At 38.3% G+C, this 288,358-nt stretch overlaps 11 protein-coding genes, 1 long non-coding RNA gene and 1 pseudogene across 15 annotated transcripts; 4 read left to right on the forward strand and 9 right to left on the reverse strand.

The window, feature by feature from the left end:
- The first annotated feature begins 8,801 nt into the window (after positions 1 to 8,801).
- LOC125244089 (gastrula zinc finger protein XlCGF57.1-like) lies at positions 8,802 to 138,958 on the forward strand. 2 transcript variants are annotated; one of them, XM_048154050.1, is made up of 4 exons: positions 8,802 to 8,982; positions 9,534 to 9,726; positions 18,827 to 20,147; positions 137,458 to 138,958. In XM_048154050.1, the coding sequence occupies exons 2-4, from the start codon at positions 9,534 to 9,536 to the stop codon at positions 138,554 to 138,556; spliced, it is 2,613 nt and encodes an 870-aa protein (XP_048010007.1). In that variant the 5' UTR covers positions 8,802 to 8,982; the 3' UTR covers positions 138,557 to 138,958. The 2 variants fall into 2 exon arrangements, with proteins under 2 accessions (XP_048010007.1, XP_048010015.1); XM_048154058.1 differs by lacking the exons at positions 8,802 to 8,982; positions 9,534 to 9,726; positions 18,827 to 20,147 and adding exons at positions 121,851 to 122,799; positions 123,322 to 123,481 and having other exon boundaries at positions 137,196 to 138,958.
- On the reverse strand, positions 40,851 to 70,038 carry LOC125249158 (stonustoxin subunit alpha-like). The gene is made up of 5 exons (XM_048161380.1): positions 70,023 to 70,038; positions 69,821 to 69,913; positions 67,387 to 69,657; positions 41,844 to 41,882; positions 40,851 to 41,603 (listed from the first exon to the last, which is right to left on the reverse strand). Exons 1-5 carry the CDS (start codon positions 70,036 to 70,038, stop codon positions 41,023 to 41,025), a joined length of 3,000 nt encoding a protein of 999 aa, XP_048017337.1. The 3' UTR covers positions 40,851 to 41,022.
- On the forward strand, positions 82,961 to 87,230 carry LOC125245395. The gene is made up of 2 exons (XR_007179518.1): positions 82,961 to 85,686; positions 86,478 to 87,230. It is a non-coding gene; the product is annotated as an uncharacterized LOC125245395 (long non-coding RNA).
- A 6,720-nt stretch (positions 138,959 to 145,678) lies between the features above and the next one.
- LOC125257084 (E3 SUMO-protein ligase ZBED1-like) lies at positions 145,679 to 147,148 on the reverse strand. Its single transcript, XM_048173750.1, has one exon. It carries the CDS (start codon positions 147,146 to 147,148, stop codon positions 145,679 to 145,681), a length of 1,470 nt encoding a protein of 489 aa, XP_048029707.1.
- Positions 147,149 to 152,422: 5,274 nt separating this feature from the next.
- On the reverse strand, positions 152,423 to 154,143 carry LOC125245008 (putative nuclease HARBI1). The gene is made up of 2 exons (XM_048155433.1): positions 153,092 to 154,143; positions 152,423 to 153,001 (listed from the first exon to the last, which is right to left on the reverse strand). Exons 1-2 carry the CDS (start codon positions 153,513 to 153,515, stop codon positions 152,880 to 152,882), a joined length of 546 nt encoding a protein of 181 aa, XP_048011390.1. The 5' UTR covers positions 153,516 to 154,143; the 3' UTR covers positions 152,423 to 152,879.
- Positions 154,144 to 160,021: 5,878 nt separating this feature from the next.
- LOC125244724 (zinc finger protein 235-like) lies at positions 160,022 to 161,940 on the reverse strand. Its single transcript, XM_048154910.1, has one exon. It carries the CDS (start codon positions 161,876 to 161,878, stop codon positions 160,907 to 160,909), a length of 972 nt encoding a protein of 323 aa, XP_048010867.1. The 5' UTR covers positions 161,879 to 161,940; the 3' UTR covers positions 160,022 to 160,906.
- A 21,250-nt stretch (positions 161,941 to 183,190) lies between these two features.
- Positions 183,191 to 185,788, reverse strand: LOC125244982 (gastrula zinc finger protein XlCGF7.1-like). The gene has a single exon (XM_048155386.1). The coding sequence runs from the start codon at positions 185,734 to 185,736 to the stop codon at positions 185,101 to 185,103; it is 636 nt and encodes a 211-aa protein (XP_048011343.1). The 5' UTR covers positions 185,737 to 185,788; the 3' UTR covers positions 183,191 to 185,100.
- Positions 185,789 to 202,091: 16,303 nt separating this feature from the next.
- On the reverse strand, positions 202,092 to 203,215 carry LOC125244713 (annotated as a pseudogene).
- LOC125258586 (gastrula zinc finger protein XlCGF49.1-like) lies at positions 203,149 to 204,972 on the reverse strand. Its single transcript, XM_048175932.1, has 3 exons — positions 204,901 to 204,972; positions 203,217 to 203,710; positions 203,149 to 203,157 (listed from the first exon to the last, which is right to left on the reverse strand). Exons 1-3 carry the CDS (start codon positions 204,968 to 204,970, stop codon positions 203,149 to 203,151), a joined length of 573 nt encoding a protein of 190 aa, XP_048031889.1. The 5' UTR covers positions 204,971 to 204,972.
- A 30,169-nt stretch (positions 204,973 to 235,141) lies between these two features.
- On the forward strand, positions 235,142 to 243,269 carry LOC125244558 (proteoglycan 4-like). 2 transcript variants are annotated; one of them, XM_048154641.1, is made up of 8 exons: positions 235,142 to 235,947; positions 236,668 to 236,726; positions 237,167 to 237,316; positions 239,203 to 239,374; positions 239,471 to 240,082; positions 240,790 to 240,857; positions 241,056 to 241,099; positions 242,275 to 243,269. In XM_048154641.1, the coding sequence occupies exons 1-8, from the start codon at positions 235,911 to 235,913 to the stop codon at positions 242,339 to 242,341; spliced, it is 1,209 nt and encodes a 402-aa protein (XP_048010598.1). In that variant the 5' UTR covers positions 235,142 to 235,910; the 3' UTR covers positions 242,342 to 243,269. The 2 variants fall into 2 exon arrangements, with proteins under 2 accessions (XP_048010598.1, XP_048010606.1); XM_048154649.1 differs by lacking the exon at positions 242,275 to 243,269 and adding an exon at positions 241,995 to 242,265.
- A 4,571-nt stretch (positions 243,270 to 247,840) lies between these two features.
- On the reverse strand, positions 247,841 to 257,250 carry LOC125244079. Of its 2 annotated transcripts, none has more exons than XM_048154029.1 (15): positions 256,840 to 257,250; positions 255,495 to 255,940; positions 255,110 to 255,205; positions 254,568 to 254,948; positions 253,818 to 253,919; positions 252,622 to 252,854; positions 251,829 to 252,007; positions 251,644 to 251,737; positions 251,199 to 251,543; positions 250,998 to 251,115; positions 250,783 to 250,874; positions 250,563 to 250,677; positions 249,779 to 250,051; positions 249,466 to 249,642; positions 247,841 to 249,381 (listed from the first exon to the last, which is right to left on the reverse strand). In XM_048154029.1, the coding sequence occupies exons 2-15, from the start codon at positions 255,754 to 255,756 to the stop codon at positions 249,191 to 249,193; spliced, it is 2,658 nt and encodes an 885-aa protein (XP_048009986.1). In that variant the 5' UTR covers positions 255,757 to 255,940; positions 256,840 to 257,250; the 3' UTR covers positions 247,841 to 249,190. The 2 variants fall into 2 exon arrangements, with proteins under 2 accessions (XP_048009986.1, XP_048009993.1); XM_048154036.1 differs by having other exon boundaries at positions 247,841 to 248,669; positions 249,173 to 249,381; positions 255,495 to 257,250.
- LOC125259253 lies at positions 255,932 to 261,375 on the reverse strand. Its single transcript, XM_048177144.1, has 4 exons — positions 261,226 to 261,375; positions 260,266 to 260,598; positions 257,273 to 257,571; positions 255,932 to 255,940 (listed from the first exon to the last, which is right to left on the reverse strand). Exons 1-4 carry the CDS (start codon positions 261,275 to 261,277, stop codon positions 255,932 to 255,934), a joined length of 693 nt encoding a protein of 230 aa, XP_048033101.1. The 5' UTR covers positions 261,278 to 261,375.
- An 8,156-nt stretch (positions 261,376 to 269,531) lies between these two features.
- Positions 269,532 to 278,375, forward strand: LOC125259926 (SLAM family member 9-like). The gene is made up of 7 exons (XM_048178348.1): positions 269,532 to 269,634; positions 273,960 to 274,073; positions 274,442 to 274,518; positions 276,676 to 277,045; positions 277,453 to 277,743; positions 277,840 to 277,953; positions 278,365 to 278,375. The coding sequence occupies exons 1-7, from the start codon at positions 269,532 to 269,534 to the stop codon at positions 278,373 to 278,375; spliced, it is 1,080 nt and encodes a 359-aa protein (XP_048034305.1).
- Positions 278,376 to 288,358: the final 9,983 nt, after the last annotated feature.

The raw sequence follows: 288,358 nt of genomic DNA on the forward strand, positions 1-288,358 counted from the left end.
AAACTTTAGACAGGATAGAAAACATTTCTTTGCGATAGTTCAACATGTCATGTTCACACAATTCTGTTGATGCCACTCGTTGTTTAGCCCCTTCTATTCCCAAAAATGGGTTCTTCCAACCTAATTTAGAATTTTCAGGCATATTTTCAGCCACACATTCGTTAGTTACCATCCCCCTTTTTGATACATTGTTCATCATTAATTGATCATAGTGGTTGGTGACATGTTTCTCTAAACAACATTTGCCATCAACACTAAACTAAAATCCATCTTCAATTCTGCAACCAGATTTTCTCCAGCTTTCTCTGTCTCTGAACATGCTCTGTAAAGAGTTTGAAAAATCAAGGTTATTTTCAGATGACAGATTACACACAATCTCCTGTGTCTGCTCCAGCACTTCCTAAAGAAACAGAAACTTTTTTATTAGTTTGGACACAAACAGAAATTCAAACCATAGCACCCCGAAGATCGTCTACCACCCCAACCTAACAATGGGCACCTGTGTAGATAGTCACAATTCTTTCCACCTTGACTTCTCCCTCGTATTCTGTCATAAAAGCTCCTAACTTCTCACTGTTACTCACATTGTCACTCTTTTCAGCCCAGATTTTCGGAGAAACAGGACCACTTCATTCTTATGTTTGGCTCAAAATTTAGCATACCTCAGCCAATGCTGGGTGTACTTCTTAAGCGCAATTGTTTACTGTGCAATGATTTTTCTTTACTCTGTTTCTCAATTGGTATTACAATTCTTTCAGTCAGTCTACCCCCTCCAGTGAGGGTCAAAACTCATCTGCTTATGCCAAATAGAGGACAGTAGCTATGAAACCAACACTTCACATTCCCTGGTCACAACTTATCCTTCGCTATTCCAGTCTGTTGTTTTGTCTCTGAAGACAGAGCCATCTACAAACAACACGTCCTCACAGTTATCAAATGGTTTATCTAGCAGTTCAAGTCATGGTGTACAGACTTGATCAAGGATAGTCAAACAACAATGATCATTCTCTTCATCCTTTGTTCTATGAAGGTTACTGGGCTCTCTAGATAATCTTGTTTACTGCCAGTGTGTCACTGTTTCTCTGCCGTCAAGTCTACATTTTACATTTAGCATTGTGATCACACATAGCTGACAGTGTTTAAATTCAGACCCCAAGTTGAATTTAGACGAGGGGTTTTAACTCATGGACGGCAATCTTCAATTTCACAATTCCAATTTTCCATTAATACTTAAACTTACTAATCCAGAGAGTAATTCAAATCAACATCATAAATGATAAAAGTGGTCATAATTACCATTAGTAGACAGAGCTGGATAAACAATCCACTTAAAGCTCGTCCCATGTTCTGTATCGTCTTTTCATCAAATTCAATCCAAATATCTGCTTCTCCAAATTTCTCGTTTCACTTAACCCATTTGTAATGTAGGGAAAACACCCTAGGAAGTAAAATTAGCTCAAATGAATAAAGAGTTTAGATTACGACCGAGCAACTGATTCGTCCAGCGTTCATTTGCTCGAGCCGTAATAAGCTCTTGTAACGGATATAAATATCCAACAATCGTGAAAACACTGATTAGAGCACGGTAACTTGAAATCGACAGTTTAAGACATTAAATCATAAAGCACATAATACAAGACACTTTCTTTTTAAGATCTACAAGAGATTTTATTTATTCTAACACAAACTAATCTAACACAAAGGCACGCACATTAGAGGTCTTCACGGGTCCAAAAATTCATACCCGAACCCGAAGAGACCCGTAAATGTGCTACACGGAACCGACCCGGCCCGACTATTATTTTGAAAGTTGGACCCGAACCCGTGCAGAACCGAGAAATGCCATAAATGTACTACCCGGACCCGTCTAAGCTGGACCCGAACCTGACCGGACCCGTCTGGACCCGATCGGCACATAGGTCTATTCCACAGCAAATTGCTATTAATAAGTCAATAAACAAGTTGCGAAAATAAAACCTGTTGTCTTACCTAATATTAGTAGGCTATAGCTTTCTCCCTTGTACCTGACTGTGATGCGCTTGCCAAGAAAGTTCATCCGTTATTCCTCTCTTGCTGATTGAAATGCTTAATCCACTCACTATTCCAGCTTTAAAAGTTCACTTGCTGTCACGACTTTGCAGTTTTGCATTATTTCGTTGTATCTCGAGACTCGAGTCAACTCACATAATAAAATAACTTTGACTGTTTGCCCTTTTGAACTATAATAACGATTGCTTGTTCAGTGACGTGGCCGCTGACGTTAGCATTACTTATTTGCGGTCATTTCTGTGCTTTCTGAGCCGAGTCTGACCAAAACTTTAGATATAACAAGACGGCATAATGTTATTATAAAAACAGGAGCAAGAAAGTGCGCTCGCATGAGATGCTGGAGCAACCTGAAACATAAGCTTTAAGCGTCACAGAAAACATTTGTGTGATAGTTCATATTTTGTTAATGATTTGAAATAGGCTATGTTATTTAAATGCGAATGTGCAAGGCTACAAGCAGTTCTTGAGATTTGAAGTTTGTTTGCATTACTGTTGCACACGATAGGAATAGTAAAACTCGATGATCACCGTTCGCTTGCATTAACTCTGCCCGCTCTGCTTCTGATGGCTGGGGTCACTTGTGTTTTTTCACCTTATTTCCCGGCTCATACTTTTCAAGTTACAAAACACGCACAGCGCTGACTGACTCCCAACACGGCCGGGTGATCTCCGAATCAGATCGGCTCGGGTATACACACAATGTTAATCAGACCCGGGAACCGAAGTAATAGATTAGGACCCGACCCGGACCCGGCTGACCATTTAAAATATAGTCCCGAACCCGTACGGGTCCCGGGTCGGGTCCCGGGTCCTCGGGTCTTCTTTGTAGACCTCTACTGGTGACATTGCAAATAGATACATCTGTTTCCTATAAAAACTTCCTATGTGTCACCTTATTTAGAATTCAAAGTCCTAAGTTTAAATTCAAATTCAGGAATTTGAATTGAAAAGGACTTTAAAATTACAGTTCAGTTCCTGAGTGTGAATTGAGCAGAATCCTGGATAAAATGGATGCCAAGAAATACACATCCATACCAACATTGATAATTAGAAATGTTTCTTGAGCAGCAAATCAGCATATTAGAATGATTTCTGAAGGATCATGTGACACTGAAGACTGGAGTAATGATGCTGAAAATTCAGCTTTGATCACAGAAATAGTTACATTTTAACATATACTAAAAAATATTATTGATTAATTAAATGATTAATTAAATTAATTCATAAAAAATATTTCAATTTCACGTAATAATATTTCACAGGATTAATGGATTTTTGATCAAATAAATACAGAGACTTCTTTTAAAAATAAATCCTAGTAACCCCCAAATTTTGAACTGTAGTGTACTGTTTGTATGCCATCTACATGTGAGGTGTAAAACAGGCATTAAACAGGCATTGAAAAGACTTCTCATGTTGATGATGGTAAACTAAAGTGACTTTTGTTTCTCTCAGGTGGGTTCCTTCTTCATGATCAACCTGTGCCTGGTTGTAATAGCAACCCAGTTCTCAAAAGCAAAACAGCGTGAGAACCAGCTGATGCAGGAGCTATGCTCGCTATGTTACCCCTCCACTGACAGCACCCTTGCCAGCTACTTTGAGCCAGGGAGCTGCTACGAGGAGATGCTCAGTTACATCAGCCACCTGTACCACAAGGTGAAGCGTCGTGCTTCTCGCATCTACAACGGCTGGCAGAGCAAGCGCAGAAAGAAGGTGAACCCCAACAGCGTTCTGAGTGGGGGAGGAGGCGGCAGCGGTGGCGGGGCCAACGGTCACTGCAGGCACAGGGGTGGTGGACACTTGGTCAGTTCCATCTACAACCTCATCCAACAGCACCAACGACAGCACTGTCACCTCAGCAATGGCAGCCCCAGTCCTGTGGCCTCTACGGGATCCGGTGAGGCTCTGGAAATGAGGTCTATCACAACGGGGCCGCAACTGACCGTGTGCTCTCAGCCAACTGGCATGCACAATCTTTCTTCCAGGACTCAGTCAGTGCACTGCATTTATCAAGGTGACTTTCACGAGGCGCCGCAAGGGCGAATGAGCGCCACGGTGGGCGTGCCGCCGCTTGGACGACTAAACAGGGGGATGAACTATCCAACCATCTTGCCCTCCATCATCTGCAGCTGTACAGGCAGCAGTTCTGCAGGGAAAGGGAGGAGGGAATCGGATATAAATACAGGATGTGATGCAACCCAGATAACAAGGTGACATTGATTCAATGTTGAAATTCCATCAGAATCATCATTTTGGTTGAGATTGGAAATTCAATGCTAAATAATATTGAATCAACGTTGAAATTTCAATGCTTTTCAGTGTTGAAAAAGACAACATTGAATCAATGTTGATTTTTGGTCAGCTTCATCACGGGTGGAACTAGACTATGTCAATCTATCTGTCCCCTCATTCAACACTTTATTCACATTAGCATTCATGCTCCTCATGACCCTTCCCTCTAGTCCCACAAAAAATAAAATAAATAAATAAATAAATGAATAAAATCCTGCCACCTGAGGTGTGTAGATAAACTACAAACATCGTTCACACTGGCCCCGGGCCTTCTGGCAGTCCTTATTGTCGAGCCCTGTTGTCTTTTGTTCTCCACCTGTTTTTGTCTGACTCTGCTGACCCAATGAGCATTTTGCTGTCCAATGTTCATGCCTTAACTGCAATTTCTAGTATTGCATTAGTACTGCATCCTTCTCGTAGGAATTTAATCATTTTTGACCTTTCAGTCTGCGATAAATCTCTTTTTGGCTCATTTTATCTGTAAAAGAAAACAAGCCTTCATAAATTAACTTCATGACTAAATACAAAGTTAATAGTAGTTATTAAGATTAATTTTGCTTGGGAAAAATATGATCAGAAAATCAACTTGCGTAATAATTAAGCAAATTATTATGCATTTAAGCAGTTATTAACATACTATAACAATATAATAATAACTGCTGCAAATGGCAACACAAGACTAGGTCAGTGATAAACTCTTTGGTCTCGAATAAGGAAAAAAACAAAGAACTTTTTAAAAAATAAATTTTCCAGGACAACTACAAGATTTTCCAGGACATTTTCTCTTTACATTTTCTCTGTTTTCCAGGACTGTAAAATTTGTCAATAATTTTCCAGGTTTTCTAGGATGAGTGGGAACCCTGAGAGAACTAGCTTCTGTCATCAGCTATCTGAATGAGAAATATGATGATGATGCAGCCAGAGACGACCTTCTGAACATAGCATCCATTGTTGATCCTCTTTTTTTTAAATTTAATCTACCTTTTAAAGCAAAAAAAAAAAAAGTTTTGCAAATTGTGATGAATAGGAATTGAATATATTTATGTTTACATTTTACACATTTAATCTACCTCTGAAAGCCAGACACTGCTGACAGTCTAGTCTGAGACCGAGTCTAGTCTTCCTGACAATTTTTTTTTTTTTTTAAGTTATATAGTTATATGTTTACTAGGGCTGTCAAAATAATGCGTTCATTTTGATTAATTAATTTGAGAAAAAATAACGCGTTAAAAAAACTAACGCAGATTAATCCATTCCGTATTGACCTTTGAACCTGGAGCCGTTCTCGTGCGCGCGAGCTCTTTCAAAGTAAAAACCGTCTTTGCACTCTCTTTACCTCACACATAATAATCTAAATCAACTCACACAATGCTAAAAGTTTGTAAGACCGAATCCATGTTTCATGAGGCGCATTCGGAGAATGTTTTTCCTGAATAACCGCTGGGTATGAATAGTGCTCAAAAGAACGTCACCTCATCTTCTCTGACAGGCGCCCTGCACGTGCAGCTGACATAAACCACACTTTCAGTAAAAAAAAAGAAAATCCTATCCAGTGGTGAAGTATTTTCTGTGTTGACAAATCTTTTGCGATGTCCTAATAACAGTCGCGACTCGCACGCAACGCGTCAACGTCCGCTAATGTCCAATTCGCGACCTAATGACTCATTTGAACAGATTCATTTTAATGAATCATGACAACAACTGATCTGTCCACAAGGTCTATAATGAATCATTTACTCGAACAACTCTGAAATGAGAACATAAGTGTGATTACCCCAGTTAGCAAGAGTGGTTAGTAAAATTAGCCTTAGTAATCCACAATATTTTCAGGTTATTTAAATGACAATGTGTAGTAAATTAGGCCTACCTATAAAATCAGTTAGTTTAGACTGGAGTGAGGTGAAACCAGAACAAAGCAAGTTGTTGTTAGCTAGGTGCATTCAATTGTATATGGTAGAAAATTATATTATTAGTTAATATAACTTCTAAATGCTACTTTTTAATACTTTTCAGGTTTAGCAAAAAAGCATCTTCTCTCTTTTTTTTCTTTTTGCAAAGAAGGCAAGAAAGAATTAAAGTGAGAGTGACGGGTACTTTATTGTCAGTATTGGGCTCGCAGATCACGTGGGGGCACTTTTTACTGTTTGTGTGGATGACCATGTCTGTCACCACCGAAGACCATTTTAGACCCAAGAAAAACCCTGCATTGATTCATTTGAATTGAAATATTTAATACTTTCACAGCAAAAATTATGTATGCGATTAATTTAGATTAATTAATCACAGAGTATGTAATTAATTAGATTACAAATTTTAATCGATTGACAGCCCTAATATATATATATATATATATATCTCAGTGGCATGCAGTCCATATAAGCTGTGAATGCTCTGCATACCCAAGCCATTCGTGCACTCGGCAACTAATATTAACATTATAAATTACTATTAAATCCCTTGTTTGATGTGTACCATAAAGCCTACATGATTGGTAATGCGTATGTAGCTGTCCATAATTTATTTATTTGCCAAACTACGGTATTTTTCTTAAATCTGCCAGTTACGGAGACTTCTGGGTAAGCTGATCTACAGCAGCTTTTGTGCCTTCGCGCTTTTGTTATGGAGCGTCATCATTGTCCCGCGTCCTAATTAGTTTGCTGGTCTATGCGAGTTTACACATGGGCAGGATAAGCTATGAGCTGATAGCTCCAAGAGGAAAAATGAGCTGCTGCCAGATCTCGATCACAGAAAATCACATTGTATTTAATACAAATCATAACTAAAACTATTTTCATAGTATTTCATTTTCTCCATAGAGAATTTTTTTAAGAAAACTTCTACAGTCCTACTGTAACTAGGCCTATCAGAGTATGTTAATCGATACTCTGTGCATTTGATTAGTCAGTTTGCACAATTTCAACTTATTTTTTTTAAAGAATAATGATATTTTTTATTTATTATAGCCTTCTTATATTTATTATAATTACATTTTATTTTTTTATTTATAATAGGCTGCTAATACTTATGTTATACTTATTTTTAATTATTAGTTAAAAAAAAATACTTATGGCATACATTTAAATTGAAGCCATGGTGTTTTTTTATTTGTCGTGTCTGATTTAGATCTGTGTCCTAAACTGATTCGTTTCAAGGTGAATTATATTGTTTGTGTGACACTAGAGGCACCTAGCGGATCAAAAATACAGCATATTTTGCAAACGCACTTTCGCCTGTCGCGCCTCCATCGACTCAAACGACACAGAAGCTCTTACAGGTGCTTGTGAAGGTACATCTCAACAGGTAAATGTAGGCTACTCTCAGTAAAAGGTCCAACATATTATTACTTTTTGCTGTGATGCTATTTGTCATGAGCAAGAAAATGAGTAAACTAACACTGAAAACGCGAGACATCGAGTATGGGACATGCTAAAATGCTTAACGTGGCTTAATTTACTAAGACAGAGTTATTACCAAACCAGACTTACTAAACATCATACTAATAAAGTATACTACAGAAAAGCAGATGAGCCCAGAATATGAATGCAACACGTTTAATTAAATATTTTCCTCCCACTAAGAAAACGATTAATGTGACTTAATGTTGTAACGAAAGCGGGACTCAGAGTAAGATCCACATGCAAAGCTTTATTAAATGTTGAGCGTGGTCGTACAGACATGGTCAAACGGGGCAAACAGGAACATCAGAGACAGGCAGGATCGTGGTCAAAAGGCAGGCAGCTATCAATCACAGGGGATCAGGGATCAGGGATCAGGGATCAGGGATCAGGGATCAACGCTTGGAAATATATCACAGGGAAAACAAGACCTAGCGGTGAGGTGATGTGTGTAAGAGTCTTTTATAGACCTGGTAATGAGCTGCAGCTGGGTGATTAGTGATTAGTGTGAAGTGTGTGCAGGTGACTGGCAGAGAGGACGATGGGAAATGTAGTCCAGGAACTGACGTGATCATGACAAATGTATTATTAAGACAGTGACATTAAAAGACCAAACTTAGTAAACACTATACTAATAAAACATAGTATAGGCTACAGAAAAAAAAAGAAAAGTTTTTTGTAGAATTTGATCTTTTAATATCACTTGGTAGCTTAGGCTACATTAAGCGATGTTAAAAGCTTTTTCTTTATAATGGTTTCCTATGGAAGGAAAATGCAACGTGTAGGCTAATTAAACGAATTGAGTTCATATTCTGGGCTCATCTCCTTTGCTGTACACAGTATACTTTATTAGTATGGTGTTTACTGAGTTTGGTCTGTTAATATCACTGCCTTAGTATACATTAAGCGTTTTTGAATGTTCAATCAATGTAAAGTGCATTGGCAACATTTTTTCATGACTCACCACCCAGCATACCCGGTTAAAAAAGTCACTGCTCGCCACTGATATATATATATATATATATATATATATATATATATATATATATATTAAACATTGTTTGTACCATATTTGTCACTGTTTTAATATTACTATTTTAATATACAAAAATTATCTGGTAAAATAGTTGGATTTCTATGCACTTCTGTGATTGTAGACAATGCATAACTTTTATTTTGGAGTGACGACATGACGTCATAAGACTGCGCCGCGCTCCTGCATCTGTTGTGATTCTGCTAAATAAAGGTTTGTTTTAAGAATTTAAGCTGTTTTAATCGACAGAAACAGTTTTAATAGTTTTACCAGCAATGTGAAATGAGTTAATTTACTATCTAATGTAACTTTGTGATTCTTTATCTAACTGTAATGAAGGATATTTGTGTGAGTAAAACTCATATCCACTGATGAGAAACAGCAAACCTGCGTCTCATTTCTCTCTATATATATCATAAATCAGTTTATCATGAACACGAGTTCAGTCTCTGGAGAGTAATGATGGAGAAACTGAACTTTTCAACTCCGAGTCAATTGAATCAAACACTTTGAGAAATGATTCAGTGAATCACGACACGTGCTGCTCAAACAGTGAACATGAACGAGACTAACAAACTAACTGATCATGTTTTCGTCAAAGTGTAATCATTTAAATATCATCTATAATTCTTTAAATACCAAATGTATATAATAAATGCCTGAAATATGAAGTTTATTAAATTGCACCGTTAGTTATGACATTTTTTGTTGTCTAAATGGGTCATTGAAGACTTTTAACTCTGTTAATCATTCTCTTCTTACAGATGGAGTTCATTAAAGAGGAGACTGAAGACATAAAGATGGCGTTTATTAAAGAGGAGACTGAAGACACGAAGATGGTGATCATTAAAGATGAGGTTGAAGACATAAAGATTGATTTTAATAAAGAGGAGACTGAAGAAATAAAGATTGAAGAAACATTCAGTGTAAAACATGAAGATCCTGAGAAACAAACAGGTTGGTTTTATTCTCACAGCTGAACTCAGTCATTTGATCATTATTAAAATGTCCAGCTCTACAGAAATAGAGAATATACAGAAGTATAATCTTACAGATAATATTACAGAATCCATTCATTCCAGCATAATATCATTCAGGTATAAATTCCTGTTTAATTGATCATTAAATGGTTTAATTAAGGTTTGCACATGCTGAATGAATTTCCAGTTTCAAATGATTATTAAACAGCAGCACAAACTCTGTGAAATCAGCAGCCCTTCCTTCAGACGCACTCAGTGTCTGAATTCACTCAGTCGTTTCATTCAAGTGGACTTACTGTAGAGCAAGAGTTAGGGTTTGATTTAGGGCTGGTTACTTGTGATTAAAGGGTATGTTCACCCAAAAATCAAAATTCTGTCATTTATTACTTACCCTCATGCCATTCCACACCCGTAAGACAACTTTAAAATTCAGTGTTTCCATTAAATGTGACCCCAAACCACAAAACCAGTCGTAAGTCGCACGGGTATATTTGTAGCAATAGCCAACATTGTCAAAATTATGCAATATTAAGTAAAGATCATGTTCTATTAAGATATTTTGTCCATTATTTTAGTCCGTTATATTCAACCAAATCATGTATGAGCTCTCTCTCTCTCTCTCGGCACTGATTGCATGTTGTTTTCTGCACAGACACATTTCAGTTGTTTTCACACACATTCAGGACAATGTTTGGATTTGTCCTGTGTATGTTGCTGTGTACTTAAAAATAATAAAAAATGGAATGCATAAGAAATAGAGATAACAGTAAAAACAGAGAATTTCGCTATCTGGATGGAAGAGCTAGGAAGTTTCAGGGAAATTTTTGTTGTCCGTCAGAGCAGATCTAAACAGATCTTCTTCACAGATCAGGGGTGTATTTCAGAAAGCAGGGTTAACTTACTGTCACATATACCCTGAACTCTCGGTTGATTAACCCAAACCTTGCTTACTCAAGGTATGCTGGTTCCAAAAATGCATCCGGGAATAAGTTCAGCCAACCCAGAGTATGTTCCCGGTTAACACACAAGACATTCTCAACAGAGCGACGAATCGATGATTCACCATGGAAACAGACGCTAAGAAAAAGCGCGCCATTCTACTTCATTCTTCTTCTTTTGTTTAATGGCGATTTACATAACCTACTTGGTGCACATCACCACCTATTGGGTGGTTGTGCAATAATTTTTAATCTTAATATTGTTAGTTTGATGCGAATTATTTAATAAAATATCACATATATGATATGTATTTTATTATAGAAATTATAGCATAGAAAATGTCCTGTTATAAAGATTAAGAAGTAGATCCATGTGTGCTATGACAATAAAATTCATATATTAGAATTGAATAAACATTTATATATTGTATAATATAACATTGTGTATATAACTGTAACTATATAACAAATTTAGATACATTAATATAACCATATTGATAATATAACACACATCTAAATTCCTCTTAAGCTAACTAACCCTTGAACATAACCTGCTCCGGAGCAGGTTATGTTCAGAGAGCAAGTTGCTATGGTTACTTACATACCCTAAAAGTTACCTCCGTTTTTGGAACCGAAAGTTGAGGTTATCCGCTTACTTACTCTTAAACATACCCAGGTATGTCACATAACCTGCTTTCTGGAATACCCCCCAGGACTGCTGTCTAGCTCTACCTGTTAAGGCACTTCGAACTGATACAAAGTTTCAATCTCCCCTTTTGCCAAGACACCTCAAACTGCGCCACACAGCACCAATCCCCTTTCCGGAGATATCTTAACTATGCAACGCAGTTCAAATTTCCCCTTTGGAAATGGATTTGTATACATCACATTTCATGTTGGGGTTGTATGTTTGGTCATGGGAGCTGATCAATTGTTGTTTATCAATTGTTATCATGTCACCAGCTGGCAGCAGTAAGTGTGGCACATATTCAAGCCTTTAAAATGGTCCTTTTATAGTCACAGTATTTTCTATGCTTCCGCTTGGCAACATAATTAGAAAATACAAAATTTCTTTTCATTTCTATGCTGATGATTCTCAGTTATACCTTCCATTGAAAACAAGAGATTCTCTGCAGCCTCTCATGGACTGTCTTGAGGATATTAAATGCTGGATGGCAAATAATTTCCTTCAGCTTAACAATTAAAAAACTCTATAGCCAATTACTTAAACAATCTTACTCCATATACTACGTCACATGCAAAAAATGTAGGTGTTATCTTTGACTCTGAGCTTTGTCTTGAAAAACTAATTAGCTCAGTTGTTAAAAACAGCTTCTATCAACTGAAAACCATTTCCAGACTTAAATCAACACTTTTTCTTTCAAGATTTGGAGAAAGTTATTCATACATTTATCACATCACGGCTGGACTGTTGTAATTCGTTGTACCTTTGCCTTCCTCAATCCTCATTGGCACATTTGCAGATGGTCCAGAATGCAGCAGATAGACCGTTAACTAGTGCAAAAAACAAGATCATATCACTTGAATTTTATCACTTTACTGGCTTCCTGTCTTTTTCAGAATTCAATTTAAAATGTTGCTGATTGTTTTTAAAGCTCTTAATGGACAAGCACCATCCTATATCTCTGATCTTATTTATTTGAACTCAGCTCCTAGGTCCCTCAGATCTGCCAATAACTTACTTAGTATAAGTGCATCTACAAATCGGCTCCATTGCATATTCCAAGCAATCAAGAGCTCAGAGAGGTACATTTAAAGTAGCTAGACAGATTCTGCCAGTGTTGGTTCAGTGTAAACAATGATGTACTTCTGAGTCCTTAAGATGGAGGGAAATTAACAAGGGAAGGGCATAAAAAATCTGAACTTCAGCACAGCCCTGGAGTACCTCAACAGGACACTTGTAGATTTATTTGAAATATTAATTTCCGATCATGAGTCTCTAATAATGAGCTGATGAACCTAGAGCAAGAATGCCCAATCCTGTTCCTGGACATCTACATACATGCAGAGTTCAGATCCAACCCTGATCGAACACAAATGCTTTTAGTTATCAAGTGCCCCTGAAGATCTTATTTCACAGCTTCAGGTGTGTTTGATCAATGTTGGATCTGAACTCTGCAGGAAATGTAGATCTCCAGGAACAGGACGTCTAGTGTTTAATTTCTATTCAACTGTGCTCAGTCTGTTTGATGCACATGTTCGTACTGGTATTTGTTCACTGAAGTTTAATGGAGCCTGTTGTCAGAAAATGCACACTTGCATGAATTTGTAACATTTACAGGGTAAGAGTATAACCAGTTTTGTGCTGAGGAAAACATCTCATAAACACTCAATCTTTCCGTCTAATGCATGTGCTATGTCTGACATTACAACAACAAATATCTTCTTTTACTTACTGAATAGTAAAACACTTTCCAATTAATTTAAATAATATGAGTATATTTAGGTTTATATTGTGTCTGGTTCTCACCTTAGTGATGAACAGAAATTGTAGTTTGTAAATTCCTCCATCAGTGTCAGCAATCTTCTAACAAGCTGATGATCTTAACCAGATGTGAAAAATAAAGGATACATAAATGTGCAGTGGTGGGTCCCTTTGGACCTGGTTTGAAAACCACTGCTGTATAAGATCTGTAGATGGGCAACTCTGGTCCTGGAGAGACACTATTCTGCAGAGTTTAGCTCCATCATTGATCAAACAAACCTGTAAAAAATTAACCCAATCCCAAAATGTAACGGTAAAGGCTGATATTTATTTTTGTGTCGCACCTACACCCGAGACTCTGCGCAGTAGTCTGTACTAGGGGTGTGCACAAATAGTCCAGTATTTGAATTTTACTCTGTTGCTTTGCTGGCCGTAATGCAGTGAATCCATGATAAATCCTAAGAACTAAAATTTGCAGTTATAACTAAATGCACCGGGTGGTACTGTGGAGCATGTTTAAAAGGTTTATTTTATTGGATCATCACAAAATGTTGTTGCCTGCCTTGCGATGTTTGGAATTATTAGATGAAAATGATCTTACAAAATGGAATTACTTTTGATCAAATTAATTATTGAAACTGAGTTATCATAATATCACCACCATAATGAGAAAGCACATGAAATCAAAACACCCGTTGAATGAGGAAAGACAGCTGTCCATCATTGCATTCACGACAGGTAAGCGCAGCTGTAACCCAAGTGAGCAGAGAAGATAACGTACTCGGTTACTAACGTAACCTCGGTTCCCTGAGATACAGAACGAGTACTGGGTATGGGGAAAGGTCTCCTTTTTCCCCATTACTGAAGCATTTTTCAATAATGCAGTGTAACTGCATCATTATTGGTTCACTCATAGACAAGTTGTTGAACCAATGATGGCGCGGCGTAGCTACACGGTCTATGGCGACAAAGCATGCGAAAATTCCCGCTGAAAGGGGCGGGGATAAGCGCTATATAAGAAGGTGTTTCGCCATAGGATTTCAGGTCATACGACTGAAGCGACGACACTGAAGCCGCAGCCTCGTGGCACGGCATGTAACGCAGTACTCGTTCCATATCTCAGGGAACCGAGGTTACGTTAGTAACCGAGTATGTTCCCTTTCGATACTTCACTCGTACTGCGTATAGGGAATGAATTCAACCGCGCCGTGCCACGGCAGGGAATGACTGGACTTGTCTTGGACACCGTGAGAGAACCAGCAGACAAGTGAGAAGGCCGGAGCCGTCGTACCCAATGTTACACTACAGAAGGGAGTTAACTCCTGGAGAAGTATGAAGCGGAGCTCAAAAGAGGCCGCTGTATCATACCGAGAGGACCCGAGCTTGTAAGGTTGGGATATCCAAATTATAAAATCTGACAAAAGTGGACGGCGAGGACCAGCCGGCCGCTTCACTCCACTGGACCAGGCCCAAGAGGAAGCCATAACTCCTATGGGGCAGTTCTGGCCCATAGAGGAGTAACAAAGAGCGATAGCGTCGACTATCCAATGCGAGAGATGTTGCTTAGAGACCAAAGACCCTTTGGTGTAGCCGCTAAAGCAGATAAACATAGGTCCTCAATGCCCTGAACATAACCAATGTAACCAGTCCTAGGTTTCAAAACGACTTTGGAGTCGTTGGGCCCGAATTCAAGGCACGCAGGGCTCACAGAGAGGGGCCTGCAAGTCGCCAACACGCTTGACCAATGCTAGAGTAAGTAGCAGAGCGGTTTTGAGCGTCAGGGGCCTGAGGTTAGCTAAACACAGTGGCCCAAAGGGTGGCCCTTTAAGAGCTCTGTGGACCAAAGAGAGGTCCCATGTGGGAATGGTGAGAGGACGAGGAGGATTCAGTCGCCTAGAACCTCTCAAGAAACATGCCACAAGGCTGTTTTGTCCCACTGACTGGCCAGCGATAGGAGCGTGAAACGCTGCAATGGCTGCTACCTAAACTTTGAGCATTGAAGGGGAGCAACCCATATCTAAATGCTCTTGGAGGAAACACAGTATCGGTGATACGTCACACTCCACTGGGTCTATGTTGCGTGCAGAGCACCAGCAAACAAAGACTGACCATTTCTGGGCGTAGAGGCGTCTTGTGGACGGGGCTCTTGCCTGAGAGATGGTATTTAGCACGTCCCCTGGGAGGCTTGCAGGCTCCCATCGTGGGACCAGAGGTGCAGAGCCCAGAGTTCTGGCTGAGGATGCCAGATTGTCCTGTTCGCCTGAGAGAGGAGGTCCCGTCTCAGGGGGATCGGCCACGGGGCTTCTGTGGAAAGCCTGAGCAGCTCTGAGTACCAAACTTGGCTCCTCCAGAGCGGGGCCACTAGGAGAACTCTGTGCTTGTCTTCCCTGATTCGTCTGATGACCTGAGGGATCAGAGCGATCGGGGGAAATGCGTAAAGGAGGGTGCTGGGTCAGACGTGGGCCAGCGCATCTTCCTCCTTCGAAAAATAAATTGGGCAGTGAGAGTTGTCTTCTGAGGAGAAGAGGTCTACCTCTGCCCTCCCGAAGATCTCCCAGATTGTGAGAACCCTCGGGGGGTGGAGCATCCACTCGTCTGAGGGGACGTTGCTCCAGGATAGCATATCTCTCCCAAATTTGTTCTCCCGGGTATGTGAGTCGCTTTGAGCGACTGTAGCCTCGGTAATACCCATTCCAGAAGATGCTTCACCAGAGCACACAAGTGACTGGACGAAAGACCGCCCTGGTGATTTATATATGACACCACTGTCATGCTGTCCGACTGGACTGGGACATGGAGGGCTCGAATCACTGCCAGCATCTCGAGGCAGTTGATGTGCAGATGGCTTTCCTCGTGGGACCACGAGCCGAAGGCAGGTCTGCCCTCGCAAAGAGCACCCCAACCTGTGTTGGACACATCTGTTGAGAGCACTGTCCTTCTGAACACCACCTGTAGGGGTACTCCTTGACTGAACCATGCAGGGTTCGTCCAGGGTTTCAGAGCTGTCAAACAGGCCCGATTGACCCTGAGACGCAGGCGGCCGTGCTGCCAGGCGTGAGGAGGGACCCGAAACTTCAACCAGTATTGCAGAGGCCGCATCCGAAGAAGGCCGAGCTGCAGAACCGGGAAGGCGGAAGCCATCAGCCCTAACATCCTCTGGAAGAGTTTCAGAGGGAGATAGGCTCTGTTCCTGACTAATGCCATGAGCTGCCGAATGGCCAGAGCACGCTCTGGCGAGACTACAGCCGTCATGCTGGCTGAGTCGAGAACTGCACCCAGGAACGTTATACGCTGGCTGGGGAGCAGTGAGCTTTTGGCAAAATTGACCCTTAGTCCCTGGCATTCCATGTGGCTGAGTAGCACGGATCTGTGATGCTCCAACTCGGTTCGCGACTGGGCTAGAATGAGCCAGTCGTCGGACCCAGATTCCCATCTGTCTCAGTGGGGAAAGCGCCGCGTTCATGCACTTGGAAAAAAGTGTAAGGAGCCAGGGACAGCCCAAAGGGAAGGACTGTATATTGGTAAGCCACACCCTCGAACGTGAATCTCAAGAATTGCCTTTGACGGGGGGCTATCTGGATATGAAAGTATGCATCTTTCAGGTCCAGCAAGCAGAACCAGTCCCCGGGGCAAATCTGCGCGAGGATCTGCTTCAGCGTTAACATCTTGAACTTCCATCTCATGAGGGAGAGGTTCAAGAGTCTGAGATCTAAGATGGGTCTGAGACCGCCATCTTTCTTGGGGACCAGGAAATAACGGCTGTAGAACCCCAACTCGCTCTCTGAGGGGAGACTATTTCTATAGCTCCCTTCCTCAGCAGAGTCGCGACTTCGGCTCGGAGGACATGTGAGTCGTCCATGTTTACTTAAGTCAGAAGCACCCCGCTGAAACGCGGGGGTTGTCGGGCGAACTGCAGCGAGTGTCCCCGACTTATGGTCCCCAGAACCCAGCTTGACACTCCAGGGATGGCCTGCCAGGCCTCGGGCCGTGTGACGAGGTTGAATGGCATCAGATGACGGACCGCCGATTAGGGGCCCATACACCGGAGAGAGTGGAAGAGGAGAATTGCTCTGTCTTTGAGAAGGTAAAATATTTATTGTGTTCGCCATGAGAACTGCGTTTTGCATGGATGCAACATTTTTGGGCCCAGTTAGCACAACACTGAACATATCTCCCATGCTCGGAGTTAAACGGGGCGGAGGGGAAATTGAAAGAAGGAGCTTTTGGGGTGGTCCGGCCTTGGCGAGACCTTGCCCCATCCTCTTCCTTCCTGATAGATCAGGAAGACTTAGCAGGTGCCGGGTCCAGCGAGGAGGAGCGCTTTGTGGGGAGTGAGCGCTGGCGCTGATCCTTAGGAGCTGCTGCCTGAGAGGCAGAGGGGGCAGGCTTGTTCTGTTGAGCCGGCGCAGACCTGGGGCGGCTGGAAGCAGACGCAGAACTGGAGCTCTTGGGCAGGAAGTGTTGCATGGCTTGGGACAACTTCTGTGCTGCAGTGAAGCATTCCGTAAAGCCCTCTACTGCTGGCCCGAAGAGACCAGAGGGAGAGACCGGGGCTTGTCTATGAATGAACCAATGACGATGCAGTTACACTGCGTTACTGAAAAAGGCTTCAGTAACGGGGAAAAAATGAGACCTTTCCCCATACACAATATGAGTGTATCGAAAGGAAACTTATGTGATAGCAAAAGGATTTTGAGATATATGCTTCCTTTTAGTTTCATCGAGGGAGATATATATTTACGAACAGAAAATACAAAGTGCTGCTGTTAGAAACTTAACTTTGTGTCAGCGCAGCTCATTTTCTCACCTGGGCATGTGGATATTATAGTTTTTTTCTCAACATGAACATGTGAAACAATATAAACACGATAATCATATACTGACTTGAGTATATTATGTACATTACATTTTGTACGATAACTGGCGCTGTCTGCTTTATTAGCGTTTTTTCGTTTAACATCATTTAAATAAACCAATATTCGTTTTTTTACGAGTCCATATATTCGAATACAAAATTTTGGAAAAATGGCCATCCCTAGTCTATGCGTCGGTTTTTAATTTATACTTTGTGACGTTGTCCATGTCACATGCATGCAGAGTCCACGTAGTGTCCACAGTCTTGAGTATCAAGGTAAAAGCTAAAGAAGAAGCAGCTTGTCATGTTCGTTGTCAGAGAAGCAGCAAATAGGTAACGACTTTTGTTGCAGTTTGATTGCATGTGTCCCCTGAAACAATGTTTTTTTCATTCCTATGGAAGCTGAAAACACTCTGTTACGAGGTTCAAAAATGTGGAAGTAAGATGACAGGGTCAGCGTGACTGGAACTCGTGGTTTATTCGGTTCTTATATGGTACAAACAAATAAAAGTTGTGCTCTCTACACTCTCAAAACTTCATCAACATAAAGCGCTTGCAGTCTGGGTAGAATTGACGTGTTACTTTTTTTTTTAAGAGGTGCGCATCAGGGTACGTAATAGGTTAGTATAAGTATAAGTATAAGTATAAATCAGCCTTAAGTCTTCAGGAATGCTTGAAAATTACAGGCAGGTGTATTTGATTAGGGATGAAACTTAACTCTGCAAAAGAGTGGCCCTCAAGTACCAAAGCTGCCCATCCTTGATCCATAAGATACAAACATGTTGTTGGTTTTGATGCTTTAAATGTCTAAATTGTTTTATGTCTATTTTTGCTCTAGACCTGATGGCATTGAAAGAGACGAGCCATGAACTTAATGAAAGGCAAGAAGAGGAAGAACATTATTACAAACATCATTTCATGACTGGGGAAAGAGCGACACAGGCTTCCTCACAAAAAAGAGCTCAAAATACTGGAACTAAAAGTTATTTCACCTGCCAACAGTGTGGAAAGAGTTTCAGACATAAAGAAACCCTTAAATATCACATGAGAATTCACACGGGAGAGAAACCCTTCACCTGCCAACAATGTGGACAGAGTTTCACACATAAAGGAAGCCTTAAAGTCCACATGAGAATTCATACTGGAGAAAAGCCTTATACCTGCCAACAGTGTAGAAAGAGTTTCAGACATAAAGAAACCCTTAAATATCACATGAGAATTCACACGGGAGAGAAACCCTTCACCTGCCAACTATTTGGACAGAGTTTCACACATAAAGGAAGCCTTAAAGTCCACATGAGAATTCACACTGGAGAGAAACCCTTCACCTGCCAACAATGTGGACAGAGTTTCAGTCAAAAAATAACCCTTATAGCCCACATGAGAATTCACACTGGAGAGAAACCCTTCACCTGCCAACAGTGTGGAAAGAGTTTCATTAAAAATGAAAATCTTAAAGTCCACATGAGAATTCACACTGGAGAAAAAACTTTCATCTGCCAACAATGTGGAAAGAGTTTCACACATGAAGAAAGCCTTAAAGTCCACATGAGAATTCACACTGGAGAAAATCCATATATCTGCCGACAATGTGGACAGAGTTTCAGTTATAAAAGAAGCCTTATAATCCACATGAGAATTCACACTGGAGAAAATCCATATACCTGCCAACAATGTGGAAAGAGTTTCACACATGAAGAAATCCTTAAAGTCCACATGAGAATTCACACTGGAGAGAAGCCTTACACCTGCCAACAATGTGGAAAGAGTTACACACGTGAAGAAAGCCTTAAAGTCCACATGAGAATTCACACTGGAGAAAATCTGTATATCTGCCGACAATGTGGACAGAGTTTCAGTTATAAAAGAAGCCTTATAGGCCACATCAGAATTCACACTGGAGAGAAGCCTTACACCTGCCAACAATGTGGAAAGAGTTACACACGTGAAGAAAACCTTACAGGCCACATGAGAATTCACACTGGAGAAAAGCCATATATCTGCCGACAATGTGGAAAGAGTTTCAGTCATAAAAGAAGCCTTAAAGTCCACATGAGAATTCACACTGGAGAGAAACATTATGCCTGTCAACAGTGTGGAAAGAGTTTCAGTCGAAAAGAAAGCCTTAAAGACCACATGAGAACACACACTGGAGAAAAGCCTTAAGGCAGGAACACACCTTAGTTTGTTCCTGCCTTAAGTAGTTTTTTAAGGTAGTTTTTGTTCATCGGCCGACTAAGGCTATGTCCACACAAAGCCGGAGCTTACCTTATGCAATCTTTTTTTTTTTTTTTTTTCTTGTCTCAAGAAATACCTTTGTCCACACAAAACCTCTGAAACAAATCAAAACGATGTATATACATGCCAGACCAGTATGTGGCACTGTAATTCTGCCACAGAGATACACTTAAAGCAGTGAATAAGACTTGGAGCATGAGCATAAACCTTGCGCGCTGTATACAAACTATAGTAAAGCTTAGAAATAACGCTTTATTATGGCTCAGTGGCTTCTGCAATGTGAACATAAGCATCTAGAGTCAGCTATTGTTGTTGCTGCTGTTAGCAGCGTCTGACTAGGGTCGACACGTGGGGTGATGACATCATCGTTTCTCAAAATATACAGGTAGGCTGTACACACAAAAACACAAAGACAGCATTTTCAGATTTATCCACTCTGGGGGCCGGTTTCAAAAAATAGCGGTTTTACCTTCCGAAAACGCCGGATCCGTGTGGACAAAACGCCTATCTGATACAAAATTCATGCGTATTCACAAAAATGTGTCTCCGTCCCGCATCGTCAGCTGAAGTTGGTTCTCATTGGCTGTTTTTTTTTTTTTTTTTTTTTCGGAGCTCCTCGGTCCATCTGATCATCCTGATTGGCTGTTCAGATACTGTCACCTGCTGGTTCGGAAAGGCATTTCATCTTATGCAGGCACAGAAGGGATGTGCTACTTGTCCTTCGGCTGTCGAGTGTCGGTTTGGTGTGTCAGGGCAACTTTAGACACAGACGCTGCCGACGTGAGCCAAAACCACAGTCTGCTTTTGGCGCCACTAGTTCGTTGATGTCGGCTTGGTGTGTTCCTGCCTTTACACCTGCACTCTGTGCGGGAATGGCTTCAACATGGTAACGAAGCCTTAGGGAACACATGAATATTCACACTAAAGAGAAGTAATTTACATGTGGTCAGTGTGGAAAGAGTTTCATATTTAAAGGGGACCTTAAGGTCCACATGAGGATTCACTGGAAAGAGAACGGTTTTAGAAGTCATCACTGTGGAAAGAGCAGAGGTGTAAAGAGTACCTGTAAACAATTCTTAAATAAATGTACACATACTTTACAATGAAAATGACTCTGTTACAAGTTAAAAGTGACCAATTCTAATACCCCCTTTCCACCGGCACGAACCGGGTGCTAATTCAGAGGTAGTGCCAGTTCGGAGTTGGTTCAACTGACGAGCCTTCTAAGAACCGGTTTGCCTTTCCACGGGCTAGAGAGCCAGGTCTTATGTCATTGCATACGTCTCATATTTCACAGGAAAGCTAGTGGTGCAGCGCAGCGCCAAACACAAACACAAACACACCACACCAAGCTCGAGATGCATCAGCTTCCCGCAGAGAGACCCGTGGCACTCCGATGTCACCCGCCGAATCGGTCTGTGATGCTCCGATGCATCTCGAACAAGCCTTCTATCAACAATCGCGGATGTTTCACTACTGTTGATACTTATGGCTTTGCAAACTACATCGGCATCCAAACACGGCTCGCCGTAATTTGTATATAGATGGAGATTACAATCAAGCTGCTATTAGCTCGATTAGTTGCTATTGCAAAAAAGGCAGTCACAAGATTCTTGTTGGTCACGGTAACCCCGCCTCCAGCCCCTGATGCAAGCGGCTCTTACTTCTAGCCCAGCAATGTTTTGGTGCTAATTACGAACCACTTTTCCTGGTTCGGAGCTGGTGCTTTGGGTGTCGAAAGACAAAGAACTGATTTGAATTAGGCTCTGGCTCCGAACTAGCACTCAATCTGCCTTGGTGGAAAAGGGGTAAAAGACAAACAGTCCATTAAAAAGAGGTGGTTCGTCTGTCCTGTTAAATAAATTTTCATCAACAACAGTTAAATAATCATAAATGTTGCATTTACCTCAATTAATATGAAATTTAACCATAAATGTGCCACACATTCAGCTCTGTATGAATCTGATCTGGAACACTGTGTTCCACTGTGTGTATCAGCTTTTATTTGTCATGCATCATCATTGAAACATACTGTATCAAGTACAAAAATAAATAACATTATTAAAGTTGTAGTTTATGTCTTAAGGCTACAGAAGGGAGAAAAAAGTTATTGAACAATTTACCATATTATTGGCATCGAACTCTAATGTCACAAGCTGGTTTAACTATCAAGTCCATCCAACCAATAGCTATGCTTGCTTTTCCTTTAGAGTGTCATGGCATGGGGGGTCTAGAGCATATCCCATCTAGCACTGGGATCTAGCTTTACTGTCTGCAGTCAACATGCAATTTAAAATTTCTGGCATCACAGCCTTGAATTTTTTTCCAGCAATGGCCTGTCTTTTTGTCCACGCAGACATGTCTTCTTCCAGTGATGCAGAGACAGACAGAATTTACCAGGCCTGTTTTTTTTGGGTGAAAGATCTGGGCCTGTATCCTTCTTCTACGCAGCCATGATGTTGTAATTGATGCAGTATGTGGTCTGGCAATGTCATGATGGAAAATGCAAGGACTTCCCTGAAAGAAACGACATCTGGATGGGAGCATATGTTGTTCTAGAACTTGGATATACCTTTCAGCATTGATGGTGCCTTTCCAGATGTGTAAGCTGCCCATGCCACATGCACTCATGCAACCCCATACCATCAGAGATGCAGGCTTCTGAACTGAGCGCTGATAACAACTTGGGTTGTCCTTGTCCTCTTTAGTCCGGATGACATGGCGTCCCAGTTTTCCAAAAAGAACTCCAAATTTTGATTCGTCTGACCACAGAACAGTTTTCCACTTTGCCACAGTCCATTTTAAATGAGCCTTGGCCCAGAGAAAACACCTGTGCTCCTTGATCATGTTTAGATATGGCTTCTTTTTTGACCTATAGAGTTTTAGCCGGCAATGGCGAATGGCACGGTGGATTGTGTTCACCGACAATGTTTTCTGGAAGTATTCCTGAGCCCATGTTGTGATTTCCATTACAGTAGCATTCCTGTATGTGATGCAGTGCCGTCTAAGGGCCCGAAGATCACAGGCATCTAGTATGGTTTTCCGGTCTTGACCCTTACGCACAGAGATTGTTCCAGATTCTCTGAATCTTTGGATGATGTTATGCACTGTAGATGATGATAACTTCAAACTCTTTGCAATTTTTCTCTGAGAAACTCCTTTCTGATATTGCGTTACTATTTTTTACCACAGCATTGGGGGAATTGGTGATCCTCTGCCCATCTTGACTTCTGAGAGACACTGCCACTCTGAGAGGCTCTTTTTATACCCAATCATGTTGCCAATTGACCTAATAAGTTGCAAATTGTTCCTCCAGCTGTTCCTTATTATGTGTTTATTTTCTTCTAAGAGAGTTGAAAAATAAGCAGAGCTAGCAGTAATTAAGGCCTTTCTGTACACAAAAATGCTTTCTTTCCATGAAATGTGAGAAACGTCTAGTTTTGTTTTCTTCAAGCTGCGCTCCATTTTTCTGGCTGCTCTCCTAAGGGCTTGAGTGTGCTCATTGTACCACAGCTTTAGACTATTTTCCTTTATGTTCTTTAAGTGCAAAGGAGCAGTTGTGTCTAGTGTATTGGAAAAGCGTGAGTCAATAGTTTCTGTTGCAACATTGAGTTCTTCTAAGCTATTTGGTATGCTAAGGCAAGGAAGATTAATTTTAAAGCAATCTTTAGTGATAGAAGTGATAGTTCTACCATATTTGTAGCAGGGAGTCGGTTTTGCAGCCTCGGCTAAATGTAGTATACACGAAACTACATAATGATCTGAGATACATGATGCAACATGACAACAAGCTCTTCATCTTTATTTACATTGATGTCATACTGCCTCAGTCAGTATTTCTAGTAAGTGATTCTCTGCTGGTTTGAATGAGCACTGTAAGGTAACATTTCTCAACATTTACAGTCCTATTTTTAGTTATTTCCCCCCCTAATAGCAGAGGTCAGCAGGATTCAGTCCTGGCTGTTATTGAAAATAAGAACTTGTTCTTAATGACTTGCCTGTTTAAATAAAGTTTAAATAAAAATAAAATAAAATTCAGTGCAGACCATCAAATTCATCCAGACCCTCGGTATCTGGCGACAAATGACAGTGATAATAAAGGAGCACAGAGATATGGATATGCACTAGATATGCAGATTTGGCCCTCTATGTTATACTATGCAGTTGTATTCAGCTAAGCTGTCCTATTTTCCATTGCAGGAAAGGTGAGATGTGCATTCCCTGATGTGGACTCTAAATCTTTAAAAGAAGCCACTCGCAACAAGCTCTCAAATGAGTGAAAGCTTAGCAGTCATCAAATTTACTAATTCAACAAATAAAAGTGTCTAAATATATAGTTGCATTTTCATTCTTTGTGTTATTGCGCTTTTACCCTAGTTAGTAGGATATAAATATGTTTTTGAACAGTCATGATATGTGTTCTGAATAAATGTTAAAATGTAATATACCACAAGTGTATATGGTATGTCCCATTCTAACAAGACCTATTGTAGCAGGTAACACTTTTCTAACACTTTTCTTGCAGGAATACCATACAATGTTACCATATTTATAGGAATAATCAGTAGCCTGTAAGTATTGATCATAATTAAATATATGTTAAAGTTTTGAAAGTGTCCATACTTTTTGATTGTGCCAAGATGTGTTTAGATAGACAGCTATCCATTAACAGTAGGCCGTTTAATATCACTAATCAGATAACAGCTAGCGCGCAAGTGTATAACTCTGCAAAGGTGATTTCACCCAGGTATTAATTTATTTATATTAATTTATTTATATTCACCCTTGAATTTATTACAGAAAGTAGTTGATGATTGTCTCAGTTTTTGATGGTTTTTTCTTCTTCCTTGTTTCCAAAAGCCCTATTCGGACGGGATTAGTTTTACATGGGTGATTTTACTGACAGGTCACGTGACCTGGTGGCAGCTGCCAGTCTGATTCTGACAGGTCTGTAGGTGGTGGGCTGGTGGCTGGCAGAGTGTAACACGTTCCCTATCACTCTTGCTGCATGGAAATTCATCGTTTTATTATTATGAATATAATTTTTAATTCATTCATTTCTTTATTTAACCAGGTTAAAAAACTCATTGAGTTTAAAATCTCTTTTACAAGAGTGACCTGGCCAAGAAAGCAGCAGCACTCTATTCTTTTGTATGATTGATGTTTTATGTGAGTTTATCTCAATTAAAGCAGTCAAATGACTGTTTCAACTGTTTGAAACTGACGCTCAGCCCAGCTGCAAGTATAATGCGTTCTCCATCACACTTGCTGCATGGAAATACATTATTTTATTGTTATAAATATACTGTTATGACTATTTTTTTGTATAATTGATGTTTACATTTTCAAATAAAGCAGTCAAATACTGGTGGGTTACTGGCAGTCAGTCCAGCCAGCCGTGGTGAAGCTGCAAGTATAACGCGTTCTCTATCACTATTTGAATCTTCTGTGGTTTATTTTGTTAGTAATTAGTCAGTGTGCTTATGATGTGCTCCCAATTTGGTTTTCCTTTGGTGTTCAAAGTTTCCCTACTTTATACAGTGTCTGTTTTACCTTGTGTGTTTTTTTCTATTTCATTGTGCTGGTAATGCATTTTGCCTGCATTTAATTGATATGTTCTTATTATGTTATATAAATGTTATGTAAAGTAATTTGCTCTTGTGAAGTAATATATAAGTATTAAATTACAGAAGACAACCTAACAGTGAGTGCTGCTATACTTTAGTCACATACAGTTTTATTAGCGGTCACCTTTGTGAGAGATGGCACAAAGATTAACATTTCTTCACTAAGGGTGAGGTCAATAAGTGCCCTTACTGATGGAAAACATGTATGCTTATCTTCAAACAACAATGACACACCAGAGTTTGAAGAGGGTGTTTCGTATTTTCTGAAAAACGTAACAATTAGTAAGAGATATGACCGCCAGAATGTATATTTTTGAGGCAAGTAGGGGCTAAACTCTGCAGGACAGTGGTCCTCCAGGACTGAATTTGGACACCCCTGCCTTAACACGACATAACCTTTGGGCTATTATTCTGCAGATACAACCTCTGAGGATGGACCGTCCTGGACCTGTCCCTCAGACGTGTATCTGTGGAGAGATGAAGCATTGTGTGAGCTCTGTCAAAGATGAGGTACAGCTCACACATCTCAAGGTGTTCATTTGGGAGAGCCAAACTGGCTAAATGAATTCATCAATGTACATGACTGTTGAGGTACACAATATAATGCAAAATGCATTCGCTGCTTCTCTAGAACTAGGGATGCACAATACTGGATTTTTGCCTTTTTAACTCATTTTGGCCGATAGTCAATGCTGATATACATCTCTCTTTATCCTGGACATACTTACAGTTGTATTTGTGTCAGACCAGTAAATCAAAGGTTTTCTGTTAATACCATTTTAAATGAAAGGTTTATATATAGATGAAGCACGTTAATGTTTGAGTGGTACCACCTTGTGTGACAAGAAAATATTCTTTAAAAGCACTTCATTGCTAGATTACAATTACCCGCTATGAAAACATGTTTCTGCTGGAAAAGATGGTTCTGTCTGAACTGAACAATGTTTTCTCTTTTTGACGATACAGATTCTGAAGATGTGAATGTCACAGATCATGGGTTAACTGACTCAATTTCTTACATATTTCTGCTTGTTGTAAATCAGATAAAGATAAATTAGTATACCAGAACGAGTGATTGCATGTGTGAATTAGTCATACCGTCTCTCTATTAATTGTGAAGCTGTGGGTTGTAAATAGTTCCTTCAAATGTAGAAAAATATATGCTATAATAAGTTTTGAGTTTCTAAGCTACTTTAGTGATAAATCTCAGGACAGAGCTGACAACTAGTTTCTGCGTTCCTCTGTGTGCGCGCGCAATCTTCACGTTTTGCGCAGCTGTTTGTATGAGTGTTCGTGGCACAATGCAGCTGCGTGAGCGCGATAGCTCAATATAATAATACACATCCGATCGTCTAATTGCTTTAATGTCCAATCCATAAAACAAATACAACTGACAAGGTTTAGTGAAGACGCAAAGCTCACCACTCACGCGCCATCACTCTCCCAGTCAGCAAATTTCCTTTGGCAAAGATGTGGGCCAGATAAACAGCTGAGCTGTGGCCCAGATTAGTTTGTGTTTGCCGGCCCAGATATGGCCCACATCTCCTTTGCCAGAACTGAACCAAAGCAGTGCCATAAGTCCACCAAGCATGAGCCAAATATAATTGTATGTGGCCCAAATATGGCACACTTCTTCTTTGCCAGAACTGAACCAAAGGAGTGCTATAACTCCACCAAGCATGAGCCAAATAATACAATTTAATATGGCCCATATGTGAGCCTTATATGCAATTTTAGTATGGTTGAGTTTTGTTAAAATCTAACAGCCCCTATGTGGCCCACATGCAGCTGACAGTATGTAAAAGTGTAAAATGTAAAAATGTAAAAGGTAAATGAAACACTAAACAACAAATGTATACTCAAAACAATTTACTTTCAACAAGTGTTCAAATAATTACAGCTTTAAGAATAAATATAACATTTAAGAATACATTTAAGAATAAATATTACAGCTACTCAGTTGTACTTAATAATTTAAGTGGAATTCAGTTGAAAACATTAAGAATAAATATTAATAATATAAATAACATTCAAAGAGTCTTTATTTTTTTACACCACAATTCATGTTTTAAAGCATGTATTAATGTTATGTTCAACTCCGAGAGTAATAAAAATCACAGAAAAAAAAAAAATCAGAGTAACTTGTACAGAGAACTTTAAAGAGAAATTGATAAAGTTAAAGAAACTTGAAAGGTAAGTTGAGATGTGTGTTGATGTGCAGGGACGTCTCTAATGAGGGTCGGCAATGTTTTGTTGGGCCTCGCCTTTCTTCAATCGCTCCCTCCTCCCCCCCTCTCGGTCTCCAGCAAGGTGCAACCATTTAATGATGTTGAATTCAATGTCTTTATTTGAGGCTTTTTCAGTAAGGGGATTCTGCCTGACTGCACCTGCAATGAAGATAAATTTAAATAATGTTAGCAGCAATACAACCTGGAAGCTAGCGCTGGAGGATAATAGAAAAAGAAAAAAAAAATCAATAAATATAAATTATTTCCTTTAATATTTTAATTGCAATTATTAACCACTGTATGAAAAAACAAAAAAAACAAAACATTTCCAGTATATTTTCAAAAGGAATTGCAAATTGTATTTTTCAGTTTATAAAAATACAATTAAAATACATAATAATACCATCATTTCTTATGACAAATAATTTAGATTTTGTTTTTAGAATATATTTTTAGAATACTTTTTCACCAACCGGTTAGAATTTACAACACTGCATGTATTCTGCTTTAAAAAAAGACATGAACACTTTAATGTAAAAACACACCAACACAGATAGCATAAATGTCACGTTTAAGTCCAAAGACGATGAAGAAGATTCAAATAGAAGTGTTTTTACTAACACAAAATAAACTCAAACACAATGATGTGAGACAGCGTGCAAGCACAAACGCACAAACAGCCAAGTACTGAATGCAAGGAGGAACTTAAATACACAGTGATAATGAACTAAATACAGAGGTGTAGGCATGTGCTGGTATGAGACTTTGACAGTATGATAATCTCAAGCAAAAATATTGATTACAGCTTTATTGATTGATTTATTGATTGACAATATATAAAAAATAACTTTATGCAAAAACAAAACAACTTATAAATAAATAAAAATGCAGTCACTTAAGTGAGCCAGGGATGTGATCAGCTAATGACAAAAAAAGAGGGAAAACAAGAATAGCAAACCCCATCCCCTGTAATTATTATTATTTGAATTAAATTGATAAAGAGATATCTTACTATTCAGTCCCTCCAGGATTTCACGATTTTTTGGGGTGATTTTTGCGATCAAAATGACTTTGTAAATGTCAAAATGTAAAAATGTAATTGTAGCTATGTGTATTTGTTCAAGCGCTTTAAAGAGAATTCAAAACTCTAACGCTGACAGGCGGTGACACGCAGTCAGTCAGTCACACACACACACACACACTGACACACACATAGCCTACTGCAGTCAGGCAGTCACTCAGTCAGAGAAAGACCGTCACTTGACTGGCTGAAATTAGTTTTTTCGCGGTATACTGCACTTTTAAAGGACAAGTTCGGTATTTTACACTTAAAGCCCTGTTTACAGATCGTTTCTGATGAAATAGAACGGTTAAGATTGAAATTTGGACAGATGCTGCTGACACGAGAATTTTAGCTTTCTGTGGTATCACCCCCCCACCTATACAATGGCTGCGTATGTGCACTGGAACAATCCTTCCTTAAAACACATTAAACTTTTGTTTACAAAGACGTGAAACTCACCGAGTCGTCAGGGGTGTTCACTGATATGCTCACACAAAAATCGCTGCAAAAAACGTCAGTGGAGATGGACGAAAACTACGATAAAATCTGTTTTTGTGTGAGCATATCAGTGAACATCCCTGACCACTCGGTGAGTTTCACGTCTTTGTAAACGAAAGTTTAATGCGTTTTAAGGATGGATTATGCCAGTGCACCTATGCAGCAATTGTGAAGGTGTGTGGGGGCGGGGGTGATCCCACAGAAAGCTAAAATTCTTGTGTCAGCAGCATTTGTCCAAATTTCAATCATAACCATTGTATTTCATCAGAAACGATCTGTAAACAGGGCTTTAAGTGTAAAATACCGAATTTGTCCTTTAAATCGTCATACCACACAGCAATATAAAATACAAGAATCACTTTTGCTTGCTTCATTTCGATCATGTCCAGCGGCCGTCATCCTTGAAGCCATCTCCGACATGGTTAGCTGCTTGCGTTTCCTATGATTCCACAGATCTGTATCTGACAGACCGATCACAGACATCACGCGTGCGCAACATCTGTATCCACGTAATGCATTGAAACTTTAATTAAAACTAGAGATATTTCAATTGGGTGTTTATAATTTAATGTTTTGTGAGGTCTTTTTCATTTTTGTGATTATTTTGCGGTTAAATTAGGAATTATGCATAAATTTTGTTGATTTTGCGTTGTATTAAGCGAACGCGGAATCGCGAAAAACTGGAGGGACTGAATATTGCAATTATATGCACTATTGTACTGTAAAAAAAAATGAGAACTTATGTATTCATAATAATAATAATAATAATAATAATGTTACAATAATATTCAATTCTCTTTACAGAACAACAGTAAAATTACAATACTAACATTTATGATGTCTTGCTTTCAAACCACTGAGCTTTTATTTTTTGCAGAAAACCACAGACGTGGTCTCTTTGTTGACAACAGATTTATATATACGATTCTTATTACGGATGGTTGGTTCAAATTATAAGAGGCCCAAACTTAGAGCGCTTGCAGAGAAAAATATTTAGAAAAGTAGAAAAATATTTAGTCGAGGGCAGCCCTACGTGGATATAATAAAATGATGCTTGGAAAATAAACTCTCGGCAATTTTAGTGAGTTTGACTCATACATTGATTATTTGTATTGTTAATTACATTTATGCATTTAGCAGGAAGAGAAAGGGTGTTTAGGGGATTTAAGCACCAAACCATGAATTTGTGACTATTACTATTACTGAGATAACAGAATTTACAATACGATGTTCTGTAAAGCGGTTTTGAAAAGTTCTGTATTGTGCAAAGTGCTATACAAATAAGAAAGAATTCTAAAAAAGGTTCTTACCAATGATAACTTCCTTTACAACCAGTCGTTGGACACCAATCTTCCCATAGACTCCTCTCCAATTCATACCACGTGCCACAGCAGTTGTAAAAGTGGCTTTCAGCACTCTCCAGACGGTGTCTTTCAGGTCAAAGCCACCAACCAGACCCAGATAGGTAATCTCAGAAAAAAACAGAAAAAAAAAAAAAAAAACCAGTGTAAGTGGTTGAAATATGCATTTAAAAAGACCACCCTAAAATGAAAATGCTGTTATATTCAAAAATTAACTATAAACTATCACATACTCCATCTGAAAACATTTTCTAGGTTTGTAATATGGAAATTCTTGTCATTGCCCAACCCATACCGCACATTAGGGCTGGGCAGTATGACAACATATACCATACATCTATCTATAAATCTAAAAAAGGAACATCTCTAAAAGGAACGTCTGTCTGTGTGTGTATGTGTGTGTGTGTGTGTTATTCGCATATCTCTCGAACCATAAGTCCGATGGATTTCAAGCTTGACAGGTGTCTTGCTACGGGCACAAGTAAGTGCAGTGCCAAGTATGACGTTGTTTGGATTAGAAATGCAAATCGTTAAATATATTGGTAAAAGAAACAGAAATTGGCTTTTGCCAATACAGTTCACTGTGCAGCCTGCTGCCTGAATCCATATTTATTGTATGTCATTATGTCAGTATCAGTATTTGCTTTCTACCTTGCCCAAATGAACAAAACTTTTGCTGTGTAATTGTAACAATGAGCACTCAAACACACCAAACCAACAACAATTACTAAAAACACACACAAAAACTGATTTTGCACTGGCAATTTGCACTAGTAGTATAATATTAACAAATTTTGACCGAGTAATACTATCAATCAAATGAAAAAATAAAATTATATATATATATATATATATATATATATATATATATATATATTAGTGGTGGGCATAGATTAATTTTTTTAATCTAGATTAATCTAGATAAATTTTTTTCACACTATAGGTGCGTTCCATTCGGCCGGAAGTGGACTGTGAAGTGGACTTCACACGTTATTTCGCCATCTTAAGTGAGATTCCATACCGAAGGGAGCGAACATGTTCAGTTCGAAGGGCACTGCGAACGGCGTAGGGAATAAGGGAACATCGATACATCACTTCACAGGAAGTAGAGAGGTAAAATTACCCAACTGTCATTGCGCACCACGTCACCAGTCAGAACTATGATGGAGCGGAGCCGTTGAAAGAGTTTTTAAACGGCTCTCCGATGGAGGAATTTACGTTTTGAGTATTCATAAATTTTGAACGAAAGTATGAATGGTTATGGCGATGTGTTACATTTGCATATTTTATTGTATGAATAGGCATGACAAAGTAAAAGTGTTGAAAAGCATCTGAGGCTCTGTAGTCATTTTTATTTTACTTTATTTACCTCAGAAGTGTTTACTATGCGGCTGCGCGTGGAAAAGAAAGCGCACGAGATGAGACCCAGACCATGGATTAATACCATTATACAGTTTACAAAATGAGAATGTATTTTTATATGGCATGGCAGTTACAGCTTCAAATCTGTTAAGAGTCAATTTTAAATTCGAAAGTAAATTATAATATCTATTTATTTATATTATATCATAATCTGCGCGACACTGTCGTTGACTTTCTTTGATGACGTCTGCAGGGCGTTCCAAATGAGCGATTATTGTCAGCGAAGTCCACTTCAACTGATATACCGTGCTCAGGGAGTAGGGAGCAGTGAACACTGCGTAGGGACCCTGTCGAATGGAACGCAGCTTATAAAGGCTAATATTGCCCACAACCCATTGCGCGTTGGACGCGGATTCAGTTCAGAACTACAAACACGAGTAAAAAGTGTTAAAAAAACTACAAAACATGGCGAATATGCACGATTGACGCTGAGAGGTTGTTTGAGTGACTAATAATCAGTTCAAACTGATAGAAAATATTTATTTAATGTTATATGTGTTATTTTTCATCTGCAAATACCAATGTGGACTTTTATAAAGATCTGATTGGCCATTAACTTTTAAATGCATCATGGGTGGCTGCAAACGAGTGGGGGATGGGAAAGTGTCCATGTACTTTTGCGTCCATTCCTTTTTCCTTTTTTTAAATCAGAAATGAAATATGGAAAATGCGGGTTCTTTGTCTTTTATTTTAACTCTGAAGAATAGAATTAGCAGATACAAGCTAATTTTCTTTATGCAACATTATTATTTTGTGAAAAATAATATAAATGATATACAACTTATTTAATATGTAAAAATGCTAAATTTAATTTCAGTGTTTTGCGTCATACACACAGACGCTAAAGCGCCCTCTAGTGCCTTTTCCTCTGGCGTCAATGACTCGCTTCAAGAGCCTGCCTAAATGACATTGATTAATTTTCATTCATTAAATTACTATTATTATTATTTGTACATTTATATTTTAACCTAAACATTAAATTTCTAAACCTTATAACCTCTTGTTTAGCGCTCTAACATGATCGAGTTCCCGCTTGTGGTCTCAATCCCATCATTTTGCTTTTTACTGTTTTATATGAATAAAGGCCAAAATGACATCTAAATTACTGTGACTGTTTCGTCTGGCTCTGTTAGGTGTTTTATATTGTTTTATATTGAGAAATTGTTTTGGATTAGGAGTCACTTTATAGCTATGCTATGCTGTTCAAATCGAAAATATACCAACATTTGTTATGATGACAAAATTATACCCCAATATGTGATTTTCATGAAGACAAAATTCCCATACCCTTTGCCTCAGTGGAGGTTTGACATGAAATATTCAATGACAACGGCAACGTAAACAAAGTGGAAGGACAATATTTTTATGTTAAGCATTTATAACGGTTTTCTATAACGCTAAACGTTGAAAGCACCTTGTCTTCATTCGGCCTGACCTGCTTGTCTGCTTTATTGGTCATTTAATATCAGTGTCTTAATGCATTAAGCGTTTTCCTCATAACTGTGTTTTATTTTCTAGGAAAATGCTTAATGTGTTATTAATTGTGTTCATAGTGGGCTGCTAAGGTGTAGTGAATTTGCTCCTCCAATATCACCAAAGCCACATTAAGCATTTTTCACGTTAAGCGCTTGGAATGTTCCGCTTCGCTGGACGCGTTTGCCGCCAGTATAGCATTCTTCGCAGTGTCGGACCACTCGTGAGTGAGAATGGGGTGGAAATCAAGTCAAGTAGGGCCTATTATCATGTTTCAGAGACTGGCTCTCAAAAATGTGGGAGAAACAATTTTTCAAAAGAAAATTTGTAAATTGACATTTTTTCGACTTCTGTCCTTTTTTTAATTTTGGTTTATAATGATGCAAAACGTAATAAAAATCTGAAATGAAGTCAATATTTATTTTGTGCACATGAAAGTTGTGTATTCAGTTTTAATTTAAATTTCGGTATTCACCATAGCATTTAAAAATAAAACAACCGTTTGTTTTTTGTTTTTCTTGACGTGGTTAAAAAACGAAAAAGGAATGGACACAAAAGTTCACGGACCGGAAAGCCTGTGATTGGCTGTCGCTTAACAAGCAATTTAGCTGTCTAATCTCAAGGGTTCCACCTGTTGAGTGCGTTTTCGTTTTACTGATTCACAATGTAGAAACAACATTTGATCACACTTATATGTTGTGACTTCTGCAGCGCGTTTCACTATTTGTAAGTGTTGTGGAATTTGCAGCGCATGTGTTATCAAACTGATGAAGATGTTTTCTTTATTTGCTGGTGTTTTTTCTATTTGCATGTGTTTTCTTCATTTGCAGCGCGTTGAGCCCTCTCGGCCACCGTACCTAACACAGTTCAACATTCTAACAAAATCTCATCTCATTATCTTATTCATTGTAAAATTGTTTTAAAATTCAAGATTGTTGTAACAGGTAATGAGAGCATGGTTTAATCACCGAAACCAAGTGATAGGTTTAAAATGATTATTTCACATTATCAACAACGTTGATAAAAATATAAATAAATAAAAATTATCAACAAATATACAATTTTGATCTCATTTTGACCTAATGCTTCCTGCTACACACAAACTGTTGTGATTTCCGTGTGGAGCGTCTCACACTCCATCTCTACATCTCAGTGTCGCTTTCAGTTAGAATTACAACTTGACTTTCTGTTATAAAGCAGCTCTCCACTGTGGAGCTATAGCTAATGATGAAATCTTTTTAGTGAATATTTAACATCAAAGTTTATTTTTGTAGTGTTGTGTTATTTTTAGCTTTTGATTTATAGTGATTTATTGATATATATTTATATATGTGTATGTGTGTGTGTGTATATATATATATATATATATATATATATATATATATATATATATGCACTTAATTAATTAATTATACTGTTTATCTGTGATTGACTTGACATGATATTTTGTATCGAGTCTGAGTTGTCGGACCAGAGGACTCAATCCTTTAAAAGATGCAGTAATGCATGTCAAAATGGGGAAGGACAAAGACATAATAACTGGGAGATACATTAATCCCATCAAAGGTAAGGTTATATTATATATATATATATATATATATATAAAATACTATATTTCTTTTCTTTTTTTTTAACTAGATTCTTCTCACCAAGGCTGCATTTAGTTCAGCAAAAACAGTAAAATTGTAAAATATTTTTACTATTTAAAATAGCTTTCTATTTGAATAGATTTTGAACTATAATTTATTTCTGAGATGCGCAGCTGAATTTTCAGCATTACTCCAGTCTTCAGTGTCACTTGATATACTGATATGCTGATTTGCTGATTATCAATATTTAAAACAGTTGAGTACAATCTTTTTCAGGATTCTTTGATGAATAGAAAGATCCAAAGATCAGTATTTATCTGAAATAAAACACTTTTGTTGTTTGTTACACTATTCTGTTCAAAAGTTTGGAGTCAGTATAATTTTTATTATTTTTTGGGGAAAGACATTATAGAAATTAGTAATTTTATTTAGCAAAGATGCTTAAAATTAATCAAAAGTCATGATAAAGGAATTTATAATGTTAAAAAATTTCATATAGTGTTTATATCGATATCGGATCCATACTGTATTGACCGAAATTAAGAAATATATTGTGATATAAATTTTGTCCATATCGTCCAGCCCTACTTCAAAATAGTCACCTCATAATGACTTAAAGGATAAGTTCATTTCCAGAATAAACATTTCCTGATAATTTACTCACCATGCATTTTGGATGTTCAATCGTTGGCCACCAGTGAAGTCACAATATGGAGAAAAAACCTTAATTTCTTTGCGACTGAAGAAAGAAACACATGAACATCTTGAATAACATGAGCGTGAGTAAATTATAAGGACATTTTTGTTCTGGAAGTGAATTTATCCTTTAAGCGTGCTCCAGCTGTGGGTACTCCATAAGTTTAATCTCAATGCAGGGCTCCAGGTGCACAGGCACTACTGCCCTCAAATGTTAGTCCTAATTAAATTCATTTATTACTTATAATTAGGTTACTTATAATTATTATATAAGTAATAAATTATTACATTTATTACTTATAATTAGAACTCACTTCATAATGTCAGTCGAGTGTTTGAAATAAATCCTTCTGTGAGATGATGTGGCTTCTTAAACAGAATAAGGCACACAATATTTCATAGTATTCTAAGCAGTGATAAAGGCTATATGGATTAGCATTGCATTATAGATATACTTTATTTTAATGAAAATTGTAATAATAAGATCTTTCAATAATCAATTAATTTGTCAGTTCTTTTTACGATTAATCGATGAATGGGGGCATTAATTTCCAACCAATTAATTGATTTTTTTTATTCAAAACCAGAAATGACTCAGAACTTGCAAAAACAGGTTGCTGAGCTGTTATAGTAAAGAGTTTTTTATTCCTTGGCGGAAACAAGCTTCTAAAGGAATGTGTCTTGTCTAGCCAAATGATCAGTCATTTTGTATAAAAAAAAAAATGTATATATATATATATATATATATAGGGCTGGGCGATATATCGCATGCGATATACTGACAAGCTACGCAAGCTATCGCGTTCATTATTGCAGATGAATCGCCTTCGATAATGAACGCGATATTGCGTAGCTTGTCAGTGAACTACGGCTCTGTCTATTAAATGCCGCTCCATTTGAAAGCAGGTGATGCGATTTAGCGGTAATCAGGGAACCGGCTTTACTGATGAAATGCGCGTGACAGTCGCATGCGATATATCGCCCAGCCCTAGTATGTATATATGAATATATGAAGAGTTTGGTTCCAAAACGCTATAAATCCAAAATTGTTAAATTGAGAAAAAAGGCATTTTCTTTCCCAAAAGACTGTTTGTATGAAAACTGTTATTTTCTGTTTCAAACTGTAATATATCATTATGAGTTTGTAATAACATAAAAAAATCAAATCCATATTTTGATTTTAAACATTTATTAAACAAAGACATTTTCTTTTTCTCCAAAATGCAATATATCCATAACACGTTTTTCCCCAAAATGCTACAAATCCATTTCATCAACAAAAACTCACTTTCTGTATGAAATTGAGCAAAGACATAACAATAAATAACAAGGAAAGGTTGTCTATACATATGACAAACCCCAAAACTTGAACAACATCACTTATATTAAACCATTAAACCAATTTTTAAAAGTACATTCATCTCGCTGCCTTTTTCAGATTGCATTCATTTCAGTCTTAATTAATTAATTAATGCTGTTAATAGCAACATTTCAAATTCATCCTGAACTCATACGTAACATTAGAGCAAAATTTTGTTTCTGTTGCATTCATCTTGTTATTCTGTACACTACATTCATTAAATTTTCAAAACAATGTACGAAACTGTACAATTATTAAGTTAAATAGTATTAAATAGTAAGTTATCTATATAAGTCCCAAACTTGGACAACAGATTTCTAAAAAATACATCCATCACAATGCTTCATAAAAATATGTTCATAAAAACAATATTTCTGTGTTAAAAAACATAACAATATTTCTGTGCAAAATATAACTTTAAATAAACAATACATCTGTGTGAGATTGTGCAACATAACTAGGCTATAAGCAACCATGACAGTCGATTTACATAACAATGCCAACTTGAACAAATTTCTTATAGTGCAACACAGATACATGAAATACATTAATCATGTTGTAGTGCATGTTATCTATCTATCTATCTATCTATCTATCTATCTATCTATCTATCTATCTATCTATCTATTTATTTATCTATCTATTTATCTATTTATTATGGACAACTACAATTCAGTGCCATTGTGAAGTGCCATTATCTAGACACACCCAACCACACACAGACTTTCTCCGCACTCACTTAACTCCTCCTCCTGTTTGCTCAGGTCTTTCTCACACACACGTGTTCACACACACTTATTATGCACTGAAACAGTGAACTCAAAAGGCACAATCGGCAGAATTATTCTTCAGGGCTGTCACGGTCGGCATCATTTACAATGAGTGCTCCATCATAGAAGGCACGCACAGTGTCACTAGCACCAATTTCAGCAAGCAAGTTAAGCACATCCTTTCTTTTTGCATCCTTCACTGTGCTTACATTTGGGAGCTGACTCGGCTTGAAGTTTGCCCAGTTCTGTCCTCGCTTCAAAACCGAGTGATAGCAGAAGTCACTGTTGTACACAGTCTTGAATCCAAGTTTGTCATTCCTGAGTTCCAGCATTCTAGCATCACTGAGCTTGAATGACTTCTGTGGCTTTACAAAAACCTGTGTTGCCTTCTTGAAATCATAAGCTTGCCAGTCCTGGCCGTAGACATGGACATGTCCATGGTTCCTCAAAATGTCATAGTACTCTTCGGGCATGAGGATGGTATTGTGCTTTCGAATCTGCTGCTCAATCCTCCCGAAAACGCGGTCAACAGGAAGGAAACTGTGTCCCCTGATGGGAAACACATATTCCGTGATCATATTAGGACAATTCTGCTTTGTTAAAGCAAACAGCATTGACAGAACATTCACATTTTTGTTTTGTCCAAAACAGGAATCACTGAATAATCTCAACTTCTGAACATTGCAAAGTGCAACATTCAATGGCTGCCGAAAACAGTGGTTCAGAGCAGAAGCAGTCAAATTACTGTCTTTTCTGTTCTCGTGTTCCATCCATGTGTAAAGATGGATGTCATCCTTGCTTTGCTTGCTGCCTTTCCCAGCATGGACAACAACACCAAAGATGTACATGACGAGCTGGTGGGAGTAGTACGCCTGACCAATGGGGGTTTTTGGGAGTACCAGATTCTGCATCATGTCGAAGCAGACTGTCAATGCTGCATTGTCACTTTGCCCAAGCAAATCATAAAACACCCTTGCTCGTCTGCGATGCAAAATGAAAGATGCTGATGCTGTATGCTTCTCCTCTTCGGGCAAGCTGGGGTTCTTTACTGTGAGATGAAACTTTGCACATGTAGAACACGCGTCGGTGGCTGGATGTCCAAATGCAAGGTTGAAACTGTATCAGAAAACACTGTAATAGAGAGAGTAGCTAACAGCATCATGATTTTGCTGCTTGAACAAATCATGCATTTTTTTTACGCTGAGGTCACTGGGAAGGTATTTCCGCCCAGGTGCTCCTCTTCTGCCATAGTGGCTTGCCCTACAAGTGAATGTTTGAATGTGATCCATCACAAGTTTCTTCTTTTCTTCATTTTCTGTAACTTTGCGAGCACCACCCCTACGTTCTGGTCTGGCCTCAGCATTCTCTGCATAATATCTTGCCACTCGAGCTACTCTATCTTTGCCAATACCTGCAACGACAAAAGTTAAAATAACATTTTATTTCTTTGTTAAGAGGAAACTGAGATAGCATAGGCTAGTGGCTCATCAGAATATACAGTGGCAGTCAACCACAAACCCATTTCAGCCTGAAATGGGTTGGCCTACAAACCAATAACTTGAATAACTTTTTACATAATATCTCACTTTTAGCATGTTATTTATTTATCTATTTGTGTATTTATCTATTTATTCATTTATCTATCTATCTATCTATCTATCTATCTATCTATTTATTTATTTATTTATGAAATAAAACAAATAAACTCACCCAGCGCTGCACAGAAAGTTGCCTTGCAGACAGGAACCTTCGTGGGATGATCCTTGGAGAGCAAGTAGTACTCGTTCGTGACCTCCCTCTCCTTCTGTGCATCTTCAATTGCCACCTTGGGACGTCTTCGCTGTACCCGTTTTACTGTTATCAGGTGTAAAATTGCTTGGTCTTGTTCGGCCTTCGTGGTATGACAGTAGAGTGTCAAAGTTTTTTACAAGATCGTCAGCTGTCAGTTTGTTGGCATGACAAAAGTTTTTTGATTCACTGTGAGAACAAGCAATCGCCGGTATTTTGCCACCGCCTGAGTTTCTGACTCTCTTTCTGACTCCCCTTTCGTGGTTGTCTTTTGACGGCTTCCGCTTCTTTCCCACAGACGACACGACCACTGGCTCCTCAATACCATCAAAGTTATTCATTTTAGAAGCCTATATAAAAACTTAAAAGTCTGAGGCGAGTGTTTACCGGCGTCTACTGACAGGGTGCCGCCATGACAGTTTGCGTCATGGAATGGTGCGCGGTGATTGGTCGAATGGAACTGTTGGGCTTTGTGGAAAAACAGGACTGGCGTTTGTCTCTGTTTGAGAAAAAAGGGAAGAAACAGGGCAGCGAAACACGGCGGATATCGCGTTTTGTTAAAAACTGATTATCGAACTTTGAATAGAGAGTCAATGGGGAGCTTGTTTTGGCGGTAACTCGTTTTTTTCAAAATTGGCGTTTATCGCGTTTTGGAACCAAACTCTTCAATTGATGTGACACTATAATAGAACTAAATGAAGGTGATTTTCATTGACAAACAGAGATTGAGAAAAGCACAGACACACTGATCTGTCTCACACTTTTATTCCGACATGATATTTCAGTGTCACAGTATTAATGTAATGAAGAGACTCTATAACATCTCACTGTCACTGATTCATCATCAGCTCAAAGCATTATGGGTAGAGTCTCACTGTCACTGATTCATCATCAGCTCAAAGCATTATGGGTAGAGTCTCTCTACAGTCTGTTCTGATTCATCAACAGTTTCATTGATGATTTATTACCAAACCCAAACCCAGGATAGAGTGGTTGAGTGAATGTGGTCTGGACTGTGTGGAGGTGGGTCATTATGTCTCCAGAGATGCTGTAGAAGGACAGAGTTCCTGCACTGTGATCCACATACACTCCTGTTCTATAGTAATTCTCCTCATGTACTGTTCTAATGCTGACGGGCTTTACAGGGAGTTCAGTCCATTTGTCTTTGTGTCCAAATGAGTATCTGAATCCATATCTGGAGGAAGAGCAGCTCAAACTCCAGGACTGATCACTAGCTCCAAACCGACTCTCACTCCCTGCCTTCCTCTTGATGCTCTTATATGACACTGATAAAAACACTTCAAGACCTCTCCACTCAACCTCCCAGTAAGAGCGTCGATCACTCACACTCTCTGTACACAACACCTGAGACCAATCAAATCTGTCTGGATGATCAGGATACCACTGAGTCTTTGGGTAAGTGTCAGTAATCACTGTGTTCCCCTCAGACAGACTGATCCATTTATTCACCGTGTTCAGATCCGGAATGAGCTGACGGGAATCTGATGGAGATAAAACACATCACAATCAGGAATTATCAATCTGTCTGATCTTTTAATGTATCTGAACTCTTCATGTTCAATATTTCAGCAGTGTCTCAGTACAGTTGAGCAGATATCCTGTGAAAATCATCATTTACACGATCAACTCTAAATCTCTTCTGTCATGTTTTCTTTCTCCTTCTCCAGGAAGAACATGAACACACTCAGTGAGTTTCTCAGCTTGTTTTCTCTGTGACTTACATTGTAGGAAGTCGTTCCTGGTCTCGGGAAAGTCGATGTCTGTGGAAATCAAGAGACATGAAGAGTGTGATTATCATGTCAGGAGAAAATGATCCCTGCATCCATCGCTCACACATACAGAAATCCTCCAACACAGAAGATATTTAGAGAAATGCCTCTGCTGTTTCCTGACACAGACACTACTGAGGGTTTGATATTATTGACACGTCACCATATTTGATTTGTCTTCTGTAGACATGAACTGATCAGAGGGAACAGGATCAAATTTCACTTTGCTCCCCATACAGAGAAATCATATCGCTTCATAATACTTGGATTAAACTTCAACCTCCTTAGTAATGTTCTTCAAAGAGACTCTGATCAATCAATAAATGTCTCCTGCTCAATCATTTGATTAGCCGACAGTATATTATAATTCTACTGTTTATTATGAAAAGTACTGAATACATGGAAGACACATTTCAGCTTCAGTTATTAAAATCATAAAAATGATGTTTTGGTTTAAAATTCTTCTAAAAACATATTTGGTATCATCAGTATTTAAATGTGTGATTTTGAGAGTGAATTCAGGCTACAGTAGACTCATGTTAGTGCTGTTAGAAGTGACCCAGTGTTTGACGAGTCGATCTCTTCTCTCCTTCAGTTCACGAGATTGAACCAGTTTCACCAGTTTTACTCTCATTCTGCAACTTTACCATCCTTACATTAGCAACATTATGATTTCACACTGGTTATGCCTCTCAGATAATCTACCAGCAATAAACAAAGCATGATATTAATTGTTATTATTATATGATCGACAGTTCCATAGATGTTTAATATAGAATATAAACTACATTGTCTAGAGTTGTAAATTATGTAAAATAACTAAATTATGGGATCAGATCAGGGGTCACGATCTTACTGGACTGGCGCTGCATTCAACAATGAACGAATTCACGGCAACAATGGCTGGAAAGATATAGATCTTTTTAAAATGTGTTTTTTTTATTTTTGTATGATCTACATAGGGCCATACATGTTTAATATAAAATATTTCATATGAAATGTTACAATATATATACAAGGTTCCAGTTTAATTATACGAAAATACAGCAAAATGGTTTTTATTTAAAAAAAAAAAAAACACCATTCCTTGTGTACATTATCAACTAATTGTGCACATCTCTCTGTCTGTGTGACGCACACAAGAGCGCCCTTCAAGTTGTTGCATTAATCAAGTCATTGTAGATAGATAGATAGATAGATAGAAATGGTCAGATAAATAGATTGATTTTAACAATTTAACACATTGCTAGCATGAATTAGCATATTGTTAGCATGTACACTGTAAACCCTAATGTTGTCTTTACTTAAAGCAGAACTCAGTAAGATTTGCGAAGCTCCCCCTACAGTTTCCTTCAGTGAATCACACTGTCATAAATACTCCAAGCGCAGCTCTGGACTACAACGACTACAACGCTCACCAGCGCAGTAGTTTTGCAAATACAGTACAGGAAAGAGGAGGTGGGTCATTTGCAAATACAGTACACTCGATGGAGGAGGGTAATTTTCGAAATTGTCTTATAAAGTCATAATATATACATTGTTTTTGAATTACCGTAAAGCATTTTGTCACTCCCGCGTGAACGTGATCATGAGGCAAGATTGTGTCGTGTCGATGCAGCTCAACTTGCAAATGCTGTATTCTGGCGTAGACGTGCCAGAGGGGGTTAGTGCACGGCTCAAACACACCACTACAAGTCAATTAACCATCGTAAGGACTTAGAAAACTATTTATGAAGGTAAAAAAAGTTACTTAGTTCTGCTTTAAACAATTAAGTAATCTTGACTAAATATTACTTAACAGTTTGCATTTTAGACCTATAACTCAAAATATAAGCTAGTTAAACTTATTTACCAACAAAATACATAAACTTAAGATTTCAAGTGTTATGAACTCAAAATCATAATTAAAATAGCTTGCTCTGGTCTTCCTTTGATGTGATTGGGCATGCAAGGAGTTCTGCCTGGCAACAAGAGAATTAATGCACTGATTAGTGGATATTTACAAAAGGTGGTCCTTTTCGCCTCGTTTGTCCGTTGCTTCTGACACGGGTGTGAAGTTCAAGACGGGATTTCTGGCAAGATGGCGCTCTGAGCAGCAACATTTTCCAGAGCTCTTCAATCAATCCCTCAAAAATCAGTTTAAAAAAGCAAGTTAAGTCTCATTTGTTTACTTTAAAACAAATGTAGGAGTTTCAAAAGAAATACAGACATTTATTTCCGTTTGATGAACAACTTGGATCATAGTTAAACAAGCGACAAACTGATCAACATGAACAAACGCAGTGCCAGCGATGCCGGGCAAATTACAAAGCATGAAAAAAACAGAGCAGTGGAAGAGAAAGAGCCTCCGGATGGTATCACTACTAATACAAAAATACTTGAAGTTGTTAACAAGATTTGACAGATTTGAAATCCAAGAGAGAAGGATGGAAGATCTCTCCCGTAAAATGGAGGAGAATTCCAGCCTGATTGCCGTGTTGACAGAAGGGTAACCGATTACAAGAACAAAACAGTGGAGATAGAACGGCAAGTCAGCAAACTGCATGGCGAAATGAAGGTGCTGAAAGAAAAGTGTAAAGAACAGGAAAGATACAAAAGGATATGGAACTTGCGTATCAAAGGCCCAAAAGAAAAGGAAAGCGAGGATGTCAGGGCAACGGTGATTTCTCTCCTTTCAAAAATTGCGTCGGGAACGTAGATTACATGTTGGACACTGCTCATCGTATCGGTAGGAAGGAGCAGAGTCGTACAAGACAAGTCATCGTCCAGTTTGTTAAACGGGAGTGCAGAAATGAGATCTGGAAGCTTTACAAAGAGTGTGATGTATGCAAACATGCTGGCGTTCGATTTGCAGAGGATCTAACCAAGGAAGACAAGATGGCGCAGGAGCTGTTGTGGCCAAAGTAAAGAGGCAAGAGATCTGAGGATGAGAGCATATTTTTGAGGGCCTTTTGGGTTCATAGAAAATGTGCAGATTTTCCCATAACAATCCAAAATGCGTTGGAAATATTTTCTGAGATTAATGTCAACAAATGAGACACGTATGTTTCGAGGGACCAATGTGACGTTAATTTTTTGTTAGCTTGTTCTAGATAATTGTAGTACTACTGAAAACTATGTTTACATTTTGTTCTAAGTTTTCTTTTATTTTGTCAAATACCAGTGGGCTTAAAGACAGTATTAAGAGAAAGGCTAAACTTTTATTTTGCAAAAGGCAACAGGCACAATGCATTTTCTTGCAAGAGATTCATTCCAGTAAAGAAGACTAAATTTTTTGGTTACCATTTTGTTTAGCTATGGAATTAATAGATCTGTTAGCGTAGCCATACAGTTGAGGCCAAAATTATTAGCCTCCTTATGAAATTAGACAAAACTCTTTATTTCTCCATGGAAATGACCATTAACAACAAGTGTTTTATAGTGTATTTGTTTCCAAAATAACAAAGACAAAATGTCCAGTAAGTTTGATTAGGATATTTAATTGAAATAGTGAGTTGAAACAAGGGCAAAAATGAAACATCCAAAATTATTAGCCCCCTGGTCATTAATAGTCAATAGTGTACCCTTTCTGAGCCACAACTGACAACAACTTCTTAGAGTAGTTCTTTACTAGGTTGGCACAGGTCTCCTGAGGAATTTTAGCCCATTCCATTGCAAATTGCTCCAGCTGGTCCAAATTACGTGGTTTCCGAGCATGGACATTCACTTTGAGCACTCACCACAGATTCTCAATAAGATTGAGGTCTGGGCTCTGTGCGGGCCACTCCAGGACCTTGGTTTTGGTATCCTTCAGGAACTGTTGGACCAATTTCGTTGTATGCTTTGGGTCATTGTCTTGTTGAAGACCCAGCGACGACCTAAGGCTAGACTACGAGCAGATTTCTGCATATTATCCCTCAAAATGTCAACATAATGTTCTTTTTTTCATGATGCCATGCACCCGAACAAGGCTCCCTGTGCCTGAGGCTGCAAAACAGCCCCACAGCATGATGCTCCCACCACCATGTTTAACTGTGGGAACTGTGTACTTAGGGTTGAAGGCCTCACCCTTTCTTCACCAAACATAAGCAACATCCATGTGCCCAAACAGTTCCAATTCAGTCTCATCACCAAAGCACAGACTCCCAAAAACTCGTCTTTACCTTTCAAATGTTCACGGGCAAACCTCAGTCTGGCTGTGATGTGCCGCTGTTTGAGAAAAGAGGTTCTTCTGGGACGATGGCCCTGAAGCCCACCACGATGAAGAGCCCTCACAACTGTGTTCCTTGAAACATCAACTCCAGAAGAGGCCAGGTCAGCAACAATCATCTTGGCAGTTGTCCAGGGCATCTCTGACTATTTTCCTCTCCAGCGTTCCTGAAATCTTGCGCTTACAGAATTTGTCTCCTTGTACTTGGCAATGATGCAACGTACAGCGGTTCTAGACACTGTGAAATAGAAATGTGCGGATGGGCTATTATTTCATCCGCAACCGCATCACAAAACTCATCATCCGTCCGCCATCCATCCGCACCAACTTTTTTAACCAATTTTCAAAACCGGACCTGCCCGCCATTCGCTGATTGGGCGATGCAAGGCGCTGCTGATGACAGCTCTCTGAATATCACCAGTGAACTCCGTCTCCGATCGGCGCACAGGGACAAAAATAAATAAATAGCCTAAATTAAACGCACTGTACTGTACAATATTTTCATTGTAGCCTAATTGAAAACGCATTTTGGCGCATAATTTCAACATGCTGCTATTTAGCCCAGCTACTACTAAATGCCTATTTCACTTTATTTTTTAGCAAATAGACAGAAAGCTCGAATAAAATAACAAGTCATTTACATTATAGGCTAATAATGTTCACATTTGTAGTCAGAGGTGTAAAAAGTACTCAAAAATGTTACTCAAGTGAAAGTACAAGTACTGAGTGAAAATTTTACTCAATTAAAAGTAAAAGTATCTGGCCAGAATCATACTCGAGTAAAAGTAAAAAAGTACTACATTAAAATTGTACTTGAGTATTAAAAAAGTAAAAGTAACAGCAAGAATGAAAACTATAGATTCTTGTTTAAGCTTTTAATCTCTAAAAACATGAAGTGAATGAACCACATACAAGGTTTTATCCTGCTGTAGAACTGTTTGTGTTTAATTGTTTTTAATTATCAAACTATAAGACTACTACCTAATGCCAGTATGCAACATGCTACTCAAAGTTGCAAAACCTCTGATTTAACTTAAGCAGAAGCTGATTTTCAAAATTGTGAGTGTCAAGCCTAGCTCTTTTGGAGCTAAAAATCAATCCTGCAGTGCCTGAAACACTGGTGTCTGAAACACAGGACAGATATCCATCCAACTCTTTGCTGGCTTCATGTGTTGTCTGTTTCAAAGAAGCGAAAAAATCTTCATCATCAGATGAACTGTTGGCCATGGGTGCTCTTGATTCTGTGGCTGATTTTTGACTTCCTCCATTTTCTTCCACTGACTGTTATACAGTGGGTACAGAAAGTATTCAGACCCCCTTAAATTTTTCACTCTTTGTTATATTGCAGCCATTTGCTAAAATCATTTAAGTTCATATTTTTCCTCATTAATGTACACACAGCACCCCATATTGACAGAAAAACAGAATTGTTTACATTTTTGCAGATTTATAAAAAAAGAAAAACTGAAATATCACATGGTCCTAAGTATTCAGACCCTTTGCTCAGTATTTAGTAGAAGCACCCTTTTGATCTAATACAGCCATGAGTCTTTTTGGGAAAGATGCAACAAGTTTTTCACACCTGGATTTGGGGATCCTCTGCCATTCCTCCTTGCAGATCCTCTCCAGTTCTTTCAGGTTGGATGGTAAACGTTGGTGGACAGCCATTTTTAGGTCTCTCCAGAGATGCTCAATTGGGTTTAAGTCAGTGCTCTGGCTGGGCCATTCAAGAACAGTCACTGAGTTGTTGTGAAGCCACTCCTTCGTTATTTTAGCTGTGTGCTTAGGGTCATTGACTTGTTGGAAGGTAAACCTTCGGCCCAGTCTGAGGTCCTGAGCACTCTGGAGAAGGTTTTCGTCCAGGATATCCCTGTACTTGGCCGCATTCATCTTTCCCTCGATTGCAACCAGTCGTCCTGTCCCTGCAGTTGAAAAACACCCCACAGCATGATGCTGCCACCACCATGCTTCACTGTTGGGACTGTATTGGACAGGTGATGAGCAGTGCCTGGTTTTCTCCACACATACCGCTTAGAATTAAGGCCAAAAAGTTCTGTCTTGGTCTCATCAGAACAGAGAATCTTATTTCTCACCATCTTAGCAAACTCCATGCGGGCTTTCACGTGTCTTGCACTGAGGAGAGGCTTCCGTCGGGCCACTCTGCCATAAAGCCCCGACTGGTGGAGGGCTGCAGTGATGGTTGACTTTCTACAACTTTCTCCCATCTCTCGACTGCATCTCGGGAGCTCAGCCACAGTGATCTTTGGGTTCTTCTTTACCTCTCTCACCAAGGCTCTTCTCCCCCGATAGCTCAGTTTGGCCGGATGGCCAGCTCTAGGAAGGGTTCTGGTCGTCCCAAACGTCTGTGCTCTTAGGAACCTTAAGTGCAGCAGAAATGTTTTTGTAACCTTGGCCAGATCTGTGCCTTGCCACAATTCTGTCTCTGAGCTCTTCAGGCAGTTCCTTTGACCTCATGATTCTCATTTGCTCTGACATGCACTGTGAGCTGTAAGGTCTTATATAGACAGGTGTGTGGCTTTCCTAATCAAGTCCAATCAGTATAATCAAACACAGCTGGACTCAAATGAAGGTGTAGAACCATCTCAAGGATGATCAGAAGAAATGGACAGCACCTGAGTTAAATATATGAGTATCACAGCAAAGGGTCTGAATACTTAGGACCATGTGATATTTCAGTTTTTCTTTTTTTATAAATCTGCAAAAATGTCAACAATTCTGTGTTTTTCTGTCAATATGGGGTGCTATGTGTACATTAATGAGAAAAAAAAAACTTAAATGATTTTAGCAAATGGCTGCAATATAACAAAGAGTGAAAAATTTAAGGGGGTCCGAATACTTTCCGTACCCACTGTAATTTCCAGGTCAACAAAGAGTATAGAACCCAAGAGGCGACACTCTGATACTTTTTAGGCAACAGTCACTAGATGGCGCTCCGGTAGCGCGGCCGCCATTATGGGGTGAAAATACTAACTGGACCATTGAATCCTTCACATCTCACGCACCCAAAATCGGTGAATTTCACTGCCAAATCAGAAGCACAATAGAACAGTTTTTTAAATTAAGTCACCACTAAATTGTATGGCTCCTACAGTAAATGTTGTATTGTCTTATATACATTTTATTTTACCAGTTGTGGAATCCAACCATTCATCCATCTGAGGTAACGTAGTTAGCCTACTTTATTGAGCATTTCCATTTTAACTTTAAAACTTTACACATTTATTAATAGTAAATTAATAATTAATTAATTTAAGATCATCATGTTTGCAGCGAACAATATATTTCAGACCTAGTGGAGTAATAATAATAATAATATCTAGGTCTGAATTGAAATAAGCTATATTGTACGTTTTAATGGATCACGCTACAAACATAATGATCTTATGATCTGCTGTGTCCATTATCGCATAATTCCCACTTTTGGACACTTTTGCTTCAATGGACATTAGACAACACTGCAAAATCAAGCTGTTATATTCATATATTTATTGTCCAACATTCCCAATTTTTCTGATGCATGTCATAATTTAATTTCATATGTCGGTATTAATTCAGTGTTTATAAGTCTAATACTAATACTAGATCTTTTAAAGAGTTTTAACCCAAACTGACTGAGAGCAAAAAGGTTTTGTGAAAAAGTTTTTTTTTTTTTTTTTTAACAAAGCAGTTGATATTGCCATAGAAACTAGTGGACTGCCAAGTCGCCTTCACCCCAAAATGGCGGAAATGCAAGGCCGCTGCTGGCGCAGGTGTTGCAATGGAACATTCTATTGAGTGTCGCTTCTTGTTAGTGTATATTCTTTGAGGTCAAGGTGCTGTGCATTGTGGTAATTGATGCAACATGACGTCACTTCCAAAGGACCAATGAACATGTCTGACCATTTTCATGGAATGTGAAAATGAATCTCATTGAATAAATAACCTTTAAATTAAACTGGTCATCAGCGCAATTCAATTGGTTTGGTAATAGCAAAAGAAAATTGAATGAAGTGATCTCCAAAAAATAAGTACTTTTTGACTGTAAATAAAATTGTAAGGAGTAAAAAGTACTCTTTTTTCTCAAAAAATGTAATCAAGTAAAAGTAAAAGTATTGATTTTCAAATGTACTCAAGTAAAGTAAAAATCCCCAAAAATAATACTTAAGTACAGTAATCAAGTAAAATTACTCAAGTACTTTACACCTCTGTTTGTAGTTGTCCATAACAACCCCAAAAACGTACCTGCTTGCCTTGCACATCTAATTAATGGGCACAGTTTTTCAACTTTTTTTTTTTTCATTTATTTATTTATTTTTTATTTATTTTTTTTGCTGTGGATGTTATTGAGCTTGTAGAAATCGGAAACAACACCAATTCTGCGACACAGATGAACCTTTATTGATATCTCTATCAGACAATGCCTATTTTATATGCCAAAAGAAACAGCAGGCAGTAAAAAAATATTAAAATAAATATCTTAATGTAGGCACAGGCTATAGTCGCATGTTTTGGCAAACATTTGAAAAAAATAAATAAAAAACGGCATATCGTAGCTAAGCCTTATAGGCTCAGTCACCCCCACAAACTTAAATTAGAAAAATAAATATTCCATCCCTCTTTGAACGAACATAAAGTCTGACCAGGCTAAATTGCCTGTATGACAAGTCTATGCCCCAATAGCCCATGGACTTAGGATCATCCCCACAGACTTGAAGCATAATGAAATAGCTACGCCATCACAGTTGCGACAAAGAAATTCTGGCAAAATAGCCTTGAGCCTCGGAACGTAAAAGTGAGGCCAAATAAATAACACACAAAATGTTTAGAATAGAATAGAATAGAATAGAATAGAATAGAATAGAATAGGCTAAACCAATGCGAACGTAAAATTATCAGCTGACCGAACTCAAAAGTTTATGTTTATGATTGGTTCAACCGCCTGCCCGAATTTAATTAAAATATTATTTTTTGTCACGTCATCCGCCCGATCCGCGGTTTATCCGCGGAGTCCGCGGCTGTAACCGCCAACCGCGCATCTCTACTGTGAAACGCTTGGAAATGGCAGTATAGCCTCCCCCCTTATCATGAGCCTCCACTATCTTCTTTCTGAGCTGAAGACTGATTTCCTTTGTCTTTGGCATGGTGAGTAAAAGTAGTCTCTCCCAATAATGTGATGAAGTGCCCTGTTCCTTGGAGTCCTTTTATGCTCATTGAATGCTCAGGTGTTGTTAGGAAGCCAATTGACTGCACAGGTGTGGTTTGAAAGCTGTTTGATTAATTAGGTGTGTTTTGAAAGCAAAAATTCACATGGGGGCTAATATTTTTGACCACCCCATTTTCACTATATTTGATATAAAGCAAGCCTAAAAATGTATTTCATATTCCAAAATGTACCAAAAGCTACTAAATAGCACTGGTGAATGTTTGATTATATCAAGTTTTATCAATGCTGCAAACATTGGAAAGATCTTTAGGAAAATGTTCCAAAATTCCTGGGGGGCTAATATTTTTGGCCTCAACTGTATGTTTGAACAACTTTCTCGGGAAAGTTACTGAAGTTAAAAGAGATAAAGATGGACCCTGGATTGCTGCAGTTTTGATCGTTGAAGGAACTCCACTGATTTTTCTGAATGTTTATGGTTATAATAGACAATTAAGGAACAAAATATTGCTGGAACAAATTTCAGAGACTATTAGTGAATTGAAAGCACTTTTCCCAACTGATAATATTTTAGTGGGCGAAGACTTTAATTGTGTCCCTGATGATAGAGTCCCGACAAAGTATGTTGATTATGAATATAATCAAAAATTACTAATTCAAAAATTACTAATTACCAATACTTAATACTTAAATTACTAAAATTACTTAATCCTTATTAACCCTAATAGATGTGAGAAAGTACTCAATTGATTATGGTAAAAGACTGTGTAAAAAGCAGAAAGAATTAGAGAGACAGCTTATAAAGGACATTAATGATTGTTGTAAGAAGGATCTGTCATTAGATACTAATAGGGTATGATAAATGGTTATATTAAAATCTAAATTAGATGATTTGTACCTGAAAAGGCACAAGGGGCATATATATGATTCAGAGCAAAATGGATTGAAGATGGTGAGAAAAACAGTTCCTATTTCAGTAGATTAGAAAAAACAAGACAAGGAAGAAATGCACTTACTACTTTAAATATAAATAATAAAACTGTAACTGATCCAAAAGAAATAGATAATAAAGTATATAAATTTTATCAAAACCTATATTCATCATCCTTTTCTGAGGCAAAATTTTATCAAAAAAGTAGATCCTTTTATTCCTAAAAGTGACCCAGATTTTAAAACGAATTGTGACTCTGAATTAAAAATTGAAGTAATTGATACAGCTATAAAGAAAATGGCTGTAGGGAAGTCACCAGGTCAAGATGGACTTACAACTAACTTTTATAATTTTTTTTCTGGTCTGCTATAAGAGAAATGCTCTTTGAAGCACTGAAGGAATGCTTAGAAAGTAATACATTATTAACAAAAATGAAACAAGCTATAATTGTGTTAATACCAAAACCTGTAAAATTAGGTTAATACCTGTACCAATGGTTCTCTGTACCAATTTCGGTACCACAGCACAATCTATTGGAACTATTTTACTATTTTATATAGCCTATTTTAAAAACATTAAATATGATTTGGAGTGTGTGTGTGTGTGTGTGTGTGTGTGTGTGTGTGTGTGTGTGTGTGTGTGTGTGTGTGTGTGTATATATAGGCTACCTCAATGAAATAAATTTTGAAATATAAAAAAAAATAAAAAAATATATGCTCAAACATCTATTTTGTACTGTTGAAAAAAACAGCATATGCTGGTAAGGTAGGTTTTGAATCTGGTATGCTGGTCAAGTGCTAGTCCTAAACTGGTCCTGCTGGTCCATCCTAGCCCTAAACTGGACCTGGACCAGCATGGACCAGCTCAAACCACCATACCAGCTTCAAAATCTACCTTACCAGCATATGCTGTTTTTTTCAACAGGGGTAACAGACGTGCGTGTTTATAAAAAATTAGCTATTCTGTCAGTGAAACAACACACTACAGCCTGTAAAACTATGAAATAAATATCAATAAATAATGGTAACCTAAATAATAAGAAAGTTAAATATTATTTCAAAAAACATTAGTTTATTTCCACACAAAGATCCCAAAAGTCCCGTTATTCTATAGTCTTTGATAGCCTACCGCTCTGCGCTTTGAGAGGAATGTGGGTCACGAGCAGGAAAGAGACCATTTCTCTTTAATAATATCTTCATGTTATCTCCTGATGTTACAAGCAACTGACACTTGTTGTAAAAGGTCTGAAGAGCGAGTTTTATCCTCCGCAGGGGCAAGACATTCAGGCTATGTTTGGTTTTGCGCTGCCAGAGAAAGCGAAAGTAAAAATTACCGGTGTGTGAAACGCGCTATACAAATAAACTTGACGCGCCTTATAAAGTCTAAAAACAAGCACAAACTGTGTTAAATAGAAACTGACGTGCAAGCAAAAAAGGTTCTGTCCTACTGTGTTTTTTCTACTTTACCACAGTAAAGAATGCGAATATGATAGGCCTAATTAAAAGCGAACCAAAGGAAGAAACGTTTATGCATGAGTGAAGATTTGTGTAAAGAAACAGAGATTCCATGTTCAGTGGAATAACTAATGGAATATTGTTAAATTCTCTGATAATCAGGTGACCAGATCGCGATTGACAAAACAGAATACAAAGCTTAAATGTACAGACTCACGTACCTCTCATTCTGCATGAACCAAAATTTTCCATGGCAGCGATGTCACATTAATTCCTAACCTATTATTTCTTTTGTAAACAAAGCTTTGTGCTTCACTCGTGTCATATTCACGTAAATACTGCCACAGCCCTATCAGTGGGTACCGAATATACCCGGATTCTCGGTACTACCGGTACTACAGAAATGCAGGTATCGTCACATTTTCAAAATTTCAGTACCGACTTGGTACCGAAGTACCGGTACTTTTGACAACACTACTCCACACCATGGAAATTTTGACAACTATGTGTGCATTTGACCATTCAGGCGCAGAGAGAACAGATCGCGTGCTGTCTGAGAGAACTTGAATTGTGCGCAAGAAAGAGAAAGCGGTTCTGGTCTGTGTCATTCAGCGCGATTCCGCCTATCCCACCTTCAGTAATCGATAACGAATTGTGATTGAAAGTATGCAGTTCACAATGTGTGTGTTGTCATCATTAATTTCAAAGTATTTCCACACCTCTGAGGCTGACGTTGTTTCTGCTCTCCAGGCAGGCATCCCGAAGCATGGCAAGGAATGCAGAGTCTTGTTCCCTGTTCTCAGGGAACCATGGTAACATACGTAACCTGAGACGTTCCCTTTTGAAAGGGAACTTGCTCTGCGTTTGCAAAAACGCTATGGGGAACGATATACCCACGTCTCCATGCTTGAGGAGAGTGCATGCCAAAAAATATGGCTGACAAACGTCGAGCAGTTTCGAAGGAAACGCTTAGCAACTCACCCTCGGTCACACCAGGCTAGAGGTCTGCATTCCCGCGGGACCCAATAAGATTTCTTGCTGCGCGGGATTAAATTTTGAATGAAAGGCGGATTGCGGTCGGTAACTATAGTGTGCATTAGGCGGGAGCGGGCGGTCTGACAATAATCCTGTCGCTCCCGAAATGATCTGACATATGCGCATCTGTGCTTGAACTTGAAGTGAACAAAACTTTCTGCAGTGCTGCCGTTCACACAGTCCCCAGTTCCCTGTCCTGAGAAACCTGGCAAGATGTGTTATTTGCATTAGAGGTCTGTGCGAGTGCACCTTCAGAGAACATTCAACCTTTGTGATCGGATTTTGGAGGAGAGATGTTCTTGAAACAGTCGTCTGTCAGCGTCATTCTGTTCTTGCGTGGATGTTATAGATTTCATTTTGCAGTATAGCTAGTAAGCCAACATTTTTTCTCTGACATTTGTTAGGGTGTTCACAGCATCATAGACAAATAACACATCTTGATATGCAACATTTTATATTTGTTATCCCCAATCACTCGCTTTCTTTAGGGGAAGTTTAAACGCGAGATTCTGGAAACGATTAGCGGGACCCGTCGGGTCGGTAAGAAAATCACTATATGCGGGTAGCGGGTGAACACAGAGTGAATTTTAGGCGGGAGCGGGTTCGTGCGGAATAGAACCTTGCGGGAGCGGGTGGGAGCGGGACGAAAAAAACAGTCCCACGCAGACCTCTACACCAGGCTGTCAGTGACGGCATTCCCTATGGCCAACAGCCCAAGGTGAGCCTACAGAAGGCCTTCCTCAAAAGAGAGAGTTCAAGTTCAATTTTATTTGTATAGCACATTTCCAACAGCCCCCAGGCTGACCAAAGTGCTTTACAGAAAAGCAAGAATAACACACATACACAATAAATAAACCAGAAGAAAATATAAAACCACCCATTAAAAGTTTAACATATCACAGTAGTCGGTACACTAAGGAAAATAAAAAAGTTTTTAGCAAGGACTTAAAAATAGACAAGGAAGGGGCCAGCCTAATCTCTAAAGGCAGGGTATTCCAAAGTCGTGGCCCTGCCACCACAAATGCACACTCCCCTCTACGCTTTAGTCTAGCGCGTGGAACGACCAACAAAGCCTGATCACAAGAACGGAGGCTTCTGGGTGGAGTATAGGGATGAAGGAGTTCAAATAAATAGACAGGAGCTTTGATATGTACGGATTTATAAACGAAGAGAAGAATTTTAAAGTCTATTCTCTGACAAATCGGCAACCAGTGAAGGGATCTAAGAATAGGAGTAATGTGTTCATGTTTACGACATTTTAAAAGAAGTCTGGCAGCAGCATTTTGGACAAGCTGAAGTCGCGCAATTTGAGATTTAGATATACCGCAATATAAGGAATTACAGTAATCTAGACGCGATGTAACGAACGCATGAACAGCCATTCCGAGAGTTTTTGGAGTGAGAAAGTTTTTAATTTTAGACAGTAAATGGAGCTGATAAAAACTGGATCCAATAACAGAGGAGATATGTCTATCAAATTTTAAATGCTGGTCAATAATAATACCTAGGTTCTGCACCCGTGTCGATCTAAAAGTGGATAAACTTTCTAGTAGAGTTGTTCCGATTCCGATACCAGTATCGGAAATGCCTCCGATACTGCCGAAAATGCTGGCATCGGAATCGGCGAGTACTGGAGTCCAGGCACCGAAGAAGAACAGAAGAACTGACCACCTGACTTCTCCTTAAAAGGAGCATAGAGCTAACGTTAACGCATCATGTCGGCAGTTTGGCAGTACTTTACAGTGGATTTTCCCACCAGTAAGACGGCGAAATGCAACATATGCAAAGAAGCAATTTCGAGGGGTGGCACGAATGTTGCAAATTTCAACACCAGCAACTTAATCAAACATTTGAAGACGCGTCACACTAAAGAGCACGACGAATTCACCAAAGCTAAGGGTAAAAAAAAAGGACAAACTGCAGCAGCAAACTCTGGAAACTGCCTTCCAGCGACAAGATAAATTCCCCAAAGACAGCCAAAAAGCAACAAAGATAACCGACAAAATTGTGGAGTTTATTGTCCTGGATGACCAACCCCTTTCTGTCGTCGTAAATGTGGGATTTCGCCACTTAATGGAGCATTTGGAGCCAAGGTACTGTTTGCCAGGTCGTAAATATATTTCTGAAACTGCGCTACCCAAATTATACGAGACAGTTAGAGAACACATTTTGTGTATGCTGAAAGACGTGCATGCAATCAGCTTTACCACAGACATTTGGAGCTCCGACGTGTGCCCCATATCTTTGCTAAGTTTAACGTCACACTGGGTGGACAGAGAGTCAACATTTACCCCTCGAAGTGCGGTGCTGCACGCGAACGAGTTCTGAGGGTCACATACTGGCACATCAATTGCCGAAGCAATTGAAGAGATGCTAGTAAAATGGAAAATCCCCAAGTCCAACGTTCAAGTTGTTTTGCGCGACAACGCTAGCAACATGAAGAAAGCCATGGATGAGATGGATGTAGCAAGTTTGGGATGCTTCGCCCACACTCTCCAGCTGGTGGTGCTGGTGGTCAATTTCAGCTTATGGAGCTGACCACGACCTGCCAGTGACCCTTACGTCTTACCAGTGGGCTTTACTGGAGAAAATCATCATTGTTCTGGCACCATTTGAAGAACTGACCAGACAGATTAGCTCCTCCACCTCTTCTGCAGCTGAAGTCATTCTCTCAGTCACAGTGCTGAAACGCCTGCTTGCTCGGGAGAACGAGGGGGACACGGGTATAAAAACCATGAAAACAACCCTTCTTGAGGCTGTCCAGAAAAGATTCAAGAATATCGAGAATGAGCCCTTGTATGCAGTTGCCACTCTTTTAGACCCACGATTCAAAGACAGGTATGTCTAATATGTTTATTAAATGTCTATATTATAAACAAAATTTTTAAATGTTGTTTTGGATAACTAGATATTGCATTATTATTGATTACTGTTGCATTAATATGTTACCACTAAAAGCTACTATAGAGGTTGTTTATATGTTTATTTTACACATTAAGACATTTATTTATTATTTTTCATTGTTTTTAGATACTTCACAGGAGCAGACAGCAACAAGCATGCCAAAGATGCTCTGACCCAAGAAGTGGAGAAGATGGAGGCAGCGTTACTGAGCAGGACGACACCTGAGGGAGCAGAGACAGTGCCAGAAAACCCCCATAAAGCCCCACGTCTAGAAGCACAGCCAGACAGCAGCAGCAGCAGAAAGAGCAGCTTGAAAGGCCTGTTTGAGGAAATCCTGCAGGAGCATGATGAGGAACATGGGGCAAGTAGCAATAGCACACAAGTTCAAAATCAAATACAGACATATTTGACAGAGCAAACGGTCCCACGCTCAGACAGCCCATTCCAGTACTGGGGAGTCAACCAAATTCGTTTTCCCACCCTGGCTGCCACTGCTGCAAAGTTTCTCTGTGCTCCTTGTACCAGTGTTGACAGTGAGAGACTGTTCAGTGTAGCATCCAACATTATTGATGCAAGAAGGAACAGGCTAGGAGGAGAGAGGGCAGAAATGCTCATCTTCTTGAAGAAGAATCTGCCTTTGCTCTTGAAATTATGAGCAATACTAAATTGCTTAAATACTACTGCAATGTGTAGCCTACTTGAATGTAAAGTATTTTTTGTTTAATATGTAGCTGCTACTCTTTTGATTTGTATTTTTGTTTATGTTTACTTTATAGGTTGGTTTTGCACTATTGTTAAATACTGCACTATTTGAAGGTTTGAATGCCTTTTTATTACATAATGGCTGCACTTTAAGTTTTTTTTAAAGGAATCATTGAAGTTGCTGTTGGGCTACTGTTTTATCCTGTTTTATTTAAAAATTTAAATGCCTTTTTTTTTCTTTTTCTTTTTTTTACAATATTGTGGCTCCACTTTATTTATATATATATTCCTATATTTATTTAGTTAAGTTGCTGTTGGACTACTGTTTTATACTTTTCTATTGAAATGCCTTTTTTATTTTACAATATTGTGGCTGCACTTTATTTAAAATATATATATATATTCCTATACTTATTTAGTTAAATTGCTGTTGCACTACTGTTTTATACTGTTCTATTTAAACATTTAAAATAATTTAAAAAAATGGCTTCCATTTCCTGTATTTATACATGTTTTACAAAGGGTTTAACCTGAGCCAGACCTTACCACAATGATAATATCACAGTTATGCAGGCGTAGTATGATCTTTTCCTTTTTTCTTTTAACACACTGGTATCGGTACTCGGTATCGGCCGATACCCAAACCACGAGTATTGGTATTGGGAGGGAAAAAATGGTATCGGAACATCTCTACTTTCTAGCTCAGGGCTTATACACTGAGAGTTCTCATTGGGACCGAAAACAATTACCTCAGTCTTGTCCTTGTTTAAGAAGAGGAAGTTTTGGGCTAGCCATAATTTAACCTCCTCTAAACATTGGAGAAGAGAGGTGATCGCAGTGGAATTGTTTTTCTTGACTGGAAGATAGATTTGAGTGTCATCCGCATAAAAATGAAAAGACACCTCATGCTTTCGTAGGATAGAGCCCAGAGGGAGCATGTACAGAGAGAATAGAGAGGGAGCTAAAATAGAGCCTTGAGGAAGGCCACAGGTCAGAGGAGCGGGGGAAGAAGAAAAATTACCCAGTTTCACTAAAAGTTTTCTGTCAGATAGGTATGAATGAAACCATTTCAGAGCGTTAGCTTTTAACCTACCCAAGACTTAAGTCTAGATAATAGTAAAGAGTGGTCTATGGTATCAAAAGCAGCTGATAAATCTAAAAGAATAAGAACCACAGAGTCCCCAGAGTCAGTGGAGCAGTAGATGTCATTTAACACTCTCAAAAGGGTAGACTCGGTGCTGTGAGCAGACTTAAAACCAGACTGAAATACCTCATAAATAGAATTGCTAGTCATAAAGTGTGAAGTTGATTCAGCACAATTTTCTCTAAAACATTTGAAATAAAAGGCAAAACAGAAATTGTATGAACATTTTTAGGACAGTGGGGTCCAAGAAGGCTTCTTGAGCATGATGACTGTAGCGACTTTAAGGTCAGCAGGAACAAAGCCAGTTACGAGACACTTATTAATAAGAGACAATAGACCTGGGCCAATCGAATCAATAATTAATTTTAAAAATTTGGGGTGAATAATATCACAAGAACAAAATCACTAAGGATATGACTCCCGTGAAAATAAGTCAAACAGATCAAAAGTTACAAGCATATGAAAAAAACACACTAGGTGGCGCTGGTTTGAAACTTCTCAGGCTCCTTCGGGACCTTGTGCTGATGACTCATACTGAGTTTCGTAACAATACGCTAATGCGTTCATAAAATACAGCATTTTTGAACAAAATTAAATGGCCGACAGTCAAAATGGCTGATATGGGAAAATTGTCTTAAGTTCGTAATTTTGTCACTAAAATATCTCAAGAATATCGGTTCATCCAAGTTCAATTGTGAGCAACATTCAGCAAAATACAAGTTAAAATTTGTGCTAAACTGAGATGAGTAGAAACGAGAAAGACTTACAGTTGTACTAGAAAAATGAGAGAGCTCTGGAAGAGACAGTGTGAATAATATAGGCTTATGGTCAGAGATCATAAAATCTGAGAGCACAGCATCAGTCACATCAAACCCATATGAGAGTACAAGATCCAACGTATGTCCCAGAATATGTGTAGAGTCACTGATCCACTGGGAAAGATTAAAAGCATTGATAATATTAAGAAACTCATGTGATAAGGGGTTAGATGGACAGCAGACATGAATATTAAAGTCGCCCACCAATAGAAAGCGATCATAATTTGTGGCAATATTGCCATCAATTCAGAGAATTGCTGTATAAAATCCACAGTGGAGTACGGAGGACAATAAATTGTTGTGAGCTGAGTAAAAGTCATTTTGTAAGAAGGTCTTGTTCACCAAAGAACGGGCATTTAATAATGCCATCTTCGGTGGAGGGATAATAACAGGAGATGAGGACAATCCAATGAGCAGTGTACTCAGTAAAAGCACCTTTTTACTCTTTCAAGCAAGAGGAGTACAACATACGCCAACACAGTCGAGGAAGGCCCGTGCGGGCCTACCACCTCAACAGACACGTGGCATCAGCTTGTGGCAGTGTTCTTAGGCACAGAAGAACGATAAATAACCGACACAAAGGAGGTTAAATATCATCTGGGCCCCTGGCCAACCAGAAGTGTATATAAAGGTTCTCAGAGAGAAATACACGTCAACATATACCACTAAGGATGGGAATCGTAAGAAATTTTCCGGTTCCGATTCCGGTTCTGCCTAACGATTCCGGTTCCGGTTCCATTAAAATAATTAAACAACTAATAGAAAATAGTAGTAAGGGAAATATGCACAATACTTGACTCAAACCATCTTTTTTTTGTTTATTACACTTGTAAAATGAGTTTAACAGACTGCTAATCTCATATTTGCTAACATTTTACAATAAGGTTCATTAGTTAACATAAGTTAACTACATTAACATGAACTAATAATGAACTGCATTTCTACAGCATTTATTAATCTTTGTTAATGTTAATTTCAACATTTACTAATACATTATTAAAATCAAGAGTTGTATGTGTTAACATTAGTTAATCCACTGTGAAGTAACATGATCAAACTATCAACGGCTGTATTTTTATTAACTAACATTAACAAAGATTAACCATGAGTGAATACATTTGTTACTGCATTTGTTAGTTCATAAATGAACCTTATTGTAAAGTGTTACCACAAATTAGACAAGATGTTTGAACACACATGTAAGATCCAGACAGGTGAAACAGAATATTTTTGTAAGTTAGATTCATAAAGACTTGTTTCTGAAATAATGATTCAGTGATAGACACATTTTTAATAGTAATTTTGTTGCCACCTAGTGGCGTAATAGTGCAATCGATACAGTCGTTATTTGAAGTTCAGTTACTTTCAGAAGGTAATTTATTATATTTTGATCGGTAACATCAGCGCTTCTGTCTGAATAATAAATTTAAGAATTAGATCATGTGGGTGATGAAATCGAGAATGTGATCTTTTAAAGATTAATCGTGCAGCTTTGTTCTCTCTCTCTCTCTACATTATTGAAATCTGACGTATAGAGTAGCGCGAGGGCTTTTCAGTGCATTCATTGCTATAATATTCATGAGGTGAGACGTCTCTATTAAAGGATATGCTCCCCGCACTTCGCCCACCCATCACAACAGAACCGTTTTCGGAACCGAAACTTAGAAATCTTGCACGTTCCGGTTCTTTTCAATAAACACTACTGGTTCCGGATGAGAACCGGTTCTCGGTTCCCAACCCTATATACCACTATGTTGAAAAAGGCAGCCCATAGGGCCTAGCAACCTTTAGACATATGGCATAAGTCCAGTGGCCATCTCTAGGAGCACTGAATAGATCCACCTTAGACATCTAGGTGGCTATTAGCTCAACTAGCGTAAGATCAGGCTCAGGGAGACAGATGCAGTTCAAACCAAACCTCAGTAAGGTTTCACCACAGCATACACCCTGAGGGGCTAGGCACTCAAAGTACTCGGAAAAGCACCATAAATTCTCACAGCGAGAAGAGTACGCAGCTGAACTCCAAATGCTACACCGGAGGCCGAGAAGAGGCCTACCTTAGTAAACATATGGCATCAGCAGGTGGCGACTATAACAATACAAACCATTAGGCCATGCATTCAAAGATTAGTTTCTAAAAGGAGTGCATATTACGCCACATACTCCAAGAGAGGCCTCCTTAAGGCCTACTCAACAGAGGTGGGGCATGGCCGATGGTGGTATTGGATTCACAAGCATCCTGCCAGTATGTCAGCTAAAAAGGAGGCCTATAGGGCCAACGATCTCAGCAACAAGTGGCATTCAGCCCGTTTGTCCATATAACACACACTGTGCCAACATGTAAACCAAAAGGAGGCCTTATTAGGGCCTACCGTAGTAACCACATGGCATCAGCCAGTCCAAGACCATATCAACCATCAGGCCATGCATTCAGTGAAAAACCTTTCACGCACTACTTAGAGAAGGAATGCACATTAAGCCGCCATACTCCACGAGAGGCCTGCTTAAGGCCTACTCAACAGAGGTGGGGCGTGGCCGATGGTGGTATGGGTTCTCAGATTCCCAGGCATCCTGCCAACAAGTCAGCTAAAAAGGAGGCCCCGCGGGGTCTACAATCTCAGCAACAAGTGGCGTTCAGCCTGTTTGCAAAATAAAACACAAACTGTGCCAACATGTGAACTAGAAAGGAGGCCTGTTGGGGCCTACCATTCTAATGACACGTGGCTTCAGCTCGTGAAATGCTGTAAACTATGTGAGCAAACTATGATCAGCTAACAGCACTTGTTAGAAATACAATTGGTAACTAGAAGGAGGCTAATTAACCGTAAGAGCCTACAATCAAAATTATATGCAATACAAGATCACAAAAAGGGAGCTAATAGAAACAAGTTTTTCTCAAAAAGTGGTTCTATACTACCCTGAGTATGCAATCCAAAAGGTGATGCACTCAGTAACACCAATAAACCAACAAATGGGGAATATTAGGTCACCAATGTCTCCAAAAGCAGCTACATGAAAAAGCCTGCTATTATGAGAACAGGTGCTAACCTGTGGCAGCATAAGTAAGCTCACATATAATGTAGGGCAAAAGTCTAGAACTTCAAAGTAATTTTACACAACGCTTTGATGCTATTTTTAAAGGAAAATAATTTTCTCCATACAGATTCTCAAATCTGTACTGAGCCACAGAGGATGGATGCTAAACACTAGCAACGTCAACTCAAACTTGATAAAAGAAAACAAGTAGCTCAGAGGAAAGAACACATTTTCCATAGCATAAAAGTTCTAGAAAGTGGGGCCTAGCAACACTGCATAACTTATCTATGCAAAGATAAGGGCCTACCACCTGAGATAACAGCATCAGGAAGTCTAAAACCTAGCTGTTAAACTCAACAATTGCACCTACATAGCAAGGGGATAATGGGCATATGGCCTAACAACTCCCTCAGGAGGAGGCCAGAACTACGAACTATACAACCTGACAAGGGATAGTATACATAGGGTTATATGTAAATAACACACCTAACCTAGCTCTAGCCTAGCCTTCTTACATTTTGGAAGAATTTATTAACAAAGATGGAAGGGATATCAAGATTAATTTACCCAGCATATTCATTAGCAGTACCAGAAAGGTGCATTAAAGGGGGGGTATAATGCTATTTCATGCATTCTGACTTATTTACACAGTTAAAGATCTGGATTCTCATGCTAAACATGGCCAAAGTTTCAAAACACGAGTTGGGCGTATGACGGAGCATTTCTGTGCCAAATGACTACTTCCGGTTTCGGAGAGTTTTTTTCTAGTATGGCCCTTTATCACGTAATAAAGGGCGAAATTCCTTGTATAGGCACTTCTCCCTGATAAGCGTGCGCACACACATCACCCAGAGCATGAGCACGCCTATCAACGCGTTTCGTTGGGTATATGGAAGCCGAGAGATTTTACAACAATGGTTGTGTCCCAATTCAGGGGCTGCACCCTTTGAACGCTGTATACATCATCGAGGCAGTCTCATTTAAGAAAAATAACTGTTAGGTTGCAACGTAAGAAAGAAATGACAGTATTTTCCACCTCACAATGAATATTAGTCAATTTTATTATGGTTACTTTTCTTAAATAAGACATCCTTGAGAAGTATTCAGCCTTCAAATGTGACCTCCGGAGGACGAAGCCTCCGAAATCACCAAAGGAGTGTGTTTTTGGTTGTGAGGGAAAGATGACATTTTTTAGCTTCCCAAAGAACCCAGTGTTAAGGGAACAGAGGATGAAGTTTGTTTTTCCGGGGCATCAACGGAGTTGTGCACGTATGTTTGTTTGTTCCCGGGGTTTCAAAAATCAAATCTGTTCTAAATTTTTTATGACGGACGAAAGTTTTGGAGGCAGTGTGTAAACGTAATTGACACAACTTGAGGTCATATTTATTTTTAACATGCAAAAATTTAGGACGCAAATTTCGGACGCAGTGTGCAAAGACCTTTAGTCAGGACACACTGTAATGTCAGAAACTGTGAATATATGCTGCATGGAGATAGAACAGGTATAGTTTAGTTTAATTACGATTATAACTTATATTGTCTTATTTTTATCCTCTATATTACTACAAGCCTGCTGTACCGTCTGTACCCCGTCCGAATGATGGACAAAACTTTACAGATGAGTTTCATGACAAAATATGAAGCGTCCGTTTTCACTCTAGAAAATCTCTGTAAGCTTAATAAAACAGTGCATGTGTGCATTAAAATATTATCTATAAACTCTCTCTCTCTCTCCCTTGCATTATCATCAACATACACAGCGAAGTACACAGAAACACTCGTTACAACTAACAGTAAACAAATATATAAAGACTTTATGCCTTTTCAGGTGGTGTTTAAACTGGTAAACTTTATATCCATAAGTCAACTCTGATGAACTGTAATAAAGTGCTCTCACCTTCATTACTGCTGTATCCAATATCACTTTGGAGACTGTATGTCAGGGGTCAGCAATTAAATTTGGCAAAAAATTTTGCCACTAGATGGTGGGCCAGAACTTAGTCAAATGATAATTTAAATTAATTGATGAAAAATCCAATTAGAATTGCCTGTGACAGACTGTTACAGTGTCTTTTGTAACTGGTATTGAGCTGTTATTCTGTGTTAAATCCTGTAGTAGGACAGTCATTAACATAAAGCCACACTTGTGTGGTGACGAATATATCGTCATGACGCCCTCAAAGTAGTCATGTTTCGTCGAGTTTATTACAATGGAAAACTCCTCTGTTATGTGAAAGTGTTTAATGTGTATGCACATTTCTAATTATGACCCTGTTTACACATGATGTGTTTTGGTCAATCCGATCACAGTTAGATGAGGAAGACACATTGCTGTTTGTACCTGGTGTTTTAATCCCTCTCTTTTGTTCATTTTCATCCACTTTTGTCCTGATTTAGTCTATAGTGTAAATATTTAATTAGTGCTGGCTGGGTGGTTTGACCAAAAATCTGTATCACATTTTTTTTTTTTTTAAGATTCTGGCGGTTTCACGGTATATCAAGGTGTGTGTGTGTGTGTGTGTGTGTATATATATATATATATATATATATATATATATATATATATAGGGCTGTCAAACGATTAATCATGATTAATCATATACAAAATAAAAGTTTGAGTTTGCATAATATTTGTGGGTGTACTGTGTGTAATTATTATGTATATATAAATACAAACACATTCATGTATATATTTGAGAAATATTTACAAGTATATGTATTAATTTATATTTTTATATCATTTATATTATATATAAAATAAAAATATGTTGTACACAAATAACATATTTCTCTTAAATATGTACATTAATTTGTGTGTATTTATATATACATAATAATTATACACAGTACACCCACAAATATTATGCAAACTCAAACTTTTATTTTGTATATGATGAATCATGATTAATCGTTTGACAGCCCTAATATATATATATATATATATATATATATATATATATATATATATATATATAATATTTGATGTGCATCTGGAGATTTTCTTAACGGATAAGAAAATTATCCGGCTCATTTGAGCGCAAAGTTTTTTATGCGCACTTTTAGAATTAATGCACATTTTGCCATTTCCATCCAGTGTTTTTTTATGCCATATCCCAAAATGTGCATTAAAATAGGTGGATGGGAACATAGCTAGTGATGGAGAAATGAGCTGTGCGTCATCTGATCCAGTCACTGTTCTCTACCGGAGGCACTTCCATCAGTTTGTGTTCTATGTATACACGACTCAAATGCATGTCATGCACAAGACACTGCTAAGGACGTGACATGCGAGTGCATCGGTTAAAGGCTCTGGCTACCGCATATGTACATTGAAGCTTCTGTCAGTTGATCAAGATTTGATAGATGAACTCGTGGCTCAGTTGGACCCTTGTTGTGTCAAATGTGATAAGACTTTTCAGTTTTACTGGCGTCAACATCTTTGATATTACTTTGGTCATTTTGACCATACGAGCGTCTACACTACGAAACCAATCCAAATGTATTTTCAACTACCTCTGGAAGTGGTTGAAAGTGGACAAGCTTGTTTACACCTGTATTTAGCGTTGTGCACTTGTGAGACGATCAACCAAAATTATCTTATTACCATGTGTACACAGGGCCTAAATTACATGATTCAAAATGTGCCAGTGAACATGTTAATTGGCCTTTAAACACTTAAATGACTGGTGATCACAAAGATGATGTACTAGATTGTACTATTGTTGTACTGTTTGATATATTAGATTTTCATTGCTGATATTGTCTGTTTTTTAATGTATATCAGGAACAAGAATCCATTATTGAAAATTGAACTGTTATGTTTAGTGTCTATCAGCCCGAGATGATGGTTCCCTTGGATGACTTGTAATGGATGCCTGTATTAAAAATATCATGACTCTTCTAAGCTTTAGAATGATTGAAGGATGAGTTTTTTGAAACCCAAAAAAGTGCATCCATCAATCATAAAATGTACTCCATGCGGCTCTGGGGGCTTAATAAAGGCCTACTGAAGTGAATCGATGCGTTTGTGTAAGAAAAATATCCTTATTTAATACAAACATTGACTGTGTGAATGAAGCAAATTATATATTTTTTTAAAAAGATGTGCATATGGCACTTACCTATGGGATTGATAGTGTCACTGGCTTCACTCACTCCCACTTTACCCACAATCCTGTAGCGGATCAAGTACTGCTTTCTGACCTCCAACTCAGTCAGCTTAAAGTCTTCATCAGGTGTGTTTATGACAAGCCACTGTTCCTCAGCTGCTTTCACCTCCTTGTATTCCACTCTGTACTGCACAGTTTCTCCAGTCGGGGACTTTTGCAGTTTCAGGGACACACTGCCCTCCAGGACCGCCTTCACTTCTGGTGGGGGAGGCTTCGACACAGGCTGGAACTGTCTGTTTGTCAGCTTCCCTTTTTCATACAGATAGATGGAGGAGCCTGGACTGGATGGATCGGAGATGGCAGACACAATGAATCGGTATCTCTTGTCATCTTTATTAGCCTCTGAAAAACTTTTGAAAAGAGATAAGTTCTCTCTCATCTTAGAGATGACATCAGGATTGTTGAACCACTCTTCTGATGCTAATGTGTTAGAATGCGGTTTCATTTCCACATCTAGCTCTTTAAACTTGTCAGATTCCACAAACTCCTTCTGGGTTGAAAGATACTGGTCTTCATACTTCAGAGATGTGAAGGTCAAGCACACCAAAACATCAATGTCAGGATTAAGGAGGATGGTCTTGAGATGGTTTGAGTCTTCAGTTTTGATTCCCTCCAGAATCTTGGTTTGAGTACTCAAGAGGTCAAGTTCAGACTTTGCAAGATCTAACCACTGGTTAAGCTTGTCAGCTTTGAAAGGGGAGCTGTAGTGGATCTTCAGGATGTCTTCCAGTGACTTCTCCTCCATCCCTCCTCCTCGTATAGCAGGCAAGACCCTGCTGACAGCTTTCAGGAGCATTGTCTTGTGACTGCTAAATGAATTCTGAAATGATTGCAGCCTGTCTTTGATGTCTCTGAAAACATTCACCAGTGGTTTTCTGGAGAGGTCGTTGCATGTCCTCTCTGCCTCTTCCAGCCCCTCTATTATATCTACAGTGTTGGAAACCAGAGGCGTGCTAATTTCTCTCTCCAACTGAGCAGCTTTTGTATCCAGTAGAGAAAGAGGATAGAGCCAGACTTTTACTGGAACTGCATTCTGTGGATTCTCCTTCAGTATATTGGGGAGCTTCTTGTACACCTCCAGGGCCTCCATGTAAGTGGTGGGGTTATGATCAAGGCGGAAGTCACCATAAAACGTGCAGGCAATGTTCTCAGCCACTTTCTTATCACCATCTGTCATCTTTATAGCTCCTGTTCCCTCAATGGAAAATAGAGGAATCTTCTTGACCATGATATTCAGTCCTTCCTCAATCTCCTGCTTGTTTTCCTCTTCTGAAAATGTCCGATCAAACATCATGAAGGCCTGAGCTCCATACAGTACACCCGTGATCACATGAGTTGCAGTTTTCTGCTCAAACACCTGAGGGTAGGTGATCTGGCCCAGCTGGGTCATGGTGAGCTGTTCAAATCTTGTGGTTTCTTTGTAATACATTGTTACTCTGGACTGTTGGTTTGAGGATTTGGTGTCACGCAGAAACTTGGCAGATCCTCCCACCTCCACCAGCCCTCCCAAGAAGCTGGCCTTCAACGAAGCACTTACATCCAGGAGACTGGACTTACTAGAGAGAGAGTCTGAGCTACTGAACTTCAGATCTGTCATGGGNTCTGGATTCTCCTTCAGTATATTGGGGAGCTTCTTGTACACCTCTAGGGCCTCCATGTAAGTGGTGGGGTTCTGATCAAGGCGGACGTCACCATAAAATGTGCAGGTGATGCTCTCAGTCATTTCCTTATCAATATCTGTCATGTTTAAAGCACCTTTTCCCTCAGTGAAAAATCCAGGGATTTTCTTGACCTTGGCATCTAGTTTTCCCTCAATCTCCTGCTTGTTTTCCTCTTCTGAAAATGTGAGATCAAACACCATGAAGGCCTGAGCTCCATATAGTACACCAGTGACCACATGAGTTGCAGTTTTCTGCTCAAACACCTGAGGGTAGGTGATCTGGCCCAGCTGAGTCATTGTGAGCTGTTCGAATCTGGTGGTTTGTTTGTAATACATTGTAACTCTGGACTGTTGGTTTGAAGATTTGGTGTCACGCAGGAACTTGGCAGATCCTCCCACCTCCACCAGTCCTCCTAAGAAGCTGGCCTTCAGGGAAGCACTTACATCCAGGAGACTGGACTTATTAGAGAGAGAGTCTGAGCTACTGAACTTCAAATCTGTCATGAGCTGTGAACGAGTGTCCAAATCTTCACTCAGTGACTTCTTATTCCACAGAGTAACACCTGAAATGAGAAATGTCTTTAACAGTTACATATGAAGAAGTGATGTACTGTTGAAGAAACATGCAGGTTTTATAATGGTAATTGGTGATGCAGCATTTAGTGAAGTGAGTATAACAAACTTTTCTTTATTTTCTTTATTTCTTTCTTTATGTTGGTAAAGCACCTGGAATGAAGGTATCCTTGCGGCAGTCATACAGCATACCAGGAAACAGAGGTCTTCCTAGAGCTGCCACTTCAATGGGCTCTGATGCCAGGGCTGCAGTAAATGACAAATAAAAGGTAATATTTATACTTACAATATTTATAATATATATTAACAAAATAACATCTGATGATAAAGAATACTGTTTAACTCTTTAATTTGCCAGCCACCACCAGCATTTTTGATCATTTTCACAGAAGTTTCATGGCCCGTAGAATACTTTGTTGTATTAACATCCAATATATCAAAAGAAAGAACTACGGAGCCCCGGACATGACATGCAGGAAAAAAATAGTAGGCTAAATCATGTGCACGATTTACTATTTTGTTCCCTCGATTTACTAAAACGTGCACATGATTTATAAATCAAGGGAACAAATTAGTAAATCGTGAGCACAATTATTTTTTTCTTGCATGTCATGTACGGGGCTCCGTAAAGAACAGAGTCTCTGCTTTTAAACAAAAAAATATTCTAGCTATGTGCATTTATCAACACTTTAATATGAGTAAGTTTCATAAAAAAAGTTTAATTAATCAAAACATTTCGAGCAAGAAGCTGAGAAAAACGCGTTTTAGTCAAAGACTACACCCAGAAGGGATTCAGAACGATAGTCAAAACACAGATGGTGTAGATCGACTCCATCAACACCCCCAGAGCTTCACAGTCCTATAGCTCATCCTGGGTCAACATTTCATTCAGAAACATTAGCAGTTTTGATTTATGTGCTGTTTAATGTTAATAATCACTTCTTTTTTTTCTTTTTTTTTTTTACATATGCATCTGCTTACATAAGATATTGTTTGTTTCTGCTTCTTTTTCACCTGTGTTCTGATCAGGAGATTCTAAAAGTACTCTTTTAGAAGATGTGTAATAGCGCCCCTACCCTATGACAGTGGAAAGTCGAAAATTCCTATAAAAATGGCGGGGAAGAGTTTTCTTACAAATGATGGAAACTTCCGTCAATGGCGGGGAAAGAGTTAAAGGTGCAGTATGTAATAATTTTGTCCTCTAGAGGTCACTAGAAGCCTATTCAAAACAAAGGCGAAGCTTGATGACGCCAAGTTTTAGAACGGAATCTTGGGACATGTGGTCTCCATCTCAAAGGACGGTGCAAAAGAATAGGGATTGGACTCAGGAAGAAATCATGTTCATGGATGCGATTATTAACGTTACTGTAGTATGAAGCAGAGCAGGAGCGAGTGTTGTGGAGCTGAACGAGGAGCTGGAGCGATTGATCAACACACGCCTCACGAGCAGAGGAACTTTTATTATGACACAGTCGCCCGCGCTGCTTCCACTTTTGCGGTCATGAGTATGAGGTAACACAGCTCTGTTTATCATATTAGATACATTTGCGTGTGTTGAAAATGATGTTATAACGTAACTCTGTGGGTTCGCTCGGCAGCTGCTGTGAGACACTGTTACACACTGCAGTAAGATAGATCGATTTTACAATATCATATTAAATACTGGATGGCTTGTGTTGATAGATGACATGCAATTAATTTTAAAACGTATTGTGAGATGGAGAAAATGCTGTATTACTGTTACTAAAAATAAAGCTGCATCTGATTATGTTATGTTAGCTACTTGACAGAATAGTGTTTTTCTCTGAGGCATGGTAAAGCATGGTACTCGCAAAAAAAAAAAATCAAGAAAATTAGATTTAAACAATAAGACTAAACATGTTGAGCTATATATAACAACAATTAGTTTTCTGTCTATAAATATATCAAAACAGTTGTTCCCTTGTCTATTAAAACATGTAATATTTTAAAGCGTCTTTGGTGTTTCCATGGTTTCTACAAAATAAACCGGAAACTGAGGGTAACGCGGGTATAACGCAATCGACAGGCGACTCCTCACACGTCCCAGAGCCTTGGTTAAAATTGCAATTTTCTCACGGTTTACAAATAGTTGGAAACATTTGGGATATTGTAAGTACTCAAGTGAACAAAATATATAACACTGGCCTAGTGGTTTTTGGATATTTTACTGTAAAAATATTACATATTGCACCTTTAATACTGAAGAAATCTGTTATAAAATAAAGATACAAGCAGCAAGCACTGGACATCCAATTGGACGCCCCAACATTTTATTCGCCACCGGCATTTGCTGACTGACATCTCATTTTAACTCATGTCGAAAGAAGAGGGTTTTTTTTTTTCCAAGGACGAGAGAATATGGTTGCAAGGTAACAAAGATCAAGAAAACATCATATTTGAAGTAAGTTCTTAAGGTTTATCATTAGGTTTGTTTGCTGAATAACTTCTATGAGACACTGTGTGAGGCTCCAAGAGGTTACCAGATTAATCAGATTAGAGAGATCGGGTTGATCAGTTACTTCATTTAATGAGGGCTTGCAATGATCAAATTGGTAATTTAGGCTAATATACAGTTATGAAAAAGAGGAATGCTGGTAATTGGATGATTAGATGTAACCATAGGCTGTCATATATTTGTTCAGGATCCATCAAACATGAAAAGACAGGGAGACATATCATAGTTCTTTGTAAAGAAGCACAAACAGGCAGATTGGGTGTAAACAGACCCCAAGCCCCTGCATCACCACTGGAACCCAGAGCAGCTCCCTACCTGAGGCTAGTCAGAGTCAGTGTGGTCAGACTTCTGGATCACCAACAGATCAGAGCATCCTCCAGACACAGACAGTCAGTCAGTCACATGCCAAGTTCAAGATTTTAAGTTGAGATGACTTAACAGATTAAAAGGATAGTCCCCCCAAAATTAAAATTCAGTCATCTTTTGCTCACCATCATGTCATTCCAAACCTGTATGACCAAAAGAAGATATTTTAAAGCATGTTGGTAACCAAATATTTTTGGGTTCCCGTCAACATCAATTGCATTTTTTTTTTTTCTATAGTACGAAATTTGATCAACATGCTTCAAAATATCTACTTTTGTGTTCTGCAGAAGAAGATACAGGTTTGGACCTTTAAAATGTTGGTTCATGTGTGTTCTTGTTGTACTGTAGATACACGAATGGTTCTTGTGTTATAGATTGATCAAGGCATGTAACAGAGACCTCTGGTTCTGAGCAAGACAGTGAGCCAGAGCTGGCAGGAGATGTCATGGAGCCTCTCCCAACTGCATCAAGCACCAGATTTGCTGTTCCAAAAGGATCCAGTGGTAGGCCAGACCTATACTTTAAACTACACATTTTAGTCAGCAGCTGTTAGTGTCTAATCTTGTGGAACCCTTAATTACACATTTCCATAGAGATATGACACATCTTAATGGTCAATTTTTTTGAAACTGAGAAAATATTGAGAAAATTGCCTTTAAAGTTGTCCAAATGAAGTCCTTAGTAATGCATATCCACTCACAAAAATAAATGTTTGATATATTTACGGTAGTAAATTTACAAAATATCTTCATAGAACATGATCTTTACTTAATATCCCAATGATTTTTGGCATAAAAGTAAAATCGATAATTTTACCCATACAATGTATTGTTGGCTATTATTTTCTACAAATATACCCGTGCAACTTAAGACTGGTTTTGTGGTCCAGGGTCACATTATTTAAAGTCCCCCTGTAGTCAGTTTTATCACTAAAGTTACTTATTTAAACGTTTTTTTTTTTTTTCCTGTGAAAAAAAATAAATAAAAAATTCATGCCTTAAAATAGCTTCAATATATCTCTACACCCTTGCTTCACGGGAATGTGCAGATTAGCCCCGCCTCCACTCACCAGATCAGAGATCCACTCGGACGGATACAGGCTCGTCTACAAGTCGATATATCAGAATGGCAATGCGTTTTATGTTTTGCTCTCTACAACGTTGGATACGTAATGGAAACGAATATGATTAGCCTTTTGCTTGACTATGTTATCAAACAGCTAATAGCCTATTGTGTTACTAAGGTTACAAAAAATATGTTTCTGTTTACCATCTCAGAGTCAGACAGCTGCCTTCTAAAAATCAGTATCCTTAGAAATGCTTTGAACAAGGCAATTTTTCAACAAACAATTTCAAGATGTAATGAAAAAGCACAATATTAGCATTGTGGAATGCTTTAATAGAATGCTAAAAAGTTGAATGTGGAGATTTTTAGCAGCTATTAATTCCCATCGATACATACATATTATGCAGCGCTACAACACCAGATATTACAGAAGTATTAGGATGAGACCGGTGGACGTCAACAGAGAAAATGAGGCTGTGGTGTTTCAAAATCTGTACGGTGATATAAAGAAGAATGAGAAACATGTATTTAAATATAAAATCGGAGACGTCGTTCGAATTTCTAAAGTGAGAGGCCCGTTCACCAAAGGATATGAGCAGAACTACACAGAAGAATTTTTCACTATAGCCTCATGTATTCTGCACCAACCGCCCGTCTACAGACACAGGGAGGTCATCAACGGAGGTTGCAAAAAATATTCATGAGTAAAAACAAGGCATTTAAGGTAGTAAAGATTCTGGCTGGTATCAATAATAAGCTCTCTATAATTATTATTATTATTATTATATATAAGCCTCTAATATTCATCATCATCATTATCATCATTATTATTATTATGTTTTTTCTGCTAATGCATATAGGCAAATTACCAAAGAGATATTTCTGAAAAGAAACAAACTATTAGGCTAAATTTTTTTGCATGATGCAAAATTATAAAGAACTAATACATTTTCACATTAATTTAAATTTCAATTTCATGTTGATGTTTTACATCCTAACAGAATTTATTCATGGATTTTTATTCAGTGGTGGCGCATTGCATGTGTGAATCCAGAGCGTAATTCCTTCTAATGATTTATAATCTTCCCTGTGATATTGTTGATAGTTACTAATTTTGTAACAACATTTTAATCTTACCTGGATATTTTATGTTTCTTGGTCTAAAAATGAAGTCTAGAGTCTTCATTTAAAATCGAAGCACCAGGTTTGGGTTGTACTCCATAAAGGAATGATTAAAAAAATATATACTATTTTTAAGTAAAAAAAAATTCAAAAGATCCTTAATGAAATACTTGGTTACACTTCTGCATTTTGCTGAGGGAGTTCCTTACCTGTGCATTCACCACAGCTAGGGTTGCAACCATAGATCCTAGATGCAGCTCGGCTGCTTCATACATAAAAGTGCCGACATTTTCGTCAAAAGGAGACCTGTTTGATCTGAAGGAGATCCTGTCAAAACCTGGAACGGTTGTACAGTTTCTGATCAGTAACAATAAACACAACAAAAATGAGAAAAACAGCAAGATTTTTTTTTAGAAAGCATAAGCTTGATCTAACATGGGTTGTTGATGAGCTTTGCAAATAGCACTCCAGTCAGGTGTTTATTCAATGGATTGCAAAAGCAAGATTTACGTATCTCACAAAAAACAGTGAGTGCCTCATTTAATCAGAAGCACAACTTAATTTTGTACAAAAGCAGCTATCCAGTATTCATTTTTCACCCGCAGAGATTTACCTCAATGACCTCAACAGTCAAATGAGTGAGAAGACTCCGTGAAAATGAAGGCGGAGCTCAGTGCACATCTCCTGTTACGTTATTGTCACGGACCAATGGTGGCATGAGTGTTTTGCAGTGAAGCAAAATTTTCCTGAGTTCGCTTTGGCAAACCATTTTGAACTTCCAAAAAGAACACAAAATAACTTCGCTTTGGCCTAATTTTGTTCAAAATGATGTCACATATTCGTTCTTCGATTTCATTTGAAGTATATCGGGGCCTTGGTTACTTTTCATAGAGTTTGTGCTGAATACAGTGTATTCAGACTTTAGACGTTACAATAATATGAGGGCAGCATGTATGTAAAAGTTTGCGTTTTGAGAAAATTGTATTTATGCTGGTTTGTTTAAAAGTCAGTGAAATAAGGCTATAAAACCCATACTGTATTTTTGTTCATAAGACTTTTAAAAATTATTGGATCAGGTAGCTTGACTTTTTGTTTCAAAACGATGTGAAAATCACAGGGGGTTTCCAGGAAGCAAGGTTAACTTACCGTCTCATATACCCTGAACTCTTGGTTTCTTCCTCGAGGTACGCTGGTTCCAAAAACGCGTCCGGGAGTAAGTTCAGCCAACCCAGAGTATTTCCTGGTTAACACACAAGACATTTATAAAGCGACAAATTACGATTCACCATTGAAACAGACACTAAGAAATCACGCACCATACTACTTCCTTCTTATTTTGTTTAATGTGATTTACATACATAACCTACATTTTTTCAAACTTTTTATTTAATATTTAATATTTATTCACTGAGAATAAGAATCACATTGTTTGTTTGATGCTAATTATTTATAAGATATCACATATGTATTTTATTATAGAAAATTAGCATAGAAAACATCTTGTTATAAAAAGGAAAAAAAGCAGATCCATTTGAGATGACAATAAAATATATACTTGTCACGGGTTTTTGGTTTTGTGTTCTGTTTTTGATTTCATGTCTTTTATTTTGAGTTTGATTCATGTTGCTTTTGTTTTGCTTCCCTTGCTCCTCATGTTCTCCCTTAGTCTATTTCTGTTCTCATTGGTTGGTTATGTATGTGGTTTTCAGTTCTGTTCTTTCATTGGTTCTCTTGTTCCTTGTGTCACTTTCCCATTGTTGTCTTAGTCATGTGTTCTCTTAGTTCTTGTATTTATAGCCATTGTCTTCCCCATGTTCCTTTGTCCTGTATTGTAAATGTAACCTGCTGTCTGTTCAGGTAAGTCAGCTCATCATCAAACCTGTTCATGTCAAGTGGTTGCTTTCTTTGTTTTTGTTCTTTCTACAATAAACTGCACTTGGGTTCATATTTCACTACGCTCGCCTCCAGTGGATCCCTGTTACAACATATATTAAAATTGTATAAACTTAAACATTACTGCTTTAAATATATATAAATAAATAAATAAATATATATATATATATATATATATATATATATATATATATATATATATATATATATATATACACATACATATACACACACACTATCGTCAAAAGTTTGGGATCTGTTTTTAATGTTTTTAAAAGAAGTTTCTTGCTCACCAAAGTATTTACTTAATTAAAAATACAGTAAAAACAGTAATATTGAAATATTATTACAATTTAAAACAACTGTTTTCTATGAATATAATTCACAAAGTAATTTATTCTGATGGCAGCTGATTTTCAGATCATTACTCCAGTCTTCATCACATGTCCTTCAGAAATATTCTATATTGATCGTGCTCAAGAAACATTTAATGTGTACAATTGTACAAAATATTTGTGTACAATATTTTTTTTCAGTTATTTGATGAATAGAAAGTTCAAAAGAACAGAGTTTATTTGAAATCATCTTTTTTTTTTTCAGAAAAAGTTTTTTTCTCTCTCTTTTTTTTTTTGTGTTATTTTTCTTTTACAAATGTGTTGTGTAGAAAAATTTCAAATGTTTGTTAATTAATTGCTTTTTTTTATTTCTGTTCAACAGAACCAGTTCCTTTAAACTGAAAACAATGTTGTCGTCCTTGTCACAGGTCCCATTGACTCTATTGTAACGCGGAACTTGGTCCATAGTTCACTTTGGGAAACCACCCCTGGTGGGAATTTAGGTTTTAAGCCAGACCTTCTCAACCTTTGGGGAGGAGGAGGGGTGTGAGTTAAGATGAATTTTCGTTTATGCTGTTTAGCAACTTCTTTGTTCTGTAAAGTAGGACAAGTGTATGCTGAGTAAAGCGTTTGTAAAGAAATTTTTCTTTATTGTTTTTTTGTTTTTTAACTACTCACATACTTGAAATAGTAAATTATTGCATGTGGATTAATAAATACTCTTTGATTATCCTGGTTCATGCTTGCCTCTATTTCGTCCCTTGGTCCCTAACGACCTGCTCTAGACAAATGGGTACCTACACCTCCAGACGTTACGTCATTTTGTGTGTTCCTCAGGCTCAATTTTGGGTTCAGCTTCTGTTAATGTTGTATTTAATTAGAATTTATTAAAGATGACACACAACTTCTCTCTCTCATTGCACCAGATCTACAATTCAATTTCCACCCTACTGAAAAGAGAACATAAATCTGTATGTTTCAGAACTTTCTAGAAACAAAGATAAGACAGAGGTCTTGTTAAGGTAATGACACACAGAGAACATCTATTGTCCACATCTTGACTTTCTATCACTAAAAGTGACACCAAGAACTGGAATCATGTGTGACAGTGACCTCAGTTTTAAAAAACACAATGCATTGTTACAAAAAAAAAAAAAAACACACCTCAGAAACATCTTCAAAGTGTGATATTCTCTTGTTCTGAAAATGAGAAACTTTTCATGCTTACATCTAGTCTTGACTATTGCAATATTGTTTTTTCTGGGTTACCAAAGAGCTCTATTAAACACTTATAAAGAGTTCAGAATGCAGCGGCATGAATTAATAACTTGCTAACTGCTCTAAAACTAGAAATCGCATTACTCCATAACTCAAATCCCTTCACTGGCTGCCTGTTTTCAAGATCCTCTTATTAGTTTTTAAACATCTTCATGGAACGGCCCCAATATTCCTTTCTAATTTGTTGAATAAATATACTCCAGCAAGATCGCTCTGAACATCAAATAGTAATTTGTTGGTTGTGTCAAAAACGCTGCTAAACTGGCGAGTCAGTCTTTAGTTATTTCTGTCCTACACTATGAAACTCTCATTCTGACAACCTGTGAGCCATCGGCTCTCTGTGCACTTTTAAAAAACATCTCAGAACACATTTGTTCACTAGGGCTTTTTTTATTATTTATTTATTTATTTATTTTTTTGGTTTATTTTTATTGTTCTATTTTATATTATGTGATTTTAGTTTTGTTTATCTTATTTCTATATGTGAATTTGTTTTTTGTTTTTTTCTGTGTATTTCTCTTATGTAAAGCACTTTGTAAACACGGTTTAAAAAGGTGCTATAAAAATAAAGCTTTCCTTACTACCTGTTCATATTAAAATCACATCTTACCTGAAAGTCTCTGTTCTTGGTATGGTAAGAGATGAAGTCTGAAGCTGATCAGAGATCTGTAGTAATATTCGTATTCCTAATGTCTCATGAAAAAGTGTATTCTGAGAAATGTTTCTTTTTTGTTCATTCCCTTACAGGGACGTGCGAGGGGCCGGAGGTTGGAGGGGAGGTGCCTGAGTTCCTGCCCCTCTGACACTGAAATGCTTTCTGATAGTATACAATCATTTTGTGTGAGGAACAGAGTAGAATTTATTAAAGATGTTCATTTCTGAAAATAGTATCCAGATTCAATCTGTGAAGTGACACCCTGTCCCAAATGGCACACTTCATGTGCTCTTGTGGTTTTGCTGACTTACAGTGACCACAACGTACATGCATCTCAATGTGCACTTCTGCTGCAGTAGACTTAAAGTAATTTCTTATTAATGTAAAGATTGTAAATAATAATTAAAAAAAAGATTGTATAACTATGATAGCTGCCTGAATCATAATAAAGCACTGTTCGCCAGAGGAGAATTGGTCCCCGACTGGGTTCTCCCAAGGCTACTGGTATACTGCACCAACTATAAGCCCTTTATCAAGTGACCCCTTAATATTTTTCAATAACAAGCAAGTAGCTGATTCTGTGGAATAATTGTTTCTAAAACCTAATTTTTATGTAAATGATTATTTATCTCTAAATTATGCAAAAATGGTTTGAATAAAACCTTCTCCAGTTCTCCTTTGGAGAACTCTGGAAAAAATACTAATTGGTCTATAATTAATCGTTATCTGAATTCCCAGATTTAAAAATAGGCTTTATCAATGCATTTATACAATTAACAGGGAACTGCACATTTTTATAGAAACATTAATAAGATGAATAAGGGGCTTAACTAAAATATATTCCCCCTAAAATACGTTAAAAATAATAAAAAAAGGCAGTATCAAGATTATATATATCTTTAGAATACGTAGTTTAATTCATTATTAATTCTCATGATTATTGATTGATCAACTTCCTGTATTTCATATAAATTAACATTTATCCTCTATATTCTCAGATGGATTAGCATCTTCATCTTACTACATTTAATGAATTTATCTACAACACTTCCAATGTTAAACACTAGTTTATCACAACATTCATTCACTTGTCATGAACTGCTCTGAAACGCACAGATCCTAATGCAGAAATGTATTAAAGGTTAATCCAATGACATAATCCAAACAGATGAAAGGTCAAGAGCACATGGTTAACAGTGCAAATAATGACAGAGTCCAAGGCAGAGACAAACAGAGAAAACCAAACAACAAGCAGAGAATCGAAAACCAAGGTACGGGAAACCAGGAGAATGCTCGGAATTGCAGAGCGGCATTTACTTTGCAATGAATGACTGAATAAACGGGGCTTATACAGGCAGAGTTCACAAGCTGATGAGACACAGGTGGGTGTAATCAGGCTGAATGAGTCCAGGCTTAAAGAAAAGTATTTAAATGTCTTTTTTTTATTTTTTTTTTTACTTCTATTACATGCATAATGTTTATTGATTTGGCTTGAATGATTTAGATGTTTCATGCTTCAGAAAATGTGAGCAAATTTCCAGTAAGCAAACAAAGTGAGCATCGATGCTTCCTGGTTTTTGCATTGCATTGTAGGATTTTCTATGGAGTGAACTAGCAGAATTTTGCAAGTGAGACTCCCTGAAGTTGAGCTGAATTCAGAATTCTGAGAATATCATTATTACAAACAAATGAAATGTCTGTCACAACATTAATTATACAACTTAAAGCTTGTTATTTTAATTTAATATTATTTTGGGGTGAAAGACGGGATAGGGAGGACTTGTTTTCTTTTGCTAAATGGAATTTATAAAGGGAATTTTGTGCAGGTTGTAGCTAGGGGATTTTCAGTGCTCTTTCCATCACTGCCAGTGAGTTATGCCAGTTAAAAATCAAAATTTGCATCCCTGGTTGCAGCACATATTATTTCTAAACTCTAAACTGTTGCCTATACAACATCCAAAACGTTTACTGTTCCTTCATAGTTTGTGTTTCCCTTTCGAAAGGGAACTCCACTCTGCGTTTGCCAGAACGCATTGGGGAACCGTCACGTGACCCAGGTGTCAAAAGCACTATCCAACAACTCCAATTCCTATTGGCCGGCGACAGCCTATGACGTCATATGGCGCGACCCGGAAGTATAAAGGGGGTGCCTGGAGAGACAGTTTCCATCTTTTTCGTCTTTTGGGACTGTGCGTGTCACTGCACTGTCTATTTCTCCAAGTGAGTATTCCCTGTTGAGCTATGTCTGAGGACAAAGTCAAACTTTTTAGAAAGTGTGCGGATCCTTGCCCAAGGTTTTTGACTCCGGAGGATCCTCACACCCTATGTGTTATCTGTCTGGGAGAAGAGCATGCACGGGCAGCGTTTGAGGACGCTGGCTGTGAGAGTTGTGAGCGTTTTCCTATGAAAACGCTCCGTTCCCGCCTGGCTCTCTTCTCGAGGGGAGAGACGGCAACACCTGTGCCCGGTGGATCTGGTCCCGCTCGCGCTGAGGCCGAGCAGCGACTGCATTTATGGGGCTCACAGGTGGAGCTCGCCGCCAAGTTTGAGAGAGGTGTTACGGTCTCTCAACCTCAGGCGGCGGCTGGCGGGGATGAGCTCCTGGATGACGATGATGTCCTTTCCTTGACATCATTGGATCCAGGAGCGAGTGCTCTTCTGGCTGAGAGCCCCCGAGAGCAGGAGGTGGTTATGGAGGAAGAAGAAGGGGCTGAGGTTGCTTCTTTTTCCTCCAAGCCCCCCTGTCCAGCATATGCCGAATTACTGGAGGTTGTGGAGCGCGCCGCCGGCAGGCTGCAGCTGCCGTGTGAGCACGTAAGGAAAGAGCCCGCTCACGGCAGGCTGGACGAACGGTTTCTTTCCGATCACAACCCCATAATTCCAGTGAGCCTTCCATTCCTTCCGGACCTGCATACTGAGGTTAAGAAGGCATGGAAGAACCCGTATTCGGCCAGAATTAATCTGCATCAGCGGGGGAATTTCGCTGATGTGGAGGGATTGGGCCAGTACGGGTATGTGTCGATGCCTCCCATTGACGAGACGTTCGCGAACTATCTCGCCACGGGCAGCGCACTGACACAGACCCCTTAAAATGACATCTCGTCTGAACAGCAGAGCATATGCTGCTGCAGGCCAGGCTGGTGCTGCTTTACCCACTATGGCGGTGTTACAAACATACCAGGCTGACCTGTTGAAGGACCTCGATCAGGGGCAAGGTTTGTCCCCAGAAGCAGTGGCTGAGTTGTGCCAGACCACAGATCTTGCTCTCTGGGCCACCAAGCAGACGGCCGCCTCGATTGGTAGATCGATGGCGGCTATGGTGGCCACGGAGAGGCATCTGTGGTTAAACATGGCGGACATCGGGGAGAAAGAGAAGGGCTCTCTCCTCGATGCCCCGGTCTCGCCATCTGAGCTTTTCTGTGGCTCCGTTGAGGCGGTAGTCGGAAAGTTCAGGGAAGCGAGGGCGCGCTCAGCAGCATTTAAGAAGTGCATTCCGCTCAGGTCCGATTCTGGGCCCAGACAGCCGGAAGGCTCTGGCCCACCTCGAGCCGAGGCTCAGAGGCAGGGCCAGAGATCCAGTGTCGCCGCTCGAGTGCCTCCTCCACCACGGAGTAAGTCGCAGAAGCGGCGGGATGCAAAGAGGAGGAGAGGTGATCTAAGAGAGGTGATTGATCGCTGGCGTGATCAGCACCGCTGATCGATCCCCTCTCTTGGCAAGGGGAATTTTTGGTAGAAAAAATTTTCTTCGCCCCTTCTCTTTGTCCTCCCAGGATACGTTTTTTACTGTGCATGTTCAGGAATAACACCTTTGAATAGTCAGGCCGGTGGCCGGCCTATGATGAAATTTTTTTCTGGCTTGATAGTGAAAAGGTTCGGTAGGTTTACGGAACCAGGGATATCGTTCTTCCCCTTTGGTAAGGAATGAAGACGGAATCTTTGGTCTGCGAGCCAAGGGAAGGTAAGACAAGGTCTGATTTGAAATTATTAAAAATTTTGACCTTGTTTTTATTCCTATATCATTTCCTGAATGTGTAACAGTAAATGCATTAAGGATTCTTTGGACAGAACTGGAGTGGCTGCTGTTCAGTTTTTCTCTGTATGTTCAGCCGTTCAGCTATCTTCTATATAGTTTGAGCTGGCACTCATCACTTCAGTTTATTTGCGGCGGCCTTAGCAGGCTGCCCGGCATTTGAGCTTGATCTTTGCTATTTTTCTCTCTGAAAATAGTAGGTGGAGATCAGACTTGTTATAGCGCCTGTTGTTTTGATAGGCCTGTATCTGCTGGCCAGGCTAGGACTACGTTTGCGTATGGTTATGTGAAGTTAAATCCCCATATGTATTTTAGTTTTGGCCTTCTCCTGAGGGAGTGGCCAGTATCTGTTTGCCCAAATTGTCCCCTTGCTTATGTAGGTGCAATCATGAGTTTAACAGCTAGGTTGTAGACTGTTTTGTTAAAAAAAACCTGATGCTGTTTTCTCAGGTGGTAGGCCCTTATCTTTGAGCAGATAAAGGTGGCAATATATGTTTGCTAGGCCCCACTCTCTAGAACTTTTATGCTGTGAGAAAAATTGTTCTCTTCCGAGCTACTTGATTTCTTTCAAGTTTGAGTTGACGTTGCAGTTAGCTCCGTCCTCTAGGCTTGGAGCAGATTTGAGAATCAATTCCTTTGAAGTTCTAGAGGTTTGCCCTACATTTGTATGTGAGCTTATTATGCTGCCACAGGTTGGCACCTGCTTATGTATAGTAGGCCCTTTTTGAGGAAAGCATGGCCGCTATCTAAGTGTTTGGTGACCCCTTTAAGCCCCAGCTAGGAGAGTTTTTGGTGTCACTGAGTGCATCACCTGTTGGATTGCATACTCAGGGTAGCTAGATCACTTTTTGAATAAAGTGTGTATATTCAGCTCCCTTTTCAGTTATCTGTTTATCAGCTATATTGCATATACGGTGATTGTAGGCTAGATTGTTCAGCCTCTTTCTAGTTAGCAATAATGTTGTATTGGCTGTTTAATGGATATCAGTTGCTCACATACTGTTTTGTTCTGTTTTTTAACACTGCTTCAGGCCCTGCAGCATGTTTGTTTGAGGTGGTAGGCTTAATTAGCCTCCCTTAGACCATGTTGGTTGTATTGGTTCCCTTTAGTCACAGAACTTAGGGTACTTTGCCTGTTTGGAAAGTGTAGCCTAGCATAGGTAGTAGTTAACTTCCCATAGTTAGTGGGTTAGAGCTGGTTCCCTGTAGCTTGGTTCCCTGGAAATTCACGAGCTGAAGCCACATGTCATTGAATCGGCAGGCCCCTTCAGGCCTCCTTTTTAGTTTACATGTTGGCACAGATTGTGTTTTTTCTGTGCGGCTCAGAATGAGATATCAGTAGTGAAACCTTACTGAGGTTTGGTTTAACCTATTGTTGCCTCTTTGAGTCGAGGATTCTAGTCGAGCTAAGAGCCACCTAGAGTTTAGGTTGGATCTTGTGCTCCTGGAAACGGCAACGAGACTAACGCCATGTGTTCTGAAGGATGCTAAGCCTGCGGGCCACCTTTGTTGGATACACTGGTGTTTGCTTAGGTGTATTTCTCTCTGAGAACTATTTCTATACACTTCGTTGGCCAGGGGCCCAAGTGGTAGATTCAACCCCCTCTTTTGCGGGTTGTTTATGGGGGTAAATTGATGCCAAAACCATTGAAAATGGACAGACTAAAAGTCACAAATAGATATTACAACTTGTAAACACAAAACACAATCTACAAATAGATAAAAAATCCGCAAACAAAGTCCTCATGATCCGCAAATGTAAAACAAGATCTACAAATAGATACAAAGTCCTCAAACAAACTCTTTGTGATCCACAAATATAAAGCATGATCTACAAAAAGATTAAACATCCACAAATAAACACATCCTGATTCACAAATAGAAATCAGTGACTTGTACTTGAAAACCATGAATTTGAATGAATGTAAAGTGACTTGTTTGCAGGTGAAGATCATGTTCTGTTTGTAGATTGTGTCACATTTGTTTTCAGAATTCTGGCACTATTGTTTCGCTGTTGTGACAAAATAATGCCATAATCTTTGAAAATGAAGAGCCTATGAGTCAAAAATGCATATTACAATTTGTAAACACAAAACAAGATCTACAAATAAATTTAAAATCTGCAAATGTAAAACACAATCTGTAAATAGATTCCAAATCTGCAAACAAACTCCTCATGATCCGCAAATGTAATGTAGATCTACAAATAGATAAAAAATCCACAAACAGACTCTTCATGATTCACAAATAGAAATCAGTGACTTGTACTTGACAACCAGAATTTGAATGAATGCAAAGAGATTTGTCTGCGCACGAGGGTCATTATTTGTTTGTAGATTGTGTTGCATTTGTTTTCAGAATTTTGGCACAGATATTTCGCTGTTTTTTCCATTAAAAAATCTACAAATGCCCTCCTCACAATTTGCAAACAAACACGGTCTAACTTGTATTTTCAAACCACTGTAAAAAGACATTCATACACATTCTGTGCAAAGCTCAGCGTGCAAGTGTTGAATCTGTGTTTGCAGATCACAGGGCATTCACAGATCCCTCTGCACACGTCTACAGATCTTTTTGGCACTATCTTTCCGCAGAGTGTGTGACTACGATCCACACGTGTAGTCAGCCAATCAGGGGTATTGCTTCAATGTGATGTCACGCCCCCTCAATAAGCCCTTTTCAAAATAAGAGCGGACACTTCTCTGATGGGTGGGCTGGGCTCACTGCCATTTACCGTTGGCGGTGTCACAGCGCTGACAGGCGGACAGAGCCTGGGTTGCTCACAAGATGGGTTGTCAGGTAAGCGGTCGCTCGACTAAGTAGCTGTGTGACATTTAAAGAATAACTTTATCGCACCCCAGTACGTTAACGTTATGCACTGTCGTTAAAACTGCCCAGAAACCGGCTCACCAACAGCCTGGCATTAGCCAGTTAACCCCATAACTTGTCCAACTAACGTTAGCCTAATAATATCATTTAGCTTTAGCTATAGCTGGCGATAACCAAACATGTGTTTACAGCAGAGAACAGCAGCACATACAGTTAACGTTAGCAGTTCTTGCACATTTTGTGCCAACAGCAACAAAATAAACGTTCGCTGGGGATGTATCGGCACTGTGTCCCCGTAGCATTTATGGCAAATATGTTAAGTTAATGACACACTGAACATAGCATTAACATTAACTAGAACAACCCCTCATAGTCATGCTGTCATTTCAGTTATTATCAGTGCCTGACAATTCAGCTGGTTGACTGTATGTGAAGCTGATGGTACATGGGGGAACTTTTTAAGCATTGTTGCTGGGCAATCTTGCCGAGTGATTGTTGCTTGGGCACTTTCCCATTGAAAAAACCCAATACATGCTATATGGATAATTTAGATCGGTCGTGGGCCCTGTGTCTCATCTGGTTGACCGTTTATGGCAACATTGCCCAGAAACACTGCTCAAAAAGTTGCCCTGTGTATCATCACATTTACTCTTTATTGATCAACACAGAGCTGCGCTGTTGTCTTGCAGCCTTTGTCTGGTAAACAACCTGCTAGTGTTTCGGAAAGCTATGTGCTCATGTCTTCCCCCCTCTGTCTGCAGAATCCGGACCGGAGGTGGCCCAATCTGTTTCCAGACCTGCCAAACTGCTCTGTGTGTGTGTGTGTGTGTGTGTGTGTGTTTGTTTCTCTGTTCTTTTAAGAACTTGATGGCTTTATCCAGTTTGTTATTAAATTTGTTATATATATTCCCCTCTATAGTATTTTCACTAACAGAATAAAGGTTTTACAAATCTACAGAAATCTAGAAACTACAGTTAGTAGTTACAGGCAAAACGGTCTTTCCCCTCAGCTGTCACTGTGTTGCTGCCCGTTGTTGTGCCACGCATGCTCATCACACACTGGCAACTATACACACTATATAGATAGATAGATATGTAACCATCTATCTATAGAAGGAAGCATATAAAATGAGCTAAACCTTAAACATCTAGGCTACAGCATTGAAATCCAACATGCACATTAATGCAGCTTCACATTAATACAGGAACATCATGGTTATGAAACGCTGATGGGATCGTTATACTGCATTTTGACTTTTTACTGTTCATAGTTTAGGTGAATGTCACTACTACTTTCACTTAAGTAAGGTTTTCAATGCAGGACTTTTGCATGTCATGTAGTGTTTTCACAGTCTGGTCGTACTACTTTTACTGAGGTAGTCTAAAGAAAGTGAATACTATTTCCACCCCTCTAAAAGAAAAATTCCCTACAGAAACAGTCGACCAGGACACATTGGATAGAGGGAGAACAAGTCTGCACCGGCCTGTGGTTATACAGACTTTCCAGAAAGAAAGAAAAAATATTTTACCAAAGTTGTACATCACAGTAAAATGCAAGGTACACTTTAACATATCAGTAATATTCACACAAAAATATCAGATATAATAATGAAACTCTGACAGGAAAATTTGACTTCATTGTACACTACTCTATACGCAGTTGACCATGTGCAATACATCCATAAACACCTGCAAAGAAAAAAAAAATAGTGAGTGGGAGATGCCACAGTCCACTTCTAAATCAAGTTATATTTTAACATATCATGACAAAGGAAATTAATATTTGCTGTATGCTGCTCTCACAGATTTTCAACTCTTGTCACAACCTGGCTCAACAGTACGTGACAAAAGAGGGAAACCACACGGGTCTGAAAATAATACTAGATATTTTAATAAGTAAATTAAGCAAAATATACAACTGTAGGTGTCTGTCAGTGTATGGGTGTAAAACACAAAGAAACAAACAGAACAGAATCAGTCAGAAGGCCAGGAGAAGAGAGTCAAATCATCAAGCAGGCTCCTTTATAGCCACCTGAGCCCCGCCTGCTCAGCCATCAGCTCCACCCACCAGTTACCTGGATTAAAGGGACAAAACACAGCAAAATACAAAGAACCAGAGAGGGCCCAAACCTGGGGCCGTCACACTCTGCAACACTCACCTGCCTGTACAGCAGTGGTTCTCAATTCCAGTCCTCGGGACCCGCTGCTCTGCACATTTTGTATGTCTCCCTTATTTAACACACCTGAACCAGATCATCAGCTCATTAGGAGAGACACCATGAACTGAATTGAGTGTGTCAGATAAGAGAGACATACAAATGTGCAAAGCAGCGGGTCCCGAGGACTGGAATTGAGAACCACTGCTGTACTAGCATGCGCATCTCAAATGCGAAGACAATCAAGCAATATGAAATCCATTGCAAAACTCTACAGTTGGTCCACATGTTGGGCAGGCACCACCTATTAACCATCAACCATTTCAATGAGTGATTCCATAAATTGCACCGTGTTAATGTAAATGTCCATGCCAAGGGAATCTGAGGGTCCCAGAGGGTCAATAGCTGATCTAAGATGCTCCATCTGTTCAGGATTCAGAGGGCTTTGCAGTTTTGGAACAGTCACCCCAGTGTGTCCATTACTCTCTCATCTTGTTTTTGTTCTTGTTGCATAATAATAATAAATAATAATAATAATAATAAATAAAAAAACGACGGACAAACATCTCACATGTTATATTTTTGGTTTGGCAGAACGTTCCCTGAACATTAATTTTTGGTGCCCAGAATGTTGGTTTTTGATCCCCAAAACGTTCTTTTTTAAATGTTGTTTTTGGTTACCCAGGAAAGTTTTCTTAACGAAAGTAGGCCTAACGTTAATTTTTAATAACGTTATTATTTTGGGGTTGCACATTTTCAATATTTATTTTAGTTCTAATGGATATTATGATATAGTTCTATCAGCTGTATATTGTCTTACGAAGGCCTTTAAATATGTTTATCATATAAAAAATAATTATGAACACAGTGAGTCTAATGAGTCAAACTGTTCCTTTAAGTAGGTGGGCCTCACAGCATCCCGCGTAGTTTCGGCGCACTTTTGGTCATATTTAACGGCTCTGGGTTAATCAAGACAAGTCACAGCAAGTTTTAATTTAAGTATTATACATTAATTATTATGTGAATTAAGTATTAAGTATGGTGAATTAAATAGTAATCAAATTTTAAAAGTATTGTGGATGAAAAGCGATTCAGAAGAAGAATACATGAAATAAGAGACCGAATGAATGCTCAATTTCATCGACTTCTTAATGAAGACCCCCCAGAAGAGGAGCAGACAGCTCTACTGGATAGGTATGAAACGTTAGGCCTATTCAGTTTGGATACGTATTTGGATTTTTTCAAATATGGTAAGATCTTTTAACCAGTTATCTAAATAAATTCAGACTATTGCAAAAATCTTCTAAATTGATTGTATTGTAATTATGAAATGTCAGTTAGTTGCACAGAAAAACAAAACAAATACGCTTATACGATATCCTTGCATATTTTCGTAATACATAGTGCAGAACTTTTGTAAGAAATGTTTAACTTTGGGTAAAACAACATATATTCCGTAGGCTATATGATTGCTCTAGCGGCTATATTGGTGCCCAAATGACTAAAATCATTAGTTTGCAGTGTATCATTCATACAGAATATAGGATAAGCAATATATAGAAAACGTTGAGATGAGTGTGTCTACTGCACAGTACAGAAATATTATATGCCTACATGGTTTTTCAAACGTGTTTTGACCATATGTCAGATTTCTGTCGGCACAGATTACTGGCCTAACAAAATATATTTCTTTATATACGTTATTAAGCATTATACAGAAAATATTAAACATACATAGGGTTATTAGTATAAATTTATTTGGATATACAATTTTTATTACAATTACAAGTCTATTACTATATATTATTGTAAGTGCCGCACGTAGTTTGGTCATCTCGTCTATGCAATGCAAAGGTAAATAAAGTTCTGATGTTTGAAAAAAAAAAAAAAATGTAAAGCGTTTTCTTTACTCAAAAAACACTGTCTATAAAGGGTATGTATTTAAAGGGAGCAAGAAGAGGAAGCGAAGAAGAGTCTTCGTCTGATATGTCCCGTCTAGTTGTAACCAATATGCTGTGCTATATAATGTAAGTACAGTATGTGGGAAAAAAAAAATGTTTTTAACTTTAAACTGCATAAACACATTGCATTACACCAAATACACAAAATAATGTTCTTTTTTAGCAGCATCATGTGACCCCTTTAAACAGTTTTAACGTTGGCATGAAACACATTTCGATCAACTTCATTTCCATATTGTGAAGAACGGTTTATGTCAAAAGCCAACTGTTTTCAATCCTCATAACCAGTCATTTCATTTTTTGAACCCATCCCAGGAGTACTTGGATGGATGCTATGAGCTAAAAAAATAGATGGGTTTTATGTAGTGTCTAATATAATAGGTAGTTGGATGGGTAAACTTCAATGAGCAAGCCCATTATATTTTTATTAAAGCCACATTATTATTTTGTATTTTGCATAAATATAAATGTATTTTTTCCTTGTAAAGTTAAAAGCCCTTAAATTTTACTTTGTCTTTAAGCAAATTGACCCGGATATTTACATTTGTTTATTTTTCATGTTGATATTTGTAATGGAAAATAGCAACACATACCACAGTTATTAGGGTAAATCTACTTGTTATTTTAGTTTTACAAAAAAACAACAAATAATTAACCATAATATTATTTATTTTGAAAATGTGCAAACACTGTATGCATACTTTCACTTGAGTTTACTTTTTATACCAAAATACTGTTTGACATATCAGGAGAGGTAAATACCAATGATTTTTTTCCCACTGCACACATCCCACATGGAAAGAACCTATATGTGGATATATGCGCATATATGAAACCTATATGCAGTGTATATGTACATATATGCTGCATATATGCACATATATGATAATATATATGCTGCATATATGCGCATATATACTGCATATATGCTATATATATGCTGGATATATGCGTATATATACTGCATATATGTGTATATATGCCACATATAGGTAAAATTGAGGTGCATATATGTGCATATACAGGAAATATAGGTCTCCTGTATTGCTTCTTCATATCCATATATATGCCCTATACATACAAGATATGTCTTCTATATAGCTAATGGCAGGATCTGGTCATTTTGTAGCTCATATCTCATTTTTGACTGTCATACATGATGCCTAGCTCATATTTTCTATTATCAAGGCAAAAACTAAGAATTAACCAAAAAAATTATGCAAGAACTTATGTATGTGCGAATGTAGCAGTTATGTATTTAGACAATTATTTTGTGATTCCACTTGCCATGACCATATTTGGGGTTTCCTGCCGCCATGCTGACTTGGGGTGTTGACGCACTTTGCTGCTTCCCAGTCTGCATGAGACATCACAGCGGTAGGTCGCACAAAGTTTTTGCGGTGATTCAATTAAGGCCATGTTTCATGTAACAGCTGAATTCACATGATATATTTGTATGATTGTAATCCAAAACCCCTCTGTGATGTACATTCAGATGTTTCGTTGATTATTTTTCTTTACTTAAGTTACTTTTAATATCTCTCTTTCTCAGCGTTGTGCGTTGCTGCCGCACGCTGTTTGTATGCTGCACAAGTCCTCATATATTGCCATTTGTGTTATACAGAATAAAGTGAGGACCTGATGGCAAGATTTTTCGCAGTCTGTCTTTGATTACGACACAATGCAGAAAACACACCGCTACACGAACACGTGAATTTGGTCCCACATGGAAAAAACCTATATAAACATATATGTTTCAATATAGGTTTGATATAGGTTTTTAATGTGACATATAAAATTGGCCGTTTTCCTATATTATGTGTACATATATGTACATATATGTGTATATATATATATATGTGTGTACATATATGTGTGCATATATGTGTACATATATGTGTGCATATATGTACATATATGTACATATAATATAGGAAAACGGCCAATTTTATATATGTCACATATATGTAAAACCTATATCAAAACCTATATTGAAACATATATGTTTATATAGGTTTTTTCCATGTGGGTAATATAACACCCAGGTCTTTAACTGTCGAGGATGGAGTAACAGTACATCCTTCTAAATGCAGATTGTAGTCTGAGAGATTCTGTGTACAGGTTTTTGGCCCAATAAGTTAATACTTCAGTCTTATCTGAATTTAATAGAAGAAAATTACTAGTCATCCAATGTTTTACTTCTTTAATACACTTCTGTCAGATTTGGATAATTTAGAGATTTCATCTGGTTGTGTTGAAATATATAACTGAGTATCATCGGCATAGCAGTGGAAACTAATTCCATGTTTTCTTATAATATTGCCGAGTGGCAGCATGTATATTGAAAATAGCAGAAGGGCCTAACACTGATCCTTGCAGGCACTCCATAGTTTACTATCGTGATCTTAGATTTTTCCCCGTTTATATAGAACAAAATTGTGTCGGTCTGATAGGTACGATCCTAAACCACCGCAATGCCTGGCCCTGAATACCAGTGTAATTTTGTAGTCGAATCTAGGAGTATTTTATGATCTATAGTGTCGAACGCAGCACTGAAGATCAAGTAACACTAGTATTGAGACACAGCCTTGGTCAGAAGCTAGAAGTAAGTCGTTTGTAATTTTAACGAGCGCAGTTTCTGTGCTATGATGAGATCTGACTGAAATTTTTCATATGATAGCGTTTTTTTGCAAGAAGGAGCACAATTGGGCCGATACCACTTTTTCTAGTATTTTAGACATAAATGGAAGATTTGAAATGGGTCTGTAATTTGCCAATACATTTGGATCTAATTGTGGTTTCTTAATGAGAGGCTTAATAACTGCTAGCTTAAACGGTCTTGGGACGATTTTATGTATAGAATCGGGAAGGGCTCGTCTACTGCTTCTAGGCAGATTTCTCAATATGCTTTGAAAGTACAGTATTATATCTCCTTAGGACCAAGAAACTGTGAACCAGACGTTTTTTGGGGGTTTTTTAATATGCAAATGTTATAGGTACCAAGAAATGTATTCCTTATGACTTAAGATTACATGTTTTACAATTAATTTACATGAGTAAATTAATAATTAGTTATTGTTATTTATTATTTAAACATTTATGTTACTATTTGATGTATATGATTAACTTTACACCACACTTTATAATGTTATTAACTCAACTGTGATTTCCTCTGCTGCCACTGCCTGAATGCAGCACTTTCGACAGCATATAATTTTCTTGAGTTCTGCCTCCAAAAAGACAAACCTATATTGACAATACTAATGAAGGACCGTCACAACACACTTATAGAAAGATCATGAGAAACCAAAGCCATATTTACCAGTAGTGCCTTCTGACTCAAGGATCTTATTGCCTTGTGCATCAGCAATCAAGTAAGTGTCACCATTACCCATCACCAACCTGATTTTGTCCCACATGCTGGGTACATTTGCCTCCACATCTGTGAATTGCACCACCACAACCTGATTGGACAAAAGGCGTCCTTCTTTTATTTCTGAAAGGTGTATGGATCTGTAAAACAAACACACAGTTTCTGAACTATGTAAGCTGACCACCTTAAATGTGAGTAAAAGTCTAAATTAAATATCATAACAAGCAATTGATTCTCTTCAGAAAATTTGGACTAAACTACTTGAGTAATATGGATTAGTTTTCCAATCTCATTATGAAGTTTTTGAAGCATCAAAATGGTAGTTACAAAGGCAGTCAATGGAAGAAAAATCTGACCTTGATCTTAACATGAACTAAAGTATTACAGGTTTGGAACGACATGAGGGTGAGTAGTTAATGACTATTTTCATTTTGGGGTGATCTAACCCTTTAAGATGCCAACAATTTCTCTTTGAGAAGTAAACAAATGATTTATTAAAGCATCACTTGCTTGGGCTTCACGAAACAAAGCTGGCCATCTTCACATAATTTCCTTAACTGATGGAATGGACTGCACAATGTTAGGGAGGAATTTGACTTCTGCTCGTCTCAGGCTTTTAATATTTGCACGACTATGTTCTGCATCTGGATGACTCCTGCTTCTTTTACACCCACTAATGACAACTTCTTGCATTCCTGATTGCCGAAGTTTGCTTCTATAGTTACCCATTTTGAACTTCAAGGACACTTTCCAGCCATCAAAACCGGTTCTTGAGCCATTTTCCTTCAAACGGGTGTTTCTTCACCAGGGCTTCAGCTGCTTTGGCAAAGTCATTATCACTTGGGTATGCCTTGAAGCTGTAAATTGTATCAATCATTCTCTCAAGTATGTTATGTTTTTGATCCCTTGTCAATTTAAGATGCTTTCCTTCTTTAACATTTTCAGAATTGCCCTCTCTCAAGGCAAACTCAGCGTCATAAGAAAATGTAGGCAGATCAAACACGTGTGTTTAGAAGATGACGTGTCTACAGCCAACGCTGTCTCGTCTGTGTCAGTAGAATGGACATCCAGCTCAAGTGTTTTGATGAGCTTCACAGTTACTCTGAAGAGGAAATTCATCAATGTTCTCGAGATCACATAATGCATTTCTGAAATCAGGATCTTGAAACTGTAGCCTAAAGTCATAACTCACATTGAGGTTTGTTTTTAGCTGCAACAAAATGTCACTGACTGTCTCAGGGCGAGATGGCAAAACTATTTTACGGGTACTCGTAGGATCTATACATTCAAACCAAAAATTATTCAGATGTTTTTGATATATTTTTACTAGTGGGTGCAGGACACTGCAGTTCATTTATGTAAGTGAGCATAGCAAAATAAACTGTGACATATTATACCCAAAAATTCTTCATACAGTGGACTACCAGTAAAACGGATAAAAAAAATTTGGAACCAAAAATTCAGAAACTTTGACCTGACCATGTTTAGCTTAAAGGTGCCGTAGAACGTGTTTTCAAAAGATGTAATATAAGTCTAAGGTGACCCCTGAATGTGTCTGTGAAGTTTCAGCTCAAAATACCCCATAGATTTTTTATTATTTATTTTTTTAACTGCCTATTTTGGGGCATCATTAAATATGCGCTGATTCAGCGCGCGGCCCCTTTAAATCTCACGCTCCCTGCCCCCAAGCTTGCGACTGCCTTAAACAGCATAAACAAAGTTGACACAGCTAATATAACCCTCAAAATGGATCTTTACAGTGTTCGTCATGCAGCATGTCTGTTTCCATTTGGTTCTGAATGAGTTTGAGGCTATGCTCCATGGCTAACGTTAACATTACACACTGTTGGAGAGATTTATAAAGAATGAAGTTGTGTTTATGCATTATACAGACTGCAAGTGTTTAAAAATGAAAATAGCGACGGCTCTTGTCTCCGTGAATACAGTAAGAAACGATGGTAACTTTAACCACATTTAACAGTACATTAGCAACATGCTAACAAAACATTTAGAAAGAATTTACAAATATCACTAAAAATATCATGTTATCATGGATCTGTCACAGACACGTCAGGTTCCACCTCACTCCCTTACCCACGCACTCAATCACCAGCCTACTGATCACCGCCACCTGTGACTCATCAGCACTGCAATCACCACCAGTACAAAGCCACCACACTCACACACACTCACTGTCCGGTCTCGTTTGCACTACTACACATGTATGCTTACCTTAAGGACTCTCAACGCCATAGCTACCTGCTCCAGACGTCTCCTTCAGCTCCCTCGTCTCCTGTTCCCTGTGTGTACTTACCTGCTTGTGTGTGTGAGTGTCTCCGCCAGCTCCTTCCATCATCTGCATCTGCAAGACAAAATCAGGACAGTATTATACTCTCTTCATCTCTCATCTACCCATTATCTGCTTACCATCACCCTGTGCTCTGCTTAAACGTGAATAAACTTACCTGGATTGTTATTATCTCTGCCTCCGTGTCTCTGTTGTAACAGGATCATGTCAGTTATTATTGCTCCATCTGCCATTTTTCGCTATTGTTCTTGCTTGCTTACCTGCATAAAGTCTGATGATTCAGCTGTGCACAGATCCAGACGTCCTGCCCTTAAATGCCTTGAGACTCACTGTATGTCATTTCCATGTACTAAACTCTTGTTATTCAACTATGCAGAGGTAAATTCAATTTTCCATTCTATGGCACCTTTAAGTGTTATCTGACATAATTATTTTTTTCTGACACAGTTTAACTGTAGATCTTTACATATTTTATTATCATTTTTTTGACACTATAGTAAATAAACTATTAATGAATGAAATGTTTAAGGTCTCTGAATAAATTTTGGTTTGACTGTAAATATGTGACAATAACACACACACATACGCATATTAGTGTCTTCTTAGACTAAAAGGAGAAAGACTTCACAAAACACAGACTGAAAACACTGATGAATGTAGTACTCATGGTCACAAAAGTCAAAACTCTAAAACTAGTGATCTCTCATCTTCTTGTAATGTAGCAGGGCTCTCAAGTGTCACGCATTGAGCGTTTCGGTCTTTTGTCACGTACTCCCCCCACAAATTGTATTTCTCACGCAGAAAAACTATTTATCATATATTTAATAAGCTGCGGCACCCAAAATGTATCTGGCTGCGCTTCTCTATCTATGGTACCGGGCAGGAATCAAGCGCGTCTCCCCTGGAGTTCTTATTCGAGCCTGCCACTTATCAGCCAATAAAAAAAAAGAAAAAAAAAGAAAGAGGCTACACAATAGCCAATCAGAAAATAGCACTATTGTATCTGGGTAAGATTTAAAGGTGTTATAGAGGATGTTTTGTTTTATACATTTTTGCAATATTACTTGAAACTGTCTTTACTAACTGATAAAAGACTATTTATTAGGTGCACTGAAAGGAATAATATCAATATACATCATCTGTGCATGAGGTAGGGCCTTAAAAACATCAGCCAATCGTTTGTGTGATCATTGCGTAAACGATTGGCCCTCTGGCTTGTCAATCACTGCCGTGACGTTCCTTGTGAGAGATGTGCGCGCTCCAGTAACTTTCCACACTCCTCAGGCGCCGCATGCAATGTTTTTGCAGATTATGAGTTACCTGCGGTGAGTCCGACATAATGAATCCACTAACACGACACAGCGAATGCCGGTGGTAAACAAACACTCGTTTTCCAATACTCGTGCACGAGTTTTGGGAGGCGTTCCCTCGAAATGAGCTGTGAAGGAGGGGGGTTGTTCTTACACATGCACTCATTTCAAAAACTCAGTAACAGTCTTTGGTTTCTCAGTCATCGAAAACATCCTCTATAGCACCTTTAACGCAACAACCAATGAAAAAGATAAAAGCATATCCTGGAATTGTTCACCATCATCCTCGTTCGCCCTCAGAGGAAAACACTGGAGCTCTGAGCATCACTTTGAGCACAGAATAAGTCATGATCTCCTATTTTAATGTTACAACAAATTCACAACTTATTTGACACAAACAACTTGACTGCTGTTAGAGAATGATTTGCATGAGTGTCTGTAACTTAGCCAACAGTTTTACAGCCTGTTCACTGACAACAACACCTGCTCAGAACAAGTAGTCTAGGCCTAGTTATTTTCGTAATCACACGATGACTGACATTTTGTCACATTAACCCTTTCGAGCGTGAGTTTAAAATATTCTAACTGTCCCCCCAGAGTGAGTTTTTTTAAGGCGACCGTTATTTTAGAACGTTTGCCTTTAATGTTTCCATAGCGACGCGTCATGCGTGTCACGAGCGCTGAGCGCAGCCACAATAACACTGTATGACAGGTGGATCGCTATTATTTTGTTTTTCCTTGTTTATTTAAAATATTCACAAACTTGCTTACCATGTTATCAACTATCTGATATTCCGATCCTCAAATATGTGTAAGGGAGTGTGTTTTGTCGTTTAAAAGCCTTTATAAATGATCTTTATCTTGATCTATAACGCGAGATTAGTTTGCCCCGCAGTTCGCAGAGTCCTGTCAGTCAGATTACACTGGCAAAATCATTTTACAATCGTACACACAAATCTATATTAAACAACACACCAGCAGCACAAGTGATGCAAAAAAATATGTCGAGTGGTTAAACTTATCGGAATTCAAATGTCTCTTCAACTTGGTCTGTGACCAATCAGATTTTGTTGCTCACTGCCTTCAGCCAATCAGAGCTGCTGACGTCACGGTCCTCGTCTGAATCTCCTCGCTCAGTCACTCAGGTGAAGTATAATGTCGCAATGTATAATTTATTTAATAAAACACTGAAAGCGCAATACATCGCTCAATCTTGGGGATTCTGACCAGTTCAATCAAGTGACATCACAGACTGACCGTGATGGCGACGACAACCGGCTAATCTAATGGCCTACGCGATCCTGAAAGAACCGGAGAAAAGTGCTGCTATTGGGAGGTGAGTTGTAGTCTACCAGTTAACAAACTTTATTTTATTTTCTTTAACAAACGGAGAGCGATATTTCAGCTTGATATCTCCTTTTTGAGTTTTTGTGTGGTGGTTTATGGCACATGTTTGTATGCAGCACCAAAACATTCATATGATTGGTCAAATCGGCCGTATTCTGTATGATATTAATTCATAAAGTGTTTTATGCTTGACTATGTACCGAAAACAATATCGACATGCCATTCTGATACAGTTCCCTGCTGCTAATCCTCATTTACTGTTCAAAAATAGTATTGGTTCAATGTAGGATTTAGACAGACTATTGTAAACGTGAATAAAGAGTTGAACATGCTGTCTTGTATCTTTGGTATATTCTGTCAACAGATGCTGTTCTTAATGCCATCAGACACAATGAGAAGCTCATCAGAAAATGGAATATAATGTGTAATTTGTATTTGTGTATAGAGGGTCACCATGGTCCAATATTTTTTTTTTCTTTAATGAAAAACATGGTAAGTTTTGCTTAAAGGTTTTGATCCACTTCAAATGTTGACTATATTATACAAAGTATAAGTAATAACAAAGTGTATTGTTATTGACTGCAAAGTGTGTAATGTTTAATATTTGGAATAAGCCAAAGGTACTGAGTATACAGTATATACTATTACCTGTAAAATAATATATTCAGTGTATATTGCTTGTGTTTTCTGAAGACACTCGTAATTATTTTGTAACTTAAATCACAAATAAAGTGTACTTATAACACAAAGTGTACTCATAACAGAAATAAAGTATACTTATAACACAAATAAAAGTATACTTATAACAGAAATAAAGTATACTTATAATACAACGTATATTATAACAAAAAAATTACTTTGATCACAAATAAAGTATACTTATAACACAAATTAAGTACACTTTAATATCACTAATCAAGCATGTAATTAGTCCCTACACAGACACATACTTAAAGTTGTATTTTAATACTACTTAATTTCAACTTAAATATACTTAGTACAAAATGAGTTGTTTCAAAATAGCACACTTTAAATGAACTAATCATTAACACACTTGAAATATACTAATAATTAGTCTTGCTGCAAGTATACTTAGTATACTTTTTTTTCACTAGGGTACACTGATGACCAGGTGTGATCGTTGCCAAGCTTTCTGTAAGACTTCCAAAACGACAGTGGCGTTAGGGGGTCATGTGACTATGAAGGTCCAGTCTCCACAACAAAAAATAAACCTGGATAACAGTCAAATTCGAGACCTTTTGTCTGTCAAAGATGCAGAATTTGCTGATGCACACAGTTTGATTACAGACATCCTAGTACATGATGAGATCCACATACAGACGTGGAGAGAGTATGTGGTCAAAGTCAGCTTTGTGGGCAGAAGTTGCAGCAGTGGTGCAGGTTCTTCAGTTTCAGTGGAACAAACACCTGGCACAAGTACAGAAGCTTCTGGTTTTGAGCTAGAGGGAGAAGAGGCTGCAGCGCTGGAAGTCTTGTTTGAAGGACAGTAAAGAACCACGTTGTGTAGCATTGGACGCCTGCTGTTAAAGTGTGTGTGTTTAATGCATGCTTAACAGGAGAGAAGAGGCGAGACGTTTGAGGAGCACTGTTTATTTAATGTGTATAAGAGTTTGTTCTCTTCTGAAGAACTTTTGAAGTTGTGCAAGTCAGCAAAGACAGTAGTATATAGCTTTTTTAGTTGTATTAGTTGTGTTGTAAAAGGAACGTAAACCTGGTTGTATTTTTATTTTATTTTGTAGAAATTGTTTTTAAATCAAAGCAGAACTACTTTTGGCAAAATCTGAGCGAAAATGTAAGATTTTTTTTTTCCTGTGATAGCATAACTGGGTAGAACAGCTACGTTTATAATGTTTGTAAGAGTGTTGTTTGTTTAAAATGTTTTTGCTCCTTTTGTGAGAACTGCTGAATCTAACTCTGAAAATAGTAGTATATAATGTTACAGTTTTTTTTAAATTGCTAACATACATTTGTCCAATCTGTAGTCAAATTTTCAAAACTCTAAACACAATTAGCAGAACATTTGTCTGTTGTGGCCATACCATTAACACAATTCATGTTGTTTTCACACAAAATGCAGTCAATTAACACATTTCTTAAATGCTTAAATTTTATTTTCATGTAAGCTTACCTCATACCAAAATCATGGATCTTTCTCATCTTATTTGCAAATGCTTAAACACAGCAAGTCAGAAATGAAGACCCAATGTTCCAATCATTAAATATAGGATAAAACCTCTAATTCTGCAACAACAGCAGCTCAAAAGTATTGAAAAAATATATGAAACAAATACTGAAACAATTGATAAGCATTTTTATTTAGCAGATCACTGAAATATTGAGAAATAGCAGATTCCAATCTCAGTTGTAGGCATAGTCAGGTGTTCAATTTATTTTCATTACATGGACATACACAGTAAAATAGGACTCTTTGAATCGGATTTGTTCAGTGGATGAAAAACAACACAGAGGAGCAGAGAGAAAATAATATCTGGGTGAGGAAGAGGAACAGATGAAGGAGGAGAGGAGAAGTTGGATCAGTACAAGGGAGAAGAAGAGGTATGGGAGAAGAGGAAGAATGTGTGCTGGATTGTGCATCTCAGTAGGCTACTTCGTTTGCATGATATGACTGTGAACCTTTTTGTTTTCGCCACATTGTTCGAACAAGCATACTCCTTGCCATGGGTGAATGTTCATTTGTTCATGTGACGAATTAAGAACGTTAAGATGTCATCACTTCAGGACATCAAGTAAATAATATGCAGTTAGTGTATGGAATACTTCACGTGTGGCTAAGCAGTGTACAGAAAGGATAAATATATTATTTTGTCTTTTATTTATATAGAAAATGTGAAAAGGTTGTCTGGCAGAAGTGATTCTGACCATTCACTCAAAGGAGCCGGTTCAGAGAGTTGATTTGTTCAGAAAAGATTCATTGTTACCAGTTGGTGTTAAAGGTCCCGTGGCATGAAAATTTCGCTTTATGAGTTTTTTTAACATTACAGTTTTTCTCAATTGTTTACACACAAATATTGGTACTTGAGACACAATGACCACAACATGTAACTCATGCACCAACCCCTGAACCAATTCTGCTAAACTACAAGCACAATTCCTGCTTTACACTCACATTGCAGTTCTAAAACACACTTTTTTCAAAACACTACACAATTCTCTGCATTTGGCACAATTTTCGGGCAGAAAAATCTCTTGTTTTCACAAGGAACACACTGCCATTCAAATATGCACACTGACTCATCACATGGGCAAAGACCTGTCACACATTTTTACAATTAGCAAACAGAGCTTTAGCATAAAAGGGCAACAGGTGAGCTCTTCTGTTTTGGAGCAATGGATGCCAACAATGGAAACAGAGGCAGAGCAGCATAGTTTTTTTACTGTAACTGTATACAGTAAATTCTTCTGGTGTTTTGTATGTATACCACTGTATGTGCAACTTTGCATTGGTTGGGATGTGCACTGTACATTGTTTTTGTTGGAAAAATAAAATATATTTGTTACCATGTATTTGTGTGTTCTGACTATAAAACTATATATATATATATATATATATATATATATATATATATATATATATATATATATATATACACACAGTACAGTCCAAAAGTTTGGAACCACTAAGATTTTTAATGTTTTTAAAAGAAGTTTCGTCTGCTCACCAAGGCTACATTTATTTAATTAAAAATACAGTAAAAACAGTAATATTGTGAAATATTATTACAATTTAAAATAACTGTGTACTATTTAAATATATTTGATAAAGTAATTTATTCCTGTGATGCAAAGCTGAATTTTCAGCATCGTTACTCCAGTCTTCAGTGTCACATGATCCTTCAGAAATCATTCTAATATGCTGATCTGCTGCTCAAGAAACATTTATGATTATTTTCAATGTTGAAAACAGTTGTGTACTTTTTTTTTCAGGATTCCTTGATGAATAGAAAGTTCAAAAGAACAGCATTTATCTGAAATACAAAGCTTTTGTAACATTTTACACTACCGTTCAAAAGTTTGGGGTCAGTAAGAATTTTTATTTTTATTTTTTTGAAAAGAAATTAAAGAAATGAATACTAACTAAGGCAGTGACTTGGTAGTTCATATACATTCAAGGGGGAGGGATACATAGAGTAGAGGTGTGGACAATCTAAACAAAAGGATGCAAATGCAGTACAGGAATCAGATCATTGCCTACATTTCCCAGCCATGATCTAATCAGCATAACTGTGTCATTCAAATGCATAGGTGCTAATCCAATCAGTCTGGCAGTATCACCTATACCTTTACATTATCATAGAGACAAAAGCACTGCTGTATCTTGAGCTTGTCCTGCCAAATGGTCAGGATGTAGGATCCGCAGATTTTAAACAGATTCTTAAATTTGTAATTCCACAGTTCCCCCTTTGAGAGTTCTAATAACTCTCACATAATACAAATTTAAACCTTCTTAAATCCCTTCTATAACATATGTTTGTTAACATAAGTTCCATCTTCCAGTCATACAACTTGTAACAGTTACAGGCACATACATCTTATTCTGTGTCATGTCAAACATTTACATAAGTGTTGTTCTTTAACTTGAGTATACTGTTGACACACATATACAACGCAGGGTGGTAACATGTTGTATTAACTACATGATGACACAGAAAAACCATGTAGCATAAGCATGGAAGTCCTAAAAGTCCATGGCGCCTGAATAGCTGTGGAGTCTGTTCCCAGGAGAGTCCATTTCCATGTTTGTCCCAAGATGATTATTTGTCGTCGTGCAACTCCGAGTTGCTCAGATGACTCCGTCATCATGAAGGTTGTTCATGGATATCTGAGGTGATGCTTTACACCAGGTGCTGCTTGTGAGATGTCATGGCATATACACATACCTGCACACAAGAAAACAAAGAGACAGCAGACCAGCAGTATTCATGCATAGACTTTAGTACGTTAGACCTCTGATGATCGTATAGTTTTTCTGTCTAACTCTGATCATCATAAACTTCTAGTGATCGTATAGTGTTTTTTTTTTTTTTTTCTTAACCTAGTCTTAATCAATTTGACACCTATAGACCAGTAAGGTGGGGATAAACTGAGATGGGGAAACCTATGAGGAAGTCTTCACCACAGGGTTGACCCCCGAGGCCTTTTGCACTTCGGTTCTTCCCTGGGCTCCTCACTGGTCTGTGTGTCCTATTCTCTCCCTGTAGTTAATTTCCAAATTTAAGGTGCTACATCTCCATCTTCCATTGAAACATCAGTCATAGTAGACATCATAACCCATTGAGGATGGATAAGTGAATGGAGTGTGCTGTAGCATAACATTTAAGGCTGTGAGTGTACTTAACCTGTGTCCCCAAATGGTGGAAGTGATAGTCAACTTTCTTTTGTTCAGAATGAGTCTTTCAGCTTTCTTGTAAATGACTGGGGAAATTAAGCACTCACAGCCCAAATGGTTAGCATGTCAGCAAGCTGCTGCTCCAAGAGTTTGGAGAAGAGGGGAGGGGCAGTTTCAATGTAGCAAGTAGACTGAGTATGAGCTGAGTAAAACTGTTCATTTCTTTTAATGTCTTTTTGTTTTTCCTACACTCTTTCATCCAATGTCCAGGTTTACCACAGTAATGACAAGTGCCTTCTCTCTTAGGACATTTACGTTTCTGTCGATTCTCTGTGTTGACCTTAAAGGATGCTGCTGCAATTTTTACTCTTGTCTTGACATCAGAGTCTCTTTCCCAAACAGCTAACCTATTAAAGTTGTTTTGCATAGTTCCATTGGACCATGTGAGGTCTAAGAAAGGCAATGCATTTCTGTATTCTGATGAGAGCCCATCAAACCACATGCGGACCAGTGGTCCATTATCCTCTAACACCTTCTCTGGAGTGTCAGCTATTCCACTGTATGCTGCAGCTAACTGACAAAATCTTTCAGTGTACTCACTTACAGTTTCATCCTTCGTCTGTACACAACTAGTGATCTTTGACCAGTCTACCTTTGGTCCAACAAGGTTCTGTAACACTCTCAGAACTCCTTCTCTCAATTCACCTTTGCTGGAATGCTGAAACTCAGAATTATTTACAGCACTTTCAAAATCATTGAATTCTGACTCTTTCAGGATTTGTGACATTAGCTGGGTGACTTCAGCTAGGGACATATCATAGAGCTTCATTTTTCTGGACAACTCTGTTCTAAACTCAGAAAAGTTTCTATGCACTGAAGGCAAATTCTCAGCAATTCTTTCTATGTCTTCAGGACCAATAGTGGTACTGACCGCTTGTAACTGCAGTATGGGGGTTACAGATGGAACTGTGTCAACCCCTTGTGCCCTACTCTGAGCCTTTTGTCTCACTCCACACACTTCAACTGCATTTACATCTTTATCCATCAATCCAGTATTGCTATTATCCTCAAGTCTACAGAAAGACTGTAAGTCAGGATAGCTTTCATCTGACTGCTGGTCTTTTGAGTCACTTTTGGTTAATGCTTTGTTACGACCCAACTTCTGAGTGAGACGAGACACTCGAGTGTGCAACTGTTTGTTCTGCTCTTCTAACTTAGTAATACGTTGGATTTGTTCTTGTGCAATGGATAGAGTAAATTCTCTGTGGCAGCAGATAATGCCCTTCATATTTTTCTTCCGAATACAAGCACCAAGTACCTTTTTGCATTCTCCAATGGACCAAACTTTTTCTGGATGAATCCCAAATTTCTTTGTCAAATCCAATCTGACTGACTCAGTCACTATTGAGTCCATGTGCTTTCCTAACAATGATTTGAACTCACTATCTGTCCATAAAGGAGTAGCTAGTCCACCTTTCTCAGTTGTTGGAATTAGTCTAGCGTTCTTTCTCAACATTGTGTAATGTCTTTCTGGCACAACAATACACTTCAACACTTCCCTGACAGAGCAGAGGTTAACCTAGTTAATACACATCATAATGTATTCAACCTTCTCTGACGAGCAGAGTAGAACCAACTTGCTAGCACACTGTAACAATTGTAACCTTCCCTGAATTAACAGAGGATGAACTCTCTTCTCTAGCAAAGTAGAGGATGGCTATTCTGTTAACACACCACCTTCCCTGATTAAACAGAGGATAATACAAATTATTAGCACGTAATGCTAATCTTCTCTACCTGAACAGAGGCTAAACTTCATCTCTAAAAGAACATTTTTAGAGGATAACTTAGTTAACCAAACCCTACAGCTGTCTGTTAACTCTTCTCTGACGGCGCAGAGGATAACACATTAGTACTGGTCTTAATGGTTCTTTTGGATAGAGTATCACTCACCAACCCTTGGGTGCACAGGAAAATTCAGCCTGGATCTTCTTTTGGATCAGATCTCTGTTGTGCTTGAAGTTCCAATCTGGATTGAGGTGAGAAGCTCTATCCGGGTCACGGCACCAAAACTGTTGGAAATCTCAGAAGCATAGACCAGGAGACTTTGGGATCTCTTGAAGCAGAAGTTACTCTTTATTGAGAAACACGCTGTGCGTCGCTGTGGTCATCCAAAATCTAACTAAGGCAGTGACTTGGTAGTTCATATACATTCAAGGGGGAGGGATACATAGAGTAGAGGTGTGGACAATCTAAACAAAAGGATGCAAATGCAGTACAGGAATCAGATCATTGCCTACATTTCCCAGCCATGATCTAATCAGCATAACTGTGTCATTCAAATGCATAGGTGCTAATCCAATCAGTCTGGCAGTATCACCTATACCTTTACATTATCATAGAGACAAAAGCACTGCTGTATCTTGAGCTTGTCCTGCCAAATGGTCAGGATGTAGGATCCGCAGATTTTAAACAGATTCTTAAATTTGTAATTCCACACTATTCATCAAATAATCCTGAAAAAAAATATTGTACACAAATATTTTGTACAATTGTACACATTAAATGTTTCTTGAGCATCAAATCAGCATATTAGAATGATTTCTGAAGGATCATGTGACACTGAAGACTGGAGTAATGATGCTGAAAATTCAGCTTTGCCATCACAGGAATAAATTACTTTGTGAAATATATTCAAATAGAAAACAGTTATTTTAAATTGTAATAATATTTCACAATATTACTGTTTTTACTGTATTTTTAAGAAAAGTTCAAGTTCTTTAAAGTATGTTCATTTGTACACTCAATACTTGGTCGGCAGCACATATTACAGCAAATGACTTGCTCCTAGCACAAATTACAGCATCAGTGAAGTGTGGCATGGAAGTGATCAGCCTGTGGCACTGCTGAGGCACTATTGAGCCTTCAGATCAGCTTTATATTGTTGGATTGACTGTTTCTCATCTTTCTCTTGAAAATATCCCATAGATTCAGGGGTCAGGCATGTTGGCTGGCCAATAGAGCACAGTAATATCATGTTCAGCAAACCACTTGGAAGTGGTTTTTGCACTGTGGGCAGGTGCTAAAGTCCTGCTGGAAAAGGAAATCAGCATCTCCATAAAGCTTGTCAGCAGATGGAAGCATAAAGTGCTCCAAAATCTCCTGGAAGATGGCTGCATTGACTTTGCACTTGATAAAACACAATGGACCAACACCAGCAGACGTCACGGCCCCCCAAATCATTACTAACTTCAGAAACGTCACACTAGACTTCAAGCAGCTTGGATTCTGTGCCTCTCCAGTCTTCCTTCAGACTCTGGGACCATGATTTCAACATGAAATGCAAAATTTACTTTTATCTGAAAAGAGGACTTTCGACCACTGTTCACTGTCCAGTTCTTTTTCTCCTTAGCCCAGGTAAGAAGCTTCTGACGTTGTTTCTGTTTCAGAAGTGGCTTGGTAGTCCTTTTCCTGAAGATGTCCGAGTGTGGTAACTCTTGATGCGCTGACTCCGGCTTCATTCTACTCATTGTGAAGCTCTCCCAAGTGTCTGAATCGGCTTTACTTGACAGTATTCTCAAGCTTGTGGTCATCCCTGTTGCTTGTGCACCTTTGCCTACCCAATTTCTTCCTTCCAGTCAATTTTGCATTTAATATGCTTTGATACATCACTCTGTAAACAGCCACCACATTCAGTAATGACCATCTGTGACTTATTCTCTTTGTGGAGGGTGTCAATGATTGTCTCCTGGACCATTGCCAAGTCAGCAGTCTTCCCCATTAGTGTGGTTTCAAAGAACAAGAGATACCCGGAATTTATACTGTAGGGATGGTCATTTAACGAAACTCAAATGAAAATATTCTAATCAACAAATTAAAAAAAACAAAAAACAAAAATAACCTTTTGAAATGTTTTATTTTACATGTAGGGAATCTAGAATATAAGAAAGTTTCATTTTTTAAAAATAATTTACAATACAAAAATGAACTTTTTCACGATATTCTAATTATATGACCAGCACCTGTATATGACAATATTCAGTCATAGCGCTACCTGCTGGCAAAAGGAAATGGCATTTTTACATTTAATTTACTACCAGAAACACATTTCAATATGCCATGAAGTACCAAACATGCGAGACGCGTTAAATCATGCAGCACTTGGCTAAGTGCTAATGTATGCGATTAACGCCACAAAACAGGAAGTTGTTATAACTTAGGCATACAATGTCCGATCTGCTCCAAACTTAAGACATTTGATAATATTTCTGGCCTGAACACATCTATATCACAATATCGCCCACTATTCACTCTTTTCCGAAGGCCAATGGGTGAGCCCGGGTACGAGGGCCCTTTCAGTGCTGCTTGCAGCTTTTATTAAAATTACATTTGCGAGTATGAGTCTCACTCGGCATGTGAATGAGAATAACTTGAACACAGCCACTTATACACTTCTATGGGTTTGATTTTGGTTGTCATTTGTTGAAATAAATAAAAAAAAAATAAAAAAAATACAGTGTGTCAGTGTCTGTCCGCTGAATGCCCATCCGATTCTCCTCCATGGCCATATGGGAAAGTGAATATTTACAGTTACATTTACACCCTACCAACACAGAAATGGATTGACTTCTGTCAGGTTGTTGAACATTTATTTATTCTGACATTTTCTATAATATGATTGCTGAAGCAGCAGCACGTGACACTGTTCTCATGGTAATCAGATCAACATTGTAAACCGAATTCTAAAAAACTGATGTGAAAACACCTGTAGCGATCACGTGTAGCGATCAGTTATTAATCAATTTATGGGTAATATGAATATAATAATTCATAAATCTTTATGAATAATTATTATGAACATACCAACGCAAGGGGGAATTAAACATATATGGTGAATTAATTACAACGAATTATAATCAATCACATATATGATTAGTTCTGGTTTAATAATTATGTAGAGAAACTATCTGTTTGTCCAGCAAACCAGTAAGTTTTCCACAGACTATTATAACGGAAGTGTTATCCTCTGGCCACGAGGATAAATTCCTATGATAGCATCAAACATAGAGGGATTGTATTAGAATCGAAACGTTAAAGTGACCTGGTTTTTGTTGAATGAGCAAGAGAAAAATCGAGTATGAATAATGTGTTTAATATATGAAAACTACCGAGGTTATACGTCTAAATATATACAGAAGATATACACATATATATATATATACAAGAGTGAAAATGAAGAAAAGACAGGAAAAGAAAGATGATCAAAGAATGGCAAATTACAACAGTTAAACCTTTTGAAAGCCAGCACAGAAATCAGTTTAAACGAATTTCAAAGAAATTATAATACTTGCATATTGGTTCAAGTCAGTGTGCAGTAGAGTTTTAGTACGCTTGGCTTGGTTGGTCCTTTCCGAGAGGGGTTTCTCCGGCGGGGTTTTCAAACGAGGTTTAAAGAGTAACTTAACCGAAGAGAGAGAGAGTCCAAAGAAGTGGTGTTCCCGAAAGAAGAGTGCAATGGAGGTGCGTGGTCACCGGAGACGTCCGGGAGAGGCGTGCACGAGGTGCTCGAGAGAACATTCGGGAGAAACTGTGCGTCTTTGCTTTTATGGAAAACGAAACTAACCCACCTCCCAAGTTGGGTGGCCAATAGATGCAATGCAATCTTTGGCGGGCAAGGATTCCTTTGTCTTCTCTTGCAAACTCATTTGCATAATTTACGAGGTTGGATCAGTGTTCATTTTTCTTCAAAGTACTATTAAAAATTAGGGTTGTTCCGATTCCGATACTAGTATCGGAAAAACCACCGATACCACCAAAAATTCTGGCATTGGTATCGGCGAGTATTTAAACTCACGTACTGATCCGATACCATTTTCTTAAACAATACCTAGTTGTGCCCGCTATCTTTGCTTAACACAGCAAATCGGAAATCAATTCTTCTTCGCGGCCCAGAATGCAAACACAGGAAGTTGTGCTGTGTTGCCACAAGCAACCACTGTTTAGAGCAGCGAAGAAGTGAAAACGCGCTAGCAGTATGTCCGCTGTTTGGCATTATTTCAGACCAGTAAAACGGCAACATGTCTCATATGCAATGCTGCAATTTCGAGGGGTGGCACAAGTATTGGCAACTTTAACACAAATAACTTACTAAAGCATTTGAAGACGCGTCACCTCGCGCAACACGATGGTTACATAAAGGCTAGGACGGAGAAGGATGAGGCGTGCCAGCTTCATTCAAACAAAGAGAAAAGTTTTCAAAAGACAGCCAACGAGCGATAAAGATAACCGACAAAATTGTTGGGTTTATTGTTCTGGATGACCAGCCGCTGTCAGTCGTTGAAAACGTGGAATTTTTATTTAACAAAATTGTTTCTGGACTTTAAGTTTTAAATAGATTATTTTCTTATATAATTATATTCCTAGATTTATTTGTTGCACTATTTTTATACAGTTATATTGTAAAACTAAAATACCTTTTTCAGTTTACAGTGTTAGATTTGTGGCTGCATTTGAAGTTCTTTTTCACTTAAAATAAATAATATAACTAACAAATGTATGTCAGATAATAAAAATACTCTAGTTCACTGTATTTGTTCTTGTTTCATTAAGAGAGAAGTCTGAAGCACACCATAAATAATTCTATCAATTTATACAGGGCTTGTAGTATATACAGCTGTTTATACAGAATACATACCCAGGTATCGGATCAGTACTCTGTATCGGCCGATACCCTGAGCTCAGGTATTGGAATCGGTATCGGGAATGGAAAAGGGGTATCGGAACATCTCTATTAAAAATAGAACAATGCATTCTACAGGGATGTGAGATACATTATGGAATAAGGGAGATAAAGAGCTTTAAAAATAATTTAAACTCATCACATCAGAACAGCATATAGAAGAAGTTATAGTTTACAGGCAAATTCCATCAATAAACTAACACACCTACAATTATTTATCCTAAACACTGGGAAACATACATGCACGTGTATATATGATGGGTACTTTTGGCACAGTCATATTTTGAGAATAACTGTACATACCATCTCTAGGCATGTGTGTGTTGGTATGTGATCTGGTACTGAGTCTCTGGACTTACAACAGGGGGTATCCTTTGAAGTCCCAAGAGCTGGCAGTATAGCCACCTGGTCAGCTTCGGCCAGGTGGTAAAGTTGTTAAAAGGGCTTGTCTTTTGCAGACCGGCCGGAACCGAGGGGAGATTTTACCACACAGTCCAGCCTGCTAAAAGCGTTCTGAACATTACAAAGTTTATTGACTACGAACGGATCCATCCAGACGCTACACACCAAATTATCATTCAAAGGGATAAAATATCTTCTCTTCACTGCAAACAATACCATGAAGAATGTTAACATTTAACAAAGTTAAAAACAAAGTAAGCAGGTTCCATATTAATTTCAGTATCAGCAGACACAAAACGCTATAAAAGGTGACAACTTTTAAAGTTAAAAAAAGATACAAGTTATGTAAATGATAAAAGGTCATTGTGGTTTCTCGGTTTGATAGATTTGATCAACAGTAAACAATGCAAAAAATAGGAATTTTGAGTTTGTGATAGTAGCGTAAGCTTTGTGAACTGTTGCGTCGACCTCAATTTATTGCATTATTGAGCTGTTCAATTTTATTTTGATATTACAAAATAATGAATCAAAGTTACAGGCTTTTCTCCAGTGTGAGTTGTCATGTGGACTTTAAGGTTTCCTTTTTGACTGAAACTCTGTCCACACTGTTGGCAGGTGTAAGGCTTTTCTCCAGTGTGAACTCTCATGTGGACTTTAAGTTTTGCTTTGTCACTGAAACTCTTTCCACACTGTTGGCAGGTGAACGGGCTCTCTCCAGAGTGAATTATCATGTGTTGCCTGAGGCTTTGCTCCCGTTTGAAGTCATTCCCGCACAGAGTGCAGGTGTAAGGCTTTTCTCTAGTGTGAATCATCATGTGGACTTTAAGGTTTCCTTTTCTTCTGAAACTCTGTCCACACTGTTGGCAGGGGAAAGGTTTCTCTCCAGTGTGAATGCTCATGTGGTCTATAAGGTGTTTTTTATGTATGAAACTCTTTCCACACTGTTGGCAAGTGAAGGGACTCTCTCTAGTGTGAACTCTCAAGTGGACTTGAAGGTTTCTGTCTTGATCAAAAGTCTTTCCACACTGTTGGCATGTGAAATAACTTTTAGTTTCAGTCTTTTGAGCTCCTTTTTGTAAGGAAAACTCTGTTGATTTTTCTTCACTCATTAAATTATAATGTTCTTTGTCTTCTTCCCTTTCATTAAGTTCATGACTTGCCTCTCTCAGTGCCATCAGGTCTAGGACAAAAAATAGACAAAAAAAAACAAAAAAACAATTCAGACATTTAAAGCATCAAAATCAACAACATGTATGATCTATACCCTATCCTATCATATGGATCAGGGATGGGCAGCTTTGGTACTAGAGGACCACTGTTTTGCAGACTTAAGTTTCATCCCTAATCAAATACACCTGCCCTTAATTTTCAAGCATTCCTGAAGACTTAAGGCTGATTTATATTTTTGCGTCGTGTGTACCCCGTAGGTACGCCTATCTATTCTAAAGTATTGTTTAGTGTAAAACATGCTGAACTCATGCTGAAGATTGGCAAACAGGCTATCCATTAATTAAATGATTAGCTATTTCCCCACAAAAGCTGTTTAATCAGCATAGTGAAGCCTCTCATCCATTGACATCCATTCGAAAAACAGCCTCTGGTCTCATTCTCTGTGTACCGTTAGCATAGCATTAGTCGTTACGCTTTTTTGGCTAAAGGTTGCAGGCTTGCCTTCCAGTGGCTTTGGATCTACATTTCCTGCAGAGTTCAGCTCCAACACTGATCAAACACACCTGAAGCAGTGAACTAAGACCTTCAGGGGCAGGTGTGTTCGATCAGTGTTGGATCTGAACTCTGCATGTATGTAGATCTCCAGGAGCAGGATTGGACATTCCTGCTCTAGGTTACTGATTCTCTGATCTGAGACTGATAGATTATTTCAAATAAATCTACAAAGTGTCCTATTGAGGTACTCCAGGGCTGCGCTCAAGTTCAGATTTTTATGCCCTTCCCTTGCTAACTTTCCTCCATCTTAAGGACTCAGATGTACATCATTGTTTACTCTGAACTAACAGAATCTGTCTACTACTTTAACCCTTGTGTGGTCTTCGTTTGGGAAGTACACCCAGGGTCTTCGGGGTCTCCACAGACCCCAGGCAACAAAATGTAATTTTGTAACATAATAATTGTTTTTTTTTTTTTTTTTTTTTTAAACAAATGTAATTTTACTCTGTTTATTTTTTTTTTTATTATTCAACATTTGTGCAGTTTCTGGAGGATAGTGAAGCTCTGCAGCATCTACTGGATAAGGTGATCATTTTTTACTTTTAAAACTGCACTTTCCAAAAGATGGGCAAAAATCTTACACTAAACCATGTCAAATTATCCATGTGATCCCCATGAATGAAATTTAGAAATTTGGGTCTTTTAGAAAGTGAATTGCACATAAAAAGCTGTTTTTGTATAAAAACCTACTCAAAAAAAGATTTATTTATTTAAATAAATGTAAAAGATATGATAAATCCTTTATAAAACTGCACAAATATGAAGTCAAAACATTAATAAACAGAGTAAAATTATGTTTGTTTTTTAAAAAACAATTATTTTGTTACAAAATTACATTTTGTTCCCCAAGTGTGAATAAAACAAGATATCACTCAATTTTTTTATTTTTATTTGTAGATCTAGAAAGTGTTAACCACTGTACAAAGTTTCATGTCATTTGGACAAAGACTAAAAAGACCCCAAAGACCCTATAAGGGTTAAATGTAGCTCTCTAAGCTCTTGATTGCTTGGAATTTGCCATGGAGCTGATTTGTAGATGCACTTATGTTCCAGAAAATACTGTGACTATAAAACGATTATTTTAAAGGCTTGAATATGTGCCACACTTACTGCTGCCAGCTGGTGGCACGATAACCATGAACAACAATTGATCAGATCCCATTACTAAACATACAACCACAACATGAAATGAAATCCATTTTGAATCCTGTTCAAAAATTGTATTTCTGGAAGTCTGTTTCAGTCCGAGTGCTCTGATCAGATTTAGCGTGGTTTATTTGACTTGCTCACGCCTCGTCAAACATAAACGTCAGACATTGTTATAGGAAACATGTTTAAAGTCACTGCAGAAACAAGGTTGTGTTGGTGCCGGATGAGGAGAAAACAGACATATTTTGAAACCAGCGGAGATGATAGCACAGAATAAAGCTAGAACAAAAAATTATATAGGATTCCACCAAATTAGCTTTTCTTTTTAATATGGCAAAGCTCTTAACATCAATCAATCAAGTATTATTTAATTAATAATAGAACTTTATTAACGAGAATTAAAACTTGATAACCATGAATGCATATTTGTCATTTTAACTAAGCAGAACTGGTGGTGGTGCTTAAGATACTGTTTGTCATTCAGTGTTTGTAAAAAAAATATTGATAATGGTAATTATTATTACAAGAAGATTATACTACTACTACTTCCGCTTTTCCAGTCATTAGTATGAGCAAAGAATAAACTCTTTGGTATGAGGTAACGCAGCTCTGTTTATCATAATAGAGACATTTGAGTTTGTTGAAAATGATGTTATAACGTTACTCTGAGTGTTCACTCGGCGGCTGCTGTGAGACACTGTTACACACTGCTGTAAGATAGATCGATTTTACAATATCATATTAAATGCTGGATGGCTTGTGTTGATAAATGGTGTGATTCATTTTAAAACGTATTGTATGATGGAGAAAATTCTGTATTACTGTTACTAAAAAAAAGCTGCATCTGATTATGTTATGTTAGCTACTTCACAAAATAGTGTTTTTCTTTGAGGCATGGTTAAAGCATGTTACTCGCAAGAAAATTAGATTTAAACAAGACTAAACGTGTTAAACTATATAACGATAATTAGTTTTCTGCCTATGAAAAAAAAAGTTGTTCCCTTGTCTATTAAAACATGTGATTTATTAAAGCGTCTTTGGTGTTTCCATGGTTTCTACAAAATAATATTGGTAACTGAAGGTAACGCGGGTATGATGCCATTGACAGGTGACTCCTCACACGTCACGGAGCCTTGGTTAAAATTGCAATTTTCTCACGATTTACAAATTGTTGGAAACATTTGGGATATTGTAAGTACTCAAGTGAACAAAATACATAACATTGGCCTAGTGGTTTTTGGGTATTTTACTGCAAAACTATTACATATTGTACCTTTAACCCTTCACAGATTCGACATTCGACATGTGACCATAAATGTCTGAGTAGCCTATTTTAGAGTTGTTTCTGCTTTTATAAGAAAATTCAAGTGATCGCGCCGGCGCCTCACGTACACACAACATATATCAGTTTTAGTAACTTGACATCGCAGCCTGTTAATTGTAAAAATAACATACATTCAGCCAAATATATAAAAAGTTATAGTAGTATGTGTACAATAAAAGTGTTTGAATAATATAGATTAGCCTCCAAATAGTGAATATGGAAACATTTGGATTTGTGCCAAATTATAGGTTATAACGCCGGTTTCTGTTCCAGTTTAGCTTTAAATGAATTAGTTTTGGCTTAACGTTTATATTATTATTATTTCATAATTAAAATAGTAGGTTACAGTATAGGTGCCCCCAAATATACAAATATACCCGTGAGACTTACAACTGGTTTTGTGGTCCAGGATCAGATTGAATGGAAACACTGTACTTTAAAGTCACATAAACATTATTACATTTACTCACTATAGTAATGAGTTAATAATGGTCAATTACAAGTAACCAAACTCTAGCTCTACAGTAAGTCCACTTGAAGGAGTGAATGAACCGACTGAGTGAATTCGGACACTTTTCTGTAAGATTATATTTCTGTATTCTCTATTTCTGTAGAGCTGGACATTTTAATAATGATCAAATGACTGAGTTCAGCTGTGAGAATAAAACCAACCTGTTTGTTCCTCAGTATCTTCATGTTTCACACTGAATGTTTCTTCAATCTTCATGTCTTCAGTCTCATCTTTAATAATTATCTTCATATCTTCACTTTCCTCTTTAATAAACACCATCTTTATGTCTTCATTCTCCTCCTCTTCAATAAACTCCACCTTCATGTCTTCAGTCTCCTCTTTAATAATTTCTTCACTTTCTTCTTTAATAAACACCATCTTTATATCTTGACCCTCCTCCTCTTTTTTAAACTCCATCTTCATGTCTTCAGTCTCCTCTTTAATAAACGCCATTTTTAAGAAAGGAATAATTAAAAGTTAATGGTCTTAAATGACCTGTTAGACAAAAAAAATCTCTCAAAACTAACACTGAAAATGAATAAACTTTATATTTAGGCATTTATGACTGATGAAAACATGATTAGTTAATTTGTTAGTGTTTGTTGTTCTCGTTCATGAGAAATGAGACGCAGGTTTACTGTTTCTCATCAGTGGTTATGAGTTTTACTCATACAAATATCCTTCATTACAGTTAGATAAAGAATCACAATGTTACATTAGATAGCAAATAAACTAATTTTACATCGCTTGTAAAAAAAAATGTAAAACATTGTGATTCTTTATCTAACTGTTTCTGTCGATTAAAACAGCTTAAATTCTTAAAACAAACCTTTCTTCAGGAGAAACAGCAGATGCAGGATCTCGACGCAGTCTTATGACGTCATGTCGTCACTCCAAAATAAAAGTCCTGTTCAGACGCTGCATTGTCTACAATCACAGAAGTGCATTGACTGTTTTAACATTTAATCTTTGTATTAAAATTAAAACAGTGAGAAATATGATACAAACAAACATGGTAAAAAGGTTGAATGAGTTCATAAAGCAGAGTTCATTCATGTGTCCGAATTGAAACACATTAAAGGTCAAAGTATATATATATATATATATATATATATATATATATAGATGCAAAAACTTGAGAAAATGAGATCCAGGCAGTAAATAAAGTTGATGAAAAATTATTTATTCATTACAATTCAATTTAGCCTCACACGCAAACTTTAATCGATAATGAAAATACTTAATAAAACCAAAAGGTAAAATAACCATCATAAAGTATTAGTCAATAGTTAATAATAAAATTTAGAGTATTGTATCTAATAGATGAAGATCAAAAGAGCAATAATTAAGACATTTGCAGATAAAAGACAAGAAGTAGAAGCCAAGGAGAGCAAAGGAAAGCAAAAGCTGAATTATCAATGACTCGGTCAGCTTTATACCATAAGCATATAGGGAAATTTACATCCCACTCAAATTGATGTTTTTGTTCTAAAAGAAAAGGTTAATTTCACCCATTACGTCATCTACTGGTCCAGTGTCAAAAATAGAGATAAAAGTTGTTTTGACCCACTTTGGGAATTTTGCAAATCTTACCCTTTTAAATGTCATTATGAAAAATAACAGACATATTTTGATCAGATTTCAAAGTCAAATGGTTAATTCTGCAGGCGTCCAATGTCTAACCACAAACGTGTCAGTGTGACCTGTCACATTGGAACACTTGAAAAACAATTGAACATAGCAATCATACTCTTAAATATAAAATAACCATAAGGGTACAATAACAAGTGAATACTTGAAAATATGATAAGAATTAGTCTATAAAGTATGAGTACATAAATATATGAAAGCAAAAGTAAAACTGATAAATCATAAGCCATAAATGATTAAAAGTAAATATTAATAAAAGTGCATGAATATGAATATTGACCATTTCGGATCCATCAGTCCCCCACTTGAGTCTTGAGAGACTCATTACAAAATTGTCAAAAGATACGGAATGGATATCGAATAAATTGAATATAAAAGCATCACATCTAGATGAAGCTGCGGGTACCTCTCTAACCCCAGCTGACTGCATAAAATATTGACTGGAAGCCTTCACCAGGCTGGTCCGACGAGGGCCTCTAAACAAACCCGACCCCGAACGTCCCCTGGACTTTTGCTGGGTTGAGGACTTACCGCAACTATCAGGCAGATAAAATTTCTTCCATTAGTTTTAATTTGTTAGCCAGTTTTAGTAAAGAATCAAAATCAAATTAATTTGCCATACTAAATTGTGAATTCAATGTCAACTAGACCCAAATAAAAAGTAAGTAAAATAACATAACCATCAGATGTATCACACAAATAGACAAATTAAACAACTATATATCATTTGATAACCCTAAACAACTCAATCCTTCAAAGTCTCAATCTCTCCATTCTGTGCTGCAGCAGTAGTATGATGTAATCAGTTTCAGTCTCTCTGTGGACTTCCCCTTGTGTTGCTAAGCACTGTGGTGCTCGTCGATCCTTCCTTGGTTCTGGGACACTCTTGATCAGTTGGAGCAAACATTGGGCTTTTAAGCCACCAGTTGAGTTTACTCATTCTCTTTTTTGACCCTAATGGACACTTCCTTTCTAGTGATCACAATCAGGCGTCACACAGGAAAAAGAACTTGTTTGATGAAAATACCACACATTTTCACATGATTGACAATACATTAGCACTCGGATTAGTAGGATGAATTTCAGCAATCAACAGCACGGCTTTGACCTGTGAATGAAGACCTGAAATGTTTTTGTTAGAGACAACATATATTTACACATCACCCCGTCCAGTCCTCCTTGGGGTAACAAAACCTGTGGAAATTCATTTGGATTTGGTGTGAGGGTTATCCAGGGCTGTTTAGACCATGATATTCCTTTATCTGGCAATATCATACATGATTTAATTTTATTGTTATAATATTTCCTTTGTTGATTAAATAAGTAAATAATTTCTTATTTTTACCCAGTAATATAAATTCCTCTACCTGGATAACACTCATCCCACCTTCAACATGTTAACAATCACAAAACATTACATTATACATTCAGAACAGAATCAGTTCAGTGGAATCCATCATGACATGCTGGAAAGAAAAGGAAAGTTAGTGTGGGGTAAACAGGACAAGATTGCTTGTTCTGCTTTCCCAAGAAATTTTCCCCTGCGCAGGTGTGGCATTGTTTCATTCTGCCACAATAACCCAGGTCAGGATTATTAGCCAAATTCATCCATGACCATTATTTCATTAGGCATAATTCATATAATGTGCCCATTTTAAGAAAATTTGAATATAGCTGTTTATGGCATTTTTCTTTGCCATGGTGCACCATCACTCACACACACCTTCACACTTTTATGTCTCTGGCCAGAGTATAATTTTTTTTCTTGTCACTGCATATGCAAATGAATGGGGAATAGATATTGTTAAGGGTGGAATACCACCAAGTCCAATCGAATCAAACTCTTTCGACAATGTTGGAAATGATGAAACATAGGCACTGTGGCATTCCCCGTGAAACAGTGTCTAGGTTTTTGAAATTGTTTAGTCAGACGACGTTTGTCGCAATAGAATTTATTTTAACACGGCAAAAACAAACACCAATTTTAAGGAAATATTATTTTAAGCCTAGGCATGCCACGATTAAGAAAATTAATTTCGTAAATATATTTTATTATTCATCTATGTATTGGAAAAAAGTATCCTTTCTACAGTTGCTCATGAGCTATTCTAATAAAAAAAACTGTAGATCTCATAATTTTGGATCCATGGTTAACCATAATCATAATCTCTGATGACAGCATTTGTGATATATATTGATTTTACAGTTTTGGAATATTTTTTTTTCTTATAATAAAGAACAAATATCTATTAGCCAAGATGGAGTGACTAATATCAAATCTCTACCATCCATATTCTATTTAAGAGAACTATGTAACACACATGTTTGTCCTGAGAGTCGAGTCTAAACTCTCTTCATTGCACAACATCCTCTAACTAAGTCCAAACCCAGTTTAACTGAACGTGAGTCAAGCAATCACTTAACTTCCATTTCATAAAGGGTTGGACTGGTGCTTATTGACAGAAAAGTGCAGGAGGTTAACAAAATCAAGAACTGCTATGAGACTATTATCAATCTGTAAGTTGTGATGACAAGTCTAATTTTGAAGCATTCTCTGTAGTGATCACAGTAAAGGCAGTACCTGAACACACACACGAGGAAGAGAGGGAAGTCCCCCACTCGTATGGTCAGTTAGTCAGTTGAGCCTGTTTGGCAGTTTTAGTGTCTTTCTTCATCCAGTACGTTGGGTCTCTCAGTCTGTCATGAGGACCAGTTGAAACATGAGGTTGACTCTGAATGCAGCAGTCTTTCTCTCTCTGCATTATGGCAGGATGTGTTGTTTCTGCATGAACTCAGTCTTTTCGTTGTCAGCCCTGAGAATTTTCAGCTTCCTCTTTTCAGGGTTTAGCTGGAATCAGGGGTGAGCTGAAGCCCATCAACCAGGTGGTGCCTGCGTTTCTCTGCAGCCTGGGTCTTTGAGTTTCTTTTCCCCCACTGGCACGCACAGTCCATTCACTCTTGTTTGTGTTGGGACATCTTCTTCTGGAAATTGAACACTCAGAGAATGCATAAATCAAATTGACCCCACATAAATTGTCATCACAACCGAAAATGGTTTGATCTGCTCAGCTTTTACTTAATTTTAAGAGTCTCATCCAACTGACAACAGCAGTTCTAGATTTTATTTTAATAAAGCAAGTTCTTCTTTGCAGAAAATAGAGCAAGCAAGTTCTTCTTTGCAAAAAAAAATGCAGAAAAGAGCAAACTAAACTATATTTCTAATTATCTGAACATATAAATAATACTCACAAATACATCAAAATCAAACAAAACGAAATAAAATGAAACTTTTCTTCCTTTACCTAAATCAATTTAATTTTAACTTAGTCACTCAATCTCATTCTCATTCAACACAATGCAAAAGTTATTTCCATTAACACTTACTAAAAATCTCTACAATAGATAACATTTCAAGCTGTCCACCAGGGATTATGAATACATATTTCAGATATCTTCAAATCACTGATAACAGAATATATATTAAACCTATATTTTTGCTTCATTCAGTTAATATTGTATTATTTATTAATTTCTCTTTTAAGTAGCTTTACATTTCATGCATATCGTATTTTTATTTAACTTTTAACCTATCTGAGACAATGCATAAAATAATAATAAAACAAACTATTAAGCAGGATTATCTAAGAACAATTGTACATATCATATCACTAAAATTTGGACCGCAATACGTTAAAGATAGCAGCACACTCGATCTAACACAGCTGGGACAGAACAGAGCAGGACAGGAACTCGAAACTAACTTCACCTCATCAAAGTGACTGAGGAAATAGTGAGTGGCAGATAGATAGCCATAAGTTGAATTTTTAATCCTTTTTACAGTCCAATCTCCTTTATAAGACGGACATCCACATACAAAAATAATTGCTGATGTGCTGCTCTGCTTTGACACCCACTCTGACAAGATCGAGTTATGTAGGACATTTTAAAAGTTATTTAGTTAGCATTTTAGGTCTTAGTGCCTTGCAAGGACTTCAATACACAAAAGAATAGGTCATGACCGAATATAACTTCATCTATTAGATAAAACACTCAAAATACTTGTTTTTTCTTTTCCTCTTAATACAATAAATTTTACAAATTTGCAAAATTTAAATTTTTACTTTCTGGATTCAGACAAATTTCAAATTTCTCTTGATTTTAATTTTAAATATTAATATATATCTACCAATGGATCTCAATTTAATAATTCAGCAAGGCCAGTCCACTGTCACCGAAATTGCAGGGCCCTATTCAGAAGCTTCCGCCCAAAAAACACGAGTTGACCAAACAGACTTTCAATAACCCACCAACACAGTCTAACCCGAGGATTTAACCTAACGGGTAAACAAATGGGAAATTGATGTCAAACGGCGGTCACCCTCGCAACAGAGCGCTCCTCATTAAATCCTCGCTAGAGACTTACACTGAATACTCAGAATAAAATTGGTAATTCAATATGAACACACCAGTTATTCAATATCCGACACTCGGCTGAGGTTGGACTCGTGGTTCTTTCTTTGTCTGCAGCCAAATGAAAGTCCACATCCACCAGCAGACAGCTTCAAAGCTCAAGCAATTCGGAAAACAGTAGACCAGATAAAACAGAGTATATTACTCACCTCGATAAAACAGAGTATATTGCTCACCTCTATTTAAACCTTGCAGTGCATCTTCGAAAGAACCCGAACCGGAAAATGAGATCCAGGCAGATAATAAAATTATTTATTCATTACAATTAAATTTAGCCTCACACGCAAACTTTAATCGATAATGAAAATACTTAATAAAACCAAAAGGTAAAATAACATCCATAAAGAAGCAGTCAATAGTTAATAATAAAATTTAGAGTATTGTATAATCCAGAGTATTGTATCTAATAGATGAAGATCAAAAAGAGCAATAATTAAGACATTTGCGGAAAAGAGACAAGAAGTAGAAGCCAAGGAGAGCAAAGAAGGGAAAAAGCTGAATTATCAATGACTTGGTCAGCTTTATACCATGAGCATATAGGGAAATTTACATCCCACTCAAATTGATGTTTTTGTTCTAAAAGAAAAGGTTAATTTCACCCATTACGTCATCTACTGGTCCAGTGTCAAAAAATAGAGATAAAAGTTGTTTTGACCCACTTTGGGAATTTTGCAAATCTTACCCTTTTAAATGTCATCAGGAAAAATAACAGACATATTTTGATCAGATTTCAAATTCAAATGGTTAATTCTGCAGGCGTCCAATGTCTAACCACAAACGTGTCAGTGTGACCTGTCACATTGGAACACTTGAAAAACAATTGAACATAGCAATCATACTCTTAAATATAAAATAACCATAAGGGTACAATCACCAATGAATACTTGAAAATATGATAAGAATTAATCTACAAAGTATGAGTACATAAATATATGAAAGCAAAAGTAAAACTTAATAAATCATAAGCCATAAATGATTAAAAATAAATATTAATAAAAGTGCATGAATATGAATATTGACCATTTCGGATCCATCAATATATATGTGTGTGTTTCAGTTAGGACACATGAATGAACTCTTAATGAACTCATACAATCTTTTTACCATATTTGTTTGTATCATATTTGTCACTGTTAATTGTAATACAAAGATTAACTGATAAAACAGTCTATGCTCTTCTGTGATTGTAGACAATGCAGCGTCTGAACAGGACTTTTATTTTGGAGTGATGACATGACGTCAAAAGACTGCGCCGCGATCCTGCATCTGCTGTGATTCTGCTGAAGAAAGGTTTGTTTTAAAAATGTAATGTTTAAATCTATAGAAACAGTTAAATGATTTTAATGTTTTGTTTTAAACAATTTTAATACTATTAAATGTTGGAAAGTCATGCAAAATGAAAGTCTCGAAAGTCATTTCCATTTTGCTGCTAAACTTCACAATGAATGAGCGCTGCTGTGCGCATGCGCGCTAAACAGAAGGAACGCAATAGAAGCGCGATAATTCAAAAATATACATTTCGCTAAAATATTTGATGTTGGCCATTAAATGTGCCTTATGTACAATTTTAAACCTACAAGTAAGTGTATTTTTATGATAGTAACTGTAAATGGACTATTGTAGTTGCCAGAGTAACTGAGTTTGAACTAATTTAAGTTTGTTTTATGAATCAGAATTCGCTGACTGAATTCGCTGTTTCATTTGAATTCATTTGCAGCGTTAGTTTTGAGTGTTTTTTTTTTTTTTTTTTTTTTTTTTGTCAAACCGGGTCATTTAAGACCATTAACTCTGTTAATAATTCCTTTCTTAAAGATGGCGTTTAAAAAACAGGAGGAGAGTGAAGATATAAAGATGGTGTTTATTAAAGAGGAGACAGAAGATATGAAGATTGAGTTTAATAAAGAGGAGTTTGAAGAAATAAAGATTGAAGAAACATTCAGTGTGAAATATGAAGAAACTGAGGAACAAACAGGTTGGTTTTATTCTCAAAGCTGTATTTGATCCTTATTAAAATGTCCAGCTCTACAGAAATAGAGAATATACAGAAGTATAATCTTGAAGAAAAGTGTCCTAATTCACTCAGTCGGTTCATTCATTTCTTCAAGTGGACTTACTATAGAGCTAGAGTTTGGGTTTGGTTACTTGTAATTAAGCATTATTAACTCATTATGATAGTGAGTAAATGTAGTAATATGTATGTCACTTTAAAATTCAGTGCACCACTACTATTTTAATTATGAAAAAAATAACATATAAATGTGATGTAAAAACGAATTCATTTAAAGCTAAACTGAAACAGAAACCGGCAATTAATAACCTATAATTTGGCACAAATCCAAATGTTTCCATATTCATGATTTAGAGGCTAAACTATATTATTTAAACACTTTTAATGTACACATACTATTATAAATGTTTACATATTTGGTTGAATGTATGTTATTTTTACAATTAACAGGTTGTGATGCCAAGTTACTAAAACTGATATATGTTGTGTGTACGCGAGGCGCCGGCGCGATCACTTGAATTTTCTTATAAAAGTGGAAACAACTCTAAAATAGGCTACACAGACATTTATGGCCACATAGATGTAACACCATTCGAATCTGTGAAGGGTTAAAGGTGCAATATGTAATATTTTTGCAGTACAATATCCAAAAACCACTAGGCCAGTGTTATATATTTTGTTCACTTGAGTACTTTAATAGACACTTTAATAAATCACACGTTTTAATAGACAAGGGAACAACTGTTTTATATATTTATTGGCAGAAAACTAATTATTGTTATATAGCTCAACACGTTTAGTCTTATTGTTTAAATCTAATTTTCTTGATTTACAGCGAGTACCATGCTTTACTATGCCTCAGAGAAAAACACTGTTTTGTCAAGTAGCTAACATAGCATAAACAGATCCAGCTTTATTTTTAAAGCATTTTCTCCATCATACAATAAGTTTTAAAATTAATTGCATGCCATTTATCAACACAAGCCATCCAGCATTTATTAATATAATATTGTAAAATCGATCTATCTTACTGCAGTGTGCAACAGTGTCTCACAGCAGCCGCCGAGCGAACGCACAGAGTAACGTTATAACATCATTTTCAACACACTCAAATGTATCTAATATGGTATGAGGAAACGCAGCTCTGTTTATCAAAGAGTTTATTCTTTGCTCATACTCATGACCAGAAGCAGCGCTACTACTACTACTACTAGTAGTATTATCTTCTTTTAATAATAATTACTATTATCTGTTTTTTTACATAAACACTGATTGACAAACAATATCTTAAGCCCCAACACCAGTTCTGCTTAGTTAATATGACAAATATGCATTCATGGTTACCAAGTTTTTGTTCTCGTTAACCCTGTAAAGCCCACTTTTGCAGAATTACAACATCACTTTCAACCATTTTTTAAAAATGCCTGCAAATGTTTTTTTTCTCTCAAGACCACATTTACATAGTTAATGGGTTTTGTTGTTTGTCCTCACAATGCTATTGGACAGAATAAGTGTTTATAGGTCCGGTCATCTGGCCACGAACTCACTCTACCTGCAAACTTCGCGTCAAGCTCATCTCCTTTTTTTACATGACAGGATTTGTCAAGATTCAAGTAAGTAAAATTCCTTACATATTTTTGTGTATATTATAATGTCTAGAACACAGATATATTTAGTTATTTTGGAAAACATTAATCAAATCTGACTTGGAGATTGTTGCCTGTTGATAGATAGATGCCTGTTGCATTGTTCAGGGACAGGTGTGAATGGTCTTGAACATGAACCTGTAAGTGCTCTGGGGGGGGTGCATGTGTTTAATATGATAAGTAGAGAGCATAATAGGCCAGCCAGACAGTATTGTTTGAATGTAGTAGTGGAATTTTGATTAGCATTTGCATTGAAATTATAATACTTTTAATGGATAATACTTAGACCATGTGTTGAGGGTAGAGATCTACCACCCTGTCTATTCTTTCAGTTTATCTACTACAATATAAGACCCATGTGTATTATTCACTTATTAATTTTTTTTACTTTTTCCATTTCAGAATGCCATTGGACCACCCCCACTGGATGTATGCAAAGACATGATTGCACATTTCCCAGTAAAGACGAAGAGAGGATGCTGTAGACACTGCAATAATGGATACACAAATACACTGTATCAAGTGCAATGTTCACCTGCGCTTATCAAATGAAATGTCTTAGGGACTATCACTGTAAAACACAGACTTCATTCAAACCACACTGAAAGTGATAGAAGAAAAAGTTTTATAAATACAATTTTTTCCAATAGTTTTATTAATAAATGCTTATTCATAAAAATATGATTGTTGTGTGATTATTACTCATGATATATACTGTTATGGGGCTAAGTAAGTAATCAACCCTGCAAACGAATGCTTAAATGCTCTGTATATCTGTTCAGACAAAGTGAGCACAAATACAGAAATTCTGCTCCTAACTAGGCCCAACGTTGCAATATTACAACATCTCCTTAAAAACGTACTAAAATGTAAATGATTTGATTATCATGATATTATAGAATGCTTGATTGATTGATTGTTTAATGTTAAGAGCTTTGCCATTTTACAAAGATAAGCTAATTTAGTGGAATCATATATAATTTTTTGTACTGTCGTCTCCGCTGGTTTCAAAATATGTCTCCATTTTCTGCTCGTCCGGCGCTTTGCAACAACACAACCTTGTTTCTGCAGTGACTTTAAACATGTTTCCTATAACCAGAGTTGGGTATAATGCGTTACAAAGTAACATTACTGTAGTCTAATTAATTTTCCTGATAATGCAGTAATGTAATGCATTACATTTTAAATTTATGTAATTTGATTACAGTTACTGATGTCAATAAAATTAGTTAGGTAAAGTGCATTTCAAAGAAATCATGTTTGGCGCGGATGCGTCATTATGAATCACCGGAGAACTTGTGGAGGAGGATACCCGCTCCCAAGACGAGCGTGCTCCAACCTCACCTAAACAAGTTAGATTGGATGCTTATAGGATCGGGAGAGAAGGTAACTTCTGAACAATACTGTTTTCCAGTGATGGGAATAACGGCGTTATAAATAAACGGCGTTACTAACGGCATTACTTTTTTCAGTAACGAGTAATCAAACTAATTACTTTTTCTCCCGTTACAACGCCGTTACCGTTACTGACAAAAAAAATGCCGCGTTACTATAATTGAGCTCACTGAAGCGGTTTTCATCCGAGTAAGCTCTCTCTCAGCCATAGGACCTGCAAAGTTTTTTTCTCTGGTGTGTGCTGCGGTAAGTCATACACAAATATAATTTTAAACTGATAATAATGTATGATGCGCTGTGTGTGTGTCTGTCAGAGCATGCGTGCGAAGCGCGAGCTCAAACCAGAATACCCTTTTTGATGCTTGATCGAAAATATGTGAAATGAGTTAGAACTAGTAGTTGTTCATTTAAGCTATTAGTTGACTAATCACATTTATATTAATTTAATCTCTTAAATACTGGAGAGAATAAACCATAATAAGGAGCGTTTACATAATATAGGCTATATAGCACTCAATGGCACGCATAATTGCCATAAAGAACCGGCAAAAGTAATGAATATGAGTGTGACAAAAACAGCAAGGAGACATTTTAATTGTTTATTAATAAAGTAATGTTTTCTGAATCAGTGTCGGCTGCAAAGATGAAGTTGACATTGCTGATTCTCATTGCTGATCATCTGCTCATATGGACGCGCCTAGAGAGATAACGCACATTTCATTCGGATTAGGCTATATAATCAGAGTAGCCTCTTTCTTTTCGTTTTTAATTACTTCATTTTCGTTAAAGTAGATATTTCAAGCATTCTATAGATATATTTCTCATGTCTGCGAGGCAAGCAGCCTCTGAGTTTCGGTTCATTTAAGACGCGCTCCAGTTCACGCGCCAGTGATCGCGCCCGCGCCTCCATGTCATGATTTTATTGTCTGCTATATTTGCTTGTTATATATTAAATCCAAGCAATTGGTTGATGAAACATTGATTAAAATTAAGATACAATTTTTACAAAACGAAATTCACTTTAAAGAAAGGCTTTCTACAAAGCAAAACTTAATGAAATGTTTAAAATCATGTCTGACCCACTCCATGTCTCCCGATATATTTGCGCATCTTATGATGCATCTTACTCATGCTGTTCACTTTTCATTATCGAATAAATGGATTTAAAACATAACATAGGACTATTTAAACATAAATATGAAACTACGTTTTCTTTAATGGCTACCAACACAGTACAGAGAAATTTCATAAGCAAGAGCAGATCATGAGTCAGGAGTCGCATCAAGAATAATTTATTCTTAGACTTATAATATTGGGGCATTCAATTTATTTGGCATATTTTTATTTTATTTTTATTTTTTTAAAGTAACGCAATAGTTACTTTCCCTGGTAATTAGTTACTTTTATAATGATGCAACTCAGTTACTAACTCCGTTACTATTTGTGAGAAGTAACTAGTAACTATAACTAATTACTTTTTTAAAGTAATGTGACCAACACTGCTGTTTTCAAATGTTATAAATGCTTTCAGCAGTTTTTTCCTGTCTTTAAAGGGTTACTTCAGGATTTAGCATTAAGCTTTGTATTAGTAGAATACCACTATTATTTTCGAATTACCGTGCTTTCCCCCTTCATATCAGTCCGAGATGAGAGATTTATGCATTTTTATTCTGTAAAAAAGCCTCCGATGACACAAAAATCGTCATTTTGCGTCATCGGAGGCTTTTTTGGCCAGAGGCTTAAAACTACAGCCAGTAATAGCAGGTAGTTCGCATTTTTTCACCACGCCCATACATATGCGCGTTTGAGGTTACTCACGGACATAGATCAAAGATTTTATCAAAAGTGGGTGTCAATTATATTTTTAAGCTTACAGTAATTAACATTATTTTGTCTGCACTACATCAGTGGTTCATCTGGCAAATTTATCGGTCTCTGCAGTCATCTCAACCAATACAGCAACAGGCTTTTGTGGTAACGTTAGCATAAATAGATAAATAGACTAACTCAGTTTTACAAAACAGTGGCTTTACTTTGATAACAGTCAACTTATATGCAACTTATATGTAATTGTCTATGTAACGTTACTTTGCTAAATTTGCAGTTTTACTGCTACCTACAACACTACATATAGGCTACTGTGTTATCTGTGTTAGTGGTTTGGGCATGGCCTCGCAAGGGCAGCAAAACAAGTGCATTCTGGGAGTTGTTGTCTTTCATCCACATTAGTCAAAAATACATTTTCTGCCTTTTCTCAGTCTAGAAAGCTCCAAATTCAAAAATAATTTCACATTTCTACTACATAAATGACCAATTTTAAATACACATTCATCTTTCCAGGGGTGAAGTACCCCTTTAATGCAGTTACATACAAACAAAAAAGCTACCACACATACATGCTACACACAGCAAGGAATGTTTAAGCTGTGTCCGAAACCGCTCACTCGTTCTCCGATTCACTAATCCCTATATAGTGTGTGCCATTTGAGTGCACTATATCTGCAAAGAGTGAACGAAATGGAGTAAATTTGGACGCCAACGTAGCCTATAACTGTGCGTCGGAGAGCTGGAGCTGTCACAGAAACGGCTCAACACGTGATAAAACTAGGCCTGCTTTTATCCTGCATGTTATTTTATAAAATAATATTAATAACAATCTTAATGACTTTATTTTGTAATCATACATACGTGCCAGCTTTGTAGTTTCATCGATTGTAAGGTTTGTCATGCTTAATGTGTTCATAATCAGGGCCGGATTATCCATAGATGGGATTGGGGGAGTGCCCTGGGGCACCAGCCAATAGAGGGCACCAAGTGATTGAGATAATGACTAGACTTTTTTTAAATCATGTTTTGTATATATATTATTTAGCTGGAAAGATACAGATACAAAAATAACAGTTAATGATACATTATATACAGAGAGAATATAAAGAGCCCTGCCCCTTTGATCGCGAAAGTGAAAGTTCCCTTTGTGGTCCCATCGCGTTGAGACCTGCACTCCCAGATCCGCGGGACCCAACGCAACAGAGGACGGTGCGGGCGGTAAGACACTACTCGCATACGAGTTGCGGGAGAATCAAATGATTCCTGCGGGAAGCGGGTGCGGGACTGAAAAATCCGTCCCATCCGATGTAGGTCTCTACATCGCGGTGCCCCCGCGTTCCCATTTCTCCTCTCCCTTAGAAAAATACCCTTAGAAAGAGCTACTGAACATAAATAAAATGTGCAAAAGGGTATTGAAATTTTTTTAACAAAATGTACATAAAATAAATTATATAACATAACCATAGAACAGTAGAACATAAACATTGTCTTGAAGATGGTTCATTTCTTTACCCCTGAAAAATAAACAAAAGCAGATTCAGCAAAATATAATCACAGTACATCAAATGAAAAATAAGAAGTACTGTACAAATAATTTTACCTAGAAAAGGCTCCAGCATGTTTTGGGCTCCACTTTTCTTGCACTTTGGGCTTCACAGTTTGTGGATGCTACACTTCTCCTCCCTAGTGCCAGCCATGTCTGCACATATGTTTGTGCATTAAACTGATCCAAGGGTGGTCCGTTGCATTTCAGGAAGATCAGATTTGAAAGCCTTTTGATGTCGAGAGAGTTTCTTTTATCTGTCAAAGTATCATTCATTGAGCTGAAAGCTCACTCGCATTCACTTGTTGATACTGCAATGGTGTGGACAGCTTTAAGAAGAGGCTTCAGGGCTTCTGGTGTCTTGGAAGCTTTTAGGTCTTTATACTCCCTAAATCCTAGGACACTTTCCCTCTCCCCAACTCTGAATCTCTGACATAAATGTCTGACCGCTGCATCCCCATATTGAATATCTAGAGATGCAGGCCATGAGTCAGATTGGAGGACCTGTGAGGAAGTTGTTGGAGTCATCCTGCACTTAACATTTTCAGCCAGGCTACGGAAAAATTGCCCAGGGTTGATTTTTATAACCCTCTCATTTTCATGCAGGCATACATTTCTGAAGATTTTCTTCTTTTCAGCTTCAAATGGCAGTTTGTGTGTAGGGACCAGGTGTGGATACCATTGACTCAAACACCCGGATTTGTCGGTCCAGCTGCCTGTCGGCTTGATCCAAAGTCATGTCTGGAGCATTCTTGAGAGGTCACCGAGTTCTGTGAGAGCGTCACACATGATGCCAAGATTGACCACAAAAGAAACTGTAGTGAGAACATCATTGAGTCCTTTGTATTTTGCTCTCTCTCTTGCATCTCTGCTGGTATCAGCAGCAGCACTTGTAAAGTGTACCTGCAGAGCTTGGTAGTTCTCCCATACTGCTTTCACTGTTCTTTCACTTGAAGCAACCCAACGCACTGATAAAACACGGCCTATCACAAGGAGACGCTGTCCAACATTGTGAGCACTCTCGGTTAATTCCCTTTGGTTTTTTTGGGGATGCGTGGTAGAGGGAGTAAAGCTGATCTAAAAATATTTTAAAGTGATTGATTCCTCCTACCTCCTTCAAAACATCACAAACTGCCAGTTCCAGTCTGTGATTGGAACAATGCCAGACAAACAGGTAAGGGAATTGGGAACAAAGCTGCGCAGCAACTCCTGCTTTCCTCCCAAGCATCACTGAGGCTCCATCACAAGCAAATGCCAACAAATGTTCCTGTAGGTAGTGAAGGTCAAAGCCATTGTTATGAAGACATCCTAACAGTGCTTCAGTGATGTCCTTTGCTGTGGTCCCCTGCAGCTCAATCAGTTCAAAAAATATTGTGTCTGGCTGTTCACTAGAAATAGCTGACCGCAGGCACACGACAAGCACAGACTTTCCACTTATTATAGTGGATTCATCAATGAGCACACACAATTTTCTTTCATTCATCACTGTCATTGACTACTTTCTTTTTCATTTCAGCTGCAATGTGATCCAGTATATTTGCACCTGAGTTATTAGAGTGCAAAACTCTGCCCATCTTGACCCCATTTAAGACTTGCAACTGGACATCTATTGGCATGTCTGTAAAGGGACGCCCATACTTGCCAATCTTATAAGCTGTTCTAAACACATTGCAAGTTGAAGCGTATTCAGCATTTCTCAGATCTTCAATGTGTTTTTGCATTGTATTTTGTGTTGCCTTCTCTTTTATTTCAACTGCTTTCTTGTGATAAATTGTCTTTTCTTGTGAGTCTCTGTGCTCTTTTATTTTCTTTCGTAGTGAGTTTTGTTGTGCAGCCTTGTCCTTTCCAAAAGACGAGATTAAGCACCCACTCCACTCCTGCGACACTCTCTGCCCTTGTTGCATGTCCACGCAAGCACAAACTTGACTACACACACTACAACCCAACTTTTGATTTCTGCTCATCAGCCACTTGTGGAGAAATACTGGACTTGTGCTTGGGACCAACATTCTGGCCACTCATGATCGCTAACGCGGCTGTTGTCATCGGTAGAAGTGATGTCATTCTCGTCCTCGTTCTCGGCACAAGTGCTGCTTTCATTAGCTTGCGTCTGACCTGCAGGGATATCATTCTGGCTTGGTGGGGTGTCAGCCAGCGAGTCAGCTGATTCTGACCGTGTTCTTTTAGTACTCAGAGTCTGAAGCCAGGAGAGCATATTAAGTGTTGTTCACTGTATTTGTATTTTTACCGAGCCGAGTGTGCGCGTTTCACACACCCTCTCCGGCCACGTTGAGTTGTTGACAGTGACAGCGGCAAAAGCGACGCATGCGCTTTTCACTTGTAAAACTCAAGGGTGTGTTGGTAATGTAGTCTCTGCTCTCGGTGGGACGAATTAGGAAGCGTGCATTGTGAAGGGCGCTCTGAAAAGAGGCAGCACAGGCAAAGGATTAAAACCTCTATTAAAACAGATGTCCAAATGAGCGTACCGGTACGCTAAAAGCACGTTCTGGGCACACGGAGAGGTGGCGGTACGCTCAAGAGCTATATTTGGAAGTGGCGGTATTGAGTACCGGTGCGTACCGGCCCACTTAAACCACTGCCTCTCCCAGAACGTTATTTCGCCCCTGCCCTCGCAGAGGTCTGTGCATGCCACTGCATGGAGGACACCAGGTTTATTCGTGCCTATTTATTGGGAAAATCTCATTAAAACCAAAATTATAGGCCTATGTAGTGCCCCATGGTCTGACAACCATATAAATATTCACAGTGCTATTCTGTAATTTCTGTCAAATGCAGGCAAATTTCGCTGTATATAAAACATACAATACGTTTCAAATGATTACACATATATGTAATTGTTCATGTGCAATTTGTTACCTACTGCGTATTTACGCAGAATTAATTGACGATTTTGCATGCACAAATTCTAGAAAAAAAATTCTGCTTAGGTAAGGCTTTTTTACCATTATTTCTCGGCAAATATGTGACGCTGTTTTCGATTTGAAATTTGTTGAACGGTTTTCTCTTTTAGATGGTTGCTTAGATGCTTGTAAAGTTCAGTGTGTGTGTTTTGTTGCTGCGCGCGTCTGTGGTGCTGAATTCAGCTGTAAATATGATTGCTTGATTGCAACAGTCTTTCTTGGACTTGCTTATTTGTTTTGGGGGGGTTTTTTCACTTCAAATGTGGTCACCCTAGGGCAGTGGTTCCCAAACCTGTCCTGGAGGACCCCCAGCCCTGCACATTTTGTATGTTTCCCTCATTTATCACACCTGATTCAACTCATGTGCTCATTAGTAGAGACAGCAAGACCTGAACTAGGCATGTCAGATAAGGGCGACATTCAAAATGTGTAGTGCTGGGGGTCCTCCAGGACAGGTTTGGGAGTCAGGGGACTACATTGTGTTAATCCGGGCCTGTTCATAATCATTAAATACTATTAAAAAAAACTGCAAACAAAAATAAACATTAATAGGTATACAATATTTCATATATTTATTAGTTTACATTTAATATATTTATAAGTTATTTTTAGTTTTTTTAGAATCTCACACTCACAGATGACGTGGTCGTTGAGCGCCCTCAGGCGACCCTCAGACGCCCTCTTTGCATTTGAAAGAATAAGCTACCTATAGATGATTAACGAGTCAAGTTGCTGTTTTCATACTTCTGTAATATTTTTCAGTCAATATTAAATTACAGAACGAACTATGAGTTTCAGTTTGTGGTGTATTTTTGTAGGTTTCAAAGTAACTTGAAAGTAAAGTATTTAGAAATCTTATTACTTTTTACATTCAGTAATCAGTAATGTAATCAAATTACAATTTTAATGTAGTAATTTGTAGTGGATTACTTTTTTTGAGTAACTTACCCAATACTGCCTATGTTTGACGAGGCGTGAGCAAGTCAAATAAACCACGCAAAATCTGATCAAAGCGCTCAGGCTGAAGCCTAGTTTTACATGAGGAGGTGGGGGTAAAGTAATTATTACCAGAGCTTGTCAGTGATTTTAGTCCCATCTGAATGTGCCATCTCAGTAATCATTACAGGCAATGTCAGTTTACTTCATATTTGTGCAGTTTTTGAGTAGGCTTTTATACAAAAACAGATTTTTATGTAAAATTCACTTTATAAAAGACCCACATTTCTAACTTTCATTCAGGAGGATAACATGGATAATTTGACATGGTTTAGTGTAAGATTATTGCCCATCTTTAAGTAAAAAAAAACTATCACTTTTACCAGTAGATGGCTGCAGAGATCCACTATACTCCAAAAACAGCACAAATGTTGAGTAAAAAAAAAAATTGAGTAAAATTACATTTGTTCAAATATATATATAAATATAAATATATTGTTACAAAATTACATTTTGTTGCCTGGGGTCTGTGGAGAACCCAAAGACCCTGAAGGGGCTTGCACACCGGATGCGAAGCTCAGCGCCCATGCCACGTCTTTAAAATTCGAACGCATTGTTTTCTATGAGTGTAAAGACTTGTCGCTGCGCTGCGCGCCTCTGAGCTTTGCGTCCGGTGTGCAAGCCCCTTGAGTGTACTGCACAAAGGTTAAAGTAGCTAGACAGATTCTGCCAGTGTTGGTTCAGAGTAAACAATGATGTACTTCTGAGTCCTTAAGATGGAGGGAAGTTAGCAAGGGAAGGGCATAAAAATCTGAACTTGAGTGCAGCCCTGGAGTACCTCAACAGGACACTTTGTAGATTTATTTGAAATATCCATCAGTCTCAGATCAGAGTATCAGATCTGATGAGTTGAACCTAGAGTAGGAATGACCAAACCTGTTCCTGGAGATCTACATACATGCAGAGTTCAGATCCAACCCCGATCGAACACACCTGCCCCTGAAGATCTTTGTGCAGAAGTATAAATCAGCCTCTAGTCTTCAGGAATGCTTGAAAATTACAGGCAGGTGTATTTGATTAGGGATGAAACTTAACTCTGCAAAAGAGTGGTCCTCCAGTACCAAAGCTGATCATACATCAGTGATTCTCAAACTTTTTTCCCAGTGGGCCGCACAATGGTCCAAGTGCAAGTCTCACGGGCCGCATATAATTTACATATGACGTCACCAGTGCAAACCAATCAGATTTAATGTTATGGTATTATCAGATAATACTATTATTATACGTAGATGTTGCACACAATAAATAACAAATAAAAACTAACTTACTGACATTAGCTTTACAATAATTATCAGTAATGCTCAGTGAACACACAAACTGTATATACAATCACTTTAAAGGTGCCCTAGATTCAAAAATTGAATTTATCTCGGCATAGTTGAATAACAAGAGTTCAGTACATGGAAATGACATACAGTGAGTCTCAAACTCCATTGTTTCCTCCTCCTTATATAAATCTTATTTGTTTAAAAGATCTCCGAGGAACAGGCGAATCTCAGCATAATACCGACTGTTGCGTAACAGTCGGGGGCTCCGCCCCCAATATTTGCATATGCCAGCCCATGTTCCCAACATTATGAAAGGCATTAGACAAGGGCAGCCAGTATTAACGTCTGGATTTGTGCACACACAGCCGAATCATCAGACTAGATAAGCAAGCAATAACAACAGCGACAAATGGCAGATGGAGCAATAAAAACTGACATGATCCATGATAACATGATATTTTTAGTGATATTTGTAAATTGTCTTTCTAAATGTTTCATTAGCATGTTGCTAATGTACTGTTAAATGTGGTTAAAGTTACCATCGTTCCTTACTGTATTCACGGAGACAAGAGCCGTCGCTATTTTCATTTTTAAACATTTGCAGTCTGTATAATTAATAATGCATAATGCACACAGCATGCATGATGAACATCTTGTAAAGATCCATTTGAGGGTTATATTAGCTGTGTGAACTATGTAAATGCGCTGTAATATAGTCGAGAGCTCGTGTGGCAGGGAGCGTGCGATTTAAAGGGGCGGCATGCTGAAAAAATCAGTGTAGAGTTAATGATGCCCCAAAATAGGCAGTTAAAAAAATTAATTTAAAAAAATCTATGGGGTATTTTGAGCTGAAACTTCACAGACACATTCACGAGACACCTTAGACTTATAATACATCTTGTGAAAAAGCATTCTTGGGCACCTTTAAGTTGCTATTTAACTCTGTATGACTGTATGACTCTCTTCAACAGCATTACAATAGTCACCAAACAATCACACAAACGCCTTAATAAGCAAATGTTACTCAGCTCATTTTACAAACAACACTTAGTGCACTGTAGGCTAATTATCTCTAACGATATCAAGCTTTCTGTCATGTCGCAATCCCTCGCGCAGCATCGGATCCGCGAGCGCGCGCAGAGTTGGGACCAAACAAACACATCGAATTCACAGTTCAGTCTTTTGAAATTGTAGGTTTTGCTTGTCAAGTACTTTACTACAGAGCAAACAGGAAGGCTGCCCATCTTGCTCATTAACAACTGATTCTGCCATTCTTCTTACCTTTACTGCTGATGCTGCGACTCTTCTTGTTTGCATTTGTTCCTTCATTTTATCTTCCAGATTTAGTTTTTCTCCTTTAATAACAAATTTGACCATTTTGAGGCTTAAATTTACAAAATTAATGGCTACTGTTTGAATTCTTCCTAAGCGCGCACTTGTGTTTGTTTCGTTAACTGAGTGATTGCGTCATTAGCCTACATTGCCTGATGTCTGAAAATAATAAATACTCACCAAAATTATTTTATATGACAAATAAAGCATTATAGCTCATTTATATTTATTTAATTCACTTTAATTAAAATTTTAAAACTAAAATAAATTGTATGCTATTAATTTTTTATTTTCTTTTATTTTTTTTAAATTGTGGTCAGCATATCGCGGCCGCATTTACATTCATGACGGGCCGCAGGTTGAGAACCACTGCTCCACACCCATTCAAACGCTTACTGCAGTGAAGTGTCGCGTTGCGCGACTCACTGGATGTCATGGCAACCGAATCACGGAGGAAAACTTTAAATATCTCGCCTTCGCTTTAATTTCGGACCATCTCCAAAAAGACATAAAACACTAAACAAATGATTTTGACATGAGTTTATCAAAGTAGGAAATCCAGACTTTTAATCCCTTACACACAATTACTGCTGTTGAAATACGAAATGGAGGCGGGTCCGGATTGAATTCCCTCCGGGTCCGGGTCCGGATCCGGACCGGAGTCCGGACTTTGAGAAGTGCTGTCATACATGTTGTTGATTTTGATGTTTGAAATGTCTTAACTTGTTTTTTTGTCTATTTTTGTCCTAGACCTAATGGCACTGAGAGAGGCGAGTCATGAACTTAATGAAAGGGATGAAGAGAAAATTATAAATTATAATTATAATTTAATGACTGAAAAAAAAAACAAAGAGAGAGAAAATCAACAAAGAGAAAAATCAACAAAGTTTTCCTTACAAAAAGGACCTCAAAATACTGGAACTAAAAGGTATTTCACATGCCAACAGTGTGGAAAGACTTTTGATCAACATAGAAACTTTCAAGTCCACTTGAGAGTTCACACTAGAGAGAGTCCCTTCACTTGCCAACAGTGTGGAAAGAGATTCATACATAAAAATCACCTTAAAGTTCACATGAGAATTCACACTGGAGAAAAGCCTTTCACCTGCAAACAGTGTGGAAAGAGTTTCAGTCAAAAAGGAAGCCTTGAAATCCACATGAGAACTCACACTGGAGAAAAGCCTTATACCTGTCAAGAGTGTGGACAGAGTTTCAATAGAAATGAAAACCTTAAAGTCCACATGAGAATTCACACTGGAGAAAAACCTTTCACCTGCCAACAGTGTGGAAATGGTTTCCGTGAAAAAGGAAACCTTACAGCCCACATGAGAACTCACACTGGAGAAAAACCTTTCACCTGCCAACAGTGTGGAAAGAGTTTCATTAGAAATGAAAACCTTAAAGTCCACATGAGAATTCACACTGGAGAAAAGCCTTTCACCTGTCAACAATGTGGAAAGAGTTTCATTAGAAATGAAAACCTTAAAGTCCACATGAGAATTCACACTGGAGAAAAGCCTTTCACCTGCCAACAGTGTGGAAATGGTTTCCGTGAAAAAGGAAACCTTACAGCTCACATGAGAACTCACACTGGAGAAAAGCCTTACACCTGCACTCTGTGCGGGAATGGCTTCACAGAGGAACGAATCCTCATGCAACACATGAGAATTCACACTAGAGAGAGCCCATTCACCTGCCAACAATGTGGAAAGAGTTTCATCAGAAATGAAAACCTTAAAGTCCACATGAGAATTCACACTGGAGAAAAGCCTTTCACCTGCCAACTGTGTGGAAAGAGTTTTAATGAGACAAGAAACCTTAAAATCCACATGAGAATTCACACTGGAGAGAAACCTTTCACCTGCCAGCAATGTGGAAAGAGTTTCAGTCAAAAACGACACCTTATAGACCACATGAGAGTTCACACTGGAGAAAAGCCTTACACCTGCCAACAATGTGGAAAGAGTTTCATTAGAAATGAAAACCTTAAAGTCCACATGAGAACTCACACTGGAGAAAAACCTCATACCTGTCAAGAGTGTGGAAAGAGTTTCAGTCAAAGAGGACACCTTATAGCCCACATGAGAACTCACACTGGAGAAAAGCCTTAAGCTTTGATTCATTATTTTCTAAAATCAAAATAAAATTGAACAGCTCAATATTGTAATAAATCAAGGTCAACATAACAGCCTCTTAAATGTTAAAAGCATGAAACGCTCACAGTTCAAAAAGCTTAAGCTATGTCCTATGCCTTCTCTATAAGTTGTTTGCACATGACGTCAGTGCTGCACGCGAAATGCGGCAGGTGGGCAAGGAGTGATTTTACTATATAGGAATCAAAATTCCTATTTTTTGCATTGTTATAGTTGCTCAAATCTATCAAACCGAGAAACCACAATGAGCTTTTACCATTTATGTAACTTGTATAGTTTTTTTTTTTTTTTTTTTTTTTTTACTTTTTAAAATATAATTTTGTGTCTGCTGATACTGAAATGAATATGGAACCTGCTTACTTCATTTTTTTACTTGGTTAAATATTAACATTCTTCATGGTATCGTTTGCAGGGAAGAGAAGATATTTTATCCCATTGAATGATTATTTAGTGTTTTCACTTCAGTTTTGTTGAATTCAATTTACAATGTTGATCTGGTTACCATGAGAACAGTGTCACGCGCTGCTGCTTCAGCCATCATATGGTAGAAAATGTCAGAATAAATAAATGTGTTCAACAAGCTGACAGAAGTTGATCCATTTCTTTGTTGGTAGGGTGTAAATATTCACTTTCCCCTATGTCCATGGAGGAGAATCGGATGGGCATTCAGCAGACAGGCACCAACATATTTTTTATTTTATTTATATCAACAAATGACAACCAAAATCAAACCCATAGAAGCTTGTGAACAGTTTTTTTTAAGTGGCTGTGTGCAGTGGCTGAACAATTTGTTATTTTTATGTTGATTTGTTACACGCATGCTACACGGTAAAATGCATATATCAGAGAGTAATCAAAATGGCTCGGGGAATTTATGACTCTGGATAATCTGTGTTTTTTAGAATAGAGATCTCGACTCTTAACTTTACTAGTGCATATTACTAGTCTTGTGGTAAACAATTAATCCGTGCAAGTTAAAACACAGAAAAAATTGTCTAATCATTAATCAAAATCTGTTTACTTCCGGTCTGAAATGGCGTTCCTTCTCTGATTACGTCAGTTTGACGGCTTGGGTTGAAAACACGTAAACCACTCCTCTGCAACTGTTCGTCTGCTATGAGTGAGAGACAGAGTGGAGGAGCGCAAGAGATGGAGAGGAGGAGCCTAACAAGTGTTGCATGATTTAACGTGTTTCTAATGGCTGTGTTCCAGTTCGTTTTTTAAATGCCCTTCCCTTGCTAACTTCCCTCAGTCTCGTTGACTGGGATGTACGTCATTGCTTACATTGCACTAGTGCCCACTACTGGTGGAAACTTTGCAATGGCCTGAACTGGAACGTCCTAAGCCCTCCATTCCAGAATGGAGCTGATTTATTATTTATTCTTTGCCCTTACAAAATTGTTTAATACAGCATTCTATATGTATATATGAGTTTTAAATGTTTTAAAAAATAATAATTACAATATCATAGAGTTGTTTCTGGTGGGGTAAATTAAACGCGATATGCTGTCATGTCATAAACGTGTTGTTGGTTATGGAGCTGCCTGAAGTGTACATATGAAGTAGACTCGCTCCCTCTGTCAAAATCGGGTCTGTCCATATAAAATTCCCTCGTCCACTTCATGAAGTGGAACACACTTAAAAATGATGGCAGAGATTCCCCCGAGGGAAGTGTTTATGGAAGTTCGCGAGTGCATGTCTAAAACTGGAGTGGAACGCAGCCTAACATGTTTGGTACTTTGTGGCATATTGAAATGTGTGAAGCATGCCATTTCCTGTTGCCAGCTGGTGGCGCTACGTATATTGTATATTGTCATAAAGATGTCTTTAGGAAGGACTCAGGCTTTGTCAAGCCACCACGTACACACCCTTCAATGAAAACTCAAGATCTTTGCAGAGTAACATCGCTAAGCCCTTAAGATTAGACTGACCATATATGATGTGGTTTTGGATGAATCTCTATGAGGAGTTAATCACAGTGTAAAACGTCTCAGGTTAGGTATGTAACCATGGTTCCCTGAGAACAGGGAACGAGACTCTGCATTGGAATACGCAATGGGGAACGTCACGTGACCCAGGTGTCTGAAAGCCAACTATCTAACAACTCCAATCCCTATTGGCCGGCGACAGCCTATGACGTAATATGGTGCGACCCGGAGTAGAGGAGCGCCTGGAGAAACAGTCAGCAGCTATCGTCTTGGGGGACTCTTCTGCAGGCAGGCAACCCAAAGCATGGCAAGGAAACACAGTCTTGTTCCCTGTTTTCAGGGAACCATGGTTACATACGTAACCTGAGACGTTTTACACTGTGATTAACTCCTGTAAGCCTTGGCCACAAGCGTGGACGAGAACTTACAGGCCTTGGACGGGAGCTTGGGATCACTGCGCCACATAGAAGTGCTCGGAGGACACAATTGCATCGCAACCGAGCGTTCCACAGGGGGAACCCCAGCATACCCTCTGGCTGCTCCGCCGTCGAGGGAGGTAAAGGCGGAGGAGGCAGCAGAACGGTTTCGGGCAGGTAAAGGTGCCCTCCACAAACTGGCAACCTCCTCATGCACCTCCGGGAAGAAAAGAACCGGAAGGGGGCCCTGGCGTTCACCAGAGCGTGCAGCCCCTAGGAGCCAATCATCCAGCCTCGAGCGCTCAGGACGGGGTGGAGGATTCCACTCCAACCCAATGCTCTCAGCTGCCCGGGGCAAGCATGGCCGTCAGCTCAGGATCTGACTCGGACAACGCTGCTTTCCCAGAGGGAGGCACCGCAGCCGAGTCTTCAGCTCTCAGGGGAAACAGGCAAGGCAGGAATGCTGGAATCCGCTGAGATGCGCCGTCACACCAGTACTGCAGAGACTCGCTGAAAACACTCCGGTGAAGGCACGATGCGCTTGGCTCCGAAGCGAAAGCTTGAATGCGAGTTGCTCGCGCTGCTCCTTATATACCCACTGTGTGGGGCAGGGCTTGCGCATGCAAATTCCGCAGACCAAGATACTCTTCGTATCATTGGCTCGTTTTGTTAACACTCAAAGGTGTTTGGTCTCTCGGGCGAGACCCCATTCGTCAGTCTCTGACGTTACGTCTCTGTTCCCTCCTTCAGGGAACGAGGGTTACATACGTAACCTAGATGTTTTCAATCAGCTGAACAAGTTCTTAAGTTTGAATGGATACTTTGACAACTTTCAATCTGGTTTCCGACCGCATCACAGCACAGAAACAGCACTCATAAAGATAATAAATGATATTCGCCTAAACACAGATTCAGGTAAATTATCAGTGCTGGTTCTACTCGACCTCAGTGCTGCGTTTGACACTGTCGATCACAACATTCTTCTTGACAGGCTGGAAAACTGGGTTGGGCTTTCTGGGATGGTCCTTAAATGGTTCAGGTCATACTTAGAAGGGAGAGGTTATTATGTGAGTATCAGTGACCATAAGTCTGAGTGGAGATCCATGACATGCGGAGTCCCTCAAGGTTCAATACTTGCACCCCTCCTGTTCAACCTATATATGCTGCCACTGAGCCAAATAATGAGAAAGAACCAAATTGCATATCACAGCTATGCAGATGACACCCAGATTTACCTAGCCCTATCACCCAACGAATACAGCCCCATTGACTCCCTGTTTCAATGCATTGATGAAATTAAAAATTGGATGTGCCTAAACTTCCGTCAGTTAAACAAAGACAAAACTGAAGTCATTGCATTTGGAAACAAAGATGAAGTTCTCAAAGTGAACACGTACCTTCACTCTAGGGGTCAAACAATTAAAAATCAAGTCAGGAATCTTGGTGTTATTTTGGAGTCAGACCTGAGTTTCAGTAGCAATGTAAAGACAGTAACTAAATCAGCATATTATCATCTCAAAAATATTGCAAGAATTAGATGCTTTGTCTCCAGTCAAGACTTAGAGAAACTTGTTCATGCTTTCATCACCAACAGGGTGGATTTTTGTAATGGACTCCTCACTGGCCTTCCCAAAAAGACCATAAGACAGCTGCAGCTCGTACAGAACGCTGCTGCCAGGATTCTGAGCAGAACCAGAAAACATGAACACATCAGACCTGTCCTCAGGTCCTTGCACTGGCTTCCAGTTGCATTTAGAATTGATTTTAAAGTACTGTTACTTGTTTATAAATCACTCAATGGCCTAGGACCTCAATACATTGCAGATATGCTCATAGAATATAAACCTAACAGATCACTCAGATCATCAGGATCAAGTCATTTAGAAATACCAAGGGTTCACTCAAAGCAAGGAGAGTCTGCTTTTAGCTGTTACGCCAGCTGCAGCTGGAACCAGCTTCCAGAAGAGATCAGGTGTGCTCCAACAGTAGCCACATTCAAATCCAGACTCAAAACACATCTTTTTACCTATGCATTTGCTGATTGAGCACTGTGCTATGTCCAAACTGTTTGCATTTTATTTAATACGTATTATGTTTTTATTCTTTTTATTCCTTTTCCTGTTTTTATTTCATTTTTAATGTATTTTATATCTTTTATGTATCATCTTGTTATTCTGACTTTTAATGCATTTTAAATATTGCTGTCTGGTTGAAAGAGCTGGGAGAATTAGGAAGAAAGCATTTGTGATTAGGTTAAAATTTGGTAAATTTGGATAAAGGGACGAACCATGGGGAAATTTGAGCTGTAGTGCATGGTTAAGATATCTCTGGATTACAGTCAGGACACTTTCCAAAGGGGGAAATTTCCAAAGGGGAAATTTGAACTGCGTTGCATAGATAAGATATCTCAGGAAGGGGGATTAGGGCTATGTGGTGCAGTTTGAGGTGTCTTGGCAAAAGGGGAGATTGAAACTTTGTTTATCAGTTTGAAGTGCCTTAACAGGTAGCAGTCCTGTCGTGTGAGGAAGATCCATTCAGATCTGCTCTGATGGATAGATCCGTTTAGATCCACTCTGACGGACAACAACAAGAACAACAAGAACAACAAGTCAAGTCAATTGGTAATTGTTTCAAAGCAGCTTTACATATTAGAAGCACAGAAAAAAGAGAAGTGGTTAAAATTAAGCTGTACAAGCAAGCGTGGTAATATGTAACATATACAAGATGGTGCTACATTAAGCCAATGTCGGCTGACTCCCAGGGGTGGAAAAAACCCCTAGGAAAAAAACCCAGCGCGCTAACACTGGGAAAAAAGTCCTAGGAGGGAAAAAACCCCTTGGAAGATATATATATGTGACCTGATCCAGCAAAAAGAGTCACAGTGACCCAAATTTCAAAATTGAGATTTTGGTATCAATGGAAAGATGAGACAATAAGCTTTAAAATGATATCCTAGTCAAAGTCCTTGAAATACCTTGAATGGTTTTAAAGATATACCCATTTGAATTATGGTTGTCTGCCCTCTTTTTCAAATTGAAAACCTGAGAAAATCGCTTTTAAAGTTTTTTGCCCGTTTTTTGTTGATATCTTTCAAAATCCATTGAATTTAAAGGGATAAACTATTTATTTTACAGCTTAATTTGACCAAAGACATTTTTATATATGTATAAATGCTATTAAACCAGGCTGAAGCTCAAATTATTTTAAAGTATTTATTTGAATTAACCCTTTAAGACCTGAAGTCTTTTTTAGAGTTTTTTTTTTTTCTGAGCGACACACACAAAAGTAAAGACTCATAACTCCAAAACTCTAGCAAGGAGAGTCAAAAGGTAGGTATCATTTGATACAAAACATTTTAAATTTTAAGAAAATATAAATTACATTACATTTGGACATTTTCTTGCCGAGAAACAGCTGATAAAAGACAAAAAATATATATAATTTTTTAAAAATAATTTTTCTTTTTTTATTTGACATGGAATAACTCAGGAACACAATAAGATCGCAAAAAAAATCTTTTTTGGTGATGCTCTCCTATATGTGAGCTGCATCTGGTTCAAATTTCGTGGTGATATTATAAAGAATAGTTTCGAAAATTGTTGTTCATTTTTTCCGCAGGCCAAGGTGGCACCAACGGGAGGTAAACTCGGTTTAGAGGTGCTTCTCAGCACTCGTTAGGAGTTTTTCAAAATGGTTAGATGCATTAAAAAGATGAGATTCTAAGCTTTAAAATGATATCTATTTTGTGTTATTCCACGTTGGAAAACGAACATGGATGGGTCCGGGATCATTGGATACACACTGCATCCTTGGGCTGGGACGATACACTTAAACTCACGATACGATGCACCTCGATATGCCAGGGTCACGATACGATACGTCACGATACGATATCAAAAAAGAAAAAAAAAGAAGAAAATATTACTGTATAACAACAACTTATTTATTTTTGTTTCAGCTGCACACAGGGAAACACAAGGCCTAACTGGCCAAACACAAACAAGAACACTCCCTTAGTGCTGCTCTAATCCTAGGTTAAGTTATCTCAGGACTGGTTCTTCTTCAAAAAAACTAACATATCAACATGTTCTGGTGTAATCAGTGATCTTTGAGCAGACACAATGTCTCCTGCTGTGGAAAAGACACGCTCACTGGGCACTGACGTAGCAGGAATGCAAAGGTAGGCTTTGGCCAGGGGGGCAAGTATGGGGTAAGCATATGCATTAACTTTCCACCACTCAAGTGGACTACTGTTGAGTGGGATAGGAATCCCATTTCTGTAGGAGAGTATCTCCATTTCAATCCCTCTGCAGGACTGCACTGTCTCAACAACAGTAGTGTAGGAGCTCCCAAGGAGATCTTCTAACGCTGTCTTTTTTGGTGGGGGAGGCTGTGTCACGTCCTGCATCTGCCTTTCTCCCTCCACTGGCTCTTCCTGGCTCTGCTCTGCTCCCTGTACTGCCTCAACCATGACCCTGGCCTGCTCTGCTGCTGCACCTTATATTGAAGCACTGGCCCTAGTGGTTCTTTCATCTATGTCACTGGTCTGAAAAAAATAAAATAAAACTAGCTCAAACATTTCTGTCTTTCAATCCTTCACTCCCTCCCTCTCTCACAGACACACGCACACAGAGACTCTCTCTCTCATCGACTAATAAAAAAAACAATATGAGAAATAAGTTTTCGGGCTCTGGCCTACACATACAGGGCACCTCATTTTTTTTTTTCAATAAAAGTTAGCCTACCTGGTTGCGCTGCTCATGAAGTGCTGAAGCTTTTTCACGTATTCGGGCATAGACGGACTCGCGTTGTTCATCATTCAGATGGGACAGGCTTCGGAATCGTGGGTCAAGCGCAGTGCACTCCTGCAGCATGTCATTACAGTCCCCCGAGTACCGGTCCGAGATGTCGAGTAGAATGCCGCTTTTCATGTTGGCGATGGTCTGTGTGTCATTTTCGTCTGGTGACATGCTTTGCTCGATCATGAACTTCAGTGGGATTATCAGTGAAACAGTGGGCTCTTTTTCATCACAGACAACTGTTGTGGCTGTCTTCAGTGGCTTAAGCAGTTTCACTATGTCCTCGACATCTGATATATCACTGTTATCCAGAGTGTCAATTTCTCTCGCATTCCTTCGGATTCCTGGGCAGCTCAGTGCAGCTGAGACAGCTGCTTGTTGCTCCAGGTAGCGCGCCAGCATGTTGTATGTGCTATTCCACCTGGTTTGGACATCGGTGATAAGTTTATGCCGAGGCAGCTCTAACTGGGTTTGCTTGTTGGTCAGGACGGCGGTGGCCGTGGTGCTCTTGTGAAAGAATGTAGTTATTCTTCGCACACGACCAAGAAGGCGCGCGACGCTGGATACAGCCAAGCCTCGCTTACTGGCCAGATTCACAACATGCGCTAAGCACTTGATGTGAGGGTGGAGACCGCTCTCTCTCACAGCAATGTCCATGTTGCTCGCGTTGTCTGTGACACAAGCAATGGTTGTTTGTGGCCTCGTTAGCTCCCACTCACTCACATTTCTCAACACGTGAGCTATGTTAACACCAGTATGACTTTCACTTAGCTCACGAGTTTGCAACACAAAGCTTTTTCTCTCCCATTTCTCGTTGATGACTTCTGCCGTGATGGTTATATAACTCTGTGTTGCACGCGAGGTCCAGCTGTCGGTGGTCAGGGCGACACAGTCGGCATTTTTTAGATACTCTTTCACGCTTTGTTTGGTTTTATTGTAAATTTCCGGGATTACCTTCTCTGAAAAATGTCCTCGACATGGCATCTTAAACTTGGGCTCCAGCACATTGAACATTTGGATGAATTTTCTGTTCTCTACCATGTTAAATGGAGCCATATAGTCCGCTATGAATTCGCCAATGAGCCTGGTTATCTGTTTTGCATGCAGACTTGACGGAGGTAGAGTTGGTGTCAGCGTTTGTTTCATGGTCAGCTGTCCCTTCGGTAGGCTCGTTTTCTCCGGGGCCGTCTTCACATTTTTATGGTGACGTTGAAGGTGGTGGTTCATGTTTGATGTGTTGGATGTGGTGTACGGAATGACAGCATGGCATAGCTTACACACAGTCTTAGTCTTGTCAGTTACTCTATTGCCGTCTTTGTCTTTTTTAATGAGAAAGCCAAAATACTGCCAGACATATGACTTGTATCCAGGCGGAGCGTCCTCAATTTCGACCTCATTTGACTCCATGGTCGGCTGTTTGGGGGCAAGGCAGTTGGTGCTAATGCTAATAATATTTGTTAGCTCGCTGCAGTGTTGTTATTGCAACATGCGCTGTCTTGACGTTACGACGTACCGCACCGTTCCCCGGATATAATTTTTTTTTTTTCATTTAGTTTTTTTACCCTGCCACCATAGACTGTATGTCTGCCCCATATACATACACACAAATATAATACACTAAATTATTTATATATTACGCAAATCATGCAGCAGTGCCATCTACTGTATCTTTATTTCGCGATCCATTTTTTTCGACCTCGATGCGTTTCGTCACATTTTGTATCGCGATATTTTGTCAAACGATATTTCGTCCCATCCCTAGAACACGTTATATTGCACACTATAAACACAATCAAAGCTTCAAAAAAACACGAAAAACGGGACCTTTAACATCTATTTAAACATTTAACATTAAAATTACAAAAACAACTTCACAATTAACTGCTATCAATTTTAAACTGCAATGACTAATTATAAAACTTTAAAATAACTTCACACTGGACATAAACAATATTGCTACATTTTAAACTTTTATCCTAATTCTCAGAACACAACACCACACCTACTTTTACCTTTAATCTCTAACAAACATATTTAACTAAAAAATAATAACAGTACTTGTGTTTAACACTTTTTCACTAAATGACTATTTTAACTTTTTTAACACAATTTTAAAAATTTAAAAACCAACTAAGTTGTAATATTTACAACTCTATAAATAAACATAATTAGTAACTTTTTCTTTCCTGAGTTCCCAGAATGCTTCAACTTTTTGTCACATTTGCCATACTTTGGACGTGCTGATGCTTCCGGCTCTTTTTCCTCACTCTCTTCAACAACCTGTTCTGTTGTCCTGCAATCAGTCAACTTGCCCTTGCCACTATGTTGACTGTTGGCGTCTTGTGATGGCTGTTGTTCACATTTTCCACTACGTGTTGTTTTGGACACAAGTAGTCCACATTTACCTCTGCTGTCACAACTTGCCCTTCAAAAACTGTGTAGTTGTCAAAAACTCGAAATACCTCAATGTCAAGATCTCCTAACATCATTAATTTTGACTGAGCTGTTGTGGATATGCACGTTTCTCCACCAAACTGCCGCATGGACACATTTGTCAAGTTGTACCACTTAGCATTTGAGAGAATTTTGCCTCCCCATACACACATAAGGAGATGCTGTGTGTTTTATCTGCAACATCATAGGTTCATCAAATTTGCCATAGTGGCAAATAAACTTCCTGTACGCCATATTATTTTTCTATAAAAACCTACTTTTTAGAACTCCTCCTAGACCGTTTCTCCAATTTTACTCCAAAATTTAACCATATCATCTTCAGCCCATGCTGACAAAAAGTCGATACAACAAACAATTTTCGTATACCGGAGCAACAAATTTGAGGCATGATGCAAAACCCACTCTTGAAGCTGTATCTCTGCAATGCTTTGACATATTGACACCAAACTTTGCAAGTGTCATTATTACCTCACTCTGACAATACCACATTAATTTGGTCACAGCGCCACCTATAGGTCAAAAGTCATAAACCAGTAAATCCTCATTTTTTATCATTTTTCAACTCTTTTGCCTAAAATGATCTTAATAGGTCTTTAATTGCTCACTGCTGCTGTTGATCTGATGCTCACAGCCATGTTGGCCTGCTTCTTGTGCCGCTTTTGTGCTTGGCCCCGTAATTGCTGCTTGCAGCTATATTTTTGTTTTGTTTTGTTTTTTTCCCTGTCTGGAACAGGGTGAAGCTAACCGTTCCCGCTCTGGTGATGACAGACCCTCTTGTAATATAGAAGAAACGGAGGAAAAGACCTCGCTCCAGCGGTCAGGTACTGAGCTGTGGACTAACTAAAGAAGTGTTCTTAAAGCACAGCTGCATTTTCCTGAACCCTCTGTGAAATACTGTAGTATTTCATTTTGATTCAGACTAAAGAGTATTTTGAGGTTCAGAACTCCTTTCCAAATGATGGGTTTTACAATGACAGTGCACTGCATCATGGTCAGTTACATGTTCATATTTATACAGTAAGCCTCCAGTGTTTTGAATTCTGATGATTTGAATTAGTCAGACGATCATTTAGTACTGTACCATTCAAAGATTTAAAAAAAAAAAAAAAAAATTAACATGTGCACCAATAATGCGATTATTTCTTATAATAAGATTAAGGTCTTAATCGCATGGGCCCAGTTTCCCGTTAAGGGCTTAAAATAAACCAGGACTAGGCTAATTCTACTTAAATTAATCAACACTAAACAACTGACTTTCTGAGATGTTGCTTAAGTTTGGATTAACTAGTTCTAGACTACAGAGTCTTAGATTAAGGTAATCAAGGACCAGTGAGATCATCTTTTGGAAACCCGATTAGATTAATGGCATGCACATGTGGCTAAGGAGAGGTTGCTATAAAAACCTGGTATGGAATACTTGTAATTCATTAGTCTTAAGGAGTGTGTGGAACAGGAGTCACTACACTTAACCAAAAAATGGATAAAGGCCGAAGAAAACGCTCAAAAAACTTCAGTGAATTTGAGAAGACCCTTTTTAAACAAATTGTATCAAACTATCCTGTAATTGAAAACAAACAGCATGATTCAGGTACAGAAAACAAGAAGAAGAAGGCATGGATTTCCATGTTGAATGAATTCAACTCAAATGAAAAAGTAACCAAACGGACACTCCAACAAGTTCAGGTAAGATTTATTGTTGCCCCATTCTTACAAATCAGTCAATTATAAATGTTTTCATTAATTAAATGTAAAAAGAAAACAATATTATATAGAACTCCTACTTCAGAGTATATATTATCTTGTAAAGGTCCTGTGGAAAAACATAAAAATAAACCTGAAAAAAACAACTGCTGCTACGCGTCAAGAGCTTTTCAAGACAGGTGGGGGACTCTCAGTTCCACCAGACACAGAGGAGTTGGGGGACTTGTTGGCTGGGATTATTGAAAGTCAGCAACCCCTGGAAGGTATTCCAGATGATGACCATTTGGACAGTTCAGGTGAGGAATCTTTCAAAGACTCATTTGATAGGACACGTCTCATTTACAGTAACATGTGCTATCCCATCCAACATAATTAAATGCAAGTCATGTCTTGTAACAAAAATTATGTAATGACCTTTATTGTTGAAGTCGAATGTAATGCTACATTTTTTTCCATACAAAGATGACCTGATCTTGACACAGGACTTGGGGGGCGCAGGGAACAGTCAAGATGTTCAAATGATCATCATCATCTTCAATATCAGGGTCTGGGCAGCCACACTGTTTAAGAAAATTATGAAGCACTGCTGTTGCAATAATAACAATGCAGCACCTCCTAGGTTCAAACCTCAGTGTATTTCGGAGACACTGGAAACGATTCTTCCATACACTAAACATGCGCTCTATTAGCCCTCTGGTGAGCATGTGAGCTTGGTTATAGCGCTGTTGCTCTGGTCTGACTGGATGGAGATAAGGGGTGAACAAGAAGTTTGTCTGTGCATACTCACTGTCACCAAGTAGAATTCCAGAGTGTTGTCTTGTTTCAAACTGACCGTACATAGAGGAGTTGTGGAAAATCCTTGAGTCATGAGTTGAACCTTTCCAACGTGCAACAATATTGGAGAACTGCATAGTGGGAGAGTGCACACTCCTTGTACATTTAAAGAAAACCAGTTTTTACGATTTCTGAATTCCTCAGCATCTGCTGTAGAGGGACACTTGATGGGAATGTGGCAGGCATCGATACAACCAATGACTCCAGGGAAGTTCCCATATTCATAGAAATCTACCTTGTAGGTGGCCTGTTCAGCAGCATTTGGGAATTTGATGAAATCCTTTTTCAGTTCACATTTAGCACTGCAGACTTTGTGTACTATTTTGCACACTGTTGATTCACCTACACCACACAAATCCCCAGTTTCACGAGGGAAGGTTCCACATGCCAAAAACCTTAAGGTAATTAATATTTGTAAGGAAGGAGAAATAGGGGTGCCCCTGACTAAGTCACCTGAAAGCTTGGGCTGCAGCAAACCAATTATTTCTGTTGCATTTTCCTTTGACATACGGAAACAGTCAAGAAAATGTAAATCATCAAAATCATTTAGTGGGTTGCTCCTGTCTTTCAGCAACCTTCTTTCTGGTCTTGGTGGTGGTCTCTGATTGTCGTTGAAATAGTCGAGGTAATCCATTTTCTGCTACTGTGGACGTGAGCCTTGAGGCAAGAAGTTTTTAATCTGAGGTTAAACCTGCTTCTGACCAGGTTTAATTTAAGACTTCATTTAGATCTGAATTAGGTCTAATCCTTCTAGAAATCCGATTGTTTAAGTCTAGACTAGTGCAAGTCTGAGACTATTGTAATCCATGTGTGAGAAAGCTACTTCAATAAATCCAGGTTTAAAATGACATTTAGTCTACGACTAGGCTTAATCCCCGTACGGGAAACCGGCCCTTTGTTACTTGTGTTAGGCTACTTTGTTTACCAATTAAAATTTTGAAGAAAAAAGAAAAGAAAAAAAATGCTCTTGGAAATCATGTTATCTTATCATCCAGCCCCCAATAATAACCAGCTGCTGATGTTTTTAAAACCTAGTAACGCCGCTGGCTACCACTATTTGGTCATATGGAAAAAAGATGAACTAATCAGTAAGTAGGTCAATTTAGGACAAAGATAGTTCCTTAATAGGTAATCAGTAATTGCAAAATTAAATTTGCCTCTTTACATGATCATAAAATGCATTGCTATTTACCCAGTAGCTCTGCAGAAACTGTGGTCTAAGCCACTATTTTCAATTGAAAAAACAACAACTTCACATTAAAATCAAAAATAGTTTCTGCAGATTGTTGTGTTGTTGTTGTGTTGGGAAAAGCGATGGAAATCATTTGTACTGATATGGAAATGAAATTAAGAGTTTAAAAAGTATCGCACCACTTGCATGCCCCGCCAATGGAATTAATCCCAGCAGTTCCTCCCGAAAGCACAGCCCATCAGAAAATCTCACATAGAGACAAAGTTGTCCCACATCTCTACCAGCGGTAGATTCATCCACGGCTTATGACATTTCTGTATAAGAAGTAACAAAATGATCTTACTTTATATTTTTGTTTCAGGACAGGTTTTCCTTTTTTTTTTTGTTCACAAATGCCGCCGTCACCTTTCCTTGCAGGACCTGCTCCACCACAAAAGCTCTGCAGCTAATGCACAGACATTAAGAATCAGAAAAGTGCTGTAATAACTCTGTTTAAATTACAATAACTTAAGAATTAAATAGAAAACATACAACCCAGTGTCTTGCAGTTATGAAAATTATTTAATTACAATTAATAAATAAATGATCCAGAAAAACATACCTACATCAAAAAATTAACCAATTAATAATGACTTATAATGAAAGTAACACATTAATAATGTACACATCTATTCATATCTATTTTTCAATACAATATACGGTGTAATATTTTAACTATATTACAATTGTTTATGTTCACACACATCTGGAGAGGTTTACTGTCTAGTGTAGTCATGTTCACCCAGACACACAGGCAGCTGTTCAGGAGCAGAAAGCTGAGCAGCAAGTTGTTCACGGAGACGGTTCCCAGACAGGTCCCTCTCATCCACTGCTGCATTATCCGTGTCCTCCTCGTTGTCGTCTTCTCCATGGCTTTCCCCTTCCTCTTCCATCATATCACCTGCTGTCACACAAATGTTATGGAGGATGCAGCAGGCACCAATCACCTTTGGGCCGAACAGAGGCCTTATCTCCAGGGCCCTTAAGAAAATGGCACACTCGATGATGTTCCTTGCCCTTGAATGATGCTTCAACTTGACCTGTTTTTCAAAAGTCATGTAGAAAAATGTGTGGTATATTTCAAAGTCATGAAAGTAACCATTTTCTGTCATCTGTGTGTGTGTTCTTACCTTCGACAGGCTGGCGGTATGGTGTCATGATTGCAACAGGATGCTGCAGGCATGGGTATCCACCATCTCCTAACAGGAAGTATCCAGCTGGTGGATACAGAGCCTGCTGGTACATCGGTGATCTACGCAGGACAAGGGCATCATGAGCAGAGCCTGGATTGCCAGTGTACACATCTATAAATGCTCCCTTGGCATCACAGGTGCCCTGCAGTATTATGGAAGGAAACAGTTTCCGATTAATGTAAAAAAAAATTTGTGGCTCTGCAGGAGGAAGAATTCTGATGTGGCGCCCATCGATGGCACCAGCTGCATGCCGGAATGCCTCATGACCAGCAAGGTGAGCAAAGCCAGCCCCCACCTCCTCCATCTCCTCTGGTTTAGGGAAATGAATAAGTTTGTGGAGGATGGTCATCATCTCCTCCATAATGTTGTGAACAGTCCTTCAAACCGTCACAAGTGGCATGCTGAAGGTGTCTGAAATGACCCTGTAGGACGCTCCACAGTCAAGCCAATACACTGTAACTAGCACTTTGATTTCATGGCTCCATCCATGGGCTTTCTGATGGGGCAGCATCTGGACCAGCATGTTGATGCTGTTTCTGGAGAGCCTGAAATCATCTCCAGAAAAAAACTTGACCAGGATGGGTACCTGGTCATTGATCTGGGTATAACTTGTTATTGGACGTTCTTTCTGTTAAAAAAACAAAACTATTTTTTAGAGTGTGTTAACACTGTTGTTTTAGTATGTATTTATTATATATGTATTGCTTATTTCATTGTCTTTACTGTCAAACCATAATATCACCATAGGCCAGTAGGTTCGACTATGGAGATGTAATAAAGACAACACTGGTTAAAGAATAAAGCAAATCTTTGTATTCAAATTAACTATTAAAGAAATTGCCGATTTTTCCCTTTTGAAAGGGAAAAAATAAATAAAAATGTTAAATCAACAATTTGTCACAATTTTGTTCAATAGCAACACAGATTTTTCAATTAAATTCAATTGACAGCAAGTGAACAATTTCACCTGACTCTTTGTTTGTTCGTTAAATTATTCTGTTGGGTGCACCCTCTAGGCTATATGATTTTCCTAGAACACTACATTAATATCAATTTTCAAATAAACATTTACAAAGTTCACAGTTGTTAACTTGAGCAGTTCACTCAATCACATTCCAAAAAAATAAATCCTTGGAATTGAACACAAAGCAAAAATAACAGTTCAGAAGAAAACAGTTCAATAAATCAGATCAAAAAAGTTTTAGTTCGAAAAATTCAATTCAGAAAGAATTTATCTGTGCAAGTCAATCCAAACAAAAAATAATTTGTCGTGGTAATCTTTTGTAAGGAACTCAGTACGTGTGTGTCTGAGTCCGGGACTCTTGTGTTGAAGTGTATTCTTGTCTTGTCATGTCCATCTTCACCTTGTGCTTGCCCTCACTCCCTTGTTGGTTACTATGGCCACCCTTGTTAGTTGCCTTGATGATTTTCCCCTCCCCCTTGTTACCTCATTAGTCTTTCTCTGTATAAATAGGTCCCGGTTTTAGTCAGAGTTTGTTGGTTATTGTTTGAGTTTCTCAATGCCATGCCATGTTTGACCTGGAGTTAATGTTATTTTAATGGTACAATCTGTGATATTTTTTTCCGCTAGAGGTTGCTAGAAGCCTATTCAAAACAAAGGCGTAGTTTGATGACACCAAGTTTTAGAGCGGAAACTTGGGACATGTGGTCTCCATCTCAACGGACGGTACAAAAGAATAGGGATTGGACTCGGGAAGAACTCATGTTCATGGATGCGATTATTAACGTTACTGTAGTATGAAGCAGAGCAGGACCGAGTGTTGCGGGAGCTGAACGAGGCCGCTGGAGCGATTGATCAACACACGCCCCACGAGCAGCGGGACTTTTATTATGACACCGGCGCCGCTTCCGCTTTTCCGGTCATGAGTATTGACCTGTAACCTGGAGGTTTACGGGAGCTGTCCTTGTCGAAAGAACCAGTGGCAGATGGTAAACAGTAATTATGTTCCATAAATAAGTAACACAATCCACCATAAAACGTGCAAGAAGTAAATAAGGAACTGCTTGAAGCAAGCTAGTGGTTTGCTGGACGCTAGACACTACTTCCGCATTTGTCCACGACACTGTTGTCATGTGGTTTCTACGTCAGTAAAGGCGGTAACAAAGCGTAACTGAAGTCATTGACAGGCGACTGCACTGCCCCGTGTCACTGTTTAGAATGGGAATTTTCTCATGATTTACAAGGAGTTGAAAACATTAGAGATATTGTTAGTAATCAGCTAGACAAAATATATAACACTAGCCTAGTGGTTTTTGGATATTTTACTGTGAATATCTTACAGATTGTACCTTTAAGCAAATTGGTTACATAAAACTATGTAAACATACAGTCTTTGCTTAACGTGTGTTATGTGCATGTTGTGCAAAGTAGAAACGTTAGTACACAAGTAAAAAACAAACAAACAAACAAACAAACAAACAGGTAGTCTATTTTTATCAAGAGTCACAGCCCTCCATCTGCCACTTGAACAAGACTTGCGAAATTTCCAAATACGCGTGGGCCTTTCTTCTCATGGACAGTTTGCTCAGCTTCTTCCCCACCATCTTGCCAAAGCACATATATTTGTCCTAAAGTTCCTTGTCCTCGTCTTACTTCTGCAATCTCGCCATTATGGCTTCTTGGACTGGAGTTAACTGCTCTGTTTTCCTCTTCTTCGAGCAAAGAGGCGACGGCACAGATGTGCATTCCGATGAAGACATGCATAGTGAAGAGTCTGATGAGGAAGATGATGGTGAGGACAGAAGGGCAACTGGTTCAACAGGGTCAACGGGGTCTGGGTTGATGCATTCCAGGTTGATTGATGACAAAGATCCAGGTTCACTGGAGCACTCCATCTGAAACAATGTAACAATAAAAAGTCCCTATCCTTTGCGATATTTTTACAGATCTCCCTCCATGAATTTGCCACCCTAAACACGTCTTTGTACTCTTTCAAACATGAATTGTACAAATGTGGGTACTTTCTAATCTCTTCACACAAATGCTTGTCGAGTTTGCCGTCTATTGTCGTGTTTTTCTCTTTTTTTCACGCATGTTGTTTTGACGGCTGAAAACCGTGCTCAATTCTGTGCGTATTGCCACCTAGTGGACTAATCTGTACTACTTGGGCTGCACGCAGACGGGGTGTGCAGCCGGCCGCGAGCCTTCCGCATGACAAAAATTACATCATGCGGACGGTGCACTAACGCGGACGGCCGAAGTATACCCGGGGCTTAATTTTGTCCTTCAACTGTTTGGAGGTCATTGAAGTCCACTATATGGAGAAAAATTCCTGGAGTGTTTTTATCAAAAACCTTAATTTGTTTTGGACTAAAGAGAGAAAGACATGAACATCTTGGATGACATGGGGGTGAGTAAATTATCAGGAAATTTTTGAAAGTGAACTAATCCTTTAATTAGTCTTTAATTTGTGCCGATAGATGATAGTTTTGTGTGTCGATAGTCAGAGATATGTTGTTGTTTAGAGGCAAGGCAAAAATAGCATTGTTGTTCATCTCACACAACCTCAGTAAAAATTCCAGGGCAAATAAACTACTGCCACTTTTCGACCGAAACTCGAACTTGTGTTTAGCCGTTACTGGAAGCCAGGGATTGTAGTTTAAAGTTATAAATGTGGATATTTTTCTTACAAAAAATGCATTGCTTTGCCCTGAACTCTACACTTTTGCTGAACTCTACACTTCGGATTGTGTCCTCATGATCAGTGCTACTTGTCATCTAGCCATACCATTCAAAACCATGTGCATTTGTCTTTAGTAGCAGGAAGGTACTCTGGTCTTGAAAGCGAAGAAAGTGAATGTTATCTCAACAGTATGTCACTTTTTTCTTGATGTCTTTTATTTTAAGGTGGCATTCTGTATGTATTTAGATACCACTTACAGGTGCTGGTCATATAATTAGAATATCATCAAAAAGTTGATTTATTTCACTAATTCCATTCAAAAAGTGAAACTTGTATATTATATTCATTCATTACACACAGACTGATATATTTCAAATGTTTATTTCTTTTAATTTTGATGATTATAACTGACAACTAAGGAAAATCCCAAATTCAGTAGCTCAGAAAATTAGAATATTACTTAAGACCAATACAAAGAAAGGATTTTTAGAAATCTTGGCCAACTGAAAAGTATGAGCATGTACAGCACTCAATACTTAGTAGGGGCTCCTTTTGCCTGAATTACTGCAGCAATGCGGCGTGGCATGGAGTCAATCAGTCTGTGGCACTGCTCAGGTGTTATGAGAGCCCAGGTTGCTCTGATAGTGGCCTTCAGCTCTTCTGCATTGTTGGGTCTGGCATATCGCATCTTCCTCTTCACAATACCCCATAGATTTTCTATGGGGTTAAGGTCAGGCTGTTACAGTTGTACTGGTTTGAAGAGATGAGGCAGGTACGGACTTCCACAATACACAATGCTTTAATCCAAAAGGCAAGGAGAACCAAACATACAACGTAAACATAACATTTAGAGTAACATTTAAGACGGACAAGGAGTGAAGGGAGTGAGTGCAATATAAAGGGAGTGCTATCAATAGAGTCCAGGTGCAGGTGATCCGTGAAGCTGAGGAGCTGACGAGGGAAGTGAGTGCAGGTGAGGAGACAAGAGGATCATGGGATTTGGAGTCCGGGAGACATGGGATACGTAACAGTACCTCCCACTCCCGGTAGGCGCGTCCTCGCACCGTAGATGTAACAACCGGGAGGGGGGCGGGCGCCCTGGAGACCTCATGCCGGTGCAGGGGGAGGAGTAGACTGGAGTGGAGGTCTCCAGGGCAGGCTCAAAAGCCATGGCGGGTCAGGAGCCGTGGGCAGCCATGGCGGGTCAGGAGCCGTGGGCAGCCATGGCGGGTCAGGAGCCGAAGGCGGCCATGGCGGGTCAGGTGCAGCAGGCGGCCACGGCGGGTCAGGTGCAGCGGGCTGCCGTGGAGGGTCAGGTGCAGCGGGCTGCCGTGGAGGGTCAGGTGCAGCGAGCTGCCGTGGAGGGTCAGGTGCCGTAGCCGAATTGCCGACGAGCCCAGGTGGCGGTGAGGATCCGGCGGGACAGGGCGATGCCGCAGGCTCGGCCGACCGAGGCGCAGGCGGGGCTCCAGAAGGCCGCAGAGGAGCCAGAGCGACAGCTGACCAAAGGGACGCAGGAGGGAGTGAGGAAGCCAACGGAGCGTGAGGGACGAAGGGACAAGGTGAACACCGAGGAGTGCAGTCCTGATGTGAGGGAAGGCCGACGAATGACTGATGCGGAACCGGGGGGAGGATGGAGCCTGGCGGAACTGGTGGACTGATGGGCCACGGTGGAGATGAGGGAGGTTGGAGTCAAGGGGGACCATCTGGACCAACGGGCCGAGGTGGAGTCCTGGGTGAGGTGGCTTGAGGTGGAGGTGCAGTGTGGACATTAGTGGAAGGAGGTGGGAGAGGGAGGCAGGGAGGGAAAACAGTCTTAAAGTTCATAATTGGAGCAGCTGGCTCGGCGGTGGCTGGAGCTGAGGGCTCGGCGGCGGAGGCTGGCGCTGCTTGCTCGGCGGCGGAGACTGGAGAAACTGGCTCGGTCCAGAAGTCTATTAGCCAGGCCGCATCATCTGGCGGCTTGCACAGAGTTGGAGCGGCAGGCTCGGAAAGGGCTGGAGCGGGCTCTGGAGAGACTGGAGCGGGCTCTGGAGAGACTGGAGCGGGCTCTGGAGAGACTGGCTCGCAGGAGACTAGAGAGCGCTCGCCCTTCTTCCTCTTCCTCCTCTTAGGTTTACCGGACCCAGCGGAGATTTGTGGGCCCGGCAGGACACAGGGGAAACATTCACTGGAGGGATATGCGGAGGAAGACGGAGCTTGGCAGACTGGTCGGGCTGACCGTGTTTTTGGAAGGACTGGACAAGAGGAACACTCAACATTCTGAACCTCTTGGACATCTGGAAGAGCCCGATGAGCCGATTAGCCACTGATACAGATGTGAGAGGCTGTGGGGGAGCAGGAGCCACGGGAACAAGGAACAAACTCATGTTGAATTTGTGGAAGTCCAGTCGGTTTTGGTCCGTCTTTCTGTTACAGTTGTACTGGTTTGAAGAGATGAGGCAGGTACGGACTTCCACAATACACAATGCTTTAATCCAAAAGGCAAGGAGAACCAAACATACAACGTAAACATAACATTTAGAGTAACATTTAAGACGGACAAGGAGTGAAGGGAGTGAGTGCAATATAAAGGGAGTGCTATCAATAGAGTCCAGGTGCAGGTGATCCGTGAAGCTGAGGAGCTGACGAGGGAAGTGAGTGCAGGTGAGGAGACAAGAGGATCATGGGATTTGGAGTCCGGGAGACATGGGATACGTAACACAGGCGAGTTTGCTGGCCAATTAAGAACAGGGATACCATGGTCCTTAAACCAGGTACTGGTAGCTTTGGCACTGTGTGCAGGTGCCAAGTCCTGCTGGAAAATGAAATCTGCATCTCCATAAAGTTGGTCAGCAGCAGGAAGCATGAAGTGCTCTAAAACTTCCTGGTATACGGCTGCGTTGACCTTGGACCTCAGAAAACACAGTGGACCAACACCAGCAGATGACATGGCACCCCAAACCATCAGTGACTGTGGAAACTTTACACTGGACCTCAAGCAACGTGGATTGTGTGCCTCTCCTCTCTTCCTCCAGACTCTGGGACCCTGATTTCCAAAGGAAATGCAAAATTTACTTTCATCAGCGAACATAACTTTGGACCACTCAGCGGCAGTCCAGTCCTTTTTGTCTTTAGCCCAGGTGAGACGCTTCTGACGCTGTCTGTTGTTCAAGAGTGGCTTGACACAAGGAATGTGACAGCTGAAACCCATGTCTTGCATACGTCTGTGCGTAGTGGTTCTTGAAGCACTGACTCCAGCTGCAGTCCACTCTTTGTGAATCTCCCCCACATTTTTGAATGGGTTTTGTTTCACAATCCTCTCCAGGGTGCGGTTATCCCTATTGCTTGTACACTTTTTTCTACCACATATTTTCCTTCCCTTCAGCCAGCCTCATGTAGACTGCTCACGCCAGCCGCATGATGAAAATTACATACGTCAAATTCACAAATGCGGACGACCGAAGTATACCCGGGCTTCAGTGATCACAAAAATTCAGCTGCAGTGATCACAAAAATTCAGCTGCAGGCTGCCACTGTTCAGAGAGCAAAGCTAGTCCACAGTCTAGTAAACGTTTCTTTGTTGCGCCGACTGAAAACACATGAGAAACATCATGTGACTGGAGAGACTCAGACATTGCAGTACTGAATATTGAACAGTCCACGCATGTGGATTTGGATTAAACAGGTTATCGCTTTGATGCCATGCCTGAACACCTTTTATCCCTTCACAGTGGCGTATAGCAGATGGGCGCACAGGGCTGTTAATTATTATTATTATTATTATTATGCCACTTTTATTATTAAATTAATATCCCAATTCATTTAACCGACGCACTGCGAGCATAATAAATGATTTGTTAGATGGCATACTCCTCTTTTAAAAAAACAGCTTGTTTAACATCAGCGGACCACTGGGTCGTTAAAGGGTTAAACTTTGCTTAAAATTTTTGTGAATAATTTGCTGATGTAGGTACAAAAAGACGTTTTGTAACTGCAAAAAATAAATAAATAAATAAATAAATAAAACTTGTCACCCATGGCGCCAACTATAGCTGGAGAGGAGAGATTTGGCTGTGGCTAACTTACACAGAAGATTTTTTTGTTCAGCACATAAAAATGAACTACTTCATTTCAGACTGTGGTGCTGTGGTTTCTTCACTGCGTGGATCTTCATGTGTATCTTCAAGTGACTTTTAAAAGAGAAACTCTTTCCACACTGATCACACGTGTGTGGCTTCTCTGTGCTGTGGATCCTCTCATGTGTTTTCAGATGTGCTAACTGACTGAATCTCTTGTCACAGTATGAACACTTGTAAGGTTTTTCTCCAGTGTGGATCCTCTCGTGAGTTTTCAGATATAATGACTGACTGAATCTCTTGTCACATTGTGAACACTTGTAAGGTTTTTCTCCAGTATGGATCCTCTCATGTGTTTTCAGATGTTCTGACCGACTGAATCTGTTGTCACAGTATGAACACTTGTAAGGTTTTTCTCCAGAGTGGATCCTCTCATGTGTTTTCAGATTTGATAACTGACTAAATCTCTTGTCACAGTATGAACACTTGTAAGGTTTTTCTCCAGTGTGAATTCTCTGGTGCTGTTTTAAATGGTTTACTGTAGTAAAAGTCTTCTCACACTCAAAGCACACATGCTCTCTCACACCAGTATGGATTTTCTCATGTTTTTGTAAACTACACAGCTGTGAAAAACTCTTTCCACACACAGAACATGAATGTGTTTTCTCCTTTGTATGAACTCTCAGGTGTCTCTTCAGGTCTGATGACCTTAGAAATGTTTTGTCACATTGATGGCACGTGAACGGTCTCTCTCCAGTGTGAACTTTCATATGCCTCTTAAGACCTCCTTTTCGTGTGAAACTCTTCCCACATTGATCACATGTGTGTGGCTTCTCTCCAGTGTGAACTCTCTTGTGATCCTTAAGATGTCCTTTACGTGTGAAACTCTTCCCACACTGATCACAGGTGAACGGCTTCTCTCCAGTGTGGATCCTCATGTGTTCCTTAAAATCTCCTTTTCGTGTGAAACTCTTCCCACACTGATCACATGTGAACGGCTTCTCTCCTGTATGAACTCTCATGTGAATCTTAAGATGTTGTTTGGTTGAGAAACTCTTTCCACACTGAGTGCAGGTTGTAGATTTCTTGGCTCTTATTTTCTTTAAAAATGTCTTTTTAGTCTTTGAGCGACTCAAAGGTTTTTCTCCAGGATTGTCATGATTCTCCTCCACTTCACTCAGTTCTTCACTCTCCTCCTTCACTTCCATCAGCTCTGAAATGAAAGAGAAAAAAAGTCATTTAATTTTCAGTAAATCAAAATAATTTAAAGAGAGAAATATGAAGTTAAAGGTGATAAAATTGAGACTTGTTGTGATAGATAACTGCTACAAAACATTACGATCATTTTGATGCATTTGCATAAATTAGTTGCATATGTCCCTGAAACTTTAACATTAATCTTCCAATCGTAAAGGACCAGCTGTCGTTCCAACAACAGAATCCAGTGGTCTGGTGAAGGTATAATGTGTGTACGTCTTTTCAGCGCTCCTGTGAAGTTCACTTAATTTTAGACTTTAGTCTCAATTTTACTTTAGCTGCTCGTTTAATCTCCAATTTCAAATGTTTTTACATCAAGATTTACTGAATTAAGACATTCAGCACTGAATGGAGGTCTTCTGGCTACAGAATTTCCCAAATCGCTGCTCTGCCACCTTCCCTTAAATAATTCTTAATAATTTATAAATAATATTAAGAAAATAAAGAAAACATTGCTCTGAAATATTTTGAGTAATATATTTGATCAATGACAAAATGATATTAACAGCCATATTTTAACATCAATTTTTAAGTTGATATTTAATTAATTTTCCTAAAACTGTGTAATTATTAAGGGCTGTTCACAGCAGACTTCTCCTTCCACTGACTTCCTTTCATACACATGTGAATGTGGGACACCAGAAACACAAGATCAAGTGAAGTTTGCAGTAAAATGGAGTAGATTGTATATTTTAAAATTTTGGAGTTATTATTATTCGTTATTCGTATGTTTTTAAAAATATTTCATGTCATATCTTGATGTTTCAGCTTCTGTAGAAAGTTGACATGCTCAAAGTCTAGACTGATTTGTTTCAATATAATGGACTAAAATAATGGACAAAATATCTTAATAGAACATGATCTTTACTTAATATTGCATAATGCATACATTTTGACATGGTTTTGTGGTTTGGGGTCACATTTAATGGAAACACTGATGTGCAATAAATTAATGTTTGCGAATTTTAAGCAGTGACATGATATTGACAACCAACAATTGTCAACTTACAACATTTTTCACAGTCGATCAAAATAGGCAAGTATTGTTTTAATGGCATATTTACTTGTGAATGTCCACTGAACGTCCAATGTAGTGTGATTAACAAGGCTATTGAATACGGATGTCCGAATGTGCGAATATAAAACCAACTTTACCGAAGTCCAGAAGGGCTGCTGATTTCACAGAGTTTGTGCTGCTGTTCATTAATCATTTGATTCATTCAGCATGTGCAAACCTTAATTAAACGATTTCATGATCAAGGAATTTATACCTGAATGATATTATACTGTAATGAATGGATTCTTTAATATTTTCTGTAAGATTATACTTCAGTATATTCTCTATTTATGTAGAGCTGGACATTTTAATAATGATCAAATGACTGAGTTCAGCTGTGAGAATAAAATCAACCTGTTTGTTCCTCAGTTTCTTCATGTTTCACACTGAATGTTTCTTCAATCTTCATGTCTTCAGGCTCATCTTTATTAAACTCAATCTTCATGTCTTCAGTTTCCTCTTTAATAAACTCCATCTGTAAGTACAGAATAATTAACAGAGTTAAAAGTCTTCAATGACCTGTTAGACTAAAAAAAACCCACTCAAAACTAACACTACAAATTAATAAACTTCATATTTCAGACATTTATGATCCTCATATGGTATTTAATGAATTATAGATTATATTTAAATGATTACACTTTGATGAAAACATAATTAGTTTGTTAATGTTTGTTGTTCTCGTTCATGTTCACTGTTCGAACAGCACGAGTCGTGATTCACTGAATCATTTCTCAAAGTGTTTGATTCAATTGACTCGGAGTTGAAAAGTTCAGTTTCTCCATCATTACTCCCAGAGACTGAACTCGTGTTCATGATAAACTTATTTATGATTTATATAGAGAGAAATGAGACGCAGGTTTACTGTTTCTCATCAGTGGATATGAGTTTTACTCACACAAATATCCTTCATTACAGTTAGATAAAGAATAACCATGTTACATTAGATAGTAAATAAATTAATTTCACATCGCTTTAAAAAACGGTAACAACTATAAATCATTTAACTGTTCCTATCGATTAAAACAGCTTAAATTCTTAAAACAAACCTTTATTCAGCAGAATCACAGATGCAGGAGCGCGGCGCAGTCTTATGACGTCATGTCGTCACTCCAAAATAAAAGTCATGCATTGTCTACAATCACAGAAGTGCATAGAAATCCAACTATTTTACCAGATAATTTTTTGTATATTAAAATTAAAACAGTGACAAATATGGCACAAACGATGTTTTAAAAAATATTTGTGAAAAGCTTTTTTTTTTTTTTTTGTTAAAAACCACAGTGGAGCTATATACTATTTTTTGGCAGCTGTTACAGAAACATTTTTACAAAAAATCTTCTGATTTAACCTTGAGATTTTAAGTATTAGATAGCTTAGATATTTACACCACTATTTACAATGACACTAATAATTCTTAATTTCTGATAGAAATACAAAATCAATCGGTAGTTATTAATAAAATAACGAGACACAAACCTTTACATTCAATCGCGTTTGGCCCCATTTATTTTTGTTTATCACAGTTTATCACAGTAATACACGTTTACCTCAGATTTCATTTGATAGATTATAAGCCGGCCGTACGCAGGGTTTCATGATTACCGAGGTCAGAAAATTTTGTTTGTTTGGGGGGTACGGGGGCATTTTTCCTGTGACGTAATGGTTTATTATTGGCTGTTAAGTGCTCGGGTCAACGGTTGCCAGGCAACCCTCCGGGTCACGTTGTATGTGGAGAGACATGACACGAGGTGAACTGCTATGTGCTGTAGTTCAAAAATAAAGCTGATATTTGAGTTCGTAAGAGTGACATCTTTTTGTATCATGACATGGTGTCAGAAGTTTACGTTCGTCGCGCACTCCTCTAATCTGTGAAAGAAAACGGAAGGAAAATGTCGAAGTTTCACGCTCCTGAATCCTTTGATTTTGCACAGCCAGCAAGTTGGCCGGCATGGAGGCAACGTTTTGCACGGTTCAGGATTGCAACAAAACTCGACAAGGAAGACGACGATGTCCAGGTGAACTCCTTACTTTATGCTATGGGCAAGCAGGCAGAACCTATATTCAGCACGTTTACATTTTCCGCGGAGGAGGAAAATGATTATTACAATGCAATACTTAAAAAGTTTGATGAATATTTTGTGCCCAAACGCAACTTGATTCATGACCGTGCATGGTTTCACAAAAGAGACCAGAAAAGCGGCGAAAGTGTAGAGGCATTTGTCAGGAGTTTATACGAGCTGGCAGAGTTTTGTGACTTCGGGGCTACTAGAGATGAGCAGGTTCGCGATCGCATCGTGATTGGAATAGCGGATAGCAACGTATCTGAAAAGCTGCAGCTAGAGCCAGATTTGACGCTGGAGAAAGCGATACAGATTGCTCGCCAGTCAGAACTCATTAAAATGCAAAGTGCTGATATGAGAAGTGCAAGTGATGTCAACGAAGTGCGACGTAAGTTTAAGTACTCAAAACAATTCAACAAACATAAAGAAAGTAATTCAGATACCAAACAAAGAGATGGAAGTAATAATGAGACCTGTTCACGATTTGCACGCATACATGACCGCTGGGCGTGTCCGGCACGAGGCAAACGATGCCGTAAGTGTAACAAAACGGGACATTTCGAAATTGCGTGTAAAACAAAGACTGTAAAGGAAGTGACCAGCGACAGACTGAAGGCTGAGGCAAACGAAACATGGTTTCTGGGATCAGTTTCTGATTCTGGTAATGAGGACGAGTGGCATGTAAAGCTACCTATGAATGGCACAACGGTAAAGTTCAAGATTGATACTGGAGCTTATATCACGGTGATGTCTGAGCAAACATTCTTAAACCTACCTCGCCGCCCTCAACTTACCAAAACATCAGCAGACATCAGGAGTCTGGGTGGCAAACTGGACTGCATTGGTAAATTTGTGGCATGCACGGAAAGAAAAGGTCAAAGCATTAGTTTTTGGACGTATGTTCTTAAAGGTCCATACACCAATAACCTTCTTAGCCGAAAAACTGCCTGTGAAATGAACCTAGTGAGTAGAGTAGATGGCATTACTACTGATGATGATGTTTTTGGAGAGTTTGGACTTTTAAATTGTGAACCAATCAAAATTGAGCTCAGACAGGATGCCAAACCATACAGCCTCTCTGCACCTCGGCGAATTCCCTTTCCATTGCTGCCAAAAGTGAAAGAAGAACTGCAGCGTATGCTCAAGTCAGGGATCATATCAGAGGTCACTGAAGCAACAGACTGGTGTGCTCCTATAGTGCCTGTGATTAAGAAGAATGGAAAGGTGAGACTTTGTGTTGATCTAAAGAAACTAAATGAAGCAGTAAAGCGAGAGAGATTTATTCTGCCTACTCTTGAGGACATTGCACCACAACTGTCTGGTGCAACTGTAATCTCCACGTTAGACGCGTCGAGTGGATTCTGGCAGATACCATTGGATCCAAGCTGCAGAAAACTCACCACCTTCATCACACCAGTTGGCTGCTTCTGTTTTCAAAGATTACCTTTCGGGATTACTTCAGCTCCCGAGATATTTCAGAGAGAAATGAGCACTCTTCTCAAAGATCATACTGGCACGGTAGCAGTGATGGACGACATACTTGTGTTCGGCAGGAACAAGGATGAACATGATCGCAATCTCGAGGTAGTTTTAAAGACTATCAGAGAATCTGGTTTAAAATTGAACAGAGACAAGTGTCATTTTGGTAAATCTGAAATTCAATACTTTGGACACATCATTGGAAAGGATGGAATCCGGCCAGACACAAATAAAGTAAGGGCTATAACTGAGCTCCCCTGCCCAAAGAATCTGACGGAACTGCGACAGGTATTGGGGATGATTAATTACCTGGGTAAATTCCTCCCTGGGTTTTCATCAGTTCTTCATCCAATGACCGAGCTGCTGAAGCGCGAGACTGATTGGGTCTGGGGTGAGGAACAGACGCGGGCATTTAATGAGGTCAAGAACATGTTGACTACAGCACCGGTGTTGGCATTCTACGATGCCAACAAGACCACTGTGGTCAGCGCGGATGCAAGTAGCTATGGCCTTGGCGCCGCCCTGCTTCAGGAGCAGGAGAATGGATTTAGTCCTGTTGCTTTTTGTTCACGGACCTTAACAGAGACAGAGCGGCGCTACTCACAAATAGAGAAGGAATGCTTAGCAGGAGTATGGGCATGTGAACGCTTCTCACGGTACCTGCAAGGTATGGCCAGATTTGAGCTCCAGACAGACCACAAACCGTTGGTCCCCTTAATAAACACTTACGACATTGACAAAGCTCCTCCAAGATGTCAGAGACTATTAATGCGCCTGATGAGATTCAATGTCCGAGCAGTGCATGTGCCAGGTAAACAACTTATAGTGGCAGATACCCTGTCCAGGAATCCCATAACACATCAAGGCGAGTCCGATACTGAGGGTGATGTCAAAGTGTTTATACAAGCAGTACTGTCTACCAGGCCTGTAACTGACGATAAGTTGAATGCTGTAAGAATTGCCACACAACAGGATGCAGATCTTCAGCTGGTTAGTAAGTACCTTCATGAAGGCTGGCCAAGTCAATTGACACACACACTTCATGGGTTTCACACAGTTAGAGCTCATCTCTCTGAAGTTGAGGGACTTTTGCTGTATGAGGACAGGATAGTGATTCCGGGCTCACTGAGACAAGATGTGTTACGGCAGCTTCATACAGGCCACCAAGGTCTTACTAAATGCAGAGAAAGAGCCAATATGTCTGTATGGTGGCCTGGTATAGGCAGGGATATCATAAAAACAGTGACAACATGTGAGTTTTGTCAAATAAACAGGCCTGCACAAAAGAGAGAACCCCTAATGGTCACCTCCCTCCCTGATGGTCCTTGGCAAAAGATTGCAGCGGACATCTGTGAACTGGATGGTAAGAAATACCTGGTAGTTGTGGACTGTTTTTCTCGTGACATTGAGATTGCACATCTGCATGCTATTACAAGTCAGCAAGTGATAATGCACCTGAAAAACATGTTTGTTCGATGGGGGATCCCATATGAACTTGTGTCAGACAACGCTACACAGTTCACGGCCTCTGAGTTTGTGGAGTTCGCAAAGATCTATGATTTTACTCACACTACTTCTAGCCCACATTATCCGCAAGCTAATGGTGCGGCAGAGAGAAGTGTTGCCATTGCAAAACGGGTGTTAAGACAGCCTGATCCACAGCTAGCACTGATGAGCTACCATTCTACACCTCTTAACGCCACAGGGATGAGTCCAGCTCAACTTATGATCGGACGTCAGATCAGAACGACTGTTCCGATGCTAAAAAAAACAGCTGCTGCCAAGTCCAGTCGACTATGAGCAAGTCAAATGGAGAGACAAGCATACTAAACAGGCCTATCAATACTTTTACAACCGACGACATTCAGCACACAGTTTACCAGATTTACATCCAGGTCAAAGTGTGAAAGTCAAGTTGGATGGTGAGAAAGGGTGGAAAACACCAGCAACAGTTGTTGAGAAAGCTCCAGAACCCAGGTCGTACATTGTTCAGACTGATGGAGGTGCTATTTCCCGTCGGAACAGGAGACACATTCAGAGTGTCCCTGAAACAGTTGGCACACCGGAAAGTGAAATTGTACCTGAGAGCATTGAAATAACTGATACTCCCTCCCACAAGACTGAGACAAATGGGCGGGATACCCCAACTCCTATTAAATCACATCCACGCAAGTTGACCTGTAAAAGAACTCTTGCTGGTAGGGAATTAAAACAGCCAGTGAAGTTCAAGGATTATGTTTTGGGATAAGTGTACTTTCCTGTCGTACTAATATATGATTGTACTTGTACGGCATCTATGCATGTTACTTTTCATAATTCACAGTACAGGGTAACAGGAAAACGAATAATGAAAGTTGTAATGTTGTTGTTGACAGTTTATGCTAATGCAGTTGCAGACAGTTGATATCGTTCTATACATGTTTATTTGTAACTTACCTGCTTTCTTATGTTAAACAAAAACAACACTAAATGTAAAAGAAAAAAAAAAAAGTAGCAGTGGAACTTTAAAGAGGGGAGATGTGACGTAATGGTTTATTATTGGCTGTTAAGTGCTCGGGTCAACGGTTGCCAGGCAACCCTCCGGGTCACGTTGTATGTGGAGAGACATGACACGAGGTGAACTGCTATGTGCCGTAGTTCAAAAATAAAGCTGATATTTGAGTTCGTAAGAGTGACATCTTTTTGTATCATGACATTTCCCTAGAAAATTTAGATTTCCCTGGTGTACATATGTGCATTTTTAAGATGTTTTAAGGCCAACAAACAGGATAGCATATAGCTTTAAAACCATGTCACTAAATACAGTGGTGTGAAAAAGTGATTTTTTTTTTATTTTTTTCCATGTTTGTCACACTTTAATGTTTCAGATCATCAAACAAATTTAAATATGAATCAAATATATCACAAGTAAACACAACATGCAGTTTTTAAATGAAGGTTTTTATTATGAAGGGAAAATAAAATCCAAACCCACATGGCCCTGTGTGAAAAAGTGCTTGCCCCCCACTGTTAAAACATAACTTAAGTATCTAAAGATTAACGGTATTCTGCTCTGTTGCTTAAATGAACAATGAAGAATGAGATTTATTTGCTCACCCTCATGATTTTACCCACATGACTGACTTCTGCAGAAACACGAAATATGGAAATACATTGTGAATCATTCAAGTGTCAACAAACAGTGTGTATAATTCACTAATTATTAATTCTGTCAGTTTTGGTGACTAACAGCCTAGTCCAGGGGTGTCCAGTCCTGCTCCTGGAGGCCTGCACTGTCCTACAGAGTTTAGCTCACCTGAACCAGCTAATCAGCTTCTTACTTGGCATATTAGAAACTTCCAGGCTACTGTGGAAGTCAATGGGTCTTCAAAATATCTTCTTTTGTCTTCAGCAAAGAAATGTTTACAGGTTTAGAATCGAGGGTGAGTAAATTTCATTTTTAGTTGAATTATCCCTTTAACTTAAAATAACTTTCACTGACATCTTAAGATAATAATAATAATCATTAATTAATAAATATCATAATAGAAGTAAGGACTAGTCATATCTTAAGCTAAGCCCTGTCTGTGAAATCTTCCAATTAATACCAAGGTATAAAACCAGCATCTTCCCTCTTCCTGTTGTTAGGCAAGGGACGGCAAGGCAATTTTATATGTATAGCACATTTCATACAAAATGGTAATTCAAAGTGCTTTACATAAAGAAGAAGAAGAAAAATAGAACATAAGGAATAGAAATAACAGTAAAAACAGAGAATTTTGCTATTTGGATAGAAGAGCTAGGAAGTCTTAGGGAGTTTTTTGTTGTTGTTTTTGTCCGTCAGAGTGGATCTAAACGGATCTATCCATCAGAGAGGATCTGAATGGATCTTCCTCACACAACAGGACTGCTACCTGTTAAGGCACTTCAAACTGATAAACAAAGTTTCAATCTCCCCTTTTGCCAAGACACCTCAAACTGCACCACACAGCCCTAATCCCCCCTTCCGGAGATATCTTATCTATGCAACGCAGTTCAAATTTCCCCTTTGGAAATTTCCCCCTTTGGAAAGTGTCCTGACTGTAATCCAGAGATATCTTAACCATGCACCACAGTTCAAATTTCCCCATGGTTTGTCCCCTTATCCAGATTTACCAAATTTTTAACCTAATCACTTTCTTCCTAATTCTCCCAGCTCTTTCAACCAGACAGCAATATTTAAAATGCATTAAAAGTCAGAATAACAAGATGATACATAAAAGATTTAAAATACATTAAAAATGAAATAAAAACAGGAAAAGGAATTAAAAGAATAAAAAGATAATACGTATAAAATAAAATGCAAACAGTTCGGACATAGCACAGTACTCAATCAGCAAATGCATAGATAAAAAGATGTGTTTTGAGTCTGAATTTGAATGTGGCTACTGTTTTAGCACACCTGATCTCTTCTGGAAGCTGGTTCCAGCTGCGGCTGGCGTAACAGCTAAAAGCAGACTCTCCCTGCTTTGAGTGAACCCTTGGTATTTCTAAATGACTTGATCCTGATGATCTGAGTGATCTGCAATATTTTTGAGATGATAATATGCTGATTTAGTTACTGTCTTTACATGGCTACTGAAACTCAGGTCTGACTCCAATATCACACCAAGATTCCTGACTTGATTTTTAGTTGTTTGACCCCTAGAGTGAAGGTACGTGTTCACTTTGAGAACTTCATCTTTGTTTCCAAACGCAATGACTTCAGTTTTGTCTTTGTTTAACTGAAGGAAGTTTAGGCACATCCAATTTTTAATTTCATCAATGCACTGCCACAGGGAGTCAATGGGGCTGTAGTCGTTAGGTGATAGGGCGAGGTAAATCTGGGTGTCATCTGCATAGCTGTGATATGCAATTTGGTTCTTTCTCATTATTTGGCTCAGTGGCAGCATATATAGGTTGAACAGGAGGGGTGCGAGTATTGAACCTTGAGGGACTCTGCATGTCATGGATGTCCACTCAGACTTATGGTCACCGATACTCACATAATAACCTCTCCCTTCTAAGTATGACCTGAACCATTTAAAGGACCATCCCAGAAAGCCCAACCCAGTTTTCCAGCCTGTCAAGAAGGATGTTGTGATCAACAGTGTCAAATGCAGCACTGAGATCGAGTAGAACCAGCACTGATAATTTACCTGCATCTGTGTTAAGGCGAATATCATTTATTATCTTTATGAGTGCTGTCTCTGTGATGTGATGCAGTCGGAAACCAGATTGAAAGTTGTCAAAGTATCCATTCAAGCTTAAGAACTTGTTCAGCTGATTGAAAACAACTTTTTCAATGATCTTGCCTATGAAAGGAAGATTTGAGATTGGCCTGTAGTTGCTCAATATGGTGTTATCCAGATTGCTCTTTTTCAGGAGGGGCTTAACCACTGCAGTTTTCAGGGATTTTGGAAAAGTCCCAGAGAGAAGTGAGGCGTTTACCACTTCTAGGAGATCTGCTTGTAAACAGTTAAACACGCTTTTGAAAAAAGATGTGGGAAGTGTGTCAAGGGCGCAGGTTGATGTTTTAAGGTGCTGTACTGTTTCTTCCAAAATTTTACCATCAATTGCTTCGAAAACAGACATACTAGCTACTTTCTGATGTTGTGATCTGATCTGTTTTACCCCAGTGCAGCTCAAGGATGTGCTGATCGCCTTTCTGATATTATTAATTTTCTTAGAGAAGAAGGAAGCAAACTCACAGCATTTGCTGTCTGAGAGCATTTCACTGGGGATCTGACTTGGGGGGTTTGTTAGTCTCTCTACAGTAGCAAAAAGAGTGCGGGTGTTGTTTAAGTTTCTGTTTATTATATTTGAGAAGAAGGTCTGTCTAGCTTTGCCTAATTCCACATTGAAAGCATGAAGAATATCTTTATAGATGTTATAATGGATTTCAAGTTTTGTCTTTCGCCACATGCGCTCAGCTTTTCTGTATTGTCTTTTCATATTTTGCGCTGCTGTTGAGTTTCTCCACGGTGCTTTTTGTCTGCCACTTTTCTTCCTGACTTTCACAGGAGCAATGTTATCAATAACGTTCTGTACTTTTGAGTTAAAAGAATCAAAGAGAAAATCAACAGAGTCTTCAGATATGCTTGGTGTTAAAGATATAGCCTTCATAAACAGTGCACTAGTATTCTCATTTAAGCATCGCTTTTTGACCGAGATAGATCTAGCTTGTTGGAGAGATCAATATCAAAGAAAATACAGAAATGATCAGATAGCGCTACATCCTTAATGACAATGGATGAAATGTTTAGACCCTTACTGATAATTAAATCTAGAGTGTGTCCACGATTGTGTGTGGGTCCATGTACATGCTGAGTCAGATCAAAAGTATTCAAAACAGTTATGATTTCTTTTGCCATATTGGATTCTTCATTTTCTATGTGGCCGTTAAAATCCCCAGTAATAACAAAACAGTCAAACTCAGAGGAAATTGCTGATAACAGTTCTGTAAAGTCCTCCACAAAGGCTGGAGAGTATTTTGGAGGCCTGTAAATAACTATAAGTAGAATGCGAGGAGCACCTTTTAACACAATACCCAAGTATTCGAAAGACAAGTAATCACCAAATGACACTTGCCGGCACTGATAGACATCTTTAAATAGAGCAGCAACACCTCCACCTCTCCTAACAGCTCTGCAGACACTCATAAAAGTAAAGTTAGGAGGGGCTGTTTCATTCAGGATTGTTGAACTGCAACTGTCTTCAAGCCATGTTTCATTTAGAAGCATAAAATCTAGGTTGTTTGTGGTTATTAAGTCATTGACTAGAAGTGATTTATTTTTAAGTGAGCGGATGTTTAAAAGTGCTAACTTAACAGTCTTACTTTCTGTCTCTACAATAATCTTAGTTTGACATGTAATAGGCAGCAGATTAAATGGGTTTGCCAAACGATTTGGGAAGGCCTTAGACTTTCTATCACGTAATAAAACAGAAATAGAGAAAGCAACAGGCACACTGGGTTCCCGCTAGTTCTGTAAACATTTGATAAAGTCACTGTTATCATAGCGGGGACCCGACACACATCACTGAGAGCTGTTATCAGTTGTTTTTGGTTCACCTAGAACAGATGGAGGAGGGTGAGGGCCCTGGCGTTGTGGCAGGGGTTGAAGAGCTCTCGCAGGAGGAGGAGGAGGGCGAGCTGGGCCCACAGGCTTTGGTGGTTTCAGGGCTTGCCGCTTTTTTGTTGATATCTGGGGGCTCGCAGCAAAAGAGTGGGAGAGTTTGGTTCCAGCATACACCAGTTCCTCCATTTTCTCTGAGAAGCACAGAAGAGGGGATGCTGGAGAGAGGGATAACGTGTCCGGAGGTTGTAATATGTTGTCCTGGCTTCCCTGGCTGTTTTCCCGAAAGTCGTCCTTGGGTGCTGAATCTTGGAGCAGTTCTAACACTTCACTGTCTCTCGGTGAGCTCTGTGGGCACAAGGTTAACAAGGTTGCACTGTTGAGGCTTGCGCAGCCTCTCGAGGAGAAATCAAAACAAATTAGTGCAGCACAAAGAAAACATGCTGCTGTAAAAATTCAAAATGTGGAGTTTTTTATATTAATAACATATGATACAGTTACCACCACATGGCCAAGAGTGCTGTTTTCCGCGTTATTGGAATCACGATTGAAAATGTGACAACTTTTATACGTTCAATAATAAGTTAATTAAGTAAATTCAATACAAGTCAGTAAAGTCACTTACATTTTAGATGCATTACTGACTGTTTTTGTTCTATTTCAGCAGCGAAAATAGTTCCAAACAAAGATCACAGCAATATAGCGCATCTCTCACAGCGACAATGAGCTGCGTTTTATTACTGAATGATTCAGCTTTTTGAACGAATCGTAGAGTTGGGGTACTCGGCCTTGGACTCGGACTCGAGTCCGGACTCGAGTCCAATTTTAAATGAACTCGGACTTGTCACGCACTCGGGTGAATTTGTACTCGGACTTGACACGGACTTGAACATTTTGGACTCTGAAAATATTCTGAGTACAGTCGAGTCCGCGTCATGTGTAACAATAAAACCAACATAAAATTGAGATGAGAAATTAATTAATGTCTCCCCGTCTGTCATTTTACTGTACCACACCGGCAGGCAGCAGTAGCATATCATCTTATGCTTGCAGACGAAACACACACATCACTCACTGTTTTAGTAAGGAAATTAACATATCACCACAAAAATGCAGGGACTGTAAATATAGTCCTTTTAAATTTAAAATGATTTGCTCTTAATGTAATGTAATTATTTTCTATCAATTACTTAATGTGATTTGAATTGCAATAACTAGTAAAATAGTGCTGTCTATTCCAGCATCCTCTGCACCAGTAGAGCGTGTCTTTAGCAAAGGTGGCCTCATCGTGAGACCACATCGTGCACGCTTAACTCATAAAATGGTCACAGCGCTTGTATTTTTGAAAAGCAATATGGCCCTGGTTTAGTGCTTGACTGTGCACTATAGTACATTTCATGTTCAGTGTTCATTACAATGTTACAAGACCAGAGAGCTGTGTTCAGAAAGGAGTTTGTTGTTGATTAAGCACCGTAATAAAGCTTTAAGTTTGTTGTTATGACTAGCTGATAGATTTAAACTCTAGTCTGAGTATTTCCTCAGCCTATTTAAATGTGGGGGAGGCATTAAATAATTGACATGTCAGCTTTAACTGGAGGACAATATAGTGTGATACAATAATAAAACGGGTTCATTTGTATTTTCATGCACTTGTAATACAATAAAAGTTCTACATATACCCTTCTTTTCTTTGAAACCATTTTTGATAGGAAACTAGTTCTGTTGACATAAAATAAAAAATGTTCAATGGCAATGACAAGATGTAATAGTGGTATTTTTTATTACATTTTTATATTGCCATTGGTTTAATGGGTTGAAAGGTTAAAATATTAATAGAATGTAAAAATTTACAATACCAATTTATAATCTTTTTTAATTTAATTACTTTCTGGACTCGGGCGGACTCGACTCAGACTCAGCCTTTAAGAACTCGGACTTGAGTCCAACTCGGCCCTTTTTGGACTCGGTCTCGGACTTGGACTTGATGTTTAAGGACTTGGTCTTGACTCGTACTCGACAAAGGTGGACTCGGACCCAACTCTAACGAATCGGTTGAGTCAAAGATTCAATGGCCCATTCCAAAACACCTGCCTCATTCTTGAATGAATCAGCCGTTTGAACGAATCGTTTGAATAAATGGATAGGACAGTCACTTCCTGCCACCTACTGTTGTTTTTTAAAAAAAAAAAAAAAAAAAAAATTTATCTGTTACAAAATTACACTTTGTTGCCTGGGGTCTGTGGAGACCCCAAAGACCCTGAGTGTACTTCCCAAACGAAGACTGCACAAGGGTTAAAGTAGCTAGACAGATTCTGCCAGTGTTGGTTCAGTGTAAACAATGATGTACATCTGAGTCTTTAAGATGGAGGGAAGTTAGCAAGGCAAGGGCATAAAAATCTGAACTTGAGCGCAGCCCTGGAGTACCTCAACAGGACACTTTGTAAATTTATTTGAAATATCCATTTCTGATCATCAGTCTTGGATCAGAGTATCAGAGCTGATGAGTTGAACCTAGAGCAGGAATGCCCAATCCTGTTCTTGAAGATCTACATACATGTAGAGTTCAGATTCAACCCTGATCAAACACACCTGTCCCTGAAGATCTTAGTTCACTGCTTCAGGTGTGTTTGATCAGAGTTGGAGCTGAACTCTGCAGGAAATGTAGATCCAAAGCCACTGGAAGGCATGCCTGCAACCTTTAGCCAAAATAGCGTAGCGGCTAATCCTAACGCTCCGCCCCAGCGGTACGCAGGGAAGAAGACCGGAGGCTGTTTTTTGAATGGATGTCAATGGATGAGAGGCTTCACTATGCTGATTAAACAGCTTTTGTGGGGAAATAGCTAATCATTTAATTTATCTCCAGCCTGTTTGCTGATCTTCAGCATGTTTTACACTAAACAATACTTTAGAATAGATGCGTAACATTTTAGAAGAGGTGCGCGTCAGGCTATATCCTAGGCCACGCGTGGTACTCACAGCCTACGGCGTACCTATGGGGTACACACGACGCAGAAGTATGAATCAGCCTTAAGTCTTCAGGAATGCTTGAAAACTACAGGCGGGTGTATTTGATTAGGGATGAAACTTAACTCTACAAAAGATTGGCCCTCCAGTACCAAAGCTGCCCATCCCTGATCCATAGGATAGGATAGGGTATAGATCATACATGTTGTTGGTTTTGATGCTTTAAATGTTTAAATTGTTTTGTTTATTTTTGCCCTAGACCTGATGGCACTGAGAGAGGCAAGTCATGAACTTAATGAAAGGGAAGAAGAGAAAGAACATTATAATTTAATGAGTGAAGAAAAATCAACAAAGTTTTCCTTACAAAAAGGAGCTCAAAAGACAGAAACTAAAAGTTATTTCACCTGTCAACAGTGTGGAAAGACTTTTGATCAACATAGAAACCTTCAAGTCCACTTGAGAGTTCACACTAGAGAGAGTCCCTTCACTTGCCAACAGTGTGGAAAGAGTTTCACACATAAAAATCACCTTAAAAACCACATGAGCATGCATACTGGAGAAAAACCTTTCACCTGCCAACAGTGTGGAAAGAGTTTCAGTTGAAAAGGAAACCTTAAGGACCACATGATGATTCACACTGGAGAAAAGCCTCACACCTGCACTCTGTGCGGGAATGGCTTCAAACGGGAGCAAAGCCTCAGGCAACACATGATAACTCACACTGGAGAGAGCCCATTCACCTGCCAACAATGTGGAAAGAGTTTCATTAGAAATGAAAACCTTAAAGTCCACATGAGAATTCACACTGGAGAAAAGCCTTACACCTGTCAACAGTGTGGAAAGAGTTTCAGTCAAAAAGGAAACCTTAAAGACCACATGACAACTCACACTGGAGAAAAGCCTCAAGCTTTGATTAATTATTTTCTAATATCAAAATAAAATTGAACAGCTCAATATTGCAATAAATCAAGGTTGACACAACAGTGTCTAAAAGTGTGAAACTCTCGCAGTTCACAAAGCTTGCTCTACTATCACAAACTCAAAATTCCTATTTTTTGCATCATTTACAGTTGATCAAATCTATCAAACTGAGAAACCAGAATGAGCTTTTATCATTTACATAACTTGTATCTTTTTTTAACTTTAAAAGTTGTCACCTTTTATAGCGTTTTGTGTCTGCTGATACTGAAATGAATATGGAACCAGCTTACTTTATTTGTTTTTGACTTGGTTAAATATTCACATTCTTCATGGTATTGTTTGCAGGGAAAAGAAGATATTTTATCCCATTGAATGATAATTAGGTGTTTTCACTTTAGTTTTGTAGAATTCGGTTTACAATGTTGATCTGGTTTCCATGAGAACAGTGTCACGTGCTGCTGCTTCAGCCATCATATGGTAGAAAATGTCAATATAAATAAATGTGTTCAACAAGCTGACAGAAGTCGATCCATTTCTTTGTTGGTAGGGTGTAAATATAACTGTAAATATTCACTTTCCCATATGACCGTGGAGGAGAATCGGATGGGCATTCAGCGAAAAGACACCAACACGCTGAATTTTTTTTTGTATTTATTTCAACAAATGACAACCAAAATCAAACCCATAGAAGCTCGTGAACAGTTTTTAAGTGGCTGTGTGCAAGTTATACTCATTCACAAGCCGAGTGAGAGTCATACTCGCAAATGTAATGTTAATTAAACTGCAAGCAGCGCTGAAAGAGCCCTCGCACCCGGGCTAACCGCCACCCGATGGCCTTCAGAAAAGAGTGAATAGTGAGTGACATGCATGTAAGCGTGTATACAGGAGAATTATGGCAAAGTCATTTCAAAGTGGCACAATTCCTGCGGCCAACAGGTGGCAGTTTGACCATAACCGAATATTGTGATATAGATGTGTTCAGGCCAGAAATATTATAAAATGTGTGACGTTTGGAGCAGATCGGACATTGTATGCCTGAGTTACAACAACTTCCTGTTTTGTGGCGTTAATCACATACATTAGCACTTAGCCAAGTGTTGCATGATTTAACGTGTCTCGCATGTTTGGTACTTCGTGGCATAAAGAAATGTGAATCTGGTAGTGAATTACAGTGTAAAGCATGCCATTTCCTGTTGCCAGCAGGTGGCGCTACACTAACTGAATATTGTCATATAGATGTCTTTAGGCCAGGACTCTCATCACATATGTGAAGTTTGGAGCAGATCAGACATAGTATGCTTGAGTTACAACAGCTTCCTCTTTCATGACGAAACATCAGACTTTGTCAGTCCGCCACGGACACGCCCTTCAACGAAAACTCAAGATCTTTGATATTTATTATCACTAAGGTCTTAAGATTAGACTGACCATATATGATGTTGATCTGATTAAATCTCTGAGGAGTTAATCACAGAGTAAAACATGTTATTTCCTGTTGCCCACAGGTGGGGCTATGACTGTAACTGAATATTTCCAAGTTAATATCTTCAGGCAAGGACTCTAAAAAAACGTGAATTTTGGGGCAGATTGGACATTGCATACCCGAGTTACAAGAACTTCCTGTTTCATCGCAAAACATCGAATTTTGTCAGGCCACCACAAAAACGCACTTCAGTGAAAAGTCAAGATCTTTGCAATTTAACCTATAGTGAAAAGTCAAGATCTTTGCAATATAACATTGCAAAGGCCTTTAGATTAGACTGACCAAATATGATGTTGATCTGATTAAATCTCTAGGAGAAATTTATTAAAGTACAATGTCTGGAAATGACAAGTTAATTCAAAATATCTGACTTCCTGTTTGGTTTGAGCTTTTGCTCCAAGAGACTTTTTTGTAGGTATCAGGCTGTTAAATGTGTGTGCCGAATTGGTTCATTTCCACTCTAAACATGGATTTTGGGTTGATCTATTTTCGGAGTTTCCATTGATAAAATGCTGTTCTAAAGTGATTCAATGGCTGCGTCTGAAAACCTGCAGCTGTCTTGCTGCCTCGCTGTCTTATAAGAGAATGACTTGTACGGCAGCGTTTGTGCATGAAAGCACCTCACGAAACTGATTTCGGACAGACTTCTGAGGCAGCGTAACAGTTTAATGATCTACAGCAAAATAGCACAATTAAAATAGCACACATTATTAAATACTACAGTACTAATTTCTTGATATCAAAATTGAAATATGTTGGTCAAAATCGTACATTTATACACAAACTGAGCAGCAAACTTTGGGACGCCATCTTTATTTTTCTAGCTCAACTGTCACAGAATGGAAAGCACAGGATTGTGGGATATCAAAGGCAGCTAAGGATACATCAATGCTTCTTTAAAAAATCGATCTGAGGAAGGTATCTCATGAGATGGGAAGTGAAGCTAACACTGGATTTGGACGTGCCTTGATGCCTTCCTTCCTTGAAATGTGTCCTCAGAAGGCAGCTTTTTCCAGGGTGCAGCCAGTGAGTCGAGGCTGTAATGTGATTGAATCAGCTGTACCTCATAAACCAATCAGAGGTTTGATCTACTTGTATAAGAAGATCTGGAGGTATTACAGCTGGATAAATGGATCCTCAGGTTGGTCTGACACAGAGGCTGCGTCCGAAACCGCCTAATCAATGAGTAGGTACTTGATTTCAGTAAGTACTTACTTAAAGAGGGCTAAAAGAGTAGGTACTTAATAGCCAAATCTCGTTAAGTATGAATGAGATCTGGACATAATCCGCCATGTTGACGTCATCATGTGACCTACGTCGTTATCACAAGCGCAACAACTTAAAAGACAGGAGTGACAGTGGTCTTGTTGAAAAAAACAGCTGCCCAGTAATTTTGTAATTGTAGTACAACTAATATATTTTGGGTTAATTTAAAGTTCTTGTATTTTTAACTACCAATGTGAGTTTATATTTTATGAAAACCCAAATTCGTGTGAATGTGTTGTTCATTTCTTTATTTTATATACAAAAATGTTCATCCACAAGCAAAAGTGGCATAAATCTCCTTTACGTTTTCCTTTTTCTTGGTGAATTAGCTCTAGTTTCATCCCTCAGGCTTATAAATAAAAAATAAATAACTTTTATGCATTATGATGTATTCAAAATATTTAACCTTGTCATCATGCTGTCACAGACACGTCAGGTTCCACCTCCCTGCAATACCCACGCACTCAATCACCGGAGTTCTAATCACCGCCACCTGCACGTCATCAACTCAGCAATCACCTCTGCCATATAAACCACACACTCACACACAGTCTTTGTCCAGTCTCGTACGTATCACAGACTCATGTATACTTACCTAAAGGACTCCAATTTGCCACTTACCTGTTTCCAGTGTCTTCAGTCTTCCTCCTGTGTGTGAGTGTTCCCCGTCTTCTGTCATCCGTGTCATCTTCCAAGAACTCCATCTACAATCAACAAAGGACAGTATCATTTCCCTATCATCTCTTCAAGCTATCCATTTGCCATTTACTCACCTGCTATCTGCTGATATCAATAAAACAACCTTACTTGCTTTTTACATCTGCCTCCGTGCCGTCTGTACTGTAACACATGCTTTATGTCTGTGTATATAATTCTAAAACTATGATGTATACAAGAAGTTTTTTTGTTTTTGTTTTTTTTGTCATTTATTATTGTTCATTGTTAAAGATTAAACTATTGTATTTTCCCTGATCTTGTATGTTATTATAGGTCCTGCAATAAAAATACAAAAATACAATAAAAAGCACAGTACCATAGCACCAGTAACTCCACAACCCTACCTAGTTCGGTTTTCATCATTGTTAGCAATTTCTGAAGCCAAAGATGTTGGACAGCTGCTCGAAGATCTCACCATTGGAGAAGGCTGATTTTATACATTTTTTAAAATGCAAGTATAAACTACTCAAAATTAAGATTACCCCGGAATGAATTGCTTTGCTAGCCCACCCCAAAATTTACACACAATAATATTGATAAATGCTGATAAACCAAAACTTATATTACTTTTCATTTTACTTATTTAGTAAAACAAGCAAAATGTAATGTTTTGTCATATGACAACTATGCATGAACACACACTAGACAAATACAGCTGATGTGAATACATCTCCATTTACAGTCAATTCATGCATTAATTCATTGCTAATTCACTGATAATAGCGTAGTTAAAAAAGTAAAAGGAATTAATAAAAGCAATAATGACAATAATTAAATGCATATACAAATCAACAACACACAAAACAAAGCTTTATTCAACTGTATTGATCTAACAATCAGGTATTTACAGTCTTGCTGCCATCTCAACACAGCTGTGCCAATTCTGCAGCTTTATTCTGATGAAGCAGCTGATGAACACCTTCATCCATCATGTCCTTTGATATTGATGCTTGTGTAGCGAATTAACTCAAAGGGGAAATATTAATAATTATTCATAACTCATCATTAATTATGAATATGTAAATCAGTTAATCGTATTAACTGGATGTAGCTACATTAAGATTAATATTACAATCAATTAACGTGTTCGTCCAGTGAACGCTCAGTGTTGATTGTTTATTAATTCTAAGAAATGTTCATTTCCAGGTTATGGAAAAATAACATTCTTATTGTACAGTACAACTCAGAGCGCGTAGTCAGGATCTAAATCATTTAAGAGACAATTTATTAGCAGACAGAGTCAGAACCAAACATGTATTGTGCACAATCTTTATTAACTAACTAACAAACACATAACATACACGAAGGTCACACACATACGTAGGTAAGAATGAGCAATGATAGAGTTGAACCGGAAGTGGAACTGTTAATAGAGCTATAGGAAAATGTCAAAGACAATCTGGAAAAGAATCATCAGTTTCCTCGTTAATAAAACACCTTTGCTGACAAAGGTTTGTTTTACAAGTCAATACTTAATTGCTGTTTAGTGTTCAAATGTATGATACTTGCAAGATGCCTTTAGGCTGAGGAGCATCGGATCTGCAGGCTGAGGAGAAATCTTGATGATTCGATCTGAAGTTGTTGCCAGTATCTTCTGTGTTGGATGAAGTACTATGAAACAACTTAAACTGTTAATTTGACTCTTAGTGGGCAAAAAGTTCTTTCTCTCTCTCATAGACAACAACACGCCTCCTGTCAGGGCTTTTATGACCGATTAACTGGCAGAGATCAGTATCAGCAGAGATCGAGTCAACTAGATCACCCATTGTGAAGGCCTCATCAACACGACAGCCAGTGCCACAATTCCTCAACAGACCGTCCATACCGGCGTGATGAATACGATCCTCAACTGGATGGAACTGGATTAAATACATTAAATGTTGCGATCCTATCACAAAGCACTGTTCGCCAGAGGAGAACTGCCCCCCCGACTAAGCCTGGTTTCTCCCAAGGTTTTTTTCTCCATTTTAACACGTTTGCCACCTGATGTCACCTGTCGGAGTTTGGGTTCCTTGCCGCTGTCGCCTTTGGCTTGCTTAGTTGGGGACACTTGACATTTGATATTCTGGCCACTCCAGTTATCTCTGTATGTATATTTTAGGCAACAATAAAATTAACATATTAATACCCATGCATGTTGTTCAGGCAACAAAGTCAATGATTATCTTCACTACATGTATATTTACAACCAAACAAACTATAAAACACCAGAATGGTATAAACCAGAACTATAAAATCTTCCTCTTTTCATTTACATTTTAAAAATATTAAATATATGTGGTTCAGGCAATATGTGCATGTAGTTTGCAATCATAAAACACAACTCTGTATCATTTTGTTAAATGTCAGTTTTAATGATCAATAACAGCAATTATAAAAATGTAAGCAAAAGGTACATTTACATTTACAGGTATAAAAAGCTACAATAAAAATTAAAGCAAACAGTTCAGTCAAACGTTAAAATTCAGCGCTCTAATAGACTACAATGGTAAAGTTAAATAGCCTAAATATATAAAGTTATGAAACTTTACTTTACCCTCAGCCAAAACGATTTTCCAGGGAACTAATTATAGATTAATGAGACCAAAGATTTAATGTTTAACCACTACAGAGTCATCAGAGTCAGCGGCAAACATCAGAAGGACTTGCCGAGGTAAGGCTGCTCTCGGCAGTGTATATGAGCACTGAACGCCCAGTGATCATCTGGATCTCACAACTCCAACAACGTCAGATCAAATTTTCAAATTTTTATCAATAAACCACAGATTTGATCTTGGTGCTGTTGCTCTGTGTCTGCTGTTGAATTATCCAGGTTGTGGATGAGGAGCGACCCCTGCTGTGATTGTGAAGCACTTACGGTGTACAGTAGTACATAGTAAAGCACTATATAAATGCCTCATTCATTCATTAGTTAGCCATTTTTTAATATGCATTCTTGTCTGTTCTTGTGAAACGTCATCAGCTGCGTCCCGAGTACTGATCCAATTCAAAGTTCACATCTAGCCAAGTACAGTTCAAATCCCCGGATGTGTTCTTGATCCGACTTTTATCGAGGATGCATCGAGAGGGGACTTGAGACAGCCAGGTATCCCAGAATGCCTCTTGCATAAACCAGCAACAGTTAAACTACATGTCAAGACATAATAACATGGGGGACATTGGGGGGGTATTTTTCCCAAAGTGAGCCGTCAGTTCCAGTCCACTACAATTTGGAGTGGTTAAGGCCCGGGTATATGTCATTTCCCACGTTCTGCTCCATCTCGCGCACAGTTGAGTGTGCAAGCCTTTCAAAGATAATTCTTTGCATGAGTGCGGAAAGACAGCGCGCCATCAAGCCCCGGGTATACTTCATTTTCCGCGCCTGGATGTGTCTCGTGTGCAGTCGTGTCCGTGAATCTTTCAAAGTATACTAAACCACGGATGCACGTGGATCACCGAGTTTGACACATGCGCAATAAAACATTTTCTATAGTATTACCAGACATCATGTCATCTATGGGACATTCGCTGGACAGGATCGAAGAAGAAAAATAGTGCATCCACCATTGCAACATAGTTCAGAAGATACACCAAGAGAACAGGAATTAAAAAATGATGGGGAAAGCATGCCTCCGAGTTTATTCGTCTTGTTTTTGAATCGCTATTTACACTCTTCTTTGACGACTGCACATTGTGCTCAGTACTGTGTGTATTGCCACCTAGTGGACTCTTCCGTCTTGCTTGTGCATGTGCACCATCTGCACGGTCTCGAAATTTGGGTTGCCTGCGGACGGGGTGTGCGGCTGGCCACGAGCCTGCCTCATGACGAAAATTGTGAATGTCAAATTCACAAACGAGGACGGCCGAAGTATACCTGGGGCTTCAGTGATCACAAAAAATTCAGCTGCAGGCTGCCACTGTTCAGAGAGCAAAGCTAACTTACACAGAAGAGATTTTTTTGTTCAGCACATAAAAATGAACTACTTCATTTCAGACTGTGGTGCTGTGGTTTCTCCACTGCATGGATCTTCATGTGTATCTTCAGGTGACTTTTAAAAGAGAAACTCTTTCCACACTGGTCACACTTGTGCAGATTCTCTCTGCTGTGGATCCTCTCATGTATTTTCAGATGTCCTGACCGTCTGAATCTCTTGTCACACTGTGAACACTTGTAAGGTTTCTCTCCAGTGTGGATCATCTCATGTCTTTTCAGAGATGATGAATCACTGAATCTCTTGTCACAGTGTGAACACTTGTAAGGTTTTTCTCCAGTATGAATTCTCTGGTGCACTTTTAAACCGTTTGCTGTAGTAAAAGTCTTCTCACACTCAAAGCACATGTACTCTCCCACACCAGTGTGTGTTTTCTCATGTTCATTTAAATATGACAGCAGTGAAAAACTCTTTCCACACACAGAACATGAATGTGGCTTCTCCTTTGTATGAACTCTCAGGTGTCTCTTCAGGTTTGATGACCCTAGAAATGATTTGTCACATTGATCACATGTGTGTGGCTTCTCTCCAGTGTGAACTTTCATGTGTTCCTTAAGACCTCCTTTTTGTGTGAAACTCTTTCCACACTGATCACATGTGAATGGCTTCTCTCCTGTGTGGATCCTCATGTGAACCTCAAGACTATGTTTGGTTGAGAAACTCTTTCCACACTGAGAGCAGGTTGTAGATTTCTTGGCTCTTTTCTTTAAAAATGTCTTTTTAGTCTTTGAGCGACTCAAAGGTTTTTCTCCAGGTTTGTCATGATGTTTCTCCTCCACTTCTCTCAGTTCTTCACTCTCCTCCTTCACTTCCATCAGCTCTGAAATGAAAGAGAAAAAAATCATTTAATTTTCAATAAATCAAACTAATTTAAAGAGAGAAATATGAAGTTAAAGGTGATAAAATTGAGACTTGTTGTGATAGATAACTGCTACAAAACATTACGATCATTTTGATGCATTTGCATAAATTAGTTGCACATGTCCCTGAAACTTTAACATTAATCTTCCAATCGTAAAGGACCAGCTGTCGTTCCAACGACAGAATCCAGTGGTCTGGTGAAGGTATAATGTGTGTACGTCTTTTCAGCGCTCCTGTGAAGTTCACTTCATTTTAGAATTTAGTCTCAATTTTACTTTAGCTGCTCGTTTAATCTGACTCCAATTTCAAATGTTTTTACATCAAGATTTACTGAATTAAGACAATCAGCACTAAATGGACGTCTTCTGGCTACAGAATTTCCCAAATAGCTGCTCTGCCACCTTCCCTTAAATAATTCTTAATAATTTATAAATAATATTAAGAAAATAAAGAAAACATTGCTCTGAAATATTTTGAGTAATATATTTTATCAATGACAAAATGATCTAATGTGATATTAACAGCCGTATTTTGACATCAACTTTTAGGTTGATATTTAATTAATTTTCCTAAAAACTGTGTAATTATTAAGGGCCGTTCACAGCAGACTTCTCCTTCCTCTGACTTCCTTTCATACACATGTGAATGTGGGACACCAGAAACACAAGATCAAGTGAAGTTTGCAGTAAAGTGGAGTAGATTGTATATTTTCAAATTTTGGAGTGATTATTATGTGTTATTTATCATGACCGTTGCCGTGTCTGTAGAAAGTTCACATGCTCAAAGTCTAGACTGACTGCATCTTTAAATGTGTTATTATCAGTGTCCTACATGATTCACTCAACCCTGTTACTTCTGACATGATTTTCCTCCTTTCAAAACCAGAGGATTTCTTAAAACTGTGACACCAGGAAGTGACATCATCTGGGCTCTTTCTACAGCATGATGGGAGGACAAGAAAATAATCTCAATCCATTGTTGTTTTTACACAAATGAATGACTGCATTCATCAACCCTGTTACCAAAGTTACTGTAAGAAGAGATTTTGCTCAAGTTACACTCACAACCCTGTCAGCCATTCTGGAAAGATCATTTACATCATACATTTTGGTGCTTACAGTTTATTCCTAAAAATAACAGTGTTGAAAACTGTATTGAAAATGCCTAAATTCTGGTAACACTACTGGAAATAGTGAATCAGATATGAAACAAATGTAAAATACGTAAACATTTAGTTTTATCTGATGTTGACAATCAGTATGAAAGTTTCTCAAACTTCCCTTTACTGAGTTTCTGTTAGAAAAGAACATTATGTATCATTTCATAGTTTAACTACATATCTAAATATGCAGAAGTGTTTGAATCTTTCTAACATGAATGTTGTCATTAAAAGTTCAGTATGTATTTGATAGTTTATCTAAATGTACAAGAACATTTGAGAGTTGTTTTGAAGGTCCCCATGTTGCCACTCTTCAGAGGAGAGTCAAAGAGAACAACAACTTGCAATTGGCCACCTTAAATACCTTTTCTCATGATTGGATGCACCTGTCTATGAAGTTCAAGGCTTAATGAGATCACCAAACCAATTGTGTGTTCCAATTAATCAGTGCTAAGTAGTTATATGTACTCAAATCATCAAAATGACAATGGTGCCCAAATTTATGCACCTGTCTAATTTCATTTTTATGCATATTGCATATTTTCTGTTAATCCAATAAACCTCATTTCACTACTGAAATATTACTGTCTGAAATTGCTGATCCAAACACCCAAATATTTATAAATGAAAATCATGGAAATCGTCAGGGGTTCCTAGACTTTTGCATACAACTTTAAATGAGGTGTATTGACTTTCACAGGGATTCTAGAAGTGAGTTTATTGGGTTAGAATTATGTCAGCTCATCTCTGTATTGGAAATGTTTTTCTTTTTTCTTTTTTTTCTTTTTTTTAATAAAAAAAAATTTCTTTTATTTTGCACATTTAACAATACCTATGTGTCTACTAATTCATTTCTCATTTTACCCTATGGATTATTTCATGCTGATGAGTTCCCTTAAAGGTGCCATATAATTGAAAATTGAATTTACCTCAGCATAATTAAATAATTACGAGTTCTGTACATGGAAATGGCATACAGTGAGTCTCAAACACCATTGTTTCCTCCTTCTTATGTAAATTTGATCTGTGCAAAAGACCTCTGAAGAACAGGCGAATCTCAACATAACACTGACTGTTACGTAACAGTCGGGATCATTAATATGTACGACCCCAATATTTGCATATACCAGCTCATGTTCAAGGCATTACACAAGGGCAGCCAGTATTAACGTCTGGATGTGCACAGCTGAATCATCAGACTAGGTAAGCAAGCAAGAACAACAGTGAAAAATGGCAGATGGAGCAATAATAACTGAAATGATCCATGATATCATGATATTTTTAGTGATATTTGTAAATTGTCTTTCTAAATGTTTCGTTAGCATGTTGCTAATGTACTGTTAAATGTGGTTAAAGTTATCATCGTTTCTTACTGTATTCACAGAGACAAGACTGTCATTATTTTCATTTTTAAACACTTGCAGTCTGTATAATGCATAAGCACAACTTCATTCTTTATAAATCTCTCCAACAGTGTGTAATGTTAGCTTTAGCCACGGAGCACTATCAAACTCATTCAGAATCAAATGTCAGAATCAAACTTACATGATCTGATATGCTGCATGACAAACATTTTGTAAAGATCAAATTTGAGGGTTATATTAGCTGTGTGAACTTTGTTTATTCAATGTATTATAGAGTTGCGAGCTCGGGGGCGGGGAGCGCGGGGATTTAAAGGGGACATGCACAGATCCGGCACATTTTTAATGATGCCCGAAAATAGGCAGTTATAAAAATTAATTAAAAAAAATCTATGGGGTATTTTGAGCTGAAACTTCACAGACACATTCAGGAGACACCTTAGACTTATATTACATCTTGTGAAAAAGGGTTCTAGGGCACCTTTAAGAAGCATTTGAATATTATGAGCAGGAATGTGTGTGGTTTAAATAATATTGTCTTCGCACATTTGAATTCTTTGCATGCAGACATATTGTTTCTACAAGAGACTCATATTAAACATTCCTGTGCTCACAGACTTAGATGCAAGTCGATAGGCTAAATGTACCACTCTGCCTTCTCTTCAAAACCTGTGGAGTGTCTTTATTAATACATAAGAATATTCCTTTTCAACATTTGTCCTCTAAACCAGGTATTAATCTTATCTTATTGTGACGGGCACTATTTTAGAGAAACATGTTACATTTGAGAACTTGTACTTCTAATTTCGATGAGCCACATGTTTTCCGATCTGTTTTAATATCATTCCTGATATTGACTCAACTCATCTTATTGTTGGAGGGATTTTAATTGTATATTGGACCCTTTTATGAATAGGCTCTCCCAAACCTTCTAACTCAGCTACTGTTCTTAATAACCTCATTCAGTTATTGAATATACTTGATATTTGGAGACTACATCATCCTACTGACAAGGACCATTTCTTTTTTTCCTAATGTTCATAATTTAAATATACAAGGATTGACTATTTTCTAACTGATTTCAAATTAACCTTCAAGATCCTCTAAATATCATAATATTCTAATATCTGATCACTCCCCAATTTTTATATCAGTAGATTTCGGGATGGTAGAGTGAAAGAAGTCTCACCACTTTTTTATGTTACCTCACTGTGAGCCCAAACATATCTCATTTAAAATATAAAATATCTCAATTAGGAGTTACAGATAAATTTATATTTATGAGCACATAACAATGATCCATGTCCGACTTTGTATTTTTTTGGCACTTACAATCAAAATTTTGACTTTTGGCTTGCAATATTAATGGATTAGTAATGAAAATTCTGTCATCTACTCACCATTATGTTTTTCCAAACTTGTAAAAATTTTGGAAAATGCTGGTTATCAGACAGCTGACAGTTTCCATTGACCTCCATAGTACTTTTCTTCTACTGAGGAAGTCAATGTTTGGTCAAGATTCTTCAAAATATCTTCTTTTGTGTTCAGCAGAAGTAAGAAACTCATACGGGTTTGGAGTGACAACAATTTTCATTTTTGGGTCAACTATCCCTTTAATGTTTATTCACACAAATCCAGTGCTGCTAATTTAATTTGTTAGTTTAATAAAAACCTTTTGAACTTGTTTGTATAAGACTTTCAGAGAACATTAACAAAAACATGTACATGACAACCATGATAATTTTGTCACATGTACTTTTCACACATTTCATCTGTCAGCGCTTATTGATTTCTAACCTACACCTGAACCACAAATGACAAGGTGAATATTTTCACTTGTTTCATCAAATATTAGCAGTTCACTCGCTTATACTTCAAAATGTTTTACACACTTCCCCTGCTGACTTTCCTCCATATGACACACAATTAAATTATTATTTTTTTTTCCTGATTTAATGTTCAATTACTGCTGTTTATGTTCAGGTATGTTAAAATGTAAGTACAGCACTTCTGAGCATTACGATGCTCAAAGATTTTTTTTTCATTGTTCTCTATTCAGAAGTAGATGTTTGGTTTAATGTTGCACAAAACTGTCTCTATTTCTGTAGAGCTGGACATTTTAGGATCAATAAAACGATGAGAATAAAACCAACCTGTTTGTTCCTCAATATCTTCAATCTTCATGTCCTCAGTCTCATCTTTAATAATTATCTTCATATCTTCAGTCTCTTCTTTAATAAACTCAATCTTCATATCTTCAGTCTCCTCTTTAATAAATGCCATCTGTAAGAAGAGAATAACAGAGTTAACCTTGACCTGTTAAAAACACTCAAAACTAAAGCTGCATATTAATAAACACTTCATATTTAGGCATTTATTATCTACATTTGGTATTTAGTGAAATATAGATATTTAAATGATTACACATTGATGAAAACATGTTTAGTTTGTTAGTGTTTGTTGTTCTCGTTCATGTTCACTGTTTGAGCAGCACATGTCGTGATTCACTGAATCATTTCTCAAAGTGTTTGATTCAATTGACTCGGAGTTGAAAAGTTCAGTTTCTCCATCATGACTCGCCAGAGACTGAACTCGAGCTCTTGATAAACTGATTTATGATATATATATAGAGAGAGAAATGAGACGCAGGTTTACTGTTTCTCATCAGTGCATATGAGCTTTACTCACACAAATATCCTTCATTAGAGTTAGATAAAGAATCACAATGTATTAGATAGTAAATAAACTCATTTCACATCGCTTTAAAAATACTGTAACAACTATAAATCATTGAACTGTTCCTATCGATTAAAACAGGTTAAATTCTTAAAACAAACCCTTCTTCAACAGAATCAGAGCAGATGCAGGACCGCGGCACAGTCTTATGACGTCATGTCGTCACTCCAAAATAAAAGTCCTGTCCAGACGCTGCATTTTCTACAATCATAGAAGTGCATTGAAATCTAACCATATTTATCAGATAATCTTTGTATTAAAATCAAAACAGTGACAAAAATGATACAAAAAAACATGTTAAAAAGGTTGTATGAGTTCATTCATGTGTCAGCGCAAACTGAAACACAATTTATCTCTCAAGAATCAGTAATCAAGTAAAATAAGCAAAATTTCAAGTATGAATGTAGTTTATTCTATACCAAAAAACATTGCTTAAAGGTTCAGTAAAATTAAAAATGAAATCTTTCACACATTTGTAATTAAATCAATAACAAGTAAAGTCTTCAATGTCAAGGGTCATTTGTGTGAGCTGCTGCCTATTTAGCAAATCAAATTGTGATGTGGACGCTCTTAAAAGAGACATTTTGGTTCTCTGATGTAGAGTCTAGAGCAGGGGTACTCAACAGGCGGCCCGCCAGCATTAAATTTGTGGCCCGCATCATGCTACATATAAATGTATTTTTATTATAATTTGCGTTCAAAATTAGCGTGAATATTACTTACGTTTTTTTCCACGTACACTAGGGTAGGTGTACAGTGCGCGTGACGCTGTAATCATCAGCAGAGAACGCGTATAGTGTACGCGCGCAGCACAGTTTTTCTAACCGCAAAGAACAATATAAACGGAAGGCACTTTGCACGCGCGCATTGAATAGTTTTTGCACTAATTTAGTTAGTCCACAAGGTGTCAGCACTGAAACAGGCTGTTGTTTCAGTCTGAAAAGAAACGGAGAAGACAGAACAAGAGTAACAAAAAACACAATAGCCGGCAGTGTTGAAGAGTGCTCGTTTGAGGGGATTAAAAGATAACTCTAATTCAGCAACTCTAATTTTAAACAAGTACAAATACATTTTATTTTAACAATTTGAGCGAAAAAGACAAGCATCTAGTGCGCATGTGTCGAGCACTTGTGTTCGTGAACGCCACCAAAGGCTCGAAACTGTGCGCGTAAGTAAAAAACAAAGTAACCTTATTTTTCCATGATGAAATGTAGTTGACATTCCTCAAACTTTGCAGTGTGTAAGTTGCCGAGCAGCATGAAAAACAAACCTTTTATTCTTAATGTCAATGTGTTATAAACAAAGCAAGCAGCGCTCCCATTACAGATCTATCACATCATTGAGCTCACGGAGAATATCTTATGTAACTTGTTTACAATGTTGGTTATAGTTAGATAATTCATAAAATTGTGATTGAACATTAAAAAAAAAAGAAAAAAAAAGTTTTTTGGATTCTGACCAAATTTAAAGGTAGGTAATAATAATACAAATAATAAAACATTTATTCTCTGAGTATAAACAGGTGCTATAACAAGTGTTAATAAGGTGCAATGGAGTATAAAAAGACTATAAAAAAGTGCAATGTTTTTGTCTTATGGACAAACTCTCATCAGCCAGTGAACAACAGCCAGACCTTAAAAACTGCACTTTTAGTAGGCCTAAATAAACAGTAAAACTACAAATATTGTCTTAAAGTCCGCGTGAACCAGAAGTTGCAAGCAACTTTTCTCCAGTGTTGTGACGTATTTCCAAGTGAAACAGAATATTGAACAGAGGGCAGAGTTTTACTTTAGCGCTCCTCCTCTCCATCTCTCGCGCTCCTCCTCTCCATATCTCCCTCATAGCAGACTAACGGTTGCAGAGGAGTGGTTTACGCGATTTCAACCCAAGCCGTCAAACTGACGTTATCAGAGAAGGGGCACCGTTGCAGAGGGGAGGAGCATTTTCAGATTTTAATTAAATATTACGAAGCCAAACAATTTTTGTGTGTGGATTGACTTGCACGGACTAATTGTTCACCACAAAACTATCAATTTGAGCTAACAAAATAAATAAGGTAAATTTTGATTTCATGTGTACTTTAAGTAGGCCTAAATAAAAGTCTTACGATCCAAGTTATAATTTGTGGCCCTTCACGTTTAATTTGGTTAAAATGCAGCCCTTTTGAGTTTGCCTTAATGCCACAATGTGTAGCCCATTTTTTACAATAATATTTTTTACATTTTTTTTGCATAACCTTTTGAGTTTGCCTTAATGCCACAATGTGTAGCCCATTTTTTACAATAATATATTTTTTACATTTTTTTTTCTCTGCTTAAGGTGTCTGAGCCCCATATTACAATAAAAATAAAAACTAATGCTGTTTCAGTGTTGTTGAATAACACAAACATTTAAAGAAATGTTTTATAAAGACTGTAAAAATCTTTTTAACTTACTAAACTAGTACTTAAAAAGATCCTTAAACAATATTTCACAGACCACAATGTGATTTTACATGTTCAATTTACTCACCTTGGCTGTGACGTGTTTTATTCTGTGCTCTCCTGCATCAGTCCTGGGTGTCTGGTAGCTGTAAACAGTGAAAGATCTTGAGGCGGACGCGACGCTAGTAGGAGCTAAGTTAAGTTAAGAGGAGTTAAGATGATAAATAGGTACATAAGAGCAGGATTGCACTGTTTGCACGCATTCATCAATCGGCATATATCATATATGCATCATATATCCTTGGCAGGTCCAGAGGCAGGCGCGTATAACCGTGGCAGCTCCCCCTGCCATGTAAAGATTTTACTCCTACTGCAGCGCTGCCCAGGCTCTGTCCGCCTGTCAGCGCTGTGACACCGGCAACGGTAAATGGCAGTGAGCCCAGCCCACACATCAGAGAAGTGTCAGCTCTTATTTTGAAAAGGGCTTATTGAGGGGGCGTGACATCACATTGAAGCAATACCCCTGATTGGCTGACTACACGTGTGGATCGTAGTCACACACTCTGCGGAAAGATAGGCCGTTTCTCAATATGCGTACTTGTCTGTACTTGTGTTCTGGTGGACTTGTGAAACATCATCAGTCGCTGTCCAAGTACTGTTCCAATTCAAAGTTCGCATCTAGCCAAGTACAGTTCAAATCCCCGGATGTGTTCTTGATCCACCCCTTTTATCGAGGATGCATCGAGAGGTGACTTGTGCAGACTTGAAATAAATACTTTGATTGTTGCGATCCTATCAGACTTATGATAGCAACCTGATTCGTAACAAAGCACTGTTCGCCAGAGGAGAACTGGCCCCCCGACTAAGCCTGATTTCTCCCAAGGTTTTTTCCTCCATTTTAACACCTATTTGCCAATTGTTTACCACATGATGTCACCTGTTGGAGTTTGGGTTCCTTGCCGCTGTCGCCTTTGGCTTGCTTAGTTGGGGACACTTGACATTTGACTTGACATTTGATATTCAACACTGTTCTTGACATTTATTCAACAGTGCTTTGATCTGCCTGCATTGACACTATTCTTTAAGAGCTGCTGTGCAGCAAAATTATGTACCAGTTATTAATGTAAAGCTGCTTTGACACAATCTGCATTGTAAAAAGCGCTATATAAATAAAGGTGACTTGACTTGACTTGACTTGAGACAGCCAGGTATCCCAGAATGCATCTCGCACTAACCAGCAAGCGTCAATAGTAAAGGAGAAACCCCGCATAATTTAAACATATTACTGTTATTATGTCATGTTATGTAGTTTTAAGAGTTTTCAGGCGAAAATGTGCTGGTTTAAAGCTCAAATTTGTGGTTTATTGATAAAGATTGCGCCTTTCTGACAATTTGATTTGACGTTGTCGGAGTTGTGAGATCCAGGCGATCACCGGACGCTCAGCGCTCATGTGCCCAGCCGAGAGCAGCCTTACCTCAGCTAGTCCTTCTGACGTTTGCCGCTGGCTCCGTTTTGGCTGAGGGCAACGTGACGTTTCATAACTTTATATATGGCTATTTAACTTTTGTATCCTACTAAAGCGCTGATTTTGTACGCTTGACTGAATTGTTTGCTTTATTTCTTATTGTATATTCTTACCTTTTATAATGGCAATTAGCCTATTGATCATTAAAATGGACATAAAACAAATAGAGACATGGTTTTGTTTTATGTTATAGCCTATTTCATTTTATTACAGTGAAGTTAATCAGAGTATGCACAAATAGTATTACATTTAATATTTTTGAAATATATACGAAAAGAGGCAGGGTTGTTTAATATTTCGTTTTGTTATAAATATATGCAGACATTGCAGATAATCAATCACTCATTGCCTGAGACTATTAATATGTTTCTGTTTGTTTTTTAAATAAAACGAAAAGAGGCAGAGTGGTGTTTTATAACAAATTTAGTTTTATTGTTGGCTAAAATATACATGCAGAGATAACCGGAGAAGCCAGAGCGAGCTGAGTAACGTTATCAAGTACGCTGCTATTCCATTTGCAGAATCACTGGACTTGTGTTCTCCCGTCTACGGGAGTTCGTTCTCCTGAGTCGAACTTGCCAAGTCCTAACTACCAACTACCAAGGACACGAGTCCGAAGTTTGCGAACTTGGTTTTGAGAAACGGCCATAGTGCCAAAAAGATCTGTAGATGTGTGCAGAGGGATCTGTGAATGCCCTGTGATCTGCAAACACAGATTCAACACTTGCATGCTGAGCTTTGCACAGAATGTGTATGAATGTCTTTTTACAGTGGTTTGAAAATACAAGTTAGACCGTATTTGTTTGCAAATTGTGAGGAGGGCACTTGTAGATTTTTTTAATGAAAAAAAAGTGAAACAGCTGTGCCAAAATTCTGAAAACAAATGCAACACAATCTACAAACTGTCACAGACACGTCAGGTTCCACCTCACTCCCTTACCCACGCACCCAATCACCGGAGTACTGATCACCGCCACCTGCAACTCATTATCACCATGATCACCTCACTACTTAAGCCCCACACTCACACACACACATTGTCCGGTCTCGTTCGTAATACACAAGTTGTATGCTTACCTCAAGGACTCACAAAACGATACTTACCTGTCACCATACTCTCCATCGTCTCCATCGTCTCCTGGTCTCCTCGTGTCTCTACCTACCTGTGTGTGTGAGTGTTCCCGTCTGCCAGCTCCAACGCCTTCATCTGCAACATAAACAAATGACAGTATTACCTCTCTTTCATCTCCAAGTTCATCTTATCCATCATTGCATTTACCTGTTGCTCTGCTGATTGTCTCAATAAAACCCCAAACTGCTTCTACATCTGTCTCCGGTGTCTATACTGTAACAGAAGACCGGACCATAACAGCTAACTATCAGCATGAGCCGTCAAGACCCTTTCCAGGAGCTCGTGGATGCAGTTCGGCGAGCACTCACTCCTCAACCACCGTCACTGTCACCAGCATCAACCACCGCTGCTGCCACCGCCTCCACAGTCACCTCTACATCGCCGGTATTCACCGCCAGTCCCATGGCCAAACCGGCGCCCTACTCAGGATCGGCGGAGGATTGCAGCGGATTCCTCCTTCAGTGTGAGCTGGTCCTGGAGATGCAGCCGCACCTCTACCCCACCGATACGGCGAAAATAGCGTTCATTATATCCCAACTGCAAGGTAAGGCCCTACAATGGGCAGATTCGCTCTGGACTCAAAATGGATCAGTTGTCAAATCCTACACGGCATTCGTTACCCACTTCAGAGAAGTCTTCGGAAAACCTTTGGCAGATTCTTCAACTGGTGAGAAATTGTATAATTTAAAACAAGGAAATAAGACTGTTAACGATTATGCCTTGCAGTTCAGAACGCTCGCCGCAACCAGCGGATGGAATGAACAAGCCCTCATCACTACCTTTCGACAAGGTCTGGAGCCTAACGTGCGGCTGCATCTCGCTGCATACGAGGACTCCATAGGACTTGAAAGATTCATCCAACTCGCCATCCGCGTGGGTTCTCGTATGCAGTCGTGTCTCCTCGAGCACCAGGGCCAGTCACAGACAACACCTCTCCTCCGTCGGTCCGAACCCGTCAGCTCCCCAGAACCAGCCCCCGAGCCCATGCAAGTGGATAACTCCCGTTTGTCACCCACAGAAAGACAGAGAAGGCTGACCCTGAATCTATGCTTATACTGTGGATCTCCTGGGCATGTCATCTCCACATGCCCAACCCGTCCTCCTCGACCTGTGGTGAGTGCTATCATTCCCTCTATCCAAAAGATGAAACCACTCACTACTGTAGTAAACCTTACTGCTGCTAATGCTTCCATTCCAGTGGTGGCGCTCCTCGATTCAGGGTCAGCAGGAAATTTCATCTCCGGCGCCCTCTGTCGACACCTCGGGATTAAGACCTCGCCTTCTCCGATTAACTACCAGGTCCACTCTATCACGGGCAAACCCCTGAGCCGCAAGATGATTCGACGCGTCACTGGACCCCTTCAACTGCACGTGGGTATCTTCCACACCGAATCCATCCATCTGCTGGTTCTGGAGGAATCCACCGCTGACGTGGTTCTAGGGCGCCCGTGGCTGGAACTCCACAATCCCAACATCTCATGGCGCACGGGCGAAGTCCTGAAGTGGGGCGACCACTGTTTCCCTGGCTGTTTTCCCGAACTTCCCATTCCAAGATCTCCTCTCTCAACAAGTCTCTCCATCAACGCTACCTCCATCGAAAGCCCCATGGAAAAACGCTCCGTCGAAGTTCCACCCGACTACGCCCCCTTCAGTGACGTCTTCTGCCCGCAACGCGCCTCCAAGCTTCCTCCACACCGGCCATGGGACTGTGCCATCGATCTGTTACCGGGTGAACCAGTGCCCAGGGGACGCATATACCCCCTGTCAGTACCGGAGGAGAAGGCCATGGAGGAATACATCAAAGAGGCCCTTAATCAAGGATACATCCGCCCGTCCTCTTCCCCTGCTGCTTCAAGCTTCTTCTTCGTGGCCAAGAAGGACGGAGGCTTGAGGCCTTGCATTGATTACCGCTCATTAAACAAGATTACAGTCAAATTCCGGTATCCACTTCCCCTCGTCCCAGCGGCCCTGGAACATCTCCGCGGTGCCACTGTGTTCACCAAGCTGGACCTCCGCAGCGCGTACAACCTCATCCGGATACGCGAGGGGGACGAGTGGAAGACCGCCTTCGTCACGCCCACCGGCCACTATGAATACCTAGTAATGCCGTATGGCCTGGTCAACGCCCCCTCCGTATTCCAGGACTTTATCCATGAGGTGCTCCGGGAGTTCCTCCACAAGTTCGTTCTCGTGTATATTGATGACATCCTCATCTACTCCCGGAGCCTGGCCGAACATCGCCACCACGTTGCGGAGGTCCTCAAGCGCTTACGGCAGTTCCATCTCTTCCTAAAAGCAGAGAAGTGCTCGTTCCATCAGCCCTCAGTCCACTTCCTAGGATATGTGATTGACCACAGTGGCATCCGGATGGACGAGGGGAAGGTCTCTGCCATCCAGAACTGGCCCACTCCAAGTACCATAAAAGAACTCCAACGTTTCCTCGGATTTTCCAATTTCTACCGCCGATTCATCAAGAATTACAGCACCATAGTCAGTCCACTCACCAACCTCCTCCGGAAGCAGCCCAAGTCTCTGTCCTGGTCCCAGCCTGCCACAGAAGCTTTTGAGTTGCTCAAGAAGGCCTTCACCACCGCTCCCCTCCTCGTCCACCCCAATCCAGACCTACCATTCGTCGTGGAGGTGGACGCCTCCACCACCGGAGTGGGAGCGGTACTATCGCAGCAGCAGGGGAACCCAAGTAGGCTCCATCCATGCGCCTTCTTCTCCCGTAAGCTCAACCCGGCGGAGGTGAACTATGATATCGGGGATCGTGAACTCCTGGCTGTAAAGCTCGCCCTTGAAGAGTGGAGGCATTGGTTGGAGGGGGCAAACCACCCATTCCAGGTTCTAACCGACCATAAGAACCTCGAGTATCTGAAAGCTGCCAAGCGACTCAACCCTCGTCAAGCCCGGTGGGCGATGTTCTTCTCACGATTCAACTTCACAATTTCATACCGCCCTGGTGTCAAGAATATTAAAGCCGATGCTCTCTCACGTCTCCACGCCCCCGAGGAAAAGAACGACGAACCTGAACCTATCCTGCCTGAAACCCTCTTCGTGAGCCCCATCGAATGGTCAGAAGAGACCTTACCCTCCTCCAATGCCTCCTCACGCACTCCGCCGGGTTGCCCCCAAGGCTTACGCTACATCACCCGGACACGACGCACTCCACTCCTGCACTCCGTTCACTCTTCACTTGGCACTGGTCACCCGGGGGTCAATGAGACCCTCTCGCTGCTTAAACAGCGCTTCTGGTGGCCCAACATGGCCAGCGACGTCAGAAGGTACGTGCAGGGCTGCAGGGAGTGCGCCATCTCCAAGAGCCCACGCCATCTACCAACCGGCAAGCTCAATCCTCTGCCCGTTCCTGAGAGACCCTGGTCACACCTGGGAGTGGATTTCGTCACGGATCTCCCAGAGTCTGATGGTCACACCTGCATTCTGGTCGTTGTGGACCGTTTCTCCAAAGCCTGCCGTCTAATACCCCTGGAAGGTCTACCGACTGCCATGGCCACAGCGGAATTAATGTTCAACCATGTCTTTCGTCACTATGGAATCCCCGAAGATATAGTTTCTGACAGAGGACCTCAATTCGTCTCTCGAGTCTGGAAGGCGTTCTTCTCCCTCCTGGGTGTGACCGTCAGCCTATCGTCTGGATACCATCCTCAGTCGAACGGGCAGACGGAACGGAAGATCCAGGAGATCGGCCGCTTCCTGCGTACCTTCTGTCACGGCCACCAGGACTCCTGGAACCAGTACCTGGGTTGGGCCGAGTACGCCCAGAACTCCCTCCGTCAAGCCACTACTGGATTAACACCTTTCCAATGCGTACTCGGTTTCCAACCCCCACTGTTCCCCTGGGACGGGGAACCCTCCAACGTTCCTGCAGTTGACTACTGGTTCCGGGAGAGCGAGAGGGTATGGGACTCAGCTCACCACCAGCTGCAGAGAGCCCTGCGCAGGCGCAAGATGACAGCCGACCTTCGGCGCTCCCAAGCTCCAACTTACCAACCGGGGCAGAAGGTCTGGCTGTCCACCAGAGACATCAGGATGCGCCTGCCCTGCAAGAAGCTGAGTCCCCGCTTCATTGGCCCGTTCACCATCCTTCGACAGATCAACCCCGTCACCTACAGACTACAACTCCCTGCACAGTACAAAAGAATTCATCCCACTTTCCACGTGTCACTATTGAAACCTCACCACCCTTCTGTTCTTCCTTCCACAGAACCTGACGTGGCAGCCGCCGAGCCCCCCTTCCACTCATCCTGGACGATGGAACTGCTTACGTGGTGCGAGAGATCCTGGACTCCCGGCGCCGTGGTGGTCTCTTAGAATACCTGGTGGATTGGGAAGGCTATGGCCCCGAGGAACGCTCATGGGTCCCCAAGAATGATATCCTTGATCCTGCTCTGTTACAGACTTTCCACACCAACCACCCAGACAGACCTGCCCCACGACCTCGAGGACGACCACCACGACGTCGGGGTCCTCGGCCCTCAGGAGCGGGCCGTGGGAGGGGGGTACTGTCACAGACACGTCAGGTTCCACCTCACTCCCTTACCCACGCACCCAATCACCGGAGTACTGATCACCGCCACCTGCAACTCATTATCACCATGATCACCTCACTACTTAAGCCCCACACTCACACACACACATTGTCCGGTCTCATTCGTAATACACAAGTTGTATGCTTACCTCAAGGACTCACAAAACGATACTTACCTGTCACCATACTCTCCATCGTCTCCATCGTCTCCTGGTCTCCTCGTGTCTCTACCTACCTGTGTGTGTGAGTGTTCCCGTCTGCCAGCTCCAACGCCTTCATCTGCAACATAAACAAAGGACAGTATTACCTCTCTTTCATCTCCAAGTTCATCTTATCCATCATTGCATTTACCTGTTGCTCTGCTGATTGTCTCAATAAAACCCCAAACTGCTTCTACATCTGTCTCCGGTGTCTATACTGTAACACAAACAAATAATGACCCTCATGCGCAGACAAATCACTTTACATTCATTCAAATTCTGGTTGTCAAGTACAAGTCACTGATTTCTATTTGTGAATCATGAAGAGTCTGTGGATTTTTTATTTATTTTTTATTTGTAGATTTTGTTTTACATTTGCGGATCATGAGGAGTTTGTTTGCAGATTTGGAATCTATTTACAGATTGTGTTTTACATTTGCAGATTTTAAATTTATTTGTAGATCTTGTTTGTGTTTACAAATTGTAATATGCATTTTTGACTCATAGTCTCCATTTTCAATGATTATGGCATTATTTTTTCACAACAGCGAAACAATAGCGTCAGAATTATGAAAACAAATGTGACAATCTACAAACAGAACATGATCTTCACCTGCAAACAAGTAACTTTAAATTCATTCAAATTCTGGTTTTCAAGTACAAGTCATTGATTTCTATTTGTGAATCAGGATGTGTTTATTTGATTTTTAATCTTTTTGTAGATCATGCTTTGTATTTGTGGATCACAAAGGGTTTGTTTGAGGACTTTGTATTTATTTGTAGATCTTGTTTTACATTTGTGGATCACAAGGACTTTGTTTGCGGATTTTTTATCTATTTGTAGATTGTGTTTTGTGTTTACAAGTTGTAATATCTATATGTGACTTTTAGTCTGTCCATTTTCAATGGTTTTGGCATCAATTTACCCCCATAGCCTTTACTCACCCAAACTTGCCAACAAGGCTACTTTACGTAAATTCAAGTGCATTAGCAGTTAGTTGTGAATTGCAGGTGTTTGATTTAGGAGATGAGGCAGATAAGGTATCTGTACTTTTATTCAAGTATGGTTTTCAAGTATTCTTTACACCTCTGCTCTTTCCAGAGTGACGACTTCTAAAACAGCTCTCTTTCGAGTGAATCCTCATGTGGTCCCTAAGGTTACCCATGAATCTGAAACTCTTACCACACTGATCACACATGAATGGCTTCTCTCCAGTGTGAATTTTCATGTGACAATAAAGTGATGATTTATGTGCGAAACTCTTTCCACATTGATCACATGTGTATGGCTTCTCTCCAGTGTGAATTCTCATGTGAAAATAAAGTGACAATTTATGTGCGAAACTCTTTCCACACTGATCACATGTGTATGGCTTCTCTCCAGTGTGAATTCTCATGTGAAAATAAAGTGACAATTTATGTGCGAAACTCTTTCCACATTGATCACATGTAAAAGGCTTCTCTCCAGTGTGAATATTCATGTGTTCCCTAAGGATTTGTTCCCGTGTAAAGCCATTCCCGCACAGAGTGCAGGTATAAGGCTTTTCTCCAGTGTGAGTTCTCATGTGGTCTTTAAGGCTTCCTTTTTGACTGAAACTCTGTCAACATCGTTGGCAGGTGTAAGGCTTTTCTCCAGTGTGAACTCTCATGTGTCTTTCAAGGCTTCCTTTTACATTGAAACTCTTTCCACACTGTTGGCAGGCGAATGGACTCTCTCCAGTGTGAGTTCTCATGTGGACTATAAGGTTTCCTTTATAACGGAAACTCTTTCCACACTCTTGACAGGTGTAAGGCTTTTCTCCAGTGTGAATTCTCATGTGGATTTCAAGTTTTTCTTTTTGTCTGAAACCCTTTCCACACTGTTGGTAGGTATGACGCTTTTCTCCAGTGTGAATTCTCCTGTGTGCTGTAAGGTTACCTTTCTCACTGAAACTCTTTCCACATTGTTGGCAGGTGAATAAGGCTCTTCTCCAGTGTGAATTCTCATGTGTTGCCTGAGGATTCGTTCCTCTGTGAAGCCATTCCCACACAGAGTACAGGTGTAAGGCTTTTCTCCAGTGTGAGTTCTCATGTGGGCTTTCAAGTTTTCCTTTTTCACTGAAACTCTTTCCACACTGTTGGCAGGTGAATGGACTCTCTCCAGTGTGAGTTATCATGTGGACTTTAAGGTTTCCTTTATAACGGAAGCACTTTCCACACTCTTGACAGGTGTAAGGCTTTTCTCCTTTGTGAATTCTCAAATGGATTTCAAGTTTTCCTTTTTCACTGAAACTCTTTCCACACTGTACGCAGGCGAATGGGGTCTCTACAGTGTGAATTCTCATGTGGGTTATAAGGGTTACTTTTTGAATGAAACTCTTTCCACACTGTTGGCAGGTGTAAGGTTTTTCTGCAGTGTGAATTCTCATGTGGACTTTAAGGTTTCCTTTTTGATTGAAACTCTTTCCACATTGCCGGCAAGAAAAAGGTTTCTCTCCAGTATGAATTCTCATGTGGACTTGAAGGTTTCTATGCTGATCAAATCTCTTTCCACACTGTTGGCAGGTGAAATATCTTTTAGTTCCTGTCTTTTGAACTCTGTTTCGTGAGGAAGTCTTTTTAGCCAGCGTCGACCTTTCCCCAGTCATGAAATCATGTTTATCATTATGTTCTTTCTCTTCTTGGGTAGGTCTAAAAGCAAACACTTTGAAATGGTTTCATTCATACCTATCTGACAGAAAATTTTTAGTGAAACTGGGTAATTTTTCCTCTTCCCCTGCTCCTCTGACCTGTGGCCTTCCTCAAGGCTCTATTTTAGCTCCCTCTCTATTCTCTCTGTACATGCTCCCTCTGGGCTCTATCCTACGAAAGCATGGAGTGTCTTTTCATTTTTACGCGGATGACACTCAAATATATCTTCCAGTCAAGAAAAACAATTCCACTGCGATCTCCTCTCTTCTCCAATGTTTAGAGGAGGTTAAATTATGGCTAACCCAAAACTTCCTCTTCTTAAACGAGGACAAGACTGAGGTAATTGTGTTTGGTCCTAATGAGAACTCTCAGTGTTTAAGCCCTGAGCTAGAAAGTTTATCCGCTTTTAGATCGACACGGGTGCAGAACCTAGGTATTATTTTTGACCAGCATTTAAAATTTGACTGACATATCTCCTCCGTTATCGGATCCAGTTTTTATCAGCTTCGTCTAAAATTAAAAACTTTCTCACCCCAAAAACTCTCGAAATGGCTGTTCATGCATTTGTTACATCGCGTCTAGATTACTGTAATTCCTTATATTGCGGTATATCTAAATCTCAAATTGCGCGACTTCAGCTAGTCCAAAATGCTGCCGCCAGACTTCTTTTAAAGTGACGTAAACACGAACACATCACTCCTATTCTTAGATCCCTTCACTGGCTGCCGATTTGTCAGAGAATAGATTTTAAAATTCTCCTCTTCGTTTACAAATCCCTACATAACAAAGCTCCTGTTTATTTATCTGAACTCCTCCACTCCTATACTCCACTCAGAAGCCTCCGTTCTTGTGATCAGGCTTTGCTGGTCGTTCCACGTGCTAGACTGAAGCGCAGAGGTGAGCATGCATTTGCGGTGGCAGGGCCACGACTCTGGAATACCCTACCTTTAGAGATTAGGCTTGCCCCTTCCTTGTCTATTTTTAAGTCCTTGCTAAAAACTTTTTTATTTTCCTTAGTGTACTGATTACCGTGATATGTTAAACTTTTAAATAGGTGGTTTTATATTTTCTTCTGGTTTATTTTATGTATGTGTGATATTCTTGCTCTTCTGTAAAGCACTTTGGTCAGCCTGGGGGCTGTTGGAAATGTGCTATACAAATAAAATTGAACTTGAACTTCTTCCCTTTCATTAAGTTCATGGCTAGCCTCTCTCTGTGCTGTTAGATCTAGGACGAAAATAGACATAAAACAATTTAGACATTTAAAGCATCAAAACCAACAACATGTATGATCTATACCAAGGGTGTCCAAACCTGCTCCTGGAGAGCTACCATCCTGCAGATTTCAGGTCCAATTCCAATCAAGCACACCTGAACCAGCTAATCAGGATGTTCAGGGTTCCTTGATAATTACAGCAGGTGTGTTGGAGCAGGGTTGGGACTGAAGTCTGCAAGACGGTAACTCTCCAGGAGCAGGGTTGGACACCCCTGATCTATACCCTACCCCAGGGGTCGGCAACCCAAAATGTTCAAAGAGCCATATTGGACCAAAAAAACAAAAAACAAATCTGTCTGGAGCCGCAAAAAATTAAAAGCCTTATATAAGCCTTATATGAAGGCAACACAGGCTGTAAGTGTATATTAGCCATATTAGCCTACTATCAAAATGACTAAGTAGGCTACAAATACATAATGAGGTATTCCCGAGGTATATATTTAAAAACTGCTGAAAGCTACAGAAAAAAGAAGCAAATGGATCGGTGCAATTCACAGAAACAGCTGGACTCCAGCAGAGAAACATGGATTTGCAGTTATCATTTTGTGTCAAATTGTTGGATTTTGAGGTAAAATCATTCCATATATATTGTATTGTTATATATTATGTTGACAAATCATCTATTAAATATTTTCCATCTTATATTCTGAATAATTGTGCATTTTAAAATAAACACGGACAAAAACTATACTATAAAACTATATGTTTTAGGGATGGACAATATGACGATATATATAACATTGATATAACATTAAGTAATTACGCGGATTTAAACCTAAGTTACCTATATTGTAGGTATATAAAATATTCACAGGCAGATTTGCTTTATGTATTTCCTCGGCGTCAAATCAGGCACATATAAATGTCAGGAAACACGACTCCTGGCTACATGTCAATATCCATGGATTAGGTTTATTTGACAAGTTGTAAGAAACACTTTCGAGTCCAACCTTTAGTGTAATTCGTTTGTTTTTACTCGCGTTTTCGCAGTTTCCTCTATTAAATCCAGTCACGCAGCAGGTTCTTTTGCCAATCAGTCCAGCTGAGGGAGCGCGCTTTCGGCGGGAAAGTGACGTCGATGGCTATGACGCAAATCTTCGTTGACAGAAATGTTGAAATGTAATATTTATTATACACATTTTTACAGCATTGAAAAACGTTAAGAATGTTTGTGTCATGTTTGTCCTCCTACAGAAACCATATGAAAACAAAAAATATATATTTTTTCCATTTTAATACATTTTTGAAAAAGCTCCAGGGAGCCACTAGGGGAGCGCTAAAGAGCCGCATGCGGCTCTAGAGCCGCGGGTTGCCGACCTCCGCCCTACCCTATGGATCAGGGATGGGCAGCTTTGGTCCTGGAGGACCTGCATAGTTAAGTTTTATCTCTATTTAAATACATGTGCCTGTAATTTTCAAGCAGTCCTCAAGAATAAAGGCCTTTGCACACTGATTCCGAAATTTTCGCATGCGTTTTTTCGTATTCGCAATCCTAAAAATTCGTCACGCACAGAGACCTTGCACACTGAGTCCGATGCGTATTAATGAATGCGTTGCGGAAAAAAAATAAAAATAATAAAAAAATAAAAAAAATCGCAAAACAATATAAAATGAAGTCTTCAAGCAGCAGTGAGCACGATTAGTTGTCTCCTCTCTTCTTAAAAAGAGAAAAAGAAAGAGGAAATATTGGGTCCATTCAATCCCGAGATTGCATAGAGAGAAAGGAGAATTCACCTCATCAAGGAGCTGCGTGATTATCCGAGCGTTTCAAAGTTTACTTCAGGATGTCAGTGGCTCTGTTTGATGCTTTACTACTGGCACAATATGTCTTTGTATTCCTCACGTTGTTTGTCATTCAGTGCTACTGATTTGTGCTGTAGACGACGTGGATCAACTTGTCAGATGGCATTCTGGATTTTTGCGTTCACGTACGGTGGCTCTGAATTGTCAAAACGTCTCTCAAAATGCGTGCCACGGATGCGAAAAACGCAGAAAATCGAACCTGATCCGAATATTTTTTTGACAGACGAAAGTTTCGGAGGCAGTGTGCAAACGTGATTGACACAACGTGAGGTCGAATTTATTTTTTAACGTGCGAAAGTTTCGCATGCGAATTTCGGACTCAGTGTGCAATGACCTTAAGGGTTAAATTTGGGGGTTGGGTTAAATTTTGCAGGTGTATTTGATCAAGGATGGAGCTAAACTCTTCAGAATAGTGTCCCTCCAGAACCAGAGTTGCCCATCCCATCTATAGATCTTATACCCAATACACCAGTGATTTTCAAACCTGGTCCACAGGGACCCACCACTACACATTTTGTATGTCTCCTGTATTTTTCACATCTAGTGAAGATCATCAGCTTGTAAGAGGAGACCTGACATTGATAGAGAAATTTGCAGACTACTATTCCTGTTCACCAATAAGGTGAGAACCAGAACTGTTATAAACCTAAATATACTTGAATTAATTGAGTTAATTGAAAAGTTGACTATTCTATTAGTAATAGAAGATATTTGTTGTTGTAATGATGTCAGACATAGCACACACAAAAGTAGTAGCTGTTCCGTACTGCGGCACGGTTAGCGATCTCACTACAGCCGTACCGAGCCTAATCTCTTCAAGTGGTACGGAGCAATCATACTAGCCAAACAAACTAGACTTTGGGGGTCAAAAGTGCTCTGCGTGTTTTCGATCGCCTAGTGCGAGTACACCATTAATTTCGGTTTCAAGACACATTTTGAGAATAATTTATAACAACACTTTCCTGCCATTGACAGAATTTTCCTGGTATACGGTAGGGTGCTTTTACTTATCTGAATCAGTACAAAACCTCCGGATCAAAACACAGAAGAAGCAGCACTGATTTAGATCATGCTGAGGTTGTATGTGTAATCATGGGAGCTGATTAATTATTGTTCATGGTCATGATCTAAATCAGTGGTTCCCAAACTAGGGTACGCGTACCCCTGGGGGTACGTGAACAAATGCTGAGTAGTTCATTTAATTCTAACTTAAAATAATATTAAAATCGAGCATGTATTTCTAACTGCCAAAATGTCGTAAATCCAGTACATTTAATCAAATTACCTCATCATTTGCAGTCAAAAATGACTGTTTCCACAAAAGCAGCAAATGATAGATTGCGTGCAGAATCTGCTGCCTTAAATCGCGCTAAATTACTGTCGTTCTCGACAATGCACCTTTTTAAAGAGATGACTCACTCATAAAAACAGTGACTTGCTGCCACCTACTGGCGGTTTTAGTTTAATATTTAAAAGTTTTACTAAGTTTTACCATCATTGCATATTTGTCTATTAAACATTTTTTATTTAAAACATTATTTATTTTATAAAGTCATTCATAAAGGTAAAAATATGCACTAGAAAGTCAATTTAGGGGGCAAATATTGTCCCTTAATGGTAAAGGTGTAACTGCAGTTGAAGTGGAAGAGAGGGGGTACGCAGAAGGATGGTAATCCTTTCAGGGGGTACTCCAAGCTAAAAAGTTTGGGAACCACTGATCTAAATCAGGGGTTTTCAGTAGGGATGAACCAATACCAGTGTAGGGTCTGCACAGTCTCAAGGATGAGCAGGTCCCACCATAAACTGTGTTTAAGCCTCAATTCACGGAACTTTGGTTTGTAAATCTTACATCGATTCCGACCCGGCAGACACTAATGGATCACGAGCCTCTTTTTATGACTGTTTCGATAAGTCCCCTAACCTCTTCCCCCCCGCGACTTCAAAGGGGGTGCAACACTACGGATCGGGTTTCTAGGGACCAGGTCCAAATTCCAAACGGTCATAAAAGGAAAATACACGCACACACCCACAGACACACACACACACACACACACACACACACACACGGCTCCCCTACATAGAGACTGTATGCACAAACATTATACCTACAAATATGAATGTATCTGCCATTGTAGTGCTCGCTGCATGTATGTGTTACTAGTGTAGAATTGTAGAATTGACTGTAGTAGGTTAGTTTTCATGTGAAACTGTAGTAATAGAGTGTAAAGGGTATCTTCTTTATATGACGAGGGACACCTGTCGAGTTTGATTTCTCCGTAAAGCTGTGAATCCGAGCTATTCACTGATGTACGTTACATGTCTGTCAAATGCATCGTTCAATGTTTAATAACACTATGAAGAAAATGCATTGATTCAACATACCATAAATTTATTCGGGAGACAGGACAAAGGAATGTGGAAACCCGCCAAATTGCAACGCTAGCATTGGAGGACGTTATCAAGAAGGCGTTCTGGTCTGTTGTCTTTAAAACACCATGACACGCGTCTTTTGGTGGCACAAGTTTTCTGCACGAGTTCCTGCCGTCAAGACGGACTCTCTTCTTTATTTTCCGGTCATATTACAACAGTTAAACCTTCGTTTGAAACTTCGCCGAAACAACCTCCGGACGAAGAAGCAACTATCAAACCGAGCGCTCCGAAACTCCAAGCACCCTGACTAACCTATGCAAGTATAACGTTTTTACGATTTTAAATACTGAGTTTCCTTGCTGGCTCTTACAGGTGAACGGTTGCAATTTGACCTGCTTTGATCATCTCTTTCGTTTCTGCCTTTCCTTCTACTTTGTATGTATTTGTATTTACTTGTGTCCATTTAGCCGTATAACCTGTGTATTACCCGTTTCGTATATTAAACTCATTATATCCATGCTTTTTGTTCACTTGCTCATTTTAGCAACAACCGAGTCACTTTAACGTTCTGATTCTAATATCCTTGCTCTATATTTGGAGTCTATGATAGAAAGTTAGTCTCCCGGCCCGAGAATAACATTTCTGTCATGATAATCTGTGGATAATTTTCCGTTTCGGTGGACGAACTGATAGTTTTCCACATAATTATTAAACCAGAACTAATCATATATGTTGTTGTATTATATCAAGAAAATGCAATTACCCTGCCTCCTTGTTAAGGTTTTGGATGTCTGTTGCTACACATTTGGCCAATGTATTAAATATTAGGCATTGCTTATAATATTATTGTTATTTATATTTGTTTGTTTCTAAGAAATGTATTGTACTGTATGGCCAGAGATGTACAGTTATTGCTATGTGTGTGTGCCTGTTTATGAGGAGCAGAGCTGGACTGCAGCACACAGAAGTGTGTGTGGTTCTATGTGAGTGTGCTCAAGGACACGGAGAACTGTGGTTCTACTCCTAGAACCTTATAAGGACATCAGCCATCTTGGCTGAGTTTACTGGAGTCCAAGGACACAAAAGCCAGACAGCTTGCACCTGCGAGGCCTTGAGAAGTGTCTGGAAACTTTGGGAAAGTTACAACGTACGTCAATCAAGAAGATAACGTAACGTCTGTGATAAACAACACGAGTATAAAAGACTGATGAGCTGATTGCCTCTTTGGATACTGATACGTCAGTACCCCCGACGCCTAGAAGCCCAGAGCTGAGGACAAGAAACCCCAAGCTGAAGATGGGAAGCCCAGCACTGACTACACCTTTGACTCAAGAGTGATTACTGTATTTTATACCTTTAATGATTAAGTTTTATTTGCCTTTACATTTTTGTTTATTATAAAAGAAAAGTAACCAATTAAAAGAAATTTAATTGATTACAAAAGCTGCCTACCTTAGCTTGATTTATAGTGTTTTAAGACTTTGAACAAGAACGTACCACAGAGGAGTCTTCTGACCAAATTGTAAGTAATTTAAAATGCTTATAATTTAGGCCAGACTCGACTTACTTTACCTAACCTGAGAATAATAAATAATAAGGTTAAAAGGTGTTAAGATCAAAATACACACCTCAAAACATGGCGCCCAACGTGGGGCATTGATCCATCGACCCCTGGCCACGGTCGATCGAGCAATGCTTTCCCATTCGTTTCCGCACTCGTGCGCTTGAGTTTTAGATGTAAAAACTTGGAAAGCTATGAATCACCAGGTAACCTGTAAAACCCAAAAATGTAAATAATCTAGAGGGATTATTTATAGACGGCCCAGAAAGGGTTGAACGCGCGTAGAACAGATAACTTTACGAGCCAGGGAGCCGTAAAGGTTAAGAAAGCTGTAGGAGAGACAGAAAGTCTCACATAGCTAGCCTCAGAGAAAAAGAGGCAGAGACGGGCTAAAGATAAGACCTGTTAGTGAAGGACGCTTCGCTTATGGCAGGGAGAGCCCAGCGAAAATCCAGCAATGCGTTTAACAATGAGAAAGAAAAATTAGCCTTTCGAGCAGAAACACTGGTTCTAGAAATGGAAAGTGGCTCCTGTGACAGACCAAAATGGTTGAAACTTAAAGACTGAGGTAGGTCTAGCAGCAATGCAAGAAGAAAAAGTGTAAACGGGGAAAATGTGTACCTGTGATAAAATTACAGTATGAGGCTCCTAGAACAGGAAAATGTGATAGATACTGTTGATACATAAATCTAAAGAAAAAGTTTTACATTCTTATAGGTGTGGTAGAGTGCCAAAAAGAATACTATTTAAACCACCAGACCTGGATAGAAAATAAATATCAAATAGTTGTTAAAATAGTTATAAATAAAATGGAAGAAATTCACCTAACATAGTCAGAGGACAGTTTTATGAAGTGGAAATAGGCAGGCTAAAAGTCAGACTTTTAATCTGTAACAATATGTGTTGGGAAAATAATCTTAAGTGACATGGTAATTTAAGAAAACATGAATTGAAAATATGATAATTGTTCCCGGAACAGTCGGGATGATTTTAGAGTAAAATAGGTGTACAGGTTAAAGAGTCTGTGAGCAGAAGCTCGGACTCAAACATGTAACAGCGCTGTGTGTCAGATTGTCTCTCACACTGCACCCTCTGAGGAGCGAGAAGAGCTCATAATTCATGCTTAAAGACTGGAAAACAATAGTTGTGATAACTGAAGGGAGGCACCGACTACAAAATAAGTCAGGTAATTTTTCTTTTAATAGAAAGTTAAAGAAAGTTTAAAAGGAGTAACAATACTGTAGCATTGAAAGAATATAATTAAACATTCCAGACAATGAGGATAATGGAAGATATATTGCCAACAATAAACTTGTTAAATACCAACGCAAAAGGAACTAAAAAATAAATAAATAAATAAAAATAATAATAATCTAGGATGAGAAAAGATGATGTGCCAGGACCCTCTCAGCTATCCGTACTTCAGTATGAGAAGGCTGCAATAGGGAGAGATTTATGAGTCAAGGTGAGACGGAGCCAGAGGAATTAGAGCTCGTATTCAGAGCTTAAGTTTGACTCTGATACCACTGATAGTGAAAGCAGAGAATCTGATATATTATATTAAAAAAAGTTAGACTACTGTAACAGTTGACGTAAAAGTAACACTTTAAATATGGAATACATCATTTAAAAAGATGGAATACAAATATTCTGATATAGTGAGAAATAATGTAGGATACTTAAGACAAAAAAAAAAAAGAAAAGGGCAAAGAAAGTTGTGCCTAACAGAAATTTGACTTGCAGACAGATAAAGTCAGCTCGGTGTTCACCTTTAACCGTATTGCTCAAACCGAGGGTCTAAAATGGGAAACAGATTTTAATGCACTAGGAACAATAAGTGGAAAAGTAACTAAAGTTTTAGAACTAGTAATATTGTCATAAAAAAAAAAAAAAAAAAAAAAAAATGGATTCTCAAAAGAGTTAGAGAAAGTAAGATGCCAGCAAGGATATCAAAAGCCAAGAGAGTGAGAGAATTTTCAGAGTCCAGATAAAGAGTTGGAAAAAGACCAGAGTAACAGTGGGATTTTGGTGATTCCAGTCTGGATTTTAACCCTTGGAGTTCAATGACGACCAGAATAGTGTACAACAAAGAATATTGGAATTAAAATTGTAAATATAACTGTGGTTAGTAATATTTTAATTGTCAGTAAATTAGTAAAGGACATTATAATCATATAGTGCTTATGCGGACAGGAGAAAAATGCCCCTGCAAGACAGACCTGTATCAACTGAAGTTTAATTAAAGTAATGAAATTAAAATAATAAATTAAACAGGTTATTATTGAGAGATATTAATGGATAAAAGAAAAATAATATAACTGTGTGTAGTAATAACTAAATTTTCAAATTACATTTGTACAGACATAAACTGGCTGGTGAAAAATACCAGAAAAATAAAGGGCAATAAATTGAAAGAAAAACTGAAGCTTAGCAAGATCTCAGTTTGTAACATGATAATACAATTTAGAGAGAGTTAATAAAAGTTAAGAAAAGGATTTAAAAACCAAATCAACAGGAGACTACACTAAAAATAAATAAAGTTAGTAGATTTGTTGGACAATGTATATAGTGATGGGGAAAAGGCTAAAAAAAAAAAAAAAAAAAAAAAAACATGCTGTATAGCCTAACATATTGCAAATCTAAGGTTACTTTAGTCCTTATTAAAAAGGAAATAATGACTATACAGCTGTGAAAAAATGCTAATATGATAGAGTAACTTAAAACTTAAAAAGTGATTAGAAGTCTGATTAAGTTTAGAAAAATAAAATAATAATAAGATTGAGAGTAGAAAACTGAAGCAACTTCAGAATGATTGACTAAAAAAGCCTAGAAAAGTTTAGAAAAAGGAGAGATTGAGACTCAAATACCACAGGTTTTCTACAGGAAAACTTTGCTAGCAGGTAAGAAAGAATATGATTTTTATTTTGCTAAAATAAAATATTGAATTACTGATATTACAGGTTATACAATTTATTAGCAGTAAGAAATTGTAAGAGATTTAGTGATTAAAACAAGTAAAGAAGAAAAAGAAAAAAGTTATAATTGGCAAAAGCATAAGTAAAACCATAAGATCCACCTATACATGTGAAGTACTATGATTTTATTTATACAGAAACTGTATTTTTAAAGTCAAAATTATATTGTAGAATTATTAAAGAGGTTAGGAAACCTGATACTAATAGCTAAATTCAAAGAGAGTCATTTAGGGTATAGTGACTAAGTCAAGTTTAATGCTTTAAGCTGAAGGAAAAAGCCATGATAGAAAAACAGAATAAGAGATGGAAAAGTGATCTTAAATAAATTTAGATTACAATGTTAGGTCTATACCTAAGTCTTTTAGGAAAAAGAAAATGCTTTTACTTAAATAATAATAATTATATTAATATTATTAGATTTAAAAGTAATTTTAATTTGTGAGCTGGGTTTTTAATGGTAGAAGGAATTAAATGAATTAAATGTCCATCCTTACAGCCTCTAAAGTTAGCCAAGGAAACACTCTGGATGGATGGTAGTTGAAATGTGTATTTAATCAATTGATTTTGAAGTCTTTTATAAAGAATAAAATGTTTAAAAGCTGTAGAGGTTGTACTCAAATTGCTTAGGAAGTAAAGTTTGATGATATATATAAAAATCATGATTAATGATTTAAAATAAAAAAAATATAAAAAATTATTAATGATTGATGTGGTTGAGTTTTTAGCATTTTGACAAATACACAGTTTGTAAAATATTACAAAATATATATAAATTATATAGTTTAATGGGTTACATTAAAATTAGGATATAGTCGAATGGCAAAGCCTATTCACAGTTAAAAGAGGATGATTAAACTAGACAGAATTAAGCAAAAGAAGTGTTAGTGCGATTAAAGGAGATTTTCTAATGTATACATTAAACAATAAAACATTAGACAATAGATTTGAATATTAGTACAATAGGATATCAATAATAGAAAAAAGACATACCTGTTTGAAAAGAAACTGGCAATAGAGAAAATCCATTGTGCTTGATTGTTTTTGTTAATAAAAAGTTAGCAGTTCTTTGTAAAAGATATTCCAAGCTGAAAAGTTGGGACCAAAGTCAGAAGCTCATATGACGAAGATTTAAAAAGTGCCTCAAATACAAAAATTAAAATTAATAAATGGTAATAAAAGGAAAATAGATACCTTATGTTGTAACAGCTGTCAGTGATAAAAAGTTAGAAAAAGGAAAAGAAAAAAAAAAAAGAGATTTGTTTAAAAAGTATAATTGTTGGTAAAAAAATATGTGCACTGAAGATTTAATTTTGAAGCAGGAGAAACGAGCCGAGATAAGAGAGTCAGTTCCAGGCACAGCCCAGAACGCAGAGCTCACGGGAGTGTCAAGGTCACTCTGTAAAATGAGGAATGAGAATTTTACCAGACATCCCAACAAAAGTGTACAACTATTTTTAATGGGAAAAAATAGATTATGCCAAATTAAAAGGTAAATAAATTGGACTGATTCCTGATTTAGTTAAAATGTAGAAAAGTTGTGAGGACTTAACCTTTTTACCCAACCAGACAATTCTAAAGAAAACACAGTAATATCTGTGGCAATAATAAAGCTTGAACGAGAGAGGCGCAGTACTAGGAGAAACAGAACGTAATAATAAACAAAAGACTTATGGACAAGTTTGTGACCTAAGTGAAAATATGATTGAAGTTTGACAGATAACAAGATACATATTCCTAAATGAGGACAGACATATTGAGAAATAGGATTACAATATTAAAAGGTATTAAAAGATATAACTGAACTATAAAGGTTAAAGATATAAATGAAGTATAAAGGAAGAGTAGGTGTATATATATGAGAGTATAATAACAATATATGACAGAGTGAATCAAATATGGAGGTTATAGATAACAAGGAAAAATATATTTAAATAATTAATTAAGTGGGTTACGTGGTTAATGGATTTTTAGACTGACAGTCACTGGGGTTGCATGAGTGCATTCTCAGTGTTGGGTCGCACCAGGAAGGAAATTTGTTGTAAAATCTGTGCCAAATTGATATAAGGATGATCCACTGAAGCAGCCAGAAAAAAACAGAGAGAGATAGAGAAAGAAAGAATGGATCACCAGAATGAAATTTGAAAATTTGCAAACATAACAAAAGCATTTGTCATTTTAAATTCAGAAGAGATAGTGACTGCTTTTGTTCTGACCACGAAACAGTTGTAGTATATTATATTTTAGGGAAATAAAGTTTGAATATTGATTAACTGAAATAATTTAATTCAAGTATTAAGATATGCACCAGAAGGATAGAAATGCTAAAAAGCTGTAGCCAACTGATAAAAGTTGCATGCAAGATGAAATGAATGAAATTAATGTTTTTAATTTTGCAGCTATTATTTAGCAAATATAAAATTACCAATTGCTTAATGCAAAGTGAGGTAAAAACTATCTGAATAAAGTTACAGAGATTAACCATTTAAAAAATTGAAAAGAATTATAAAAGTTTGGATAGTTGACAAAACTATTGGATTATTAGAACATTTCCTCTGATATGAAGGGAATTTGTTTATTGCTATGAAAAAACAATGTGATAGAAGATATTTAACAATAAAATTATGAATACTATAATTTTAGTAAAGATAACTAGTCAGAAAGATATTAGGACTAAGAATAATTTAATCATAAAACGAAATGCATACTGTCAACGAACATCGGGGAAAAAAAATGTTTGTTTTTTTTAGAAAGAGACAGGTAGGTTAATAACACCTGTAAAACTAATTCACTAAATAAATAACATGCACAAATGTGTTGAGAAGGTATTAGAATATACAGTATTTACTGTGATGATTCAGTTAAAAATACAACCAGGGTTCAGAGAGGAACTAATAGTTAAACCACTGATAATGCCTGAAAACTGCTGAAAAGTTGAATATTTTAGAAGGAGCCATGGAGGTAAAAAAGAGCCTTGTGTGTGTCTGCCAGGAATGTAGGATGAGTTATCCTCAAAGTAATAATGTCCCAGAGGCTAAGTGAGCACATGGATGACTAGGACTGCCTATGGTCCGGGTTACAGTGGAATACAATGTGATGAATGTGTGGAAGACATTCGTCAGAAGTAACTTGCTGGTATATGTGGTAGGCATAGAATTTGGGGCATGGACCTATGGTGATTTAACCAGTAAAGGCAAAAGTGAAGGGACAAAGGTGTAGAATCAGAAACAGCTGGGTATTTCTAGCGTTGTATCTGTAGTCAAAAGTATTGACAAACACAAATGACATACAAAGCAAGGGGTTGCTGGTTTTGTCCCAGGAGATTTGGGAGAAATCTAGAGAGCCTGAAACCTTGCTTTAAAGATGGCAAAATGTTCCAACCAGAAAACTGGTTAATGGGAACAATTGCTAAAAGCTATTTAGAATATAGCAAAAGAATGCATAAATTAATCTCCCAAGAAGGGGAGAATTTGATGAAATGTATTATTATGCTTTATCAATTTTGACAAATTGGATAAAAATTAAGTGTATAGCAGAGCTGAGTTTCCTGTGTGCCAGTGAACTTCAGGAAGGGGGAGAGGAGCTGTATCTCCTGGCAGAGAGCCATGGAAGGACAGGACAGAAGTTCTCTCAGCACAACAGGACAACTCACAGCAGACTGCAGAGTTTACAGGACCACCACCTCAGAACCTCAGATTCTTACCTGTGCCATGGGAAAGAGCTGGCACAAGATTAACAGAACAGTAAATTATTGAAAGGTTCTGATGTGAGTGGGGTTATTTTGAATTTACTTACCAGAAACAATGAAAGTAAATAAAGACCACAAAGAGCAAGAGCAAATTTTTTGCCCAAAAAGAACAAAAATAATGCTGAAATGTAGAAACATCCAGCCAATAAGAAACAATTTTTGTGGGATAAATTATTAATTTAAAAACAAACAAACAAACTATAGATGTTGCAAGAATGTGGCTTTTAGTTGATTTTACTGTACAATTGATTGTACAATTGACCATAACTTTTGGAAGTAAAAGAATAAAAACATATACTTATAAAATAATAATTCATAATAATTCTTTATAAAATAATAAAGAACAGATATATCTCTGTTGTATGTGAACACAACATTGGAAGAATCGAGCCAATGTGAGAAAAAATAATATAAGAATGTTACTGTAGAAAATCTACAAGTTTGTATTACAGAAAAGTGGAAAAATATATTTAATGTTACATAAAAGGAAGATAATTTGGATTTGGCAGAAAATGCAAGTTATAAAACATATTGACACTGAAGAAGAGTGTCACCAAATGCATTGAAATTAAGTGGTTATATGAAATAAGGAATACCAAACTGGTTTAAAACAGGTAATAGCAGACATTGAGACATATTCCTCAGATAAAATTTTTAATTAAATATAAAATATTATATGATGGAACAGCTGAGAATTATGGGATATCTATATATGTATACAAGGTATGAAGAATCCAGTAGGTAAACTAGAGTCCACTGGAAGATAGATGAAGTAAATGAGGGGTAAATATTGTAAAAAGCTGAAAACCCTCAATGATATTGGTATGACTAAAACAGCAAGATGTTTTGGGGAGAATGTTCAGACAGAAATGTATGAGTAGAGGAAGGCAGTACTTATACACTATAAGGTGATTATACACTGTAAAACGAAAAGGGACTTTATAAACCTAAAGAAAAATATTGTAGATAAGAAGGAAAAGTATATATATTTATTTAAAAGCTGGAATAATTTTGGAAAAGGGAAAGAGAAGGTAAACATACCTATAGCAACATTGGTCAGACTTGCCAAAGTTTAAGAAGAAAATGTATGACAAAAATAATATACTGAATTGTGTAAGAATGTAATTTTAGACAAATCCTAAAAACCATAATACAGTTAAGATTAGGATGCTTATTTTGTGATATTGAAACAAATATTTTGAAAACTACTAATAAGTAATTAAGTAGAAGATTATAAGAAAATTAATCAAGAGATAGTGGTGATATAAAACAGAGTAAGAGTGTCCATGGACAGGATAATATTACCTTGTGCTTTTAGTAAGAGTTAGAAATGAAAATTGTCTAAATAAATTCATAAACAACATAAAAATAATTGAATAAATATGCCAACACTTTATAGAATGAATGTTAATATTAGTGGAATATTTCATGGTTGAGAAGAAATGTATGTTGACAGAAGTATATGGACAGTATATTATTCAAGAAGAAAACATTTTTGTGCACATTTTTGTTTTTAGAAACCTAGAAAGAGTAATATTAAAATTAGCACAGAGCATATAGGCCAATAATATTTAGAGAGAGTCATTTAAAAAATAGATGAGGGAAACTAAGGAAAATATATGCCTCACTATCGATTATATTAAATTGCAATATTTTCTAATATGTAGAAAGAAGATAAAGAGAAGATTTGGACTGAAAAGAGAGAAACTGGGAAACTGAGAAAACAGCCAAAACTATAGTTAGTTATGTATATTATTGTAGAATACAACATAATTAAATTAATAATAGAAAATGAGCTCATTATAAATAAGATGTGCTAGTAGACATATTGTAGTATTTGAAATGACAAGTCATTTTTCTGTGATTGATGCAGGGTGTTTGAACACAGCAAGAGAACAGATAAGGAGGACAAACAAGCTCTCATTAGAAACCAAGAGCACTGAACGGCCTTGAGTGACTCTGAAAAACCTGAAAGAAGGGGGCAGAAGTAGCATAAGGAGTCCTGTATAGTTTGTGTATGCTTATTCAGTTATAAGATAGATTATAGCAAGTAACGACAGCAATGCATCCAGCAGCACTGAGACCTTAGCTGGGGTCAGTGAAATCCTTTAGGAAATCCTGGAACTCAGGAGAGCTTTAGGGGGAGAACCCTTGACAAGACCATTTAATTTCTGGGGGGTGTTGAGGATTACAAAAGTATAAGATACCACCTGAAAATGATGTACCAAAGGATGAACCTTATAATGGGGATTTATGTAAAGATTTATTATAATAAATTACTTTATTAAAAGTATGATTTACGCTTTAAATGCTTAAAAGCCATTGTGTGAATTAGAGACATTATTGGCTTCAGTTGACTTTGAAATATAGTTTAGGAAGCGGCTGTTGGCACTTGGTGTAATAGCAATTTGTATGTGTGAAAGTAGTATAGTTTTTAGTGTAAAGACATTTGAAATAGTATATTAAGGAAGTTAAAATATGTGTTATGGTAACTGAAGATGAAACTCTATGATTGTAGTACAGGTTATAAGATTCATTAGTAAATTTTTGAATTTAAAATATGAAATGCTTAAATGGTGAATTTTAAGCTTGGGAGACACATTTTGTTTTCAAAATTGACAATGGGAACCTTATTGGAACAAAATGATTTATTGATATAGAATATATAATTTATGTTTGAACATAATTCAGAAAGTATCAGAAAGACTACTGATGATTAATTACTGGATTGTTTTGAAAATAATGTGTCTACTGAATGAATAATGAATGAACTAGAGAAACCATTTTTGTAATGTATTATTTGTAATGTTAATATTTACTATGTATTATATGTAAATGCAACAATAAGTGCAACAATGTTGAATGAAATTAATTGCTTTAAAATATCTCACCCAGAGTTTGGCAATTAGATATTTACAAACTGATGGATAAGGAACCTTGTGCACTGGTTGAATGTATGGGGTATTTTAAATTTGTAGCTGGAGCAAGAAACACCCCATATACTAATTTTGTGCTTAAAAGATCCGAGGGAATGCAGTCGGCCCAAGTTTCCAGGGTACATGGCCTGGAAGCTCAGATCCCCTTTGGCTTCTGCAAACTGTCTAAGCCAGGGGAGGAGCCGCACCTTCCTTTGGGAGGACCTGAAGGGTGCTCAAAGTAATTAATGGATTCTTTGTAAGATCAGATCCAAATTTGGCTTATACTTGAAAATCAAGCAGAGCACAAAGTTTTTCCCTTAAATGATTATGTACAGAAATATAATTGATTATTAAAATCATGGGAACCAGAAAACTGGGTGGAATATTATCTGAATGTGTTACTAACTAATATGTTTAAGAATTGTGAACAAATGTACATGTTACTGTTAAAATTTAAAGTGAACAACGTTTGTGTGCCACAACTATGCTTGAATAATGATGTTAAAAAATGAGTCAGGATAATTGCATGAAGGGGGTGTTGTATTATATCAAGAAAATGCAATTACCCTGCCTCCTTGTTAAGGTTTTGGATGTCTGTTGCTATACATTTGGCCAATGTATTAAATATTAGGCATTGCTTATGTGGCAGGACACAGAGGGATTGAAGGTTAATAAATAGCGACTACGCCACCCTGGACTCTTACCAGGGACAACCCTAAAAAAAATTTCCTTTTTAAGGCAACACAGGTTAGCTCACCGGGAATAAGCAGGAGACGTGGATATATAAAAATGAAATATAAATTTTATTAAAGATAAAAGGCTTTACACAAACACAACAGCAATCCCTAAACCAATTAAGAAGGAAAAAAAAAACTAGAAATATGAAATTGGTTTAAATCACATGCAATCAGGGCAACCTGAATAGTCACGGATGTCTGGGTTTCAGAGTGCAGGAGCCGAGGCGTGTCGACAGGGAATAAAGGGCACAACAAGGCCTCCACAGCAAATCACTGCTCCCTCACACCTGTGCATAAACACTCACGAACACACGCACACACACACACACACACACACACACTAGCACCTCACAGCACTCGTGAAGGACCACCACCAGAAATCCGCCCCTGCCTTCGGCACTCCGCTCCTGTAACAACAGAATTAAGTTATACACTGAACCCAGAATGAATACAATAGCACTGGCATAAACAGTCACTCCATACAGATAAAATGAAAATAAATTTTCCCTCCAGACAACAGTCCACAAAATAGGTACTGAAATTATAATGCCAAGCAATATAAAATAGAAAAATAACAAATCAGTTACAAACAAAAATAGAAAAGGAAGTAGGAATTCACATTAATCAAGATTTCACAATCACTAATATAAACACAACAAAAGAAAAACACTCACATCCTTAAACAATAAACCTATACCGAAAAGAACAAAACAAAACATAACATGACATTTGTCTACACAATAATACAATTGATCCAGCCGGTGCGCACGCACACACACACACAGCTTGATCTCACTCACGAAGAAAACGAATTAAACACGACAAAGCAAAAATCACAAAGCAAGAACAAACAACGTAATACAAACAAAAAAAACAAAACAAAAACAAATCAGAAACAACAAAGAAAAAGCAAAAGCAAGAGCAAGAGCAGAGTAAAATCGGAGTATAAGTAGACTCAAAGCAGCAGCGTCCCCGGACGATAGTCCCACGCAGCCCAACGACGCGGAGCTACACGCCCATGAACATACAACCAGTCTGTGCTTAACGCATCTTATGAGTGTAACCTCCGGAGAACGAACAAGCAGGCAGACAATGCATGCTGAGAAGCTGAAGGCTCGTCCAGTCTATTTACAGGCAATATGCACGTTGGGAAGATAAACCCGCGTTTGTTCTGTAAAGCGATCACTTGTACTGGCCGTGCTTGAATCAGTCTCACCCAAACCTCAGACTATACACAAACAAAAAAAAAAATGCCGCTACAATACAAGCGAATACTAAAATGCACAACACAAACAGCTTCCACATACCTGCAGAGGGGCAACATCAACCCAATGCCAGAGACAGGATTGACCACCGTGCCGTTCTGAAAAATCAGCCAACATTAGCTACAATTTGCCACTAACGACACAATCAACATCACACAACATACCTGAATAACGAAACCGGAAGAAGGGGGTGGCGACTCATGACGCCATTTCATCTAACAAGCCACTTTAAATACACTTCCGCTGCCTACTGATAGGGGAGCCAATGAGAAGGGGACCAACCAATCACCTCCAAGCAGAAATCTACTAGACCTGCCACACTTATAATATTATTGTCATTTATATTTGTTTGTTTCTAAGAAATGTATTGTACTGTATGGCCAGACACGAGTATAAAAGACTGATGAGCTGATTGCCTCTTTGGATACTGATACGTCAGTACCCCCGACGCCTAGAAGCCCAGAGCTGAGGACAAGAAACCCCAAGCTGAAGATGGGAAGCCCAGAGCTGACTACACCTTTGACTCAAGAGTGATTACTGTATTTTATACCTTCAATGATTAAGTTTTATTTGCCTTTACATTTTTGTTTATTATAAAAGAAAAGTAACCAATTAAAAGAAATTTAATTGATTACAAAAGCTGCCTACCTTAGCTTGATTTATAGTGTTTTAAGACTTTGAACAAGAACGTACCACAGAGGAGTCTTCTGACCAAATTGTAAGTAATTTAAAATGCTTATAATTTAGGCCAGATTCGACTTACTTTACCTAACCTGAGAATAATAAATAATAAGGTTAAAAGGTGTTAAGATCAAAATACACACCGCAAAACATATTATATAAAACAAAATTTTACAATGCAGATTGTGTAAAAACTGCTTTACAGTGATAACTGGTGTATAATGTTGGCTGCACAGCAGCTCTTAAAGAAAATGGTGTCATTGTCCAGCTTAAGTAAATTCATTATTCATTCAATTGGATGTAAAAATCAATAATTATTAATTTAGTTAATTTAACTATATATCAGCACTGGATAAAAAAAAAACCAGTGATGTCATTGTCGATCAAAAGTGTTGAATATCAAGCGTCGAGCAACTGTGGGGACATTTTTGATGATAGAGGCACAACAGTTTGTAGGTCTTTTGTGTAGATAAAATCTTAATAACCTGTAATAATTGTGTTTGACTAATTAAAGTCTATTAAACTATTGTATAATATTGTTACATTAAGTGCACTAACAACATGCTTGAAATGTAAAATGAATGCCTGTGTTTTACATTAGAAACACAGCCATGCCTAACTATGTATTTATTTCCACTTAATAAACTATTCTTAAATAAGATAATAATAAAGACAACATAAACCAAGATACTGTTTGTTGCAACACACTACATGTTCTGTAAAAATAATTTCATTTTAATTTCACACAATAATGGTAATGTGGTACAGTATATAATAATACTATAATAACATTTGAATAAAAAATAAATTCTCATGCTAAGTACACACAAACACCTTGACGCACATAATATGATGTAATATAAACAAATTATTTAATTACTTAGATGACGTGTTAATAATAATATGAAAAAAGAGACGAATAATACAAACATATAATAAATGAAATATTTGGACATTTAACACGTATATGTAGGGTAAGTTTAAATGCGTAGTGTATAAAGCTAAGCTAGCAGGGTAATTGAGTAGATGTATGCTATGCTAATACGTAAGCTAACTAAAAAAGTAATAAGAACGAGAAATGCTTGATTTCACAACCTATAGCTTCAGTTATATACTAGTATATAAATCAAATAATTTAAACGACATTAATGGTCATTATAACGCATTTTAAACAATGTAAATCATGACGTTATTTTGCAGGAATTGTAATCAGATATCTTATCTATGCAACACAGTTCAAATTTCCCCTTTGGAAATTTCCCCCTTTGGAAAGTGTCCTGACTGTAATCCAGAGATATCTTAACCATGCACCACAGCTCAAATTTCCCCATGGTTTGTACCAAATTTTAACCTAATCACAAATGCGTTCTTCATAATTCTCCCAGCTCTTTCAACCAGACAGCAATATTTAAAATGCATTAAAAGTCAGAAAACAAGATGATACGTAAAAGATATAAAATACATTAAAAATGAAATAAAAACAGGAAAAGGAATTTAAAAGAATAAAAAGATAATACATATAAAATAAAATGTAAACAGTTTGGACATAGCACAGTGCTCAATCAGCAAATGCATAGGTAAAAAGATGTGTTTTGAGTCTGGATTTGAATGTGGCTACTGTTGGAGCACACCTGATCTGTTCTGGAAATTGGTTACAGCTGCGGCTGGAATAACAGCTAAAAGCAGACTCTCCTTGCTTTGAGTGAACCCATGGTATTTCTAAATGACTTGATCCTGATGATCTGAGTGATCTGTTAGGTTTATATTCTATGAGCATATCTGCAATGTATTGAAGTCCTAGGCCATTGAGTGATTTATAAACAAGTAACAGTACTTTAAAATCAATTCTAAATGCAACTGGAAGCCAGTGCAAGGACCTGAGGACTGGTGTGATGTGTTCATGTTTTCGGGTTCTGCTCAGAATCCTGGCAGCAGCGTTCTGTACGAGCTGCAGCTGTCTTATGGTCTTTTTGGGAAGAGCCCATTACAATAATCCACCCTGCTGGTGATGAAAGCATGAACAAGTTTCTCTAAGTCTTGATTGGAGACAAAGCATCTAATTCTTGCAATATTTTTGAGATGATAATATGCTGATTTAGTTACTTTTCGTTACTTAGTCTTTACATGGCTACTGAAACTCAGGTCTGACTCCAAAATCACACCAAGATTCCTGACTTGATTTTTAGTTGTTTGACCCCTAGAGTGAAGGTACGTGTTCACTTTGAGAACTTCATCTTTGTTTCCAAACGCAATGACTTCAGTTTTGTCTTTGTTTAACTGAAGGAAGTTTCAGGAAGGAAATTGGCACATCCAATTTTTAATTTCATCAATGCATTGGCACAGGGAGTCAATGGGGCTGTAGTCGTTAGGTGATAGGGCTAGGTAAATCTGGGTGTCATCTGCATAGCTGTGATATGCAATTTGGTTCTTTCTCATTATTTGGCTCAGTGGCAGCATATATAGGTTGAACAGGAGGGGTGCGAGTATTGAACCTTGAGGGACTCCGCATGTCATGGATGTCCACTCAGACTTATGGTCACCGATACTCACATAATAACCTCTCCCTTCTAAGTATGACCTGAACCATTTAAGGACCATCCCAGAAAGCCCAACCCAGTTTTCCAGCCTGTCAAGAAGAATGTTGTGATCGACAGTGTCAAACGCAGCACTGAGATCGAGAAGAACCAGCACTGATAATTTACCTGAATCTGTGTTTAGGCGAATATCATTTATTATCTTTATGAGTGCTGTCTCTGTGCTGTGATGCGGTCGGAAACCAGATTGAAAGTTGTCAAAATATCCATTCAAGCTTAAGAACTTGTGCAGCTGATTGAAAACAACTTTTTCAATGATCTTGCCTATGAAAGGAAGATTTGAGATTGGTCTGTAGTTGCTCAATATGGTGTTATCCAGATTGCTCTTTTTCAGGAGGGGCTTAACAACTGCAGTTTTCAGGGATTTTGGAAAAGTCCCAGAGAGAAGTGAGGCGTTTACCACTTCTAGGAGATCTGCTTCTAAACAGTTAAACACGCTTTTGAAAAAAGATGTGGGAAGTGTGTCAAGGGCGCAGGTTGATGTTTTAAGGTGCTGTACTGTTTCTTCCAAAATTTTACCATCAATTGCTTCAAAAACAGACATAATAGCTACTTTCTGAGGTTGTAATCTGATCTGTTTTACCCCGGTGCAGCTCAAGGATGTGCTGATCGCCTTTCTGATATTATTAATTTTCTCAGAGAAGAAGGAAGCAAACTCACAGCATTTGCTGTCTGAGAGCATTTCACTGGGGATCTGACTTGGGGGTTTGTTAGTCTCTCTACAGTAGCAAAAAGATTGTGGGTGTTGTTTAAGTTTCTGTTTATAATATTTGAGAAGAAGGTCTGTCTAGCTTTGCCTAGTTCCACATTGAAAGCATGAAGAATATCTTTATAGATGTGATAATGGATTTCGAGTTTTGTCTTTCGCCACATGCGCTCAGCTTTTCTGCATTGTCTTTTCATATTTTGCACTGCTGTTGAGTTTCTCCACGGTGCTTTTTGTCTGCCACTTTTCTTCCTGACTTTCACAGGAGCAATGTTATCAATAACGTTCTGTACTTTTGAGTTAAAAGAATCAAGGAGAAAATCAACAGAGTCTGCAGATATGCTTGGTGTTAAAGATATAGCCTTCATAAACAGTGCACTAGTATTCTCATTTAAGCATCGCTTTTTGACCGAGACAGATCTAGCTTCAAAAGTTGGAGAGATCAATATATCAAAGAAAATACAGACATGATCAGATAGCGCTACATCCTTAATGACAATGGATGAAATGTTTAGACCCTTACTGATAATTAAGAGTGTGTCCACGATTGTGTGTGGGTCCATGTACATGCTGAGTCAGATCAAAAGTATTCAAAACTGTTAGGATTTCTTTTGACATATTGGATTCTGCATTTTCTATGTGGATGTTAAAGTCCCCAGTAATAGCAAAACAGTCAAACTCAGAGGAAATTGCTGATAACAGTTCTGTAAATTCCTCCACAAAGGCTGGAGAGTATTTTGGAGGCCTGTAGATAACTATAAGTAGAATGCGAGGAGCGCCTTTTAACACAATACCCAAGTATTCGAAAGACAAGTAATCACCAAATGACACTTGCTTGCATTGATAGACATCTTTAAATAGAGCAGCAACACCTCCACCTCTCCTAACAGCTCTGCAGACACTCATAAAAGTAAAGTTAGGAGGGGCTGTTTCATTCAGGATTGTTGAACTGCAACTGTCTTCAAGCCATGTTTCATTTAGAAGCATAAAATCTAGGTTGTTTGTGGTTATTAAGTCATTGACTAGAAGTGATTTATTTTTAAGTGAGCGGATGTTTAAAAGTGCTAACTTAACAGTCTTACTTTCTGTCTCTACAGTAATCTTAGTTTGACGTGTAATAGGCAGCAGATTATATGGGTTTGCCAAACGATTTGAGAAGGCCTTAGGCTTTCTATCACATAATAAAACAGAAATAGAGAAAGCAACAGGCACACTGGGTTCCCGCTTGTTCTGTAAACTTTTGATAAAGTCACTGTTATCATAGCGGGGGCCCCAACACACATCACTGAGAGCTGTTATCGGTTGTTTTTGATTCACCTAGAACAGATGGAGGAGGATGTGGGCCCTGGCGTTGTGGCAGGGGCCGAAGAGCTCTCGCAGGAGGAGGAGGAGGGCGAGCTGGGCCCACAGGCTTTGGTGGTTTCGGGGCTTGACGCTTTTTTGTTGATATCTGGGGGCTCGCAGCAAAAGAGTGGGAGAGTTTGGTTCCAGCATACACCAGTTCCTCCATTTTCTCTGAGAAGCACAGAAGAGGGGATGCTGGAGAGAGGGATAACGTGTCCGGTGAGAGGGGCTGTTGCTCTGGTGTTACCGGAGGCTGTAATATGTTGTCCTGGTTTCCCTGGCTGTTTTCCCGAAAGTCGTCCTTGGGTGCTGAATCTTGGAGCAGTTCTAACACGTCACTGTCTCTCGGTGAGCTCTGTGGGCAGGGCTCAGTCAGGATTGTGTCCGTGAGCAGTGGTTGTTGTGGCTGCATGGTGTTATCATTGACCTTGTGGGATGTGTCAACCGCATGTCCATTCAGGTGTTGAAATGAATTCCTGTGGTCAGTTGTACTCTGTCCAGGTGTGTTTGCGCCATTCAGATTGGCACACACTGCTGAAGGATGATGGAGGGAGAAGTAGATATTGTCCTTTAGCACTCTTGAGCCCAGTTTGTTTGGGTGCAGGCCATCATGAGTGAACAGTTGTCTCTGACTCCAGAACAGATTGAAGTTGTCGATGAAATTCAGTCCCTTTAAGTTGCAGGTTTTTTGCAGCCATGTGTTAAGCCCAAGCAACCGTGTAAATCTATTTGTTCCTCTTGCTGGGAGTGGTCCACTGATGAACGACTGAACTTTTGGTCTTCTAAGCATTTCAAAAAGTTCATTGAAATTCCTTTTAAGGAGTTCTGACAGCTCCTTCCGAATATCATTCTTCCCCACATGGATGATTAGTCAATTTGCAGTCTTATATTTCATCAGAATGCTCTTAAGTTCCCTGTTTACATCAGAAACTGTTGCTTGTGGAAGGCAGCATGTAGTTGTATCCCTGCTGCTAATGTGTCTGATAATAGAGTCACCCACTATCAGAGTCCTGGGCTCGGCTGCTCTCTGAGCTGAGTGCCGCTGTCTGTTCAACCTTGAGCGGCAGTTAGCATCGGTGTTAGCTGCTGGCTGATTTGATCTGTGTCCGATCATGTTTGGGGATTCCATACCCACATTTATCATGTCTGGAGATTCCTCACCCACATTCATTAACACTTCAAATCTGTTCTCCAGATGTATTGGAGGTGGTAGGGAGCTAGTGTTTGGGGTAGAGGATGCTACTGCATTAATATGTGATACTCGTGACAATCTGATGTCTCGAGTGCCTTTGGGTCTCGCTCCCTGTTTGTGCAATCGATTAATATGTTGACCAATTTCGGCACTCAGTATGGTCTGTTTAGGGGCATTAGATTCATGGGACTCACCGACTGTGCTGAGGATGTCCATGACGAAGCTCTGTTGTGTGTTCCGTCTGGTTTGGTAGTCCCGCAAGTAACTTTGTTTCAAGAACTGCAATCCTTTGTAGAAGTCTGTGGCAGTTTGTGCAGCAGGTAGATTCTTCAACCAGAGGAGGCATATTATTTCTAATCCTTTTGGATGTAGACAGCTGTGTTTTCCCTTTTCCGGAATGTAAGCTGATGGCAGTCGTCAGTGGGAGGCTGGTTGGATAAAAATTCCCCTTTTTTGTAGCAATTCTTCCAGTTAAAAAGAATGTTGGTGCCAAGATTTGTCACTTGAGCACTGTGCTGATTTGCTGTAGTTAAAATTAGGAGATAAAATATAAAAGCAATAGAGCAAAGCGCGGAGCTGTAAGCAAGAGCGTCCGAACAGTAGCAAAGCAGGAAGTGGAAGGAAGTAGGAAGTAGCGAAGACGACGGCTTCGTAGAAGGCTTCTGGCCATGACTCTTGAACAAGTGAGTGTAGCAGCTAGCACCACCATTATTATATGAATAAGATTGTTTTATTGCCAGAAACCATAAACAAGTTGATTTATGTTACATTTTTATTAATTTTGACCCGTACCTCTACATTTTGACATAATATAGCCCAGTGAATAAACCATATCAATATAACCATAAAAATCCATATCAGTAACACTGAATGGAAAGAAGTCATAAGTGTATCAGTTGATTAATGTGTGGCCCTGCATCTAATTTTGCAGGATGTAAATCCCACAGCCTACATCCAAATTAACCCTACTGTGCCAGTGCTTTGTCTATTTAAACCATAAAGGTGCTGGTATTCATCTTCTGGTTGGCTTACGGTACCTCCTACAGAGTTGTCTGCCGGGCATTCTCCATACCCAAGAGCACAGTCTTCCACTCAGTAAGAGAGGTACTGAGGTCTCTCCTGCTCCACAGAGGCAATATCATAAAACTACCATCCACAGAAGATGATAGGAAGGCAGTAAGGGAAGGTTTTGCCAGGTGGCAAATCACAATGCTTTCCTGGGGGCTTTGGGCGCTATAGATGTTTGCCCCAGTGAGAGATGCCAACTGTTATTTCAACAGAAAACTTTTTCATTCTGTTGTGGTCCATCTGTGACCATACTGGAAGCTTTATCGATGTGTTCTGTGGACACCCTGGATCAACACATGATGCAAGAGTCCTGCGTTGCAGCCCAGTTTACCAGCTTGCGGCATACCCACCCCCTGGACACTTTTTATTAGGTGATGGAGGATATCCCTGCATTGACAATCACATCAGCATTATTACACCTTATAGGGAACCAGTCCAGGGACCAATGCAGGCCCGGTTCAACAGACACCACTCCAGGGCAAGGTGCATAATAGAAACATCTTTTGGCAGGATGAAGTGTCAGTGGAGAGAAACATCTTTTGGCAGGATGAAGTGTCAGTGGAGAGTGATCTTTCTTCAGGCTCTACCACTGGATCAGATGGTTGTCCCAAAAGTGGTAGTTGCCTGCACAATGCTACATAATATCTGCCTTGGAGTTGGGGATGTTGTGGATGAGCTGATGGAGCATACCAGACTATCACATCATGTGGTAGAAAGTGGAGGATCAGCCACGAGAGATGAGCTTGCAGCCTTGATTTCAGCTCCTGTGCAAAGACACATTGCCCTACAACACCATGACTACGACTAAGGAACGAGAATGATTTACCACTTTCAGAAGATTAAAGACCTGCTTATTAGTGGCAATTAGTGTCAGGGCTATGATTAGAACAGGGTCATAAGGGTTTTATACAATTACAGTAAAGGAAATTCTCACTTTTAAAGGTTTTCGCTATTAGCTATGCCGGTAATGTACATTTTTGTCTTGTTTTCTATTTCATTTTAGAAGGAGATGTTGACAACGTGAAGATGGAGGACATTTTAATCTTTGCCAGTGGGGCATCTAAAGTCCCACTGGCAGGATTTCAGGAGAAACCAACTATCACATTCCTGGAACCAGGGTTAGGTCGAAGCCCTCCACGGCCAACACATTCTCAGTGAGCCTCAATTTGCCAATGTGCACAACATTTAATTACTTTTCAGAAAGTATGGCATTGGCCATAGCTTGTGCCAAGACATTTGGCATTGCTTAATTCAAACCACAAGGTTTTTTTTTTTGTGTGTGTGTGTGTGTGTTTGTGTGTGTGTGAGAGAGAGAGAGTGTGTGAGTGATGGTGCACCATGGTGAAGAAAAATGCCATAAACAGCTGTATTCAAATTTTCTAAAATGGGCACATTATATGAATTATGCCTAATGAAATAATGGTCATGGATGAATTTGGCTAATAATCCTGACCTGGGTTATTGTGGCAGAATGAAACAATGCCACACCTGCGCAGGTGAATAACTTTAAATAACAAAAAAACAAAAACAATACTATCCAATAGTCAAAAATCATTTACAGGACAGATACTCTTTCCATCTCTGACTTTAGGAGATGTATCTCCATCTGCACTTTTTTCTGCTGAAGTTGGGTAAGCAAGATTTGTTCTTTACAGTTCAATCTGTACTTCTGCTCTTTTGGTTTCCCGTTTCAGAAGCAACTCATACTCATAGCTTATAGCTGTCACCATCCTAGCTGAGGAACATTCATATATGACATAAATGACATGGTTCATATATGCTACAAATATGAAGAAATGTATATAACATCAGTAAACATGTAATCACTTTAAAAAACTCTCTGATTTTATTTGGTTCGAAAAATCACAACAGAATCCACCCTTCTGATGGGATCAGGATAATCATGTTTTTTTTTTTTGGATCAAATAGATCCCAAACTGAGTTCAAAGTTTTGAAAAACCCAAAGGGCAGGTTTGATCTAGATCAAATGTAAGATCCGATTACATGCTCTGATCTTAGTTCAGAATCCCTCTTTTGCTTTTGAAAAACCCATTTCTAAGATTTGATCCAATCCGTGATCCGAAATCCCACTGGATTACTTTTGAAAAACTGGGCCCAGGAGATTATATGTGGTTGTGGTATATTCATCGAATCAGTTCGTTTTCCTGTGTGACGCCTGATTGTGACCACTGGTGTTTTGCGGTGTGATTTTTGATCTTAACACCTTTTAACCTTATTATTTATTATTCTCAGGTTAGGTAAAGTAAGTCGAGTCTGGCCTAAATTATAAGCATTTTAAATTACTTACAATTTGGTCAGAAGACTCCTCTGTGGTACGTTCTTGTTCAAAGTCTTTCTTAAAACACTATACATCAAACCAAGGTAGGCAGCTTTTGTAATCAATTAAATTTCTTTTAATTGGTTACTTTTCTTTTATAATAAACAAAAATGTAAAGGCAAATAAATCATCATTAAAGTATAAAATACAGTAATCACTCTTGAGTCAAAGGTGTAGTCAGCTCTGGGCTTCCCATCTTCAGCTTGGGGTTTCTTGTCCTCAGCTCTGGGCTTCTAGGCGTCGGGGGTACTGATGTATCAGTATCCGAAGAGGCAATCAACTCATCAGTCTTTTATACCTGAGTTGTTTATCACAGACGTTGGGTTATCTTCTTGATTGACGTACGTTGTAACTTTCCCAAAGTTTCCAGACTCTTCTCAAGGCCTCGCAGGTGCAAGCTGTCTGGCTTTTGTGTCCTTGAACTCCAGTAAACTCAGCCAAGATGGCTGATGTCCTTATAAGGTTCTAGGAGTAGAACCACAGTTCTCCGTGTCCTTGAGCAAACACACACATAGAACCACACACACTTCTGTGTGCTGCAGTCCAGTTCTGCTCCTCCTCCTCGTAAACAGCCACACACACATATCTAACTGTACATCTCTGGCCATACAATATAATACATTTCTTAGAAACAAACAAATATAAATAACAGTAATATTGTAAGTGTCACGGAGACGAACCCCGTGATCCCCTCCGCTGGCCAGCAGAGGGCTCCATCTCCAGAATACTGACATTCATGCATCCACTCACTCACTTACACTGACACGCACTACATTTCCCATCAGCCCCATACCTTGGACTCTGATCATCCGCCAGCTGCAGCTGGTTAGGACTACCATTTAAGCTGCTAGTTCACACAGACTGACGCGAAGTCTTGATCATTGCTCCGGCTGTCATTACTAAGCGTTATTTCCCAGTTTGCCTTCCTGTTGCCATTCTTGTCTGTTTACCGTTTACTGTTTCTCCGCTGCCTGCCTATTGACCCCCGCCTGTTTACCTGGACTGTGATACTTGCCTGTTGCCCTGACTTCCTGCCTGTCCCTGACCACGGTATTGTCTGTTCTCCGTTGCTCTTGTTTGCTGTTTCTGACCATCGCCTGTACGACCCTGTATACTGCAATAAAGCTTGCAAATGGATCCTATGTCGCGTGATGACTCACAACAGAAGACTTCGCCAAGAGACGATCCAGCAGCTTTTGATCATCTGTTTGCCAACATGGCTGCTCAGGCTAGTCAGATCGCGGCTAACCAGCACCAATTGAACCGGTTGACGACGGTAACGGAGGAATTGGTAAAGGCAATTCAGAGCATCCACAGCGCCGCCGCCGCGACGCCACCTCCCGCAGCGGTCGCCATTACCCACGCGGCAGAGACGCCGTCTCAAGTTAATCCCCGCCTAGCGTTCCCTGAGAAGTTTGATGGTGATGCGTCCAAATGTAAAGGCTTTCTACTCCAGTGCTCCCTCTTTGTCGAACAGCAACCTGCACTTTATACCACAGAGACTGGTAAGATCGCCTTTGTTTGCTCACTTTTAACGGGAAGGGCTTTAGATTGGATTACGGCTGTGTGGCGCGCTGACGGGACTGCGTTCACCACATTCCATGATTTCCTCGAACGTTTCCGCCAAGTCTTTGATCACCCCAGAGAGGGGAAGGGAGCAGGCGATCGCTTGTTGGAACTATCACAAGGGAGGTCTACGGCAGCCGAATACGCTATGAACTTTCGGACTCTGGCGGCACAGACTAACTGGATAGATGATACACTCAAGGTCTTGTTTCGGAAGGGTCTATCGCATGAACTGCAGTCTGAACTCGCTTGCCGTGATGAGGGCAGGGACCTCAATAGTTTGATCGATTTGGCTATTAGTATTGACAATCTGCAGCGCGCACGCCGCGTCAGCTCACGACGCCCTACCCCAGCTGTATTCCCATGCCACGACGAAACACCTGAACCCATGCAAGTCAATACATACCATCTGTCTGCCGAGGAGAGAAATCGCCGCCTCACCAATCGTCTGTGTCTGTACTGTGGATTGCCTGGACACCAACGGATCTCATGCCCCTCACGTCCATCATCGGCCGCCGCTAAATCGGTGAGTGCCACATTAAGCTCTGTCAGTTCCATATTCTGTGTCACTGTTCCAATCATATTATGGATTAATGGTGTTCGTGTGGTTACCGCTGCCTTGTTGGACTCAGGGGCAGCTGGAAACTTTATTTCAGAGGAGTTTGCCAGGTCTAATAACGTGTCGCTAATACCATGTTCCACTTCCCTCTCTGTAGCCACGATAGATGGGCGCCCCTTGGGGTCTGGTCTGATCACCCACTTAACTCAGAAACTCCCGATGTCAACCGGCCTTCTCCACAACGAACATATTCAGTTCTACGTGCTCCCCTGTTTCTAATACTCCAGTCATCCTCGGATTACCCTGGCTCCGGCTCCATGACCCACAGATCTCGTGGAGAGAGGGACAGATAACCAGATGGAGCACTCAATGTCAAGAAACATGTCTATCCACAATCACCCCCCCCCTGCCAGTTCATGCTGTCCGGGTTAACCCGGAGGTTCTGGTCGTTCCTAACCTGCCTAGAGAATACCACGACCTCGCCTTGGCTTTCAGTAAAGAACGAGCCAACACACTGCCACCACACCGTAGACATGACTGTGCCATTGAACTTCTCCCAGGTCATTCGCCTCCCAGGGGTCGCATCTTCCCACTGTCACAACCAGAGTCCGAGGCCATGGCCAAGTATATCAAGGAGGAACTAGAGAAGGGATTCATTTGGCCGTCTACTTCACCCGCATCCGCGGGCTTCTTCTTCGTGCGGAAAAAGGATGGGGTCTACGGCCGTGCATCGACTATAGGGGTCTCAACGAAATCACCGTGAAATTCCGGTACCCACTCCCTCTGGTGCCATCCGCACTTGAACAGCTAAGAACGGCACAATACTTCACCAAACTGGATTTACGCTGCGCCTACAATCTAATTCGTATCCGGGAGGGAGACGAGTGGAAGACGGCGTTCTCAACCACCAATGGGCACTATGAATACCGGGTTATGCCGTTCGGCCTGGTCAATAGTCCTTCAATCTTCCAGGCCTTCGTTAACGACATATTCAGAGATATGCTGGACAGGTCAGTAATTGTGTACATTGACAACACAGTCTCACCCCCTACTCGTCAAATGTCTGACGCATGGTCAGTAGACCCTGGCGTCACTTTTTAACGCACTGGGTATACCTTTGGCGTTATTTTTCGACGTGCAGGGTAGTCCGATAGACTTCTATAGAACTCAACAGCGTTGAAATTTGACGTCTTGGGTCAGCACACCGCAACCCGTTGTCTGCCTTATGGGTCGACACTACAATAAATAAAAATAAAAAAGGAATAGGCTACAAAAAATGATTTAGTAAGCATTTTAAGTAAGCATTTTAAGAGTTTTCTTGTCATAGGTAGGACACTGCTTTAATTATAGCATGCTGGATAACGTTTTTATCGGAGGTTTGTTGATTTTAATAAATATATATAATATGCTACGATTGAGTTCAATTAATCTTTTTTTGTTGTTGTTGTTTTATTAAATCCTCTAAATTAATAACGCTGACGTCAACGTATGGGCGATCCCAAGGTCCATTGCGATTTTACACTCGGTAAGTAGAAGGGTTAACGTTAATTAATAGAGATGGATTACACATCAAAAACTGTTGAATCAGGACAAGAAGTTGTGTTTAGAAACTTTAGATTTGTAAGGTGGCCATTTCTGATGACTGATGATATTTCTGATGATATTTCTGATAAAAATATAGCTTTCTGCACCACATGTGCGGGCTAGCAAAGTTAGCTAATTGAATTCAAGTTCATTTTTGTCGCATATAATCATGTAAGGTACAATTATTGGGGAATGTAAGATTTTCAGTATTACATTAGCCCACAACTATTATCCAACATTATAAATGTTCAGAATGAAGAACGGTGTTGCCAGATTGGTTTGTTTTACAGCCCAATTGTTAAAAATCCACGCAAAATTATATAATGCACAACCAAAATAAATCCATAATTAACAATACAAATTAATTCATAACTACTACATTGTGGCATCACAATTTTTCAATATGAAATAAAACAATTCATATGTATAATGTAATAAGTAGTGCTGTCATAAATTATTGACTGATTCATATATATATATATATATATATATATATATATATATATATATATAGTAGCTTCCAAAATAGGTAAATTAGAAAATATATAACAATGACATGTATGAAAAATGATCGATTATGCCAATAAGTTGTGTTTTGTTTGTTGACGCTGTCTAAAGTGCACTGTAGAAAATGTGTGTGTGTGTGTGTGTGTGTGTGTAGATTTCAAAATGTCTCAAAGGAAGTTCAAGCCTTGCCCTTCCTGCCAAGCACCTAACCAGGTGAGGGAAAGTGGAATAGAGCATTATGTCCAATATTCAAATATGTGGTTTTAATGTTCTACATTTCTCATTATTGGGTCAATTGGACACTAAAGTATGCTCCTACTAAATGACCCTGTATGATATCTGTACTGTGTTACAAAACCGTGATAATGTAAGGCATCTGGTTGATATCAATTTTGATTGCTTGTTTTGCACCAAACGCCAGAGGCAACATTGATTAGAGTAGCCTGGGTGTCTCCTACATCTGCCACTTTCACTGTATGATTATAATAATAATAATCCTGTGTCAGTCTAGAGACGCATATTCTGAATTGCATTGTGCTTCATGTGTTCCTCTCTTTCCTGTATACAGCCAAATTAAACTGTATCTTGATTTGTAATTCTTATCTGTGACTGTGGATCTGATGTCTCACTTTGGTATACTTTTACCAACACAGGTGAGCCGCAAAACCTGCAGCTCTTGTTTCTCACCCATCTCCCAAAAAATCAAAGTAGCTGCCAAAAAAATGACCCTGGACAGGAAGTGGGGGGAAAGGGTCCTAAAAAATAGAAATGCGGGAAGAGTGGTGGACTCTGCCCATATTGCAGTAAGTAGAAATGCTCATATTTCATCAAGCAATATGATTTGTTTCACTTTCATTAATATTGTGTGATAGGGCAAGGGCCTCATTTTACAAAAATAAGTTTAATCTGTCAGTGAATGAATTTGAGGTAGTCATAGATGGCATTGGTGTAACATATTATTTTAATTAATTTGTAATTTGCTTGACATGCATGGAATAGAATGCGCACATGAACGCCATCGGTCTTTATTCAAGAACCGCCAAAATATCTTTATTCAAGAACCGCTATGAAGCCAAAACAATCTCTGTTACCTAAATTATCCGTTTATCACTGTAAAGCCGCTTTGAAGCAATCTACATTGTTAAAAGCGCTATATAAATGAAGATGACTTGACTTGACTTTCTTTTTGACCAGGCGCTCATGTACATTTGTTTACATATACAACTGGCTACATTGTAAATATAACCTTGCTTTAGTACCACACAGGTACTGCAGTATGCGTGTTACTGAAGTCTCTGTCTCTGCTAAAGGCAGATCACAGAATTCAGACCCATAGTCACTATTAAAGACAGTCTTGCATGATTATGTAAGTAGATAACATGCTCCTACTTGCATCTTACACTTATAGTGCCTTGCGCTGCATTATTTTTAGAGAAAGTGCATGACGACGTGGCAAAATAACTCAGGACATGCGTGAAAGCCATGCTGTGTGCAACATATATGTTGTTAAAAGCAAGGCCATATTCCAGGTGTCCTGTTTCAAAGCCACAACTTAAAAAAGCATTTGAATTACTACAGGGGAGATAGTAATGTCGCGTTAAAAGTGGAAAGGATTCAACCATACCTACTGGAGTAAGACCGAGACCAGGTTCTGTAGAGCGGCTGGCTATTTTATGTCCGTTGGTGGCATTCCCAAATTAGTGTTTCTGTTTGTCCCCCAAGCTACATTTGCCGTGGGCAGAGACAGGTAGACCGACCGGGGGGGGGGGGGGGAGTGTTTGGACCAGGTGGATAGGTGGCCATAAAGAGGGAGTCCAGTCAAAATGTATTTTTGTTATCATATTTTGTTTTGTGTGTGTCCAATCAATATAATTATTTTTGAAGGGTGTCAGGACTTTTAGTGTTCCCTTTAGAAACCCAGATTGCTAAATACTAGACCACCAGCATCCAGCACAACATTACATGAATATTGTTTGTATAAAGCAGGGGTTCTCAAACTGTTTGTGCCAAGGACCCTTTGTGTGGTAGAACAATTTCCAAGGACCCCCTCATAATCAAAACAATTAAGCTTTTGCTTGCTACCATTTGTATACTTTGATGCCATTTCTATTCTCTGAAGTTGTGTCCGGGTTCACTATTCCGTGTTTTCTAGCTGGTGTGTACTAACTTGGTCTTTAGTCAACTTTGGATTTTGAATCACTTAATGATGTGGACTGACTCAAACATTTATCCACGTTCATCAGCTATCTTAATGGCAAATAAGCCAAGCTAAGCAGCAGGAAGAACAGTTCATCATGACCTGAGTGAAGTGATTCAAGTGATTCACAACAGATTGACTTGATTAGTCATAATCACAAAAAAGTTAAATGTTAATGTTTTAATTTATTAGTGCATTTATAATCAAGATTTTATATGTAGATTCTAGATCATTACATTGTCATTGATAAGCATTTCTTAACGATAAAGCACAACTTTCTCATTCAAAGCAAATCCACTTTGAGAACCACTGGTATAGAGTACATAGAGTTCACACTTACATCGATTAAACAGAGTAAAGATTATGCGTATTTGGCGTGCTGTCTGGGGGAGGGCTCCGAGCTTGGGATATTTAATGCAATTTTTTTCAATAGGATGGAAGATAATGCAGTGGGAATAACTAATGTTTGCTGTCTGCGTTTATTTATTACAGGTAAAAAAACTAAGTGCATTGGGCTATGTCCCAATTCTATTTTTCGGCAAGAAGGATAAGGCCTCTGGAAAGTGGGTGGCCGATGTGGTGACTCATCTGCCACCCACTGAGGATAACCTAAAAATTGTGGCCACCATGAGAAAGGCCTACAATTTTGTATTGATCAAAGAAGGTAGGATTTGTGTAATTTAAGTCATGACAGTTTTAAACTGGGTTTTTTTTATGATGGTGAAATATTGAAAATTAACATACACATACAATATTGTAGGGAACTCCACGACGACATTGCCCGAGCCCCAACCTCAGGCCCAGACCGAGCCCCAGCCTCAGGCCCAGACCGAGCCCCAGCCTCAGGCCCAGACCGAGCCCCAGCCTCAGGCCCAGACCGAGCCCCAGCCTCAGGCCCAGACCGAGCCCCAGCCTCAGGCCCAGACCGAGCCCCAGCCTCAGGCCCAGACCGAGCCCCAGCCTCAGGCCCAGACCGAGCCCCAGCCTCAGGCCCAGACCGAGCCCCAGCCTCAGGCCCAGACCGAGCCCCAGCCTCAGGCCCAGACCGAGCCCCAGCCTCAGGCCCAGACCGAGCCCCAGCCTCAGGCCCAGACCGAGCCCCAGCCTCAGGCCCAGACCGAGCCCCAGCCTCAGGCCCAGACCGAGCCCCAGCCTCAGGCCCAGACCGAGCCCCAGCCTCAGGCCCAGACCGAGCCCCAGCCTCAGGCCCAGACCGAGCCACAGCATCAGGCCCAGCCAGAGCCACAGCATCAGTTCTTGGCCCTGGCTGAGTCCCAGCCTCAGGCCCAGGAAAAAGAGACATTTTATCTTTTAGATTTATACCCCGTCTCTCTCCCTGTGAAAGAACAACCCCCCCCCAAAAAAAGAAAGTGTAAGTGAACTGTGGTCTTAGCACACTATGTATGAATTTCCCCTTTTTGTAATCATTATTCATGAAATTTAAATTTCAGGTGAATTTAAATACAGTCAATTAGTTAATAGTGAGTAATTTTCAGTGGCCAGTCTGATACACAAAGGAGTTTGTCCTCGCATACATACCTTTCAGTACTGAACACACACTCTAGGAGTAAAGCAATGAGCAATACACACTTGAGGAGAGATGAATACACGCGCACACACACACACATCAATAGGCAGCCCAGGTAGCTCCACCCCCACTCCCCCCCCACCCCTTCATTCCAGGAATGATAACTATAACCATAACGATAAAAGCATCCAGACTGACCAACAATAAGCAAAGTCTCGCCTTGTGTTAATAAATGTAATGGCTAAAATGTGATGGGTTCTTATTGGCTGTTAGCTTTTTATCATTCTCAAAATCGCTTTAAAAGTGATCCCCAACAATATTGTTCTCCATGAAGTTATCGTTATAGTTTATCATATTAACGAGAACAATATTTTTTTTATAGTTATCATTCTTGGTGTGAATGGCCCTTAATATATGTATTCTTTAGTTATTTAGCTGTATTTTCTGATGTTTTCAAAGTTTGAGGACAATGTTAATGTTCATTTCAAGTTTTTTGACATTTATGGTTAATTAATATATATTTATTTATTTATTTATTTTTGTCATTTAAGGTTGCCGGAAATGTAGTAGGCAAAAAGTTTTCAAATATGACTCCATAACAGGAAGAAGGATAAATGAGGTAAGAAATATATTTTTCATTAGGCTCTGATCATCTCTCCATTGTCTGTGGCTCATCTGGCATTTCACATATCACAAAATACTGACCATTTAAGCAAGTGGTAATTTGAGTCCATTTAAGTTCAACTGAAGGCCAAGTGGCCTTGCCCCCAAAATGATGATATTCAAAACCTGATTATATGTTTGTGTCTTTCTGTAGGGGCAAGCAGAAGTAAGGGTGAAATGGTTACCTTGCTCTGCATGGTAAGTACTGCTTTATATTGGTTTATATTGCCTTCATAAATGTCCTTTCTGTTTCCACTTTTAACCATCTCATAGGTGGTGGATAAAGGTTGGAACGTAAGGTTGGAATGTATATTGTAGCACACACAAATTTAAATGTACAGGTGGGTCTCAAAGTTTTGCAACCAACAAGCAGCGGTGAGAGAATTGTGATGTCCACTAGGTTTTAAGTCCAGAGTCAATGCAGCCTTCTACCTGGAGATTTTAGAGCATGGTTCCATCTGCTGACAAGCTTTATGTACATGCTGATTTCCTTTACCAGCAGGACTCTGCCCCTGCCACAGTGCCAAAACTGCTAGTAACTGGTTTGCTTAGCATGGTATTGCTGTGCTTAACTCATCACACCTGAACCCCATAGAGAGGACAATGATAGACACCAAACCTAACATTACAGACAACCTCAAGGTCACTATCAAAGCAACCTGGGATTCCATAACACCTCAGCAATGCCATACACTGATGGCCTCCATACCACACCACACTGATGCAGTAATTTGTGCAAAAGTAGCCAGACCAAGTATAGAGTGTATGCATTAACAATTTTTGATAAGTCAGATTTGTAAATTTATTTTCAAAAGGTCGACATTTCTGTATTCCTCTTTATTCTAATATTTTGAGTTGATGATTTATGGTTTTCATGAGCTGTAAGCTGTAATCATCAAGATTAAAACAACAAAAATTGCTTGAAATATTGCACAATATTGTAATTTTGGAGACCCATCTGTATATTAATTACACTGTTGGTTACACTGTTGGTATAGGTTGGATTAAATGCAGTGTCAAATATTGCCTACAGGATTTAGCCACTTGCTCTTTTCAGTACCATGCATAATTGCCCCTGTGTGATTATATTTAGGAAGTAGACATTCACCAATATATTGGCAGAACATCAGTATCGGCCAAGATCATCCTTGTTGACTGATATCGGCTATTGGCTAGTTAACTTTCTATGACTTTATCGATGAGAGTGGCTGATGTTTATCTGTTACATTGCATCAAGCACTATATATGTATAGGTTTGTATAAAAACAATGAAATACAAGACCGTACAATTTTTTTGAAAATATTTATGCTGTGAAACTATATATATAATTTTTTTTTTTTTTTTTTTTTTTTTTTTTTTTTTACTGATACAGTGGAAAAATCTGGGAGGAGACATGGGAGCCGGCCTGCCAGTTCCCACCAGGTGCCAACCATGTGTGACGTCACCCATTGGTCTGTAGTTCAATATGAGTTGAATACCTGCTATGAGTTGTCGAGTTACCCGTTACGGGCACAGCCATCCTGGTTGCGGATGTGACTATTTTAGATGAGAAGGAGGAGCCACGTTACGTTACACACTTTCAATGGTTTCCACCCTAACATGCTGTCATGCTGTTTTTTTTCTTTATTATTGATTTTTGTAAAAAAAAGCTGTGTTCAAATAAATCAAAGTATACCTATATTTCTGTTTGTCTTTCCATTCACCTTGTGGGTTAGCCAATCAGCTGAAATCTTCTTCAACGCGTCAAATGATATATTGCAATATGATGCACAAAAGTATGTAGGAAGGTGGGACATGTTTTCATTTATATTAATTGACACCATTAAGAGACAGTTGATTCCACCAGCTAAACCATATATATTATGGGGAAGCACAGGCGAAGCACTGCTACTTGGGCGCAGAGATATTTGTGGATTTCATCTGTTGCGTGATATCTCTGCGCCCAAGTAGCAGTGCTTCGCCTGTGCTTCCTCATTATATAGTCCCAAGTCAATATCTGCCTAGGAAATCGCCTAGTCTTATTCTGCATCGCTATTTGTATTCATTGTGAATACGCAGGCCAGTAATTAAGTAATTAGGTGTTTTTTTTTTTGGATCACTTTTACTCGGGACATGCTAGCTGGCAACATAGGATTCCATTCATTATGCTAAGCTAAGCTAGCGCCGACCCTGCCAAACTAAAACAATGCATGCACTGAGACAAAAATGTATTTGCCCACATATCTAAATGTATGAAAAAGTTGAATAAGCCCTATTTCTAAAAACGGTGGAATGTTCCTTTAAGGGTCATGGGTTTGATTGTCCATTTCCAACTATCCTTTCACCCTCTGCCTTCTCTGCTATCCCTGGACTGTCCCTGTATTAAAAGCAATGGAATTGCCACAAAAGAAGTCAGTGGTAGTGGAATTGCAATGTTGGATTTCTGGATTTCTATTATGTTTGTATTTTTCTCTTACTCTCTTTGAAGATTGTAATATGCAAAGGCTTGAGGATCTTCTTCGGGATTCAGAGAGCATTGATGGGCAGGATTTTGCTCAGCAGGTGTCAAAGACAGAAAGAGGTCCAACAATGTTGGCAACAGGCGAGGCCACAAAACATTGACAACTTGCTGTCAGCTGAGAACATCTTCCAGATGACATGTAATCACTGTCACGTGAGAGAAGCCATCATTCGTTGTGGGGAATGTTTGCCCTCAGAGTGGTTTTGTGCAGAGTGTGATCAGTTGGTACATAAACACCACACTCTGCACAGTAGGCAAACCAGCATGTATGGCTTTTATAAATACATTCCTCCAACCGAGTTTGTGAAACTCCATGATGGCAAGTACATTGTCTGTGAACAAGGTTGGTGTCTCTTTTTCAATTGATTTGCATTTTTTCAGACAACATTAGTAAATCATGCATTATGTTTTCCAAGTACTTACTCACAATCCAAACATTCTTTAATTTCATCCTGATTGTCTTTTGCTCTTGCAGAGTGTTTGCTGCCAACAGCCTTTCCTCAAATGATATGCTCCTGTGACACTCGTGAGGTTGCCATCTCTGTTGGTAGAGAGTGTGTTTGAAACATTTTTCTTTCTTCTTATCTTTAATCTAGGAAATGCAGCATCCAGTCCGGTTGATGCTCATGGTTTGCAGATCTCCATCGAAGCACTCTTTGTGAGTATTTGTCTGAAGAAGCACTACCTTTACAGACAGAATGGTATGTATTAGTAAATGTAAGTAATGCAAATGCAAATTGAAGATATATTGGTTCTGTTCATTAAATGCCATGGCAGCTCTTTTGTAATAGCATTGTTTTTGCTCTTATTACAGACCGCAACAAAAGGTGTCAGAAGATTAGTCAGAAGATTGCCCAAGAAAAGAAACGCTTGCTAGAAGAGATCCAGAGATACAACCAACAACCTGATGGTGATCTTGTGGACACAATCTCAGTTGTGCAGAAACTCTCCAACAAAGCTGCAGAGAGCATGATCTGGCCTTGGCAGGAACAGAACACAGGTGTTGTATGAAGATTTAACTTTTAGTATTTATTTAAAATGTATCATCATCAAATTTGCTAATTAATGTATAATGTTTTCATTCCTTCAGATGGTGTCGACATTATCACCAAGAAGAAGCTCTTTGACCAATGCTTGTCTCACGACTGACAGAAGAAAAACAGATCCTTGTGAAGGAGATGATGCAGCACTGTCAGTACCTTAAGGACTCAGCAGAAAAGGTTCAGTCACTGATGGCCACCATTTCAGTGTGCACACAAACAGCAAGTAAGTCAAACTATCTTGCTTTATGCATTTTAACATTCATAGGTCAAACTATTTTCAAGTGAAAAGCAATCATGCCAGTATTGGCTCAAAAACTAAGAATAAATAGCCTTCAAAGATTATTTTAATTTGATAATTTGATTTTGTATTGAAGATTCGTCTTAACATAAATAAGCTCTCTCTGATTTAATGTTTAGTGTGACGGTAATTCCATTATTCTTCATGTGTGGACTTATAGGCTATACGAATGGATTCACAGAGGAGGGGTCCAAGGGCCTCATCAGTCTACTTAAGAGAAGACTGCAAGACCTCAGACTCAGACAGCAGACTGTAGCATGCACATACCGAGGCCAACTCCTAGGCTGGTGGAAGAGGAGGAAGGGGAAATGGATGAAGAATTGGATTGGCTATGTGACATCAGCTATGATGATTATGATGATGATGATGCAGAGTTGGGGACTCGAATCAGACTCAGGTCACAGTTGTAATCACTTTTGCTTTGACTTGTACTTTGATGATTTGAAAAGGTTTCTAAAGTCTTGACAAAAGTCTTGACTGTCATTTTGTAAATTAGTTCAATTGCTACATATGTTCTCATATTCTACTCTCTTTTATGTTACTGGAATTGTGATAGTCATGGTTATGTATGCAACTGATAATGTCTGTAAATACTTGCTGATAACTGTATATATGTAAACAGAAATACAAATGTGATTTGTCATCTGACTATTGAGTTGACTTTGGCTCATCAACCCTTAGGATAAGAGAGAACTGGGAACTTTCAGATTCAACCTGAACTACCAACATTTTGGAACATTAGAGGTCACAGCAGGTCCCATATTAAGATGTACGAAACTTACATACTGATTACATACAGTAATCATTTATTACTGTACAGATTACATACATACATACAGATTACTTTGAAATGCACTGAATACAAACAACGTGACAATATTAGTAATCAGTTATGCAATATACATTTTAGCAACAACCCAAGCCCATGCAAAGTAAAGGTAATGACCATATCCATCTGGACAAGTGGAAAGATGAACCGGTAACACTTACAAATACAATACAGGTACACTAATATGCATTAATTCATGCATACCTAATGCACAGATAATCATGAGTTAATGTATGACTCATTAAGAACTAAACCATTTATTAATGATCACTGCATCAGCAACTAACGAACATTCTATATGATTCATAGATTAAATAATATATGAATTGCTGTTAATTAAATATGACATCGTGTTAAATCTCAAATAACATTATATTAACTAATAATGTAAATTAATGTGTTAATTATCACAATGGGTCAAAGCCATGCATTTCAACTTTCAGTTGTCTGATTTAATTAATCATTAGCTAACGATTTGCAAAAGCATCATGTTATGACTTTACTTGTTGAGGCACATGACTATTAACTAATTTAAAATTAATTCAAAAGCCATAACCACAAAGACATATGACTCAACAATTAGTTAATGACCAGCACAATTGTATTTTGCAAATATAAACAAAGTTATAATTTCATGCTCAACAAAAATTGGGACAGAGGCATGTTTACCATTGTGTTACATCACCTTTCCTTTTTATAACACTTTCTAATCGTTTGGGAAGCCACGCTGTTGTTAAATACAGAGGATGCAACAGGCCTACGGTATGTGTACCATCATAGCAGCATTAACATAAATAGTTATGCTTATAAGCCATGTGTGTGTCCCAAACAGAAATACGTGTGTGTGTGTGTGTGTGTGTGTGTGTGTGTATACTTGTTTATATTACATTGTGGGGACCAGCCAGCGGTCCCCACAATGTAAATGGATTAATAAACATACTAAATGATGTTTTTGTGAGAAAGTAAAAGTGTGCACAGTTTCCTGTGATGGTTAGGTTTAGGGTTAGGGGTAGTGTAGGGGGATAGAAAATACGGTTTGTACAGTATAAAATGCATTATGCCTATGGAAAGTCCCCACAATTCACAAAAACGTGTGTGTGTGTGTGTGTGTGTGTGTGTGTGTGTGTGTGTGTGTGTGTGTGTGTGTGTGTTTTCTAGCCTGGTGGGGTGTGTGTGTGTGGACAAGGTATTCCTCATGTTGTGGGGTCATTAATTAATCTGTTTACACATTCAGAAACAAACAAACAAACAAACATGTTCATTTTATATATTGACACCTCAAAGTGCTCTCTGAAACTAGACCTGAGATGGCCTTATGTCCATGAAATGAGAAAATTAAAATTTTGTTGTACAGCTAAACCAAATACATTTTTGGAAAGGTCTTGACCTGGAGAGTAACATATGTTAATATAAAAATTCTATATAGCTCCTACTTTGAAATACTGACCTTTGAAACTTCACCTTGGTGCATGTTTGAAGGCTTATAATTCAGCAACAAAAGGGGCTACATATATGGGATAAACTGGTATAGAGAGCTCTTGACCTCAGCTATCATACTGAGGTATATACAGTATAGGCAACAACTAGGGGCGCTGTCAAATATGGTTAAAATGTATTTAAACCCACTTAACAATTACATATTTAAAATCTGATTACATAGATGTGTTTACCATACCCCTAAACCCCTCACTATACTTTCAACTAACTATTTACAACCTCAAATTCTAAGGAAAATACAAATTTGGTAAAAACTACAATTCCCAATAGCCACACCATGCAGCTTGATACAAATGAGCACTACAGTTGTAGTTCTTTCGGTTTGCAAATTAGGGTTGTAAACTAGGGTTGTAAAAAGATATATCTACTGAATATATCAAATATCTAGTGCAGTCAAACTAGTAATTACACTGCATTTAGATAATCTGTGTTAACAAAAATTTAAAATGTTGGTTTATTTCAGATATTTTAGCCAAACAGTAGAACGCGCAAACTCCGCCCACAACACGAGGCACTTCCATAACCTTCAGCTACAAAAAAGAAAAAAAAACATATTTCTCAGAATCGAAGGAGAAATTATTAAATGTGATAGCATTAACATGAACATATCGTATTGTTGACTTATCATATTGTTTTTTTCTGTGGAGAAATGTTATAAATATAATTATATATAAAGTGAAGAAAATACTTCCGGGCGGAAGTACGTAATGCAAGCTACGTGGTTTCAGCTGCGTCAATAGCAACCGCCATAGCAACGAAAGATAATCTTCGTTCAATGAATGTATATTATCTGTATCTTTAGTTTTGTAAAAATAAAATGCACATTTCTCACTACAAAGCAGCCAATTGGAAAAGGAAGAGAAAACTACGAGAAAAGTTGCTCATCTAACGTTACATAGGCCTGGATCTGGAGCATTTCAAGCCAATAACGCCTAACGTTAACTGTTATGTCAGAACCTACTGTATGTGACACACTGTCTGGCTGATTATGACAGTAAAATCATTGTATTAATAATTTATTAAGTACTATTACTTTTTTTATTGACTTCTCAGGTGTGCTGACAATGGTTGAAAACATGGCTATAACTCATGGGAAAGCTGTTTTGTAGTCAATACACTTAAATGTTCCTTTTTATTTGTTACAAACTTATATAGTGTGTAGCAGTAAACTTCATTTACACATGGAAAACATATTGAGGGCAAGCTCCATTTTACAAACGTGTCTTTTTTTTTTTTTTTTTTTCCAAAAACAGTGTAGATACAAGAATATGGTTAGTGTCAACTGTAAGGTTATTCATAACACCAAAGCTGGCTATACCTTGAGTACTACAAGGCTTTAAAATGTTACTTAGACAGCAGCTTGTACGAAAACAGTGTTTATTGTCCAAAATTAAGGAAACATTTTGAATAATGAAGCAGAGATTTATAAACAAATAATTTTTATTTACAACATTAGAAGAACAGTAGAACTTTATTGTTGTCCACATGGCCACATTTTTTTGTTTCTTGGAACCAGCAATGTGACAACAGTCATTTTAGCAGACCTTCTTCTATGACACAGTCATTCCTATGTTCCCAAGATGGGGGCCAGGCCTTTAGGCTGAAAGAAATGGCATTTCATTTCTGAAATATGTTAAATATAAGGATGGCCTCTGTTAAACCTGTTAAGCTTCTACAGATTTCCCTGATAGAATGGGGTGGAGAAAGCAGAACGCTGAAGAGAATTTATATTTATATCCAAAATATAATTGTCACTTTGTAATGACATTTTTAAACTGTTTACATTACAAAGATTTGTATATCAGAAATATATGAATGTATGAAAGCGGGCATGCGCGTCACTCAGCAGAAAAAGGGAGAAAGGAAAAAGAGACGCTGTACGGATGATAAGCCAGTTGAGATTGTGTGTGTACGTTCTTGAGAACCGTAAGTCGTATAACTTATGTTGTCAGTTCATTTAAGCCTGGTCTTGCAAATTTAAATTAAGTTAACTGGTGATTTTTTTGGACCTGCCCCCACTGCTAAAAAACCTAAAAAACTAAAAAGGAAACACTGACAAATATAAGGAATCAAAACAAAAGTGAGTTAATGCTCATTTCTCACTTTGAGAGCTCCTCATACTCAGTCGTCTGACAGTTCAGAATCACTGTCGTATCCATCCCAATCATTCTGGAAGTCCATACTTGTTCCAGTCAAAACTTGAGCATAACAGTCTCTTGCATGCTTCATCATTCTGGTGACTTCTTGCTTTTTTCTCAAAGTTAAGCTGAGGAAACCCTTGATCCCTTCTTCGTTTAGAGCCCACAGCTCACCTTATGGGAGTAAAACAAAAAATTATCAGAAAAAAAAATTACAATGTACAGTATAGTATTACAACACATTACTTAAATACGTACTTTTCAATGCCTCACTGGAAAGCTGGCATGACATCTCCTTGAGTGTGTCTGCACGAGTGGAGAGAGATTTCCAATGCTTTGCCATCTCAGAAAGAACAATCTTCTTCTCCTCCTCAAGTCTCCTTATTGCCATCACAACATCAAACGCCTTCCTCTTGGTTTTCAAATCTACAGAGTCTGGGATACAGTTGTGGAAAATAAGTGAATTGTAAGAATTTTTCAAAGAATTTCTGAAATAATCTGTGATAAGGCATAATTGGTTTTGTGCTACTATGTGAATCAAACAAAATTGTCAACAGATTTGTGTACATACCACGATGTGAAAGTTGCCATGGCCAAACTGTCTCGTCAGAGAGAATGATGTCAAAGGCGATTCTTTCTGTATCTGGAACCATACTGTTGTATTTTTCAACAACAGAGCTAAGAATGGCCTTCTCCTCTCTGATTTTGCGCCGAATCCGGGCCCGACCTTTGCTGCCATCGGTGTCTTTGTAAAGGCGCTGGGACCTTCTTTTAATGCTGGCCACCAGCACCTCCATTCTACTGGTCACCGCGTCAAGATCGGCATTCTTTTGGGATGTTGTTGCTGAGAAGAAAAGAAATGCAAACATTTTGCTTACATTTTCATGACAGTAACTGAAATGAGCTAAGTCTCAATGTAACAGAATGCCACAGGGAAATCATAAGGATTATCCCTCTTTGCTTCCTTTTTTTTCTTTATAAAAGAAAAGCTCCTGGAGGAAGGACAGGTGAGTCTCAATAATCATTTCATATTTCTTAGCGTGTATAGGAAGTATGTAACAGGGTACCAAAGAAAATGACAACGTAGCCAAGATAGGATCCGCTAACTGCGAGAAATGTCCAATGTTCCAACTTTTGGACTGTGAACCATTCAGGTACTTTCAGGGCACTTTGTTTCGGCATGATTTCCAGTGTGCATGCACTACATACTACAATTTGGACATTTTAATTGCATAAGTACATGACCAAGAAAACATTGTATGTATGATTTCATTTTAAAACAGTAATTACTTGCAGAAGCATGTCTCCCATTATTCTGCAGAACTGAGACATTAAAGTAATAGTATAACTCTCACCTTCTGCCCACTCCTTAATATCAGTGACCCAGCCCTCAACTTCAACCTGTGTCACTGCCAGCTGGATTCTCATGCTTTCCAGGTCCTGAAGTTGGCTCTCCAGGCGTTTTGTGGCCTTAAATAACAAAAAAAGGAAATGAAAGAAGAAAAATGTTATACCTACAAAAATATACAATAGAAGGTATTTACAATATAAGAAAATAACAATACTCATCTCTACCTTCTGATATCGGCAGGCAAGTGAAGTAGCCAAGTTCTTAAACTTTTGCTGATTCCAGCGCATGGCCATCAGTGTAAGCATGTCTGTACGTCCTGCAAAAAAAAAAAAAAAAATAAAAAAAATACACTAATCTGTGTTGTACCACATGTCCCTCACTGGCTACAATTTTCTTGTAACACTTTCAATCTAAGTAGTCCAGTGTGTGGTTACCTTACCTGCTTTGGACATGTGCTTCGTGGTCACAGCAATCCTAGAGAGGAAGGCGTTACACTGCTCAACCTCCTCCCCAAGTGTCAATCCGGCCCCTTGCTGGTAAGCTCCACTCCATTTAACCTATTAAAGAAAATACTTAAAAGCTGCCAACATACCTTTGCAGGTGTTTAGGGACAGTCAATGACATGGTAATGTTTTCTTACCTCACATTTAAAATCATGGGCTTTGGCATGAAACACTGAGAGAAACGGTTTCATGCTAAGTAGGTGCTGGAGCTCCGGGCAGCTTTTTGCCACTTTGTTGAGGTAGGGCCAGTACTTGCAGGTTACATCCATGGCAAAAAAGCTTATTGGCTTATTTGCCAGCTTGTTCTGCAGGTAGAGGGGATAAGCATAGATTTCTCCCCTGAACATGTTGAGAGCGCCAAGAAAAACTCCATGTCGACAGACTGCAAGCTCAAGTCCCTCCTCATCAATTTTACTTGAGGATCTCTGAGACGTTTCCCTGGCAGCTGACCACTCCCCTCCACAGACACCTCTTCCAGAGACCTACAACATGGAAAAAGGTTAATATAAATAGTCACCCAAACAATGTCAACTGTAAGATGTTATTGGTGGTGTTTTTAGAAATATTGTACAACAAGTTTACATGGTTGGTGGTAGAATGAATGTAATCCACAAATCTCTCTACTTCATCATCTTTTGCAATGAAGATGCCATCAAATAAGGCTTGTTCTTCAGATCTAAATGAAAGAAAGGTACACATTGACCTTCAATATGACACAGCAAAGGTTACTTTAACAACAGTGCAAATTACACACATTTTGTAAGTACCTTGCTGCATTCTTAAAGCGGTAGTGCTTGCGATTTCCATCCACAGAAACAGCAAGCATGTCTGGGGTGCACGCAGGACAGACAAAATGCTCCTCCCTGCAGATCTTATCCACCTCAAATCTAACAGCCTCCCACTCCAAAAAGCTTTTTCTGAAGCTGTCTGCTGTGATCTTCCCAGTCTGTTTCAGAACAGTAAAACATGTCAACATAATTCACAGTAAAGTTAACTAAAGTTAATAAGGTCAAAGGTGACACCAAATCCTCCAGCATCGAGCCTCCACAGGCAGCTGCTCATCACAGGCAGCCCAGTGCATCATTGGAAATCTTTTGGAAAACATCACGACCAAAGTCTCCAAAAAAAAAAAAAAAAAAAAAGACAAATTCCACAGCAAACTCAACTCCCACTGCAAACTTAACCAACCATGTCTTTATGGACCTATTTTTTTTTTTCTGAATGCAAACTGCATGACTAGAATGTGACAAGGACATCACTACTTGATCTTATACAACAGGTCTAATGTTTTGAGTGATTGAGTTGATAAATTGCTCCAATACTTTTGTACATGTAGTGTACGAATTTAGATTTTTTACTGAGCGGTAGTTTTTACACAAAGACTTTGAATCTTAGATGATGTTCTATAGATGTATCAAGTACAGCTGAATCACTGTGTTTTGATATCATCAACATGCTCCAATTATAATAATCAATGTGCTGATAATGTCACCATAGTCATTCTGCGATACACGTCAATACTAGTACTAGTTGTTAGTGATTCCCACCACTAATACTCACACGGCCAAATCGGACAGTTCGTTGATCAAGCATTCTTAAAAATGCTTGGCAGGACAGTCCTGGTGCTGCCATCTTCAACTCTTCATATGAACAAAACACATCTGTAGCGTACACCGTGGAAAAGTGAAGGGTAGCAGGCCAGTAGTCATTTCGGACCAGGTCATCCACTCCAGCGCTCCAAGTGGCTTTGCATGCCTCGCATTTCATCTCAGGCATACTGAGATCATATCGTCCTGGAAAAATCAAGAACACATTGGATTATGCACAACAAATGCATTGGGAACTAGAGGCACCTCCCACATGTCCCGACACAAAAGACTGCAGCGCGGGACAGGTTTTGAAAGCTCTATGCGGGACTGGCCGGGATGAGACAGGTGTGTTTGCTGGTGCGGGAGGAACAGATGATTCACTGCACTTCTGCAAATGAAATATGTGTTTAAAACAACATATACAAATGAGAAAGTAGTGTATGTAATTATAGTTCAGCTAGATAATCTATTAGGCAGCAATAAAAAAAAAAGATAAAAAAGGGGTTTAAGCAGCCTAACTGACAGTGTTGTTTACGTGGTTTCAATTCTTTCCTGCTGCTCTGTTGTTGAAACTTGAAATTGAAAGCATGACAGAAGAAGAGGACACCACTGGGCTACTTCAGATATTTGTGAATTTCTAAAGAAAAGTAGCCTACATTACTATCACCCATGTAGTACATTCAGAACCAAGAAACTTAAAATCAGACATCTGGCAGTCTTTCTCAGTTGTCAAGTGCCTCTTTCGTGAGACAGAACACAAAACTGAACATCCCTCCTGCCTATCCTGCGGTCTTTCACAGGCGGGAGATGCACATAAGGTTATAGATGCGGGCGGGAGCGGGACTAAACCGTCACATTATTGCGGAACGGGACAGAATATTGTGGGAACGGGGGGATGCAGGACTGAAAACCCTGCCCAGCTCAGACCACTATAGGGAACATTTGAATAGAAATAGATCAGGACACATTTACAAAGCCAATAGCACAGCCTTGTTTTTTTATTCAAATAGGACAATGAAAAGTGGCAGGAAGCGAGTGGGAGAGCCCTATGGGGTGGAATCAGGTTAAAGTCCAACCCAGGTCCCTATCAGCACTTTGCCCACAATGTGATATGGACGCTACAGCCACTTGATTGGGAATGTTCCCTTAAGTTCATTTTATTCTTACCATTCATTGTAACCACAGCAACAACTTTTCCTGGGTTGACACTCAACGATCCTGGAGAACAACTACATATTTTCTCGGGCATCTCCAACGGCACAATACACACTGAAAGACACATCATATGCAGGGATTAAAGACATGCATCATCCTATGTACTAACTGGGAAGTATTCTGTAATGATTTTTTTTTTTTTTTTTTTTTTTTTTTAAATCAATGATTTGAAAAGCTTTAAAAGATAAAAGGTCATTAAGTGTGTTTCAGAGAAAGTACTCAACAGATTCCTGTGAAGCCTATTATACTGTGAAGTTATTTAAATAAACTGAGAATGGGACTAGGGCTGCACAATATATAATTGCGCTTTTTCTGACAGATAAAGCGATTACCATTTCCAATGATTTTTTAATGTGAATGATTTGATTCAGTTCAATATTCCAAATGTCTCTTTAATTTGTGCCACCTCTTATAGGGAAGCACAGCCAGTGTACAAGAAGACAAACACCCACTGACCGACTGAAGTTCACCAATCAGAATTTTTGTACCCTTCACGCATTACGCACACCCACCAACCAGAAGTTGCACAGTCAAGGAGGATGACGTGAATATAAAAGTCAAATGTCACCTATTCATGGTTATTTGCAGATTTTACCATTAGGCAGTTGCATTGGATCATATTTGCAATTACGATTGCAATAATTGTGCAGCCCTAAATGGGACACTCAAAAAAAAAAAAAAAAAGAAAGAAATACAGCTTACCACACTGGGAAAGAGCCCTCTCCACGACACAGGTTGTTGGAGGCAATGGCTGAAAGAATCCAGCTATTGTTGCATCCCTGTTGTGGAACACGTGGTTTCGGTGTATACTAACATCACAATCAGCACAGAAGAATGGTTGTGGTCGGCAGTCACGACAACGGACAGCAGCTGGACTGCTGCCACATTGTTGGCAGATCTGAGTTGTCGCATTTTGTTGTGCCACCATGGTATTCACCAGACAGGGTCTCTCTTTCTCCCACCTCTCTGAGAGGAGACTTTTTCGAGTAGACCAGTCTGAGGAAGCTCGTGGTGGTGCTGGTGCCGTTTCCTGATCATCCAAGTCATCACCCTGTGAGTGGTTTAGCTCTTCAAGGAAAGTCTCTGTTAAAATAGTACATCGTATTTAAAAACAATTTTCTACACTATCAAAGTGTGCAACATGGATGTTGTCGGCTATTCTGACGCAAAAACATGTAATTTACATTCTAATTATTAGAATCTATAAACATAATGAACTAATAGAGACAAAATAAAGAACATACCAACAGTGTCAGGAGGACAGTAGTTGGTCATCTCAATGCTGCTGTCCAACATCCTAGTATGAGCACCAGTCTTACGACTGTAGCTGTGACTAGTAGCTGTAGCAGAAAATAAAACCCAAATCAACCTTTAAAGCATTACAATTCCATAGATTTTGACAAGCTCATTTTATTCCACACAATGATACAAACTTCTATTGGCCCAATTTCGTTGTCTATACCACTTTGGATGAGTATGTAATAAAAACCTCATATCTCATACCAGACACGTTACTGATTCGTGTATTCAATCCCAAGTGGTAAAACAATCTATATCTCCGTTTTAGATATATGTGAAAAATCACAGGAGTTCTCCTTTAAGTAATATGACTGAAAAAAGAAAACTGACCTGTTTGGTTTCGGGATGATCTTGGTCTGTCATAGACAACATTTCCATCACTGTCTCTCTTCAGCCACCTGACAGGTTGATGGCTGGTGGATGGTGGAGCCTTCTGGACTGGTTGATGGCTGGTGGATGGTGCTGCCTCCTGTTCTCCCGGCATCTTATTGATGAAATCTTCCAAGGTCTTGAGTTCATAATTTAATTTAGAATGTTCAACAAGCTCATCAAGCTCATTAAGGACCTGTTCGAAATTGGAATGGTCACTCATGATGAACAAGGACAAACAAGACAACACTAAAGGGATAGGGGGGAAGAGCAAAAGAGCAAGAACAACAGAGAACCAGATGGACTGACAACAATTAACTAGACAAACGTGGCTCTAAAAAGTGCCTTTGTTTTTGCTTTGTAACGAAGCTGAAGTTTTAAAGTAAATGATGAAGGGACTAGGGGACCTGTTGAGAGAAGGGAAAGAATATAAATTCAGATTTGAAGATCATGCTACATACAACTACAAAAATACTTAAGAACTTGAGAAAACGTTGGTCTAGTTTGCCCATGCTTTGGGATGTGGTGGAGGAGGTCTGTGGGTGCTTATATAAATATTAGGCCAGAATACTGTAGGGCTGGGTGTTGCCTTGCAAACTCACAATACAATATCTCACTAGATATGGATGGACTGATCTTGACACTCATGGCTGATATTGATACCAACCATTCACAATGCCAGTTTGGTTGATAATCAGTGCCATTTTTAAATCTGTTTATGTTATTAATTATACTTTTGTATTAACAAGGAAACACATTTCTTTAACTGGATTATTTCCTTTTCCCTGTGATGATTTTAATCAAAAACCTCCCTCAGCATTCATAGTAGTTTAGAATACAAGCTTTTAGTTAACACTGATTTAATTTGTTAATGTGCTTTATTTTCATGTCTATGCTTTCATTAGTACAGTTATAAGTTACACTGACTAGCATGTGTATAAATGGGCACAAAACACTGGGCAAAGAGCAACGACACACAACCACAAGAAGAATCCCAACGCAGACATACATTACAGCTAACACTTACAGTATGTCTCATTATGAAAATCTTACATTCCCCAATAATTGTACCTTACATGATTATATGCGACAAAAATGAACTTGAATTCAATTAGCTAACTTTGCTAGCCCGCACATGTGGTGCAGAAAGCTATATTTTTATCAGAAATATCATCAGAAATATCATCAGTCATCAGAAATGGCCACCTTACAAATCTAAAGTTTCTAAACACAACTTCTTGTCCTGATTCAACAGTTTTTGATGTGTAATCCATCTCTATTAATTAACGTTAACCCTTCTACTTACCGAGTGTAAAATCGCAATGGACCTTGGGATCGCCCATACGTTGACGTCAGCGTTATTAATTTAGAGGATTTAATAAAACAACAACAACAAAAAAAGATTAATTGAACTCAATCGTAGCATATTATATATATTTATTAAAATCAACAAACCTCCGATAAAAACGTTATCCAGCATGCTATAATTAAAGCAGTGTCCTACAAGAAAACTCTTAAAATGCTTACTTAAAATGCTTACTAAATCATTTTTTGTAGCCTATTCCTTTTTTATTTTTATTTATTGTAGTGTCGACCCACGGGTTGCGGTGTGCTGACCCAAGACGTCAAATTTCAACGCTGTTGAGTTCTATAGAAGTCTATCGGACTACCCTGCACGTCGAAAAATAACGCCAAAGGTATACCCAGTGCGTTAAAAAGTGACGCCAGGGTCTACTGACCATGCTGATGCTGAAGCTGCTGCTGCTGCTTTTGATCTGTATATGATAAAGTCCTCCATCTGTGTTTGTTATGTTCGTGATGGTCAGAGATCCAGTCTGATGATCCAGCTTCAGTCTGTCTCTGAATCTCCCATCACTCTGAACATCTATACAGATCTTACTCCGATCTCCAGCGATTTCAGCGATGGGAATTTCATTAAAATACCATGACATTGAATCATTGGGTTTTCTTATTACACCAGAATCTAAAGTGACAGATTCTCCCTCTTCCATTTCATATAGTTCGGCAGCAGGAACATCTGAAACACAAACCAACTGCTGGAGGATCTTTTTGTGGAAAACAAAATATCTTCCACAGTATGAAAGAAGACTGTGATTGCACAAGCCCTTTCTTGACTTAAGATGTGAAAAGAAACATTTTGGTTTGTGTCTTTAAACACATCTAATCCTCAGATAATAATAGAAGCTGCTCAGATAACATATATCAATAATGAGGAAGATGTAGTTCTAAAAATTGTTCTAAATATAAAAAAGCAGAGTTCAAATCACAAATATAATGATAGCGGCACAGAGAAACAATAACACTGGAATCACTTTCATAAGGATTCTTCAAGCTGATGAGCAATAATAACATTGGCAGCCAATCAGAATCCATCCTGCTTTTAAAGAGCTTGAGCATTTAAAGCAGCAGACGACAAAACTGCAGCAGCCTATCACTCCATGTGTGGAAGATTAAGTTGTCTATTTTTCTTAGCCAATCAGAATCATTCAACCTGAAGTAATGATGTAGTTAGTTGACTCTGTTAGAGTATAATTGTTGTGGAAATGTGTATGTACACAGAGCGGCCGATGAACTTCTTGTGAGACTTGAAGCTGGCTTCTGCTGATGAAACTGCAAACTATTCTTCATTAAATTTTTCTTCAATTTATTAATTTTTTTTTAAACTTTGACTCCGGGTATTTATTCAACATTTGGGTCTTTAACTGTAAAGTTCCCCTACAAACAAACAAAACAAACTTGTACTAACCGTATCAACTTTTATTAATAGTCACTTGACCTGATTATTTACAAGATTTACTTACATTGTGTCTTTGTTGTGTAATATGAATCATGTAAATAATTTAAGAGTGAACATGCAGAACACTGAATAAAAACTCCAGCATTCAGAGTGGTGAGGATTCTTAACCTAAACACCTCTGATTGGCCATTGCGTTCAAGAGATCAACAAACATGCCTGTGATTGGCTACATTTCTCACTGCTACAAAAACTCGCTGTAAGCAGGAACACTTTACGTTCTCCAGAGGCAGACTCAAAACTAGAGCATTTGCTAAATCGGTTTCAACCATAGACTGTAAAAAAAATATGGACGTAGCGTCCGTGACGTCACCCGTAGATTTCTGAAGAGCAGTTTTAAAGTGAAAATTAGGCCACTGCCATCTTAGCTGCGCGTCACCACACGTCACTCCCGGATAACTGAAAATGGGCAAAGAGGCGGGACGTAGTTGGAACCAAGGTGACTGGGAACCACACCCGCCTAGCGCGACGTGATCATGTTAGCAGGCAAAGAAGCTATCCATCTTGGATACTATCTAAAATATTTTTTAAGATAACAAGTTCATTAGAAAGTTCTAAATGTGTATTGCCAAGCTATGGTGTCTTTTTTAAGATAGGCTATAGATGCTTCAGCACCAGCATTTGTGTTGCGTTTGTGTTGGGTGTGCAAATAAGACGAAAAATCTAACGGGACTTCATACCTTTATAATGAAATAGTGATCTCGAGATCAATCCAATACATGGCACTTAATTGGGTAAAATGTCCATGACAGTACTTTTTGTTCACAAAAGCGTTAAATCCATGAAATATTGATATATTATTCATTGTTTGCATCACATTTCTTCTGAATGATCTGCTCTCCATCATCGTTCAAGAAATTATGCAACCTGAGCAGCGTTTATGTTGTAAAACTGTATGATTGTACAGTCACAAATAAATGAGCTCGCGTCCAAACTATAATTTTTCAAAATGCAGCAGTTTTAGTTATAATATCCAAGCAGTGCTGTGCTGTCGGAGTTATATCCTCCCACCATTGTCATTGTAGTAAATCTCACAAAAAAATCTTTCAGCCAATGCCACGATCCAGCAGCGTGTGTTCTGTTTATCTTCCACATGCGAGCACATCTACACAGACACACATCTGTCTCGAGTCTCGACCATTAATGCAGCAAGCCATATTGTTTTAGTTTATAATTGTATATAATCCAGAAAAAAGCACAAATACGGCTGAGATGCTAAATTCAGCGGCTAGAATAAAGTGACAGCTCACAGACAGCAGTGACAATCTACCTGTCACTCGAGTGACCACGCCCTTAATTATGCAGAACTTTAAAGTACAGATGAAATCAAACCCTATTTATTTTATTAGTTCATATTACTAGTCTTGTGGTGAACAATTAATCTGTGCAAGTTAAAACACAGAAAAAAATTGTTTGTCATGGTAATCTTCAATCAAAATCTGAAAAGTTACTTCCAGTCTGGAATGGCGTTCCTTCTCTGATGACGTCAGTTTGACGGCTTGGGTTGAAAACGCGTAAAACACTCCTCTGCAACCTTTCATTCCGTTTCACTTGGAAATATGTCACAACACTGGAGAAAAGACGTTTGCAACTTCCGGTTCACGCAGAATTTAAGGCTTAATATAATTTAAACGAATGAGTTATAAAAAAAATTCACCCCCCTCAGAGTTGTCATGAAGGGAAAAACTCACTGTATAGACCAAAAAACACAATTTGCACCAGGCTGTAAACATGTTTTTTTTTTTCTGCTGTAAAGTTGGGCATTTTAACATGATCTTTTTCTGTATGTGAATTAATGTGCAAGTACTAATGCGCAAGACAATAACTCCAAATGTCACTGTATAAAATCAAGAAACATATTAGCAATGTATTTTAAACATATATAAACTGCATTTAAACACTTATTTAATGGCTCACCACTGACAGTAACATTGAAGGCCTTGTCACTGCTGCTGCTGATGATGATGATCTTCAGTTCATAAAGTCCAGAGTCTGTGTTTGTGATGTTCATGATGGTCAGAGATCCAGTCTGATGATCCAGCTTCAATCTGTCTCTGAATCTCTCAGTACCATTATTACACTGAACATCTGTACAGATATAACTGAGATCTCCCCTGATTTGAGCGATGCGAATGTCATTAATATACCATTTAATCTCTTCTTGTTGTTTTGTTTGAACACCAGTGTGTAGAGTGACTGAATCTCCCTTCTTCACAAACACTGACACTGACTCTATGTCTGAATACACACCTGAAGAAACATAAGATAAACAATAATATACTGTAGTGCTGTAATTGTTTTCCCTACATATCATGAAGACTTTGAGTAGAGAAATATGCCTGTATTTAAAACACATGCAAACAGCAGAGCAAAACTGATTCACACATTCACTGAACATAAATTATCTGATCAACATCCTGATTCAAAATGTTACTTCTTTCCCTATATTAGATTAGATAGATGAATATTAATCCGCAAAAACACTTAGTATGTTATTTTACACCACATTAAGACTCATTAAAAGATCGCATTAATACAGTGCCATGTTTTTCTACAAAATATTTTTAACCCAATGTTAGAATCTCCCATGTAAATAACGTGTTCTGGCTACATTATATTTTATAAGCAGAAGCTTTTATCAGTTCATTCAAGCTACATTCGGCCAGTTTGTGCACTGATGCAAAACATAGCCTATAAACATGCACTGACTACATCAACTTTTATTACTAGTCTGAAGACCTGATTATTTACAAGTTTATTTTCATCAACAGTTTCACACTATAATCTGAACACTAGCCTAACCCTAATCATCCCACCCTCACTACAGAGCCAACACTCACAGAAATTGGTAAAACATCTGTAGAAAGAGGGTCTTACCATCGTCGAGTAAAAACAAAACTACCGCGAGCAAATTAAAAAGCAGCTTCATTTTCACCACTTATACCTTCAGACAAACGAATGTAGATTCTGAATTAAAAAAGCATGGCTTTTTGAAAGAAATTGCAGCTTTAAAATCCAAACCGCGTCCTAACCAGACGCGATACGATCAGATTTACAGAGCGGCAGCAATTTATCTTTCGAATCAATCAGAAGAGCGTGTGGGCGGGCTCTCTCTGCAGGCGCACAACGAAATAGATAGGTCTAAGTATATTATCAAATCTTAAAACATTTCAAAATACACACTGAGTGACTGAAATAGAATGTTTATTCATTATTATTCAGAATGTTGACAGTTTGAAAATTGTTGTTTCCTTTAATATATTTTCATGATCTGAGATTAATTATCCATTGTTGCTTTCAGTATGTCTATAAAAGTAACCCTATACACACCCTGACACCGTTTTTTTTTACCAATTATAAAGACATTTCACCAAGCCCACTGCTCCAACCTGCAGATACCAAAATTACATTGACCCTGCGTTCCATTCGGAAGGGCTCATTCCTATGCCTTCAAAGGGTTTTGCCTCCAGAGTGAGAGCTTTGAAGGGATGAAGGGGTCAAAAAAAACTCAGCTTTTATTTAATGGTAGTTTATTTATTTATTTATTTTTGGTTTATCATACTATGTTGTATATTGTGTATTTTAAACATTTGAATGTCAATACATCACTTTGATGTCAGATGTTGCACAGTCAATTAAATTCAAAACAGCATTTCAGATGCTGTAATGTAAAATCAAACTCATCCATCATGCAAAATTATGTCTTTTTTGTTCAGTAACATGAATTTATTCAGTAAATGAGGTTCCATCATAGTTTATGCACAAAATGTATCCAACTCAATTAAGCACATACGTTTTTTGTGTCACTTTTTACCCAGCCATCCAATCAAAGTGGGACAAATATCTCAATGACCAACCGCTTCATCTGTTTGTACAACGACAACAAACAACAAGTATAGCAACAGAACAAAATAATTTAAAACAAGAACCAGAGCAAATACATTACATTGTACCATCATTATTTTTACTGAAAGTGAAATCAAACACTAGTAAAACTTCCACGGATATTCTGTGTCATTGCAAACAAGTGTACCAACTGAAAAAAAAAAAGAAAAAAAAAATCCAAGCACTCACAGCAAAGCATTTTCAGAAGAGTGCCTTCCATTTTCAGCTGGCTAAAATCATTTTGGTGAACACACGGCCTTACAGCTGTCACTCGAGTGCAAGCCTGGGATATTATGTAGCATTTTGTTAAGCTGTCAGTCCGTTAGCTGTCAATGGTCTCAAACACTCATGACAGGTAAGAGTTTAACCTCTTGAAATGATTCGACTGTTTTTGATGGATTCAATATTGTGGGAGTTTTGTGAAGGCATGAAGTGTGAGAATCATTAAAAGCATGGCAGGAAGAAGCTCCTTCACCTAGAAAATAAACACACATTCACAGAAAACACAACCACAGAAAGTTTGATTCAGATGAGCTGTGAGATGGCAGTAGTGATGGGCGATATCTTATATTTTGCGATGTATCGGTAAAAAATTTTCCCCACCACGATAAGAGTTCTTCTTCCCACGATAACGATAAAGCCTACTTCAGCTCTGGCCCTCAAGATCCATTTTCCTGCAGAGTTTAGCTCCAACCCTGAGCTAAACACACCTGAACAAGCTTATCAAGGTCTTTGGGATTTCTACAAAGTTGCAGGTAGGTGTGTTTCAATCCAGTTTGGAGCTAAACTTCTGCAGGAAGGTGGATCTCGAGTGTTGAGAACCCCTGGCCTAGTTGATGTTGTATATCTGTTTGCAACTCATTCTCAGCTCATGTGCAGAGCGAAAAACAAGTATAGGAAGGCAGATGTGAAGCACAAGTGGATTTGAAGCACCATTAACTGTAGCACAGCGGACTTCAAGATTCACTTTCCTGTAGAGATTAACTCCAAGCTGGATTAAAAACACCTACCTGCAACTTTGTAGTAATCCTGAAGACCTTGATTCGCTTGTTCAGGTGTGTTTGATTAGGGTTGGAGCAAAACTATGCAGGAAAGTGGATCTTGAGGTCCAGAGTTGAAGACCCCGCTCTTTTTTGAAGGTGCCAGATTTGCGGTTGCTTTGCACACATGCAAAGAGAGAGAGAGCGGGAGAGTCTTATACAGTATAATTGACATGCTACATGTAAACAATATTCCTTACTGTATTTTGCTGTCTTAATAATGTAATCAGGGTTGCTAGGTTTTCAAAGCAAAACCTGCACAACTGCTATTCAAAACTAGCCCAATCGCTTTTCATGGGGGTCCCAGTAAAATCATGTTTCGGGGGTAAAATTAGCGTTTTATGATGGGGTTCACCTGATAAAAAAAAAAAAAAAAACTAAATATAAAATTTTAATAATAATTCTAGTCTTGTGCGAGAACACTGAACTCACATCTGACCATATGTTATTTCTTTATCACTTCTTGCATGTGTTTGGTTGTGAAATGTAGTTTGTAGACCAGACAGAGTTGCTGACGATTCTTCCTATTGTCAAGTCATGCAATGTTAACCCTTGTCACTGATCTATTGTGCAATGTGCACACAGCAGTGACTGAATGAATGCTATAGATAATCGTGCAGTGTGAAAACAACAGTGATCTGACGACTTTGAAAATCGCGGAGTGTGAACTCGGCTTATGTTGCAAGGCATGTGATTGGTTGCTCGCTACTGAATTCACACTTTCAAGTGCACAAGCTTCATCAACTCAGGATCAAAGCCTGATTTGACAGAGAAAGTTGATGATCAGCATCATGGTACCAACAAAGCCAGATTAGAGTGGTTTGGTTTTGTCAACTCAAAACTAATCCTGTAACTCTGAGTTATATATATATATACACCGATCAGGCATATCATTATGACCACCTTCCTAATATCGTGTCGGTCCCCCTTTTGCTGCCAAAATAGCCCTGACCCCTCGAGGCACATGTGCTGTGGTATCTGCACCAAGATGTTAGCAGCAGATCCTTTAAGTCCTATAAGTTGTGAGGTGGAGCCTCCATGGATCGGACTTGTTTGTTCAGCACATCCCACAGATGCTGGATTGGATTGAGATCTGGGGAATTTGGAGGCCAAGTCAACACCTCAAACTCGTTGTTGTGCTTCTCAAACCATTCCTGAACCATTTTTGCTTTGTGGCAGGAGCATTATCCTGCTGAAAGAGGCCACAGTCAACAGGGAATACCGTTTCCATGAAAGGGTGTACATGGTCTGCAACAATGCTTAGGTAGGTGGTACGTGTCAAAGTAACATCCACATGGATGGCAGGACCCAAGGTTTCCCAGCAGAACATTGCCCAAAGCATCACCCTGCCACTGCCAGCTTGCCTTTTACCATAGTGCAGTGGTTCTCAACCACATTCCTGGAGGCCCACCAACACTGCACATTTTGCATGTTTCCTCAATCAAACACACCTGATTAAGGTTATCAGCTCGTTGGTAGTGACTCAAAGATCTAAAATGGGTGTGTCAGACAAAGGAGACATGCAAAATGTGCAGTGTTGGTGGGCCTCCAGGAATGTGGTTGAGAACCACTGCCATAGTGCATCCTAGTGTAATGTGTTCATATCAAAAGTAAATGTCATGGTAAAATCACTTTAATGATTTTAAAATAGTTGTCTATTTATTCAGTTCTCTAGTATGGAAAAAATACAGTTTAAACCATGTCTAAAAGTACCAGTTTTACTGACGTTCAGAAGTCAGACTGAAACCTGCTGTGGTTTGATTCCATCAGAGATTGATCTGAACAAACATCCTGAGTGTGAAAGAACGGTGTGATTATGTTAGTTTAGGCAGTGGTGGATAAATGAAATCCACACTTGAGTAAAAGTATTGATGCACTTAAGGTCCGTGTATCTTTTGGTCATTCGTTTTTTGATTTAATAATGAAATCGAAAAATGAAAAAACGATTTTTTTCGTTTTTCAATTTTTTTCAAACAAAACGAAAAACAAGAATTCGGCTTGATTTTTCGTTTTTCGTTCAGGGGTAGAAAATGAATAAACAACTTGAATATTTGATCTCAACATGTGGGCGTGAATGAAACACCCCTTTCCGCTGATTGGTCAACCAAACATTAAACGGTGCCGTCATCAGTTCTTCTGCAGTTCAGCGCAGCAGAATAATAGTCCTTCTCTGCGATGGATTTAACGCGTTTATTGTAACTATTAATCTCTTTAAAATTTACATTCGATCTTAATCTCTATCTCTTTCTCATCAAACAGCCAGACTAACGAATGACTTGACACATAGGCTACCATATCGAGGCAGAGCCTGTGCTCCAGATTGTTTTTTTTAATGCCCTTCCCTTGCTAACTTCCCCCAGTCTCGTTGACTCAGATGTACGTCACTGATTACGTTGCACAAGTGCCCACTACTGGCAGAACCCTTGCAATGGGCTGAATTGGAACGTCCTAAGCCCTTAATCACTTGGAGTCCCCAATGGAGTTGATTTGTTATTTATTTTTTTCCCTTATGTTCTATATGTATATAGGTGTGTTTGGGTTGTTTTAAATATTCAAAAAAATTATGAATATATCATAGAGTGGGGTAAATTAAACGCGATATGTGGTGATGTCACAACCGTGTTGCATTGTAGTATATGGAGCTGACTGAAGTGTATGAAGTAGACTGTCCATATGAACTTCCCTCGTCCACTTCACGATGTGGAACACACTTCAAAATGTCGGCAGGGATTCCCCCCGTGGGGAAGTGCTTAGGGAAGTTTGCGAGTGCGTGTCTAAAAGTGGAGTTGAATGCAGCCATGCTTGGCGAGAGCACAGAGTGATCATTTTGCCATTATTGTGTTGAGGAAAAAAATACAAACACGTGATTTTTAAAGGGAAGTCTTGTCACCATAAATGGTTCATTGGAGGCGTTTCTGAATGCTAATGACCGTGAACATGAACGAGCATGGTACTTACACACATGTGAGATTATCAACAATGATTGCTTAGCCTACTCATGTTGTGTGTTAGAATTGTGTGCGCACGTTTGATAAATACAGATTTTCTTGTACTTAGGCACATTCTAAATTTAATTCGTAGGACAAAATATAGAATCTTTTCTATGCACTGTTGATAAATGAGGGCCCAGAATATTTTTATGAAAGATACTAGATATCCAGTTTTCAATATCCAATCCAAATCATGGGATAGTTCACCTAAAAATGAAAATTCTGTCATCGTTTATTTATCCTCAAACCTGTATGAGTTTCTTTCTTCTGAAGAACACAAAAGAAAATATTTTGAAGAATGTTGAGAACTAGACAATTTCTGGTCCCCACTGACTTTTTTCATATGATTTATTTATTTTATTTTTTTTGTAGTTAATGGGTTCTAGCTACACTTGCTACAAGTGGCTGATTGTTAGCGACAAAGTGAATTTACACTGATGACATTCACTGATATGGGACAGTGATCATTGACAATGCATCATGTGATCAGCCTAATGCAAATGATCAGTTCATTACTGTGGAAGGAACACCTACTAGAAAATATACATCCTCCAGATAAAAATATATATATCAACTAGACAGAGATCATTAAATAATACTTAAGCTACAATCACTTGAAATGTTCAAATCTTAAAAACGATGACCTGTCAAAGACATTATTTTACAGAAACTTTAATAAGGTCTTGTAAAGCATGCATATTAACTCTGAGTGAATTTGAAAGAAAATTCTGTTATAATGTTTTTAAACCATTTCTCTTGATTGACTGTATATTTTTCCTTGCAGAAATCAAAGGAGCCTGTGCAACACAGTCTCACCCCCTACTCGTCAAATGTCTGACGCATGGTCAAGACAACTTGAATTCAATTAGCTAACTTTGCTAGCCTGCACATGTGGTGCAGAAAGCTATATTTCAGAAATTATCAGAAATATCATCAGTCATCAGAAATGGCCACCTTACAAATCTAAAGTTTCTAAACACAACTTCTTGTCCTGATTCAACAGTTTTTGATGTGTAATCCTTCTCTATTAATTAACGTTAACCCTTCTACTTACCGAGTGTAAAATCGCAATGGACCTTGGGATCGCCCATACGTTGACGTCAGTGTTATTAATTTAGAGGATTTAATAAAACAACAACAACAAAAAAAGATTAATTGAACTCAATCGTAGCATATTATATATATTTATTAAAATCAGCAAACCTCCGATAAAAACGTTATCCAGCATGCTATAATTAAAGCAGTGTCCTACCTATGACAAGAAAACTCTTAAAATGCTTACTTGCACGTGCCTTGAAGCGTTGTTAAACTCACCTTTTAATGCCGTTTTACCTGCAGTTGAGTGTTGCTTTGGTCAAACTCACCTTTTAATGCCGTTTTACCTGCAGTTGATTGTTGTTAAACTCACCGCTGAATGTGGTTGTACACCGTGTGCGTTGTTAAACTCACCGCTGATGAACGCGCTAAACCTTTATGCAGAGGGCACTTTGATATCAGATTGCAAGGGTTTTTAAACATCAAAAACCAGTTGGAGGGCCAGATAAAAATGATCTGGGAGCCGCCTTTTGACTCGCCCTGGCATAAATCACTTTTTGTAGACTATTCCTTTTTTATTTTTATTTATTGTAGTGTCGACCCATAAGGCAGACAATGGGTTGCGGTGTGCTGACCCAAGACGTCAAATTTCAATGCTGTTGAGTTCTATAGAAGTCTATCGGACTACCCTGCACGTTGAAAAATAACGCCAAAGGTATACCCAGTGCGTTAAAAAGTGACGCCAGGGTCTCTTGACCATGCGTCAGACATTTGACGAGTAGGGGATGAGACTGTGTTGGCCTGTGTATGGAAATATCAAAACCAAACACTAATCAAATACTCTGCCTGGATTTTTTTCTTTCTTTAATATATATTTTTCTTTTGCAACTCTCATAAGTTGATATTGTTTTATCTAAAATTGTGTTGCTCTGTTTTATTTTAATTTAGTGATTCATAAATGGCATATCATCCAGAAACTAAATGTTTTATTTGTATCTTAACACGCATGGAAGTTTACTAACTTTATTAAATATTGACCCTTCCTTCCCTCCCACCCTTCCTATTTAAAAACTGAACATAAGTGCACAGTTGCTCAGTTTTTCATGTTCAGCTGGATATTTTGGCAAATTCAGCACATCATCGCTCTCTAGTGTCCAAAGCAGACAATCAAATCTCTAATAATAGCTCTAATTTTACCCGACACAGTGCGCTATAAATAGATGCTGCAGTTCACACAGAGGAAGAACTGAAGAACCAATATAAGGAGCGTGTATCAAACTGCCACAGTCACGTGATTTCAGCACTGGTTAGAAAAGCCAATGGTGCGCCGCTAGGGGGCGATGATCACTGTGAACCCACGAACTTGTATGATTTTTACCTGATCTCAGATCAGTTTTTATACATTTGTAGGCATTAAATAACACATTTGTATAATAAAAAGTCTCTTGACTGATTAGCTCTCCATAAAACAAACAAAACAAGCCCGGAATTTTAGCCTAATAAGATAGGCCTATCACAAATTATAAAGATAGACTACTTCATCTAATGGTACTAGATGACTTATTAATTGTCTTTAATAGATTAGACCTTCAAAAAAAAAAAAAAAAAAAAAAAACATTTCTAATGGGTTTGTAAAAGCTTTTTTATGCATGTTTGGACTGAGTTTTCGCTGCTTTTACACTGTTCTGACCAGCAGGAGTCACCAGCGTGTGGCGATTCGAACCAGTGAATCATTTCGCGAAGCAATTGATTCAATTGATTCAAAGCTTTGAAAAGCATAATTTCTCACATTCCATCTGTCGGAATACTAATAAAACTTTGATTAAAAAATAATAATTATAAATTTTTGGAGAGTGTGGAAAAGTGAAAATCTGTGCTGTGAAAATGTCTTTCTGCATATGGATGGTAGGAGGAGAATTATGACTGGATATATCTCTCATAACACCTGCAAACAAACAAAGAACTTTACTGATTTACACCTTTTTCAGACTGAGACTCTTCCCCCAGTGTTTCTCATCTCAACAGTTTTTCATCTTTTTTTGTTCATTAGATTAAAGAGTCTTAAAGGGATAGTTCACCCAAAAATGACAATTCTCATGCTTATGTTGATCTAAACCTGTAGGTGTTTCTTGTTCTGAGTTACTGAACATAAAAGATGATATTTTGAAGAATGTGGGTAACCATACAGCTGATGGTAGCCATTGACCTCCATAGCGTTTTAGTTTTTCTTACTATGGACATCAATGTCTACAACTGTTTTGCTACCAACATTCTTGTGTTGTTCCAGATCTGTAAGAGTTTGTTTGTTCTGTTGAACACAGAAGATCATTTGAAGGGTAACGGAAGACAGAATTTAATATTTTTGGTGAACTATCTCTTTAAAAATCTGCTCATAGCAGGACAGGAAGACACTGTTTATATACAAACTGAACACACACCGAATGCCCACTCTCATCTGAAAGATGTTTACAGACCCAACAGATCAAACCACATCTCTGTATGAAACTGACCTCAGCCACTTTCAGTCTGACTCTGTGAGGATGAACCTGTGAGGTGGCAGTGTTGGGTTTCAGTTGTTAAATATCCAAAGTTTGTCAGAGTTGTAGAAACTTGGTGGCGTGTCTGATTACAACACTGGAAAAAGTACCAGTCCTTTAATTTACTGAGTTACTTTGCTTAAGCCTTGAATAATTTGAACAACCCAAAGCACATGGAGATACAAGGAGCAAATTCACATGACATGTTAAGAGAAGGACAGGATTAACGGGATGGGATGAACAGGATTGTCTTTAGTCACTACAAACCATACAAAAAACATAAATCAGTCTCATACAAACAATTCATCAATAAACATTAACAATATATATTCAATCCAAGATAATTATTAAACCCAGTCCAAATAATTCAAATAAAATTTGAATTAAAATCTACCATTTAGGTAGCAATATGAATTGCCAAAGAAAAGACCTTTCACACCAAACTCAAATCACTGATCATCTTCTGCTAATTCACACCTGCACACCAGGTGGCGCTGACCAACAATGCATTTTTCCTCATGTAGGCCTGCGTGTGTTTTAACATCATCCGCTGCACAATATACACTAAATTAAGATGAATAAAGTCCTACAGAAACACAAACTATAAGAATACTTTATACTGCTGGTGTTATTCTGACTGTAAAAGGCCTGATACACATCAGGATGTGCTGACAACACTATATCGACATGGTTTCAGGGTCTACACTTTAAAAATTATTATTTAAAATATGATTTTGAGAAGAAATAGGCCTATTTCGGTCTCTCTACTTCAAAATTCCACATTTAATTCTGTTACTTGTCAATTATTTGTAACTATTTGAGGAATTTACTAACAATTTCTGCAATAGATTCAAAGCCAGTTTTGTCAAAGACAGCATTAATCTGACTGATTTCAAAACACTAAACTGTATTTAAATGCAGCGAATGACTAAATCACACTCACTAATGACAGAAACACTGAAGCTGTTGATCTTTAGAGTCTGTGTTTCTGCTGTTTGTGATGTTCAGAGATCAGTCTGATGATCTTCAGTCTGTCAATGTAACAAACAGCAGAAGAACATCATTGATTCACACTTTCACTCCTCAAACAAACATACAAGAGACTCATGAACGATCATCAACAACTTAATGAACAACATATAAACACACATCATGATTTCACTTGTAATAAATCATCCCAGTACAAATAAACAAATAAAAAAAATAAAAAAATGGCAGTGTTAAATATAATCATGTGGTTCTGTTGTGTTTCTGTCTCTGTGTGAAACAGTTTCTCATGTTTCTGTAGATTAAAGTTCAAAGCTGTTCATGAAGCAGGACAGGAAGAAACTCTTCACCTACAAACTAACACAATCACACATGATCTCAGAGCCTGTTGTCTCACACATGAGATGTTTGTCCACAAAAAAAAGAAAAAGAAAAATCAACCACAGCAGGTTTCAGTTTGATTCAGAAGCTTTTTTTTATTTGAGAACTGAATAAATATACATAATTTCAATATCATTACAGTTTAGCCATTTAACACAGCTAGAACTACTTTTCAGAAACTATGTTAAATGATAAATATATATTATCCACAGTTAAAGTCTTATTAACAGTCATTAACTACATCATTATGCAAATGAAGCGATTGAACTGGGAGGGTCAAACTCTGTCGCTGGAGAATTCACACAGGTTTAATGATTGTTTTATTAGATCAGACACTGAAATGATGATGAAAATGTTTCACATGATTGTTTTGTTCTGTTTTTGCTGCTGGAGTCTGATTGGTAAGTTATAAATGCATTTTTTATTTATATTTTTTTCTATTTCAGAGTAAAGCGGCTGCTACACTCTCAGAAAAAGGTACAAAAGCTGTTTCTGGTGCGGCACACTTTCAAAACATACTATATGAATTTAGGTACTAATATATACCTTATTATATATATATATATATGCACCATATAGGAATAAATAAGTGTACTTTTTGAAAGGGTTCGGCTCCACTGACAGCTTTTTTTCTGAGAGTAAACTATTCAAATTAAATCATTTTTACTTGTTACGTATTAAATTAATAATGAATATTGTGAAATCCACCTACTTTAAATTCAGTTTCTGTTCAGAATTTTAAATTGAAATTTCCAGAAAGGTCATGACAATAATGGAAATCTCTACAGTGACTGTAAATCTCTGTTTTTAATCATTGAGGCTCAAGTTGGTTTCAAATATCAGGCCATTTTATATTCTTTAAAAAAATAAATTATATATACTTCTGCAGTCATAGACATCTACAAAAGTTATGGAAATGTATTAGCTGAAATGCACAGGAACCCTGAGAGAATTTGAAACAGATTCAGTCTTTAGTCAAAATGTTTCATTTAAATAAAATTTATTGAAAATATCCAGCAGTTTAATCTGTAATTTGAATCTGTAATTATTATATATTTGTTGTCAATAAATGATGTAACTTTAAACACTGATTGTCCTCTACAGCAGATGACTTTAAAACAAATGATTAAAGTTGTGTTGCACCAATAAGGATCAATTTTAATTAAAAAAAAGTTTATCTAATAATTGTTGCAATAAAATTTATACTTGTTTAAAAGTTACAGACCTTTGCTTTTACTTTACAATAAATAAATGTAAGTGCTGCTGTAATGTTTTCTCTGTCTGTTTTATTTCTCTCTGTATCATTAACAGCAGTTTATTATGAACATTTTCAATATTTTAACATTCAAGAGCTAACTTTTCTAGACAGTCAAAATTACAATTGTAAATCCATTGTGGACAAAAATAACCGTAATTTAAGTTCACATGTTAGAATTATTATCCCTGATTTTGTTTATCTGTGTTTAAAAGTAAGTCGCACAACTAAATGTTTGTCTTTACGTATCTCTCACCTTTCTTTGTGTTTCTGCTGCTGTTCTGGATGTTCTCGACTTCACATTTAAATGAGAAAATTTACAGCAGATTTCATACTTTATAAACCATCAGAAGAATTCTGTTCATCAGGTGTGTTTGGTGATTCAGTGTCAGTGATGGAGGGAGATTCTGTCACTTTATACACTGATCTTACTGAAATACATGAAGAAGAAGACATATTTTGGAAATTTGGAGCTGAAAATTCTCTGATAGCTAAAATGAAGAAAAATAACCAAATCTTCTGATGTTCCTGATGGGATATTCAGAGACAGACTGAAGCTGGACGATCAAACTGGATCTCTGACCATCACAAACATCACAACTGAACATGCTGGAGATTATCAACTAGAGATAAGTGGAGTGAAAAAATCATTAAAAACATTCAGTGTTTCTGTCTATGGTGAGTAGAGAAAGCATGATAAAATATATGAAAACTGATTAAATATTTCAATACGTGAGATGATAGATACTCACACAAAATTCACTCAACACACTGAATTAAAAATAAGATTGTTGATTAGATGTTTTCACAATTCACAAACTTCAACTGAACATGCTGGACTCTATGAAGTAAAGATAATCACAGCTAAACTGACATCAAAAACATTCAATATTTATGTCTATGGTGACTAAAAAGATCATTTGTCCAGTGCTTCTTGTTTATTAGCTATCTCCATATTTATTCCAAACAGGAATTTACAGGATTATTGAGTATTATAGTAAATATACTATTAACTTAAATATCATAAATATCATATTCATAACTGTCTGTAGATGGATCCTTCACAGTAGTGAAGAAACAAGCATTTTTATAGATTTCTATTCCTTTTATTCTCTTATTATGTTTTTCAGTTCGTCTGCCTCTTCCTGTCATCAGCAGTAACTCTTCACAATGTTCTTCATCATCATCATCATCATCATGTTCATTGGTGTGTTCAGCTGTGAATGTGAGTCATGTGACTCTCTCCTGGTACAAAGGAAACAGTTTATTGTCCAGCATCAGTGTGTCTGATCTCAGCATCAGTCTCTCTCTACCTCTGGAGGTGGAATATCAGGATAAAAACACCTACAGCTGTGTGCTGAACAATCCCATCAGCAACCAGACTCAACATCTGGACATCACTCACCTCTGTCACACATGTGCAGGTACAGCAGAGCTGATATATGTGATTATTTACACATTCACTTACATTAATGACTGTCTCTCTGTTTCTCTCCTTCAGTTCCTCCAGATTCAGTCTCTCTGATAGTGTTGATCTCTGCTGGATCTGTGATAATTATAACTCTATTCGGGATCTTCTGCATCTGCAGAAAATGTAGAAAAACTGATCAAGAAGGCAAGTGTTACTGCATTTAACAAGTGTTATAACAAATAATAATTATTAATACAGTAACTGTATGTTTGTAAAATATACTCTGTGGTTTTTTAGACTGATCTGAGCAGCTCTTTACACACACACACACACGCACACACACACACGCACACACGCACACGCACACTGATTCTGTATTTACTGTTTTACTTACTAGTGAGTGTGGAAAAAGTAATAATGTCATAATAAATGAATTTGTCATTTTCAAAACTAAAGCATCAAATATATTTCATTAATTGTGTGCAGTAACGCTTCAACTTCGACAGCACTAATAACACATGTTGTTCTTTTCTTGATCTTTTGTGGTTTTCATCTATTTGTTGTTCAAACAGTTCAGATTTGTGAAGATGAGAAAACTTCTGCTCTGTTTCATCATCTAATGTTCTATGAAAGAAACACAAATAAACCGGTAAGATCATTTATTATTAATTTATGTTGAGTGTTTTTGTCTGTATAACGATCATTAAAAGAGTGACAGATATTTTCCTATTCAGCTTGTGTTATGACTATAATTTATCATAGTTAGGCCTGTGCAGCTCATGTTAATATTATTACATTTCAATATTTGATATCAATGATTTTCCAAAACCACTGATATACTTTATTTTCTTGTGATCTTGTGTGTTTTCACAGAGAGCTGAAGAGTTCAGTCACGTTGAGTATGTGTCTGTCAGCATGAGAAGATGATACTGAACATGCTTTGATATGCAGAGCTTCAATAGTTAAATATTTTCAGCAAGAGCACAAGTTACACAGTTATTATTAGGAATTATTCTTGATATCACACAGTTTTTTTTAATAAAGATCACGTCCTGCCTTTATCTGCCAATGTCTGAGAGTTATTTTAATAATAAATTCAATGTATGATTCACTGTTGTAATATTTATGGCATTATGCAGATGTTCAGTGATTGTATTTGTCATCAGTTTTGGGGGGAAACAAATTAAAGGAGAAACACTGCTTACTTCATTTCTTATCCCTGCTGAAAAAAAACGAACAGACAATAAATTCGTCACAGAAATTCTAATAGTTTCTACTAGAAAATACCATTACAAACAAACCATCAACTGTTAACCATTAAAACCATTAAAACCATTAAAACATTGTTTCCTGTAGTGTGTTTTGGGACACACCTGTATTCCAATTGGATTTACTGGTTTTAACAAGCCACCAAAAAAGATGACAAATCACCAGTAGAGACCAACAGGGACCATTAGAGTTTCCATTAAAACCATTACAAATTCTGTGACAGTTTCTATTGTTTTTTGTTCATTTTTTGTTTAGCGGGGATAACAGTGCTGTTATACAAAGGCAAAATTCAGTAACTACACATTTTGCAGTTTAATTCAGTTATTTTTTAAGGTTGTGATCTGTTTTCTGACTCACATGTTTGGTTCACAAAACAAATTAATCAGAATTTAATAAAAAGCATTAATTTCTCACTCGCACTCACTTGGAGTGAAGCGTGACACAGTTAATGTCATGTTATATGTTAGAGATCACATCATTTTAGCAGTGGAAAAACACACGTCTATATTAAGAGTTTCAGTAGTGAAACACCTGCTATATTAAAATATAAATATAATATAATGCAATATGTAAAATAAATGAATTATGAATACAGAAGTTAAACTTTTTTTTGGTAAGGGTACACAGAATGAATAATAATGCATAGTATCATTTAATTTCATTATTTCTTTATAAAGCACATTTTAGGTTCAGCAAAGTGCTGAAAATAAAACTAAACTACTAGATCATCATCTATCATAACAGAAATTCACCTTTCCAAGTTTAGCTCCACTATGTAATATAAGTAAATTAAAAACTTCTACTGAGATCGTACAGTTTTAACTTTACTTTCCCAATATGCTACAATTGAGAACTGAATAAATATAACCATTTAGCCTATATTTCACCATGAACAGTGGTTCATCCAATATTCTTCTATTTTTATATATTTATAAAAATATATAAAAATGTGTGTGTGTGTGTGTGTGTGTGTGTGTGTGTGCATCAGGAGGGTCAGACTCTGTCGGGGGAAGATTCACATGCAACATTTCTTCTGTTGTGTTTCTTTAGCTCAGTTGTTCTTTCATTGACAGTCTTATTAGATCAGACGTTTCTCTGAACAGCTGAAAATGTTTCACGTGTTTGTTTTGATCTGTTTGTGCTGCTGGAGTCTGAACGGTAAGATATAAACACATTTGTGTCATTTAGTCACATTTCAGAGCAATAACTTCAAATTAGATTATTTTTAGATTATATTAGATTATTTTTCAGCGATTACAATGCAAATCATCAATTTCTAAAACATAATTTACATAATTTTAAATACTTCTACAGTAATTATAAACATCTAAAAAAGTCATGGAAATACAATAATAACAAATACCTTGAATATATTTAAGCTTTTCAAGCTGTAATTTATTTATCATGAAACTTTTATTTTGCTCCACAGCAAATAACGTTAAAACACGTTAGAGAGCAAATTCACTAATGTCTGTCTGTTATGTGTGACTTTTCATTTTGTTTCATATCTCTGCTGCTGTTAAAGTTTACGGACTAGCTTTCTAAAACCAACAAGAGTCTGAATCAGTGTAAATCTGTTTGTTCTTCAGGTGTGTTTGGTGATTCAGTGTCAGTGATGGAGGGAGATTCTGTCACTTTATACACTGATCTTACTGAAATACATGAAGGTGACAACATACTGTGGAAATATGGAGCTGAAAACTCTCAAATAACTAAAATGAATAAAAAGAACCAAACCTTCTCTACATTTGATTTTTCTGATGAGAGATTCAGAGACAGACTGAAGCTGGACGATCAAACTGGATCTCTGACCATCACAAACATCACAACTGAACATGCTGGAGTTTATCAACTAGATATAAGTGGAGCGAAACTGACAACAAAAACATTCAGTGTTTCTGTCTATGGTGAGTAGAAAGAGCATTTATGCTAATTTCTATATGATAAAATGATTAAATATTTCAATACGTGAGATGATAGATACTCACACAAAACTCACTCAACACACTGAATAGAAAATAAGATTGTTGATTAGATGTTTTCACATTTCACAAACTTCAACTGAACATGCTGGACTCTATGAAGTAAAGATAATCACAGCTAAAATGACATCAAAAACATTCAATATTTCTGTCTATGGTGACTAAAAAGATCATTTGTCCCGTGCTTCTTGTTTTATTAGCTATCTCCATATTGAAATGGTTAATTATGTTATAGGTGAAGATGACAGACACAATCACTGCTCATCATCAACACACTGAACCGAAAGTAACACTGTTGTGTGGATTATCAATATTTCTCTCATGTTTTCCAGCTCGTCTGCCTGTTCCTGTCATCAGCAGTAACTCTTCTCAATGTTCTTCATCATCATCATCAAATTGTTCATTGGTGTGTTCAGCTGTGAATGTGAGTCATGTGACTCTCTCCTGGTACAAAGGAAACAGTTTATTGTCCAGCATCAGTGTGTCTGATCTCAGCATCAGTCTCTCTCTACCTCTGGAGGTGGAATATCAGGATAAAAACACCTACAGCTGTGTGCTGAACAATCCCATCAGCAACCAGACTCAACATCTGGACATCACTCAACTCTGTCACACATGTGCAGGTACAGTGTTATTAATATTGATTTACTCTCAGTTATACGTTGCTGATGTCTCATAGTGTTTGTTTTAGATCTAATGGCTCATTTTATCCATTACAGATCAGATCTTACCTTTATTGTATGTAGTGTTGATCTCTGCTGGATCTCTGTTGATTGTTGCTGCAGTCGGGATCTTCTGCATCTGCAAGAAATGTAGAAAAAACGGTCAAGAAGGCAAGTGTTACCTTTTCACTTTTATTAAAAATTATTACAATAAATAAAACTTTGACAATATACTCTAAATATTTAAATCAATTGACAGTCCTAATGATCATTTAATCAATAATTATTGTCATTATTTTGTAGTTAACACTCTAGATCATTTATATGAAAATCAACCAAATTAATGTGTGTAATATGTTAATATGATATTGTATGGATTACATTCATTTTAGAACACGTCTATTTGTGTATAATGACACGGGGTGACAGCAGTCTTTACTCGTCTCTGACACAACAAAAGAAAGAGATTCAGCATTTCTCAAACTGATGAAAACATTTTTAAAAAACAGAAATGCAAATCTGCATTAATTTAAAAAAATCGTTCTCCATTTTCTGAACATAATTTTATGTGTTAAGTTGCAGCTGGAGCTTAAATTAACATCTCTACTGTATGTCTATTTAAGCTTAATGTCAAATTAAATGTGTTGATGACACTTTTTTATAAACTGCAGTGTTGAACATTTAATGATAATGTGTGCATTGTTGTTTTAATGTATCAATTGTTGGTGTTGAAACAGGTCAGACTCATGAGGACGAGATCACTTACGCTGATCCAGTGTTCTACAAAAGAAACGCATGTAAATCAGTAAGATTATTTATTATTAATTGATGTTGTGTGTTTGTATCATTTCAGCAGAGAGTCAGATGTAGATTTCCTCATATGCATTTCAAATCAAACTACTATTTTTCCATTTATTAAATCAACATAAAATGAACACGTGGCAGTAATGATACATTAGTTGAAAATGAGAATTAGTCGGAAATGAGAATTCCAGCAGAAAAATTCAATAAAATACAAAAATAATTAATTCCTATGTTTCATTGTGGTATTTGTTTATACTAGTAAATTACATGTTTTATATTTAAAATCTTTGCTGTGGTGTTTAAATGTTTTCATGAGAATCACCCATCTATAAAGGATCTGTATCTATATTGAGAAACACATCACAACACTTCATGGTTTGTACAACAAGACTAGAACAAGTCAGTTTAAACAAATAATGTTTTGTTAAACTGAAACAGAACTACCCCTAACATGCAAAACCAGTTGAGATCCACTGATATAGATGCTGTTTGATGTCATTTCTTCAAGATGCTTAAGCTTGCATGCAGTGCTGATAAATGTTATTACAAAAACTATAACTATATAAACCTATATATCTTATGTTTTTTACAGAAATCTAAAGATGAGGATCATGTGGATTATGCTCCTATCACAATGAGAAGATGATCAAACTTCAGTAATACCAGCTGTGACACTGAGTCTGAGACTATGGTTGAGTTTTTCATGAGAATCAGCAAATCCCAGCAGACATCGAGCAGGATCAATGTTTAAACTATAATAATTAAAGATTAAATCATATTGTCTCCTTAAAACAAACGTGCCTTTTTAATAAATGATCTAAACCATATGGTCTATTGGAGCATTACATGCTTGACTAAAGTTTTAAACAGACCATGTGTATAAATCTAATGAAAAAGTGCAAAATGTAGATGGAAAATACTCATCAAAAGGAGTGAAGAGTGAAGACCTGCTGGTCTCGTTTATTCACATCTGTACAGAAATGTGGTTTGATCTGTTAGACACCTTGTTCATGAGAACGTGTCCAATGTGGGACGTTTGTCTTTGATGTCAGTTTTCGAGTTTGAGTCTGAGGTGTGAAGAGTGTGTCTGTGAATAGCGTGTGGCTGAAGGGCTTTTTTCCATTCCTGCTCACATTAAACCATTGACTTCTGCTCTACACAACAGAAGTCTACAATACTGAACCCAACAAAGCTGATGTTTGATTTAAAAAAAGACTGTGATCAGTTAAGCAGAGATACGCTACCAAAAAAGGTACAACAGAATATTTTTATGTTCAAGGAGTCATGATGCTTATGTCTGAACAATTACAGAGGGTGTACTGTCAATATGCACTGCTGGATCGTACAAGTTTGTTAAATTGCTCACGCCTTCTTATGATTATTATTAAGGTACTACTTTACTGTACTTCTAAATTTCATTTTCAAATTGTATCACTGAAATGTGACCAAAAAAAAAAAACATCATGCCAGGCTTCTACAGGGAGTGCAGAATTATTAGGCAAGTTGATTTTCTGATCATATTTTTTTCCCAAGCACATTTTACCAATTCCAATCCACATCAATCTTAATAACTACTATTAATATTGTTTTTAATCATTTATAAGTGATATATAATTGTTCATGAAGGCTGGAAATGAAAAATGCCTTATATTCAGGTGTGCAGAATTATTAGGCAAGTTTTCTTTTACAGGCAAAATGAGCCAAAAAAGAGATTTAACTCAGACTGAAAAGTCAAAAATTATTAAATACTCATGAGAAGGACGCAATACTAATGCAATACTAGAAATTGCAAAGTTAAAGCATGACCAAGGGACAGCAAAATGCTCATTGGGTCAGCGGGGTCAGACAAAAACAGGTGGAAAAGAAAAGACACGTTAACTGCAAAATAATTATGAATTATGTGTGAAACCATCAGGAACCCTTTAGTCTCCAGCGCCACCATTTTCCAGAACTGCAACCTACCTGGAGTCTCCAGAAGTGCAAGGTCTCAGGACTTAGGTTAGCTAAAGAATCCTAAAAAATGACCCGCACTTGATAAGAATCACAAGCTGAAGTGTTATAAAATACATGAAGACTGGGTTTTTATAGGCCTTATAAACAGACAGCTTGAGAGTGACTCCTGAAGGACCAGCACCACATCCTCTTGTACCACTGTTTGAAGAATTTATCTTCCAGAATCTGGCAGTAAGTTTTGGAAGATCATTTTTAGTCCATCTCTGCAAGACAGACATTTCAGGATAAGAGATGGACTAAAAGTAAACTCCCACACCTTACTGCCAGATTCTGGATAAATTCTTCAAACAGTGGTACAAGAGGATGTGGTGCTGGTCCTTCAGGAGTCACTCTCAATCTGTCTGTCTATAAGCCCTATTAAAACCCAGTCTTCATGTATTTTATAACACTTCAGCTTGTGATTCTTATCAAGTGCAGGTCATTTTTTAGGATTCTTTAGCTAACCTAAGTCTCTGAGATCCTAACACCTTGCACTTCTGGAGACTCCAGGTAGGTTGCAGCTCTGGAAAATGGTGGCGCTGGAGACTAAAGGGTTCCTGATGGTTTCACACTTAATTCTTCACCTTAATTCTTAATTATTTTGCAGTTAACATGTGTCTTTTCTTTTCCACCTGTTGTTGTCTGACCCCGCTGACCCAATGAGCATTTTGCTGTCCCTTGGTCATGCTTTAACTTTGCAATTTCTAGTATTGCATTAGTATTGCGTCCTTCTCATGAGTATTTAATAATTTTTGACTTTTCAGTCTGAGTTAAATCTCTTTTTTGGCTCATTTTGCCTGTAAAAGAAAACTTGCCTAATAATTCTGCACACCTGAATATAAGGCATTTTTCATTTCCAGCCTTCATGAACAATTATATATCACTTATAAATGATTAAAAACAATATTAATAGTAGTTATTAAGATTGATGTGGATTGGAATTGGTAAAATGTGCTTGGGAAAAAAATATGATCAGAAAATCAACTTGCCTAATAATTCTGCACTCCCTGTATAAACAGAAGACTGTCTGGACTTAAACCTCATTGGGGCAAGCTGAGCCAATGTACACTTTTTTTTCCTTTTTTTTTATTTCATATTTTAGTTGTTCACATTACTGTCATGCCCACACTTTAAAGACATTTCAAGTAAAAACAGTCTCATATCACCCCGCTCTCCCCTTATTAGCACCTATAACTAAAAAGGTTTCGTCCAAGTGAGAGAGTGACATTTTTTCTGTGTTTCAGTATTATTTCCAGCTCTGCCAAATGTTGAAGAACCTTGATATCTTTTTCCTTATAAAAGGTCATATATCCTGATTTTTTTTGTTGTTGTTGTTTGTTTTTGCATTTTAATAATAAATGCAATGTATGATTTATAGGGGTGTCACGAGATCTCGCAAGACTAAAGTGTGACGAGATTTCTCGTTGAGGCGAAAAGTAGTCTCGTGATGTTGCCAGTGTTAGGATGATTAGGAAAGAATATGCCACCGCTACGTTTACATTACGCCTCCACTGTCTTTTTGCTTTGTGTTAAATAAAAAAACATTTAATTAAGTTGGATAACGGTCGCCGCCGCTCCATATTTAAACAGTACGCGGGATCGTGAAAGTGAAAGTAAACGCGCGCGCATTCAAACGTGATTTCAATACCCCGCATTTTCAAAGCGGCTCCCTGATGCATGCAAATATCTCAATATGAAAGCTATTTTAGGCTGGGCAGTGTAGTTGTAACCATCTCTTAGCTCTGTATCAAAGAAAAAGTTGGTCTTATTTGCACTTTGAATATTGAGAGTGCGATTATGGTTGCACTTATTGTAAAGTGTTACTATAAAAACGTTTTCTCTTAATATTATTAAGCACAAACAGTAAGGTTTCATTTGTTAACATTAGTTAATGCACTGTGAACTATCATGAACTAACAATGAATTACTATTTTTATTAACTAACATACCGGTAAACAAAGATTAATAAATACTGTAGCATAGATATTGCTCATTGTTAGTTGGTGTTGGTTAATACATTAATATTAATAAATGAGACCTTATTGTAAAGTGTTACCATTTTTATTTATACTGTTTTTATGATCAGTTTGTGGAAGGGAGTTCAGTTAGGAGGTCAAAAGCTGTAGAAGCTCATAAATCATGTACAGTAAGGTCTGAAGAGACTGAAATCATACAGAAGAGAAGTCAGTCAGTTTAGTTAGTGGCAAAACCATTTACAGTGTTTGAGTATTGTTGTCTTTTACTGCATATAATTCATACTCAGAAAGTAGAACTGAATGACATTCATTATAAGATGATTAGTTAAAACATTTCAAATACACCTGCAGAATATTTTTTCTAGTCATGTATTTCGCCATTGAGGATTTCTTAAAAATAGTGTGTAAAAATCTTGTCTCGTCTCGTCTCGTGAGATACCCTTCTCGTCACACCCCTAATGATTTATAATTTAGGTTTTATGGTTGTTGATCTTTCTTTTTTTTCCCCACCAGTTTTGAGGAGAAACCTAACGTAGAATTTTTTTTCCAGTACATTATAATGTGTTTTATTTTTGCCCAGAAAAATATAAAATTGTTGACTATCATATATTTTTTTTACCATGATTTACAGAAAACACCCACTAAAATGTAATTCAACATAACAATATTTATGTATCAGAAAATCTTATTAGACATATTTAAAACAGGAATCATTTGATGACATATTTAATAATATATTTAAGTAAATATTCCTAATTTATCTGTCAAATAAATAAGATGTTAAAATTGTTATTAATGCAGTGATACTGTCCTTCAGTGTAAGAGAACTTTCATTACACTGAATGACGAAACTTCTAGTACAGCTTATTGCAGGCCACCTATATCAAACAGTGAGCTTGACCAGTAAAGTTAATCATAATTATTCACAACATCTGCTTATTGTTCAAAAAAATCTAACAAAGTGTTTTTTGCCATTTCACTTAATGACATGCGATTTTGTAACTTAGGCTATCAAATATTTAAGAACAATGAACTCACTTTTCTGCAGGTCTTCAGAAGTGCCATTTGATGGTATCGCAGAGATGGTCCTCACTGCAGAACACGAGATCCAGGGGGCGAGGATCCAGATCCAACTCCTCCCACTTCACATCCCGTCTCCACCCCTTGGATCTTGTGTTCTGCAGTGAGGGGCTACTGCCCATTATGTTGACATTTTTTTTCACAAACGGTATTTGAAATAGTAAAGTAGACACTTTAATTGCATTTAACATGCTTTTTTATATATGTAAAATTACTTTTGTACAGGGATGCAAAGAGGTAAGGTAATATATATATACATTATAAGGTAAGGTAATATATATATATGTATGTCCAAATATATATATATATTTGCAACATTTTATCAAAATCAACATTTGGTTAAAATTTTATGTTATAAAAGACGAAGGGCTATGCAGGATATTTAAGACAATATTGGCCGATTAGATGGCAATACTGTTTGCCACATCTCAGACCTCAAATATGTAAAATATTACCCATTATAGACATAGTAATTTTAAAGTAAAGAGTAAAGGAAACACTGTAGGCTACAGTACTTACTGAAACAACCAGCTCTTTATTTACCCTTGTAAGTTCACAAGTTCTCACTGAAAGGTGAGGAGTTTGCATTTATGTTTGTAAATTTAATTTACAAAATGGTGACGTCTTTGACCCAAATAATTAGAGGCTGCGCTAAAGATAATTTCAGATAGAAAATCTCACCTTGGGTTCCCTTGATAGTGGTAAATCCAGGCACAAACTTATGAGAGGACTGCTCGAAATATATCTGCTCCTGCTCCAGTTCCCGCTCTGACCGCCAATTCATGATGACGAGTAACAAATGGAACAAAACAGGGAACGCTGGAATGAATAAGTATTAATCTAACAAATAATAAGCCTCGTGTTATTTTTATTATTATTATTTTAACTTCAGTAGAGAAAAATATTTTTTGATTTTTGATAAATTAATAGGAAAATACGTGGTTAGTGCGGTGTTCTCTCAAAGTCAAGTAGGAAGTGTTCTAGATTAATCTAGATTAAGTATATAATATAAGTATATAATAAGTAGTTATATAATAAGTAGTTCCGTGAGCAGGACACAGTAGTTTGGTACATGCTATTCATCGCGTGACCACCAGATGGACACAGCCAACACAGTTTGAAAAGCTTAAAATGAAAAGTTCACACAGAAATGAAAATTACGTTGTTCCAACACTGTATAACTCTTTATTCAGTGGAACAGAAAAGAATATATTTTGAGGAACAAAATATTATACATTGGAAGTGCATAACTGTCTGAATAAAACACGTCAGCACAAAAGTCTTCCCGAAACACACAATGACACAAAATATAAAAGCATCAAACGCAATCTGTAATATTGTTGCTAGAAGACTTTTGTGTTGTTGACGAACAGTTACGAAACTATTTTCTGTTGTTTACTTCAATATCCCAGATCCAGCTTTATATGTTACCAGAGGTGTATAGTCCAGGGGTCAGAAAGTAGAAGTCCTGCCATATTTTTCATTTCACGCACTGAATCAGTGTTAAAAGGCTTGTTTGAGATGAGCAAATTCTGCGCAGAACCGATCACCGGTGATCACCGCGAGATGCATGCCGGTTAGAAATGTGTCCGAGGGTGGTCCGCCTTGCTCTGATGTCATGCTGACGTGTGTCAAAAACCTCTCGCGAGGGCGAGGCGGACGTGTCGGATTCTGCAGTCGAGCGCAGTTGCTCTCCACCGACTGCGCTGACCAAAAGCATGATGGGAAACGACTTGATGACGACACAGCTTAAAGCTTATTGGTTTAAACAACCGTGATGTATTGATCTCTTTTAAAATGTTTGATTTTAAAACACTAATACCATGATTTTATGCGTATAAATTATGTGTGAATATTCCAAAAGTCTCTGACAGTGTGATCTCTCTGTGGTTATGTGATTGTTATCATATTTATTAAAATATATAAAAACATGTCTGTAATTAAAATAAAAATGATTGATACACACATCCTTCGAATGGAAAAAATAACAAGTACTTTGGGTGTATTGTTCATTATGTTTATTTTCATTTAAAAGCAACAGAACGTAAATTACATCCAGTTTATCAGCAACACAGTGCACAAGTGTGAATCCCGCGATATCCGCCTTTGATCTCGCAGGTGTCTGATGCACTACGAGAACGGAGAATTGTCCGTCTTGCCTGCACTTTTTCCACTCCTCCCCTCACTGCAGCCGCCTACTCTCGGCTGAACTTCAGGCGAGGCTAGGCGCATCTCAAACAAGCCTAAAGTTACTGAGATAATTAAGTGATAAATTGAGTGATGATTGAGCATTATTGAAGACACCTGATGATAACAAGCAGAATCACCAAAGGAGAAAATCACAATTTTTAAGCCACCATCACAGAGGTCAGGGTTTGTTTTAGTTGAGCTCTTGACCCTTGACTTTTTAATCTTGTTTGAGCTGTTAACTGAGTTATAACAGCCAGACAAGCAAAGAGAAAAGATGATCAGGTGTTGGTTATAGTAATGGCAAAATGAAGCTTTGTGAAGCACCAATGCTTTCTTCTCAAGTGTATTGTAAAAAGGTTCATTACTCGAAGCTTTTCAACACGGTGCACACTAACGATATCTTGTGGTCAAAAAGTGGAAAAAACTGCCTTTGTGTCCCAGACGACGCAGCTTGGACTGTTTCATGTAATAAATCAGTTTGTGCTATGAAAAGCGTATAAAACAATGTAAATTATTATACATAAAAAAAGTATTTCACATGTCATTTCACTTACACAATTTGAATAAATGAGTCTGAATAAAATTTGGGGGGAGAAATAGGCAAGCTTTGGCATATATTATCAAAATAAATGATTGTCATAGAATGAACTGGGAATAATACAAACTGAACACATGTAAATATTCATTCGTATTATGACATTCTTTTGCTAAAAAGCAAATGACACTTCACATCTACGCAAGGGTTCACGTTATGTGAATCAGAATACGAAGCAGTCACGTGGTTGTGTGAGAAAACGAAGCTTCGGACGTCACCAATCACGTGGTTATGGCAAAACGAATCAAGTTCCGATACAGTGCTTCAATGTGAGATGTTTCGTTTTTTGATACAAGCTTCGAAGCCTCGGTGTCAAACGTCACATCACTAGTTGGTTATGTTTTTACATAATTGTAATTTGACCTGAACTCATTTAGAGCTCAATCTCTGAGTTAGATTTACATTATTGATTACAGCAGCACTGTGATTCTACAGCACAAGATCAACTTTATCAATATAATCTGAGGGATTTTGCAAAAGGTGTTCTGATCAAAAAAAAAAAATTGCTTTCATTTAGAGACAGACATCAAGAATCATCCTGTGAATCTCAACAGTGGTGGCCATCATAAAGCATGTTGCAGTGCATTCTGGGAGCCACCAATCAAAATTCATCCATGGCTCCCATCATGCATTGCTGCATGAATAAATTATGAGCTTAATTGCCTTAGTAATTTCCTTTATTCTCACTATTTTTTCTGTTTTCTGGATTATACACCTCTGCTTGTGAGTGTGGAATGACATGAGGGTGAGTAACAAATTTCATTATTTTCATTTTTGGATGAATTAACCCTTTAAAATCTTTAAGCGTTTGGCCAGACATATCAGCATGAAAAACACAACTTTTACTCAATGGATTATATCCTCAAAATTAAGTGTCTTTACAATTACTAAATAAATCAATAATTCATCTCAATTCACACTCTCAAAGTTCCGGTGTCTACACTGCACAAAAAACCTCATTGTGTCTTTGTTATAGAGAGAGGATTTGCACGAGCGAGCAGAAGTCAGCAGCACTGAACAAAAACTCATTTTTGAGCGGTGACTGGATCCTAACTTAAACACCTATAATTGGCTTCAAGAGATCAAGAAACAAAAAACGTAATTGGTGACAACATATGCTAAACAAACAAACAAAAACAACTCATTCATTATTTATAACCATGTCAAATAATTATTTCACCTGTCACCGAATACGTTCCCCTCCAGTGTAGTTCTTATAGTAATATGACCCGTTGTGCTCTGTCTCACTGCCTGTATCCACTTTTGTGTCCTTAAACATTAGTTTTTTTGGGGTCGACAGCTTATAAAAACTTATTTCTGGGTTTTTTAGCTTGTTTGCTGTACACCATGTAACACAGCAGCTTTTAGACATTGTTCTGTTTTTTGTAATAAGTCAGAAATGGGAGGCATGGATGAATTTTGATTGGTGGCACCCAGAATGCACTGCAACATGCTTTATGATGGCTACCACTGTTGAGATTCACAGGATGATTCTTGATGTCTGTGTGTTTAAATGGGCTCTATTTTTTTTTTTTTAAATAAGAACTCAAAAAAAAAAAATTGTATTGATAAAGCTGATCTTGTGCTGTAGAATCACAGTGCTGCTGTAATCAATAATGTAAATCTAACTCAGAGATTGGGCTCTAAATGAGTTCAGTGATTCAGATCAAATAATTATGTAAAAACATAACCAACACCTGATCATCTTTGCTTGTCTGGTTGGTTTTAATGCAGTTAAAACTCCTCAAACAAAATCTAATATTAAAAAGTCAAGGGTCAAGAGCTCAACTAAAACAAACCCTGACCTCGATGATGGTGGCTTAAAAATTGTGATTTTTCTCCTTTGGTGATTCTGCTTGTTATCATCAGGTGTCTTCAATAATGCTCAATCATCACTCAATTAATCACTTATTTATCTCATTAATGCTTCAGTGGGTGG

Source organism: Megalobrama amblycephala, linkage group LG1 (genome assembly GCF_018812025.1).
Source record: "Megalobrama amblycephala isolate DHTTF-2021 linkage group LG1, ASM1881202v1, whole genome shotgun sequence".
Taxonomy (NCBI): Eukaryota; Metazoa; Chordata; class Actinopteri; order Cypriniformes; family Xenocyprididae; genus Megalobrama; species Megalobrama amblycephala.

Excerpts from the sequence above, each read along its gene's own strand:
- LOC125259926 (XM_048178348.1), top strand. The coding sequence starts at position 269,532 with ATGGACATCAATGTCTACAACTGTTTTGCTACCAACATTCTTGTGTTG. Across the intron at positions 274,519-276,675 it reads AAAGAAACACAAATAAACCG|CTTTCTAAAACCAACAAGAG; the intron begins GTAAGATCATTT and ends TTTACGGACTAG. Across the intron at positions 277,744-277,839 it reads ACTCTGTCACACATGTGCAG|ATCAGATCTTACCTTTATTG; the intron begins GTACAGTGTTAT and ends TATCCATTACAG.
- LOC125244079 (XM_048154029.1), bottom strand. The coding sequence starts at position 255,756 with ATGAGTGACCATTCCAATTTCGAACAGGTCCTTAATGAGCTTGATGAG. Across the intron at positions 252,008-252,621 it reads GAACTGTCCGATTTGGCCGT|ACTGGGAAGATCACAGCAGA; the intron begins GTGAGTATTAGT and ends GTTCTGAAACAG. Across the intron at positions 249,382-249,465 it reads TTCCAGTGAGGCATTGAAAA|GTGAGCTGTGGGCTCTAAAC; the intron begins GTACGTATTTAA and ends TACTCCCATAAG.
- LOC125244089 (XM_048154050.1), top strand. The coding sequence starts at position 9,534 with ATGGAGTTCATTAAAGAGGAGACTGAAGACATAAAGATGGCGTTTATT. Across the intron at positions 9,727-18,826 it reads AGATCCTGAGAAACAAACAG|ACCTGATGGCATTGAAAGAG; the intron begins GTTGGTTTTATT and ends TTTTTGCTCTAG. Across the intron at positions 20,148-137,457 it reads AGAACACACACTGGAGAAAA|TCCCTTCACTTGCCAACAGT; the intron begins GCCTTAAGGCAG and ends CACTAGAGAGAG.
- LOC125245008 (XM_048155433.1), bottom strand. The coding sequence starts at position 153,515 with ATGGAGGAGATGATGACCATCCTCCACAAACTTATTCATTTCCCTAAA. Across the intron at positions 153,002-153,091 it reads ATACCGCCAGCCTGTCGAAG|GTCAAGTTGAAGCATCATTC; the intron begins GTAAGAACACAC and ends TTTGAAAAACAG.
- LOC125244724 (XM_048154910.1), bottom strand. The coding sequence starts at position 161,878 with ATGAGAGTTCATACAGGAGAGAAGCCGTTCACATGTGATCAGTGTGGG.
- LOC125244558 (XM_048154641.1), top strand. The coding sequence starts at position 235,911 with ATGGGCGATCCCAAGGTCCATTGCGATTTTACACTCG. Across the intron at positions 240,083-240,789 it reads CCCCCCCAAAAAAAGAAAGT|GTTGCCGGAAATGTAGTAGG; the intron begins GTAAGTGAACTG and ends TTGTCATTTAAG. Across the intron at positions 240,858-241,055 it reads CAGGAAGAAGGATAAATGAG|GGGCAAGCAGAAGTAAGGGT; the intron begins GTAAGAAATATA and ends GTCTTTCTGTAG.
- LOC125257084 (XM_048173750.1), bottom strand. The coding sequence starts at position 147,148 with ATGGAGTCAAATGAGGTCGAAATTGAGGACGCTCCGCCTGGATACAAG.
- LOC125258586 (XM_048175932.1), bottom strand. The coding sequence starts at position 204,970 with ATGTCTATTTTCGTCCTAGATCTAACAGCACAGAGAGAGGCTAGCCAT. Across the intron at positions 203,711-204,900 it reads ACTTAATGAAAGGGAAGAAG|AGAAAGAACATAATGATAAA; the intron begins TTCAAGTTCAAT and ends CTACCCAAGAAG.
- LOC125259253 (XM_048177144.1), bottom strand. The coding sequence starts at position 261,277 with ATGAAGCTGCTTTTTAATTTGCTCGCGGTAGTTTTGTTTTTACTCGAC. Across the intron at positions 260,599-261,225 it reads TTTGTTTTTACTCGACGATG|GTGTGTATTCAGACATAGAG; the intron begins GTAAGACCCTCT and ends ATGTTTCTTCAG. Across the intron at positions 257,572-260,265 it reads CTTCAATGTTACTGTCAGTG|ATGTTCCTGCTGCCGAACTA; the intron begins GTGAGCCATTAA and ends TTTGTGTTTCAG.
- LOC125244982 (XM_048155386.1), bottom strand. The coding sequence starts at position 185,736 with ATGAGGATCCACACAGGAGAGAAGCCATTCACATGTGATCAGTGTGGA.